Here is a 288358-nt window from a genome sequence, read left to right as displayed (position 1 = left end):
ACATTAGTGAACATCCCAGACTTCCGCATGGTGTCAAGGAAGTTGGCACTTTGCTACTAAGAACCACGGCCTAAAAGTCAAGGCTACGCAGGAGGACTAAGGACAAAGTTGAAATAAACTTTCCCTAGAAAAGACTGCTCAAAAGCCTTAAGAGCAGCGATTCTCAACCCGTGGTCACAACCCCTTTGGGGGTCGAAGGACCCTTTCACTGGCGTTGCCCGATACGTACCAGTAGTAATGAAATCATTTTATGGTTGGGGGGTCACCACAACTTGAGGAACTGTAGTAAAGGATCACGGCATTAGGAAGGTTGAGAACCACTGCTCAACCACTGCTTGAGTCAAGAGGGCAATAGGACTCAGCCAAAAAAACCTTAATAACAAAGGAAAATAACATATTCCAGATCTCTACAATGTCGAATATCTAGCAGGTATGAAATGAAGAAGTCATCGGAAAGGCTAAACAGAAATTCAAACACAGCTTTAAAAAAGAAACAGTGTGCTTGAAGGTGAGTCAATAAAAATTATCCAAAGTGAAGTACAGAGAGGAAAAGAAATAATAGCACATAATATAACACGCAACAGACTGTCCAAGACTTGTGGGACAACGTGAAGATGAGCAGCACGTGCAGAACTGGATTTCCAGAATAAGAGGAGAAAGAAAATTAGGCAGAAAAACATATATAAAGAGCTAGTAATCATTTCCCCCCAAGATTAATAAAAGCTCACAGCTCAAAAAGCTCCACAAACTCCAATCAGTATAAATACAAAGAAAACCTAGGCTTCTCAGTCAAACCACTAAAAGTCCATGATAAAGAGCAAAATCTTAAGAAAACAAGGCTACATTATGAAAGAGATTTTGTGCCATGAGCTTAAACAACTTTAGAGGAAGGGAAAATTTTATTAAGAAACATAACTTTCTTTTTTGTTTGTTTTTGTTGTTTGTTTGTTTGGATGAGCCTGCTTGTCACTAAATACTCCAAGTCCATTTCAATGTCATTCTTCCTTCTCCTCTATTTGAGCCACTCAGACCCCTGTTCAGGTTTGGGGGATAAGGAATCTGGAGGGAATTTGTTTTGTTTTTGTTTTTAGAGATGCTATTACGAGGGTGATATACCCCAAAGAGAAAAGCAGATAATTTTTTAAAAGCCTTGTATTTAAATTATTTTACAAAACAACCTTATCACCTTCAAAGTACTGTCCATTACACTTAATACATTTTTCAAACCTGCGATATTCTTGGGAACATTTTTCATTCTTTTGTTTTAATTATTATTAATCACTTTATTGGGGAGCTCTTACAAATCTTGTAACAATCCATCATTCAGTAATATTAAGCACACTAAAACAAATTCTTTCTACTTGAGCCCATGGTCTTAGTGCCTCTTTTTACCCCTCCCACCCTCGTGAATCCTTGATCAATTTTATGTTATTATTGTTATTTCATGTCTTACACTGTCTGTTGTCTCTCTTCACCCACGTTTCTGTTACTCGTCCCCCTGGGTGGGGGAAGCTATATATCCAACCTTGTGATGGGTTCCCCCTTTCTCCACCCCTCCCCACGCCCACACCATTCCCCTACCCTCATGATATCACTACTCCCATTACTGTTCCTAAGTGTTTTATTTGTCCTGAATTCCATGTGTCGAGAGCTCTTAGCTGTACCAATGTGAGTACACCGTGCTAACTGGATGTGTAAGGTAGAACTGAGTTATGGTTGTTGGAGTAGGGGAGGGAAGAAGCATTCAGGAACTAGAGAAATGACGTGTGTTTCGTCGGTGTTATACTGCATCCTGGTTGCATTGTCTCTTCCTTGTAACTCCTTTGTGGGGGGATGTCCAATCATTTACAGATGGGCTTTCGGTCTCCACTCCAACCCCTCTCTTTCACATTGATATAACCGTTTGTTTTGTATCTTTTGATACCTGAAACCTGCTATCATCAACACCTTATGATCACACAGGTTGGTGTGCTTCTTCCATGTGGACTTATTTGCTTCCCTGCTGGATGGCTGCAGTTTAACTTCAAGACTTCAAGACCTGATTACAAGGATCTACATATAACCTTCTCTCTGGAGGTCGGTCAACAGAAAAGTGGGTGAAGGGAGACGCTGGACAGTGTAATATATGACAAAATAATAATAACTTGTAAATTATCAAGGGTTCATTAGCCAGGGGGGAACGGGGAGGGAGAGGAAAAATGAGGAGCTGATGCCAGGGGCTCAAGTGGAAAGCAGATGTTTTGAGAATGATGATGGCAACAAATGTGCAAATGTGCTTGACACAATGGATGTATGCATGGATTGTGATAAGCATTGAATGAGCCCCCAATAAAATGATTTTAAAAAAAATTTTAAGAACCCAGACACTATATCTTTTGATAGCCAGGCCCCATCCGCTTTTTTCACCACATTTGCTCATGCACCTGTTTTGTCTTCAGCAATCCTGTTGGGAAGGTGAGTATCAAAGAGTGTCATGTTTTTAGAACAAAGTCTTCTTGTGTTAAGGGAGGCCTTGAGTATAAAGAAGCCCAAAGTCTGTCTACTATCTTAATATATGCACATTGGCCTCTATCCCTTTCATTATAAATTGATATATTTACATATATACGTGCCTATAGCTATACCTCTATAAACAGCGTTGCCTCTTAGTTCTTTCCTCTATTTCCTTTCACCTTCCTCCTATCCCAATAGCATGCTCATCCTCCATGCAACTCTTAGTAATTCCTCTTGGATACATTGCACTTGATCAAACCCCACTAGACATTATACACCCTCTTCACCATCAATTTTAGATCTCTTGCTGTTCTTGGGAACATTTTTCAAATCCATCTATTTGGATGGCTGTCAGCACTTCCCTTGTGTTTTTCTTCACCTCTTCCATGTCGTCAAATTGTTGTCGTTTGATGTCCCTCTACACTCGAGGATATAAAAAGATGTCGCAAGGAGTAAGGTCAGGTACATGAGGCAAGAGAGGCATGCTATTTTTTTACCCAAAACTGGCTCGATGACATGGGTGCATGAGATGGTACATTGTCATAATGGCAAAACCAGTCCCCTGTCTGCCATGAATCAGGACTTTTTGTCACACACTGCTATGCAACCTCTTCAGAACCTCTAAATAAAAAAGCTAGATTAACAGTCTGACCTGTGGAAAGAACTCCAAATGAGTTCAACACTTTTCTCCATTTGGGAAGTTGACGGAAGTCCAGAGTGAGGCTTGTCATCAATCAACATCTCGCTTTTTTTGCAATGAGGAAACCACTCACACACTTGTTTTCCCCAAAACACTTGTCCTTGTGAGCTGTGTTCAACAACACAGTAGTTTCTGAGACATTTTTTTCCCCAAGTAGGAAACAAAATTTCACAGCCACACACTGTTCTCTTAAATCAGCCATCACAAAAAATGAGGTTCAAAGGAAAATGCTTTTATGAAAAAATTAACTGTGACGAGAGAGAGCCTTCCCTGGCAAAACCACTCCGTGCTCTAGCTCAGAGCAAGTTGCCGGATGCTCGCCCAGCAGGAAAATTGCAATACTAGGAAAGCTCCAGCCAGTGGAGCTTTTTTTTTTTTTTCCGGGGCTACCCCCTCATATATTTACACAGTCCATCTCAAAAATGTAATCAACAACAATGTACTGTTAAACCCTCCATCCATGTGGTTCTTCCCCCGACACACACACACTTCCTCCCTCAATAACCTACCATTCCTCTCTCCCTGTTCCAACCCCCATCCCTGGTCTCCTCCTAGTTATCAATCTTTCCTATTGGTGTATAAAGCACTTTTCCATTTTTTTGCTTTTACTTATAAAAACGATGATATTAAACATTTATCTTTCTAAGATTGACTGAGTTTGCCAAGCATAAAGTTCTTTAGCTTTGTCCATATCTTGCAGTAACTGGTAAAGTAATTTAATTATTGATTCAAAACTTTCCTACAAAACATATCCCAAATCCAGATGGATTCTCTGGCGAACTCTATAAAATATTCAAGGCGCTTCAATTGTACACAAATTCTACAGAGAAAGAGGGAATGCTTTGTAACTTATTTTATGAGTCCAACATAACCATTATATAAAAATCTGAGAATATTACAAAAAGACAAAAAGACAATCTAATGATACAAAAATTCTAAACAAAATATTATCAAAGAAACCATAAATCTATAAATAAAAGGATAAGAATAGGATTTGTCCTAGGAATTCCACGTTGTTTTAATATTTATATTTAAATCAATCAGTGCACTCCAACATTGAAAAGAATATTATCATTTCAATAGGTATAGAAAAAGCATTTGAAAAATATTAAGACATAGTCAAGATATCAAAAGAAAGGAAAATGCTGATCAATTTACAGCAAATTAAGAAGACAGACACGAGCTCATTAAGAAAAAAATCTGTCATGAGAACACGTCTCAGTGAGAAGGACTGACACAGGGGCTGCAGCCAACAGGCTCAACATCAGAACATTGGTGAGGAGGGCTTGGGACTGGGCAGTGTTTCTGTCAGTTGTGCGCAGGGTCTCTGTGGGTCAGGGCCGACTTGTCAGCAACTCAGAATGCCAGCAAGAAGCCCTGCTGGCACAAGGAGCTGCTCATTGGACGGTTGACTTGGAAGGCAGTCGTTCGGAAGCACCGTCTGTGCTGCAGGAGACGATGAGGCTTCTATTCCAGCAAAGACTTAGAGACTTGGAAACCCACAGGGTCATCTCTAGCCTGGTCTGCTGGGTCGCTCTGCGTTGGAATTGACTCGATAGCAGTGAGTTGGAGAGCTGGAGACCAACAAGAGAGGTGCCCTGGAAGAAAGATCTGTGGTGTGCTTCTGGTGATCATAGAAACGCCGTGGGCAATTGTACTCGATGGTACCTGAGGATGTGATGAGTTGAAATAGACTCAGCAGCAACTGTGTTTGTTTGTTTGTTTGTTTAAATGATTGCACTACATCATGAATGGGAGCAACAGCATTGAAACAGGGTTTGTGAGGGAGGGAGGGTGAAAGAGGGTTGGGGAAAAGTGAGGAGCTGAGACCAAGGATTCAAATAAAAAGAAAATGTTTTGAGAATGATGATGACAACAAATGTATAAATGTGCTTCACACAATGGATGGATGTGTGCATTGTGATAAGAGTTGTAGGAGGCCACAATAAAATGATTTTTAAAAATCTTAAAGAGAAAAATAATCTGCAGACAGACCTAAACTTAATGATGAAATATTCAATGCCTATCTCCTAAGGTCAGGATTGCTTATACCCCTTGTGGTAGTTATAAAATCATTAGTCAATTTACCAGGATTAAGAGTGCAGGTGTCAATCAGGTCATAGCCAATGAGGCCTCTGTGTGGGCATAATATTCCTCTGAAGATTCTAGGAACTCATGTATTCCTCCCTGGAGGCTGGAGACACACTCTCTCTCCGCTCACTCCCTGTGAGACTCTCTACTGACAAGACTCACTCCCTGTGAGATGCTCTACGGACAAGACACATGGCGCTACACTGAACAGAGCCTGTGCCCTGGGAGCTGGAGGAGCCCCAGGGAGACTACTGCCAGCGCTGAGATGCTTCTACCGCCTGAGATCAAGACTTTGCATCCACTGGCCTGTGATCTTCCTGCATTCAGCATCATTGCATGTGTTTCATGAGTCTGAAGAGGGCTTTATAGATTGGTATCAGATAGATGTGCTAACATTGGACTTACGGCCTTGACCTGGACTGGGCTGGGACGTTTTCTACTGTACAACTACTCTTCTATAAAGCTCTTTCTTACACACTTATGAGCCTCCCTGGATTTGTTTCTCTAATCTGCTCAGATGAACACACCCCTCTAACCAACACTTTGCTGAGGATCCTAGTCAGTAAGGCATGAACAAGAAATAGCCTAACAATTAAAATTGAAATAATAAAATTATTTCTGTATTTCTAGATGATGTGATTCGTCACAGAGGAAACGCAAAGGTTTCTACACAGTATTAGGACAAGTGAATTATCAAAGCCATGGAATATAACCTTTCAACGTCACTGGAGTTTCTGAGAGGTGCTCCCGCAATGGGGAAAGGATCAGCCGAGGTGACCTACTTCCAGAGGGGCCGTCTGTTCTGGTTCATGGTCATTACGCTCTCTATGGGCTACTACACGTGGGTTGTCTTTTGGCCTCAGGGTATTCCCCTGAGCCTTGGTCCAAGAGAGTTCCCAGAGCCTTGGTCCTCTGGGCCCCTTCACTTAGTACTTGGTGGACCATGATCAGACTCTCATGTACAATGGTATTGGCTCGCCTGGCTGATTCATGCGGGAGAGTTCGAATGCCATGGTAGTATGCAAGTATAAAAGCATCACAAATGGCCGGGCTCGGCCACTCTGGCTCATACAGACTTTCTTCTTTGGAATAGCATCTTTCTCCATCTTGATTGCTTACAGACCAGAGCACAAGAAGAAAACTTAAGGAAGACATCTAAGAGCTTTCTTTCCATTTTGACGTTCAACCTCACATTTTTATGGCAAAGGGCTGGGGCAGGAGGCATGTGATGTTTGTACCACATTGTGACATTTGCTTTATCACTCTACTTTCTAGAAAGTTTGCCTCCTTTAAAGTTATTTAAGACCTTCGAGTTATTCATCCAAGAGAAAGATAAGGCATTCTAATCCCATAAAACAACATTCCAGATCAATAAAAAGTTACAGTCTCGGAAACCCATAGGGCTGGTTCGCTCTGTCCTTAGGATCACCATGAGTTGGCATCAACCCTGGCAGTAAGTTCTGAGTTATTCATTATTCTGTCAAATGTTGTGGTTGAACTTGGTAGACCGCTTGGTACTTAAGAGAAAAGTAGGGAAAGAATGTAGTTCTTCAATTCCACAGACTAACTTCTGTGACAGAGTACTTTAAGCTCTCGTCTTGAGTCCGTGAGCTCGTTGGTGCTCGCTACACCATCTAGGCCAAGAACCGAGCAATTGCTTTGGATGCTTTCCTCTTTTATCTACTACGGGCACAATGAGCAAGGTCTTTTGTCACTTCAGGATATCTTCTTTGTCATTATTCCCACTCAAGCCACTCTGGTCCAAGGTCTTCGTCACCACTAGATTTGCCTGTTGGCCTATATTTACTTCTGCCCTCTGATTGGAACCCTTTCCACTCACCTCCACCATGTTACCTCTCCTTTCTCAAAACTCATCCCTTCACTCTGGAGCCACCAACCTTCTACAACACATCCATTCCACAGACATGCATCAGGCCCTTGTGAGCAAGTTCTGACTCAAACACCAGAGAAAGAAGGAAGACATGGATTGTCTGGGCAGGGCACACTGAGAGATGACCTCCCCTCACCTACACAGGGGTCATGGCTAGAGCCCAAAGGAGATGACTGAGAATGCCTTCTCAAATCCTTCCCTCTAACTGGGGACGCCCAAGTCCCCTGAATGTGTGTTCTCGGTGTTGAGGTCTTGTGGTTACTACCAAATTGCTCTTTCAAGTCTGTACCACATCTTAGTTTGATTTTCTCCTCAGCCTCTGGCTCACTGCCGTGCATACAGACTCCCTAACAGTGTTCATTGAACCAGGGAGGCAATCTGTGATCCTACTTTCCTCTTTTAGGATCATCGCAGCTTTCACACGAAAATAGAAGAACATAGTCATGTACTCTTATCTCAAAGAAAATCTTCAAACTGGCCTTGATTTTTGGGGGTCCTCTGTTGGGAAACCTGTTCATTGTTTTCACAGTTTCTTACTTTCTGTCACTTCTTCCAGACTGTGAATCTCTCTCCTAGCCCTGACTCAGGAAACACACAGACATTCCTGTTCTAGAGACTCTGACCCAGGAGTTACCTGCTAACTATTTCCTCTTCCCCTCACCTAGAGACACCCTCCTCCTACGGACTGTCTGGCTGCAGGGCTCTGGGAGCGATGCACAGACTCGTACCCTAGCACAATGACAGGCGCCCCTAGGAGTCATCACGGCTCTCGGTCTCATTCCCATTATGTTGTAGAGTAGAGCGAGGTAGGTAATTTGTATTAAGCAATAGTTTTAAGACCTCAGCCCCCCAAAAGACCCATGTAAAAATATAATCCTGAAAAATTATGAGTCATGATTTATTTCTAGTGGGAATATATTTCTACCATAGCTCTATTTCCCTCAGGTTCTTTTGTGATTAAGGTATTGATACAGTAAGGTTTTATTTTTTGCTATTGTGGTAAACATGGGAATCCAACCCAGACTTATCCTTATTATCCTCTAGAATAATGAATAAATTATATTAGATAGTAAGTGAAGTACTATTAGTGGTAACTGATTATTGACTGAGCAGATTAACTTGAATACAATGCTGCGAATTATATCTCTAAAATATCACTGAATTTTTTTCTACTTATAATAAAAAATTGAAAATGAAATAAAATAAAATTTACAATAACAGCAAAAAAACCCACATTAAAACCTAAGAATAAACTTAGAAATGTAAGAAACTCTACATGAAAACTTGTCTAAGAAATAAAAATGATATAACTAAAGAAAAATTATGTCCTGGGCATTGGGCCTCCACTAAAGTACTCCCTCAATGCAAGAATATCTTGCTCTATTACACTGGCATTACATGATGCTAACCTTCCTGACATGATCACTGAAGACAAAGCAGGTGAATGAGCAAATGTGGTGAAGAAGGCTAATGGAGTTCAGCTATAAAAGATATAGGGTCTTAAAGACTTGAAGATAAACAAGCGGCCATCTAGCTGAGAAGCAACAAAGCCCACATGGAAGAAGCATACCAGCCTGTGTGATCACGAGGTGCTGAAAGGATCAGTTATCAGGCATCAATGAACAACAAAAAGTCATATAATTGTGTGCTCACTTCCCTGATAAGATCGTTGAAGACAGATGGATGCATAAGCAAATGTGGTGAAGAAAACTGATGGTGGCCAGCTAGCAAAAGATATAGCATCTGGGGTCTAAAAGGCTTGAAGGTAAACAAGCAGCCATCTAGCTGAGAAGCAACAAAGCCCACATGGAAGAAGCACACCAGACTGTGTGATCACGAGGTGTGGAAGAGATAAGGCACCAGGCATCAAATAACAAAAAATCATATCATTGTGAATGAGGGGGGGAGTGCAGAGTGGAGACCCAAAGGCCATCTGTAGGCAACTGGACATTCCCTTACGGAAGGGTCATGGGGAGGAGATGAGTCAGTCAGGGTGCCATGTAGCAAATATGAAACTACAACTTTCCTCCCCCCAACCAACTCCCCACTATCATGATCCCAATTCTACCTTACAAATCTGACTAGACAAGAGGATGTACACTGGTACAGATAGGACTGAAAACACAGGGAATCCAGGACAGATGATCCCTTCAGGACCAGTGGTGAGAGTGGCAATACCAGGAGGGTGGGGTGGAAAGGGGGATCCAATTACAGGTGGGTGACGGGCAACAGAAAAGTGGGTGAAGGCAGACGTCAGACAGTGTAAGATATGACAAAATAATAATTTATAAATTATCGATGGTTCATGAGGGAGAGGTGAGCAGCAAGGGAGGGGAAAAATGAGGAGCTGATGCCAGGGGCTTAAGTGGAGAGCAAATGTTTTGAGAATGATTACGGCAATGAATGTACAAATGTGCTTTACACAATTGATGTATGTATGGATTGTGGTTAAGAGTTAATGAGCCCCCATTGAAATGATTTAAAAAAAATTATGTCCTGGGTTGGAAGACCCAATCTTGCTAATTTTTCAATTCCTTCTATAGATTAAAAATCCCAACAAATAAAAAAAATTAGAAGACTTCTAAAACTGATATCAATATAAACTATAAAGTTATGAAGCAGTATAATACTGACATAAGGATAAGTAAATAGATCTATGATACAGAATAGATAATCCAGAAATAGAGTCACACATATAGGGTCAGTTAATTTATGAAAAAGTCATGAAAGTCACTCAAAGGAAAAAGGAAAGTCTTTCAGTGAATGGTGCTCGAACAACTAGAGATTCCTCTATACTTTGACCCTTGTTTTCACTAGCTGTGTAGGTTACTTTAAGATGGATCATGGACTAATTGAAAAACTTAAGCTATGGGCATTCTTGGAGAAAACATAAAGAGAGATTTGATTACCTTGGAGTAGGTAAGTTTTCTTTCTTTCTTTGGATAATTCTAGCCTTAGGGTTCTTTTTTAAAAATAGTTTATTGGCAGTTCATCCATACAGCCATGTCTCATACAATTCAACAGTTCAATCATATCAACAAAAATTGTACCACAAAAATCATTACCAAAATCAATTTTAGAACATTTTCTTCTTCCTTGTACTCATTGTGATTCATGTAATTATTTTTTTCAAATTTTGCCCAAAATATATACAACAAAACATTCACCACTTCAACAACTTCTATATGTATAATTCAGTGTTATTGATTATACTCTTTGTTTTGTAAACCACTATTGATATCCTTTTCCAAATTGTTCCACCACCATTAACATAAACTTAATATCCCCTAAACAAATACTCTACCTTCTTCACCCATGGTAACCATAGGTCAATTTTGGTTGCTCTTTTTATTTGTAATTTTCTTGATATAATATTAATATATCATAACCTTCCATATTTAAATATCATTTTTAGAGCATTGTATATACATAATCACAATCAGTTCTAATGCTCCCTCCCCCTTTCTACAATCATTGTTTGCTCCCTAATTCCACCAATTCTACTCGCCCCATCGCCCCCACCGCATCCCTGATAAACCACTGCAGTTGGTTTATCAGTTAGTGTCCCTATGCTTCCACTCCTGTGCTTCAGAAATGGGGAAAGCTAACAGAAACAGTGAAAACAAAAACAAAATGAAACAGGAAAAAAGAAAATAATATACAGATAAAATAAAGACAACTAACAAAATTTTAAAAGCCAGAGAAAAAATTTCTGTCGTGGAACAAGTGAGAAATATTTGAGCCTTGAGCAAATTCAAGTTGGGTCAAGAGGGAGGTCAACTAACCAAGTCTCATATTGTAGCATGATTTGATCCACTGTAGTCAAGTTTACAATATTCTCTGTCTAACAATAAAGCTGTTTGAGTCCGTTCCCTGTGGCCACAGGGGAACGGCCAGAGGCTTCATCTGACTAAATGCTCTGCAGATGGGGGTGGGGCTCCCAAATCCTCCCTCACCTTCTACAAATTAGGTGTTCACAATTTAAGCTCTGACACGTTTCCTTCATTATATTTCGATTTTGTTATCATCATCATCTTTGGATCACACAGGCTGGGGTGCTTCTTCAATGCGAACTTAATTGATGCATCATTAGATGTCTACATGTTTGAGTCCAAGCCTTTGAGACCCCAGACAATATTCTAATTGATAGCCAGGCACCATCTGCTTTCTTCACCACACTTTGCTGTAGCACCTGATCTGCAGTGATCTCTCATGAAGGTGACTGCCGAGCATGGACATGGTACAAGAACTAACTTGGATTGTTCTTGGATTGGGGCTAGTAGGAGCCCAGAATCCTTCTGCTTGTCCACAGGTTCTGAATGACTCTGGTTTACTTGGATAGTCTTATTATAGTAGAAACAAAACCCAACAAGAACAACAACACAAAAACAAACAAAAAAACAAAAGAAACAAAAAAGAAAGTCATTGTCAATCATCTCTCTGAGGTGTAAGGCGATTGCATTGATAACACCAATCATCTATCCAATGGCACAGAATGTAAGGGGCTGGTGATATGAGGAGTTAATGTGAGTATATGCCAAATTTGAGCTGTGATCCATGAGTTGCTGTTTTGTACAGATTGGTTTCTCGATTGAACTTTGATTACATTGAGCATGGGAATTGGTGGCAGGCGGGAACTTCCTGTACCATTTCTTTCAAGGACAGATCCTTGCCTGCAGGATTAAGGCCTGTCAGATTAATGCAAGGGGAGCACTGGGGTACTAAATAGATGGTGGTTCTGGGTCCCCTTTCATTGATCACCGACTAACCCACCTAAGGTCCAATGACGGCTATTTCCAGTCTTGGGGTGGCCATCCTTTGCTTCCTCTCCCACCAGGGTATTTCAGCCCTAAGCCCAAGGGTACAGGTAATTTTGAGGTAGGGCCCATTCACATCAAGTGCTGAGGTAGCCCTTGGAGCATGCCATCTTCCCTGTATGGCCAGTGTCCAAGGCCTTCATAGTACTTAGTCCATGGAGCAATTCACCAAAAGTTGGGTAGAAGCACATTCAAAGTGTCTACCTAGGGCCATAGAGCTGGGTTTATTCTCCCTTTACCTTCCCTACAATTATTCTTCAGCATCCCTTCCCAGAATGAGTTGGCTCCTCTCCATTACGCACCACGCCCACCAACAGAAATATCAGTGCCTTCTCTACTCTTAGCTTGACTTTCTTTTTTTTCCTGATAGTATTTTTATTCATTTATTTTAAAGATCATTTCATTGGGGGCTCTTAAAGCTCTTATAACAATTCATACATTGGTTGTATCAAGCATTTTGGTACATGTTGCTTTAAAATATGAAAATAATAATTTACAATAGCTTAGCTTGATTTTTTTTTAACTTAAGATCCAATGCTCCGAGATGTGAATGCAACATCCTGCCGTGGAGTAAGGAACTGGTGGAGAGTTCTGAGAGGCCTGCCCCAATCCCAACTACTACATGGGCACCTGCCCCTCCCCTCTAAGAATTTATTTCAAAGGATGGCACTGAATATGCAGCTCTGGGAGAGGGACATATCTGACCGGAGCACACGGGAACAGATGAAGGGAGAGGAGGAAAGAGTGGAGCACATCCTGGCCCACCAAGCATTGAGGATGATGTTCCCGATAAAAGCAGCCAGTCCACAGAGAGGACCACATGGCCAGCCCCATTATGAAACATGACGTCCCTCACTGACCCATAGACCTACAGGGGACAATACCAGAGACACAGTGTGAGAATTGCACCCAATCTGATCCCCCCACACCGAGGCAAAACACTAAGGGGTACAAAAGACCAGCAAGGGAACAGAGCAGCGAGGTCCCCAGGGAATGCCGAAGGTGGACTTTGGGGCCAGACCTTGGTACCCCAAAGACTGGACTGGAAAACACTCCTAAAGGCCAACATACAGTCCTTGAACTAACCACAAGCTTTTCTTTCTTGTTCTGTTTTGGTTTGTTGTTGGGTTTTTTTGTCATTGATTTGTTGTTGTTTTGTTGTATATTGTTGCTTGGTTTTGCTCTGTCTTGTTTTTGTGCATGTTACTATCTCCTCAGGCCTGTCTAAATTAAATAGGCTGGATGAAAAATCTGGAGGAGAAAACAATGGGACCAACAATTCCAGGGGGACATAGGAGAGGGGGAAGTGGGGGAAAGGAAGTAGTGTTAACAAACCCAGGGACAAGGGAACAACAAGTGATCCAAATTGGTGATGAGGAGGGTGTAGGAGGCCTGGTAGGGAGTGATCAAGGGTAATGTAACCAAGAGGAATTACTGAAACCCAAATGAAAACTGAGCATGATAGTGAGACAAGAGGAAAGTCAAAGGAAATAGAGGAAAGAGCTAGAAACACAGGGAATTTATAGAGGTCTAAATAAAGGCATGTACATGTGTAAATATATATATAGATGGGGAAATAGATCTATGTGCATATATTTCTAGGTTTAGTATTAAGGTAGCAGAAGGACATTGTGCCTCCACTCAAGTACTCTCTAAATACAAGAATATTTTCTTCTATAAAATTTGCATTCTAAGAGGACCTGATGCAAGGGACTTAAGTGGAGAGCAAATGCTTTGAGAATGATTGGGGCAGGGAATGTATGGATGTGCTTTATACAATTGATGTATGTATATGTATGGATTGTGATAAGAGTTGTATGAGTCCCTAATAAAATGTAAAAAAAGAAAAGAGGAGAAAAAAATGATTAGGGCAAAGACTGTACAGATGTGCTTTATACAATTGATGTATGTATATGTATGAACTGTGATAAGAATTGTATGAGCCCCAATAAATTGTTAAAAAAAATTTTGCATTCTATGGTGCTCATCTTCCTGACACAATCACTGAAGACAAAGCGGGTGCATAAGCAAATGTGGTGAAGAACGCTGATGGTGCCCGGCTATCAAAAGGTATAGCGGCATCTGGGGTCTTAAAGGCTTGAAGGTAAACAAGCAGCCATCTAGCTCAGAAGCAACAAGCCCACATAGAAGAAGCACACCAGCCTGTGTGATCATGAGGTGTGGAAGGGATAAGGTACCAGTCATCAAAGAACAAAAAATCATATCATTGTGTGCTCACTTCCCTGATATGATCACTGAAGACAAATGGTTGCATAAACAAATGTGGCGAAGAAAGCTAATGGTGCCCGGCTATCAAAAGATATAGCATCTGGGGTATTAAAGTCTTGAAGATAAACAAGTGGCCATCTAGCTCAGAAGCAACAAAGTCCACATGGAAGAAGCACACCAGCCTGTGAGATCATGAGGTGTCAAAGGGATCAGGGATCAGGCATCATCAGAACAAAATATCATATCATTGTGAATGAGGGAGGCAGTGATGAATGGATACCCAAAGCCCATCTGTAGGCCACTGGACATCCCCTTACAAAAGGGTCTCTGGGAGGAGACGAGACAGTCAGGGTGAGAAGTAGCAACGATGAAATATACAATTTTCCTTTAGTTCCTAAATGCTTCCCCCCACCCACTATCATGATCCCATTTCTACCTTACAAATCTGGCTAGACCACAGGATGTACACTGGTACAGATAGGAACTGGAAACACGGGGAATCTAGGGCAGATGATCCCTTCAGGACCAGTGGTGTGAGTGGCAATACTGGGAGTGTGGAGGGAGGGTGGGTTGGAAAGGGGGAACCGATTACAAGGATCTATATATAACCTCCTCCCTGGGGGACGGACAACTGAAAAGTGGGTGAAGGGAGATGTCGGACAGTGGAAGATATGACAATAATAATTTGTAAATTACAAAATAACAATCTATAAATTATCAAGGGCTCATGAGGGAGGGGGAAGTGGGGAGGGAGGGGAAAAAAAGAGGACCTGATGCAAAGGGCTTAAGTGGAGAGCAAATGCTTTGAAAATGATTAGGGCAAAGAATGTACAGATGTGCTTTATACAATCGATGTATGTATATGTATGGATTGTGATAAGAGTAGTATGAGCCCCTAATAAAATGTTTAAAAATAATAATAATTTGTAAATTATCAAGGGTTTACGAGGGAGAGGGGGGCGGGGAGGGAGGGGAAAAATTAGGAGCTGATGCCAAGGGCTTAGGTGGAGAGCAAATGTTTTCAGAATGATGAGGGCAATGAAAGTACAAATGTGCTTTACACAATTGATGTATGTATGGATTGTGATAAGAGTTGTATGAGCTCCTAATAAAACAATATTAAAAAAAGATTTATGGTAGGTATATAAACTGGTGCCAATTTGGGACTTGAAAGGATTAAGAGTGAAGGGGTGGAATCTAGTCTGTCAATCAGGTCATAGCCAATGTGGCCTCTGTGTAGGCATGGCCTTTTCCTGAGAATTCTGTGAACTCCTGAATTTTCTTTGGAGGCTGGAGACACTTCTCTCTCTGCTCACTCCCTGGGAGATGCTCTACTGACGAGACACACAACACTATGCCCTTGGAGCTGGAGAAGTCACATGGACCTACCCTGATGTAACCAGACCTCTGGAGACACAGAAACCACGTAGAGACCCCTGCCGGTGCTGAGAGGCTTACAATACAACTGGATCCACAAGACATTCAACTCACTGGCCTATGATCCTCCTGCATTCGACATCATTGCATGTGTTTCATGTGTCTGAAAAGGACTTTATTGATTGGTATCGGACATAGGGGCTAATATTGGATCTATGAACTTGATCTGGACTGGGCTGGAATGTTTTCTCAATATTCAATTGCTCTTGTATATAAGCCTCTTTCTTATTCACATATGAATCTCTATGAATTTGTTTCTCTAGTCTACCCAAACTAACACAAGTTTCTCCTCTCATTCCTGTGAAGGGGCTGTTGGTTTGTTGGTAAGATTTCTTAGATAGAACATTAGAAGAATGAAGTATAAGTAAAAAATATGATCCTCATCAAAATTAAAGCTGCTCAAAAATAGAAAAGAGAAGAAAAAATAAGAAATGAATAGGCAAACTATGGACTAGGAGAAAACAGTCACAAAACCTTTACCTGACAACAAAATCATATTCAGAACACAAAAATAACTTTTTCCCAGTCAATAATGATAAGAAATAAAGCAAACAAAATCATTAAAAGTTATGCTCTCATGAAGAGATCACTGAAGATTTGGGTGCTATGGAAAGTGTGGCAAAGCAATCAGATAGTTGACTAAATTAATGACACTATCAATAGAATTGTCCTATACCCCAGAGGGATAGTTGATAATGTTTTCTAACATATATATATATATATATGTGTGTGTGTGTTAGAAAACATTATGAACATTATGAACCCCTGTTTTGCAGAAGACTATGGATGACCGTGGAGGCCCAAAATCCATTTGCAGCATCCCTATATGGACCGGATCCCCTCTGACCATAGTCCAGAGATGGGAATATCCGTGCTTATCAGACAGAGCAGCTTAACAATGATTACAGTAGATGTAGTTAGGCTAAAATACAATATCGTATCATTTGATCTCCCTTTGGGACCCATTTTAAAGTGGTTTGGGTCTAAAGAAAAGGAAAGTGGAGGAGAACTGCATACGGATTAAGCCTCTGATCATCTAATAACCATTGCAGCAGGGAGCGGCAGAGATTCAGGCTGGATTCAGAAGGGGACAGGGAACAAGGGATTCCATTGTCAATATCAGATTGGCCTGGGCAGGAAGCAGAGAACACCAGGAAAAGGGTTACTTGTGTTGCATTGACTCTGCAAAGATACTTGACTGTGTGCACCACACTGAACACTTCATTGTGTTCCTGCAGACTTTATACACGGATCCAGAGGCAGGTGTGGAAACAGGGCATGCTGTGTGGTTTAACATCAGGGCAGGGAGGGAAGGGGGTGTGGAAAGGGGGAACCGATCTCGGGGATCTACATATAACCCCCTCTCTGGGGGATGGGCAATGGGAAGGTGGGTGAAGGGAGATGCCGGGCAGTGTGAGATAAGATAAAATAATAATTTATAAATTATTAAGGGTTCATGAGGGAGGGGGAAGGGAGGGAGAGGAGAAAAAGGAAAACGAGTTGATTCCAGGAACCCAAGTGGAAAGCGAATTTTGAGAATGATGAGGGTAACGAATGTATAAGGGTGGTTTACTCAATTGGTATATGTATGGATTGTGATAAGAGTTGTATGAGCCCCAATAAAATGATTTATAAAAAAATCAGGAAGCATGTGCATCAGAGTTGTGTCTTCTCATCACACTTATTCAATCTGTACATTGAGCAAATCGTCAGAGAAACCGGATTACATGAAGAAGAACGTAGCATCAGGATTGGAGGAACGATTCTTAACAACTGCAATACGCAGATGACATCACTTTACTTGCTATAAGTGAGAAGACTTGAAGTCCTTGCTGATAAAGATCAAGGATTTCAGCCTTTCACTGTAAAGATGCCTAAAATCCTCACAGTGGAACCAATAGGCAACATCGTACTAAATGACGAAAAGATGGAAGTTGTCAAAGATTTTGTCTTGCTTGGATCCACAATCCGTGTTAATGGAAGAGATCAAAAGAAATTGCACTGGACAAATCTGCTGCACAAGACATTTTTCAAATATTGGCAAGCAAGGATGTTTCTTTGAGGACTAAGGTGAGCCTGACCCAAGCCACGGTATTTGCAATTGCCTCATATGCGTGCCAAAGTTGGACATTGAGGCAGGAAGTCTGAAGAGGAACCGGTGCGTTTGCCTGGGGCGCTGGGGCAGTATATTGAAGCACCACGGACTGCTAAAAGGACAACAAAATCTGTCTTGGAGGAAGTACAGCCAGAGTGCTCCTTGAAGTCGACGATGGCAATTCTTCATCCTACACATTTCCTCATGTTGCCACCCCAGTCCCTGGAGGAGGATGTCATCTTGGTAAAGTGCACGTACAGCGAAGAAGAGGAAGGCCCACGAGGAGACGGATTAGCACAGTGGCTACCACAATGGGCTCAGGCGTAGGAACAATTGTGAGGACGGCGCGGTCCTGGGCATTTTCCATTCTGTTGGGCAGAGTCACTATGGGCCAGAACCGATGGGATGGCACCTAACAACCACAACAAGCTTCTAGAGAAGGTTAAGGTTGATCATGGAAGCCCAAAATTCAGGGTTGACATATTGATTAATCCTTTGGTGAATCCCCCGGGACCATAGTCTAGGAGTGTAATGACCTTGTATCAGACAGAAAGCATCGTAAAGTCGATTATAGTAGATGTTAGGTAAAAATAAAACACCCTATTATTTGGTCTCCTGTCTGCCCCATTTTCAAGTTGATTCAGCATTTTAAAAAAAGAGTGAAGGTGAAATACACGTGGATCAGGTAGACCTCTGTGACCACCGTGCAGGGTGTGAGCAGCCTTACTATCGTGCAGGCTGCAGTGGAATGGGGATGATTGCAGATGAGGTCAGCTTAAAATTTAACACCTTATCATTTGACCGCTCTTATGACCCATTTTAAATTTGTTCTAGTTTTTAACGTTTTCTGATTTATTTTCTTGTTATTTTTTATTGCTCATTTTATTGGGGGCTCTTACGGATATCATAACAATCCATGAGTCAATTACATCAGGCGAACTGGTACAGATGCTGCCATCGTCATTTTCAGAACGTTTTCTTTCTACTTGAGCCCTTTGAAACCAGCTCCTCTTTACTCCTTCCCTCCCTCCATCCTCCCACCCTCATGAACCCTTAATAAGTTATGTATTATTATTATTTCACATCTTACACTGTCAGATGTACCCCTCACCTACAATTCTGTTATTTGTCCACCTTCAGGGGGCTTACACATCCATCGTTCCTAGCAGTTACTCCTTCCCCCTTTCCCTCCCTCTGCTTTCTTTTCTATTGAGGCTTTCTCTGTTTTACTTTGTTATCATTGCTAGTTTTTTGGCTTTTGTACATTTTGCTGTGTATGAAATCTAGGATAGGTAAATCTATAGAGACAGTAATTCGATTAATAGCTTCCTGGGGGTGTGGCAGAGGAGGTTGGAAAGAAATGGGGAGCTAATAATAATGAAAACAAAAAAAGAAAATGTTCTAAAATCAATTGCAGTAATGACTGTACAACTCTTCTTAATATGATTGAACTATTGAATTGAATGATATGTGAATTATATACCAATAACACTGTAAAAAAGATGTCAGATGGTGTCTGGTTATCAGAAAGAATCGCATCTAGGGTTTTCAAGGCTTGTCTTAGAACAAGCAGCCATCTATGTGAAATGTCAGCCAGCTCCGCACAGAAGAAATACACCAACTGCACAATCAAATAATGATTAATCCAAGATCGGAGGGGGAAACTGTATCCGAGTTTGAATTCTGAGCACTCGCTTTGTGGAAGACCGTGGATGGTAGTAAAAGCATAAAATCCATTTACATATAAAATGCACTTGCTTAACATCATTTGTTACTAAGGAATGTTTTATTAAAACTGCAATTAGATACGTCTACATAGTCACCAGAACGACAAATATTAAAAATACTAACTTGACAATCCTCCTTTGAAGTTGTCCTGTTCTTCAGCTCAGTAGTTTACAATAAGAGAAACCAAGGGAGAGACGATGGCCACCAGATAACAAGCACGGAAGGGTCACCTGAGAAACCACTGAGAAGTTCCACCAGGTGCGATAGCTGTACCTTCTGGCAGCAAGAAACCCAACTTAAAAGCTAAGTGCACCAAAGTTTCTTTCTTTTAATTTTAAAATAGTTTTATTGGCATATACCTCTCCTATCATACAATTTAATTCTTCAATCATATTAAGCAGATCTGTGAGATCATCAGCACAATCAATGTCAGAATATTTTCTTGTACTCACCTTGTTAGCTCCCAGGCTCCCCTGCCGTGCCCTCAGACAATGATCAACTCAGTACCTGCCTCCATAGACGGCCCCATCATGACTTTCATGTACAAGAGACCACCAAACACAAACAGGCAGCAAGCAAAACAAACAAAAACCAACAACTAGACAAAACATAGAAAAACCTCAATAGAAGAGAAAGCAGAAAATACTAAAAACAGAAATAACTTTACAGTGAGTCAAAAGGGAGATCAAAGAACAAGGTATTACGTTGTAACCTAACTATATCGGCCAAGGCTATCCACATCTCTTAATTATGATCAGGGGATTTACCAGAGGCTTAATGTATATGGAAACCTTGAAAATAGATTTAGGGCCTCCACCGGCATGCATAGCCTTCTGCAAAACAGGTGTTCACAATTTAAATTCTGATGCCATTGCCTCTTCCAGATTTTGATTTTAATATATATAATCCTTAGCTCACACAGGCTGATGTGCTTCCTCCATCTGCCTTCCATGATGCCTCCCTTAGATGGCTACTTGTCTTAAGACAAGCATTTAAGAGCCCAGAAGCTATTCTTTCTAGTAACCAGGCACCATCTGGTTTCTTCACCACACTTAGCTGAAGCATCCAGATCTTCAGTGATGTCTTCATGAGGGTGAGCTTTAAGTAGGACCATGTCAAAATAATGGTGCTTACATCAGGGCTAGAATAAAGTGTGATCCCCCAAACCCATTCATTGATCTGTGGTTTATACATGTCTCTGGCTCACTTTCGAGACAGCATTATCATTTTATGTTAGAATACATTATCAATCAACACTCTCCAGCATAAGTCAATGGTATAGAATTTAAAACACTGCTGAGAAAAGGAAATTATACGTGCGTAGGTTGGTATTCCAGACCACAATACATGAATTGACTTGTACACCTTAAATATTTAGTGACTAGACAGTATTTACACAAACAAATTCCTACCAGACGAATACATGCCATAAGAGAGCACTGAGATCCTGCTCTTGTTTGGGGAGTGTGCCTGACTCTACACGCCTCTACATACCTGACTGGTTTTGCCTCAGGGGAATGTGTATTCTCAAGACAGTGAGTGGGCTGTACCTGGAGAGGAGCTGGAAGAGAAGGAGGAAAAAAATTAAAATAATAGAACAAAAGTACAAAATCTGTAGAAAATGAAATGAAAACCACCTTGTGTTGCACTCCCATGTTAAGAAATGTCTGTCTTCTAGATGTGTACAGAGCATCCACTCAACAAAACACAGTAAACATTCTTCCTCCAGTACACATAGTGCATACTTTAGATTAGGTCACATGTTAGGCCACAAAGCAAGCAATAACAACAACAACAACAAAAATATTGAAATACTATAATCTATTTTCTCAGATCACACTGCTATAAAACTGAAATTCCACAATAGAAAGAATAAGAACATAAAGACACATGAAAACTTAAAATGGGTAATAGATCACATAAGGGATCTAATTAAGAGATTCTTTGAGAATTCACTTCAGAGGACAGCACTGTCCTACAGCTCAGGGAGAGGGCCATGTCTGATCAGAGCACATGGGAGCAAATGAAGGGGGAGGAAGAGAGAGTGGAACATATCCTGGCCCACAAAGCTCTGAGAACGATATTCCTTTTCAGAGCAGCCAAAGCATAGAGAGAGCCATAGAATCAGCCCCACTACGAGACACGACGTCCCTCACTGACCTATAGCACTGTGGGAGACAACACTGGGGACACAGTGTGGGAATTGCACCCTATCTGACCCCACCACACTGAGGCAAAACACTAAAGGTGTGCAACAGAACAGCAAGGGGAACAGAGCAACAAAGTCCCCAGGGAATACTAAAAATAGACTTTGGGGCCAGGGGATGGCACCCCATCAGACTCAACCAGAACACACTCCTAAAGGTTAACAAACAGACCTTCAACTATTTACAGGTTTTTCTTTTTTGTCATTGGTGTTTTGTTGTTGTTGCTGCTGCTTTGTTTTCTTTTGTTGCTTTGTTTTGCTATGTCTGGGTTTTGTGCATATTATTTCTGCAGGTATATCTAGATAAGACAGGCAGGATAAACAATCTGAAGGAGAAAACAATGAGACTGACTGTTGGGGGAGGGGGAAGGGAGAGAGGGGAAAGCGAGGGAAAGGAAGTGGGTTTTAACAAACCCAGGGACAAGGGAACAACAAGTGATTTAATATCGATGGCATGGAGATGAGGGTGTAAGAGGCCTGGTAAGGCTTGACCAAGGGCAATGTAACTAAGAGGAATTACTGAAACCCAAATGAAGGCTGAGCATGATAGTGGGACAAAAGGAAATAGAGGAAATAACTAGGAGGCAAAGAACATTTCTAGAGTCTAAATACAAGCATGTACATATCTAAATATATTTATATATGATGATGGGGAAATAACTATGTGCATATATTTATTGGTTTAGTATTAAGGTAGAAGATGGACACTGGGCCTCCACTCAAGTACTCCCTCAATGCAAGAAACTTTGTTCTATTAAACTGGCATTCCGTGATGCTCACCTTCCTGACAGATTGTCAAAGACAAAGTGAGTGCATAAGCAAATATAGTGAAGAAAGCTGATGGTGCTTGGCTATCAAAAGATATAATGTCTGGGGTCTTAAAGGCTTGGAGGTAAGCAAGTGTCTATCTAGCTCAGAAACAACAAAATCCATGTGGAAGAAGCACAACAGCCTGTGTGATCACGAGGTATCAAAGGGATAAGGTATCAGGCATCAAAGAACAAAAAAATCATATCATTAAGAATGAGGGGAAAAAAAAAGAAAAAAAAAAAGAATGAGAGACAGTGCAGAGTGGGGATCCAAAGCCCATCTGTAGGTAACTGGACATCCCCTTACAGAACGTTTGCAGGGAGGAGGAGACGAGCCAGTCAGGGTTCAGGATAGAACCAATGAAGCATACAACTTTCCTCTAGTTCCTAAATGCTTCCTCTCCTCCACTATCATGATCCCAGTTCTACCTGACAAATCCAGCTAGACCAGAGGGTGAACACTGATCCAGACAGGAACTGGAAACACTGGGAATCCAGGACAGATGATCCCCTCAGGACCAGTGGTGACAGAGGCAACTGAGAGGGTGGAGGGAAGGTGGGGTAGAAAGGGTGAACTGATCACAAGGATCTCCACATAACCTCCTCCCTGGGGGATGGACAATAGAAAAGTGGGTGAAGGGAGACATGGGACAGTAAAACATGAAAAATAATAATAATTTATAAATTATCAGGGATTCTTGAGGGAAGGAGGGTGGGGGCAGAGGGGTAAAAAATGAGGAGCTGATACCAAGGGCTCATGTAGAAACAAAATGTTTTGAAAATGACACATGGATGTATGTATGGATTGTGATAAGAGTTGTATGAGGCCCCAATAAAATTATTTTTAAAAAGAAACTCATAGTGAAAACAGCATAAACTGTAATGTTTTCTTTTATGTAAAAACAGGCAAACCAATTGTTGGTGCTAGTATAGTATTGCTTGCCTCTAAAAAGGGCACAAAGGACCTTTCAGAGGTGACATGTCTGGATCTCAATGTTACATTTTCAAAAATCAGGATTGTACATTTCTGTAGTTGTACATTATATCACAACAAAGGACTGTTAGCATGTTAAAAAGTCTATGATTTCCTAGGAGGGATGTGCAGCTCACAGTCAAGTGATTTGAGTGTATCTGCTCGAGCTGGCACAGTGGTATCAGGGAACAGCAGGGCCAGAAAGGAGGCCGATACTGCCCCAATTAGAGACAAAAATCAAGAGGGTCTAATGTACTGGCAAACAAGTGAAGGAAGCATTTCAAAGAAGAGGGAATGAGCGACTGTCTGGGAGATCGCTGATAGGTGAAATGCATGAAGACTGAGCATTGGATTCTATAACAGGGAGCTCAGTCCCTAATGACCTTGACAAAAAGCAGTGTGGGAGTGGGGTGGGGTGAAAAGTCTTACTCGAGTGGGCTTAAGAAAAGAGAAAATATAGTTAAACCATTGAACTGCATGTGAATTATATGTCAATCAAATTGTTATAAAATCATAATAAAAAAGAAAGAATGGGAGAAGAATAATTAGATCTGTGATTACAGACAATCCTTTCAAGGAGCATTCTGTCTGTACCTCTTGCAATACAGATCTGTCTGTTCTGGCAATTCATGGTAGTCCTTCGCCAGCATCATAATTCAAATACATCAACTCTTCTTTAGTCTTCCTTATTCAATGTTCAACTTCCACATGAATATAATGCATGTGTTCGTCTGGGTAGACTAGAGAAATAAATTCATAGACACTCATGTGTATTAGAAAGGTTTATATACAAGAGCAATTGAATATTGAGAAAACATCCCAGCCCAGTCCAAATCAAGTCCATAAGTCCGATATTAGCCCATATGTCCAATACGAATCTATAAATTCCTCTTCAGACTCACACAGCACGCAATGAAGCTGGATGCAGGAAGTTCGTAGGCCAGTGGGTGGAGAGTCTTGTGGATCCAGTGGCACTGTAAGCATCTCAGTGCTGGCAGGGGTCTGCCTCCACATGGCTCCTCTAACTCCAGAGCTCTGGCTGCATCAGCGTAGCTCCATCAGGCTTGTGGTCAGTAAGGTCTCCCAGGGAGTGAGCATGTGTCCCGCCTCCAGCAAGCTATTTATCTCCCTAGCGCCACCACATGAGGTCATCAAGCTGTGACCTAATTGACAGACTAACTCCGCCCCTTCACTCTTAAATCTCAAACTGACAACAGATTATGTAACTACCGCAATGCAGTTGAAAACATCATGGTTTAGGTTAGGCGTACTTTAGTCCACAAAGTTAAATCCTTGCCCTTCAACACTTAAATGAGATTTTGTAGAGCAGATTTGCCCAATGCGTTATGTTGTCTGATTTCTTGACTGCTGCTTCCATGGTCGTTGATTGTGGATCCAAGTAAGATGCAATCCTGGACAACTTCAATTTTTTTCTCTGTTATCACGATTTTATCCATTGGTCCTGTTGTGAGGATTTTGATTTTCTTTACATGGAGTTGTAATTCATACTGAAGTCTACAATTCTTCATCTTTTTCAACAAGTGCTTCAAGACCTTTATTCAGCAGACAAGTTGCACTCTCTATGTATCAATAGTTGTTAATAAGCCTTCCTCCAATCCTGATGCTACATTCTTCTTATCATCCAGGTTCTCTGATGATTTGCTCAGCATGCAGATTCAATAAGTATGGTGAGAAGATACAACTCTGAGTCACATGTTTCCTGATTTTAAACCACTCAGTGGTTCTGATTGAACGACTGCCTCTTGATCCATGTACAAATTCTCCATGAACACAACAAAGTGTTTCCAGTTCTTCTCAATGTTACCCACAGTGTGTTATAATCCACATAGTCAAAGCCTTTGCAGAGTCAATAAGACACAAGCAAACATCTTTCTGTTGTGGCGGTTACATAATCTGGTGTCAACCTGAGAATATTAAGAGCGAAGGGGTGGAGTTTAACCTGTCAGTCAGGTTGCAGCTTGATGACCTCATTTGGAAGTGCAACAGGGATAAATATCTCACTGCAGGCCAGATGCACTCACTCCCTGGAAAACATTCCTGCTGACATGCCACATGGAGCTTTGCTACATAGAGACCCACCCATGCCAGGGATGAGATGCTTCCACCACCACTGGATCAACAAGATTTCCCACCCACTGGCCTGTGATCTTCTTGCATTTGGTTTCATTGCATGGCTGCATGAGTCTAAAGAGAAATGTATAGACTAGTATTGACATATGGAGTAATATCAGACTTATGGACTTCATCCGGAACTTATGAACTAGTATCAACATATGGCGTAATGTCAGACTTATGAACTTGATCTAGACAGGGTGGGGATGTTTTCTTGGTGCACAGTTGCTTTTTGAAATACATTCCTCTCTTACACACATGCAAGTGCCTATGGATTTGTTTCTCTGGTCAACCCAGACCGACACACTGCTGCTTTCAGTCCAGATCCCTCTGGTGTCCACCATTCCTCTGAATCCAGTGTGAATTTCTGGCAGCTAAATGTTGATGTATTGTGGTCATCATTGTTGAATGACCGTCAGCAAAATTTTACTCACATGTGATATTAATGGGATTATTCAATAATTTTCTGATTCTGTTGATTCACCTATGTTTGGAACGGGTTCAATCTAGATCTCTTCCAATTGGTTGGTCAGGTAGTTGTCTTCCACATTTTCTTGACATACGTTTCTTGGCATAGAGCAATGGAGAAGTCATTGATCTTGCAAAATTCTGTCTCCCATGTGATCTGCAGTTTTGTTTCTATCACCAAGACTACATTTGCCCATTACTGATCTTTCCTCTTTGATCCCAGCTTTTTCAATCCATTGGCCAATAATTAGTAATGCATCTTGATTGTATATTTGATCAATTTTAGACTGGAGAAGTTGATAGACTTCACTACATATTAGGTGAAGAATTGGCACATGGCAGGCACTCCAAAGTAGGCATCTGAGAAAAAACTGGCTAAGAATCTGATCGAATTTAAAGAGTAAGATAAGAATAGAATAAGAATAGTAAGATAATGTTCTGACACCTTTTAGAAGCATTTAAGATATAATCAATGTGAAATTGGGTTCAATCTTACTTTATGAGCAGAAGTCAAGGCCAGATGCAATTAAATCTGTATTTGGGCCTCACAGCTCCAAAGTGAATTCCTAGTGGGTCTTGCAACTCAACTCTAGGTTTGGAGATGTTCGGCTTGTGGCATTAAGTGGCCGGAAGAGAGTTTGTATAAGGCCCAATCGCCCATGCTCTTCATAGAGGGGTAATCAAGTGTAGGATAATTCTTCTAATTTTCAAATTTTCCTTTATTGGGATGATCTTGGTAACCACACCATGGGAAAAAGTCTTGATATCTCATCAAGTTATCCCCCCACCCCAAATACTGAGAGAACAGATGTCTAATTTAGGACACAGACATTAAAATACCACTCCATTTTTAGCTCCAGTTCTTGGCACTAGATCACATGACCTCTCAACGCTTCCCTCTCTTGTGCCATTGCTAATGGGACCCAGGTTAACACCTGTCTTAAACTGGGCCCATCAGATTCTCTCTCCAAGGATTATGGAATTGCTGGTTAAAAATCTTGGAGGATAGGGCATAGATTTAATGTGCTATCTTTAGAACTAAGAAGTGCTCTGATCAGCTAGTCAATAAATTTTCTGTCTAAGATGAAATGATTTTTAATATCAGGAATTGACTCCAATCCAGCATATTTACTGTATATTCTTCATAGAATTTAGGAAATCGACTCAACTGTAAAATACAATAAATTTCATTATTTGTGATTTATTTGAGCTACAAAAAGAAGAATGAAAAAATTAGGGGTAAAATTTCTCTTTGGGGTAAAACTTCCAAACTCAAACCCACTGCTAACAAGTCAATTTGACTCACTTAAGACAGAATAAAACTGCCCCTTTGGGTTTCAAAGGCAAAAACTATTTATGGGAGTAGAAAGCCTCATATTTCTCCTGCAGAGTGGATGGTGACTTCAAACTGTTGACCTTATGGTTAGCAACCCAATGCTTAACCACTATGCCACCAGGGTATAAACTTAGGGTAAATTTTAGGACTTTCCCAATAGGAGAATCCTTTCGGGTAGCCCTTTCCAAACACTGTGCCATAATTCACAGTAAGAAACATAGTTTATATTGTACCATATATACACACAGCTGAAAACAAACTTTAAAAAATAAAAATAACCCTTATTGTATGTGATGCACAGGGCCCTGGTGTGTGTACTGGGTTATGAATTGACCTGCTAATCACGTCAGCAGATTGAGCCCACCAGCTGCTCGGCTGGAGAAAGAGGAGGCTTTATGCTCCTGTGAATTTACAGCCACAGGGCTGACTGTGCAAGGTCCACAAATGGATGAAGCTCTGGTGAATCCACTCCGATCATAGTTGAGGCACCAGACACTGTAAAGTAGATTGTTAAGTCAAAATGTAATTATTCTATCATTTGATCTCCCCTTTGACCCACTTAAAGCTGTTTCAGTTTTTTTAAAAAGCACAGGGGAAATGCACATGGTGACTCCCTCTAGCCATGAGCCAGGGATGCGAGCAGCTTGCTATCATGCAGAGTGCATTGGAAAGTGGATTATTGCAGACGAAGTTAGTTTAAATTCAGCACCTTATCATTTAATTTCCCTCATGATCTGTTCTAGTCTTTAATATTTTTGCTTTCATTTTAATTAAGGTTTTTGTCTGTTTTATTTGGGTCTTCATGTTAGCATTGTTTATTTGTTTTTTAGTGTTTCTCTGTATATGAGACCCAGGATAGGTAAGTCTACAGAGACAGTCACTGGATGAGCGGTTCCTGGGGAGTACGGCAGGGGAGGTTTGGGGGAATGGGGGAGCTAATAACGATGAGGACAAGACCAAGGAAATATCTAAAACTGATTGTGGTGGATGATTGCACAATTCCCCTTGATGTGATTGAACGGTTCGATTGTATGATTTGTGGATTATATACCAATAAAACTGTAGGGGAAGGAAAAAAAAAAAAGATTTACAGCCTCAGAATCCCACCGAAGCAGTTCTGGACTATGCTAGCGGGTGGCTGTGAGTCCGAATGGACCAGGTGTCAGGGAGTAAGAGGTGAGGCATGTGTGACATACATGGCCCCTGTCTCTCCCACGCTGTTTCAGGATATGGATCCCATGCGCTACACTGATTCACCATGCCCCAGTAGGTACTGCTCTAGGGCCTGAACACTAGTGCTCTAGGGAGATGGCGGAAAATACTCCAGCAGGGCTGTTCCTATACCCTTCAACTTAAAAAAAAAAAAAGGATTGAACAAAACAAATAATTAACCCAGGCTCTTGAAAAAAACAACAATGTTTGAACACAGAAGAAAAAAAATCAAGCAATAGGAGTCTGGAGATAACATCTACCCCAGGGATCAAGAAAAAACCCCACCAAACCACAAACGGGTAAGATGAGCTGAATCATGGCTGATTGAAAGGCATACATCTCACCGAAAGCCCTAACGGACATGCTTTCAAAACAAGGCTGTGGCAATTGGCAGGAGTTCAATGAACCAGAAGTAGCAGTGACCTACAGCATCCATGCTGCCAATGAAGCACCAAGGAATTAAAACCAGATAGCAAATCCTCCTCGCACCCAGCGGGCAGGAGACCGGAGGTCTACTGGACATGCCCTGAGTTAGGAGTAGCATTCTGGCTTCTGGAAGCCATGGTCTTGTGACTATGAGAATGGGCTTGGAGGGGACGTGGCTCTGCTACGTACTGGCCATGTGACTTTCACAACCTCCCCCACCGCACCCTCCAAACATATGGAGGGGCTTTAGAAAACTCATGGAAAAATGGAATGAAAAGATAATGGAATTTTTCCACACACATTATGAAGTCCTCTCATATGTTTGCGTTCATCTTGAAAACTCCTCTGGAGAAGAAAGGGCGATTCCCTTTCAATTTCTGGGAAAAGACTCGATTGACCCACTTTAGGTCACATGTTCGAATCTGATCATTGCTGCAAGGCAGGTAGTGTACCACGATGAGCCAAGCTTAGACCCCATGCTCACCCTGTTGTTAGGGTGTCAGCCCCGATCGGAATCACAATTTGAAGCTGCATTTCCCAGAATGGAGATTTTTGTTCTGAAAAGAAAAACAAGTGTCCCAAACCCCTAAAAAGTGGTCATGGCAATAATTGAACCTAATCTCTGAGATAGGCTGTCACCAGGTCCTAGCCCAGAGTCTGAGCCTAAATCTTAGGTTTTTATTTACTATACTTACCCCATCTTCCTAATTGACTTATGAAATTATAGATCTAAATATTATAATCAATAAAATGTAACTATGGTGTGTGAAGGGAACCAAAAAGTAGATTTGTGAACTAATTTGATATTGAAGTAAATTCAAATATGTGCTTCTGTTTCCTACAGTGTTCATAATATAACTTGCTTCTACTACGTCAGTGAGACCCATGGCTATTGAGTGGATTCTGCCACCCAGCAACCTTATAGCCTTTCTAAAGACAAATAAGTAAACATCACAAACAACCAAAAGCTCTGCCACCAGCTGTCCCCTTTCAGAAGAAAGCCATGTTGACACTCCTTGGAGCCTCAGGCACCTAACACGGGTTCAATAAATGTCTATTTGTTAAATTCAAGATACTTTTTAAGAAGGCAACCATATTTCTAGATGTACTACCTCAAAATGCCATTGGCATAGAAAGATGTAAAAGGATAAACAGAGTGTAATAAAGTCATATCATGGAATATTACCCGGCAATTGATGTATGTAACAGGGTTGAATCTCAAAAGGCATTATGGAAAGATCAGAAGGGTATATAATGCACGGCCCCATTCAGGAAAAGGCAGAACGAGAGAGGACCAGTCTGTGGCAGACAGGCGTGGGGCCAGGGGGCTGGCTACACTGAGGCCTGAGGGCGCTTGGGAGGCTGATGAACACCTTCTCTGTCTTGAAGGTGGTGGTGGTGACATGACTATACTTTTGTCAAAATGTACAATATATCACAAAGAAGTGGGTTTTACTGCCTGCAATTATACCTCAATACTGGGACTGAAAACAAAAGAAGCTGTCCAGACCATCGTCCGTGACATTCTTGGGCGCACTGTGGCAATTGCTGGCGTGAGCTCCCAGTGGTTCTGACTCATGGGCTGATTCTGTCTCATGCGTGGGCCAAACTCGGATTGCTCCACAGAGTCTGAGTTTGGCGGTTTAGGCTGAGAAGAGAAAGGAGTCTACCGGAGAAAGCAGCACCAACTTTTGTTAGCATCAAGAACATATATATAGTCTAAGTTAAGCTGAGTGGTTTCCTCCTGGCAACGTAAAGTGCTTTGTGGCCAACGTCATCCAGCAGAGGGGCCCTGGAGCAGCGATGGCCCCAGACCCATTGAAGGAGCCGCTCTGCTCCATAAAGATGGCGGGCATCCTGCCAGAAGACTGCTTGCCTTTGCCATAGACTTCAAGCTGCCAAGCGCAGGAAAACCCTCAGCCCATGGACTTGTCCAAATGGGCGATGGCTGGCAACCCAAGAAGCAGGGCACCCCATAGGGTTTTTAAGGCTGTGGCCTTTGGAGAGCACATTGCCAGGCTTGTCGCTAAAGATGCCACCTCTGCGTGGGTTTGAACTGCCAACCTTTGAGCTAGTAGTCAAGTATAAGAGTGCACAATGTCCTTCTCCGAGGACCGGTCTCTCCTGATAACTTGTCCAAAGTATGTGACACTTACATCCATCAATTTTAAGATGATTATCAACCTATTTCATACTTGAGTTATAAAAGCAATTTTCTTTCCCCCCCCCCCTACCCCCGGCTTCCCTCTTCCCCAAAAGCAATTTTCTTATATTAGCCAAATTCAAAACCCCATGGAGCCATAGCACTTCAAAGATACAGAGAATCCTAATTACTGTTGGGAGACGTTGAGCTGCTTCTGACTCCCGGAGACCCGCGGCAACAGCGGAAGCCCTGCCTGGCCCCGCGCCAGCCTCGCGGATGTCTGAGCCATCATGTAGTTCCCATTCAAGCCTCGAAGGTCTTTCTCTTTCTCACTGCGTCTCTGCCCTTCTCCCAGGTAGGGGCTCCTCATTATTATGCCCAGAGAAGTGAGGCAAAGGCTAGCCACTCTCATGCGCAGGGAGCATTCTGTCTGTATTACTTCCAACACAGATTTGGTTTTGTTCTCATGGCTGAGTTCAGGGGCACCTCATTCCTCCAATGACCCCTTTGCTTTTTAACAAAGGAGTCCCTGGGTGGCACAGTGGTCCAAGTAGGCATTTTGAACGGGCTCACTGCTCCACGGAGGAAGGATGTGGCGGTAGGCCTCTGTAAAGACCTCAGCCTTGGAAATCTAGGGGCACTATTAGTTGGTAGTGACTAGATGCCAATGGGTATTTGACTTGTTTCCCTGAGTGTATACTGTGGGAACTGCGCTATACAAGACTAAAGAGGAGGTAAGAAATGAGATATGGTTCTACATTTGAAAGAATCTCATGGATTAAGGAAATGCCAAGTAAGATTTCCTGCACAGAGATGCTTAGGAGGAAATGAGATTTTCTTTCCAAAATGATCCTGAAATACTCAGAATCAGAATGATAAAAATATCAATGTCTACCTATGGTGAAAGAACAGATAAACGACCTCAAGCATTACATACCCACTTGCTTATCTCGATGACGCCGTCCCTAGGTCGGTTGTGCCTGCCACCGCTCAAGTAGCCGTGAGGGTGGTTTTGTGCTGATTTCCACATCTTCCTTCAATCTTGTCCTCACCCCGATCAAGGTGAACAAATGACGGCATTGAGAGGACGGTAGGTTTTACAAAGAAATACATAAAACAGGCTGGCGGGCTGTACAGGGACGTGGGTGTGTGACGGGTGGGCAAAGTGCTCTGAATGGAGTTGGTGAGGGAATCTGAGGAGACAACGAAACTCCGGGAAGGGACGAATGAGGAGCCAGGCATGAGAAGAGTGTTGTAGGCCCGGGCCTCAGAGAGACGCGTGCCTGGTACATTTGAGTGCCGTGAAGCAGGGCTGGTGGGCAGCGTGCAGTGAACAGAGGTGAAGAGTCCAGAGACCAGCACACGCCACTGGCACCTTGGAAAGGAGCTTCGATTGCATTCTGATGGCAAAAGGGAGAACATCAGAGGACAAGGACATGGGTTTTCTGGTAAAGATCTCTCCAGCTTCTGTGGTGGTGGGCAAGAGGATTAACTTGGAGAAGGACTGCCGCTGCAGTTGTCCAGGGTGGCCAGGAGGCTGCCTGGGACGAGGACGGCAGCAGTCAAGGTGGTGGAAAGAGATTTGATTCAGTCCCACGTTGAAGGGAGGCTGCCATGACTCGGTGTGAGACCCAGCCCTGGGTGAGTTGGGAGCCTTGACCCAAGATGGGGGAAGACTGAAGAGGAGAACGTTCTAGAAGGGACCAATAATTCTATGTTGGTCTTTTTATGTTTAAGAAGATGCTGGAGCTTTGAGAAGACAGCAGAGTTCTGGGGAGAGGTCAGAGTTGGAGACACAGTGATAGAAGGCATCAATATCCGCAGTGCAGGTAAAGTAATGAGACGGGCTACATTCACCTATAGGGTGAGTCTAGAAGACGCAGCAGAGAGACCCCAGAACCCGAGAGATTACGTTATGATCTGGAGGTGAAGTAAAGTAGCAACTCCAGCGAGATAGGAAAATTGAGAGCATATGGTTTCAGAAGCCCAAAATAGAACGTGTTTTAACCTGGAGGAAGGAATCCTCTCTGCCAAATTCTGCAGAGGTCACATTAGAGAGGATGAGAAAGGACCTTGCATTTGGCAAGTGGAAGTCATTGGTGAGGGACCCGAGAAAGCTCATCAGTGAGGGGTCAAAGGACCGCAGGGAGAGAACCGGGAACCAGAAGGGAGAAAGCAGAGCACGCAAGTGTAGCCGGTGCACGTGAATGGCTGCTGAGTTGAGCTCAGGTGGACAACACCAAGGGCTGGGGTGGAGAAGGGGTGGAGAAGGGGCAGAGAGGGGCTGGGCGAAGTCCTGGCGTGGGCAGGGGGCCGGGATGGAGACAGGGGCGTGTGACCTTCTTTACTGTGAAATTAGGAAGTAGATGCCCAGATTCCGGTAGGCTGGTAGAAGTCCGTTTTGACGATGTTCCGGAAGCTCAGGCAACTATTGTCTCGTTGTTTGCTCTCTCCCCAGAGCGAGGCCATCCGCCGAGCGTGAAGAAACTTGAGGAGAAACACTTAGGGCAGCGGTTCTCAACCTGTGGGTCGCGACCCCTTTGGGGGTTAGCATGGCTCTTTCATAGGGGTCGCCAGATTCATCACAGCAAAATGACAGTGATGAAGTAGCAACGAAAATAATAGATTGGGGGGGGGTGTCACCACCACATAAGGAACGGTATGAAAGGGTCGAGGCCTTAGGAAGGTTGAGAAGCATCGATTGAGAGAGATGGTCACCATGGACTTGGATTTCATCAGCGTGTTGATCATCTATCTAACACTGCATTCAACTATTGTAAACAACTCTGTCCGCAGGGGCTTCGGAGCCCCTGTCCTCCAGGAAGAGAGCTGCTGTATTTCTGTTGCTCCCGTGGCTTAGCTGGCTGGCCCGCTGAGCGGCTAACTGCACGGTCAGCAGTTCAAAACCACCAGCCGCTCGGACGGAGAACGATGAGCCTTTCTCAGTCCTACAGGTTCGCAGTCCCCACGGGGCCACGAGCCGGACTCACGCCAGGACAGCCCAGCGCGTTTGCTTGGGGAGCAGCGCACCCCCAAGGCGCTGTGGACGCGCCTCCCCAGGAAGGGCGATGCTGCACCGGCAGCGCGGGCTCCACTGATTCCCAAGTTAGCCCTTAATTCTTGTGACGTTTAGTCCAGGGGGAAATTGTTTTCAACAGGACTATGAACAAGGAAAACTGCTTGGGAAAGTATGCAGCGAGGCTAAAAACACAGAAGCCGAGAAAGGGTCGTGGGGAGAGGAATCTGGCCCTTTAGAGCCAGTTAATACAATGACAGCCATTCAGTTGAGCAAAAATAACCCCAAACCAACCCAAAAGCGTTATATGTCGTCACTGGGAACAAATGGCAAAACCGGGCAGGAAAAGCTGAGAACTAAGCCCCGCTGTAAACCAGTCATTTTGTTCTATAAAAAAGAACACGGAGAAGAAATGTGTGCGGCCGTAGGTATCTCTGGTTTCATTAGTATTTGTCTCCAGAAATTACACGTGGGAGGGAATATAAATTTAATAAGGTTTTTCCGCAAACACGCAATGCTTTCTGATTTGGAGACAGCTCCAGGCGGGGGTGCGGGAGCGCATGACCGGTCATTGCGTAGGCGCCGGGGGCCCCCTAGTGACGGCTCCCCGTCCCTGCAGGCGGCGTCTACCCTGCAGGACAGCCAGCGTACCGCTGCCCCGCTGGGACTCTGAGACTGTGGCTGTTAATTTCAATTGATTTTATTGTTTTAATCATTTTATTTGTGGCTCATCAACTCTTATCACAATCCATCCAGACATCAATTGTGTCAAGTACCTTTGTACATTAAAAGAGTAAAAAGCCTGGGGCTTCTCCCGCGGAGTGGTTGGTGGTTTTGAGCGAACGACCTTTCCATTAGCAGTTCACCTTGTAATCACCATGCCGCCAGGGCTCCTTGTATTTGAGAAGACTGTTAGGAAAAAACCTTTAAAAAAACACCTTTCAACACACACACGCACACAGTGTGCTCTGGCATAGTGAGTACGTATTGGGCTGCTAACCACACGTCAGCAGAGAAAACATTCAAACAAAAGCCCATTTCTTACCATTTAAAGAAGATTCTTTCATTTACAAGGTAGTACTTTGCAGAAGTCGATATTATTTTTGTGTGAATTTTCTACTTAATCCAGTGTTAAACAATTCTTTACTATTTTTTAGATGATCTGCAAAGTGTAGTATGAACAGCTATAATAATTCAAATTGATTACAGAGTAACCATGTCATAGTTTGCCAGCCTAAGTTCTTTTATCAAAATAATAATACTAATAATAATAATAATAAACAAGGCTGACGGCCAGTAAGTCGATTTTGAATCACAGTGACCCTGTGGGACAGAGAACTGCCCTTGTGGGTTTCAGAGACTGAAACTCAGTACTAAATACAAAGCCTCGTCTTTCTCCTTCCAAGCGGCTGGTGGTTTCTAACTGCTGACCTTGCTGTTAGCAGCCCAAAGCATAATAGACAAAGAAGGCTGTGGCAGCAACAAGATTCTTTCAAAGAGAGATTGCAAAGCTGGTACTGAGGCAGGTGGACTAGGTGTGGCAAGTAAAGGAAGAGAGACTAGTAAGAAACCGGCACTGCAAGTCTGAACTGGCAGGGAGGATGGGGAAGACAGACAAGCTTGAAGATACTTCTGAAAGAAAATATTTGACAGCAGTGAGTAAATAAGAGAGGAGTAGGAGAGGGAGGGTTTGGGAATAATTCCGAGATTTCCAGTTTGGGAAATGGGTAGATAGTGACACCATTAACCGAGAGAAGGAATGTAAAAAGAGGACCAGGCGTTTGGGGTTTTTAATGCCAGATAGGTCATCTAGTGAATTTGGAATGGGTTATAGTTATCCAAGTGAGGATATCCAGAAAATAAGGAACACAAGGTTGAAATTCATGATTGGAGTTGGTGGCAGAGAAACAGATTTGGGAGTTAATGGGCTAGGTGTTGGGCTGCTAACCGCAATCAGCAGTTCAAATCCACTAGCTTCTCTGTGGGGGGGAAGATGCGGCTTTCTACTCCTGTAAAGAGTGACAGTCTCAGAACCCACCGGGGCAGTTCTACCCTGACCTATAGGGTCGCTATGAGTCGGAATCTACTCGATGGCAGTGAGTTTGGGTTGTTTGTTTTTTGGGGGGTGCGGGGTGGGGGTTTTGCCTGTAAGTGAAGCCCTTGAGGACACACGAGGCCATCAGCAAAGCACACCAGAGAAAGAAGAGGTCCATAAGGAGCACCCTGTCATCTAGAGCTGTGAAGGTTCTCATGCTTAGAAAGATAATCAGAAAGTCAGACAGACCCCAGTCAAGACATCAAACCATGTCCTGTCTTGGGCAAATCTGCTGCAAAAGTCCTCGAACCGTGTTAAAGGGCAAAGATGTCACTTTGAGGAAGGACTAAGGTGTGCCCGAGTCAAGCCATGGGATTTTCAACTCAGGGAAGGAAGACAAGGAATAAGGAAGACAAGGAATTAAGGTGCTGGTGAAGAACGCTGACTCCATCCTGGGCTGCCAGAAGAGCTAGCAACTCTGTCTGGGAAGTGTAGCAGGGCCTGTTAGAAGTGAGCCTTTCTGTCCCGCCCTCGGGACATCCTATCAGGAGGGACGTGGACCAGACCCTGTAAAAGGCATTGTATTTGGGAGAGCAGGTTAAAGAGCAAGCGAAAGAGCGAAGGACTCCTGACTGGATGCACTGACACAGTGGCTACAATAATGAGCTCAGCTGCAGCAAAAATTCCAGTTGCCATGGAGCTAATACCGATTGACCGACCCGGCAGGACAAAGTAGAACTGCCCCAGTGGGAGGCCGCGGCTGTAATCTGCAGGGAAGGAGCCTTAGCTTTCTCCTGTGGGGCAGCTGGCGGGTTTGCGCTGCCCACCTTTTGTTTTGTAGCTGAACATGCAACCACTCCTTGACTCGTTGGAGTTAACAGGCGGGAATATCCAGAAAGTAGATAACACGAGTTTGTAGACTGGAGGGTTCGAACTGCTGACCGTTCAGCTAGCAGCCAAGCAGCACTTAACCACAGGGCCGCGTAGTTGCATTCATCAACCAGCCAAACTGTCTTCGAATTAAAAATAACCCTTCTACAGGCAGTCAGGAGCCCTGGTGGCGACGCGGGTAACGATCTGGGCTGCTAAGTGCAGGTTCGGCGGTTTGAACCTCTCAGCTGTCCCGTGGGAGGAAGAGGAGGCTTTCAGCTCCCAAAGGTTTACAATCTCAGAAATGCGCAGGGACCCTCCTCCCCTGCTCCACAGAATGGCCTCCGTGGCAGTGCGCCTCAGTGTTTCTCGTACAGGACAAGAGAACTGCCCCATCGGGTTTCCCAGGCGGCAGTCTTGAAGGAGAAAGCTGTGTCTTTTCCAGCTGAGTCACGGGCAGGTTTGAACCGCCAACCTCCTGGTTAGTCGCTGAACACTTAATGACTGCACCACTGGGGCTCCCTTTATTTTCAAGAGCAGCTCTTGGCTTCACACACAGAAAGGGTCATCGAGCGTTATTTGAAGACAAATGGCTTGAACTCAAAGCTTCCTGCCTCCCTAACTACTCTGGACAGGCGGGCTATTGTAAAATGCGGAGCCATGAGCTTCCGGAAATGGATTAAATTGTATGGAATTCCGCCTGGACTGAGGAAAATATTTTTGAGAAATACATCTAAGTCAGTGAGCATTTCATTGGCTCAGTTATTAGGTTAAAACGCCTCTACCGGAGAAGGGGAACCGGCAAGTTGTAGGCACTGCTCCATTTCACCAAGAGGGATGTGGCTCTATCACGTGCCAGCCTTTCGCCTAAGACCCAGTGAAGAGAGACCTACTTGGCTCTAGGTTTTCAGTTTTAGGGGGGCAAATTTTGTTTTGTGGGTTCCCAATTTTATTGATGCAATGAATTAGAGGATTATTTTACTTCTTGAGAAGTTCTTTTCATTTTTAAACTATGGTGTTAACTGGCAAGCGGGCATTTGGATCAGCCTGGAGAATGCACTGGGCTTATTTATTTATTTATAAAATGAACACAATAAGTTTGAAGAATTGTCTAAGCCAGATGATACAACTGAAATAGGATTTTAAACCAATTCTACACAGAACCATACTCTAGGAAAGTACTTCTTTATGCCTGTGGCACACAATATCTTATCCATTTCTTGAAGACAAGGGACTGTGGATTTGATTTGATTTTTAAATCTTTTTATTGGGGGCTCATACAATTCTTATCACAATCTATACATCCATCCATTGTGTCAAGCACATTTGTACATTTGTTGCCACCATCATTCTCAAAACATTTGCTTTCTACTTGAGCCCTTGGTATCAGCGACTCATTTTCCCCTCTCTATCCCTCCCTCATGAACCCTTCATAATTCATAAATTATTATTATTTTGTTGTATCTTACACTGTTGACGTTTCCTTCACCCACATTTCTGTTGTCCATCCCCAAGGGAGGATGTTATATGTAGATTCTTGTAATCAGTACCCCCTTTCTACACCACCTTCCCTCCACCCTCCAGGTATCGCCACTCTAACCACTGGTCCTGAAGGGGTCCTGGATTCCCTGTGTTTCCAGTTCCTATCTGTACCAGTGTACATCCTCTGGTCTAGCCAGATTTCTAGGGTAGAATTGAGATCATGATAGTGAGTGGAGGAAGCATTTAAGAACTAGAGGAAAGTTGTATGTTTCACTTTTACTACCCTGTGCCTGACTGGCTCGTCTCCTCCCCGCAATCCTTCAGTAAGGGGGTGTCCAGTTGACTACAGATGGGTTTTGGTCTCCACTCTGCACTCACCCTCATTCACAATGATAAGATTTTTTTGTTCTTTGATGCCTGATACCTGATTCCTTCGACACCTTGTGATCACGCAGGCTGGTGTGCTTCTTCCATGTGGGCTTTGTTGCTTCTCAGCTAGATGGCTGCTTGTTTATCTTCAAGCCTTTAAGACCCCAGATGCTATATCTTTTAATAGCCGGGCACCATCAGCTTTCTTCACAACATTTGCTTATGCACACATTTGTTTTCAGCAATTGTGTTGGGAAGGTGTGCATCATGGAACGCCAATTTAATAGAAAAAGTGTTCTTGCATTGAGTAAGTGCTTGAGTGGAGGTCCAATGGGGACTGTGGATTTTAAATCTTCAGGTTCCACCCCAGTGCCGTGAGAAGAGTCCACTTATTGAAACTTTGTTGACATGGATGATAAGTGTGTCCTACCGAATTCTAAAGCTGTCTCTCAAAGGTTCTTGTCTGCTGGTGGAATTCAGCTCCCCAGTCTTAGGAAAAGGAGAGTATGTGGATGGATAGGCCCACGGGAATCACATGAGCTCTTCGCTCAGAGATCTCTGTCTGGGTGCTGAAGAAGAGAAAGGCGGAAGAGCAAACCACAGGATTCTAAGCATGCCAAGGACGTGATGTCCTATTGCTGGCTGGAAGGCGCAGGGGGCATAGGTTAAGGAAATGGGACCCCAGTCCTGCAACCACAAGGACCTGCGTGCTGTCAATTACCTGAATGAGCTGGGAAGGAAATTCTTGCCCCAGCGCCTCTAAAAGAATCCCAGACCTTTGAAAACCTTTGTTTGGAACTCCTGAGATTCGTGCCACGAGGACCACCCACTCATGCCATGCCGGGCTTCTAATCTACAAAAATAGAAGGGAATAAACACATTTTGGTTTAAGCCCTTATCTTTGTGGTGATTTCTTAGGGCAGCAAAAACAAAAACAACACCCCCCCACACACGCACAACTATTGAAACAAACATCACATTTTCCCTCTGTTAAAAAAATCTCAATTGGAAAACTCTCCTAAGGGCCAGCAAACGATCCCTGAACTAACTACAAGCTTTTCTTTTGTGAAGTGTTTTGTTCTTTGTCAGTGGTTCGTTTTTATTGTTTTGTTGTCTGGTTGTATACTGTTGCTTTGTTTTCCTCTGTCTTGTTTTCCTGCATGTTAGTGTCTCCACAGGTCTGTCTGAATAGGACAGGCTGGATGAACTATCTGGAGGAAAAACAATGGGGACCGACAGTTCCGGGGGGGACTTGGGGTGGGGGGCTAGGGGAGTAAGGAAGTGGTGTTAACAAACACAGGGACAAGGGAACAACATGGGACCCAAAATGTTAGTGAGGGGGGGAGTGGCAGGCCTGGTGGGGAATGATCAAGGGTAAGGTTGCATAGAGAAGAGGTATAGCTGTAGCCCAGGTGGGGACGGAGCATGGTAGTGGGGCAGGAGGAAAGTCAAGGGAGATGGAGGAAAGAGCTAGGAGTCAAAGGACATTTATGGAGGTCTAGACAAAGACATATACATGCAAATATATATAGGAGGATGGGGAAATAGATCTATGTGTCTATATTTATAGGTTAAGTATTAAGGTGGCGAAAGGACCGTGTGCCTCTACTCAAACACTCCCTCAATGCGTGAATACTTTCTTTTATTAAATTGGAACTCTATGATGCTCACTCTCCCAACACAACTGCTGAAGCCAAAGCGGGTGAACAAGTAAATGTGGTGAAGAAAGCTGATGGTGCCCAGCTATCAGAAGAGATACTGACTGGGGTCTTAAAGGCTTGAAGATAAACAAGCAGCCATCTAGCTCAGAAGCAACAAAGCCCACATGGAAGAACACACCAGCCTGTGTGATCGAGTGGTCCTGAAGGGATCAGTTATCAGGCATCAAAGAACAAAAAATCATATCATTGACTGCACACCTCCATGATAGGATCGCTGAAGACAAATGGGTGCATAAGCAAATGTGGTGAAGAAAGCTGATGGTCCCCGACTATCAAAAGAGATTGTGTCTGGGGTCTTAAAGGCTTGAAGGTGAACAAGCAGCCATCTAGCTCAGAAGCAAAAAAGCCCACATGGAAGAAGCACACCAGCCAGTGTGATTACGAGGTGCCAAAGGGACCAGGTATAAGGCATCATGCAAAAAAAAAAGATATATGTGTGTATATGTATATATATGTGTGTGTGTGTGTGTGTGTGTGTATATATATGTATATATATATATATACATATATATATATATATATATATATATATACCATATTGAATGAAGGGGGAAGTGCAGAGTGGAGACCCAAGGCCCAAGTGTCGGCCAATGGAGATCCCCTCATAGAAGGGTTTAGGAGAGGAGATGGGTTAATTAGGGTGCGAGGTAGTACCCATGAAGAACACAGCTTTCCCCCAGATTCTGGATGCTTCCTCCCCTCAACTACCATGATCCGAATTCTACCTTGCAGGACTGGATAGGGCAGAGGTTGTACACTGGTACATATGAGGCCTGGAGGCACAGGGAATCCAGGGTGGATGATGCCTTCGGGACCAAGGGTGTGAGGGGCGATGCTTGGAGAGTGGAGGGTGAGTGGGTTGGAAAGGGGGAACTGATTACAAGGATCCACATGTGACCTCCTCCCTGGGAGAGGGACGGCAGAGAAGGGAGGGAAGGGAGACTCCGGATAGGGCAAGATATGACAAAATAACGATGTATAAATTACCAAGGGCACATGAGGGAGGGGGGAGCGGGGAGGGAGGGGGAAAAAATGAGGACCTGATGCAGAAGGCTTAAGTGGAGAGCAAATGCTTTGAGAATGATTGGGGCAGGGAATGTGTGGATGTGCTTTATACAATTGATGTATGTATATGTATGGTTTGTGATAAGAGTTGTATGAGCCTCTAATAAAATGTAAAAAAAGAAAAAAAAACCTCAAAGCAAACTCACTGCTGTCACACGCTCAGACTCAGGGCCACCGCCGTGTAGGACGAGGTGGAACTGCTCTAGGTAGCTCCACGGCTATCGATCGGAGAGAAATTCCCTAGTGGGGCAGCTGCTGGGTTCAAACACCAGCCAACCTTTCTATGAGCAGATGAGGGCCCAACCACTGTACCACCAGAACCCAAAATGTGGTTCCATATACAATCCCATGCTGTAGCTAATTCTACTGGGGAAGAATCTAGAGTTTACATAGACAAGTCTCAGACAAACCTGGACATGGCTCCTCTTGACTTAGTTCTGCAATACTACCTAGAAGAAAATGTCCTTTTCTTGTCATTTCTAACTGGACATTATATTTGGCCAAATGGTATAGCTTTAGGATTTCTTATTTTGACTTGTAATAACATTTCCTCCTGAATTATCTTTTCACATCATGCCGCATGACCTATCGTAAATCCCCTTAAATTTTGTTTACATGCCTTGTATCTCTTTAAAGACTCTGAGAGGACATGATTTTTAAAAAGAGGCTGTGATACGCAATACAAAACAAAACTAGATAGAAAGTTGAATAATAAAATCAACAACTTGTGTACCCTAACCTTGCAGGCCAACCTGTATTTCCAAAGCCCTCCTCTCTAACTCCTCCCTGCCACCATTCTCAGAGATAACCACTAACCTGATTTTTGTGTTAAGCATTCTTTTGCTGTTCTAGAGTTGTTAGTTATGCTTACAACAAAACAAAACCCTTGCTGTCTAGTCAGGTCAGACCTACCATGATCCAACAGGACACAGGAGAACGGCCCATAGATTGAATACAATCTTTGCAGAAGCCGAGCACCAGGGATTGCTAGGTCTTTCCTCGCAGGGAGCAACTGATGGCTTTGAACCACCATCCTTTTGCTCAGTAGCTGGGCTCCCAACCACAGTGCACCGCCAGGGCTCCTAAACATATTGCTTAAACATATTGAACATAATTAAATGGATCCTACTGTTTGCATTCTTTTGTGACTTGCTTCTTTCATTCAATGTTATATATTTAGTAGTTCGTTCCTGAAGATTAATTAAATATGCAATCCATTCTCTCTCTCACTCGCTTGCTTGCTCAGTGCTCTATCATATTCTGATATATAGTTAGTCACACACTTTAAAAAAATCTATTTTACATTTGGGTTGCTTCCAAGTTTTTGTTGTTATTATAAACAATGCTACAACAACATTATTATAAACATTTCCTGAAGGACATGTGCAAGATTTCTTTAGGATCTATACCTTGCTATTGGCTACAGAGTATGTGGTAGTTGCACAATTTCATGTCAACTTGATAAAAAAATGAAGGGTGGAGTCTAGCCTATCAATCAGATCACAGCCTAATTCCTCCTTGTGGGTGTGACCTTCTCATGAGAGTTCTGGTAATTTTCTCTCTCTTGATTCTGTGTTAGACAGGGTTCTCTAGAGAGACAAAACCAGATTGCTAATAATTATATATATATATAAAACAAGAAATGAACTGTTAAATTATATACAGATAGATAGATATATAATACAAGAAATGAACAGTTAAATTATAAAGCACTCCAAATGGCTCAGTGCAACTCACTCCCGATAGAGTTATGAGAGACACTGGCAGTCCTTCAAGTCTTGATGGCCTCCAGGTAGTCCTCTGTAGAGAGATGCAGGCTATCCCAGCACAGGCAACAAACAGTAAGCCAGGTCACCAACAGTCAGTCCCCAGCTCAAGAGATGTAAATTCCAATCATGTGGTCTTAAAAGGACCTCAACTTACAGCGACACAGTCCACAGGCTAGGCATCCCACAGGTAGTGTAGCTCTAAAATGAGGCACAGAACAAGCAAGGCAGAATGAGAGACAAGAAAGGCGAAGCTCACCGAGCCATTTATCTCTCCGCCCTTCAATTAATCCCACTTGTGTTTATCGGCCAGGCTGGCACAATAAACTAACTAGCTCACCTCAGTAGAGGTGAGCCACTCTCTCTCTCTGCTTCCCATTCTTGTTGACAAGCCACATGGAGCCAAGCTGATGGTAGCCAGAACCCTGGAGATTAATCCACCACCACTGGATCCACAGGACTTTCCACCCACCAGCCTGTGACCTTCCTGCATTCAGCATCATTGTGTGTGGCTGTATGAGTCTAAAGAGGACTTCATGGGATAATATCAGATTTGGGGGCTAATATCAATCTTATGGACTAAATCTGGACTGAGCTGGGATGTTTTATTGATGCATAATGACTGATATAAAGTCCTCTCTTAATATATATGAGTGTCAGTAATTCGTTTCTCTGCTCAACCAGGTCTAACACAGAGTAGGTGGATATTCATCTTACCAGGGAATGTCAAGGTCACATTAATTTGCATTCTCACTATGCAGAATTCCCACTCTCTACATTCCCTAAGCTTGTCTCTCTTTTTTACAATGTTGCCAGTCTGGTGGGTGTAAAGCGGTATCTTATGTATTTAATGTGTATCTCTGGTTACTAATAAGTTTAAATATCTTTTCATAATGGCCATTTGCATTTTTCTCTTTTTTTAAAAGCATTTTATTAGGGGCTCATACAACTCTTATCACAATCCATACATATACATACATCAATTGTATAAAGCACATCCATACATTCCCTGCCCCAATCATTCTCAAAGCATTTGCTCTCCACATAAGCCCTTTGCATCAGGTCCTCTTTTTTTTTCCCCTCCCTCCCCGCTCCCCCCTCCCTTATGTGCCCTTGGTAATTTAGACATTGTTATTTTGTCATATCTTGCCCTATCCGGAGTCTCCCTTCCGCCCCTTCTCTGCTGTCCCTCTCCCAGGGAGGAGGTCACATGTGGATCCTTGTAATCAGTTCCCCCTTTCCAACCCACTCACCCTCCACTCTCCCAGCATCGCCCCTCACACCCTTGGTCCTAAAGGTATCATCCACCCTGGGTTCCCTGTGCCTCTAGCCCTCATATGTACCAGTGTACAACCTCTGCCCTATCCAGCCCTGCAAGGTAGAATTCGGATCATGGTAGTTGGGGGGAGGAAGCATCCAGGATCTGGGAGAAAGCTGTGTTCTTCATCGGTACTACCTCGCACCCTAATTAACCCATCTCCTCTCCTAAACCCCTCTATGAGGGGATCTCCATTGGGCGACACTTGGGCCTTGGGTCTCCACTCTGCACTTCCCCCTTCATTCAATATGGTATGTATATATATATACATACACACACATATATACATACATATACACACATATATCTTTTTTTTTTTTTGCATGATGCCTTATACCTGGTCCCTTTGGCACCTCGTGATCGCACTGGCTGGTGTGCTTCTTCCATGTGGGCTTTTTTGCTTCTGAGCTAGATGGCCGCTTGTTCACCTTCAAGCCTTTAAGACCCCAGACACAATCTCTTGATAGTCGGGGACCATCAGCTTTCTTCACCACATTTGCTTATGCACCCATTTGTCTTCAGCAATCCTATCATGGAGGTGTGCAGCCAATGATATGATTTTTTGTTCTTTGATGCCTGATAACTGATCCCTTCGGGACCACTCGATCACACAGGCTGGTGTGTTCTTCCATGTGGGCTTTGTTGCTTCTGAGCTAGATGGCCGCTTGTTTATCTTCAAGCCTTTAAGACCCCAGTCAGTATCTCTTTTGATAGCCGAGCACCATCAGCTTTCTTCACCACATTTACTTGTTCACCCACTTTGGCTTCAGCAGTTGTGTCGGGAGAGTGAGCATCATAGAGTGCAAATTTAATAAAAGAACGTATTCATGCATTGAGGGAGTGCTTGAGTAGAGACCCAAGGTCCTTCTGCCACCTTAATACTTAACCTATAAATATAGACACAGATCTATTTCCCCATCCTCCTATATATATTTGCATGTGCATGTCTTTGACTAGACCTCCATAAATGCCCTTTGACTCCTAGCTCTTTCCTCCATCTCCCTTGACTTTCCTCCTGCCCGACTACCATGCTCCGTCCCCACCTGGGCTACAGCTATACCTCTTCTCTATGCAACCTTACCCTTGATCATTCCCCACCAAGCCTGCCACTCCCCCCTCTCTACCATTTTGGGTCCCATGTTGTTCCCTTGTCCCTGTGTTTGTTAACACCACTTCCTTACCCGCCCCCTACTCCCCCACCCCAAGTCCCCCCCCCCCCCGAACTGTCGGTCCCATTGTTTTTCCTCCAGATAGTTCATCCAGCCTGTCCTATTCAGACAGACCTGTGGAGACACTAACATGCACGAAAACAAGACAGAGGAAAACAAAGCAACAGTATGCAACCAGACAACAAAACAACAAAAACAAACCACTGACAAAGAACAGAACAAAACAGTTCACAAGAGAAAAGCTTGTAGTTAGTTCAGGGATTGTTTGCTGGCCCTTAGGAGCGTTTTCCAGTCCAGTGTGTTGGGGCACCACGCCCTGGCCCCAAAGTCCACTTTCAGCATTCCCTGGGGACCTTGCCACTCCATTCCCTTGCTGTTCCGCTGCACTCCCCCAGTGCTTTGCCTCGGTGTGGTGGGATTTGGTCAGTTGCAATTCCCACACTGTGTCTCCGGTGCTGTCCCCTGTATCGCCCTTAGTCACTGATTGGCATCATTTCTCATAGTGGGGCCAGCCATGTTGTTCTCTCTGTGGACTGGCTGCTCAACTCAGGAACATCATCCTCACAGCCTGGTGGGCCAGGCTGTGCTCCACTCTCTCCTCCTGCCCCTTCATCTGCTCTCGTGTGCTCTGATCAGATATGTGCATCTCCCGGAGCTGCAGAGTCAATGTCATCCTTTGGAACAAATTATTTTCGGGGGAGGGGCAGGAGCATTTCTCTTTTTGATAAAATATCTGTTCATTTCTTGTGGCCACTTTTCAACAAGGTTGCCGATTTTCCTTTTTATTGACCCGTAGGAGCCCTGGTGGCATAGTGGTTATGTGTTAGGCTGCCATCCAAAAGGTCAACAGGGAAAAAGATGGGACTTTCTACTCCTATATGCAGTTCACAGTCTAGGAAAGTCATGGGGGGTGGCCAGTTCTACTCTATCCTATCGGCTCTCTATGAGTCGGCATCATATGGCAGTGAGTTTGGGAGAATTTCTTTGTTATACATTCTAATTCTTTGTTGGTTGCATCTTCCCGATGCATGCCATTTCATTTTCTTTGTAGAGTGTTAGGATGCTAAGAACTTCTTAATTTAAATGTATACCAAACTTTTTCCTTCATCATTTATTCTCTTATATCTTCGAATTTGTCATTTACCTGTAGATCATTAATACACATGAAATTGCTTACTTTGTAGTTGTTTATCAAGTGGACGTAAACTTCCATCAGTTCCTCATTGTACAGATGAGGAAACAGGCTCACAGAGATTAAGGACTTGCACCTTAATATCATCCAAGGAGAGGGTGGAGTGGGAATTTAACACTGAACAGACTGCTCCTCCCGATGACATGCCTCTTTTCTTAAAGCCAGCCTTGATTCTGTCATCAGTAGAGGCAGAAATGTAAAATGTGACATGGATTACATTTTAACGCATTGCCGTCAAACTGACTTTGACTCACAGTCACCCTCTAGGCTGTAGTCTTTGCAGCAGCACACCGTCCTCCCGCAGAGCATCGGATGCATTGAAACCACTCACCTTTGGCTTAGCGCGGTGCCAGCAGGGCTTCCCCTGAGTAATTTACATGCAGTTACATTCATTTCACTTCGCCAACAGTTTCATGAGTTTGGAGGAATGGACATGATATTGTTGCTACCCCACAATCAGGACATAGAATGTTCCTATTACACTCTTCCCCCAAATTCCTTTGCTTCTCTTAGTAGCAAACCCCTATCCCTATCCCAGGCCTCTGGCACCAATTAGTCTGTGTTCTGGATGCCATGCTAATAGAATCATGTAGTGTAAAGTACTTGGAGTCTGATTTCACTTACTACAATGCACTTGAGAATATCTATGCTCCTGTATCAGAAGCTCATTCCTTCTAACTGATTAATAGTATCCGAGTGTATGGATCTCCGAGTTGACTTGCCAGCCCTCCAAGGGAAGATATTTGGGTTGTTTCCAGGTTGGGGCATTCATGACGAAAGCTTCTGCAAACGTTCCTGTACACATTTTTATGGGACACCGACCCCATCTGCATGTACAAACACCTAGTGGCAGCACTGCGGGTCAGGCGTTGATATTTAGGCAGTTGTTCAAATAAACAGGAGGATTCTAAAACAAACAGCTCTCAAACCCACCTCCATCGAGTCAGCGACCCTACAGGCAGGGTAGAAGGGTGCCTGGGAGCTTCTGAGGCTGGAGTAGAAAGCCTGTCTTTCTCTGAGGAATGACCCACCTCAGCGTGTAACCACCTCGCCAGTAGGGCTCCTTAAAGGGACACTGCCTGGTTTAAAATCAGGAAAGTCGTCTATCGGAGTTGTATGCTTCTACCAGACTTGGATCCTGAGCACATAACCTAAGAAGCTGGACTTAATGAAGAAGCATCAGGATTGGCGGAAGGCTCATTAAAGGCCTGTGATAGGCAGATGACACAAGCTTGTTTGCCGAAAGCAAAACGGATTTGAAGCACTGACTGATGGAAAGCAAGCAAGCACGACTCTCCAGTTCGACGAGACTAGAAGTGGCGAGAGTGGAAACCTTGACTGGCTCTTCTTCTGGGGAAACCATTGCTCTCATCGCCCAGTGAGTGTTCACTAGAGGCTTTTCAAAATGATCCTTTATCAGTTGAAGAACCTAATCTGCTATTCCTCGATTGCTGAGAGTATGTTAAAAAAAAAAAAAACCCTCAGGAGTAGATGGTGGATTTCTTAAAAATTCTATCGATTGATCATTTCCTGTTTTAGTTTATTGATATGGTGAATTATATTGATTGGTTAAAATCTTTATCACAATTCCATTCCATTAAAATGCAACTCGATAGATTTTAGCATATTCACAGACTCGTGCAGACATCACCATAATCAATTTTAGAACATTTTTATTATTTCTAAAAGAAACCTTGTATCCATTAGCAGTCACTCTCCATCCACCTAGCCCTTCAACTCTCAAACTCAGAAAATCAAACTCACTGCCATAGAGTTATGACTTATAGCAGCCCTACTGGGCAGGGTAGAACTTTCGCTATGGGTTTCTGAGACTGTAACTCTTCATGGGAGAGGAAAGCCTTGTCGTTCTTCACTGGAGCAGTGGTTTTGAACTGCTGACCTTGCAGTTAAAAGCCCAGTGCAGAATTGCCTATGCTACTGGCACTTCTTCCTTCAACTTCAGCATCCACTAATCTCCTTTCTGTCTCTGTGAATTTACTTATTATGGACACTTTATGTAGAATTATACAACATGGTCTTTTGGACTAATTTCTTTCACTTATTATAATGTTTACAAGATGGTGGTATATATCTGTTCTTCATCCTTTTTCATGGCCAAGTAATATTTCACGGAATATACCATCTTTTATTTATCTAGCTTTTATCCATGAATGGACCTTTGCATTGTTTTTCCTTTTTTGCTATTATGTACAATGCTGATACAAACATTAATGTTCAAGTTTTTCTATGGATACATGTTTTATTTCTCTTGAGGACAGATTTGAAAATGGAATTGCTGGGTCATAGCGTAACTCCATGCTGAGTTGTTTATGGAACTGCCAAACTGTTCTGAAAAGTGCCTGTACCGCTCTACAACCTCACTAACAATGTCACATTCTTACTGTTATAAATTGTGTTCCCCAAAATATATGTTGTATATTCCTATACCTCTGACTATAATCCCTTTTTGACAGGATTAGTGTAGGGTGTAATTTATTTTTAAAAAATCATTTTATATATAAAAAAATCATTTTATTGGGACTCATACAACTCTTAGCACAATCCAGACATACATCAATTGCGTAAAGCACACTTATACACCCGTTGCCCTCATCATTCTCAAAACTCGCTTTCTGCTTGGGTTTCTGGAATCAGCTCATTTTCTTTTCCCCTCCTCCTCCCTCCCCAATCCCCTTCCCTTACGAACCCTTGATAATTTATAAATTATTATTTTATCTTATCTTACACTGCCTGGGGTCTCCCTTCACCCACTTTTCTGTTGCCCCTCCCTCCCCCAGGGAGGAGGTTATATGTGGATCCTTGTGATTGGTTCCCCCTTTCTACCCTCCCCTTCCCTCCCGGTATCGCCACTCTCAACACTGGTCCTGAGGGGTTCATCTGTCCTGGATTTCCTGTTTCCAGTTCCCATCTGTACCGCTGTGCATCCTCTGGTCTAACCAGGTTTGCAAGGTAGAACTGAGATCATGATGGGGGTGGGGGGAAAGCATTTAAGAACTAGTGGAAGGTTGTGTTTTATTATTGCTACACTGAAGCCTGAGTGACTTATCTCCTCCCCACTACCCCTCTGCAAGGGATGTCCAGTTGTCTACAGGTGAGCCCCATCACGCGCTCCCCTCATTCACGATGATGTTTCCCCCCATCCGGCCCTTGGTGCTTAAAATCTGGTCCCCTTGGCCCTTCATGGTCACACATGTTGATGTGCTGCTTCCATGTGGGCTTTGTTGCTTATGGGGTAGATGGCCGCTTGTTTGTCTTCAAGCCTTTAAGATGCTATATCTTTTGATAGCCGGGCACCATCTTTCTTCACCATGTTTGCTTATGCACACATTTGTCTTCAGCGATAATGTCGGGAAGGTGGGTATCATGGAATGACCGTTTAGCTGAGCAAGGTGCTCTTGTATTAAGGGAATGTGTGCGAGGAGGCCCAATGTCCACCTGCTACCCTACTATTAAACCTATAAATATATGCACATAGGTCTATTTCCCCCATAATCATAAATATACATATGTACATGTCTGTATTTAGGCTTCTCTGTATGCCCTTTGCCTCCTACTCCTTTCCTCTATTTCCTTACGCTTTCCTCCTGTCCCACTACCATGTTCAGCCTTCATTCTGGTTTCAGTAATTCCTCTGTTACCTTACCCTTGGTCACTCCCTACCAGTCCTCCCATACCCTCCCTTCCACTGGTTTTGAACCACTCATTGTTCCCTTGTCCCAGGGTTGGCCAACACCTCCTCCCTTCCTCTACCTCCCACACTCTCATGTCCCTCTGGGACCATTGGTCCCGTTATTTTCTTCTCACATTGTTTGTCCAGCCTATCTTATCTAGGTGGACCTTCAGATATAATATGTGCATAAAACTGCGGATGTCTTTGACAGCACCAAACAAAGTGGCACATAAGAACATGGCAATGACAGCAGCAACACTGACAAGCTAACAAACAAAAAAGCCACTGACATACAAAATTTAAAGGAAGAGAAAAAAAGAAAAAAACAAAACAAAAACAGAAGAAAAAAAAAGCCTGTTAGTAGTTCAAGGTCTGTTTGTTGACCTTTAGGAGTGTCTTCCGGATGAGTCTGATGGGGTGCCACGTCCTGGCCCCAAAGTCCATCCTTTATACTCCCTCGGGACCTCTTTGTTCTGCTTCCCCTGCCCCTCAATTGCACGCCCCCAGTGTTTTGCCTCAGCGTGGTGGTGTCAGCTCAGTCACACAACCCAGTGTCTCCGGTGCTGTTCTGTGTAGGGCTATGGGTCAGTGCAGGATGTTGCCTCTTGCCGTGGGGCTGGCTATATGGTCCTCTGTACATTGGGCCCTTTGAGCCGGGCTATCGTCCTCTGGGCTTGGTGAGCCCAGGTGTGCTCTGCTCCATTCTTCCTCCTTCCTTTGCTTCAGCTTCCTTCTGGGTGTGGTGTAAATCAGTTCCTTTCCCACAGCAGACGACCTATTTTCATTTTCGGTGGCACTCCCTTCCATGGTGGGGGTTGCATGTAGGGTGCAATTTAAATCCATCTCTTTTAAGACATAGAAGAGCAGAATATGCTAAGCAAGCAAACACAGATCAGGGAAAATAGTTGCCACACAATAAGATCTCCAAAACCAAAAAAGCAAACTCACTGCCATCAAGTTGGTTCCGAGTCCTAGCGACCCTATAGGACAAGGGTAGACCTGCCCCTGTGGGTTTCCGAGACTAAAACTTTTTACATCTTTCTTGCTCCGAGTGGCTGGTGGTTTTGAGTTGTTGACCTTGCAATTAGAAACCCAACATGTAACCACTTCACCACCAGGGCTCCTTTCTGAGATCCCCAAAGAAAAAGAAACAGTGGCTGAAAAGAGACAAGGACCTTTCCACCCAACCAGTATGAGTGTAGCCCTTCCCCTAAAGTCAGCACCCCAAATTTGGGCTTATCATCTCCTATACCGAGACTGGAGAAATTTGGGAGAAAGACTCGGCTTTCTACTCCAGTAAGGAGTCACAGTCTCGGAAACACAGGTGCAGTTCTACCTTTGTCCTATAGGGTCGCTAGGAGTAGACATTGATTTGATGGCAGTGAGTTCAGTTGAGTTCAGCCTGAGACCATGGCTCATCTTTAGTTTACTGTATTGTGGGAATGCACATGTTGCTGGAAGCTATGGCAGTGGTATTTGGAAATAGGAGGAGGGACTCTCATGGTAGACAGGTTTCAGCATAACTTCCAGACCAAGACAGACTAGGAAGAAGGAAGGATGTGGCACACTTATGGAAATTTAGCCACAGGAAATGACGAATAACAGCAGAACACTGATTGAGAGTCAAGAAAACGAGCCCCTCTGGCTGGAAGGCACTCAACATACGATGGGGGAGGGGGAAGTGGGGGGAAGAGCTGCCACCTCTTAGCGCTGACTTAATCTCATGAATGAACAGTTGTGCTGTGGCACAACTCAAACGGAAAAGAAACAACTTCATGAATCCCTTATAATCAGGATGTGGAATATATGAAGTATTATTGAAGAAAATTGGAAATCATAAAGTTAAATGGGACACAAAGATTGATATCCTCAATAACATCAGGTTCGCTCTCCCAGGAATGAGGAATGGAAGCGGAATGGCACTGCATTCATAATTAAAAATAACATTTCAGGAGCTATCCAGAGGCATAAGCCTGTCAGTGACAGGGAAATATCCACACACCTACAAGGAAGAAGAGTTCCTGCGATTGTTATTCAGGATTGTTATGTCAAAGACGAGGAAGTTGAACATTTTCACCAACTTCTGCAGCCTGAAATTGACCAAACATGCAATCAACTGCAGTGGTAATTGGAATGCAAAAGTTGGAAATGAAGAAGAAGAATCAGCAGTTGGTAAATAATGACTTCTTGGTAGAAAGAACTTCAAGATTGGCACGACGGATTTTTGCAAGGCCAACAACTTATTCATTACAAAGAGTTTGTCTCAACCACATAGATTATGACTATATATGTACACCTCACCAGATAGAATATAGAGGAAAATCAAATTGACTACATCTGTGGGATGAGATGATGGAGAAACTCAGTATCATTAGTCAGAAAAAGCCCAGGGTCTGATTTTGTAAAAAACCATAAATTGATTATATGCAAAATCAGGTTGAAGCTGAAGAAACTTAAAACAAGTTCAGGAGAGGCAAAACATGACCTTGAGTATATTCCATCTGATTTTAAAGACCATCTTAACAGATATGACTTACTGAATGCTAGTGATTAAAGACTAGAGGAGGTGTTGAATGACATCAAAGCTAGCACAGATGCAGAAATCAAAAGGCCATTAAAAGACTGGAAAGAAAGAAAAAAAATAAAATGTCAGTAAAAACTCTGAAAGAAAAAACAACTCTGAAAGATGCTCTTGAATTTAGACTAGCTAAAGTGACTAAAAGAAATGACCAAGCAAAAGAATTAAATAGAAAATGTCAAGGGGACATCGGACAGGGCAAGAAATGACAAAATAATAATTTAAAAATCAAGGGCTCATGAGGGAGGAGGGAGCGGCGAGGGAGGGGGGGAAAAAGAGGACTTGATGCAAAGGGCTTAAGTGGAGAGCAAATGTTTTGAAAATGATGAGGGCAATGAATGTACAGATGTGCTTTACATGATTGATGTATGTATGGATTGCGATAAGAGTTGTATGAGCCCCTAATAAAACATTTTTTAAAAATCTAAAAAGAATTAAAAAAGATGATGACAACATATGTACAGATGTGTTTGACACAATGGATATATGTATGGATTGTGATAAGAGCTGTAAGAGTCCCCAATAAAAATAAAATTAAAAAAAGAAAATGTCAAGGGGGGAGGAAGGGGTTCAGGAGGAAAAAGCATTATAATGAAATATACAATGACCTGAAGTTTAGAAGCTCAAAAAAAAGAACATACCTGGCATTGCTCAAGCTCAAAGACATGAAGAAAAAGACCACGTTTTTGAGTTTCATGATTGAAGGGTTTTATAGGCAAAATATTGAATGTCACAGGAAGTACCAAAAGAAGATGGAAGAAATAGGCAGTCACTGTAACAAAAAGAACTGATTGATGTTCACCCATTTCAGGAGGCAGCTGAACCAATGGTACTGAAGAAGTCCAAGCTGTACGGGCGGCATAGCAAAAACAAAGCTCCAGAAATGGATGGAACACTAATTGAAATATTTCAACAAGCTGAAGAAACTCATCTATGCCAAGAAATCTGGAAGACAATTCCCTAGTAAACTGACTGGAAGAGATCCATATTAGTCTCCATTCCAAAGAAAGGAGACTCAACAGAATGTGGAAACTATCAAACAGTAACGTTAACATCACATGCAAGTAAAATTTTACCGAAAATAATTTTTAAAGGATTGCATTGAAAGGGAACTGCCAAAATTCAGGTCAGATTCAGAAGAGGACATGACATGGGGATATCATGGTTAACATCAGGTGGGTCTCGGCTGAAAGTAAGAAAATTCACAACATTTATTTGTGTTTTATTGTCTATGCAAAGGCATTTGACTGTGTGGATCATAAGTCATGGAGAGCATCGCAAAGAATGGAAATTCTAGAACACTTAATTGTGTACATGGATCAAGAGGCAGTCATTTAAAACGAACAAGGGAATATTATATGGTTTAAAATCATAAAAGGTCTGAATCACATTTGCATTCTTTCACCATATTCTTCCTATCTGTATGCTGAACAAAAAATCCAAGAATCTGGGCAATATAAAGAAGAATGAGCAGCACCAGGACGCATGATCAACCTGGGATATGCAGATGGCACAACCTTGCTTGTTGAAAGTGAAGACTTCAAGCACTTAGTCATGAAGATTAAAAACTATAGCTTTCAATATGGATTACAGTGCAACAGAAAAAATCCTCATAACTGGACCAATAGAAAACATCATGATAACTGGAAAAAAGACTTGTTGCCAAGGATTTCACTTGACTTGGATTCACAATGAACATCCATAGAAACAACAGGCAGAAAAATCAAAGGATGTATTGCACGGGCCGATCTGCTGCAAAAGATGTCTTACAGTGTTGAAAGGCAAGGAGGTTACTTTGAGTGTACCTCAAAGGTGTACCTGACCCAAGACAAGGCATTTTCAATGGTCCTGCCGGGACCCTTACCAACCAGTACATGCCAATCTCAGCTTCAAAGTTGAGGAGCAGGTTCTGCTCACAGTGCTGCCCAGGAGCAAGGCTTTCCCGACTACTGCTATAATTCAACATAGTTCCATTTGGGGGTCACGCACTACATTAAGTCAACTCATCTTTGAACTAAGGCCAAGTTTTTCCTCCTCCATCAGCTGGTCACAGAGATGAGATCAATCAAATTGTGGATGTGCGCTAAAGGGACTGTATCACTGCCATAAAGGGGGATGACAAAAGGTCTGGTTATCTGTAGCATCCTTGTCTCTTTGATCCTCTTCTGCTGCATGATAGGTGACTGCTGACCCGACTCATAAAAGATAGCACTGTCATCGGACAGGTGCTCAATTATGGTTACTCCAGGGGCTACCTTTCAAATAGCATGTAGTTCTCTGGGGCAGAAAATAGAACCTTGCTCCAGAATACTAGGGATTTGTGCGATAGCTCCGATGCTGAGGCTAGTAAGAGATTCTTCTTGCTGGCCTTATCTACCTGCGTCCTCTGGCATCGGTGGATCTTCCAAATCATGTTCTGAGCAGCTGGGCAACTTGCACCAAAGTCTGGATCTAAAGCAGACCCTGTGGTCAAAACAAAACTAGTGGTCTTCTACATTCCCAAATAAATGTGCTGCAGCAGTTCATGCTATTTCCACAACCAAAGTGCTTGCCTTTCTTAGTCACTTGTGCCTTATTTAGAAGGACTGTTCATTCCCTAGGCTCTTGTTGCTAATGGATGCCAGTAAGTCAGTTCTGATCCATAGCAACCTCATGCACAGCAGGAAATACTGCCCGGTCCTGCGCTCCCCTCACAATTGTGTCCAGTGTGGGAACAATGTAGTTTGAGCCCATCGTTGCAGTCACGGTGCCAATTCATCTCCTTTAGAGCCTCCTCTTTTCCCCTGTCCCTCTACGCTACCAATCATGATGTCCTTTTCCAGGGACTGCTCTCCTGAAAACATGCCCAAAGCATTTAAGAAGTCTTGCTGTCTTGCTGTTAGCAGCGTTCTGGCTGTACTTCTTCCAAGACTCCACGGTACTTTGAATATTCTTCTCCAACACCACAAATCGAATGTGTTGAATCTTCTTCAATCACTATCCAACTTTCACATGCATGTGGGCAACTGAAAATACCATGGCTTGGGTCAGGTACACCTTAGTCCTCAAGGTAACATCCTTGCTTTTCTATACTCGAACAGGTCTTGTGCAGCAGATTTACCTATTACAACTTGTCTTTTGATCTCTTGACAGCAGCTTTCATTAATATTGATTTTGGATCCAAACACGACAAAATCCTTGACAACTTTAAGCTTTTCTCCATTTTTCATGATGCTACATATTGGTCCAGTTGTGGGGATTTTAGTCTTTACATTGAGTCTTAATTCATACGGAAAGTTTCAATCCTTGATATTCATCAGAAAGTGCTTCAAGCCCTCATGACAGCAAACAAGATTGTGTCATCTGCCTATCACAGGTCTTTCTCCAACCCTGATGCCATACTCTTCTTCATATAAGCCAGCTTCTCGGTTATTTGCTAAGCATATAGATTGAAGACATATGGTATTCACCTTTCCTGATTTCAAACCATGCCGTATCCGCTCATTCTGTTCCCCCTACTGCCCCTTAATCCAAGTACAAATTCTGAATGAGCACAATAAAGTGTTCTGGAATTCCCATTTTTCTCAAGGTTATTATTATTTTTTAAATGAGCCACAATCTAATGCCTTGACAAAAAAACAATAAAGCACAAGTAAACATCTCTCCAGCATTCTCTGATTTCAGCCAATCTGACACCAGTAACTTCTCTGGTTCCACGTCCTCTTCTGAAGCTGGCCTGCATCTCTGGCAGCTCCCAGTTAATGTATGCTGCTCTTGGTCCCTGAAAACTCTGGCTCTATGGCAGGTTCTCAGTGCTTATAGGGCTTAACTTCTACTCTCTGCTAAGTACGCACTTTTAAGAGGATTTACCACATCCTTCTAATCAAGTCTGATTAGTATGACTGTAATCAATAAAGTGGGCCAGCACGATGTTTTCACAATGTCAAGATGATCCAGGTCCCCGCAGATTATTTTGACCAAAAGAATTTATGCAGGCCAGCTGTCCCAACCAGAGGCACCCGCTCCACAGCCAGCCTCCTGCTCCAAAGCACTCAGCTTTACTTGCTCCGTGGGCTGGGAGTCCACTGCTCGTCTTACATTCTGGCTCCTGGCTCTGCTGCTCCTCTGATGTCAAAGCTGTCTCCTGGCTCAAAGAGGTTCAATGTGCAAGAATCCTGCGGGTCCAAAGGATGTGCTTCCCTCCTGGCTCTTCTCCTGCAGGTAGTGATATACTCTTCCCACCTTACTGCTTCTGAGGGGGCTGTTTATACCCAGCGGGATGACAATCACAATGAACCATTTTGACAACCACTCATAACTGAATCAGATAATGCATTAGGTGTATTTCCCTATTTACCCAGGCTCATCAGAAAAATGAAGGTCTTTTAGTGGGAGTAACAAGTTAGAGGAGCCATACTGAATAATTCACTGCATTGCAAGTTGAAACTAACTAGCGTGACAATGTGTCTGTGCCTATTTTCTATTTGGTGTTAAGAAATAACTCTCCATGTATAGTATCTCTTGTAGCTTTACTTCTTTTATTCTCATTCATATGTCATCATACTTCCTGCTCCAGGTTTTATTCAGAAGTATAGCTTCTTAAGCAATACTTATTTTTTGCACATCTGGAATAGCCCTAGTGGGCTCTTACATGTAGTGTTTATATGCTACCTGGGATATAGCAAACATGACATAAAAGCTCCAGAAACACCCAAACTCACTGCCATCAAGTCCATTCTGACTCACAGTGACTCTGTAAGGACAGGGTAGAACTGTCCCTGTGGGTTTCTAGCACTATAACTCTTTATGGGAATAGAAAACCTTATCATTCTCCCAAGAAGCTAGTGGTTTCAAACTGACGACCTTACAGTTAGTAGTCTAACACATAACCATTATACTACTGGCAGTGAAAAAAAAAAGTTCAGGAAAAAGCACCAGTATTTAGAAGGAAAGATTTATCGAGGAGCTGGTAAACAGTGTCAAATGTTATAGGAAAAGGAAACAAAGCCTGAAGCCGGGTATGCTAGTACGGGTGGAAAGGAGCCCTGGAGGTGCGGTGAGCAAACACTCTGCTGACAACCACATGGACTGTGGTTCAAACCTGGCTACCACCATGTGGGAGAAAGAGGTGGCAGTCTGGTTCTCAGGGAGAGTCTTGGAAAGCCTGGGGACAGTTCTACAAGGGCCACTATGAGTTGGAATGGACTCAAAAGCAATGAGTATGGTTTGGTTTTGGTTTAATGAGGGTGGAAGCCAGATTTTAGTGGGTGGGAAGTAAAGAGTAAAACAGTGAGCATAACCTAGTTTTTCTAAGGAATTTTGTAGTAAAAGATGTACATCTGTTAGGGTTTTTTAATCTGCAAGTGACAGAAATCCAATGTTAATTAGTTTTAAAAAAGAACTTATTAGAATAATACATGGTATATCAAAATCCAGTCAACAATGTGTCTGCGTCTCAATAGCATGCAGACCAAGGGACCGGCAATATTCTTTGTTGTTGTTGCTGTTTTGCTTCGGTAGGCATCTCCTTTGCGGAACGGGTGCACTTGGATCCACGACAGGAAATATGTCTGTCGACCACTCTAGTACCTTGCATTTTATAGTTTAGGTACCTAGAGGGATCCCCTACCGCCCCCCTACACCCACCCCCGCAAGTTCTAAATTTCCTAAGAAAGTATTCTGGTTCTGAATTACATATCTAATTTTGGATCAATCAACTATAGCCTGGGGTTATAGAGGTGAAGGCAATATACTGTAATATGGCTACTCCTACTGAAATCCTATGAACATTTTCTTGACAGGTATAGGGTATATAGGCTTTTAGGTGTTTGATTTCCTGCAACAGAGGGATTTGAACAAGTTTATATGGATGGGAGGGATCAAAGGCATGGAGTGAAACATACAGGAGAGCAGTGAGACAGTGCACAGTGACAGGCTTAGAGAGGCCTTTCTGGGATAAGAGGTAAGGAACGTGAATACATGCCACCGTATTCCATGCATTTAAACTGCAGTGAGACAGTGCACAGTGAGAGGCTTAGAGAGGCCTTTCTGGGATAAGAGGTAAGGAACATGAATACATGCCACCGTATTCCATACATTTAAACTGCAGTGAGACAGTGCACAGTGAGAGGCTTAGAGAGGCCTTTCTGGGATAAGAGGTAAGGAACATGAATACATGCCACCGTATTCCATGCATTTAAACTGCAGTGAGACAGTGCACAGTGAGAGGCTTAGAGAGGCCTTTCTGGGATAAGAGGTAAGGAACATGAATACATTCCACCGTATTCCATGCATTTAAACTGCAGTGAGACAGTGCACCGTGAGAGGCTTAGAGAGGCCTTTCTGGGATAAGAGGTAAGGAACATGAATACATGCCACCGTATTCCATGCATTTAAACTGCAGCGCTGGAAAGAACTAGTAAAAGACCCTGCATTTCCAGAAGATCAAACAAACCAGGATTAGAAGAAGGATAACCAGAATTCTCCTTAGCAAGAATGCTAAGCCTAGTCTCACAGAATTTGGACATGTTGCCAGGAGAGACCAGTTACTGGGCAAGAACATCATGCTCGGTAAAGTGGAGGGGCAGCAAAAACCAGGAAGCCCCTCAACAAGATGGACTGACACAGTGGCTGCAGCAATGCACGCATGCATAACTGTGAGGTGTAGAACCCCAGGTTACTTCCTACAAAGTACAACTTTTGAGAATGTGGGATATGGAAGTAAATGGGGTGTTAAAAAATAAGGAAGTAATATACAGGTAGTACCTGAGTTATGAATGAGATCCATTACTAACTGTGTCTTTAAGAATTTACCGGAAGTCAGGCCAGGTGCCTACCATTATGATTGAGCCTTACTCTGAGTTGGAGCTGACTTGAAGGCAACTGCTGTAGTTTGGGTTGTAGTGCGAGAAAAGTTGTGAAGGCCTTGCAATGACCTTCAAAGCGGCATATGCAGCAAGTGGAGGGGATAGTGAGGAGCGGTTGGGGCTGGTTCAATTGCCTCAAAATGATGGCAATTTAACAAAACATAAGGGCAAGTAGGAATGGTCCAGCAATTGGGCATTGAAAACCTGGAGATTGTTTTTAACTGCAATGAAGCAGGGAGAGAGCTGAAAGGAAGAGTAAAAGGTTTGCCCAGAATTGTTCAAAGTCCAAATTGGATCAGGGAGCTATAAATTTATAAGGGTGCTAGACATAGCCTATAACTCTACTCATTAAAGTTAGTAATCCATGAACAATCACTGGCAAGGCACTTGATAAAAAGGGAAGGGGCAAGGGAAAATAAAGGAACTGACTGACAACAACTCCATCAATCCCTCTGGGATCAAACTCTGGCTCAAACCACTAGTAAGAAGCAGTCAATGGTAAACTTTATTCTACACTTGACAAATAACCACAAATTGTGAGTTAGTATTGTTCAAAGTGGCACTGCCAACAAATTGATGTCTTTAATGCTCAACTATCAGAAAAGATTAACTTATTATTTTAGAAGGATATATTTAAATTCACTTCTAAATAATAATATTTGGTACAGAAATAAAAAAAACAAAATCTGAAGAGATTTTCATAGTTGACGTCTTAAATATGTCATCTTACTGTTACTGCATTAATTCTACCATAGAGCTAACCATACATAAATGAAGTAACTAAATTAAAGTCCACTTCTTTTCTTTTTATAAAAAAATGACATACTGTTTAATGTAACCTCTGGTTGTAATGTATCACTTATTCAGATGAATACACCACCATCATTCCCCCTCACCAAAGATAAAGGACCACAACCGAGATGGGTGTGTTTTATAAACAGGATGAGGCAGAGTCCAGCAAAGGAAGAGTAGATGGGAATTTGGACGTCTTCTGGTAATTTTTGTTCTCTTCCAAACACATCAGGAACATTTGCATCAGGTTTTATCTGTCGTGTGTAGGACCATCTGTGGGAGTAAGTGGAAGGAAGGATTGCTGTACTTTTCATTCTGGCTCCTCATTCCATGTCTGTCTCAGGTAAGCTGGGCTGTTTCATGCCATCCTTGTTGGTCCCCTTGTAGTACACCAAGAAACCAGGATGCCAGGGAAGGTACCGGGTCCAGCAGTTTGTCTGCTGGAATTATTTCAAAAGCAGCTGGATGACCTCAAAGGTTCCTTTCGCTCAAAAAACCTCTCTTTTCATCAAGTCATGACTTATGCCCAGGTCTTGGGCAAAGTAATCCATGGCCATCCTGGGCTGTCAGAAGAACCGATAAACCCGAGTTGACAGCGGTTCACAAAGGATGCTTCTGGGATGGGAGGGTGGCAAGACAAAGTCCATTTCTGGATACTTATAAGAAATCAATTTCTTGAGAACACATGCCACGTATCATTGTGCCCAGAGTTTATCTGTAAACAGGAACAAAATAGTTATCTATTTATAGTTTTCTCATGAGGATTTGATGAGCTAATATAATGAAGGTACCTAGAATACTGCCTGACAAATATTAAGTATTCAGCAGAAATGAACCATCATTAGTTCAATTCTGAATTGTGGTAGAGTGATCTTTAAATTCATAGTTCTAATTTAAAAGGGAGAAAAAGCAGCAAATAATATGGTAATCTCATTAAAAATAAAAATCACTCAAAGTACTTATGTTTGTCAACAATGATTTTTAAATAAAGGTAACAGGAAATTTAAATACAAATTTACCTAAATGAACTTTCACTAAAAATATAATTAAGCTTCAGAATGAATAACTTTCTTAAAAAATTGAAATAAAAATTTATTCAAAAGCAGTAAAATAACAGCCTCTATGAAAGATGAGCTACTTATAAGTAAACAGCACAGTACCACAGAGTTCACTGTTCACCCACGGACGTCTTCTTTAATTATACATTTTCTCCCTGAAAATAAGGCAAATGACAAATTAATGTTTGAAATAATCTTACTTTGATTTTGCATCCAGAGTCTAACTTAAAGCAAGATTACAAAAATATGGAGTCACTGACAAATATGAGTCAGAAGTCAATACCAATATAGTTAACCATTAACGATATCAGTATTTGTGTTACAACATGAAAAAGGGAGCTAAAAGTTATGAAGCATGTTTCACAAGCCACGTCTTGTGTTCTTTCTAGTGTGGCAGTTTTTAAGAATGTACTCTGTGAGTGAGGCCAGAGAAGGTCAACTGATACCCCGAGCACAACCCGACAATGGTGCCTGCTTGATGCATCCACTGTTTAGAATGATGAGCTTCAAGTTCCTTTACAGATCAGCTATCTAAACCCACCCAGGTGGATGAGCACTCAAAAGGAGTGAAACTCTCACATTATGAGACTGAAACAAATATAATATCTGATGAGACCTTTAAACCAGGCTTTAAACTTTCGTCACATGACAATGCCAAAGAAAACAATTTTTCTAACAGCACAGATTAAATTTGAGCACAGCACATAAAGAGAAACAGAATATTCTACTACAGTCAAATGTGGCTGTGAAAGTTAAGAGCGTGATGGGTAAGTGCTATACCACCATCACTACAATCAATTTAGACCATGTTCGTCAATCCTGCACTCATCATTCTTAGCTCCCCACAGCATCCCCCGCTACACCCCCAAAGAACCAAATCCAGTCACTGTCTCTATTGACTTGCCTATCCTGGATTTCATAGACAGAAAAGCATTAAAAACAAACAACACCAACAACTAAAATTAACAATAGCAAAGTAAAACAGGTAAAAACCTAGTTAGAAAACAGAAAATAGGTGGTGCCAGAGAAGCTCCTGCAGCATGAGCACTGTGTAGTCGGCGCGCCCAGCGGTGGCTCCTCCCTGAAACTCCTAGAACGTCTTCCGCTCACAGCAAGGGCCAACCTGATAAGCTCTCCCGAGATGTCCAAGCAGCCAGACTACAACCCGGGGAAAATTGAGAACAAAGCAGAACCCGCTGTAGACCTGCTTCTCAATTACCTGCAAGCTTTCAAGAAGGCCCTGGACCTGGTCATGCAGGTGCAAAAGCAGACCAACAAAGAAACCAGAAGCAAGAAAAAGCCCCACAAATCTGAAAAGCCTAACAAATCTGAAAAGAATGGAAGTTTCCCACAAACTTTTTGAAGCCCCCTTGTATCTATCTCACAACTTTTGCCTGTTCAGTTATTTACAGGTTTAAGCCTTATTGACAGCTATTATAAAAATCTGTTTGCAAGCTAAAAAAAAAAAAAAGAAAGAAAACAGAAAATATTAAACTAGAACAAATTTAAATGGATCTTAGGGAAGATAATAGAGTGCTAGTTTTTAACCCAACTGTAACTGCAACAATTCACTTTCCAATGTATTCTGCATGTTAGGCTATTCACATCCTTGGTCATGGTCAGAGGGGATACCCCAGGGACTTAATCCACATATATTTCTTTTCTTTTTTTTAATGGAAACTGCTTTAAAATGGATCTAAGGGGAGATAAAAGGATATTGCATTTTGACCTAACTACATCTGCCACATTGACTTCACAATGATCTCTGTCTGAGAATAGACTCAACTATTGATCAGAAGGGATTCACCAGAAGCTATCTCAATGTTGTGGGCTTCCACTGCCACCTATAACCTTCTGCCAAAAAGGTGTTCCCAACTTAAGCTCTGATGCCATTTCCTCCTTTAGACTGGGTATTATTTATAGTCCTTGCTTCACACAGGCTGGTGTGCTTCTTCCATGTGGACTTAGTTGATGCCTCACTTAGATAGCTGTTTGTTTGAAAACAAGTCTTTAGGACTCCAGACACTATTCTTTCTTATAGCCAGCACCATCTAATTTCTTCACGCTTTGCTTCACATTGTATCTCTAGTGATCTCTTCATGAGTCAGGCATCAAACAAGGTCATGTAATAAGAACTCATTGTTCTTAGACTGGGGCAAGAATTAAGTGCAAGCCCCAAATCCATTCATGCACCCATGGTTTATACGTGGGTCTGGATAACCTTAGAGACAGCACTGTCATTTTAGGTTAAAGAACAATATCCATTATCCCCCTGGGCTCCCTCACATTTTTCATTCCACTCACTCCTGCTGTCTCCCTGCGTCTCTCCCGCCCCCCCCCTTTTAATGGCACTTAATATTTTTTATTTTAAACATTTTTTAAACATTTTATTGGGGGCTCATACAACTCTTACCACAATCCATACATATACATACATCAATTGTATAAAGCACGTCCATATATTCTTTGCCCTAATCATTTTCAAAGCATATGCTCTCCACTTAAACGCTTTGCATCAGGTCCTTTATTTTTTCTCCTCCATCCCCGCTGCCCCCTCCCTCATGACCCCTTGATAATCCACAGATTGTTATTTTGTCATATCTTGCCCTATTCGGAGTCTCCCTTTCTCCCCCTTCTCTGCTGTCCCTCTCCCAGGGAGGAGGTCACATGTGGATCCTTGTAATCAGTGCCCCCTTTCCAACCCACTCACCCTCCACTCTCCCAGTATCGTCCCTCACACCCTTGGTCCTGAAGGTATCACCCACCCTGGATTCCTGTGCCTCCAGCTCCCATATGCACCAGTATACAACCTCTGCCCTATCGAGTCCTGCAAGGTAGAATTCGGATCATGGTAGTTGCTCCTGTTCCCCTTATCTCATATTTTCACCTAGAGAATTGTAGTTTTAAAATATTAGTTATACTTAATATATAAAGTTTTAAATGTTATCTCAAATTTTAGATTTTTTATTTGGAACATAAAAAATAGGAAGTGGAAAATATTGTCACATATTCATAGAAACCTTTCTTAAACAAAACTGTAAAAATCAGGGAATCCAGGGTGGATGATACCTTCAGGACCAAGGGTGTGAGGGACGATGCTGGGAGAGTGGAGGGTGAGTGGGTTGGAAAGGGGGAACTGATTACAAGGATCCACATGTGACCTCTTCCCTGGGAGAGGGACAGCAGAGAAGGGGGGAAGGGAGACTCCGGATAGGGCAAGATATGACAAAATAACGATGTATAAATTACCAAGGGCACATAAGGGAGGGGGGAAAAGGGAGGGAGGGGAAAAAAAAAAAGAGGACCTGATGCAAGGGGCTTAAGTGGAGAGCAAATGCCTTGAGAATGATTGGGGCAGGGAATGTATGGATGTGCTTTATATAATTGATGTATGTATATGTATGGATGGTGATAAGAGTTGTATGAGTCCCTAATAAAATGTAAAAAAAGAAAAGAGGAGAAAAAAATGATTAGGGCAAAGACTGTACAGATGTGCTTTATACAATTGATGTATGTATATGTATGAACTGTGGTAAGAATTGTATGAGCCCCAATAAATTGTTTAAAAAAAAAAAAACCACCACCACACACACACACACACAAAAAAAACTAAAAAAAAAGTATGGATTGTGATAAGAGTTGTATGAGCCCCTAATAAAATGTTTAAATTTTTTTAAAAAATCAACAGAATATAAAATAAAAATAAAAAAACTGGCAAAAAAACTATAAAAATGTGAAGCAACTACTGTATATATTCGAGTATAAACCGAGTTTTTCAGCACATTAAAAAATATTTTATTTGGGGATCCTACAACTCTTATCACAATCCATACATACGTCCATTGTGTGAAGCACATTTGTTCATTTGTTGCCCTCATCATTCCCAAAACATTTTCAGCACATTTTTTTGTAATGAAAAATTTCTCACTAATGTAGTTTTCAATATTCTTAACCTCTTCAAAACAAGGCCCTATGATTATCCTGGATTCTTCAAGAAAGTCTTCCAAGATTACTTTTTTGGAATCTTCCTCCAAAAAGTTGCTATGCCTCTGAGCTGACCTCGTTGCCTTCCTTTAACCGACCCAGCAGATACTCTTGGAAGCCACTATTGTAACGGAACTCTCCTTTTACAGAAATCCTGATGAGATTCAGACAAGTGCAGCATAAAGAGAACCATGTCTGCATGATCAGAGACATGTATAAACATGTTTTGGTTGAAATAAGCCTGTGCATGTGTGATCTGGACCCCTAGTAGTCATAGCTTTTTACTTTTTGATGAATTTTTGGTCTTTACTTCTAATGCTCACATATTATTTTGGCTTTATCATAGAACAGCAGCATATTATTACAAACGAAGCTCTCATGGCACAGTGATTAAGTGCTAAGCTGTTAATCAAAAGGCTGGCGATCAAATTCACCAACTGCTCTGTTAAGAGAAAGATGTTGCAGACTGTTTCCCTGAAGACTGACAGTTGTGCAAACTCGGGGCAGTTCTCTGACCTACATGGGGCCTCGGAGTCAGAATGGCCTGGGGGGGGGGGCAAAGAGTTTTTAATCATCAAAGAAAAGTAGATTTTCTCTGTCTTAAAAATACTTAAGTTATATAGCCATTAATTACTGGCAAACACCAAAGATAACAAATACAAGAATGACACGGTAAACTTCATTTAAATTATTTGAATTTTCCTCTAATAAAATAATATTGGAAACCCTCTAATGTATGAGATACATACCTGAGTTAAACCAGCCCCGGTTTTTATAGAAGACTTTTTTAAGAGTCTCACTTCTTTGTTTATGTATTTTAGCATTCCACTAAGAGTGCTGAAGTCATTGCTCTCATGACTCTCATCTGCCAGGTTATACATGAGTGGATCATATGACTCCAACTGGTTACGAGTCAGTTCATTCTTGCTTTCTTCTAATGTTGAAGGCTGTTCTAACTGCATTTTCTTTAAATCTTGTAGTAATTCTTCAGAAAGATCTTCATCAATATGAGTTTTGAAACTTATATCACTGGCACTAATAGAGCGACGGAGTTTTTTACACTTGGAAAAAGACGTGTGAGCATGTTTTGCAACCTTTGGATCTTGAGTGTCTGGCATAGTTTTGGCTGCCACTGAAAGAAACTTGATGCCTTCTACCCTTTCATGTCCAGAAATTTTAGCTTGTAACCTTGTTAATTCTGATTCCTACAAAAAAAAAAAAAAGGAACATAGTAAATGCTCAGTATATTTTTTGTTAAATAACTAAACGGCATATACAATTATAGGCTCTTAGAAATCTTCTAAATAAACCTTACTCCGAGTACAGGAATTCTTTACAATATTCTTGAGCATTTTTAATGGGTTAAGTTTCATTTTGATAATTACATATGCTCATTTCAATGTCTTTACTATTTTAAGAAATTCCATAAAACTTCATTTTCTTTAATGGATAAAACATTTTTCAATGTTAACTTTGATTTCTATTCAAGATTGAAATCTTACATCTAAAACTTCCTCTGAAAAAGTACAGACGTACATTTTGTTTAGTCTAATACCCTTACACAAACATGAAAAATGACTCCCCTAAGAATTTCTAATAGGAAATCAATGTACAGTAGTTTTAAAAAAAATCATTTTATTGGGGCTCATACAACTTTTTTTAAAAAACATTTTATTAGGGGCTCATACAACTCTTATCACAATCCATGCATATACATACATCAATTGTATAAAGCACATCTGTACATTCTTTGTCCTAATCATTTTCTTTTTTTTCTATTCTTTTTTTATATTTTATTAGGGGCTCATACAACTCTTATCACAATCCACACATATACATACATCAATTGTATAAAGCACATCCGTGCATTCTTTGCCCTAATCACTCTCAAAGCATTTGCTCTCCACTTAAGCCCTCTGCATCAGGTCCTCTTTTTTTTTTTCCCTTCCCTTCCCTCCCCGCTCCCCCCCTCCCTCTGTACAGTAGTTTTACATGTAGTAATCAGGATGAAACTTTATTGAGCTAGAAATTTTTCTAAGAAGAGTTTAATAAATTATCGATAATATTTAATAAATTCTTATTAACATTTTAGTTTTTATTATTTCAATCTTAACTTTTTCCAACTTTGCTGTTGCATACACTGAAAAACATAAATTTCAAAACACTGAAGAGATATTTTAATTTTAAAATCTAATAATACGAGTGGGCTTCAAAGAAATTATAGAAAAACTGAATTAAAGGAAAATGGAACTTTCCGAACTTTTCTTTCCTTTTCACTTTTTGTGTTTACAGAGCACATCGTCAATTGATGTTCACCAATTCATATATTTTGTTTCAACTTATTGATTGCAATCCCCTCAATATACTCTCACTTATCCTACTTCCTTTGTGTGTTTCCATTCTCTCTTCTTTCCTAATCTCTGATCTTTGTCCTTGGGTAAATGTTCTTTTACTTTAGCATGGGTGTGAGTTCAGTTCCAGAATGATCATCTTGGGGGTTCCATTGGCCTCTACTCAACCAGTAAGCCTAGTCTCTTTACGGTTTGGTTCCACCTTTTCCTCCCACTCTCTCCAGGACCTTCTAATGTGACCCTTTCCAGAGCAGTTGCTCGTGGTAGCCAGGTACCTCTAGTTATTCTGCTCACAGATTGTGAAGACTGATGTCTGCATGGTCCATTGGCTGGCTGGACTGTTTCCATGTCTTTCCATTTTTATTACTCTTCTTTCCTCTGGGCAGGGAGAAACCAATAGGCGCACCTTAGATCACCAAGTTTTCAAGACCCTAGTCACTGCTTACCAAAGTAGGATGAGGAACACTGACTTTGTGAACTACATTATGCCAAGTGACTTTTGTGTCCCCAGCACTGCTCTTGAGGGCCAGCAATGCATTCCCTCAATCAGTGTGGCAATGTTTATGAAGTGCTCATATTTTCCTTCCTGTATACTCCACATCTATGCATTTGTGGCAGTGGTACACACATATACATCTCTCTGCCGTGTGTCTATCCAAGCATCACTTGTAAATCACTACTACTGAAGACGGTGTATGTAAGCAGTTATTTGCCTCTATTGCCTTTAATTCTTGCAAATTTTTCCTGCGCCAACTCCTTTCTTATAGTAGATTGCTTTCCCCTTCACTCAAGTTAACACTTGCCTACTTTCTAGCACATCATATCCTTTCCTCCTGGAATTCTCCCTTTCATCCCTACTAACCATCAAAGAATATTTCTTTTGGTGGGAAAAGCTTGTCTTGACTTTTTATAATAGTGGTCTCATATTTATCCTTTTGTGATTGACCAATTTTACTTGGCATAATATCCTCCAGGTTCATCCATGTTATGTTGTAGGTTTGTTATCCTTTACTGTTGCATAGTTTTCTACTGTGTATATGTACCAAAGTTTATCTCTCCAGTCTTCCACCGATAGACATGTTGGCTGTTTCCATTGTTTTGCTATTGTGCAGCTATCTAAATGTGTGTGTGTGTTTATGTGTGCTTTCTAGGCTATAAACCAAGTAGAGAGTGCTGGGTCATCATGGTATCCCATTCTCATTTTTGGGGAAGTGCTGTATGACTCCTCAGCACGTGAAGCATCTTATTAGCATATGCTAGCAGTGTATGATGGTTCCAGGCTGTCCGTACCCTTTCCAACATTTGTTGTTTTCTGTTATTAATGCTCGAGTGAGATATTTCATTGCTCTTTTGATTCCCATCTCTCAAATGACTGTGAACATGTCAGCATTGTTGTTGGCCACCTGGATGTCTTCTTTGGTGAAGTGTGTGTTCATGTCCTCTATCCAATTTTTAATTGGATTAGTTGTCTAATTTTTTGCGGAATGCTGACAGATTTTAGATTAGTCCTTTTTGTCCAATATGTCATTTACAATTTCCCTTCACACACCACCATCTGTAGATTCTCCTTTTATTTTCTGTGAAATATTTTGATGAACATATAATTTCTAGGAGGTCCCAGTAATCTATTTTGTCTTCTGCTGCTTGTATTTTCATATGTTATGTTTGATAGTATGTTTACGCCATGTATTAGGGCCCCTAAGTTTGTCTCTCTTTTTTTCACTGATTATATTTAGAGATCTAGGTTTTACATTTAGAGCTTTAATCCATCCTGAGTTTATTTTCTTTTAATATAGTGAGTTTTGGTTCCTGTTTAATTCTTCTGCAAATGAATATCTAATTTTTCCAGGATCATTTGTTAAAGAGACCATTTCTTCTCTAGTTAATGTTTTGGCCATTTGTCAAAGATCACCTGTCTGGAGGTGGATGGATTTATTTCTAGGTTTTCAGTTCTGTTCCACTTGTCTATTTATCTACCATTGCACCACTACCAGGATGTTTTGAATGCCATGGATGTGTAGTAGGTTTTGAGATTGGGAAGTGCGAGTGGCTAATTTGTTTTTTAATAGTGCTTTACTTACCGTCTCTTGACTACTTTAAATCGATTTCTTTCCCTTCTCTTTAAAGAATGGTATTGGAATCTGTATCAAGATTGCACTATATCTATAGATCCCTTGGGACAGAATTAACCTTTTAAATGCTGTCTTCCTATCAATGAGCTTGTACTGATATAAGTTTCTTGTTGTCTTGTAGTAGTGTTTATAGTTTGCTTTGTACAGATCTTTTGTTTCTTTAATTAAATTTATTCCGAAATACTTTACCTATCAGGTGGCTATTGCAAATGGTATTATTTTCTTTATTTCCTTTTCAGAGTTCTGTTAGTATAAAGAAATAAAAATGATTTTTACATACTGATTTTGTACCCAACTACTTTGCTAAGTCAATTAATTATAATAATTTTTCTTGCTGAGACTGGAATTGTCTATGTATGGGATCATATCATCTGTAAATAGTTTTATTTCTTTTTTTTGTGCCAGTTTGGTATCTTTCATTTCCCTTTGTTGCTTGACAGTCATGGCTAATACTTCCAGCACCATACTGAATAGGGGTGATGATAATGGCGTCCTTGTCTGGTTCCTGATTGCAAAGGGAATGCTATCAGTTTCTCTCCATTGAGAGATTAACACTGATCGTTGATTTTACATAGATACCCTTTATTAAATGAAAGAATTTACCTCCTCCTCCTATTTGTTAAGTGTTTTACCAGAAACAGGCATTAAATTTTTTCAAATGTCTTTTCTGCATCAAATGATATGATCATGTGGCTCTTTCTCTTGCTTAATTTTGTGATGGATTACAAAAAATTGTTTTGTTGCTTTCAAACCATCCTTGCATATCTGGAATGAATACTACTCATGAAAAACTCTGAATATCGGCCAAGGCACCTAATTTTACCACAAAAACTGCATTAAAAATGTGCTGAAAAACTCAGCTTATACACGAGTATATAGGGTATATTGTTGGATTGAATTAGCTAGCATTTCGTTGAAAACTTTTACATCTAAGTTCATTATATTGGTCATGACATTGACCATGTAAAGAAAATTATTGACCAATATCCAAATAGCATGAATTTAGATGCAAGACTTTCATCATGACTAATATCTCAATATAATGACTAACATCAGAATATTGGTCAATAATTTTCTCTTTTTAGTGATATTTCTCCCTGGTTTTCAAATCAGGCTCTTCATAAGTAAACTCGAGAGTTTGTTTTCATAATCACTTTTGGGCTCCTCTGAGTAGGATTCGTGTCCACTTTTCTGAATGTCTGGTAGAATTCACTAGTGAAAGTGAATGGGCCTGGACTTCTTTTTTATTGAGAGTTTTCTAATGACCTGATTAATGTCTCCTTTTGCTATGTATCTCTTCTGGCTTTCTACTTCAGTATGTGTTCATTTAGATAGGCAGTGTATTTCCAATGATTTGTCCATTTCTTCTAGGTTTTCAAATTTGTTGGAGTGTAGTTATTCACATTATATTAGTTTACAGTTTATTTCATTTGGTTCTGTTTGGACATGGCCCATTTCATTCCTTATTTGTGTTATTTATATCTTCTTTTCCTTTGTTAGATTTGCCAGTAGTTTGTGAATTAAAAAAATTATTTTATTGGGCTCTTACAGCTCTTATCACAGTCCATCCATACACTGTGTCAAGCACATTTGTACATACGTTGCCATCATTTTCAAAACATTTTCTTTCTACTTGAGCCCTTGATGACAGCTCATTTTCCCCCCATTCTCCCTCCCGCATGAATACTTGATAATTTATAAATCCCCCCCCCCATATCTTACACCGACTGCTGTCTCCCTTCACCACTTTTCTGTTGTCCATCCGCCTAGGAAAGGGTTATACGTAGATCATTGAACTCAATTTCCATTTCTGCCTCCACCTTCCCTTACCCTCTTGGTATCTTTATTCTCATTAATGGTCCTGAAGGGTTTATCTGTCCTGGATTCCCTGTTTGCAAGCTCTTAAATATAGCAGTATACATGATCTGGCCTAGCCACATTTGTAATGTAGAACTGAAGTCATGATAGTAGGGGGGAGGAGGAAGCATTAAAGAACTAGAGGAAAGTTGTATGTTTCATCAATGCCATAGTACACCCTGACTGGCTCATCACTTTCTTGTGACCCTGTGAGGGGATGTCCAATTGTCTACAGATGGGCTTTGGGTCTCCACTCACTGTCGTCCCCCTCCCCATTCACATTGATATGATTTTTTGTTCTGGGGTTTGATGCCTGATACCTGATCCCATTGACACCTCATGATCACATAGGCTGGTGTGCTTCTTCCATGTGGGCTTTGTTGCTTCTCAGCTAGATGGCCGCTTGTTTATCTTCAAGCCTTTAAGACCCCAGATGCTTTATCTTTTGATAGCCAGGCACCATCAGTTTTCTTCACCACATTTGCTTATGCACACATTTTGTCTTCAGTGATCATGTCAGGAAGGTGAGCATCATGGAATGCCATATTAGAGCGAAGTGTTCTTGCATTGAGGGAGTATTTGGGTAGAGGCCCAATGTCCGTCTGTTACCTTGATACTTAACATATAAATATATGTACATAGATCTGTTTGACTATAGTTATGTATATTTACATATGTACATGCTTATTTAGACCGCTATAAATGTCTTTTGTCTCCTAGTTCTTTCCTCTAGTTCTAGGGTGGGGGGAGGAGGGAGGATCTACGTAGTTGGGATTAGGGCCATGAATTAGTAGGTTGGGATTAGTAGTTTGTGAATTTTGTTAATCCTTTCAAAGAACCAACTTCTTATTTTTTTATTCTATTGTTCTTGCTTCATTTGGGAGAAGACAGCCTTACGTTACTCCCATGGAAAAGCTGGTAGTCTGAAGTACAGATCCTGTAGTTAGTAGTTCAACAATTAACCAATGGAATACAAAGGAATCCTCACCAGATAGAATACAAATAGCATCAATCAAAACAAAGCCTGGGGTTGATTTCAGAACAGATCATTATTGCTTATATGCAACTTCAAGTTCAAGCTGAAGAAAATTAAAACCAGCCCACCAAAGTCAACGTACATTCTTGAGTTGACATCTTAATACTACTAAGGCGGAGTACTTCTGGGGAGATGGTGGAGGACTTCTGGGAGTGACACATTACAGAGGGACTCAGCAGAATCCATCCCAGGAGAGTTGCTTACAGGGAAATGAAACAATGCTGGAACTCAGTAGCAGACTCACGAACCTTGAGAATCGACTGGAGGAATTAGAGAGCCACATCAGTGACTTGGAGGACAGCCAAGCAGATTTTAACAAACGTGAACAAAAATCTAATAAGATCATTGGAGAAGCCGAAGAAAACCTAAAAGCTGTCTGATGCTATGAAGAGGAACAACTTTAGAATTATTGGCTTACCAGAGGAAGACACAACAAAGAAGTCATCTGCAACAATAGTGAGAGACTTCATGGAGGAAACCTTCCCGAGCTTAATGAATGAAAACCAGGCAACCAATCAGGAGGCTGAAAGAACACCAACTAGACTGAATCCCAAGAAGAAGTCACCAAGGCACATAATAGTTAAACTATCCAACTTTGAGGAAAAGGAGAAAATCATTAGAGTAGCTAGGGAGAAACAAGCAATCACATACAAAGGTTCCCAAATAAGAATATGCTTAGACCTATCAGCAGAAACTATGAAGAAGAGGAGAGAGTGGACTAACATATTCCAAAAATTGAAGGAAAACAACGCAACCCAAGAATACTCTATCCAGCCAAATTATCGATCAAGATAGATGGAGAAGTAAGAGTCTTCCCAGACAAGGAAAAACTCAAAGAATACGTTAGAAGAAACCTAGCCCTACAAAATATCCTTGCCGACCCAGTATGGGCAGAAGAACAACACTCACCAAGAATAAATAAGAGACGGCCACATAGAACAACCTCACCCAGAGGGCAAAAAAGAGAAAACAGACCCCGAGATAGCACTGGCTTAAGGATGGAAAGAAGTCAAAAACCACACACACACACATACACAACACACTAATGAGAAAGGAAAGTAGGAAAACTCCCAATACAAAAGGTATAAGATGACATCACAGAGTCCACAAATGGAGATAATAATCCTGAATATCAATGGCCTGAACTCAGGCATTAAAAGACTGAGACTAGCGGACTGGCTTAGAAAACACAACCCATCGAGAGCAGCCGCTTTTTCCCGCTGAGCCGCCTCTGCCGATTGGGCCGCCTGGGGGAACCATGGCTTCTGCTCTTGAGCAGTTTGTGAACAGTGTCCGGCAGCTCTCGGCTCAAAGTTTGTGAAGTTTTCTATGCCCAGTGTTCCTGACTTCGAAACGTTATTCTCACAGGTTCAGCTTTTCATCAGTACTTGTAATGGGGAACACATTCGATATGCAACAGACACTTTTGCTGGGCTTTGCCATCAATTAACAAATGCACTTGTGGAAAGAAAACAGCCCCTGCGAGGAATTGGCATCCTTAAACAAGCCATAGACAAGATGCAGATGAATACAAATCAGCTGACCTCAATACATGCAGATCTCTGCCAGCTTTGTTTGCTGGCAAAATGCTTTAAGCCTGCTCTTCCGTATCTTGACGTGGACATGATGGATATTTGCAAAGAGAATGGAGCCTACGATGCAAAGCACTTTCTATGTTATTATTATTATGGTGGCATGATCTACATGGGCCTGAAGAACTTTGAAAGGGCACTCTACTTTTACGAACAGGCTATAACGACTCCTGCCATGGCAGTCAGTCATATCATGCTGGAGTCATATAAAAAGTACATTCTAGTTTCTTTAATATTACTTGGAAAAGTACAACAGCTGCCGAAATACACGTCTCAAATTGTGGGTAGATTCATTAAGCCCCTTAGCAATGCATACCATGAATTAGCACAAGTATATTCAACCAATAATCCCTCAGAACTCCGAACCCTGGTGAACAAGCACAGTGAAACTTTTACTCGTGATAACAACATGGGACTGGTGAAGCAGTGCCTGTCGTCGCTTTATAAGAAGAACATCCAGAGACTAACAAAGACATTTCTTACGCTGTCATTGCAAGATATGGCAAGTCGTGTGCAGTTATCTGGACCTCAAGAGGCAGAAAAATATGTTCTACACATGATAGAGGAAGTATTAATCAGAAGGATGGTATGGTCAGTTTTCATGATAACACTGAAAAATATAATAACCCAGCCATGCTTCATAACATTAATCAGGAGATGCTGAAATGTATAGAGCTCGATGAGCGGCTGAAAGCCATGGATCAAGAGATCACAGTGAACCCTCAATTCGTGCAGAAGAGTATGGGATCACAAGAAGATGACTCAGGAAATAAACCATCCAGCTACTCTTGAAACCAGCATCCTTCCTGAGCTGAAAGAAACGATTACCATGCCCAGGGGCAAGTGTTAGAATAAGCAGAGAGAACTAAGACTGTTTCACCTAGACATTAAGAAATTAAATTTTGTTTTGAATCTTGAGACATCATATGCTTTCAGAAAACTGTTCTCTCTGCAAAGAAAGAGGGAGCGTGTCTCAAATTTTAAAGCCTGTTGTGAATTTATTTATCCTCAGATTAATGTTGTTAATGCATTAAATCTACCTTTTTTGTTTAAAAAAAAAAAGAAAACACAACCCATCAATCAGCTGCCTACAGGAAACATATCTCAAGTGCACAGACAATAACAGGCTGAGAATCAAAGGCTCGAGAAAGTCATACCAAGCAAACAGCAATACAAAAAAAGCAGGGGTTGCAATCCTAATCTCGGATAAAATTGACCTCAAAGTGCAAACCATAAAAAAGAGATAAGGAGGGACACTATATAATGCTCAAGGGAATGGTAGGCAAAGAACCACTAAGCATTGTAAACATATATTCCCTGAATTAGAGACCCGCTGAATATGTCAACCAAACACTCCAAAAGATTAAAAAAGAAATCACAGCCTCAACAATTATAGTGGGTGACCTCAACACACCACTCTCTGAGAAAGAAAGATCACAGGGAAAGAAACTCAACAAGGAGGCTAGAAATCTAAGTACCACAATTAGACAATTTGACCTGAGAGATATTTACAGAGCTTTTCATCCAAATACAAATAAAATTCACATTCTTTTCAAGCTCGCATGGCACATATTCGAAGACAGGCCACATGCTGGGGCATAAGACGAATCTACATACATTTAAGCACATTGAAATCATACAGACCTCTCTCTCTGACCATTGTGCCATAAGCCTGGGAATCAACAAAAGGAAGACAAAGAAAACAAGAGCAAACAATTGGAGGATGAATAACTCTCGACTGCAAAAGAAGTGCGGACTGGCGCAGATCAGAGATGAAATTAGGAAATATCTAGAAACCAACGAGAATGAGCACTCGATGTACCAGAACTTATGGGACATAGCAAAGGAAGTCATCAGAGGAAGTTTCATAGCAATACATGCACACCAGAGAAAGGAAGAGAGACTCATGCATGATTGATATGCTGGCAAAAAATTTACAACAACTAGAGCAGAGTCAGCAGTACAAGCCTACTAATAGCAAAAGAAAAGAAATTATAAAAATCAGGGCTGAGATTCAGGAGAGGGAAAATAAGAAAACTATGGAAAAATTAATACTGCTAAAAGTTGATTCTTTGAAAGCATAAACAAAATTGATAGACTGCTGGCAAATATAACCAAAGAAAGGAGGGAACAAATTTCAATAGCAAGAATAAGGGATGAAAGCAGGGTGAATAAAACAGACCCTAATGAAATCAAAAGGATAGTTACACAGTACTATGAAGGATTGTACTCCAATGAATTCAACAATTTGGAAGACATGGACAAATTCTTGGAAAGACAATCCCTCCCTAGACTATCCTCAGTGGACATTAAGAATCTCAACAGAACCATAGCAATAGAAGAAATAGAAAAGGTTATCAAGAGATTGCCAACAAAAAAATTCCCTGGACCAGATGGCTTTTTACTGGAGAATTCTTCCAAGCATTTAGGAAAGAATTAACAACAATCCTACACAAACTCTTCCAGAACATAAAAAAGATGGAAAACTCCCAAACTCCTATGAAGCTAGTATAACTATGATACCCAAACTGGGAAAGGATCCCACAAGAATCTAGAACTACAGACCAATATCCCTAATGAATATTGATGCAAAAATCCTTAACAAGATACTAGCCAACAGAATTAAAAAGTATGTATGTATATATATATATATATATATATATATATATATATATATATAAATATAAATTAACCATGACCAAGTGAGATTCATACCAGGGATGCAGGGATGGTTCAACATATGAAAGACCATTAGTATTATTCGTCACATTGACATGAAAAACTATAAGAACCACATGATAATATCGATAGATGCAGAAAAAGCATTCAACAACATCCATTACCAATTCTTGTTTAAGATACCTTAAGAAGATAGGAATGGAAGGAAAGTTCCTCAAGACAATACAAGCTATATACGAAAAACCAACAGCCAACATGGTAGTCAATGGAGAAAAGACTAACACAATCCCACTGAAAAAGGGGACCAGACAAGGATGCCTCTTTCCCCCACTCTTATTTAATATCATGCTGGAGGTTTTAGCTAACAGCATTAGGCAAAGAAGAGACAGCAAAGGTCTTGGGAAGGACGAGGTGAAACTATCGTTATTTGCAGATGTTATTTTATATAAGGAAAATCCCAAAAGTTCCACAAGGGGAGTACTGGAAGCAATAGAGGAGTTTGGCAGAGTGGCAGGATACAAGATCAACAAACAGAAGTCCATCACACTGTTTTACACATAGGATAAGACCACAGAAGAGATCAAAAAAGTGGTACCCTTCACAATAGCCCCCCCCCCCAAATTGAAATATCTAGCGATATACCTGAGTAGAAGAACAAAAGATCTACACGGGGAAAACTACAGAACACTATTACAAGAAACCAAGAGTGACCCCAACAAATGGAAGAATTTCCCATGCTCGTGGATTGGAAGACTCAATATAGTTAAGATGTCAGTTCTGCCAAAGGCACTATATAAGTTTAAAGCAATCCCGATACAATTACCCTCATCTTTCTTCAAAGAAAAGGAAAAACTGATTACCAACTTCATAAGGAGAGGGAAGAAGCCCAGAATTAGCAGAGAACTCTGCAAGAAGGACACAATGGGAGGGCTTGCTTTACCTGACTTTAGCTCATACTATACAGCCACAGTGGTCAAAACCGCATGGTATTGGTACAATGACAGATACTCAGACCAATGGAAAAGAACTGAAAACCAAGAAATAAAATCATTAGCATACACACAACCGATCTTTGATAAGGGCCCCCAAAATATCAAAAAAATGGGAAGCACATGTCCTCTTTAACAAGTGGTGCTGGAAAAAATGGATATTTACCAGCAGAAAAATGAAGCACGACCCTTTTCTCACTCCAGACACAAGAATAAACTCAAGGTGGATCACAGACCTTAAAGTTAAATCCCAAACTTTTAGGGACATCAATGAGGGAATTGGGACCAACTTGAGAACTTTGGCACAGGGAATACACAGGCTATCAGAAATAGGGAGGGACACAAACAGAGGAGACACAAATTGACAAATGGGATATACTGAAGATAAAACACCTGTGTACATCGAAAGAATTCACCAAGAGAGTAATAAAACAGTCCACAGACTGGGAAAACATCTTTAGCAATGACATATCAGACAAAGGCCTTATTACTAAAATCTACAATACTCTGCTAGCTTTCAAAAAGAAAAAAAACCTAATTGCCCACTTGCGAGGTGGGCAAAGGACTTGAACAGAAGTTTCACAGGGGCAGAAATGCGAATGGCCTACAAACACATGACAAAATGTTCCCGGATCATTAGCCATAAGAGAAATGCAAATTAAAACAACAATGAGGTACCACCTAACACCCTCAAGGTTAGCCCAATTCAAAAACTCAGAAAGCAACAAGTGTTGGAGGGACTGTGGGGAGACAGGAACTCTCATCAACTGCTGGTGGACTTGTAAGTATGTATGACCACTATGGAAATCCATCTGGCAATATCTAAAACAGATGGAAATCGAGTTACCATACAACCCAGCAATCCCCCTATTGGGCATATAACCAGAAGAGGCAAGAAACAAACCAAAGCCAGACATTTGTGCTCCAATGTTCATTGCGGCACAGTTCACAATTGCAAGGAGTTGGAAGCAACCCAAATTTCCATCAACTGGTGATTGGATTAAAAAACTGTGGTACATACATACAATGAAGTACTATGCATCGCTAAAAAGCAGTGATGAACGTATGAAGCACATCGCTGCATAGGAAGAATTAGAGGAAATCATGCTAAGTGAAGTAAGTCAGGCACAAAAGGACAAGTACAACATGAGTCCACTGAGGTAAGCATTTAAAAAAAACTGCAAAAGGGGCATAGGGAAAAAGCCACTGCATACAAACATTCTTGGGTTGAGGACCGTGCAGTATGGCAGGGACCACATCAAATCCAGGGATGCACATGGTAGACAACTGGGGAGGAGATGGGGAAAGGACCAAAAAAAAAGGATGAAAATAAGGAAGCAGTGGGTAGCAGTGGCAGGGGGCGCTAACCCACCCAAGGGGAGGGTATTGTTTATATCTCCACAGGGAAAGAGGGATCAGACTTCAACCCAGTGTCCCAAGGTGTGAATACAGCATTCCAGTGTGGAGTAGGGAACCAGTGGAGAGGTCTGGGGGGCTGGCCCCAATGCCAAATACTAAGTGGACGCCTGCCCCACACCCCCAGAAAGAATTTATTTCAAAGACAGCACTGAATCTGCAGCTCCAGGAGAGGGACATATCTGATCGGAGCACACGGGAGCAGATGAAGGAGGAGAGAGTGGAGCACGTCCTGGTCCACCAGGCCCTGAGGACGATGACCCTAATTAGAGCAGCCAGGCTTGAAGATAAACAAGCGGCCATCTAGCTCAGAAGCAACAAAGCTCACATGGAAGTAGCACACCAGCCTGTGTGATCACGAGGTGCTGAAGGGATCAGTTATCATGCATCAAGAACAAAAAGATCATATCATTGGCTGCACACCTCCATGATACGATCGCTGAGGACAAATGGGTGCATAAGGAAATGTGGCGAACAAAGCTGATGGTGCCCGGCTATCAAAAGGTATAGCATCTGGGGTCTTAAAGGCTTGAAGGTGAATAAGTGGCCATCTAGCTCAGAAGCAAAAAAGCCCACATGGAAGAAGTACACCAGCCTGTGCGATCACGAGGTGTTGAAGGGATCAGGTATAAGGCATCATCAGAACAAAAAAAAAATCTTATCAGTGAATGAGGGGGGTAGTGCAGAGAGGAGACCCAAAACCCATTTGTCGCCCACTGAAGATCCCCTTCCAGAGGGGTCTAGGAGAGGAGACGAGCCAGTCAAGGTGCGATGTAGCACCGATGAAAAAGACAACTTTCCTCTAGTTCCTAATGCTTCCCACCCCACCCCACCCCCTCACTATCATAATCCAAATTCTACCTTGCAAGTCTGGGTAGACCAGAGGATGTACACTGGTACAGATAGGAACTGGAAACACAGGGAATCCAGGGCAGATGATACCTTCAGGGCCAGTGGTGTGAGTGGCCATACTGGGAGGGTAGAGGGAGGGTGGAGTGGAAAGAGGGAACCGATTACAAGGATCTACATGGACCTCCTCCCGGTGGGATGGACAACAGAAAAGTGGGTGAAGGGAGACGTTGGACAGGGTAAGATATGACAAAATAATAACTTATAAATTATCAAGGGCTCAGGAGGGAGGGGAAAAAAAATGACCTGATGCCAAGGGCTTTAGTGGAGAGCAAATGTTTTGAGAATGATGAGGGCAATGAATGTATATATGTAGTTTACACAATTAATGTATGTATGGATTGTGATATGAGCTGTATGAGCCCCTAATAAAAGGATTAAAACAAACAAAAAATAATACTAAGACTTCCAATCCATGAACATAAAAGAAATTTCATTTATTTAAGTCAAATCTCTTACAGTAGGAACTTATAGTTTTCATTGTATAATTCTTTCACATCCCTTGTTGGATTTATTTCTAGGTATTGTATTCTTTCATATGCTATCGTAAATAGAATTGCTTCCTTAATTTTTATTCTTGTTTGTCATTGCTAGTGTACAAAAATCCAACTATTGACCTCGTACCCTGCAACTTTGCTAAATTCCTCTATTAGTTTTAAAAGTTTTCTTAGGGGCTCTTTTGTAATTTCTATATGTAGGATCACAAAATCCACCAATAAAAAAAACTTTCTTTTCTTCTATGTGGATACCCTTTCTCTGCCTTATTGCTCTGACTAGGACTTCTAATAGAATACGGAACAGAGTAAGCACCCCTGTCTTCCGCCTGATTGTACGTGGAAGTCTCCCAGTCTTTCTCCAGTAAGTGTAGTTGACTTTATATGCCCTGAATCACACGGAGGACTTTCCCTGTTATACCAATCTTCTTGATGATTTTCATCATAAATGATGATTGGGTTTTATCAATTTTTTGTGTGTATCCATAGAGATGTTTATGTGGGTCTTTTTGTTTTTCCTATTTATAATGGTGTATTATACTGATTGATTTTCTAATGTTGAACCATACCTGTATTCCTGGAATAAATTCCACTTGGTTGTGGTTAATAAAACAAAACACTGCCATTGAGTCAACTCTGACTTAGGGTGAACCTATAGGACAGAGTAGAACTACCCCTTTGGGTTTCAGAGAATGCACCCTTCACAGGAATAGAAAGTGTCATCGTTCTCCTTTGTACCGGCTGCTGGTTTTGAACTGCTGACTGTGGGTTAGCATGGTATATGACTCTTGGATTTGTTTATAAGTATTTTGTTCAAGAGTTTGCATCGAAATTAATAACATATTAGGCTATAATTTTTTTTCTTGTGGTATCTTCATCTAGTTTATGTATCTGGGTTATGTTTGTTTTATAAAATGAATTAGGGAGCATATGCCTTCCTTCTCTAACTTTTAGAAAAGTTTAAGCAGCTTTGGTGTCAATGGTCTAAGATTTTAGGATAAGTTCTTTAGAATGAAGCATTATAATTTTGTACAAACATTGTAAAACCTGAGAACATTAAGTATATTAATGATTAAATAAAAGCATAAATAGAATGTCCAACTTAAAACAATTTTAGCATATATCTATTTGGCTTTCCCCTAATACGGTGAATATCAACTTTATTTTTAAAAAATTTAAGGGTTCAGTTGAGTAACTAGAAATGTTTCTGAGATATTAATTTTTCTTTTCATCAATTCTGATAAGCTATAAAATCAATTATTGCTTCTCAAGTAATAAGTTGATTAATTTTTACTAAGTTCTTGGCTGACAATTTAATTATATATACTGACAGTTTTGGAACTAATCTTCCATTTTTAATCTCTCTGAATCAATATTAATTTAAAATTCAACAGAAAACTGCCCTGATATACAAGAATGAATAAACAGAGCAATGGGATACATAAAAAATGATCTATATACTCAACCCTAGTACAAAATTTTAATATAATCTTATAATTTCTACTTCATGATTTTTTTTTTAGGCACCAAATTCTTTATTAGCCCACTTTCCTGCCCTCTTTCAACTCATTGTAAACAAAATTAACCTTTTTTGACCCAGAGTTGTGACAGGAACCAGCATATTACAAACATAGGGGCAGACTTACACCTCTTCTCATGTTTTTTTTTTCTGACCCTCCTAACCTATAGGTGTCACTTCTTTTGGCTGTCCCTGACAAATCTATTTTAACCCCTGTAAAATAGGGACAAGTAGTACCGACCTCACTGTTCTGAGGCTGACGAGAAGGTCCCTCTCTCAGCTAGGGGCCTAGAAACATTCAAACTCTCGCTGCGGCCCTTTGAGCTCTCCCTGTCATCCGACACGGGCCCAGGAACCAGTGAGCTGCACACCAAGCACGTGACCTGAGTCCCTAAAACCCGGTAAGGACTGGACGTCACGTGCATGGGCTTGCCCACTGTTGCCAACTGCAGCGTAAAGACTAAGCGAGCAGGTCATGGTTCCCTGGGGGTGTTTCCCACACTCCTCCATCGTGACCAGCGTCTTCAGAGGAGTTTCTCAATACCCCTTGCCACACTGGGAACAGTCAGAGAGGACAAAGTGGGGACCAGTGACAAGCCAGTCTCAAATTAGTGCCATGTGTTCTTGGGGAGAATCGGGGCCTGGGCAGGGACACCGGCTGGAAGGGGAGGGGGAGGCCGGGCTTTCAGTAACGGTAGTGATCCGGTTTGAAGGGGCCGTCCACCGGCATGTCCAGGTACTGGGCCTGCTTCCCCGTCACCTTGGTCAGCTTCATGTTCAGCTTACCGAGGTGTGGTTCAGCCACTGCCTCATCCAGCTTCTTGGGCAGGTAGTGGACTCCAACGGAATATTTGTCCGGGTGGGTCCACAGTTCTATCTGCACCAGCACCTGGTTGGTGAAGGAGTTGCTCATCACGAAGCTGGGGGGGCCCATGGCGCAGCCCAGGTTGACCAGCCGGCCCTCAGCCAGGAGGATGATACGGCGCCCATTCTTCAGCCGGTAGCGGTCCACCTGAGGTTTTATGTTCTCCACAGAGTTCTCGTTCAGCCACTTGACATCGATCTCCACGTCAAAGTGTCCGATGTTACACACCACGGCATCATCCTTCATGTGCTCAACATGCCGGCCAAGGATGATGTCGACACAGCCCGTGGTGGTGACAAAGATGTTGCCCTCCTGACAGGCCTTGACCATGGTGGTGACCTCGTAGCCCTCCATGGCGGCCTGCAGCGCGTTGATGGGGTCAATCTCGGTGATGATGACACGTGCCCCGAAACCTCTCAGGGCCTGGGCACAGCCCTTACCCACATCGCCATAGCCTGCGACCACGGCCACTTTGCCGGCAATCATCACGTCTGTGGCCCGCTTGATGCCATCGATGAGGGACGCCCGGCAGCCATAGAGGTTGTCAAACTTGCTCTTGGTGACAGAGTCGTTGACGTTGATGGCAGGCACCTTCAGAATGCCATTGGCCTTCCTCTTGTAAGGTTGTGGACTCTGGTCCTGGTCTCCTCAGAGATCCCGCGAATGCCTGCCAGGAGCTGTGAGTACTTGGTGTGAATGAGGTTGGTGAGATAACCGCCGTCGTCCAGGATCATGTTGAGGGGCCCGTCCTTGAAGTACAGCATTTGCTCGATGCACCACAGGTACTCCTCGTCGGTCTCGCCCTTCCAGGCATACACGGGAATGCCAGCCTTGGCAATGGCAGCTGCTGCATGGTCCTGGGTGGAAAAGATGTTTCAGCTGGACCGCTGCCCCTCAGCTCCCAGGGCGACAAGGGTCTCAATAAGGACAGCTGTCTCCACGGTCATGTGCAGGCACCCGGCAATGCGGGCGCCCGTCAGCGGCTGGGAGGCGGAGTACATCTCACACATGCACATCAGTCCAGGCATCGCGTTCTCTGCAATGTCCAGGGCCTTACGTCCCCAGGAGGCCAGGCTGATGTCAGCGACTTTGTAGGGCAGTTTCTCCGTCATGTTGGCGGCGTTTCGGCGCGGAGGGGGCCGGGTTCAAGCTGGGGAGCACTGGGCTAGCAGTGCCGGGCAGGGCTCTACTTCATGATTTTTAAAGGCTCTTTACTGATTTTGAAAAGCGCTTCTAATTTTAGGAATATCAAATAAAAAACTGCCTACAGTGAGCAGTATGGGAGCCTTGGCTACAAGAGAAAGTTGAAGCTACCTGCCCCCGAGATATTCCCAGCCTTAGAAACCCTACGTAGGGTCACTCTGGCTTGATGGAAGTGCGTGTGCTTTTCAAGGAAACATTATGAGTTGATGAGACTGTATCTGTGCTTTTATACATTATTTCTCTTGTGCTAATATAATCCATAGCATCTTAATAATTCCTATAGACAATGTCTTCTAAATTAGGTGCTTTTATTACCCGATACAAACAATATGGACAGGAAGAACAACTCATAATTTACTTTTCCACATTCTTGCATCACATACTCACGGATATTCACTTACTTTAATAAGTAATGCTTCATTTGCAGCTTCAATCACTTCATTCCTGTCTTGAACTTGTTGATGTAAATTGCTTACAGTATCCTGAGCGTCTTCCAGTTCTAATTTTGCCTTCTCTAATTGTTCATTTAATTGCTGAACAGAAGTTTTTTGAGAGTCCGCAGACATCTTCCACTTTGCATGGTTCTCCTGATGCGAAACCATCTATATAGGCCCGAATTTGGAAAAGGAAAAGCCAAGGAAATGAGAGGTTGGTTTCAGTGACATCCTACGGCTTTCCCCCTCTACTTCCTTGTCTTAAAGTAACTATTTATACTTAAAAACGTTTACTATTTCACCACATAAAATTCAAGAGAACCAAAGAGGAGAAGGAAACTATTGTCCTGAACTTACTTAAGAACAGCTAGCCAGATACAATGAATTCTGCTTTAGGTGTCCATGGTCCTGATTTGAACAAATAAAGACTTACTGAGGAAAATCAATTAACCATTGTAAACTGATGATATAAGATATCACTGCCATTTTTTTCGGTATGATTAATAGTACTGGAGGGGCCCTGGTAGTGTCTTATTTATGCATTGGGCTGCAATCGCAAGATCCGAAGTATTGTAATTCACCCTAATCTTTTAGAGATACTGACAAAGAGTTCACAGATGAAACAGGTACTTCTGAGACTTACTTAAAAATAATACGTGGAAATGGGGAGAGCGGTAAGTAAAGTGGATGAGGTTAAAGATATTGTGCCTTTACCTTCCCAGTTTGTACAGGAGGGTCTGGGTTCGTAGGTATCCTAGTATCATTAGTAACAGCACTGCTAATCCTTCTCGAAAGTAATCCCTTTTAGCATTCCCACGGTCATAGATCATTACTAAAGCTTAATATTAAATACAAAAGCTTCTAGTGTTTGCTCTACTTTTAAATGTATAAGATTTTCACAATAAAAACATTAAAAAATTTTTTCATCCAAAAATATAAAGGGTATTATAATTATTACTAAGTAACTTTACTGGCAGTATCTTAAGAGATAGTAATAAGCATTGTTGATTTCATTTTCCAACTTTCACCTTTTTTCTTTCTCATATTCACATATATGTATGCACACTTTAAAAATTAATCTTTGTCAACTGTCGAAAAGAGGAAGAATAATATATTTTATATTAAACATGCAAAACATTGATACCTATTGTTATCAATACTAGACCAACTTTTAAAATGTTATTTTATATACATCTGCTGATAATTTTGGGTGGCTTACAAAACTAATAGTAAAAAATTGGATAATGATTAAAGAGAGACTACAAACACATTAAAATGTAATGAGTAGTTATGGAAAAAATTTGAGACATATTAACTATTACTGACAGCTACTAAATTGAGTACTTAATAGCAATTAATTATGCTGAGTCTGACAGCATTGAAATTCATCTCTAAAGACTAAGGATTACATAATCACTTGGCCTAAGAACTAGATTCAACAAATAAATGTGTTTTGTTTGGTAGACAGAATGTTTTCAAATAAATCTGAATCTAAATGCACTTAAGCTAGATAAGGTTATCAAAAATACTTTAAGTCAACCCACGTTAGTAGGGGCGGGGAGTGGACTAATGGAACGTTTTACTTTTTTTTTACCTCACGATGATAAGCTTCTTTTAGAGATTCTACTTCTGCTGACAATTTCTTGATTTCTGCTTGCATTCTTGCTTCTAACTGAGCTTCACGTACTTGAGAAGCCCCTAATTCTTCAGCTAAATGGTTGCCATGAACTTCCTGAAATGACATATTGAGTAAGAGCTATATAACTTGTTTTTTTCAGTTATTAAAGCTAAGCCAGTCTTGTGCATAATAGAAATAGCTTAACCATTTATATTATATAGAACACATATAATTTTAGCTTATTAAAAGGTATATTGTAAACACTTTAAGAGCTTCCTAAATGAGAGAACCCTAGCATATTACTTGACATTATAATGCACTAAGAGTTCATTAACCAATATTTCCTAAAGAAAAAAACTAATGAACCCCACAATGAGCTTTCACAGACAATACTCGCGTCTTAGTCACGACTGTGCACTTCTGCTTACCATTATGTTGTTGACGTTTCAATAATCAGTTGCGTTTTCATCCAAACCAATTTATGCTAGTTATGCTTGTAATTATGTAACGTATTTATTATGTACACTGCTGAAATATGCATGCAAGAAGACAGCTATTTTTATGTGAAAATTAAGTTACATGATTTAGAATAATTCAATCACAGTAAATCACAAAAATAACTACTCTATTAGAAGTAGTCAGGCAATTGTAAAAGGTTTTTGGAATGAAATGTTTTTGGAAACTTCATAAAAAATATAACATATCTACTGCTGGTTCACAAATGTCTTTTCATTCTCCCTCCATTTTAAAGAAAACAAAAATTGAAATTATAGTTGATGAAGTAAAGTATGGTTATTCCATCTATGAGTAGGGAAAATTCTAATAAAAGGACACATATACCAAAAATTAACATATGAATGTATCGTAAGAGTTTTAGGTTAAAGTATATTTTCAAAATGTATTCAATTTTAATAATTTTGTACTGACTCATTAAAAAGTTGATTTATCAGATGAAATTGATTAAACTTGGAAACTACTGATAAGGGCACAAATAAAAGTTGATAGCTTTCATTTTCCTAGTACTCAGTATATCTCTAATAAAAATTCCCTATCTCCTCTCTTAGTTGACCCCAGTGTTTTCCACAGTGGGTGATAACCTCCTGGAAGGCACTGAAATGATCCAAAGTAGTTGCAAAAGCAGACATTTATACTTTATTTTGGATTATGGACTATAATACAAAAGTTTTTAAATGCCAGGCACTGAGAAAATTTTTCTCCGAAAAGAAGGTGGTAAGTCAAATAAGTTTGGGGACTTAGGGTTAACCATAGAGAAATGATAATAGCAACATAGCACAACTCACTGCCATAGAGTTGATGCTGATTCACAGTGACTTTATAAGACAGGGCAGAATGACCCCTGTGGGCTTCCGAGTCTATTTCTGGGAGAAGAAAGCTCCATCTTTCTTCCAAGGAGAAGCTGGTGTTTTCAAATTGCTGACCCTGAGGATTATAGCCCAATGTGTAACCACCACGCTACCAGGGCTCCTGCGGCTACATAACTAGGTTAATCAAAATTAAAGGTAAAATACTTTAAAACTCAATTCCTATACTGAATTGGTACCACAACAGGTAACCCATAATAGAGACCATAAAATGCACTGGAAGGTCTCTAGGGCATCCATAAGAAAGTTTGCCTAGAGGGTAAATAGAGAACCTAAATACTGTTAAGCCAAGTTGTTAACTTTAACCAAATACTGGAGAAATAAAATTATTAATGTGCTTGCTTTTTAAAAACATTTACTTTCCCAATGTTTCTAGGCTACAGGTTTCATATACATATTTGGATTAGTTTTTTATTTAAAGTTACTTACAAACAAAAGTTTTTACTTATGTTAATAAAACCAAACTTTTCCTAGAAAAATTAACTATTTTTCTTTCAAGTGACAGTTTAAACTTACTGAAAAATCTAAAAATGCTTTAAAAATCAATTTATTAAAAACAAATTGGTTTGGCCAAAAATCAGTTCTGAGACTTCCTAATTACATTACAAAATTAGGCAAAATATAGCACAGTTCATTTTTGTAAGAATTGTATTCTAGTTCAAAAAAGTAAATGCTAAAAATAGTCATAGCTAAACAAAATTATTTAGCACAGGAATTACTTTCTCCCGAGAGAGCTGCTGTATTTCTTCCAATTCATTTGACAGCCTCTCTACTTCTCTCTGAGACTGCACTTGCTGTCGACGAGCCTCCACCACTTCCGCGTGAGAGGTCTGCAACTGCTCCCGCGTGAGGCTCAGCTCTCGCCCCAAGTCCACAGTCTCCTGGTACTGAGTTGCAATGTACTGTTCCTGCTCTTTCATCACCTAGCCAGGAAAAGCACAAGACATTAAAAACATCTGTTGTAAGACATGACAAAATAATAATAATTAATAAATTACCAAGGGTCCATGAGGGAGAAGGGACCGGGGAGGGAGGGAGAAAAATGAGGAGGCTGATGCCAAGGGCTCAAGTACCAATGTGCTCGCCACAATGGATGGGTGGGTGGATTGTGATAAGAGTGGTATGAGCCCCAATAAAATGATTTAAAAAAACACCACAAGACAGTTACAAGTTTTAGCACACAATACCTGTGTTGATTCTAATTTCTTTTAATAAGTGAATTTCTCCCCCAAATTAAATTTCTATCAAATTTATGATACCATGAACTATGGCCCACTATAAAACTGATATTCAAAAATAGTCTTATGTTTTTGTAAGGAAAAAATGACGGAAGCACTTTTATCAATTTGAAACTTAATCGTTGCTTTATATTATTTCAACATATGCATGTTGATTGCTATATAACCTTTTTCATTTATTGTAACATTGATGACAGAATATATAATAATCTAAGATGAAAAAAGAAGTTAGCATGTGATCATCTATGTCAAACAGGAAGCACATATTAGCAAGGGTTGTTAAAACCCACCAAAAATTTACACAACCAGGTTAAGAGCATGGCCTTATTCTATGCTAAGCAAAATATGTCAAAGGGGCTGCTAATTCTTTTACTTTTTCTCTAGAGGAAAAAAATATATCAGTGAAGAATACATCAGTTATTCTAAATCATCTGGGAGAGGACAGGGGGTAGGTGTGGAATCACGTTAGTCTTGTTGCTGATTCTTTTAAGTTATACCAACACTTGAGGTTAATGGACAGGGTCTAACCTGAACAAAAGGGACCACCAGAGGTTACTATGCTAACTAAGCCTCACTAGACAATATAATCTATCAGGGCCATGTGAAAAGACTGCTAAGAAAGTGCTCAGAAGAGCTTCCTGGTTGGCAATCAAGAGAGAAGAATGTCCTTCATTAGGACATGTAAACTGCTCGACTCCTAGATCTCACCCTATGCATTTCTTCATTTGTATCCTTTCTGGTTTTAATAAATCTGTAGTAAGTGAATTCTGTGAGTCATTCCAGCAAATTATTAAACCCAAAAGTAATAGGGGGCCAGCTGGTCTTTGTAGGAGTCATGAGGACTCTTGACCTAGCTCCAGATGACTACAGAGGCGAAAATAAAAGGCTGAGTGAACAGCTGTCGAGGGGTGGAACTTGTCATCTACCACACAATCTGTCCTCAGATTCTCCGTGGACTAAATGTGCGCAAGTGATGGCACGTGATTTCCGGGTCGACAAGAGTGAGAGAAACGAGGATTAATGACTAGGGCCTTGATTACTGACACAGGGATCTAGCATTCAACTATATTATATGAGAGGGTTTCAAAATGTTTGTGGAAAAATAAAGTAAAATTTAATGGACTTTTTTTCACAAACCTTTCAAAGCCTGTTTTATATGAGCATAAATATTTTTAGTTATTACTAGGGAGCCCAAAATGATTGGGCTAGTCATTTTTCCTTCTGGGATCCAAATTTGCTTTCGGAGTTTCTATTTGATTTATATATACAATTCAACAAATATTTATTGATGTTTACTATGTGATATGTATATTGAGTCATAGGTGTTAAGGACAAAACAATGAACAAGGGACACAAAGTGGCTGTCCATATGGAACTTATATTCAAGTAGTGGAGACAGACAGTCATTCAATAAAGATCTAAAATATTAATGTTGATACAGTGTTTTAAAACAAGAAAAAGTTAGATCCAGAAGTAGCCCTCAGAAGCAAATTTATTTTTTTTTTAAAAAGGCAAATAAATTGAATGAATCCACTAGTCAATATATATGAAATCTGATGGTATGAAGTCATCAAACATCTTCTGGTAATTTGGTTATACACCTGGCCTAAATAGTGTACAATATCATCTGTACATTAGTGGGATTCTTTAAAGACAAAGAATTGTATCATATTAATTTCTTCAGATCTATTATGTAGAAGGTTCTCAAAAGATGTGTCAACCAGAGGAGCATATATTGTGAATTATCTATGTGATCAATGCCATGCTAGGACCTGTGAAGAATATAAAGATACATAAGACATTGTCTTGTCAAATTGAAACCATCAGAACACAATTATTTTACAAGGTCCAGGACATACATAAATAGCTTGAAAATACGTAGGGCATGGTTTCTGGATACAAAAACGAACCAATGTAGACCCTAAAGATTACTTTACTCTCCTGAGAATACTACTTATAGAATTTGCTTACGCTTTCCATTTCTTTCATTTTTTGCTGTGTTCTTTCAGCTTCTTTTTTCAGTTGACTTATCTCTTGTTCATTCTGTAACATCATAAACTCTCTTTCTCGAAGCTGGTCTTTGGCATTTTGCAATTTTTCATTCAGATTCTCTATCTGAATTTTAAACAAACGAATAAGATTAAGGTTACTAAGGAATGACAACTCTTTAATCATAGCTGTCTTCCAAGTAAGTCAAACTTTAAACACTCACACCCAAAATATGCAAAATATAAAAATTATGCTTTAAAGATATCCCATAATTTAGAAATAAACTTAAGAATTTTTGTATCTAATGAGACTTACGTGAGCACTTAAGACACACTGAAAGAGATGAAAGTCTCCATGACATACATATAAAGAGGGAAAATTAAGAGCCCTGGTAGCTTAACGGTTAAACAGTTGCAAACCTAAAGGTAGGAGTTGATCCGACCAGTTGCTCTGTAGGAGAAATGACCTGGCGACCTGTTCCCATACAGGTTACAGCCTCCACACCCTACAGGACAGTTCTACTCTCTCTCTGTAGGGGGAGGATGAGCTGGAAATGACTCAAAGGCACACAACAACAACAAAACAAACACTGAATGTTACGTGATCTCACAAATAATTTCATACTTCCTTAGTACTTTGCAGTACTGTTAGTAAAAATATCCCCTTTCCATTATGTTCCCTCCTCAGAGGCAATCCCTGTGAGCAGAATTGCTTGCAAACCATATTCAGATATATATGTACAAGTTACAGTAAACATGTGAACACACTGATAGAAGATAAACTATATTCAAAACAACATTAAGAGGAGAAAAAAGCACCATACACAAAATATAAAGTCTGTAATGTTATACTATTTTAAAGTCATATTTCTTGAATAGTGGATGTTTAAAGGAACTAAGCAATTTAAAATGGATAACATTTTTATAATTCACCTGTTTGTTGCATTCTTTAAGTTCCAATTCTGATTTCTCCAGCGTACCCTCTAATTTAATTATTTTTTGTTCCATTTCTCCTCTATGCTCACGAATAGTCATATCCAAATGTGTAACCTAAATACAAAAGTACCATTACATGCTGTGCAGTTCTATTATGACTTGGGAAATTGTGTTTGGAATGTAGTTAATTCAAAGTGTTTTGGAATTATGTAAGGTTGATATAAAAAACAGATTCATATAATTTATTCTAAAGAATGGGAAAAATAGACATTGTTCAGCAATACTGGATCAAGATCCCATGTGTATTATAGAAACCTACAGAAAAGAGAAAATTATGTTTGTAAATGACAAGTAAATGAATCAGACTCCATTTTTTTGTAGTTTCTCTTGATATACAGTTGTGTGAGATCAAAAGACTCAGATACATTAATTCTGAAAAATTCTCAACAATCTACTTGCAGTAAAAAAATGTTTTTAATTATATCTATAGAGAAAGCAAATGTGCTACTAAAAATGCCTACTTTACCAAAAATTAGTGACCTCTGAGACTCTGTATCATTGTGCTACAGCAGGAAGTTGCATGAAGATACATATAATTAAGAAAACCAACCTGAGCTGCCCTTTGCTTTAGCTCCCAATTTCTCTCCTTAAGTGCCTGATCCATTTCAAGGAGTTCTTGCTTTTTGTCTTCAATATCCATCCTGCAATCTCTGCAATGCAGCAAAGGAAAAAAAATGAAAGCAAATAGATTATAATTAAATAATTTTAAATAAAATTAAGTCAAGCTTACCTGCCTACTAAAAGTGACAGAAAGAACTCATGAATACACAAAGATTAAGAGGTCTCAAATTAAAGGAATGATGTCTAAATAAAATCAGTATCAATATAATTATTTTAAAATTATCTAAAAAGGTAAAAATATAATAATTCAAACCTCACTAGAGTAGAATTATTTAGGCTAAATGATTAAGTACTCCTATGGCCACAAGGCTACATATATGAAAAACAATCCACATTTTCCATCTGTAAACCAAGAGGTTATTTGAAAGTTTATTATGCAGAACAGCTGTGCGACTTTATTACAACTGAATAAGGCATATATCTCACGGTTGCTATCTGGGATATCCATAGCTTAGTAAATGACCACTGTATTTCTCATGGAGATTTTACTCAAAATGATTTTTTATAAAGCATGGATATTTAACATAAAATAATAAACTAACAAAAAAACTATCACACTGAGTGCTGTATCAGGGGACTTCAAGAAGTTCCTGGAAAAATGGAATTGAAAGCAAATGGATTTTTCCATTAACTTGTTAAAGCCCTTCTCCTAGGAGAGCAAAGACGAGGCTCTCTACTCTGGAAAGAGCTCTAGTCTTGGAACCCAGCAAAGGGAGCGCTACCCTGTCCTCCAGGGTCGCTGAGTTGGAATCAACTGGATGGCTGAGTTTTCATATTAGAGCTTTGATCAGAAATGTATAACGTAATTAGAGAAAGCCCCATGAAGTAATGAGAAGGACAAGAAGAAACTGGTCATACCCACCATTATTCCAAGAAGAAACACACCTGTCTAAGACCTAAAATGGGAACAAACTTCCTAAGTGTATGTAAAAATAAGAGAAGTGCTCACAAATAAAGGGAGAGACGAAGTTCGGAGGGTTTTTATGCTGCTAGGATAAGAGGCTTAGATTTTATTCTCAATGCTTTAGGTTGAAATAAGAAAATAATAAGATCTGATTTGTTTTATCACTGGTTTCCATGGATAGTGAATTTTAGATGAGACACAAATGTATCTGATTAGAAATAAAAAGCAATAGAGTATTTATTGTATTGATGGTTTGTACTGAAGTTACAGAAAAGAGGTAAAAAAATGCATTTCAGAATAAACTCACTCACTAGCATCAAGTCTATGCCAATTTAGAGCGACCTTATCTAGCAGATGGACATTGAGCCTCCACTCAAGGACTCCCTCAATGCAAGAATACTTTCTTCTATTAAACTGGCATTCCATGATGCTCACCTTCCTGACATGATCGCTGAAGACAAAGAGGGTGCATTAGCAAATGTGGTGAAGAAAGCTGATGGTGCCTGGCTATCAAAATATATAGTGTCTGGGGTCTTAAAGGCTTGAAGGTAAAAAAGTAGCCATCTAGCTCAGAAGCAACAAAGCCCACATGGAGGAAGCACACCAGCTTGTGTGATCACAAGGTGTCGAAGGGATAAGGTATCAGGCATCATCAGAACAAAAAAATCTTACCACAGTGAATGAGGGGGAGTGCAGAGTGGAGACCCAAAGTCCATCTGTAGGCAAATTGGACATCCCCTTATGGAAGGGTCATGGGGAAGAGATGAACCAGTCAGGGTGCAGTGTAGCAGCAATGGAAAATACAACTTTCCTCTAGTTCCTCAATGCTTGCCCCGCACCACTATCATTATCCCAATTCTACCTTACAAATCTGGCTAGAGGATGTACATTGGTACAGAAGGAACTGGAAACACAGGGAATCTAGGGAGGATGATCCCCTCAGGACCAGTGGTAAAAGTATCGATACCGGGAGGGTGGGGGAGAAAGAGGAAACCGATTACAAGGATCTACATATAACCTCCTCCCTGGGGGACGGACAACAGAAAAGTGGGTGCAGGGAGACGTCGGACAGTGTAAGATATGACAAAATAAAAAATTATCAAGGGTTCATGGGGGTGGGGAGCGAGGAGGGAGGGGGAAAAATATGAGGAGCTGGTGCCAGGGGCTTAAGTGGAGAGCAAATGTTTTGAGAATGATGAGGGCAACGAATGTACAAATGTGCTTTATATAACTGATGTATATATGGATTTTGATAAGAGTTGTATGAGCCCCCAATAAAATGATAAACACAAAACAAAACAAAACAAAAACATTAAGCGACCTTATCGGACAGGATAGAACTATATAAAGTATCTCTCCCACAGAATGTTTGGTGCTTTTGAATTGCTGACCTTGCTGATTGCAGATGACACCAGGGCTCTGATGCCAGAATTATATTTTAGAAATAAAATTGGGTCAGTGTCAAAAGGTCTAAAGTCTGAGGATGCAAGTATCAGTAGTCACCAGCAGCAACAGAGTTAGATGGGGGTGTGGAACAGGCTAATTAGGAAGTAAAATAACAAGTTTTAATTGAAACACATAATTAGAATATAAGTTTTTTCTCATTCAGATTTTTCTAGTTTTGCATCACCTATATAGTAAAGAGAAAACCAGTAATTGTGATATCCTTCCTTAGTATTTAGCTCACCTAAGTTCAGCTGTCAGATCTTTTATAGTACTGTATTTTTCTTCCAGCGATAACTGAGCCTTCTGAAGTACATCTCTCAATTCTTGCAGTTGCCGTAAAGTACTTTTTAATTCTCCATGAGCATTTTGCAGCTCATTTTCTAGTGTTTCTCGTTTCTGCGAGGCTTCTGTTAGTTCACTTTCAGTGTGGTGATGTAACTTTTCTAACTCCTTCACTGTGAAGAGAAAGAGCAATTTTAGAAATACACCCACTCCTCACTTATCAAAATAGATAGGTTTCAAAGACCCATTTATAAGAAATCAGCACAAAAGTCAATTATGTGAGTCACCATACCCCATCTGTAGTATGGGTATTGCATCCACTGCCCTGGGCCCCCTCCTTGCCTCCACCAGAGCCCACAGGGTTTATGGATGGTGGTGGCCAGATGCTACCTACTACACTACTTACTGCCTTCTGCCACCTTCCTTGGGTACCCCTCCCCTACCAATCCTGTCTGCCCACGTCCTCTAATTACTGTACGACCCTCTTCCCATCTCCCCCCAGCCCCCCTGCCCCAACTCCCCGCACCTTTGGACTCTTGCCTGACCTCTTCTGCTTGCTCATGATTTCGAGTTGTCCCGTCATTACCCTGTAGCCTCTGTGGCTGGACTGAGATGTCTCGGAAGAATAGGAGAAAGCGACCAGTGGCCGCTCAGCTGCCATCCCTGGTGCGAGCCAGTTGTCACTAAAGCCTACAGTATATCATTCCGGGTGGCCTACTGAGGATGCCCCAGGCTCGCTATGACTCTGTAAAGGGCCCAGACTATCCCAGAGAGGTGCAATCTGAGAATTTTTGAGTTGTTATAAATGCAAAATATTGGATCATGAGGTAGTTGATAGGGGAAGATTAGATGTATACACAAAACACCTCATTATTTAAAACTTTGTAAATAATATACTGAAGACTCTCTGGAAAAATAATTACTAACTACTCATTGTTCCTTCTAGCCCCACCATCCCAAATTCTCACTTAAAACACAAGCAGGCAGTTAACCAGTTGCTCACCAGCATTTGTTTTCTTATCAAGTTCTGTCTTTGTCTGTTCTAAGATCATATCTAATTGAGAGAGATGCATTGCTTTGTTTTCACCATCTCGTTTTAGGTGCATCATTTCCTTCTCCATTCTGGTCAACTCTTCTTTGTACTGATCCATCTCAAGTTTTACTTGCCTAATTTGAAAAAATTATACAGATAAAAATGATTTTGGAAATTTGTGTAAGGACAAATATCACCAGCAAATATCTAGTCAGAATCTTAAATCGCCTATGTTTTTTTTTTTTTTAATGCTTCAACTGAAAGACTTATTCTACACCTGTTACCAATAAACAAGACTCTACTAACTGGTAAAATTTAATAAGGCTAGCATTCTTTTCAATCTATTTACATTTAACCTTTATATGGAAGCTTCTCTATCTATAAATAAATCAACAGGCACCTTTATGCCCATTTGTTGGCCAACTAATTAAAAAATCACTAATGTCATCCTCAACTGTAGATAGATTCAACAGATTTTTTTCCCCTTTTGGTCTTTGTTATTTTATAAACTGAATGTACAAAGGTTAGATTCGTTTAAAAGGTTACTAATTTGGTGCCTATAGGTGAAACTGAGGACATCCATAAACCCTTGAAAGTACTCGTATTGAAGTATGCAGAGGGACATATCTGAATAAGGGAAAACTCCTAGCCTTTCATCAGATCCTCAAATGGGTCCAAGGCCCAACAAAATTAAGAACTACTTTATTGTACTAGTACTCCTGTGATACAGTTAAAAAAATCCCAGGTACATTAATTTTAGTTTGATTATCTTCTTAATTATAGAAGATTTAAACAGATAATTTTAAAAGAATAATTGAAAGAGGTTGGTGTACAGTGTCAGAGCTGACAGCTTACGAGCAAAAGAATGGGGGGAAAAGTATAAAAAAGCAGATAAAAACAACTCTAAAAACAGTAGTCCATAGACACTTCGCAAAAGACAAACAAGGACTCCTTACACCTGCAGTTTCATTAGGGTATTATTATGTTTCAATTTTAAAGACATAATTTTATGATTAATCAATGCAGTTATATTTCCCCCAGTGTCGCAAAATGTAGGCATATAGTAGTTTCAGGAAGATCTAACTGAGTGCTGCATTCTACACTAGAAGAGAGGAGTAAGGTGGTAAAGGGACTTGGAAACCAGTGAGCTTCATAACTAGAATTCATGTCATGAAAGGAAACAGTTCATCAGAGGAATGAGACAATGGGAGGACTGAAGGACTAGAGGTGCTAAGGAAGTGCTAAGGAATCTACTATATTCAGTTTATCTAGAGGATGTAAATACTAGAAATGATAAGATCTAAGCTAACGCATGGGAGTAGCTGAAGTGAGATAATTTTTCAGACTTGGGATGAGATGGGAGAAGGGCTAACTGTGGTGTTTGGCATATACAAAGATAAAATTACAATGCAATTAATTTTCGTGAAAGCAGACACTGATGGAAAGATTGGTGGGCAGACACATCAACAGAAGCTAGAAGCTCTAATGATCTGTAGTTTTAATTTTAAACATGGGACATGTTTTTGATCCTATGAGTTGTTACTTTGTGTACACTGGCCCTATCTTAACATGACTCTATCTTAACCCCTGTTGATGGATGAAAGGCAACGTGGGGAGAGATGTGCTAGTTGTTGAGGTGGACCTCAAAATAACTCAGATGTGATCTTTGCCTAAGGAGCCCTGGTAGCACAATGAGTTTCACATTGGGCTTACTGTTGCCAGTTCAGTGGTTCAAACCCACCAGTCTTTCCATGGGAGAGAAACTGAAGCTGTCTGCTTCTGTATATAGTTAGTCTCAGAAGCCCTAAGGAAAAGTTCTATTCACCACCAGCCCCCAACCCCCCTTCTATAGAGTTGCCATGAGTTGGAATCTATTCAGCAGGAGTGGTTGGTGAGATCTCTGCCTCAAAACAAAAACCAAAAACAAAACAAAACAACCACACTTTTATACAGGAGTTAGGGTTTTAGACTATATTGCAAAAAAGGTCAAAATGGAGGGTTTTAGAGAGGTGCAAACAAAATGCTAGGGAACAGAGATTGAAGAAATTAATTCTCAAGTAAATGTTTCAATGAACATTATCCTACTTAAACTCAGAAACTATGGATAATAAAGCAGAAAGGTAAAAAACATTCACATTTACCTGGCAGTACCAGTAAGCTCAAGAATCCTTTGCCTTTTTAAATCTGCTTCATGTGTAGCTGCTTCACATTTCTCTTCTATTTTTCTCAATTTTTCGGTTGAACTTTCCCTTTGCTTTTGAAGTTCTTGTTCCAGTTTTGATACCTGTGTAAAGGAGTTTTTAGTGTTTTAAGTGGTCTCAGTTCATTCTTTAGAGCAGCAATTCTCAACCTGTGAGTCGCCTGGCTCATAACAGTGGCTGCCAGAAATTCAAGTCAGATTCAGAAGAGAATGTAGAAGAAGGGATATCATTGCTAATGTTCAGATGGACCTTGGCTGAAAGCAGAGAACACCACAAAGATGTTTACTTGTGTTTTCTTGAGTATCAAAGGCATTCGATTGTGGGGATAACAAACTATGGATAGCACTGAGAAGAATGAAAATTTCAGAGTATTTCATTGTGCTAATGTGAAACCTGTACAAGGATCAAGAGACAGGGTTCTATCACTGTACTATCCAATCGATATGCTGAGCACCCAATCGGAGAAGCTGGACCGTATGAAGGAGAATGTGGCATCAGGATTGGAGGAAGGCTCATTAACAACCTGTGATATACAGATGACACAACCTGCTGGCTGAAAGCAAGGATGACTTAAAGTATTTGTTAATGAAGATTAAGGACTGCAGCCTTCACTATGAATTGTAAAGATATTAAATATCAAGAAAACCAAAATCCTAAAAGCTGGACCAACAGATCATGATAAATGGAGAAAACATTGAAATTGTCGAAAGATTTTATCATACTTGTATCCATCATCAATGCTTATGGAAGCAGATGTCAAATCAAGCAGTGTATTGCAATGGACAAATCTGATTCAGGAGACTGCTTTAAAGTGTTCAACTTTGGACACGTTATCAGGAAGGACCAGTCCCTGAAAAAAGACACCATGTTTGATACAGTAGAAGGGCAACCAAAAAAGACCCTTCAGGTGATGCACTGACTGACACAGTGGCTGCAACAATGGGTTCCAATGTAGCAACTCTGAGGGTGGGTGGTCCCAGGCCAGGCAGTATTTCCCTTCTGTTGTACATTGGGTTTCTGTGAGGTGGAAGGAACTTGACAACACCTAACAAAACTGCATGGAATGATGGAAAATGGCCACAAGATTAGAGGTGGCTGCTGCATTACACAGATATAGAACTCCATCTATTTCCAATGGAAATGTGGAGCCAACCTTAAAATATGAATCTCTAATGTTAAATAGGAATTCATATAGCTAACAAAAAATCTATGAACAATATGCGGGGGTTTCAAGAAGTTCATGGGGAATTTGCAGTCCTTTCATTCCATTTTGTACAAATAAAAGAAACTGCATGATAATAGATACCTGTTTTTCAAGTTTAGTTTGAATGTCCTCTAGCTCTCCATTTCTAATTGTCTCCTGTTGTAACATCTGCTGTTGTTGCTGAAGAGTATGCTGTAGAATAACATTTTGCTCTGTAGTTTCTTGAAGGCTGTGATTTTTTATCTTTAGCTCCTTCTGTAAACAATATACCTAGGAAATATATAGATTTCTCATTACATGAAATGTTTAAAATAAAAAAGCAGTCGTATCATCAAAGTTTGCTTTCTTGTCATGTTAGGCAGCTGTTCAGCTGGCTAGTTTGTCACATGGGAAATTAAGGTTCAGTTTGCTGAGAGGGAGATGTGTTTCTGCTTGCAAGGCTGGTCGCAAGCTGAATCTGGAAAATATTGAAGGCTGATTTGCCCATCTGGGGCACGGAAACCTACTTCCACTGTGGTGTCTCAAATTTTAATAGTTTAACTTGTCATTATGCCTATATGACCAGCCCTCAATAAAGTCCCTGTACTTTAAAATTAAAGCAAGCTTGTATGCAAAGAAACACAGCACATGTGTTGTTTCATGTTTTTTGCAGAAGAGATGAGCATGTTCTGTGTGAGCCATCCCACCAGCAGGGGCAGAACACAAGATGCCATGGATGCCTGCGGACACACCCCAATGGGTGTCGTCAACCTGACAACTGTAGTACACTACCACCATAATGACACTGCAAACATGTTAGGGGATGTCTATCATAGTAGTATCGCAACTTTGCAATCCCAGCAAAGTATTCACACTGGAACATTCACACTCCAAAACACAGATAAGGCAGTAACAACTTAAAAAGTTCACTGATTCACACCCCAAATATTTATTTAGGTATTGACTTTGCTGATCCCTAAAGGTGCTTTAAAAGATACCTTCCAGGTTATGTCGGAACATCTATTAAGAAGAGGAAAAAGTAGGTTTTTTGTTCTAATAATGTGAAACTTGAAAATGTGTCAACAGAAATTATCTTAAAATGTTAATATACAATGTACATAATTTAATGTATATATTATTCTTCACTCCCTCCCAAAAGGTTGAATATCTGATTTAAAATTATGCAATTATTTATAGTCATAAATAGCAAAACAAAAATTTAAATATTAAGTAAATCATTTAATTATCATATGCATAACTATTCAAATATGCATGAAAATGAAAGGTAAAATATTAAGGATTGGGTTGTAGCTGAGTCTTCTGGAAATTTGTTTTTTTATTGTTGTTTACATGATAAAGCTGTAACTTGTAGTAAACTATCCCCAGCTTCTAGCGTTGTTTGTACTAATCTGCATTGTTTCTTTTTTTTTGGCATTATCTGTCTGCAGAAAAATAATTTATTTAGAACAAATGTGCACAGTAAAACTTGTTTTCTTTGTCCGACCACCCACTCTGCTAATTCCTGATAAAACTGCAGGTCTCATTTCTGTAGCATTTCGTTTTACATAGAACTGACTTGCCTACAAGATAGGCTTTAAGAATTTTTTTCTTTACGAGAATATTCTGTCTTAAAATAAAACAAAATAGGAGAAAAAGGATAGAACTTGAGCAAAACAGCAAGAAAGCTATTTTAATAATGTAGCTACTTGCAAAATCATTTCAGTTACATACAAGGGGGGCCTCAAAAAGTTTCTGTAAAATTTTCATTATCTTATAATTTTATCTTCCCACAAAGTTTTCGAACCCTCCCGTCTATTCAAGTTTCTAATGTTAGTTCTATCACAAAGAGTAAGTAACCAAAAAATAACCTGTATATGTTGAATGTTCCTACCACTTGTCTGTCAGCTTTTTGTGCTGTGGTAGCTTGTTTGTTGCTATGATGCTAGGAACTCTATCACTGGTATTCCAAATACCAGTACAGTCACCCACAATGAACAGGTTTCCGTCGAGCTTCCAGACTAAGAACAGACTACAAAGAAGACGTAGGCTGCCCGTTCTGGAGGAATCAGCCACAGAAACCCTTATGAACGGCACTGAAACACTGGCAGACACTAAAAGGCCTAATGAACACTGTCAGAGATAGTGCCAGCAGACGAGCGCCTCAGGTCAGAAGACACTCCAAATATATGACCAAAAAGAGCTGCCCTTTCAAAGGAGAGTCAACCGTAATGACATAAATGGAGTAAACCCTATCTGACCTTCACTTGCTGATGAGGTAGGACTCAAAATGAGAGAAAACAGCTGCAAAACTCTACTCCGAACCAGAACTTCTCGGAGTGGATGAATCTAGGAAAACTCAAAGTCATCAAAAATGAAATGGAACATAGGAAGATTAATATCCTAGGTATTAGTGATGTGAAATGGACCAGAAACTCCTATGGTTTACACTGCTGGGAATGACACAGCAAGAGAACTGGCATTCTAATTCGTCACCAAAAGGACACTTCAAGACCTATCTTTAAGTACAGTGCTGTCTTTGACAGGATTGTATCTATCCCCATTCAAGAAAATCCAACCAATACAACTATAATTTAAATTTATGAACCAACCCCTGAAGCTCGTGGAGAAATTGACTAATTTTACCACCAACGACTTAAGTCAGAAATTGATCAAACAGGCAACACGATCCACTGATGATTATTGGAAAATACCATCTTGGTGACAGAAATGAGGCTGGAGATCACATGATAGAATTTTTGAAAGATAAACAACTTCTTCATAGCAAACATCGTTTTCAAAACAACACAAATGATGACTACAGACATGAACTTCTCCAGAGGGACTACACAGAAATCAAATTGACTACACCATCGAGCAAAGACAATAGAGAAGTTAAATCCAGGTTAGGGGCTGACTGTGGGAACACACCACCAATTGTTCATATTTAAATTCAGGTAGAGACTGAAGAAAATTCAAACAAGTCCAAGATCCAAAATTTGACCTTGAGAATATCCCACCTAAATCTCAAGTACAGATTTGCTAAACGGAATACTAATGACAGAAGACCTGATGAGCTGTGGGAGGACTGCAAGACCATCATGCATGAAGAAAGCGAATGATCAGGGCCTGTACACAACCTGTACACACCATCTCAGCTCCTTCCTTTCTGCCCTCCTCTCTGGCGGGACTGAATGGTCTTCAGAGACGCCCCCCGCCATGAGGAGTTGGTCGTTACTAGGTGCCAGTACAATCACCCTCCCTCTGCTAGACAGCCCTCGCCAGGGATCGTGCAGAGGGCGGGGCCTCTGAAGCGGAGTGGTGACCTCACAGACCCTGGTCTCTCTCTGTGGTGAAGGCAGCTGCTGCTTCTGTGTGACACAGAATTTGGGCCAGACTTCAGCAACAGAGTCAAGGGAGTTACTATAGTTGAACTGATAGTTTATGGGAATGTTGCTCGATCCTTTGGAAAGGAAAGAAGAAGATGGACACACTTATCAGTGGACAGTATATGCGTAAGACCATATAAATGAGGATAGGTCATCAAATGTGAGGAAAATCCAGTTTAAATTACATGAAAATTATGACAATCCCTTGAGTTGTTACTAAGTATCCATATGAAATTATAGAAACAGAATGGGGTGAATTTGAAATAATCATCAAAATATTTTTCATTATACTAATGAAAGATCTGTAACCCTGTATCATCTATTAAAACACTTTCAGTCCGACACCAATGCAATGCTGGGGAACAAGACGGTAGTTTTAGAGTATTTTGTTGTTGTTTTTAAATCATTTTATTGGGGGCTCATACAACTCTTATTACAATCCATACATGTATCGTGTCAAGCACATTTGTATATCTGTTGCCATCATCATTCTCAAAACATTTTCTTTCTACTTGAGCCCTTGGTATCAGCTCATTTTCTACTGTATCCACCCACCCCCCACGAACCCTTGATAATTTATAAATTATTATTTTGTCATGTTTTACACTGTCCGTTGTCTCCCTTCAACCACTTTTCTGTTGTCTGTCTCCCAAGGAGGGGGTAGGTTATATGTAGATCATTGTCACCAGTTCCCCCTTTCTTCCCCCACCTCCTCCTTCCCCTCCTGGTATCGCTACTCTCATTGTAGGTCCTAAGGGGTTTATCTGCCCTAGATTACTTTTCTAGCTTTTATCTGTACCATTGTACATCCTCTGGTGTAGCCGGATTTGTAAGGTAGAATTGGGATCATGATGCGGGCAGAAGGGAGGAAACATCAACGAACCAGAGGAAGGTTGCACGTTTCCTCAGTGCTATACTACACCCTGATTGGCTCGTCTCCTCCCCATGACCCTTCTGTAAGAGGAAGTCCAATTGTCTACAGATGGGCTTTGGGTCCACACTCTGCACTCCCCCTCATTCACAATGATATGATTTTTTGTTCTGATGATGCCTGGTACCTGGTCCCGTTGATGCCTCGTGATCATACAGGCTGGTGTGCTTCTTCCCTGTGGGCTTTGTGATGCAACAATTAGTAACAGTGTCTTGTCAGCTAACATCAGGAGCCTATGCGCATGAAACAGAATTGGCAGAACTTCAAGTGAAAACAAGAGAAAAATTAGAAGCTGCCAAGAAGAAAACGAGATTTGAAATTGCAGAGCTTAAAGAGATATTAAAAGCAAGCCATGAAACTATAAATTGTTTTAAAAATTAAATCACAAAGAAAAAAATTTAAATCAGGAAACTTGAAGATATTCAGACAAAGGAGATATAAACAATTATGAGAAAAATTTGTAAAAATAGATTGGAAAAAAAAGGTGGACATAAAGCAAATGTTAAGTATATTAGAAGAACTACATGTACAGTTGCTGACCATGAATATCTGAGCAATGAGTCAAAGTATTTGTCCTAAGACAAAAGGAAACACAGAGGAAAGATCCCCATCCTGGCTATTTTATATCTGATGTGCCCAATAAGAGCTCAATGAATATAGTTTATGGATCCCGAAAAAAACAAAAAAAACCAAAAGATCACTAAAAAGACAGGAAAGATCAAAATGGATGTCAGAAGAGACTCTGAAACTTGCTCTTAAATTGTACAGTGACTAAGGCAAATGGAAGAAATGATGATGTCAAAGAGGTGAAGAAAAATTTTCAAAGGGCAGCTGGAGAAGACAAAGTAAAACATAATTAAATGTATAAAGGCCTGGAGTTAGAAAACCAAAATGGAAGAACACACTCAACATATCATAAACTGAAAGAACTAAAAAAAATTGCCATTTTAAAAGATTCTATGGGTCATAGATCAACTGATGCAGGAAGCATCAAGAGAAGATGGAAAGAATGCAGTGTATTCAACATGCCTCCATTTCAGGTGGTGGCATATGAGCAAGAACCAATGGTGCTGAAGGGAGAAAGTCAAGCTGCACTGAAAGCATTAGCCAAACAGAAGGCTCCAAGAATTGATGAACACCAACTGAAATGTTTCAACACGCTGATGAATCACTGAACGCACTCATTGATCTATGCCAGCAAATTTGGAAGACTGACTGGAAGAGATCTACATTTGTAGACATTCCAAAAAAGGTGACACATGCAAGTAAAATTTGCTGAAGATCATCTAACAATGGTTGCACAGCAGTACATTAACAAGGAGGCGGCAGAGGTTTAGGCAGATTCAGAAGAGGATGTGGATTAAGGGATATCACTACTGATGTAAGATGCATCTTGGCTCAAAGCAGAGAATATAAGAACGATGTTTATTTATGTTTTACTGACACTACTAAGACACATGGACCATAACAATCCATGGAAAGCCTTGAGAAAAATGGGCATTCTTGAACACTTCTTTATGTTCATGTGGACCTTGTACGTGGATCAAGAGGCAGTTGTGTGAACAGAACAAGGGAATAATGCTCGGCTTAAAATCAGGATGGTGGATGAAATAATAATAATTTATAAATTATCAAGGGTTTGTGGGGAATGGGTGGGAGGGAGGGGAAAATGAGGAGCTGATACCAAGGGCTCAAGTAAAAAGTAAATGTTTAGAGAATGATGATGGCAACAAATGTACAAATGTGCTTGACACAATGCATGGATGTATGGATTATGGTAAGAGTTATATGAGCCCCTAATAAAATGATTTTTAAAAAATCAGGAAGGTGTGAGTCAGATTTATGTCCTCTCATCATCAGTCACATGTCCCACTTTGGGCGGGACAGTCCCGATTTTTAACAATTTTTCCCGCATCCCGCAGCGTTTTAAAAAGTCCCGATTTTTGGAAAGAATGCACGACAAGCTAGGGTATACAGTTTTCGGCTGCCATGTGGCTACTTCGCCAGGATATGAGTTTTATCAATGGTGTCCCGCTTTACCAATGTTAAAATTTGGTCACCTTATAATTACACAATCTGTATGCTGAGGAAATAATCAGAGAAGCTGAATTATATGAAGAAAATGAGGCATTAGGATTGGAAGAAGGCTTACTAACAGCCTGTGACACTTCTTGCTTGCTGGAGGTGAGGACTTGAAGCACTTCTAATGATGATCAAGGACGGAAACCTTCAGTATGAATTGCAATGTAAGGAAGACCAAATTCCTCACAACTGAACCAATAGGGAACATCATGACAAATGAAGAAAAGCCGGACGTCAAGAATTTCATCCTGCTTAGATTCACAATAAAAGCTATAGAAGAGGCAGTCAAGACAACAAAGACACATTGCATTGCTTAAACTGTTGCACAAGACCTGCCTAATGTGTTGAAAAGGATGCTGTTTTGTGGACTAAGACAACCCTGCCCCAAGCCATGGTATTTTCAATTGCCTCATCTGCATGTGCAAGCTGGATATTGAATAAGGACGACTGAAGAAGAATCCATGAATTTAAATTACGGTATCAATGAAGAATAGTAAAAGTACCATGAAATCCTCCCTAAATAAACCAATATGTACGGGAAGAAGTACACAGCCAGGATGCTCCTTACAGGCAAGGATGGCGTGACTTCATCTCATGTACTTTGGACGTACTGCCAGGAGAGACTAGTCCCTTGAGAAGGACATCAAGCTTGGTAAAGCAGAGGGGCAACAAAAAAGAGTAGTAACCGTGACAAGATAGACTGCCACAGTGGCTGTCACAATGGGCTCAAACATGAGAACAGCTGTGAGGATGGCGAGGACCAGGCAGTGTTTCCTTCTGCAGTGACAGAGCCTCTGAGACAAGCCGTAACTCACTCTATGACATCTCAGAACAACATCATCAAATTTTCATTGATATTTTGTTGTATTATCCTTTAACTTCTAGTTGGTTTCACTTTCAAAATATATAAAGAACACATCATTTTTATATTATATTCTCTGTACTAAATTTATTATTGCATTCAAAGAATTTTCCAGATGACCACTTTATAATTAAAGTGAACAAAAATTAGAATTAACATAAATTCTACTTTACACTTAACTTTATCTAGCACCAGTGTGTATCTAAAGCCAAAATCTCTCCTAATTATTACTTAAAAATCAATATACCACAGAAAAACTACTGATATTCTGTCAATGCCTCACAATTTAACTGCAATTTGAATAAGAATATTTACCAAGAAAATGACTGATTTTTATGCAGAAATGCTTGGACTTTTCTTATATCTTATTTACATTCTTCTATTATGTTGACAATGAAATATTTTTAGGTTATTGACATATAGTTCTTACATCACACAGTCAACAGTTCAATCACTGCAGCATTTTACAAGCACCACCACCATTTTACAACGCTTTCTTCTGTCTTGTATCCTTCAGCAATTTTGCATGAGTACATCATTTTATCACCTCTAAAAGCATTTTTCAAATACTTCAATATGGAAAAAGTATTAAAATTTAGAACTCAAAGGTTAAACTCACATTAATCATCAATATATTTTGAAAATTTGAAGAAGCGCTAATTGTAGTGTTACTACTACATGTAATACTAATGCTGCTACCACAAAAGACCCAGGAATTAATGGTGACAACAAGAAAGGAATTACGGCTTTTATGCTTAGAGAATTTCATTACCGCCGTCTATCAAGGGCAGCCTACAGGGGTTCCAATGTCTACATCATCGTTTGGCTGAGGCAAACGCTAGAGGAGCAGCTTTCTGCAATGGGTAAGCAACACGGATTTTTCCAGATAGCGAGCTTTTGATCCTTGTGCTCCTGGACCACTTACTTAAATTTTTCAGCTAGTGTGTGCTTTAGGAATATCCACTCATTTAAAATTTCCAAACATCTCTACAACATCCCTCGTATTAACCGGAGAGAGGCATTTTGAAATAAATCAAAATTTCCAACACCTCACTATATTCAAGGGGGCTTCAAAAAGTTCATAGAAAAACACCATTATCTTTAAATTCCATTTTCAAACTTTTTGAAGCCCGTCATATATAATGAAAATCTCACATCGGTGCTATTACCAGTATAAGCGATTAACTGTATTAACTAGCATTAGGAAAAGTTTTCTTTCTAGGCATTATAATTTGCTCTAAAGACAAACAAAAGTAAAGAGTACTTGGATCAATACTTGTGTTTCTTACCAATATACAGGGACAAGTATAATCTTGTAAGGTACTCTTTCTAGTAGGCAGAGTAAGTCAATGAATGTACAGTTCAGCAAACAATTTAGCAGCAATAAACAGACTTGTTGATTCTTATGATTTACCTAATAACTTGATTGGTCTTGTCATTCACACCTGATTTACAATTCTGAATTAATTCAATTTAGTTCTAGATTTTTATTTTAAGAACTTGGAAATCAGCTCTACATTTAATATGCAAATATCTACTATTCAATCTAGTCTCTAAGTTTGTTTCTAAGAACTTAAAGTCAAAAACCCAACAAATTTTCCTGTTTCAAACTCTGTCTGACTCTAAATTCTGTCACCTTTAATGTTACATAGCTGTGGGTGCACTTAAATCTCAAGTGTTCAGCTAGTCTTAGCTGAGTTAAAAATGACAGCTCTTAGGTTTGTCTCTGACTTCCTCTGCTATGCTCTGCTTATTGCAGGAAACTGTACAGTAGAACCCCGCTACTCAACTACATCACTATTGACATCATCGGATTTCGATGCAAAAGGTCGAGAAAATTTTGCATTGGAGCTGGAACAAAACATCGGAATCTGACCCAACGCACGTTGATTTTTGTAAACAAAAGCAGTTCATGTTTTGGTCATTTGGCGTTGGTTGGAGTTGTTAGTACACATTGTTTAAACCTTTTGTGACTGTGTTTCAAGCATTTTGCTATAATTTTCTTAGTTTTGTGGCTTTTTTGTACTGTTTTTAGATAAAAAACATGGGTCATATGAGTTTTTTTTAAAAGAACCTTCAATATTGAAGATGAATTTAGCAAACCCTTTTAGAAAAGTTAAGGAAACACCAACGACAGACCACATTAGACTGATTTTTTCTCTTAGAGAAAGCTAGCCCGGTCCTAGTGAAAAAAGGCAAGAAGGGGAAAAACTCCTAAGAAGCAGCTACCAGTTGATTTTATAGAAAGGGATTCCCCTTCCAAACACTACTCTCTCTCCATACCTCTGTCTCCACAGCCATGGCCATAGATCTAGATCCTCATCAATCTCAAGGTAGGGCCATACTGTAGTAGTTAAGAACTTTCGTTAAATGTTGTGTTTCTTATTTAAATTATATTATTTAACTCTGAACTTACTTTGAAATTTCTGTGTAATGTTTTGTATAAAAAGCCAGGTTTAGGGTAAAAACGTCGTGGTTGAGAATGGCTTCCTCCATTTTTGGTTATTTTTTTAATGGGAAAAATTAATTTGGAACTTGACTGCATCACATCTTGACGCTCCTTCCAGAACGGGTTAGTGACGAGGTCTGGGGTTCTACTGTATTTCTAGGTTCCTTTCGGAGACAGGTTCTCCTCCTCTAAGACCCTCAGACCCTTTCTCTGGGGACCCAGCTCCAGAGGCAGCCCCCCCCCTCTGCATTTGTTATATCCTCTCTTCCTAAGCATGGCAATAGGCCTCTGATTATGCTAATCTGATTTGCTTTAGTAGCCTGTTCGATCTTTTCTCTACAGTTCTATCATTTGTATATTCTCTGTACAAAATTCCATTCATTTGAAACCTATAAAAAGGGTTTCTGGATTTTTGTTGGCTGGATCTTTCTGATGCATATTCAGAATTGTTGGGTATTAAGAATTAAGGAAGGTGGGGTAGAGAGAGGGGGAATCGATCACAATGATCTACATATAACCCCTTCCCATGGGGATGGACAACAGAAAAGTGGGTGAAGGGAGACAATGGTCAGGATAGGACATGAAAAAAAATTGATAAATTATCAAGGGTTCACGAGGGAGGAAGGGTGAAAAAATGAGAAGGTGATGATAGCAAGGACTCAAGTAGAAAGAAAATGTTTTGAAAATAATGAAGGCAACAAATGTACAAATGTGCTTGACACAATGGATGAAAATGTATGGATTGCAGTAAGAGTTGTACAGGTCCCAAATAAAATGATTAAAAAACAAACAAAAAAACTCCTCACCACCATTATATGCAAAATTTTGGGGAACTGAAATACCATCTGTTTTACTTACCTGTTGACTACTACAATTCTAATAAAAATTTGAAAACCCCCCACCAAAAAAATATATGTATAGAATTAAGAATTGCTGGATATTATTTTTAAAAAAATGAACTTTAGGTTTAAATACATACATAATATATTCTAACAAAGAAAAAAATGTTAATTTATACGCTTTCTCCTTTATGTAAACATTTAAGGAATGTTATTTGGAAAGTAAAATACTAGAAACTCAGGATACAGAGATTTTATAATTATAACTCAAGAAAAGCCTCCAATGTATTATCTGAGAAGCGCATCTCAGAAAATAAAGTTGAACTTTTAAAACTAGTTCTCAGTCCTTCATACAACTAGAAGCAGCAACAACAAAATGGAAAAATTAAAGGTTTTATAATTTCTAAATCTAAAACAATGTGCTCTTATTCATTTAATATTATAATGCTTTGATATTAGTGATTTATTCTAATTATCTTTTTTTTACATTAGGGGCTCACACAACTCTTATCATAATCCATACAAATACATTCATCAATTGTGTAAAGCACATCTGTACATTCTTTGCCCTAATCATTTTCGAAGTATTTGCTCTCCACTTAAGCCCTTTGCATCAGGTCCTCTTGTTTCCCTCTCCCTCCCCACTCACCCCTCCCCTCATGAGCCCTTGATAATTTATAAATTATTATTTTGTCATATCTTGCCCTATCTGGCGTCTCCCTTCACCCCCTTTTCTGTTGTCCATCCCTCAGGGAGGAGGTCACATGTAGATCCTTGTAATCGGTTCCCCCTTTCCAACCCACTCACCCTCTACTCTCTTAGTATCGCCCCTCACACCAGATCCTGAAGGTATCATCCACCCTGGATTCCCTGTGCCTCCAGCTCCCATATGCACCAGTGTACAACCTCTGCTCTATCCAGACTTGCAAGGTAGGAGGAAAGCTGTATTCTTCATCGGTGCTACGTCGCACCCTGACTGACTCATCTCCTCCCCTAGACCCCGCTGTGAGGGGATCTCCAGTGGCCGACAAATGGGCCTTGGGTCTCCACTCTGCACTTCCCCCTTCATTCACTATGGTAAGGTTTTTGGGTTTTTTTTTTATGATGCCTTATACCTGATCCCTTTGACACCTCGTGATCGCATAGGCTGATGTGCTTCATCAGCTTCCTTCACCACATTTGCTTATGCACCCCTTTGTCCTTGGCGATCGTATCATGAAGGTGTGCAGCCAATGATATGATTTTTTGTTCTTTGATGCCTGATAACTGATCCCTTCGGAACCATGTGATCACACAGGCTGGCGTGTTCTTCCATGTGGGCTTTGTTGCTTCTGAGCTAGATGGCCGCTTGTTTATCTTCAAGCCTTTAAGACCCCAGACACTATCTCTTTTGATAGCCGGGCACCATCAGCTTTCTTCACATTTACTTGTTCACCGCTTTGGCTTCAGAAGTTGTGTCGGGAGGGTGAGCATCGTAGAGTGCCAATTTAATAAAAGAAAGTATTCATGCATTAAGGGAGTGCTTGAGTAGAGGCCAAAGGTCCTTCCGCCACCTTAATACTTAACCAATAAATATAGACACATAGATCTATTTCCCCATCCTCTTATATATATTTGCATGTACATGTCTTTGTCTAGACCTCCATAAATGCCCTTTGACTCCTAGCTCTTTCCTCTATTTCCCTTGACTTTCCTCCTGCCCCACTATCATGCTTCGTCCCCACCTGGGTTACAGCTATACCTCTTCTTTACGTTACCTTACCCTTGATCATTCCCTACCAGGCCTGCCACTTCCCCCTCACCACCAATTTGGATCCCATGTTGTTCCCTTGTCCCTGGGTTAGTTAACACCACTTCCTTACCCCCCACCACCCCCTATCCCAAGTCCCCCGGAACTGTCAGTCCCATTGTTTTCCCTCCAGATAGTTCATCCAGCCTATCTTATTTAGACATCTAATTATCTTTATATAAAGAATTCTTTTAAAGTGTCAATTTCTAACCACCACCAATCTTTAAGATTGTTGAACCAAAATATCAGTCATTCATGATCTGATTTCTTCTGTATGAGGTCAATGTAAACATGGTATATGTAAAAAAAAAAAGGTCACAGGACATTCTTATTTTATAATAAATAAGGCAATGGCTAAAATAAATAAATAAAGCATCAATTTCTGTTACACTGAAACAATGTCTATTTTTTTAAAGAACGTTCTTTAGCAGATACGTATACTTTTCAATCATTCTAAAAATAATGTGTGAAATAAAATCATTTGGACACAAACTACAAATGGAAATGTTAACTTACCTCTTCAGATTTCTTCTTTAACTGCTTTTCAAACTTTTCTTTATTTCCCTCCAATTGATTCAAATGCAAAGCAAGTTCTTCCTTACAAATTTCCAGTGCTGAATCTAGCTGTCTTACCTAAATAAGCAAAACATTTTTAAAAGATAAGCAAATTATACTACTTGTGATTAAGTGCTTAATACTATACAGATTAATCTCCTAATTTTATTCACTGCTGCAAATATTGAGTACATAGTCCTAGTTGGTATATAGAATGTTATAAAGGAATGAATTTACTGAGAAAAAAAATAAATTCTTTGTTGGAAACCAGAGAACACAATTCTGAGGCAGAAACAGGAGCTGAACAAGTACAGGAGGACATCTTGGAACAAGAGTGTGTTCAGGGGCAAATTATGGTGAAAAGAATGGTGACGCTTTCAGAACTTAGGGTGTCAATCAAAAGCACGCATTCACAGAAGACAGCATTTGGGAATAAAGTTGGCAAGATAAACAGGGTCCAGTTGTTAAAAACCTGTAGACCAAACTAAGTAATACCCTTGCTTAAAGTAGAGAGTAGTCTTTAAGTCTTCCTTACACCTCCTTAAACAAGAGACATAGTAAAGTCAACACAAAATGGTGTATAGGGGTCAGTGATGCTAAGGTATAAATAGTCTGAATAGAGAGAAATCACAAAGAAAATGAACCTATTTCAATCCAGGGGGACTAGAAAAGGACTGCCTTTGTTGTGCGTGTCAGGAAGGCAGCAACGTAATTGTATTCAAGTGTGCATGCAACTTCAAATGCTTTCTTCTACCTTAATATTAAAGGACAAGTGAACAAAAAGCAACCAGGTTCATTTTCCCACAAAAATGTTAGTTCCAAGGTCACCCTGGCATACATGTTCCATATCCCATTTGTGAAGATAAGCCATGCCTTGCTCCATTCTTTTCCTTATTGTAATTCTGAGCTTCTTAGGAGAGGATATCCCGCCCGCCCCCCCACCCTGTCTTAATGCAAAAAGCATTCTAATAAGTAGTCTTGAAACTTCCAAGAAATGTCTGTAAGGAGGAAAAAGTTCTCTTTTGTCAATACTAATTTACATAACAAAATTATTCTTATAATTCTTATTTCTAAAACTATAAATCTTATAAGACACCCAGACTTATAAGACTGTCCCTCCAGCCTCTAAAGTGGCATTAAATACACACTCACACTCTCTCTGTGATTCTGAATGACTGCCTTTTAAAAATAATTTGTTCACTTGGTAATAATTTTTAAGTTAACATTTATTAACATCTTCTATGTACAGTAAAAAATATATACATATATCTGACACTATCAGAATATCACTACCTAAGCACTATCATTGTAATTACTGATTCAAGTGTGAATTCTAGATTAGTTACACAAGTATTGAAGAACAGGGACTTCACATTACCTCAAAAAATCACGCCGTATTTATTCATTACAAAGGGAAAAAAAGGTTTCCTTAACATGACGTGACGGGGCAATCACCATCTTAAATAAGGTGTCAAGACTGATCTTGCTAATAATGAGGTAGTCTGACATTGTGTGCCTCCTGATGTGAAGATATGGGCCAAATATATTATACCCTATAGTGTTCTTGTTAGCATGGACTGAAGGGAGTGGGTAAGAGATGACAAAATAATAATTAATAAATTATCAAGGGTTCATGAGGGCGGGGAAGCAGGGAGGGAGGGGGGAAAATGAGCTGATACCAAGGGCTCATACATAAAGGAAATGTTTTAAGAAAGATGATGGCAACAAATGTAGAAATGTGCTTGACACAATGGGTGGATGCATGGATTGTGATGAGTTGTACGAGCCCCCGATAAAACAATTAAAGAAAAAAAACCCTGAGAATCAACAAAAAAAAGAAAAAGGCAGTAAGTTGGAGAGTCAAATGCAGCATGCGAACTACATTCAAGTCCTAGATTGGAGAAGGAAATAAAGAACAAGCATAGCAGTACTTCTCAAACTTGAAAGTGCGTGCAAATCAGCTTGATATGTCATTGAAATACAGAATCTAACTGAGTAGCAGGGCCAGCATTAACAGAGAGGCCCAGAGGCGCCCACGCTCAAGGCATGCATGTGCCAGAGCTTCACTCGGAGAGTTAAGGTTCTTCTCATTTCTGTCCCAGACATCTAGCTTGCCTCACATTCTGTAATTCTAACAAGCTGCCAGGTGATGCGGATGCAGCTAATCCATAGACCATACTCCCCGATAAAGTGTAGGTGAATGCTTTGACAGCTCCCTGGGATCACCAAAGGGTGCTCTGGGAAGCACTGCCATTAACTGTATTTTGTGGACATAAGGCTATAAAAATACTTCTTGATAATTGGGGAAATGACAGTATAAACTCTGAATAGAACATTACTATTAAATTCCTCTAGGGTCCTAATAATAGTGTGGTCCTAGAGGAGATTCAAGTTTAAGAATTAAAAGTGTTAAGTGCTACTTAACTCAAGGCCTTCAAATGGATTTCAAGTCAGAGAGGCATGTAGGCAAGAGTAGAACTGTTTCCTACTGTTTGTAAGACCATAAAATGATTACAAGAGCAGACAATCTCATCTTTTCCCCAAGGAGCAGTAGGTGAGTTTGAACTGATGACCATGCAATCAACTTGTAATCCATTATACCACCAGGACTCCTTGTAAACTGTTACAACATCTGCAATGTCCTCCCAAATGGTTTGACAAAAGGAAAGTGTGTTTGTGTATGTATGTGCGTGTGTGCACATGCTCGAAAGCAGAGAGAGAAATTAAATGAAGTAGGCAGAAATTATCAGTGAATGCAGATGAAAGAACAGTACTCAGTCATGCCTTATATCATTTTTTCAGTTTTGTGGGTTTAGAATTTTTCAAAGTAAAAATTAATTTAAAAGGACTAATCAGTTAAAATTAGTAATTTTTAAAATATCTACAAAATGTGTTGGATATTCTTATTTGAACAAAGTATTTTTGAGTCTGAGTTCACTGTATACAAACCATATACAGATGAAGGGTGAAGGAAATGAAAACAAAACCTATTATTACTCTGTGAACCAAAGGTATTCACAGCCTGGGCAGTCAGGGAGTGTTGAAGGCCTTCTTTTATCCCTTTGTAGTACTTACTGTTGAAGACTTTCTTGGGGAAAGAAAAAAAGAAATCCAGAGTGGAAAACAAAACAAGAATGAAGTGAGTAAATACAATCTTTAAGAAGAACATTCTCAATTTTCTATTCAACAGGTAACAATTTGTTTAGTTTATGAGTTTTTTGTTATATAGAACAGAATTTTCCCATCAGTCTTTAGTTCTCATTAGAACCAGCTGCGAAGTCATAGTGCATCTCATGGTGTATCAGAGAAGCACTGTACTCCAGACTTTTCACTGGCTGAGTTTTTAAGTAGGCTGACCAGGCCTGTCTTCCAAGGTGCCTCCAGGTACACTCGGACCTCCAATTTTTCAGTGAGCAGCCAAGCACATTAATCATTTGCATTACCCAGGGACTCCAAGCTCTCATCAGTCACACTGTTACAAGTGATGCAGCTTTAAAATGAGAGTTAAAATTTTCCTGCAGTTCCATGATGCTCACCTATGGGGAACCACACTGGAGACTCAGGGGCAGGATTCTCCTGGTCTGACCCCACCACATAGAGACAAAACACTAAAGGAATATGGTAGAGCAGTGGGGGGAGCAGAGCAGGGAACTCCCGAGAGAGTGCAAAGGACAGACTTTAGGGCCAGCGCATGGGACCCCATCGGACTCGACGGGAGGACACTCCTAGAGGTCAAAAAACAGACCTTGTTCTATTTACAGGTTTTCTTTTTTAAAATAATTTATTTATTTATTTGGTCAATGGTTTTCTTTGTTGTTGTTGTATTCTCTTTTCTCGCTTTGTCTTGTTATGACTTGTTTTTTGTGCATATTATCTCTGCAGGTCTATCTAGATAAGATAGGCTGGATGAACAATCTGGAGGAGAAAACAATGGGACCGATGGTTCGGGGGGGGGCATGAGAGAGGAGGGGGGGTAAAGGAGGTGGTATTGACCAACTCAGGGACAAGGGAACAAGAAGTGATCCAAAATTAGTGGCAAGGAGTGTGTAGGAGGCCTGGGGAGGCTTGATCAAGGGCAACGTAACCGAGAGAAATTACTGAAACCCAGATGAAGGCTGAGCATGATCGTGAAACAAGAGTAAAGTAAAAGGAAATAGAAGAAAGAACTAGGAGGCAAAGGGTATTTGTAGAGGTCTAAATACAGGCATGTACATATGTAAATATATTTATGTAGGATGATGGGGAAATAGATCTACATGCATATATTTATAGGTTTAGTATTAAGATAGCAGATGGACATAGGACCTCTGCTCAAGTATTTACTCAATGCAAGAACACTTTGTTCTATTAAACTGGTATTCCATGATGCACACCTTCTCAACATGATCACTGAAGACAAATGGGTGCATGAGCAAATGTGGTGAAGAAAGCTGATGGTGCCGGTTATCAAAAGATATAGTGTCCGGGATCTTAAAGGGTTGAACATAAACAAGCAGCCATCTAGCTGAGATGCAACAAAGCCCACATGGAAGAAAGCACACCAGCCTGCGTGATCAAGAGATGTCAATGGGATCAGGTATCAGGCATCAAAGACCCAGAACAAAAACTCATATCAATGTGAATGAGAGGGAGTGCAGAGTGGAGACCCAAAGCCCATTTGTAGACAATTGGACATCCCCTTACAGAAGGGTCAAAAGAGACGAGTCAGTCCGGGTGCAGTATAGCACAAATGAAACATACATCTTTCCTCTAGTTCTTTAATGTTTCTTCTCCCCCACTATCATGATCCCAATTCTACCTTACAAATCTGGCTAGACCAGAGCATGTACATGAGTACAGATAAGAGCTGAAAACACAGGGAATCCAGGACAGACAAACCCCTTAAGACCAATAATAGGAGTAGCGATACCAGGAGGGGAAGGAGAAAGCAGGGGTGTGTGGGGGGGGGGGCAACTGAGCACAATGATCTATATATAACCTCCTTCCTGGGGGATGGACAACAGAAAAGTGGGTAAAGGGAGATATCGGTCAGTGTAAGATATGAAAATATAATAACTTATAAATGATCAAGAGTTCATGCGGGAGGGAGGGAGGAAAAAGAAATGAGCTGATACCAAGGGCTCAAGTAGAAAGAAAATGTTTTGAAAATGATGGCAACAAATGTACAACTATGCTTGACACAATGGACGTATTATGGATTTTGATAAGAGCTGTATGATTTAAAATAAATAAATAATATAGACTACAAGGAGCCTTGGTGGAAAAATGGTTGAGCCACAAGGGTTGGCAGATTGAACCTTCCAAGCAGCTCTTTGAGGGAAAGAGCTGTATCTATTTCTGTAAAGATAACATATGTCACAAGGGGCCACTATCAATACCCACTATCAACTTGTGCACACAACAACCAAAGGTCAAAATCAATAGCTAAAATAATACTCATGCTATTCTCAATTGAGTATCTCAACTGATCCTTAGACTTAATTCTCACTCTGACCCTTGTCTAGGGTGTTATTTCCCCAGTTTTACAGATGAAGACACTTGTGTTCAAAAAGCATATGGAATCTGGCCAAGGTTGTAGCAAGTTAGTAAGCACGCTGAAGCCAGATCTCAACTGAAATCAGTTTAGCATCAAAGCCCAGGTTTTTAACCATGAAAATTTACTAAAAAAGAAAATTTACTAATAGCCAAATCATATTTTACCCAGAAACTCCGGCTTCATTCTTCAGTTAATCTTACAGTAGAATTAGTAGAAGGAAGTCAAACAGAGCTAGTTTTTGTTTCACGTCCCTTCATTTCCTGTTAATTCTTTAGTGGCTACTTTGACAAGCAGCGATTCTAGTTGAAGCTTAAAAAGAAAATTAAGGGTAAAAATAAAGAGGCTAGTCTATAAACTAGAGAGGTAACTATTTAAATGTATAATTTGTGAAAATATATTGCTCAAGTCAATCATTTAGCTCTTAATGGTCTTTGTGATTTTTTTAGACAATTATCATTAATAAGAAAAGTAAGTGCTAGCATACTAACCTTTATTGTTTCTTCAGACACTTGGTTCTGTAATGCTTTCAAAGCTTCATCTTTCTTCGTATTTTCCTTTTCCATTTCCTGAAAGCACACAGATTGGTTGAAAAATATTTAAGTACAGACAGAAACATTTTACATTAGTAACAAGGCTCTTACTAAACAATTAATGATTTAATAAGAAGTAAAGGTGTTAGAGAAATAGAAATTTTAAATTAGTCAGCTTCTGAATAGTATTTTTATAAAGATAGTTTTACCCCTTTGCTTTCTGTCAAGAGTCTATCTAGCGACTCAAGATGATGATGTTTGCATATGATATCTTGTTGCAACAAGGACATTGTTTTTTCTTGTTCTTTAAACTGTTGATCTTTTTTCTCAAGTTGAGCTTCAAGCTAAACATAAAAACAAGATTAATCTTCCAATTTTGAAATACACAAACAATAATACAAATGAACCTACCACTGATCTTACATAAACTTTAACATCTTGCCAAATTTCCTTCAGTTTTCTGCCTTTTAGAGAAGAAATTAAGTCACATGTCTACTGGTTCATTTTTCCCTTACTCAACTACATGATGAAATTGGTCTGTATCACTCTCTGGTGGGTGTCATCCTCATATTTTTTTTTTTTGGTGTGAGGTTTTAATATATATATATATATATATATATATATATATATATATACACACATATACGAATATTATGTCATTTTTCTGTTCTGAATATTAACATAAAAACAATATCAACGATGCTGTAAATCTTGGCCCCTTGCTTTTATGACTCAGTATTGTTTTAGAGCTTCACGTTGATAAACGAGGCTCTAGTTCATTTATGTTTGTGACAGCATAATGGTTCCTTGTAAGAACAGTTTCTTCAATCCTCTCTCTACTCAGGCACAATTAGGTTGTTTCTGCTTCTTCACTATTATGATAAATATTGCAGTAACATCCTTTGTACGTGTCTCTTTAGGCACACGTGTAAGAGTTTCTGCAGTGTAGACCACCTAGAAGTGGAATTTCAGGTTGCAGACAGACTATAGACATTTCCGACTTGACTTCCGTATCTTTAAAGCGCATTAATTTATACCTTCACTAGCAATGTATAAAAAAGTCTTGCTTTCTATAGCTTCACCAACAATTGGTATTATAAAGCTTACAAAAAACTTTTATGATATAAAATTTTTAATTAAAGTAGCGTGCATGTGCACACACGTGTGTGTACACAAAGACACATATATGCAAACAAGAATACTGTAGACAAATACACATATACACCATTGTGGTACAATGAATTACTTAATAAAGCACTTGAAGTCCTGCAGGATCATGGGACTCCCACAAAATGACTGCGTGGGCTATGCAAGTAGATTGCTGTAGCCCACCAAGGGGATTGGCCAGTCTGCTAACACTACAGATAAGATACATGGAACATTAACAAATGTGTAATTGTACTAAAAACAAAACAAGGTCACATGGAACACTTGTGAGGATAGGGTTGTTCAAAAAGGTGTAAGGACCTCTAATAAAGGAATTGGTCAATTCTGGCATCCCATTGGGCTTAAAAAAGAGCCAATCCCTGTAGGAGAAGGAAGGACCTGAATGCTATCACGATGAAAGAGCCAGGAGCAGTGCATTTCCTTTGGATGCAGGACTGTACACTAAGAACTTCCTAGATCTACGGGCAGAGAGCTGTAACACTGAAGATGGCACGGGCTGCAGCAAGGGCAGCAGTAGAACTAGGAGACAGGGCGCAAGGTGGGATTCCTAATCAGTGGAGCTAGCAGCTCCAGGGAACAGAGCAAGGGAGCTGAGCTCCCTTAGGCTGGGTCTTACTGGGAGTATGAAGTGTCTCCAGGAACTTACTGGTAAAAGCTAAAATGCTTTATAACCCTTGCCTGAGTAGAAGCAGAGCACAGGCCCAGAGGCCAATGCTGAGAGAGGACTGTCATAGGGCAAGGCTGAGAAGCAGCTATCTGATGGAAGAACTGACCCTGCACTGTAACCTACTACTTCCCCAATAAAGAGTCCTGTGGAGCAGGGGTTACATATTGGGTTGCTAACTGCAGATCACTAATTCAAACCCCCAACTGCTTCCCAGGATAAAGATGAGGCCTTCTGCTTCCACAGATAATACAGTTTCAGAAACCCAAAGGGGCAATTCTACTCTGTCCCATATATTTTCTCAAAGGATACAAGGTAAGCACAGGGGTGTGTTAGCCTGGGCACTTTAGAGAAACAACTCCACAGAAACTCATGTATAAGAGAGAGCTTTATATAAAGGTTAAGTGCACATCAAGAAAACGTCCCAACTCAGTGCTGCCCAAGCCCACAAGTCCAACATTAGCCCATTAACCCATATGTCCGACACAAAGCCGAATCAGTGAACATGGAAGCATCTCAGTGCTGGCAGGGGTCTCCACACAGCTGCTCCAGCACCCAGGGTGGCCCATTCCGTCTTCTTTGTCATCTCAGAACTTTTCAAAAAATACTTAAAAGGAATGCGATTTGAGTCCTTTGAGGATGCAAAAGTTCTGCCTTGATAGAGTGTAAATCAGAGTGCAGAATTCTTTGTGGGAAGGCTGAGAGAGCGAGAAACACTGCCTTCAAAAACAGTAAATAAAACAGAAACACTGTTTTCAGAGTGTACTGACCTAGATGAAGGATACACCGAGAAACAGTAAAGGACATCCTGCTTCCTAAAGTAGAGGGGAGCAAAAAAGACCCTCGACAAGGTGCACTGACAAGGTGGCTGCGACAATGAATGCAAGCACAACTATTACCAGGGTGACACAGGACTGGGCAGTGTTTTGTTCTGTTGTACATGACGTTGCTATGAGTTGGAACTGACTCAATGGCTTCTAATAACATGATTTTGTAGTATTGTTTTTTACTTACCCTCATATGTGAGAGCCTTATTTTGGTAATCTTCCATCTCCTCATCTCTATTTCTTTATGAAAAAGCTACTCTCACTCTAACTTTGTTACCCTGTAAGCAATGTGTTGTTTACATCACTGGCTACTTTCAAGACATTTTGTTTCTAATTTTTGTCACAGATTTTTGTATGTCAAGAAGTGGCAGTGATTTTCTTTAATTTGGATCATCTTAAATTTCTGAATTTCTTTCCCCAAGTTTTGTTGTTGCTGTCAGGTGCCATCGAGTTAGTTCTGAGTCACATCGACCTTATGCTCAACAGAACCAAGCACAGCCCAGGCCTGAGCCATCCTCCCAACTTCTATGCTTGAGACCACTGTTGCAGCCACTGTGCCAGCCCATCTCACCCTGGCACTTCTCTCTTTTGCTGTCCCTCTGCTGACTAAGCATGACGTCCTTCTCCAGTGCCTTGTGTCTCCTGGCAACGTGTCCAAAGTACCTGAGCCAAAGTCTCACTACGCTTCCCTCTAAGGAGCTTTCTAGCTGTACTTCTTCCAGGACAGATTTGTTTTTCCAACTGGCAATCCATGATACTTTCAAGTTTACCAAGTTAAACTTCAAATTTTAGTTAGACAGCACCAATTTCATTATTCTCTCCGCTGAGACTCTCATGGCAAGGATGCTAAGTCCTTGCAGTTCTGTTCATTTTCTCCCCAGATCTTCCCTTCTCTCTTGCCCACACAAGATAATTTCTATGGCTCTATATTCAAGTTCACTGACTCTCTTCTTGTGAGCTTCATTTTTCTGGCAAGCCTACCATAATTACCTATTTTTATTTATAAAGTCTCCCTATGTTTTTGGTCTTACATCTTGTTTCACTTGTTTTTTTTTTACCTTTACTTTTAACACAAGCATAAGAGTGCTCCTACTCTGTTTTCCTCCCTCTCAACCAATCCACAAGCAATTGACATCTCTAATAGAAGACAGTCCACACAATAAATATTATTTGTCACTATTTTTTCAGTTTTTTGATTCTTCGTCTATAGAATAAAAAAATATGGTCTAGTAATTTCTAAGGTTCTTTTCGGCATTTGTTTGTTAAGTATGCATTGGGCTGCTACCTACAAGGTCAGCAGTTCGAAACGACCAGTCCATTCCAAGGGGAAAAGATGAGGCTTTCTACTCCGGTAAAGATCTACAGTCTTAAAAACCCACTGGGGCAGTTCCATACTGTTCTGCAGACCATATATCTTACTCTTTCAATCTGCTTTTCCATTTCTTTATGCTGTTCAAGATGAATCTTCTTTGCTTTTTCAAAAGCTAAACAAATTTTCTCATGCTCTGTATTGATATTGGTTTCTAGACTTCTTATCTTTTCAGTCTTCTCCTAGAAACAAAAAAAATTTCAAGAAAATATTTGAGAAGGGTTTCCATGTAGTCATGAGTACATTTGTCAAATATTACATTTATCATACTCTTCTTTAAAGAACCACAGCAATGAATAATTCAAACTAGTAGAACATTTAAATATTTATAATATAGCCAAAATTTATATTTTAAAATATTTTATTAAATTTTAAAATTAAATCTTTTAAAATGAAAATACAGAGACACTATCAAAGGGCTATTTCCTGCAACTTGAATAAATATGTAAAAACTTGAATAACAACTTTCCATACAAATGTAGAAACAAAATGAAAAACAAATAATCAAAATAGTATATACTTTCTCCCTTGGTGTGGTAGTTACATAATCTGTTGTCAATTTGAGACTTAAGAGTGAAGGGGTGGAGTTTAGCCTGCCAATACAAGTCACAGCAAGAAGACCTCATTTGGAAGCACTGAGGAGATAAATAGCTCGCTGGAGGTGGGACACAGACTCACTCCCTGAAAGGCATTCCTGTTGGCAAGCCACATGGAGCTATACTGATGGAGCCTGCGGCTTCGAGGTGGAGGAGCCACATGGAGACCCACACCAGCGCTAAGATGCACTAGATCCACAAGACTTTCCACACAGTGGCCTGTGAACTTCCTGCACTCCATGTGATTGCATGGAACTACACTAGTGCCCTGAGATGGAGGGACCACAGGAAGACCCCTGCCAGCACTGAGATGCCTCTACCTCCACTGGATCCATAAGACTTTCCGCCCACTGGCCTGTGATCTTTCTGCATTCGGCATCATTGCATGTGTTGCGTGAGTCTGAAGAGGACTTTACCGACTGGTACTAGACATATGGGTTAATATCAGACTTTTGGACTTGATCTGGAGTGGGCTGGGATGTTTTCTTAATGTACAATTACTCTTCACATAAAGCTCTCTCTTACACACATGAGTACCTCTGGATTTGTTTCCCTAGTCCACCCAGACTGACACACTAGTATATTTTTAATGACACTAAAACAACATGTTTTAACAAATTAAGTGATAAAAGTCATACTATATTTGAAGTGAAAAAAAGAGTATGCTTACCGTAAGTTCCTGTTCTAGTTCTGCATTCTTTGCAGCAATACAGGAATAAGCAACAATTTTTTCTTCTAGCTGCTTTTCTAGTGTCAAAAGTTGAGAGCATTTCTTTGTCATCTGAAAATAAAAATAAATTTTTAAAATACTTTTTATAAGTAATGACTTTTAACCCTAAAATCAATACTTGCTACTCTTTTCCAAGTTCAAACTATGTCTAGATAAATTGCATAAATTTATGGTAACAAATATTTAGGACACAAGGTGAATATAACCTTTGGATTGACATAATTATAAGTACTTTTAAAAATAAGTAACAAATTATAAGAAAAACAAAGGATGAGGGCTAGAGTAGAGATATGGTATGTGTTTCATTTACTGCATAGTTAAGTAATTTTATTCAGACTTCATTCTCCAAATAAAATTGTACTTGAATCTATTTTTTTAACAGTAGCTGTGTTAAAAGTCTAAAATTCATCTAAAAATGTTACTGGCAGTAATATCTGTTCTTATCCCACAGATTTTTTCTTAAGTCTTGGCTACAGACTTCAAGATGAGAAATCATACATTTAAAAAGTGACCCCAAAGATGTGGAGGAGCCTCTAGTTTAAAAGTTGAATATATTTATATATAGTCTGAGTCACAATTACCTGAGATATCCTTGTCCTGGCTCAATAGAAATAGAAACCAGATCGTCACAAAACATGAATTAGTCCACAGACTATCTGTATCATAGTCACATATATTATCTAAAAACGGTTCCTAAGCCGTACTCTTATCTATTGAACTGTTAGAATGGAACCCAGAGCTAACACATTTAATAGTTTTCACAAGTGATAGTAATGGTTGCTAAAACTCATTTACTACTATATCATTACCTACATAATTGAAATCCTCTTACTACAGTGCTTCTTTTCTTCTAACTCATAAGCTAAAGTCTTTAGTTATAAAGGTGTATTAGTCATATTAATTCATGCTGCAGAAGAATGCAATGAGGTGATAGTTCCACCAAATTTGAGCTCGTTGGCCAATAAAGAGTACTCTCCTACTTTAGGTTAAAATCCAAAGGTTTCCAAAAACAATTTTTAATGAATTTGTATCTAACATAGTATAGTTTTTTTAAAAAAAGAAACTCATAAATCAGGACTCATACAAAATTTACAAAACCTTTTCACCTGTCTCAAAATCTAGAACATACACACAGCTAATTCCAAGCTTACTTCACTTTCCAGTTTGCTAGAATTTGAAGCTTTCTCTAATAGCTCCTCTTGAATCAGCTGAAATTGGCTAGTTCTGTGGGCCATGTCAACCTTCAAATCAGAATTCTCAGCTTCTATTTCCATCAACTTTGTACGCAGTTCTTCTATTCCAGCCACAAGTCTTTGCTTTTCTCTTTCATAATGTTTGCTGTGACCTTTTGTACTGTCTGTTAATACACATAAAAGGAACAAAAATCTATTTTAACAGTTGACTGAAGTAATCATCAAGTTTGGTTTCTAATTTAAAGAATATAAAAGGAAGGAGAATGAGAAAGTCAACAATAACAGCATAATTTAAAAACACGCAAAATACCGTATCTTCTAAAATAGAAACACAAACATGGGAATAAATTCTGCACTCTTCTAAGCAGCTGGAAAATGAGCCTTTGTATAAGTATTTTAGGAGTTATTCACCACCTTTTAAAATTCCAAAAAAGTTTTTAATAGAAACCAACACAAAAAATTCTTTTAAATGATGCTGTTTCTTTACACGAAGTTAATAAAAATTTGAAGACGATTTTGGTGTAACATAAGTAGATACAGCCCTAGTGGCCTAGTGTTTTTAGTGCTGGGCTCTTAACCATGAGTTCCAGCAGTTCAAAACCACTAAACACTCTGGGGGAGAAAGAGAACAATTGCCTGGGAGCAATAACTCAAACAACTCCCAGGAACCTCCCCAGGTTAAACATCGAATCACATAAGTCCTCACAAGGCTAAGTAGATAGACCTCACTTAATACATACAAACTCAGTAGAGTCCAGAAGATTAGACCTTAGTAGTGGGTCTCAACCAGTTCCAGAGAGAGGCTCCCTTACACCTAAACTTTAAAAAGCCCAAAATTTTTAAGTCTCCAAAAGAGAAAATTGATCCACTCATAACTGCCCACCAGAACAAACTCTAGACTCCTTAGCCAGAGGGGAAAAAAAATCAGGCAATAAAGATAAACTCCAAAGTACCAGAGATGATTAAATCAGTTGTTGTTGGGTGCCAATGAATCAGTTCCAACACACAGTGACCCTATACACAACAGAAGGAGACAGTGCCCAGCCCTAAGCCATCCTCAGCTTATGCTAGCCCCCATGGTTGCAGCCACTAGGTCAGTCAATCTCATCACGGGTCTTCCTCTTTTTCACTGCTCCTCCATTTGACCAAACGTTATCCTTCTCCAAGGACTGATCTTTCCTGGTAACAGTCCACAGTACATTAGATGAAGTCCACTATCCTTGCCTCTAAGAAGCTTTCTGGCTGTACTTCAGCCAGTACAGATTTGTTTGTTCCTTGGCAGTCCACAGTTGTTTCAGTATTCTTCTCCAGTATCACAATTCAAATACAGAAAATTCTTCTTTCATCTTCGTATTCAATGTTCAACTTTCACATGCACCTAAGACAACTAAAAATACCATGGCTTGTGTCAGGAGGACCTTGCCTTGCAACACTTAAAGAGGTCTTGTGCAGCAGATTCACCCAATGCAAATGTGCTGTTTGAGCTCTTGACTGCTGCTTCCAAGAGAACTGATGGTGGATCCAAGCAAGCAAGATGCTATCCTTGCCAACTTCCATTTTTTCTCCATTTACCATGATGTTGCCTGTTGGTCCAGTTGTGAGGATTTTGGTTTCCTTTACATTGAGTTGTAATCCATACTGAAGGCTGCAAGTTTTGATCTTCATTAAGTAGTGCCTCAATTTCTCCTCACTTTCAGCATCAAGGTTGTGTCATTGGCCAATCCTTATACCAAGTTCTTCTTCATATAATCCAGCTTCACTGATTACTTGCTCAGATGGAATCAGTAACAACAGTTGTTAAACAGCTAGCATAAATATGCTCAGAGCTTTCAACATAAAAGTGAGCATAACCAGTAGAAGAAGATGTTAGATAAAAAATGGAGCTTTTCTAGATATGTAGAACACAATATCTAAATGGAAACTTTCACAGGGTGGGACTGAGAGAAGATTAGAAGAAAAATTGAATTATAAAGATGTGCCAATAAAAGCTATCAACAATTAAGCACAGTGATAATATAATTTTGGAATAGATAAGTGTGATCGTTGGCTAACAGATGATCATAATTAATGTCACCAAACTGCAAATTGTTGAGATTTCAAACGTTGCATTACATATATATGATGGGGTTTCAAATGTTTGTAGAAAAATTCCATTATTTTTTAATTCTATTCTTTCATAATTCTTTTGAAGTCATCTCATATCTAAGACAGCGTTTTAAAAAGTTAAGTGAAGGAGAAAGATGACAGGGAAGGAGGAAGAGTCATAGTACCCTGTGGGAAAACAGAAGGGACTTCAAAAGGTTATGGGAAAAAGTCAATTCCATTTTTAAGTGCCCTCATATATCCCCTTTTCAACGGGACTCCAAGCATATACACTTGTTTATTAGGTAGCTTAATGAAAATTTGATGAAAACTATAATTATATTTCTAACAACTTCAACAAATTAAAATCAAATTCCTTAAAAGCTGTGACCAAAGAAAATCTTAAGAGTGGCCAGAGAAAATAAGCACATTACAAATAAAGGAAACAAAAACACCTCAGACTTTTACTTCAAATTCCATCAAGCAATAAAAACAAATCTTTTAAAAATGAAAGTGAGGGAGGGGAATAAGTATCCAACTCAATACACTAAAAGCTAGAAAAATTAATTGCTAGCCAACCTATATTAAAAAAATATGATAAACAAAGTTCTTCAGGCATAGATGATAACAGATAAGTAGCATTGGAACTAATATGTACACACATTTATAATTTTTTTTATTTTAAATTTTCTTTCTAACCATTTCTAAAATCATAGTGCATTGTGTTTTTTTCTATATGTAACTTACACTTCAATAATGTAATATTTTAAATGATGCAAAAGTTTAAAGATTTCTAATAACTTCCTTTGTTCAGACCTTAACTAGTAATTTACTAAGAAACAGATTATCAGGTATAATTGATTTCTCAAAAACAAAAAAACCAACCAAACAAAAAAACCCAACCAACCATAAAGCACTCATTATAATTTATTAACACAATCAAATATAATATACTCACCTACTTGATTACTGCCTAGTTTTACAGGCTCTGTTTCTAAACTACTTAATCTGCCACTTTCTTGGCTGTCATTGCAAGAAAGACTCAGAGATAACTGATTAGCAGTCAGGTTTGCTTGGAGCTTTTGAATTTCTGCCTCTTTTATTGCAAGCTTAATCCTGGCATTAAACAAAACAAAACAAAAAGGCCAAAAATTATCACAAAGATTGTATAAAAATATCCCAAACCAGTTTTTCACCTTTCAAATCGGCATAAGTAAGAAACTTAGTGTAGTGAAGTGAAATTTCTTAATACTGCTTGTCTATCCATGTCTCAGTATTGCCTGCCAAATGATTGGGTGGGACCATGCAAACAGGTTGTGTGAAACACTATGAGAAGTGACTGGTCTGCTTTAGTTGCCATTGCCCGGGCTCCAAGAACGAGCTCCCTCAGATACTACAAGAACAGAGGAAATCCCTGGGGCCATCAAGGAAGAAGAGCCATTGTGAAGTGGCAAAGGTAGAAGAGGCCATACCACGCTGAGAGCAGAGGCAGAGGCACAGAGACCATGAGACAGAGCAGAGCTGAGCTGAGACGGAGACTGTGAGGCTCAGCAGTTAGGTCTGTTTCCTGGCCCTCAGTCAGAGACCAAGGGACGATATGGTTGAGAGGACTAGAGAGACTTGGCTGCAGGCTGAGGAGAGGTAGACCAATAATTGTATCTTTAATATTTTCTTATCTTGCTTGTGGTAACCTATTAATTTTTCTAGTAAACTCTCTTAATCATGAGTGTTGTCTGTGAATTCTGTGTGGCCCAACAGAAAAATAGTGTCGCAAGAAAAAAGATTGGTGCCAGGACAGGGTAAAGGAGGATGTAAAGTAGAGCCATGTCTGGCTTCTGCCTTGTGGCAATTAGGCCTTGGGCTAGCGAGGAACTGGACTGCCCTTCTCTCTTGCATAACCAGAGGAGATTAGATATGGTCTCCAAGTTGTTTACTAACTTGGATATTAGTTAACAATTAGGCAAAATATGGAAATTCTTAATATTGGTAGGATTTTAACATGGTTCAGCTACTTTAAAAACTTGATAATACGTATTGAAATCAAATATGTATATACTCTATGACCCAGCACTTCCATTTTAGATATATGTATTACAGAAACTCTTACACATATGTGCAGTTGACATTATTTATAACACAAAAGGACTAAAAACAAGGTAGCTACCAGTACAAGAATGGATACTGTGATATAGGATAGACTCCTATGTAGCCACATTAAATGTAAACTAACCACACATGTTCATTCATTTACCTATCTCAACACAGATGATTTTTTTTTAGTGATGCAGAGTGAAAAGCAAAACACATAGTTCTTATACTTGTATGTCTGAGTACAGATATACACAAAGTAGACTTAAATATACCCAACGAATGACAAATGTGCTTTACACAATTGATGTATGTATGGATTATGATAAGAGTTGTATGAGCCTCCAATAAAATGATTTTTTTAAAAAGAATATAAACCCAAATTATGACAGCAGGTGAATGAAGCTAGAAGTATGGAATAAAGGATAGTTATTCATTCTGCAATGTTTGTTTTTTTTTAATTTAAGGAACAGATTTAAAACAAACATCACAAAATTCAAAGAATCACTTCTTAGTTATAGGCGCATGGATATTCTAACTGAGTTAGAAGCACCTTTGCTGTGATTTCAGACTAGAAAGCCGTACCTCAGCTCTGAGAGCACCACTTTATTTGCCTCACAGCAGCCAAGGCAACTGTCTTCCTTGTTCATGAAGCTACTCATCTGGGGCTTGGAAAAAGTTGATTTAAAGCCAAACGTTTCTCTTTTTAGCTGCAAGTTTAAAAGAAAACATATACAAAAGTATGATATATATGTTGATTTCAAATTACTTTATCTTCAGAATGTCACATTTGAAATTGTGTGAATATAGCTAAAACAACCTAATGTTCCTCAGTATGAGAGAAGAATAAATACACTGTGAAATATTAATATGATGAGAGAGCTATAATTGTCCAAGTTAAATAAATCTAAATTGTGGGAGGGTGCTTCTAAATGTTTGTGAAAAATTTGAATTACAGATGGTGGCATTTTTCTACAAGCTTTTGAAGCTTCCTCGAATAAATCAACATAGATAAATCTCAAAACATGAAGTTAAGTGGACAAATATACACATAATACTCTTTAAAATAAACTAAATAATTATTCATGTGTGTTTCTGAATACATTCACAGGTGGCAATATAAAAATTAAGGATGGGAATGGATTTCAGAATAGTGATTACCTGTGCAAGCGATATAAACCAGAGAAAACCAAATCTACTGCTGTTAAGCAAGTCTCACTCAAAGGGACCCTATGTTGCTGTTAGGTGCCAGAGTGGGTCCTGAATCACAGTGACCCTATGTACATCAGAACAAAACCCTGCCCATTCTTTGCCTCAGTCATTTTTGTATTTGAGACTATTGTTGCAGACAATGACTCATAGAAGCCATATTAAAAAACTCAAAACCACTGATGCTTTTAAAGGCTATTGAGGGTTATCAGTAGTAGTTGTTAGGCTGTGTTCCTTCTCCACTATAAGCATACATGGGGGTACTTAAAAAAAAAACAAAAACAGGAATTGCACTGGGAAGTTTTGTAGTATGCATTTTTCCCGCCAGGCAAGCAACTCACGCTGAGGTCGTGTACCTAGTGGCATCATCTAGGAAGGTTCTCTCTGATGACTGAATTTTTTCATAAAAGCAATCGCTTGAAACTTGTTTTTTGTGATGGCCAATTTAAGAGAACAGCATGCAGCTGTGAAATGTTATTTCATTCTTGGGGGGAAATGCTGCAAAACCTGTTGTGATGTTGAACACAGCTTACAAAGACAGCGCTACAGGAAAAGCTCAAGTGTATGAGTGGTTTTCTCAATTCAAAACTGGTGAAATGTTGATTGATGACAAACCTTGTTCTGGACATTTGTCAAATTCCCAAATGGATGAAAATGCCAACTTGTAGTGCATCTGGAGTTTATTCCACCAAGTCAGACTGTCAATCAAGCTTTCTATTTAGAGGTTCTGAAAAGATTGCATAAAAGCATGCGACAAAAAGGACAGAAACGGACTTGTGGTAGACAGGGGACTGGTTTTGCACCATGACAATGTACCTGTTCACATAGCATTTCGGTTTTTGGTAAAAAAACAGCAATGCCTCTCTTGCCCTATGCACCTACCTCACCTGACCTTGCTCCATGAAACTTCATTTTAATTCTGTGAATGCAGGGGAACATGAAAGGACAGCGATTTGATGACATAAAAGAGGTGAAGAAAAAAACAAAGGCGGTGCTGTCACAGCCATCCAAACAGATGTCTGAAAAATGTTCCCAAGAATGGAATCGCAGATTTGACAACTTTATTAAGTGTCATGGAGAATACTTTGAAGGTGATAAGGTTTGTAGTGGACAGACTTTGGGCCTCTGTTCATACTTTCCTTCAATACAAGAACACTAATCTAACAAATTCTGCATTCCGAGATGCCCAACTGCCTGACACAATCGCTGAAGACAAAATGGGTATATAAGCAAATGTGGTGAAGAAGGCAGATGGTGCCCGGCTATTAAAAGATATAGCTTCTGGGGTTTTAAAGGCTTGAAGTTAAACAAGTGGCCATTCATCAGAGAAGCAGTAAGATCACATGGAAGAAGCACAATGCTAGTGCGATCATGAGGAGTCCTCGGGGTCCGGTAATAGGCACCAGAAGACACATAACAAACAAAAACATATTGTTGAAAATGAGGGACATTGGAGCAGAGATCCAAAGCCCATCTGTAGACAATGGAACAATTCCCCCTCAGAGGGGCCACAGGGAAGGAATGAGTCAACCAGGGTGGAGTAAAGCGTTGATGAAACACACAATATTTCTCTGGTTCCTTGAGGCTTCCTCACCCCACCCCACCCCCATTATCATGACACCAGTGTTGCTTCTCAATTCAGACTAGACCGGAGCATGTACATGGGTATAGAGAAGAGATGGGAGCTCACGACACATGGAATCCAGGAACAGGAGGGGGGAAAGCGAGAGCAGAAGGGGAAGGGGAAGGAGGGGCGAGGGAAGGAGAAAGGGGGAACAACAAATAACATGGGTGGAGACAGTGGTCAGTGTGAGATATGAAAATAATAATAATTTACCATCTATCAGGGGGCCATGAGGGTTTGGGGTGGGTGGGAGGAAGGAATAAAAAGAGGAGCTGATAGCAAGGGCTCAACAGAACATAAATTTCTAGGAACGAATGAAGGCAACATATGTACAAACATGCCTGAAGCAATCGATGTATGGAATGTAACAAGATTTTTAAGAGTCCCCAATAAAACGATCTCTTAATTAAAAAAAATTTTTAATGCTTTTTTGGGGGGTGGTTACCTCCTTATATACACCCTCTACACAAAGATAATTAAACTTGCCCAAACTCAAACCAAACTCACTGCTGTCAAGTCGATTCTAAGTCACAACAACCTTATGGATGCAGTCAATGCTCCCATGGGTTTCCACCAATTGCAAATCTTACAGGAGCAGAAAGCTTCATCTTTCTCCCATGGAGACTCTGGTAAGTTTGAACTGCTAACCCTTGTGTTTGCAACACAATATCCATAACCCGCTATGCCACCAGGGCTCCTCAGAGACCCTGTAGGACAGAGTGAAAGTTCCCTCCCAAGGTTGCAAACGGTATAATCCTTACTGCAGCAGAGAATCCATATCCTTCTTCAGTGGCATGGCTGATGGCATGAAATATCAACCTTCTGGTTAGCAACCCAATGATTAACCACTGTGCCACCAGGGCTCCATGATATAAAAGGGACTTACTTACTGATGCATTTTCAATTAAATTAAAATCTAAAGTGAGTATGACCAGTTTGGGAAAGAATTTTGACATTTTCTCAAAATGCTAAGTAGGAATTTACCACATGAGCCAGCAACTCCATTCTAAAGTATCTACCCAAGAGTAACGAAAATGGATGTCCACAAAGAAGTGCATGCAAATATTTAAAGCACTATGTGTCCTAGCACCAGAGCAGAAACATGACTGAGTGAGTAAATAAAATGTGGTATACCCAGTCACAGGAATAGTATTCAATAATAAAAAGAAACAAAGCAGTTACACAACACAATGTAGATGAACCTCAAGAACACGCACCAAGAAGTCAGATGCAAAAGACAATGTCCAAAACAGACAACTTTTAGGGGAAGAAGGAAGATTTGTGGTTATCTGGGGCTGTTGTGTTAGCAGACTGATGAAGCAGACACAAGGGGACCTATTGGGAATGGCAGAAAAGTTTGAAAACTGAATTGAGGTGATAGTTAACAATTTTGAGTAAACCCATTCAAAATCAAGAAATAGTACACTTGAATTAGGTGGATTTATGCTAACTCAAACAAGCTGTTTTCTGAGTTTTAATGATTTTTATTTCTGTGCATTCTACTAGATGGCATCAGCCAAAGTGGAGGAGAGTGAACTAGTAGGAAGGCAAAGGAGGAAGGATAATCGGGACTAGGTTAGAGAAACACGGATGGGAAAAACTAGAAGCTATTAAAAGTTATAAAATGGTTTGTTATAAAACATCCCAGTAAAATTTCTTTTTCTGTTACGTAAGCATATTACATTTCTGTTCCACATACTTACTGGCAACTGGGATATAATTTTTTCCAAACTTCTTAGTTCCACCCGTGAACTTTCAATTTCTTGCTGACATAAATCCAGTCGCTCATTCTGTGTTGCAATTCGGAGCTTTAATTCTCTGTTTTCTCTAAGCATTTCTCCTTTGTCCTCTAACTCAGTGCGCAGTTTCAGCACGTCTTGTCTCGATTCAGTTAGCTGAGCCATGACTTCTGAATTTCTCACTGCCATAGTCCTCAGTTTCTCTTTCCCAGTGTTGCTTTCTTCCTTTAACTGCCTACAAAGAAAGGAGTACAAAATGGGGGGTGTGCATGCATAACTATCGTCAATTAATCTCACCTTTAAGATCATTTAAAACTTAGTTCTGAAACAATAAAGCCAGTTCACACTTGCTGAGTGTCTATTTTATGCATGCTACATTCACAACTTTATGTTCTTGGTGCTATTATTATTAAATTTTAGGTGGGTACCAAAAATTTTAGAGGTTCGGTTTCTTAGAGGGCTCTTAAATGAAAGGCCTGATCACCAATTTCTAAGAAAAATAACTGTCAGCTAAACAGCAGCTACCTCCTAGTTTCTGTGTGCACCATACATAAATATCAACATCAAATGCACCTGCAGCACACCTTGCAGAATGGAGTCAGTAAATGGAAGATAAGCCAGACAGCAACAAGCTCGTGACATGCCCAGAAACTAAGACAGGGATTGTGGGAAGGAGCAAGATAGGTGGTAAATCAGATATATGCAGCAAGAGTCCTGAAACAGAGGTCCAAAGAAGACCGGCTCTACATAATTGTAAGTTAACCGATGAGCCCAGCATCAATGACTTTCAGTTCTTAAAAAGATTCCTTAGGAAATGCTACACAAGCAACACTCTTAATGGCACACAGGAAAACACTACGTAGATAAACTGGAACATATGTCAGATGGATTAGAGATCTGACTCTGAATGTGTGAAATTTTAGGAATATCTTAACCAACTGATTTCACTTACATTTTCCTTTTAATACAAAGGTAATATATGACTTAAGAACCATGTCTAAATAAATATGACAGGATTATTCCATAATGTATCAAATGAAATTTTAAGGGACTAGCATGTGGTGATGAAGCAAGTTCAAGCTCCACAGAAAGCATTAGCAGAAAACAAGTGTCACCACCACTTGTCTATCAGTTTCATTATACTGTGTCGCTGTAATGTTGGAAGCTATGTCACTGGTATTTCAAATACCTGCAGGGTCACCCAAAGTGAACAGGTTTTAGCAGAGTTTTTCCTGGCTAAAAACAGACCATGAAAAAGGATTAGGTTCCCAACTATGGAGGAAGGAGATGCTGAAAATCTTACGCACAGGTTCAAAACATTGCCAAATACAGAAGGCCTAGTGAATGGAAGCAGAACACAGTTCAACATAGTGCCAGAGTATGGACCCTTGGGTTGGAAGGCACTTGAAATGTGATGAGGAGGAGCTGACTTCAAGGAGTGGATCCAACCACTGTGACCCGAGTCAGGGAGAGCCTGTGGGAATGGAGCCATCAGGAAATTCATTTGCTGATGGAGAACGACTCAAGGTAAGGAGAAACAGAAACAGTTGCAAAATTTGCTAATGACCAAACTTTCAATGTGCGAAGGATGAATCTAGGAAATCTGGAAGGCAGAAAAAATGAAATGGAACACATAAAGATTGATATCTTGAGCATTAAGGAACTGAAGTTGACTGGTGTTGGCTATTTTAAATAAGAAAATATGTTTTACTATGCTGGAATTGTAAAATTGATCAGGAAGTACAATGCGGTCTGTGATAGGATTATATCTATCTGCCTTCAAGGAAAGTCAATCAATACAACTATAATTCAAACTAATGTACCAACCACAAAAGCTAGTGAGGAAGAAATTTAAGAATTTTAGCAACAATTTAATATGGAAATTGATCTAACTTGCAGTCAACAGGCATTAGTTAATTATTGGTGATTGGAATGCAAAAGTTGGAAGCAAAGAGGAAGGAACAGTAGTTGGAAAATACGGACTTGGCGATAGAAATGAAGTTGGAGATGGCATGAATTTTGCACACAAAAAAAAAACCCAAAACAGTATTTTGCAAATCCAATGACTTGTTCATAGCAAACACATTTTTTTTAACAACACAAAAGTGACTATACACGTGGACTTCTCCAGATGGAATACACAGAATTCAAATGGACTACTTCTGTGGGAAGAGATACTGGAGAATCTCAACAGCAGCAGTTAAAAGCAGGCCAGGGGCAGATTGTGAAACAGACCATCAATTATTCATATGTAAGTTCAGGATAAAGCTGCAGTTTTAAAACAAGTTCGCAAGAGTCAAAATACAACCTTTGAGTCTATCTCACATGAATATCGAGAATATCTCAAGAACTAATTTACTGCATTGGCCACTAATGACAGAAGACTCAATGAGCTGTGGGAGGATATCAAGAACATCATTTCTGAGAAAAGCAAAAGATCATAAAAAAGACAGAAAAAAGGAAAAGATCAAAGTAGATATTGGAAGAGTCTGTGAAACTTGCTCTTAATGGTAGTGTAACTAATGAAAATGGAAAAAAGGATTAAGTAAAAAAAGATATGTAGACAAGTACTCCCTCAACACAAGAACACTTTGTTCTAATACCCTGCATTCTATGCTGCACCTTCCCTACACGATCACTGAAGACAAAATGTGTGCATAAGCAAATGCGGTGAAGAAAGCTGATGGTGCCCGGCTATCAAAAGATATAGCGTCTGGGGTCTTAAAGGCTTGACGGTAAACAAGTGCCCATCTAGCTGAGAAGCAACAAAGCCCACATGGAAGAAGCATACCAGCCTGTGTGATCATGAGGTGGCAATGGGATCAAGTATCAGGTATCAAAGACCCAGAACAAAAAAGTCATATAAATGTGAATGAGGAGGATTATGGAGTGGAGACCCAAAGCCCATTTCCAGACAGTTGGAATATCCCCTTACAGAAGGGTCACAAGGAAGAGATGAGCCAGTCAGGATGCAGTATAGCACCGGCAAAACATACACCTTTCCTCTAGTTTTTTTTTTCCCTCCCGCAGCCCCGCTTCTAGTTCTTTAATGATACCCTCCACCCATCCACACACACACTAAAATGACCCCTCACATTCTACCTCACAAATCCAGCTAGGCCACAGCATGTTCACTGGTACAGATAAGAGCTGGGAAAACAGGGAATCCAAGACAGATAAACCCCTCAGGGTCAACAATGAGAGTAGCCATACCAGGAGGGTAAGGGAAAGATGAGGGGGCCGGGAGAGGAGGAACCTATCACAATGATCTACATAACCTCCTCCCAGGGTGGCAGTCAACAGAAAAGTGGGTGTAGAGAGACATCAGAAAGTGTAACACATGAAAAAACAATAATAATTTATATATTATCAAGGGTTCATGAGAGAGTGCGGGGTGTAAAATGAGGAGAAAAGTGGGTGTAGAGAGACATCAGAAAGTGTAACACATGAAAAAACAATAATAATTTATATATTATCAAGGGTTCATGAGAGAGTGCGGGGTGTAAAATGAGGAGTTGATATCAAGGGCTCAAGTAGAAAGAAAATGTTTTGAAAATGATGATGGCAACATATGTACAAATGTGCTTGGCACAATGGATGAATGTATGGATTGTGGTAAGAGCTGTAAAAGCCCCCAATAAAATGATTTTTTAAAAATGCAGAGTAGAAAAATTCAAAGGCAGCTGGAGAAGACAAAATAAAATATAATAATGAAGTGTGCAAAGGCTTAGAATTAAAAACCCCAAAGGAAAGACACACTCAGTATATCATAAACTAAAAGAACTCAAGAAGAAACTCAACCTCCAGTTGTACTACTGAAAGTTTCTGTGAGCAAAATAGTGAATGAAGCAGGAAGCATCAAACGTTTTTTTCTTCACCTCTTCTATGTCATCAAATCACTATCCTTTCACGTCCCTCTTTGTTCACAGAAACAAAAAGTCACATGGAGCAAGGTTGGGTGAAAAAGATGCATGGGGCAAGAGAGACATGCTAGATTTATTTTGCCAGAAACTGGTGCACTGAGATGGCTGTGTGAGAGCAGGTGCATTGTTGTGGTGGCAAACCCAGTTCCTGCCGTCTGCCATAAATCAGGCCTTTTATGTTGCACACTGTTATGCTATCTTTTCAGAACCTCTAAATAGAAAGCTTGATTAACAGACTGACCTGGTGGAACAAACTCCAAATGCATTATCCCCCTCACATCAAAAAAACAAATAAGCATCATCTTAATCTTTGACTTCACTTGAGGAGTGTTTGGGTGAGGTCACGAGGGAGTCTTCCACTGACTTGACAGACGTTTGCTTTCGGGGTCATAAGAACAGCACCATGGCTCATCACCAGTAATGGCCTTGGGAAAAAAGTCTAGGTCACATTGGAACTGTTCTTTCAAAGCATGGCACGTCTTCACTCGTTTCCCCGGAAATCCAAAACGCCCCTTCTCATTCCCAAATCTTCTGTTAAAATTCGCTGACTCGAGCTCCAAGATGGTCCAGATAACTTCCCCATCTCTTCAATAGTCCATCCTCGGTTGAGCACAAATGTACAAATTTTGTGGACATTTTCATCCATTCAGGAAGTTGACAAACATCCAGAATGAGGTTTGTCATCAATTGACATTTCATCTCTTTTGAAACAAGAAAATCATTCATACACTTGAGTTTTTCCTATGGTGTTGTCCTTATAAGCTGTGTTCATCATCACAACAGTTTCTGCGGCATTTTTCCTGAGCACAACAGAAAATTTCACAGCTGCATGCTGTTCTCTTAAATGGGCCATCACAAAAAACAAAGTTCAAGCAAAAATGCTTTAAAAAATATTCACTGTGACCAGCGAGAACTTTCCCAGGCAACTCCCCTGGGTGTACTAACTCAGAGCAAGTTGCTGGATGCTGGCCCAAAGGGGAAAATGTGCACTATGAAAGCTCCGCTCTACTCAGTGCAATTCCAGTTTTGTTTATTTGTTTGTTGGGGGGGTACCACATCATATATGCTCATGAAAGTTAAGAGACCAAAAGAACAGTTGTATTAGGTAAATCTGCTGCACAAGATCTTCTTAGAGTATTAGAAAGCAAAGATGTTACTGTGAGCACTCAGGTGCACCCGACACAGCTGTGGTATTTTTAATTGCCCCACAGGCATGTGGAGTTAAACAGTGAATAATGAAGACTGAAGAACTGATGCATTTGGATTGTGGTTCTGGAGAAGAATATGGAAAGTACCACGGACTGCTAAAAGGACAGACAGACCTGTCTCCGTCCTTAGAGGGAAGGATGGGGAGACTTAGTCTCATGCACTGTTCACACACTGTCAGGAGAATGCAGTCCTTGGAGAAGGACAGCATGTTCAGTAAAGTTGAGGGGCAATGAAAAAGAGGAAGGCTTTCAAGGAAATGGACTGACACTGTGGCGCAATCATGTACTCTAGAACAGAAACAACTGTGAGGATGGCGAAGGGCCTCTCAGTGTTTCCTTCTATGTGCATGGGGTTGCTGTAGAAGGGAATGTCACTTACATCCCAATGGCACCTACCAGCAGCAGCATGTGCCATAGCTTAACCGTTCAGTACTTTTCTTCTTACACGTATACCTTGCATTTGCTACCAGTCCTACGAAACACTCTAGTAACCTAACTACCATAAACATTAGGACTGAAGTATTTTTTTAACTAGGACTGTAAGTCAGAAAGTATTGCTACAAAATAGAAATCCTTATTAAAAGAAAATATCAAAATGTGAAGTTAATATTTCCCAACATATACTCTGCCCATCTAAGTCTATACACTCCTGGAGGTGGTGCTTCCATCTCTCTAAGCTTTCCCCTTGACAACTTCATTCTTGTCTCTATTGATCATGGTACCTATTGGTCCAATTGTGAGGATTTTTGTTTTCTTTACATTGAATTGTAATCCAAACTGAAGGCTATAATCCTTTATTTTCATCAGCAAGTGCTTCAAGACTTCCTCACTTTAAGCCAGAAAGTTTGTCACCTGAATATGGAAAATTATTAACAAGCCTTCCTCTGATCTTGATGGTACAACTTCTACATATAATCCAGCTTCCCTAATGATTTTCTAAGCATGCAGATGGATATAACCCTGTCGCACACCTTTCCTGATTTTAAACTACATAGTATTCCCTTGTTCTGTTTGCATTACTGCCTCTTGATCCATTTACAGGTTCCACATGGACACAATTAAGTTTTTTTATTTTTCAGAGAAATGATCTAGGAAGCAAAGCCATGATAGCGGTATAAGCACAGGTGTGTACATATGTAAATACATTAATCCACAAAAATAAAGGTATTGGCCTATGTACATATATTTGACAATACACTGAGGTAGTGGACAGAATTCAGGCCTCTGCTCATACCCTCCCCTCAAATCAAGAGTACTTTCTCCTAACAAACTGGCATTCTGTGATGCTCACCCTCCCGACACAATCGCTGAAGACAAAATGGGTGCATAAGCAAATGTGGTGAAGAAAGCTGATGGTGCCCGGCTATTAAATGATCTGGAGTCTTAAAGACTTGCAGTTAAACAAGCGGCCATCCAGCAGAGAAGACAACAAACCCACATGGAAGAAGCATACCAGCTGGTGCGATCATGAGGTGTCATTGAGACCAGGTAACATCAGAAGCCCCATAACAAACAAAAACACATCTTTGAGAATGAGGGGGGTCAGAGCAGAGATCCAAAGCCCATCTGTAGACCGTGGAAAATCCTCCCACAGAAATCACAGGGAAGGGATGAGCCAACCAGGGCATAGTAAAGCAGTGATGAAACACACAAATGCCTCTGGTTTCTTGAGGTTTCCTCATTCCCCACTGTCATGATGATCCCAGTGCTGCCTCTCACTTCAGACTAGACCAGAGCGTGTACACAGGTGTAGATAAGAGATAAGAGCTCATGACACACGGAATCCAGGAATCGGAATAGAGGTACCAGAAAGGTGGGGGAGAGAAGGGGAAAAGAGGGGAAGAAGGTGAGAAGAGACAATCGCAATGATCGACACATAACCACACCCCCTCTCCAGAGGGAAGAACAACAGAAACCCTGAGCAAAGGGAGACAGTGGTCAGTGTGGGATATGAAAATAACAATTTATAATCTATCAAAGGGTCACAAAAGGGGGAGGAGCTGATACCAAGGACTCAATGAAAGTAAATGTCTAGAAAAGAATGATGGCAACATATGTACAATTATGCCTGACACAACTGATGTATGGATTGTAATAAGAACTGTAAGAGCATTGTGATAAGAGTTGTATGAGTCCCTAATAAAATGTAAAAACAGAAAAGGGGAAAAAAAAAAGAAAGAAAAGAAAATGATTAGGGCAAAGAATGTACAGATGTGCTTTATACAATTGATGTATGTATATGTATGGATTGTGAAAAGAGTTGTATGAGCCCCTAATAAAACGTTTAAAAAAAAAAGACTTGATTAACAACAACAAAAAAAAGAATTGTAAGAGCTCCTAAAAATGATATTTTAATTAAAAAAGGTTTTTGTGTTTGTTTTTAATCAATTAGGTCATCAGGCCTAATTAATATTAATCCATAAAAGTTGACAGTTTAACTTTGAGAGGGCAGTTATGTTACAGTGGACGGAGTACAAAAGACCTAGGTTCTCATTCTCATCCTTGCTTCTGTCTCTCTGGGGCAAATATTGGTTGCTTTCTGGGTCTCAGTTCCTTCACTGATAAAATGAGAAGTGCGAAGTAGGTGATTCATGATTTGAAATGAGTTCTCTTTGAATATTTGATATTATACATATTTTGCTGGTTAATATGTTTACCCTAGGACATCAGATCTGTATTAATTTTCTCTACTTAAACACAAGTATATTTTATCAGTTCTTTACAAGTACCTATTTAAAACAAGTTTTACTGTATTTCAGATTATAACTTTACACCAAGAAAATAGTTTCCGTTGAAATCTGTTTTATTATATAACTTAAGATAATTTTAATACATAAAATGTTATGCTTTCCTCTCACTTCTGGTCCCTGGCGCTCCAGGAGCAACGGGCATTGGTGCAGACCTGGCGAAGTCCAAGAACCACACCATGCACAACCAATACCGGAAATGGCACAGAAACGGCATAAAAAAACCCAATTACAATGATACGAATCTCTTAAGGGGGTGGACCCCAAGTTCCTGAGGAGCATGTACTTCGCCAAGAAGCACAACAAGACGGGCCTGAAGAAAATGAAGGCCAACACCGCCGAGGCCACAGCTGCTCGTGCTGAGGCCATCAAGAATCTTGTGAAGCCCACGGAGGTCAAGGCCAAGATCCCAATGGATGTCAACCTCAAGCTCAGCCAACTGGCCTACATCGTCCGCCCCAAGCTTGGCAAGCAGGCTTGGGTATGTATGTGCTGTCCCAAGGCCAAGTACAAAGCAAGGCTGATGCTCCAGCCAAGGGCTTGACTCCAGCAAAAGCTCCCAAAGGCACCCAGGCACCAGCTCCCAAAGGCACCCAGGCGCCCACAAAGTAGAGTTCTCCTTTGAGGATTATAGGGACTGGTGTGAGCCCTGGGCTGCTGCACGCATGGCCCTGGTGTCTTATTGTGCTGTTTGTACAAATAAACCCAGGTGGCACTATTATTGGTCCCCCCAAAAATTATGTTTTAAAATGCTTCTATTTTCCCATTTCCACACAAAGATCCTTTACCTTAACAGGAAAACTGTACCTTAATTTTTCTTTCAAATTTTCAACTTCATTTTTGTATATACCACATTTTTCCTGTAGTCTTTTGTTTTCTTTTTCACAGTTAGTTAGATTTCTCTCTAATATTTCTTCTTCTGCTTGAACCTAAAACAATATTTGTTTAAGTGAACATAAGCACTAAAGTGAGTTTTCTAGAATTGACACTAATGATGAAAGTAGCGACATCAGAAATAATGGAGAGATGAACAAGGAATTCTTCAAGTGCCAGCCTTGTCGTGAAAAGAGCACATCTACGTCCCCAGGACAGCAATAGGAAGGAACATGTCAGCTACCATCTGCCTAGAGATCCTTGACTGTGACACAGAAGACCAAGAGCAGCAGGGCTTTGGCCTCACATCAACAAGACAGCTAGTTCAAGGAGGGATGCTGTACCAGAGCTATGAAACGTTCATTTTTTTCTGTGCAAATATTCTAGAGAAGTTTTTGAAATATTAGCCACAAAAAACTTCCAGTGAAATCACAGTTCAAATGTAACACACGTAAGTGCCCAGGGTGGAGGGATGAGGGAATAAGGCCGAGAGCCCTTTCAGCCCGTCTTCCTTAGGGGCCTTTCATCACATTCACCTGCTGGGATCTGCGTAGTTCAAAATGATGACTCTAAGGAAAAAACGTAAATCAACTGTTTCCTACAGTTTCCTCTCCTCCTCCCATATCCGTGCCTCTTCCCAAGGGTACCCTTCTATTAACACTAGGTATTTTCTCCTCCTTACAGGTAACCTTATTAGAAATCCTTTCTACGTTTCCTTCCCACAAGGCCTTCTTCAAAGTTTTCAAAAGAGTGATGTGACTAACTCATACTTAAGGTTTGAGTATCGAATGGGATCTTCTATTTCAAGTTGTTAAGTGGTATGGGAGGAAACCTGGTGGTGTAATGAGTTATGCTTTGAGCCGCTAACCACAAAGTTGGCAGCTGAAAGCCACCAGCAGTTCTGCTCTGGTAAAGATGTACCGCCTGAAAACCCTATGGGACAGTTTTACTTTGCCATATGGGGTGTCACTATGAGTCAGAATAAACTCAGGAACAGTAGGTTGTTTAAGTGGGGTTCACAGTTTTATTAGAAAGAAAAACTTCTTCAAGGCCAAACCGAAGCTTGTTTGACTTTAGTACCTAATATGATTGATAATTTCTCCTTTAAGCACTTTTTACAGTCACTGTGATATAAGGACACTCTTACTTTCTTTTTTTTACTATTATTAACTGATCATTTTCTACTGTTCTCTTTTTATGTTACTTTTGAAAGTTCATGCTTGATTCTCCTTATTACAGCTATGCTGGGGGAAGCACATAAGCCTAAGTCTCCCATCAACCTTATCATGTTACAGTCTTCAATTATGAAACCAAAATGTTTCACTAGAAATCCTTCATGTTTCCTTCTTCATTGTATCTTAATTTTTTCTCCATATTTAATCCCCTTTTTTTCTCTCATGGATAAAAATGACTCATTCTATTTAAAAATATCTCACCTCTGCTCTTGGACCTGTCTCCTCACATCACATATATTTAGACTCATATCTGTTCATACTCTTGTGCCATCTACCATTCCATATAATTCCAACATCTTCACGCCTCCTGCCATCTCTTCCACTGGCTCTTGTCCTTCAAACTTACTTGTTCAGGTAACTCGTAGTCCTACAAGCGCCTTTCCTTGACCTATTTCCTTTCTACCTCTCCAGTGCCCCGTTTCTTTACTCTTCCCCTATCTTAAGAATAGTCTGTCTGTTACCTTTACTGCCTTCTTTTTTATTTCTCCCGTTTTAGAGGCTGTGTCTTCTGTGCCTGCCACTTTAACAAAGCTGCTCTCTACATAGTATTCACTGATTCCCTAGTTAAGTTGGTGATTCATACCTTGAAAGAAATAGTTTCTTTCAAAAGGTTCAAGCCTTGAAGATCATATGAAGCTGCTATACTCGACACATATAGTATCACCACGAGTTGGAAGTAATTCATCAGCCACAAATTAATCTAGATTTCAATGCTGAAGGCCTGACATATAGACACAAAGGCCAATGAGAAACTGAAATCTAGATAGCCTATGCCTATTTCCAAAATATGATTTTTAAACAAAAGTATCTATTTTGATTTCTGATGCAATTATCCACCAATCACTCAAACCAGTAACCTGAAAATATCTTAGAGTCATCTCTCTCTTCTACTGTCTGCTTCTAATATAGTTTAACTCTATAGATCCCACTGAGTCTCACATCTTACTATCATCTCTTCTTCTGAGATCCAACAACTTCAATATCTCTGGCCTACGAGTCCCCTAAATTTGTCCCCTTCTCCAAGACATCTTCATGGTGATTTAAAAGTGAGCGTCCTAAAACAATGATCTGATCATTAATCTTGCTTAACACTATTCAATTATACACCAAAATCTTCAAGATATTTTTATAGCTCAAGTACCTTATACTCTGTGAAGGCTTCTTTAGGTCTGAGGTTCCATAAACTCCTCTTCATGTCATGCACTCTACCACAAATACTACTTACTTTCACAGCTCTTATTCTAAAACACTGAAATTACTTGTTTACCTACTTGTGAATCTTACTGAAACATGAGCGCTTTAAAACAGGTACCATATGTTCTGTATCACTGAATATTGTAGAGAAGAATGCATGCAATAGGAACTTGATAATGAATGCAGAGTATTTCTTCAGCAGCTCTTTCACTCTTCTCTGTAAAGTTTTCTTCAGCCCATTAATGTCTGTGCTTCCTCTGCTATTCCAAGATGGAACATGTCCGCATCAGTGTTTCTTGTGATTGTGCTCAACCTCCTCCACACATAACATTAGGTAGCAGCTGCTCATGACACTTTCTCCGAGTCAGCAGTAAACACCACTTAGGGTGGTAGCTCAAGGAAGACCAGCTAAATTTTATATTATCTATTCTGCCTTCACTTTCAAGTAACTGATGAGAATAAATTTCTGGTTTCGACTTTTATGCCTCCAACTCCCATTCATCTACCCCACCTTCCTCTGTAGTTTGTACCTTCACTTGTCTTCATTGAAACTGTTCCCTCTTTAGAGAAATCAAACATGTTTGCTGATTTTAAATTGGTGGAATCTATTATTCATAATTACAAACGATGCACATCAATGATCTTATTATTGATCAAAGCATTCTGATAAAAAATCACTACGATAGCCATAAGTAAATCTACTCCATTCACATCTACTTTTATTTCGACAACAGTGATAGCAATACAAAATACTGAACCTTTTCCAGTTTTTCAGCCACTTTTTCTTTATACTGTTGGAAAGCTTTACTCAGCTCTTCAGCATTACAGAGTGCTTCATTCCTTTGTCTTTCAGCCCTGAAATTTATAAAGAGATGATTAATATCTTTCTAAATGCTCTTCATTTGACTACTTAACCTCCAAAGCAGCTATGCTCAATTATACTGAAAATTAACAAACTTCTTCATACTAAGCAAGAATATTAGACTAAGCCATAAAATGAAGACTAAAGATTAGATTATAATAATCTGATAATACTATAACAAATTTTAAAAGAAATAAAAATGTTTATAACATAAATTTTGAAATAAAATAAATGCTTACATGTTGGCAAATTTTTCTATCTAGAAAATATATTGATTATAGAAGTGTCCTGAGGGTGGGATGATAAATTTTCAAAAGCTAGGCATTATAGAATAAGTCCACCATCTAGATTATTATATATACTCAATCCTATAACTTTTGGTAATCGTTCATTTTCCCAAAAAAGTATTTCAAAAGATAATAACTTCTATCAACATCTAGACAAAAAATTCAAGAACTATCAAGCATATGCTTAAGCCTCATTTTAGTTGACTTTAACCTTTTCTGGAGTTATAAAACAAAGAAGAATATACTATGTATATTTCAAGTTGAAGGACTGAAGGAAAAATTCAAGTCTCAATTTGCAACACTGAAAGATTCTCTGGGAAAAATTATGAATAATGCTTGATGTATCAAAAGAAGATGAAAGGAGTACAAGAGTTGTTGTATCAAGAAGACTGGTCAACATTCAACCATGTAAAGAGGTAGAATATGATCAAGAACCAATGGTACTAAAGAAAGAAGTTCAAATTGAACTGAAGATATTAGTGAAAAATAAGGCTTCAGGAACTGACAGAATATCAACTGACATGTTTCAACAAGCTGATGAACAATGGAAGCACTCACTGATCTATGCCAAGAACTTTAGAAAACAGCTCCCTGACCAGCAAACAGAAGATCCATATTTGCACCCTTCGAAAGGACCCAACAGAATGCAGAAATTATTGAACAACATCATTAATAGAACATGCAAGTAAAGTTTCGCTGAAGATCGTTTAACAATGGTAGGACACGAACTGGGAGATTCCAGAAATTCAAGTTGGATGCAGAAGAGCATGGGGAACAAGGTCTATTACTGCTGAAGTCAGATGGATCTTGGCTCAAAGTAAAAAATACAAGAATGATGTTTACTGTGTTTTATTGACTGTGCTTTGTTTTTGTCTGTGTGGATCATAACAAACTATAAATAGCACTGAGAAGAATGGGAATTCTAGAACACTACATTATCCTCATGCAGAATCTGTACACGGACCAGGTGGCAGGCATATGAACAGAACAAGGCAATAGTAGGTGGTTTAAAATCAGGAAAGGTGTGTGGATCTTTTTGCCATACTTATTCAATCTGTATGCTGAGCAAGTAATATGAGAAGCTGAATTTTATATATATAAAGAACATAGTACCAGGATTAAAGAAGGCTTACTAACCACCTTTGATATGCAGATGACACAACCTCCCATGCTGAAAACAAGGAAGACCTGCTGCTGAAGATCAAAGGCAGGACTGCAGCCTTCTAAATGGAATGCAACTCCATGTAAAGAAAATCACAAAAAAGAAAGAAAAAAGAAAATCACAACACTCACAACTGGACCAATATCTATCATCATGATGAACGGTAAAAAGATTGACATTATCAAGGATTTCTGCTTGGATCCATAATCGATGCTCATGAGAACAGCAGTCAAGAGATCAAAAGGAAGTATCACATTGGGTGAATCTGCTGCACAAGGCCTCGTTAAAGTGTTGGAAAGCGTTAGTGTCACTTTGGGGACCCAGGTGTGCCTGATCCAAGCTGTGGTATTTTCAATCAATTCATATGCATGTGAAAGATGAAAACTGAATATGGAGGACAGGAGAATCATCAATGAATTTGACTTACTGGTCAAGTCTGGTAAAAAATATTGAAAGTACCACGGACTGCCAAAAGAACAAACAAATCTGTCTTGTAAGAAGTACAGCCAGAACACTCCTAAGAGGCAAGGATGGTAAGACTTTGTCTCAAGTTATTTGTACATTATCACCAGGAGAGGAAAACTCATGCTGCTTGTTAAAGCAAAGGGGCACAGCAAAAGAAGAGGGCCCTTAAAAAGGTGTACTGACACAGTGGCTGTGTAAGGATCGGGTGGTGTTTGGTTCTGTTACACATAGGGTCTCTGAGTTAGAACTGCACTGGTGCTATCACAATTCTCACTGTGAAGTGAAACGATACAGCTGGAACCTGGTCAGTTTCACATTCAGGTCTAGAAATTTTTGTCAAACCAAACCCATCAAGTCAATTCCTTTAGCTATGCTCTGGATTTCAACATCTCCTGCAGGAATTTCCTCATCTCCCTACTCTGAGTCGCTCCTTCATTCTTGTTAGAACTAAAAACAAATTCAAGTGGATGTATCCTCAATTCCCAAATCTAACTGATTCTTAGGTTTGGATAACGATTGTGAATATCAGGGATTTATATTTGTCCCCAGAAAAAAATAATAAAAAGGTCTACACAGTAAGGGGTTTATCTGAAAATCTCTGAAATGTATTCCATTGCTAAGTTTCTGTAACTAGAGCTCAGAGATCAAAAGATATCTGCATTTAAAATCTTCCCAAGACACTGTGTTTTTCTCTATCATAATCCTTTTCATGACAAACTTATCCTCATTAAAATTATCTACGAAGCATGTTCTTTCTACATAGAAAAGCATGAGAATGAACAAACAGACCTTGAACTATTTACAGGCTTTTCTTTTTTTGTTTTCTTCAGTTTTTGTTGTTTTTTAGTTTTCTTTTGTTGCTTTGTTTTGCTGTTTTTTGTGTGCAAATTATTATCTCTGCAGGTCTATCCAGATAAGATGTGGGGGATAAACAATCTGGAGGAGAAAACAACAGGACCGACAGTTCCATGGGCACATGGTTTAAGGGGAGGCAGGGGAAAGGAAGTGGGTGTTAACAAACCCGGGACAAGGGAACAACAAGTGATCTAAAATCAATGGCAAGAAGGGTGTAGAAGGACTGGTATAGCTTGATCAAGGGCAATATAACCGATAGGAATTACTGAAACCCAAATGAAGACTGAACAGGATAGAGGGACAAGAGGAAAGTACATGGAAATGGAGGAAAGAACTAGGAGGCAAAGGGTATTTATAGAGGTCTAAATACAGGCATGTACATATGTAAATATATTTATAAATGACGATGGAGAAATAGCTCTATATATATTTATAGGTTTAGTATCAAGGTAGCAGATGGCCATTTGGCCTGTACTCAAGTACTCCCTCAATGCAAGAACACTTTGTTCTATTAACCTGGAATTCCATGAGGCTAAACTTCCTGACACCATAGATGAAGACAAAGTGGGTACATAAGCAAATGTGATGACAAAAGCTGGTGGTGCCCGGCCATCAAAATATATAGTATCTGGGGTCTTAAAGGCTTGAAGATAAACAAGCAGCCATCTAGCTGAGAAGCAACACAGCCGACATGGAAGAAACACACCAGCTTACAAGGTGTTGATAGGATCAGGTATCAGGCATCAAAGAACAAAAAATCAGCAAGGGAAACAGAGCAAGGAAATCCCGCAGGAATTCCAAAAATAGACTTTGGGGCCAGGGCGTGGCACTCCATCAGACTCAACCAGAAAACACCTCTAAAGGTCAACAAACAGACCTTGAACTATTTACAAGCTTTTCTTCTGTCATTGTTTTTTTGTTTTATTTTCTTTTGTTGCTTTGTTTTGCTGTCCTGTTTTTGTGCATAGTATTATCTCTGCAGGTCTAGCTAGATAAGATAGGCTGGATAAACAATCTGGAGGAGAAATCAAGGGGACCTACGGTTCTAGGGGCATGGGAGAGAGAGAAGTGGGTGAAAGGAAGTGGGTGTTAACAAAGCCAGGGACTAGGGAACAACAAGTGATCCATAATTGGTGGCGAGGTTGTAAGAGGCCTAGTAGGGCTTGATCAAGGGTCATGTAACCAAGAGGAATTACTGAAACCCAAATGAAGGCTGAGCATGATAGTGGGACAAGAAGTAAAATGACAAGAGGAAAGAACTAGGAGGCAAAGGGTATTTACATTACTCTAAATACAGGCATGTATATATGTAAATATATTTATGTATGGTGATGGGGAAATAGATTTATGTGCAAATATTTATAGGTTTAGTATTAAAGTAGCAGATGGACATTGGGCCTCCACTCAAGAACTCTCTCAATGCAAGAACATTTTGTTCTATTAACTTGACATTCCATGATGCTCATCTTCCTGACACGGTGGCTAAAGACAAATGTGTGCACAAGTAAATGTGGTGAAGAAAGGTGATGGTGCCCGGCTATCAAAAGATATAGTATTTGGGGTCTTAAAGGCTTGAAGATAAACAAGCAACCATCCAGCTGAGAAGCAACAAAGTCCACATGGAAGAAGCACACCAGCCTGCCTGTGTGATCATGAGGGGTCAATAGGATCAGGTATCAGGCATCAAAGAACAAAAAAATTCCATTGTGAATGACGGGGAGTGCAGAGTGGGTACCCAAAGCCCAACTCTAGGCAACTGGACATGCCCTTATAGAAGGGTCCTGGAGAATAGATGAGCCATTCAGGGTGCAGTGCAGCAATGATGAAACATACAACTTTCCTCTAGTACTTTAATGCTTCCTCCCCACAACTATCATGATCCCAATTCTACCTTATAAATCTGGCTAGACCAGAGGATGTACACTGGTACAGATGGTTAACTGGAAACATAGAATCCAGGACAGATGAAACCCTCAGGACCAGTGGTATGAGTAGTAATACCAGGAGGAACATGAGGTAGAAAGGGGGAACCGATCACAAGGCTCTCCATATAAGCCCCTCCCCTGCAGGATGGACAAAGGAAAAGTGGGTGAAGGGAGACGTCTTATAGTGTAAGACAAAATAATAATAATTTATAAATTATCAAGGGACCGTGAGGGAGGGAGGGGAAAAGAGGGAGGGGAAAAATGAGTTGATACCAAGGGCTCAAGTAGAAAAAAATGTTTTGAGAAAGATGGCAACAAATGTACAAATGTGCTTGGCACAATGGATGTATGTATAGATTGTTATAAGAGTTGTGCGAGGTAGTACCGATGAAGAACACAGCTTTCCCCCAGATCCTGGATGCTTCCTCCCCGCAACTACCATGATCCGAATTCTACCTTGCAGGACTGGATAGGGCAGAGGTTGTACACTGGTACATATGGGGGCTGGAAGCACAGGGAATCCAGGGTGGATGATACCTTCAGGACCAAGGGTGTGAGGGACGATGCTGGGAGAGTGGAGGGTGAGTGGGTTGGAAAGGGGGAACTGATTACAAGGATCCACGTGTGACCTCTTCCCTGGGAGAGGGACAGCAGAGAAGGGGGGGAAGGGAGACTCCGGATAGGGCAAGATAGGACAAAATAACGATGTATAAATTACCAAGGGCACATGAAGGAGGGGGGAGCGGGGAGGGAGGGGGAAAAAAAAGAGGACCTGATGCACAGGGCTTAAGTGGAGAGCAAATGCTTTGAGAATGATTGGGGCAGGGAATGTGCAGATGTGCTTTATACAACTGATGTATGTATATGTATGGATTGTGATAAGAGTTGTATGAGCCCCGAATAAAATGTTAAAAAAAAAGAGCTGTATGAACTCCCAATAAAGTGATTTTTTTTAAAAAAAAGGTTTGTAGACAGATTTAGTGATGGTTGGGATTTAAACAAACAGTAAACAAATATTTATTCAACGTATAAAAACTTTTTCAAAGTCTTTTTTATATTTATAGCATAAGTCTTTCAAAAATATTTTTGTCAAAGAACACAGAATATTTTCCTATGTAAAAGCTGCCTTAAGTGTATTATTATATGTTGTACTATCTCATTAATTTGAACGGAAAAATATTAAACCTTGATAGTTTAATGGTTAATTGGCATTTAAAGTTAGTAATTGCTTGGTCAGGCTACTTTAAAAACTTTTTCTTTCAAGACCCACTTTATAGAAAAGAGGTTTCTTTGTATTCTTAAATATGGAGTCATAAAGGAAAACTCAACTACTTTCCCGTTCCTTTTCTTATTACACCAGGAGGCAAATTTTCTCTTAAAGAGTTCATGTAACGTGAGGGGTTTCAAATACCTCATATTTAGTTCCATTTTTCCACAAACTTTGTGAAACCCCTTATATTTAATCTTATTAGAAATAATATTACTGCAAAAGCTTTTTTCTGTATTTTTATACTGAATGTTTTAAACTAAAAAAATAGTCACTGCCATTGAGTTGACCCTGACTCAGAGTGACCCTACATCACAGACGAGAACTGCCCCTGTGGGTTCAGAGACTGCGAATACTTATGGGAGTGCCTGATCTGATCCCGAAGAGTAGCTGGTGGATTTGAACAGCTGACCTTGCAGTTAGCAGCCAACATAGCCCACTACATCACCAGGGCTCCTTGAACATATAAAGCTTCTTGGAATTAACCCCATTTCAGGATAGCAATCAAATAAAATCCACACATAAAAATTTTAATAGAAAAAGTTATTTTATTGTGATATTTCTGAAAATGTTCACTTCAGAAATAACTTAAAACAGGTAGTATATGTTTCTCCTTAATAAATACTTTCTTTAAAAACACATACCTCTTTCCTTGTTTACTTTGTTCAAGTAAGTCCACCTTCAACTTTATACATTCTTCTTGGAACTTCTGCAAACTCTGTTCCTTTTCAATCACCATTTTTTGGCTCTGTTCTAGTTTATCTTCTGCTTCTCTATAAAAAAAGAACATTCTTAAAAACTATTAGAGTCTAAGAACTCCTGGTGGTCTAGTGGGTTTAGTGTGGGGCTATAGCCACACGGTCAGCAGTGCTAGCTTAGCAGCTACTCTGCAGGAAAAGCACGAGGCTTTCGCCTCCCACAGTCTTACAGCCTCAGAAATGCTAAGGGGCAGTTCTAGACTCTGCTACCGTGTCGCTATGAGTCAAAATCGACTCAGTGGCAGTGAGCAGTGGTGAGTGGGGTAAAGAGATTATTCTAGGTAGCAAAATCAGTCCATGAGTTCAGGGAAACAGGTAGAGTGGTAAGACACAGCGGAAGGCATCATACTCAGCTCCTGGTCACTAGAAGTTTTTATAGGGGCTACGAGAGGACTTGCATGAAGCACCATCATTTTCACCGTCACTCTGGTCAGGTACCAGAAGAAATGCCACACCGTTCAAAAACTAGATCTTATTGCCATCAGGTCGATGCGCATTCAGAGACCCTATGGGGCGTGTTAGAATGGCCTCTATGGGTTTCTGAAACTTTAACTGTTCATAGGAGTAGAAAGCCCTGTCATTCTCCTTCAGAGCAGCTGGTGGTTTTGAACTGCCCAACAAGTAAGGGCTCCTTCAGAAATTAGGTAAGGCTGACTATTACCACCACTAGATGCTACAACGATTCTGACAGGCCTACTCTAGGACATCAAGCAAATCCAAACACTAGTGATGAAAATATAGATGATGGAAAATCAGGCATAATATTCTTTATATGCTGATAATATTGCTATCTGCTGGAGAACCCAAGAAAAGAAAAACGATAATAAAAGAGTGACAACTACCCCAATCAAAAACTAACTACGTTATATACAAGTTAAGAACAGAAAGGGGAATTCACAACTGAAAATATGAAACCTCCAAGAAGCTTAAAATACAATATGTATTACCAAAGACACTTAAAACGGATGGACATGAAGCACAACTTTTGTGCACATCAGAATCACTCTTGTTAAAGTATGGACTACTGGGCCTCATTCCTCAGATTTTCTGATTCAGTAAGTCTGAGATGGGATATGAAAATGTATATTTTTAAAGTTGATGCTGAATTAAAAATAAAAAGTTGATGCTGATGGTCTTTTCAGAATCACTTAGAGTATTATGCTACTTCGTATGTCTATCCTTTCCATTTTATTGTAAGCAGAGGGGAGATTAAATTATAAAGTAGCTGATTCCTTACATTTTATTTCTTAAATGCCTCTATAAGCTCTGAAAATATATTGTTATGTAGAGACAAGAAAATTAACTAATTTTTAAAAAATAATTTTAAAGTACAACATCCATTTTATTTCCAGTAAGCCTTTCTTCAGTCTTCAAGGACTCAAATTTTTACATGGGCTTTGATGAAGGTCATGGGGTAGGCACCTGCTGGTCTCTATCAGGGTGGGGCATTCTGTCCTTATGGGCTTCATGAAATTGGTTCCTAACCACCTTACTGTGAATAACACAACACAATTAATGAAGTTTCAGGTACAGTTTGGTTAATATATATGCATGGAAGGCATTCACTTCAGATCCGTCTCTGACAGCTACAACTCCTTGTTAAGCTTCCAATAACACACAAATGTATTACTGGCCTTGTCTTTGGATGTGCAGGAGGCACAGTTTCGTAGATAAAGGCGACCCATGGACACAGCCCTTTCTCGCACGGCCACTGTTCTTCCTTTGCCATTTTGGAAGTAAAGACTCAAGAGAGACTAATTAAAATTTAGTGAAAGCATATAAGAACTTCAGTGTAGATTCAGCCTCCTGCAACCTCATAAAATGCATATAACCTGCAGCCAAAAGGAGTTATGATGGATCAGAAACAGCACTTTACATAAATTTGAATCAACAAATTCTTAAATAGACTCTATTGACCATTGTCGATTACTGAGGAAAAATGAAGGCAAGATTTGTCGAGATATACCTTAAAAGTAGAAGTGGGAAATAAAAATGCTACAGAAAATATTCATAAACATAATGTTCTAAATTTTAGTGTTGTGAATAGCATCTAGGGTGTTACGTGCTTTCAACTAGCTATCTAAGAAATGATTATTGGTCGATACTCATCAGGAGGAAGAGAGAATGGAAGAAACTACAGACTCAAACACAAAAAATGAATCCACAGGATGACCAGCCCACATGAACCACATGAACCACATGAACCACAGCCTCTTCCTGTCTGAGACCAGAACTAGATGATGCCAGTACCACGAACTACCCTTCTGACTAGGGACACACAGAAGGTCCAAGATAGAATGAGTAAAATATGGACCACAAAATTCAAACTCCTAAAAAAGGCTCTATTTATGGAACTGAGAGAGACTAAAGGGGAATCCCCAAGGCTATGGTCTTTTGAACTTGGAACTGAAGCTATTTCTGGAGATAGCCTTTCAGTCCAATAAAGAGACTGGCTTAAAAAATAAACTACCACCTGTGAAGAAGGTGCTCCCTTAAATAATCAAGTATATAAGACCAAGTAGTCAATACCTACCCAAACAGCAAAGATAACAGGGGAAAAAAAGAGAGAAGCTAGATTAATAGAAACGAGCAGAGCCAAAGTGAGAATGCTGACATAATGTAAAAACTGTTAACAATGTTCTGGAACAATTTGTATATAACACTTAAATGGAAAGAAACACTGCCAATGTAATGGGTTTCCCATTGGGCTGCTGCTACTCACAAGGTCAGCAGTTTGAAACCACCAGCTGCTCTGTGGGAGAAAGATGAGGCTTCCTACTCCCTTAAAGTTACAGGCTTGGAAACCCACAAGGGCAGTTCTGTCTTACAGGGTTGCTATGAGTCAGCATTGACTCAATGGCAGTGAGTTTGGTTTTTTTTTTTTTTTTTTTTCGTTAAATGGGAACTTAACTGCGTAAACTTGCACCTAAAATACAATGATAAGTCAGGCACAAAAGGACAAGTACAACATGAGCCCGCTGAGGTAAGTATTTAAAAAAAAATGCAAAAGGGGCATAGGGAAAAAGCTATTATATACAAACATTTTGGGGGTGAAGACTGTGTAGTATGGCAGAGACCAGATCAAATCCAGGAATGCACATGGTAGACAACTGGGGAGGAGGTGGAGAAAGGAAAATAAAAGGATGAATATAAGGAAGAAAAGGGGAGCAGGAGCATGGGGCACTAATCCACCCAGGGGGAAGGTATTATCTAATCTCCACAGGGAAAGAGGGATCAGACTTCAACCCAGTGCCGCAAGGTGTGAATGCAACATTCCGGCAAGGAGTAGGGAACCAGTGGAGAGGTCTGGGAGGCTGGTCCCAGCACCAAAAATTAAGTGGATTCCTGTCCCTCCCCCGAGAAGAATTTGTTTCAAAGGAAGACATTGATTCTGCAGCTCCGGGAGTGGGACATATCTGATCAGAGCACACGGGAGCAGATGGAGAGGGAGGAGGAGAGAGTGGAGCACAGCCTGGCCCACAGGCCCTGAGGATGATGTTCCTGAGTAGAGTAACCAGTCCACAGAGAGGACAACATGGCTGGCCCCACTATGAGACATGATGCTCCTCAGTGACCACTGGCGCTACAGGGGACAGCACCGCAGACACAGTGTGCGAATTGCACCTGACCTGATCCCACCACACCGAGGCAAAGCACTGGGGGAGTGCAGTGGAACAGCAAGGGAATGGAGTGGCAAGATCCCCAGGGAATGCTGAAAGTGGACTTTGGGGCCAGGGCGTGGTGCCCCAACAGACTGGACTGGAAAACACTCCTAAAGGCCAACAAACGATCCTTGAACTAACTACAAGCTTTTCTTTCTTGATGTACTTTGTTTTGTTCTTTGTCAGTGGTTTGTTGTTGTTTTGTTGTCTGGTTGTATACTGTAGCTTTGTTTTCCTCTGTCTTGTTTTTGTGCATGTTATTATCTCCACAGGTCTGTCTAAATAAGACAGGCTGGATGAACTATCTGGAGGAAAAACAACGGGACCGACAGTTCCGGGGGGACTTGGGATAAGGGGAGGTGGGGGGGTAAGGAAATGGTGTTAACAAACCCAGGGACAAGGGAACAACATGGGATCCAAATTGGTGGTGAGGGGGGACTGGCAGGCCTGGTAGGGAATGATCAAGAGTAAGGTTAGGTAGAGAAGAGGTATAGCTGCAACCCAGGGGGGGACGGAGCATGTTAGTGGGTCAGGAGGAAAGTCAAGGGAAATAGAGGAAAGAGCTAGGAGGCAAAGGGCATTTATAGAGGTCTAGACAAAGACATGTACATCCAAATATATATATGAGGATGGGGAAATAGATCTATGTGCATATATTTATAGGTTTAGTATTAAGGTTGCAGAAGGACCTTTGGCCTCTACTCAAGCACTCCCTCAATGCACGAATACTTTCTTCTATTAAATTGACATTCTATGATGCTCAGCTCACCCTCCCGACACAACTGCTGAAGCCAAAGCGGGTGAACAGGTAAATGTGGTAAAGAAAGATGATGGTGCTTGGCTATCAAAAGAGATAGTGTCTGAGGTCTTAAAGGCTTTTAGATAAACAAGCGGCCATCTAGCTCAGAAGCAACAAAGCCCACATGGAAGAACACACCAGCCTGTGTGATCATGTGGTCCCGAAGGGATCAGTTATCAGGCATCAAAGAACAAAAAAACATATCATTGGCTGCACACCTCCATGACACGACCGCCGAGGACAAACGGGTACAAAAGGAAATGTGGCAAAGAAAGCTGATGGTGCCCGGCTATCAAAAGAGATAGTGTCTGAGGTCTTAAAGGCTTGAAGGTAAACAAGCGGCCATCTAGCTCAGAAGCAACAAAGCCCACATGGAAGAAGCACACCAGCCTGAGTGATCACGAGGTGCCAAAGGGACCAGGTATAAGGCATCATCAAAAAAAAAAAATCTTACCATAGTGAATGAAGGGGGAAGTGCAGAGAGGAGATCCAAAGCCCATTTGTCGGCCACTGGAGATCCCCTCACAGAGGGGTTTAGGGGAGGAGATGAGTCAGTCAGGGTGTGATGTAGCACCGATGAAGAATACAGCTTTCCCCAAAATCCTAAATGCTTCCTCCCGCCCAACTACCATGATCCGAATTCTACCTTGCAAGACTGGATAGAGCAGAGGTTGTACACTGGTGCATATGGGAGCTGGAGGCACAGGGAATCCAGGGTGGATGATACCTCCAGGACCAGGGGTGTGAGGTGCGATACTGGGAGAGTAGAGGGTGAGTGGGTTGGAAAGGGGGAACCGATCACAAGGATCTACATGTGACCTCCTCCCTGGGGGACGGACAACAGAAAAGGGGGTGAAGGGAAACGCCAGATAGGGCAAGATATGACAAAAAATAATCTATAAATTATCAAGGGCCCATGAGGGAGGGGGAAACGGGGAGGGAGTGGAAAAAAAGAGGATCTGATGCAAAGGGCTTAAGTGGAAAGCAAATGCTTCGAAAATGATTAGGGCAAAGAATGTACAGATGTGCTTTATACATTGATGTATGTATATGTATGGATTGTGATAAAGAGTTGTATGAGTCCCTAATAAAATGTTTAGAAAAAATACAATGATATTTTTTTAAGTTATAAAAGGTGTTATTTACCTCAAAACTTTATCTTGTGCTGAAACCTCTGCTTCCAAATTGATTATCTGTTCTTCTAAGATTGGGACACTGGCTGCCTGATGTTGAGCAGACTCAAGGATAGAAACCTAAAATTAAAAAACAAAAACTATTTCAGAAAATAAACCAGTCTTCTTAGTCCTTAAGTTTCTTTTACTGTCAAATGAAGGGGACTGCCCAAGGATTGGCAAATGTAAAGTTCATCGTAACTATTCTTTCAACAAACTTTTACATAAGCCTAGAACTTCGAGGCACAAGATAACAGGGGAGGACAGGGGTGAGGGCTAGGAAGAAAATCCAGGGACAGTTCAAAGTCTCTGCAGAGCGGGTTAACCTTCCTTCTTCCACTCCCACAATACCAGTAGCCAGGTGCCTACCTACCAGGAAAAAGCCTTTATCTAGAGCAGTAGTTCTCAACCTTCCTATTCCCGCGACCCTTTTAATACAGTTCTTCAGGTTGTGGTGAGCCCCAACCATAAAATTATTTTAGTTACTTCATAACTGCAATTTTGCTACTGTTATGAATCGTAATGTAAATTATCTATTGTGAAATATGTATTTCTAATTACAAATAAATGAAATTTTGTCTTGAAGCATGGTGTAGCATGGGTAACAGTATTCATGCTGGGTACTCGTATGTGGGCATATCTGCATGTGGGCGCAATGAGTTCCTAAGACAATCGGAAATATGTGTTTTCTGATGTGAAAGAGTCGTTTGATCCCCAAAGGGGTTGTGACCCACAGGTTGAGAACCGGTGATCTAGAGAAATAAGATAGGGAGGATTGAGATTCTAGGACACTAAACAGAATGACAGGCAAAAATGAGGTGGCTTTATAAACAGGAGGAATAGTACAAAAGAGTCCCAAGTTGGCTACTCCATTTCATTCAGAGCTAGTGAGAGGTAGATCAAAGGATTCTATGCTGGAGAAAATCAACAGCTGCAGAGAAAAAAGCGTCACATGATATAGACTAGGAAAAGGGCTGGTTTCTCTCTACCAGAAACCTATCTGCTCACATCACACCAAAATGAAGGACCCTATACTACCAATTTCATCACTGCACACAGAGTTGCCAAACAACGTTTAAGCAACTTTCCCTTAAAACATAATAGCCCAAACCCTCATCTTAAGAAGGCATCTAACATGAAAGTTAGAAACCAAAGCAAAGCTTACAAGTAAACATACCACACTCATTAAATCTTTAGCGATGAGAAGGTACTGGGCATCTAGCTATCATTAAATACAAAGCAAAGAACAAAAGCTTTGCAAAACAAATGAACAGAAATAAAGAAGCAAAGAAAAATCAATACGTGTTGAACAGAGCTGAGGAAACACTCTAAAAAGTACCCTCAGAAGACAAAAAACTCACTGCCATTGAGTTTATGCCAACTCAGAGTCACCCTGTAAGGCAGGGAAGAAGTGCCCCTGAGTTTCTAACTGTAAATCTTTACTGGAGTAGAAAGCCTCATCTTTTTCCCAGAGCAGCTGGTAGTTTTGAATTGCTGATCTTGTAGTTAGAAGGCCAAGATGTAACACAGGACTCCATTAACCAAAAGACAAGGAGACGGAAAATGTTAACAGGGAGAACTAAACAAATTTAGAGGATAAACTTAGGTGGTCTAGCCTTCACTAATGGAAAACCCAAAAGAAAGAAAACCATCTGGGTGTGTGTTGTTTTGTTTGTAATGCGTCAGGGCAGCCTTAAAGGGTTAGCACCATAAACAATGTACTACTTTAAAGGCATATCACGATGAACTTTGAAAGCACCACAGATAAAATCCTCAAAACTGCCTCGCGTGAAAACAAAAAGCAGACGACATGCTAAAGGAAAGCACTCACAACACCAACAGTATTTTCAGGGCAGCACTGGAGGCGAGACAAGAAAGCTATGCCTTGAAATTTCGGTGGTAAAATTAATTTCAACCTACAGTTCAATCAGGTGCAGGGAGACAGTAAGACAATTATAGAGAAGCAAAGAGGCTCCACAGAAATGTGCTCCAGTTAAAGAAGCCAAAGCAGGTGAACAAGTAAATGTGGTGAAGAAAGCTGATGGTGCCCGGGTATCAAGAGTGTCTGGGGTCTTAAAGGCTTGAAGGTAAACAAGCAGCCATCTAGTTCAGAAACAACAAAGCCCACATGGAAGAAGCACACCAGCCTGTGCGATCACGAGGTGCCAAAGGGACGAGGTATAAGGCATCATGAAAAATATAAATATATATACCATAGTGAATGAAGCGGGTAGTGCAGAGTGGAGACCCAAAGCCCATTTGTCAGCCACTGGAGATACCCTCACAGAGGGGTTTAGGAGAAGAGATGGGTCAGTCAGGGTGCGATGTACTACCGATGAAGAACACAGCTTTCCTCCAGATCCTGGATGCTTCCTCCCGCCCAACTACCATGATCCGAATTCTACCTTGCAGGACTGGATAGGGCAGAGGTTGTACCCTGGTGCATATGGGAGCTGGAGGCACAGGGAATCCAGGGTGGATGATACCTTCAGGACCAGGGGTGTGAGGAACGATACTGGGAGAGTAGAGGGTGAGTGGGTTGGAAAGGGGGAACTGATTACAAGGACCAACATGTAACCTGCTCCCTGGGAGATGGACGGCAGAGAAGGGGGGGGGGGGGAGGGAGACTCCGGATAGGGCAAGAGATGACAAAATAACAATCTATAAATTACCAAGGGCTCATGAGGGAGGGGGAAAGCGGGGAGGGAGGGGGAAAAAAAGAGGACCTGATGCAAAGGGCTTAAGTGGAGAGCAAATGCTTTGAAAATGATTAGGGCAACGAATGTACAGATGTGCTTTATACAATTTATGTATGTGTATGTATGGATTGTGATAAGAGTTTTATGAGCCCCCAATAAAATGATAAAAAATAATTAAAAAATAAAAAGATAGCTCCTCTATAGTTGATGAGAAATTAAAGGGGCGGTTTCAAAAGTTTGGGGAGAAATTCCATTTTCTTAATAAATTTTTAAGCCACTCCCCCTTATATAATAACTACACAGAAGCAAAAGCAAATCACGAGCAACTCTAAAAGGCAAACAATATATCCTAAAAATTAAACTTCATGAGAAACAATGAAAACCAAAAGATTTTCCCACAAAATAATAAAAATAATAGATACAACTAAATAAGCCAAACGCCCAAAGTTGTACATTTGTTACAGTTTTCTCCTCTTTGTCTGGAATCATCCCCAACAGCACTTTGTTTTGTATGAAAAATAAAAAAAGGAAAATACAGCTCTCTAACAATTCTACTAGTTAAACCAAAGCAAAGAATGAAAAGCCTCACTTTAGAATTTCCAATCTCAGAATTATCTATTTCTGACTCAAATCTGAGTCAAAGCTACCTGCCAGGACACCGCAGACCTGTCATACAGGTGTCTGAGACTGTGACGATTTATGGAAGCAGACTACCACTTCTTCCTCCTGGACAGCCGCTGGTGAGTTGGAACTGCCAACCTTTTGGTGAGCAGCTAGCTGGGCACTTTAACCCCTGTGGCAACAGGTCTACTCGAGACCGTGTAAGTTCTCCTAAATCGTTTTCAGAAAAGAATTCGCATAAAATTCTGATTCCACGTGTTAACACTAAATTGTCATTAAAAACTGCTATAACACATTAAATATAAAGAATATTTTTCCAATTATAAGTCTATAAATCATTACAATTACTTTGACAGTCATCACTGGTGGATACTTACTTTTGCTTTTGACTGTGTTAATTCAAAGTGGACAGATTCTATTTTAGTCATTAAAGAATGATTCTGTGAGACCAAACAAGCATTCTGTTGTCTAAGTTTATTAAGTTTCTCTCGAAGGTTCTTAATTTCCTGATCCGTAGAGGTAGGAGGTACAAAAGATACCTAAAAAATGAAGAACAATCTATTTTGGATTACTTACGCACTGCATAGAATTAATGAAAAGTTACTAGAAACTCGGATAATGAAGTTAAGATATATAATGAGGGCTAGCAGGAATGCCAGCCAGGAAGTACTCTGTATTCTGCGGAAGACGGTGTCCTTATGAACACCTTGGGAACAGTGGCACACTTTTGGCATTACCTTGTGAAGTGAAACATGCTGTGATCCAGCAATATCAAGATTGCATATAACCGTCTAGGACAGAGTAGAACTGCCCGTTCAATATCCAAGACTGCAACTCTGTGCGAACAGAAAGCCTCACCTTTCTCCCCTGGGCTTTTTGGTTAGCAGATCAACCCATAACCCACAACGGAAAGTAATGAAATGGGCCATGCTATCATGTGAGTTAACCTTTAGTAAATAACTATCATATACAGAATACTGGGCTAACAATCAGGGAGTTTATAATTTGCTTGACAAAACATCAATTGTAAAAAGTAAATGAATACAGAAACTTAAAATACAGTAATACATCAAACTTTAAAACAAACTTAACTGCCATTAAGTCAATTCTGACTCATAGCTACCTTATAAAGCAGAGTAAAATGGCTTGTGGGTTTCCAAGACTAACTCCAGCAGGGAGTGCAAAGCCTGGGAGTAGACAGCCTAGTCTTTTCTCCAACTGAGCTCTTAACATATGCCACCAGGGCTCCTAATAATACACCCAAGTAACTACTTTGTTAGAAAGTAACAAGCAATAATTACAAGCAGTTCTCAGGTGAAAACTTCTCCACTCCCGTGTTTTTCCGTCACATTTGTAGGAAAGCTCAAAAATAAGCAGTTGGTTATTTGTCCTTAGTGGAAGAGGGGCACTGGTGGTACAGTAGCTAAGCTTGGGGTGTAACAACTGCAAACCACCAGGCGTTCCATGGGAGAAAGATTGGGCTTTCTACTCCTGTAAAGAGCTAGTCTTGGAAACCCAGCTAGTCTTGGAACTTGTACTATAGGGGTCACATGCGTGAGAATTAACTAGATGCCACTGAGTTGGGTTTTTTTGTTTGCTTGTTTCAGTCCAAGAAAAAAAGATCCTCTGGTGGTATAGTGGATTTAAGCATTGGCTGCTAGGCAAAAGAACAGTGTTTTGATCCATCCATCAGCTGCTCCGAGAGAAGGCTACAGACTATCTCCATTATTATTTATAGGGTCTTAAATCCTCTGGGTCAGTTCTGCTCAGACCTACAGGATCGCGCTGAGTTAGTATTGACTTTGAAGCTGTAAGTCTTAGTACACGAAAAGGCTTGAAGAGTTCTCAATTAGTTAAAAGCTGCACATGCAGTAAGTAAAAGTGACTGTGATGAAAAAAGCTGTTGGCAATAGATTAAGACTGGTTCAATTCTTTCAGAGAAAAAAAAATATATATATGAGGGGTACCCCCCCAAAAAAAACCCTGGGACTTCTTTTCCCCCAAAGCTTTGTTTTTAATTTTTTTTTACAAAACAACCTTATCACCTTCAAGGTACTTGCCATTACACTTAATGCATTTGTCAAATCTGCGAGTCCATTCCTGGCAACAATTTTCAAACTCATGTTTGGATGGCTGACAGCACCTCCCTCATTTTTTTGCTTCACCTCTTCCACTTTGTTAATTTGTTGTCCTTTCATATCCCTCTTCATTCAAGAAAAAAAAAATCACATGGAGCGAGGTCAGGTGAGAACAGTGTGTGGGGCAAAAGAGGCATGCTGTTTTTGCCAAAAATTGGTGCAGTGAGATGACTGCATGAAGAAGTGCATTGTGGCAAAACCAGTCCCCCTTCTGCTAGAAATTGGGCCTTTTTTATCACACAGTTACGCTACCTTTTCAGAACCTCTAAATAGAAAGCTTGATTAACAGTCTGACCTGGTGGAACAAACTCCAAATGCACTATCCCCCTCACATAAAAAAAAAACCAATGAGCACCATCATCTTGATCTCTGATTGCACTTGACGAGCTTTCTTTAGATGTGTTGATGGCATCTTCTGCTGGCTGATGTTTGCTTTCGGGGTCCTAAGAATAGCACCAAGTCTCAGCACCTTGGAAAAAGTCTGGGTCGCTTCAGAGCTGTTCTTTCAAAGCCTGGCATGTTTCCACTCCACAGTCTTTCCTGGTCAGTCAGAAACCGAGGCACAAATTTCAGAATAGCCCTTCTCATTTCCAAATATTCTGTTAAAGTTTGCTGATGCACACTCCGAGATAGTCTAGGTAACTTCCCCATCTCTTCAATGGTCCTTCATAGGTCTTTGAGCACAAGTGCACAAATTTTTTTCAATATTTCCATCAATTGGGGAAGTTGACAGAAGTCCAGGACAAGGTTTGTTATCAATCGACAGCACACCTTATTTGAAATGAGAAAACTACTCATACACTTGTTTTTCCCACAGCACTGTCCCTATAAGCAGTGTTCAACACCACAAGTTTCTGCAACATTTTTCTAACCAGGAAACAAAATTTCAGCCCCATGCTGTTCTCTTAAGTTTGCAGTCACAAAAAGCAAGGTTCAAGCAAAACTGCTTTTACGAAAAAATTCACTGTGACCAGAGAGAACCTTCCCAGGAGACGCCACTGCGTGTACTAACTTAGAGCAAGTTGCTCGATGCTTGCCCAGTGGGAAAAATTCATACTGAAAGTTCCGCCCAGCACTTTCTTCTGGGTTTTTTTAGGGGGGGAGGGGGAAAACCCCCTTATATATATCACTCTCATTCACTGCCATCAAGTCAACTTCAACTCATAGAGGCCATATAGGGCAGAATAAAACTGCCCATGTGAGTTTGAGACGCTCTTTATAGGAGTACAAAACCTCATCCTTATCCCAAAGAATGGGTTAATGTTTTTGAACCACTAACCTTTTGGTTAGCAGGCCAATGAGCAACCACTATGCTATCAGGGTTCATATATACATACACACACATACATATATACACGTGTGTATGTGTATCTATATATAACATACACATATTGTACACATATACAAAATTGTGTGTGAGTGCATTTAAAATTAAAAGGCAAATAAATAAATAAATTAAGTTAAATTAAATTAAAAGGCAATAAGCTGCCCCTAAGTGGGACAAACATTGATTCATAATCCTGGGAAATACTGCATTTAAACTCAACAAGTCTTCAACACCACAGTAGAACTAGAAGAAGTATTTAAAGAAAACATTTTAAGTAGATAGGTCTAAAAATCAATAACCTTATCTCTTGGCTTTTTATGACAATCAGTATTGCCACCAGGTAGTTTACAAGTTTTTTTGTATGGTAAATAATTCAAAGGTCCAGAGTGGCCAGGTTGAGCAAGGTCTTCCAAAATGAGCCTTTCAAATCTTGAGGGATTACAGATATAATCAGAATTTTCACTTGTACTAACACTAGGGTGAAAAAAAGAAAAAACTTATTTAGTTTTCAGTAATTTAAATATCCACTACAAATTTTTATACAGTAAATAGGAAAAAAGGATAGCACCTAAAATACTAGAGCCAATGAGATATAGTAATGAACTTAACGGTTCCAAAAATTTTTCAATAAACCAGTTTAAACAACATAATTTTACAGTCTCCACAAGTGGGATTAATGATTTTCTTAAAAAGTCATAATATTGTAAGATTAACTATACTCAAAACATTTTGTACTGTAATGTTAAAGGTGTTTACTTAACATATGAATGTTTCTCTAATATTCCTATTTTCCCCTAAACTGATATATTTAATATTAAAAAATTAATATTGTTTCAGAGGCATAAGACGTAATGAAATTCATATATTTTACATTCATAAATTAAAGTTTTTTGGTTTTATTTACTTACCTAGATAACTCTTCCCCTAAATTCTGTAAACTCCATTCTGTTATCTTCAGTTCATGTCTTAAGGAAGCAACATTTGCAAGCAAACTTTCTTCTTCATTGTCTTTATTACAGTAGTATGATGAATTAGATTCCATTTCTCAAACAAAAATCTTCTTTTATCTTCCCTGAAGGATTCTGTAGTGTCATTCAAAACACTTTCACACAAATTAAATTTAACTCATTATTTTTCTATTTCAAGTGTGTGAAATCTTCATGATGGTTTAAAATAAACAAAAAACTCAATATATTCTCTGAAATGCACAAACATAACACAAAGTTCTAAATACAAATTCTTTGGATTAAATTCGTATTAGTTTTACCAAGTTTAGTCTTACTTTTTTTGTTAGGTGCCATGGAGTTGATTTTTAACTTATAGTGACCCCATGTAACAGAGCAGAACTACGTCTCACATGGTGTCCTTAGCTGTAATTTTTATAGAATGCCAAATAAAAGTTTAAAAAACCCCAAACACCAAACTGCCATTGAGTTGATGCTGACTCATCTCGACCTAAAATACCACCAACCTCTTGGTTAGCAGCCAAATGCTTAAATGGCTGTGTCACCAGAGTCTCTGATTCATTTACTTAACATAATACATTTCATAAACTATTTCTTATCCTATCTTAAAGATGAAGAAACCAAGAGTCTGACAAGCTAAATAACTGCATCGAAGTCACACAAATGGTAAAAACAGGCTTTGAACCTAAGTCTCGGGATCCATAGACCTTTTCATTCCATCACAAGACATTCCCACTACCCTAGACATCAGTTTCAACAAGAAGTATTCAAACTTTCATAATCAGGTCACAATCTCTGGACAGCTGATAAAATACTGACATTACCAAAACAAAAACATCACAATTTTTTCGGAAGGAATTTATTGTCAAATAAAGGTTACGCCTATCTGCCATTCATAACAGCTATAAGAATTTTAAAACATTTATTTCTTGCAACTAGAGGTCCAAATGACATTTGGCAATATACGAGGAAAAGTTTTGTTTTTTTTCAATTATGAGTATCAATAAGGTTGTGAAACTCTATTAAATACTATTTGCACATTTAAAAATTCCAGATTTTATTTCCATAATTAATTAAAGTTGTATAGTCCTTACTACTTTAGATATTTCTGGGCAGTCGAAAAATGACATTCCTTTTTCAGATCTCATGTATCTTTGTCATGTCATGGTAGCCTCTTTCATTGCCATTCTTACCATCCTGACTCTCGAGTTCTAGATGGTTAGAGTCTGGGTATTATCAGGACCACAAGACACATACATTTGTTGAAGGAATAAAGGTTTACAAAACTATCCTTCTTGACAGATGTACTCCCCACTCAAAATTTCTCAGATGTATAAGGTTAGAAAGCAAACGCTCACCTTCTTCAGACTGTGGCGCGAAATTAAATGAGATGCTATACTGATCTGATAGGCAAAGTGGTTCTATCCTTTCTTCCCTTTTGCTCCCACAAATTGGTTTCCGCTTTAAGAATTCTCTGCCGGACAGAAGTTCATGAATCAGGTCCCCATCCTGCTTGCTCTCTTTTACATTGCCAGTTCCCTATAGGATGTTGAAAGGGAAGAAAATTTGAAGAAGTTCTAAAATGCCATTTGGCAGTTTCCTCCTAAAGCAAACTTCCTTTCTAACCACTTGCATGTGGCTTACTGTGAAAAGTCCTCTAACTCGTCTGGAGTAGCAATATCCCTATCGAACTCCTGCTACTGACGTTAATGGGCCATTTACTGACAAACGACTGCCCCTCCATTCGAAGCGCAGCAGGTTACGAAGTCTATCTGGAGTGCGTCCGACAGGTAAAGGCACAACATGCTATGGATGGGTCCGACCTTGCAGGGTCATTTTGTAGCCCCAAGAACACTGTGTTCCTCCGTGTGCTCACGCAAACATCCCATCACAGCGCACTAGTGTCGTGCTCTCGCCACACTCCACGAACGGAATCCGATGGCTGCGGATTTTAGGCGCTTTGTATGGCACTGTTCTGACTGAAGCGCGCTCAATCTGACAGAGCTCATACTATCTGCATCTAATAAAAGTAAAGCTAGAAGCAGCGGCAGGCGGGAAATGAACTCCTCCTCTCCGACTTTCCCGCAACTAAAATACTCGTACAGAAGCCTCTAAAGAGCAGCGTGCTCAGCGTGGGCCGGGACCAGGCGAGGCGCGGAGGGCGGTCCCGGTCCCGGTCCGCGGCTGCCAGCCGCGAGGAACGGAACAACGTTCCAAGGAGGCGGGTTCCCACCCGCCCAGCGGCAGTCGCTCACCACCCGCGTCCCAGCGGAGGAGAAGAACTCCCGACAACTGCGCACTCCGGACTCCAGGCTCGGCCCGTCTCCGGTCCCGGGCTTGGAAGCGTCAAACGCACGAAACCGAGAACAGCGCACGCCCGGCGCGCGGAGTTCGAACCGCCGCGGGAGCCGTTGAGAACGCGTCTCCGCAGCCTCGGCCCTGCCCTCCCGCTGTCGGCGGAAGGCAGCCAGAGGCCCGGGGCCTGTCGGGAATGGTAGTCCGCCAGCGCGGTCGAGCCCGGCTGCAAGCACGCTACGAACTACATTTCCCACAATCGCCTCCTCGACGCCCATTGGCGTGGAGAAGCCATGGGAACCTGCGGCCGTCGGGCCGTGAGGTGGGCCGGGCTCACGCCGGCCTGCCGGGGCAGAGCCCAGGAGGGTGCGGAAAGGGACTGCTGGCCCCGCCCTCAGTCCCTACCCTTTCAAGCACTGTTTGGCCCTTACGAGGAAACCTCTGCCGCCGCCGCCACTTTCTTCAGGCTCCAGGTGTCTCTGCCAGCCACGAGGAATCCAGGGAGAAAACGCGGAGCTAAGGCGCCCATTCCCCACTCCTCCCGCGCCCTTTCAGCCCAAAGCCGCCCCGGCAGGAATGGGCGACAAGATCTGGCTGCCCTTCCCGGTGCTCCTCCTGGCCGCGGTGCCATCCTCAGTGCTGCTGCCGGGGGCGGCCGGCTTCACCCCCTCCTTAGACAGCGACTTCACCTTTACCCTTGCGGCCGGCCACAAGGAGTGTTTCTACCAGCCCATGCCCCTGAAGGCCTCGCTGGAGATCGAATACCAGGTAGGTGCCGAGAGGGCGCTAGCCGCGTCCGGTAGCCCAGCCTCTCACCCGCTTGGAAACTTCTGCTGGCCGGCCGCCCGCCCGGGTGATGGAGCGGCGAGGGCCGCCGGGGAACCAGCCCGTTCCGCGCAGGCGCGCGAGGCGCGGCGCGCGACCGTCCCAGGACCCGCAAGTTCAGCGGGACCTGGAAACGAGCCCCCCGGGCCCCTTTCCTCCGCTGGAAGGAGGCCGGAACTGGGGGGGGGGGCGGTTGTTCTCTCCCCCCCCCCCCCCCCCCGTAATATGCCTATCTGTTTACCAGCCACTGCACGCTCCGATATTCGGAATTTCACAATACGGGATTAAACACGTTCTCCTCCATCATTGGACGAGGCGATGACACTTGTTTGAATCTCTCCCTCCCCTTTCACCCAATTCGGATGTTATAAATCTTCACGCCCCTCCCCACTACGTAAGGATTTTGAAATTGTTACCACGTGATTCTCACTCACTAGTTCCTATTTTAAAATACTGTATTTTGAAAGGGACCTCAATGAGGGCTGTATTTAATGGTGCATTTTCTTCACACCTGTATGGCCATCATTTCAAAATCAAATAATGTGAAGCCATATATTAAACTGTTCAACCTTTCTTTCACTTAGCCTGGTAAGGTTTGCCCCCATGCCATTGTTTTCTTTTGTATAGCAACTTCCAACAAAAAAAAGCTAACTCGTTGCTCTAGAGTGGATTCCAACTTACAGCCACCCTGTAGGACATAGGGGTTCCAGAGTTTATCATCTAAGCGGGTATTGATTTCAAGTTTTGAAAAAAACACGAGAGGCATTTTCAATGTCAGTAGGCCTATCTTGTGAATACAATAAATTACTTTAAAAAAATAAATTACTTAAAATTAGAAGTTTTTAGTCATAAAGTGCTTAGTACGTGTCAAGGAAGCCTGGTGTAGTGGCTACACGCATTTGGAAACCAGCAGCTACTCTGAGGAAGAAAGAAATGGCTTTCTACTTACCTAAACAGTACAGTCTCAGAAACCTATAGGGGTGGCTGAGTCAGCACTGACTCCATGGCGATGAGTTGGGTTGGGTTCGGTTTTGTCTACTGCACTAAGGGCTAGGGATGCAATGGTGAGCAAAATAATATACACCATTTTCTCATATAATCTGGGAGTCTTAGTGGGGAAAGGATCTGCTTCTCTAAAGATTCTAACCACCAAAACCTTGCCCCATGCAGTTGCCCCCAGTCAAAATGTTGACTTCTTGGCAGCTAATAATAATTATATGCACATTTGGAGATTTTTAAAGCAACAGATCTTATCCCTTGACCAATCAGTGAACAAAACTCAAAACTCACTTCCAAGTCAATTCTGATTCCTGTCAACCTTCTAGGACAGAGTAGAACTGTCCCTGTGAGCTTCCAAGACTGTAATCTCTAATGGAGTAAAAACCATGGTCTTTCTCCCAATGCGGCTAGTGGTTTTGAACTGCTGACTTGTGGTTCGCAGTCCAGTACACAAGCCTACTTTAAATACACAGTTCACACTGGGGAGTTGTAGAATGTATTGAAGGTGGAGTTATTTGGAGGCAGGTCATGAGGACATTGAATTTCAGGCTAGCGTAATGAATTGTTCTCACTTTTTGAAGAGGAAACATAAATGTTATGTTTAACATACCCTGAAATGCCTAACTTTTATGTAATAGGGACATATTTGAACTCTGTTTCTGTCTACGCTATAAAGCTTCTCAAAGAAGGCACTGTTTAAAAAAGACTATTTTAGTAATACTAATATTTGCCCATGAAACCTAAATATGGGTGAGGTCAACAGAAATGAGTTTTAAAAAAAAGGAAAGGTTCCAAAAATGAATAGAATTAGACAAAATGAACTTTCAGCTCCCTTTCTAGATCTAGCAGAAGTCTGTTTGCTTTTATTTATTTTAGTTGACTTTCTTACCCTCTTTATTAAAGGGGAGGAAATCCTTTCACTGGAATCTATATAAAAATTTTATATTCAGAATTTATAATATAGGTTCTTTTCTTTTATGCTCCCCCACAGGTTTTAGATGGAGCGGGATTAGATATTGATTTCCATCTTGCTTCTCCAGAGGGTAAAACTTTAGTTTTTGAACAAAGAAAATCAGATGGAGTTCACACGTAAGTAATCTCTCCTAGTTTTAGCTTATGCCCAATAATACCAGAGGGCTATCTTCAGGGCAGGGTAATTACCATATCCATTGCTAAATAACATAATTAGATTATTTCAAGTTGAAATATCTTAATCTCTACTTTGCTTCTTTGGGTTGTAATATCCATTGCAAATGCTACACAGAAACTTAGACAAAATTAACGATTAATGGCATTTTTAAGGGAGTTAGTAAGTTGTAATGTCAGTGAGTCAGTTACTACTCAAGGTAGTTTTTTACCAGTACATGTTACAACAAAGTTTCAGGTGTACTAATGCCCAAAGGGGCATACCACACTGCTATAAGCCTCAACCAGAAGGCATTCAGTTCAAACTCCAGTTCACACCTAACTCCCTGAATTAAGTCCCCAAGGCACCCACTCCAATAAGCCTCAGCCTGAAGGCACTCAGCCCCACTTCTGTGGGTCAGCAAGTCCAACTTCCCCATTTAAGTGTCCAAAGACCCACTCCCCAAGCCAGCCTTCTGCACCAAACATTCAACTTGCTCTGGGGGTTGGGAAGGCCATCATTCTGCTCCTTGCTCTGGTTCCTGGCTCTGCTGCTGCCCCTCTGGTAGGGTAGCTGTCTTCGGGACCCAGGAGGTTTACTGTACAGCGATCTCGAATTCAGACACATTCCACTCTAGGCTCTTGTTGATAATCCCTCTTCCTGCTTCTCAGAGTGCTCATTTTATACACAGCAGCATGGCACTCCAGGGAATCCTGTTTGAAATTACTCACAGGTGAATCCTATCAGTATCTCTCTCACCTTCTAACCAGACCTATTCAGTGAAAGGTCATTTGGTGGGAGAGACTTTGGCAGGAAGAGCCACATTAAATAATGTACTACTCCTGCACAAGTGAACATGTTAAACAGTCATTTGGTGTTTTAGCTAACCCTGATTCACTTCCCTCTGTAATTTGGTTAATACATGATTATTCCCTTAACTTAGGCTTCTTATTTCAAGTATCTGTCCTAAAGAGTTTCTTGAACTGTTTGCTGTCTGTATCATCTTTGACCATAGCTTTATTAAAACAATAGAATATTGTTTTTATGCACGTGTAATATATTTTTACTCAGATATTAAAAGATAATCCCTTAGACCAGGAGTCTTCAAACTACGGCCCGCAGGCCACATGCGGCCCGCCAAGGCCATTTGTTCGACCCGCTGGGTATTTTTGCCCCATTTGTTTAACTTCAAAATAAGATATGTGTAGTGTGCATAGGAATTTGTTCATAGTTTTTTTTTTTTAAACTATAGTCCGGCCCTCCAACGGGTCTGAGGGACAGTGAACTGGCCCCCTGTTTAAAAAGTTAGAGGACCCCAGCCTTAGACCATAGAGAAAGAAATTACTTGTCAGAACTTTTTGAAAAAGACAAAAAGGCCTTGTGCTAGCATGCTTCTGTTTTATTATGCCCTGGAGATACTGTGTGGAGTTTCTGTTTTTACCAATCAACCCTTTAAAGGCTAATGGCAACCCTGCCTTGAGCCCCGCCAGCACCACTTTTCCTGCAGCATGTACCCACTACGTCATGTTTTGGTACTCTTCACAACCCTTCCAGCTTTTTCAGAATGTATTTCACACTTAATAGACCATCGTGTAAACATAACTTTTACATGCACTGTAAATCCAAAAAGAGAGTGTGTGACTGTTGTGATACTGCTCATTGAATTGTGGTAGTCTGGAATCAAATCTACAGTGTCTCCAAGGGATGCCTATGTTCTCTTACATCTTCCATCTGACTGGTGTGTTTCCCTGCTCCCTTGTATTATTTTGCTATAACACTTTCTTTGTAAATTTTGCTATGTTAGAACTAAACCATGAATAAGAATAGAGTGTCTGCTATTTGCCATACTAAGCATTTTATGTGCTATCTAAATTAATCGATCCAACCTACTATGACATAGATACTTTGATTCCCATTTTACAAATGAGGAATTTTTACAGACAAGGAGGCTCAGAGAAGTTAAATACACATTTATTAACAGGTGGAGGCAGGATGAACCAAAACTATTGCTTTCTACCATACGATGCTTAGAACATCTCTGGCACATAGCACTATGTAAGTATTAGCTATTATAATATTGGTCTCTGTTAACTAAGCTCCTGGCACGTACGATGCTCAGTAAATACCAAATGCTTGTATCAGGGAATGAGGAGGGAAAAAATGTCAACTATAATTTTCTGATACTCATTTTAAAAGTGTTTTTTGATATGCAGAGCTCAGAAAAATATTTATATAAACTAAATAGAAAAAGAACAAGTTAAAGTCACCTTAGGTTGAGATACTTGAAGTGTGCTCTTTGAAGTTCTTTGAATAAGAAGTAAAAATGTGTAGTTCATTTTTAAATTTTAGAATTCAAACAATATACAGGATTTCTATCAGTTTTTATTTCTCTTCCATTATCTTCTTTCTCTAGATATAAGAAGGGAAAAAAGATACCTTGTTGATTTCTTACTTGGCATTATCTCCTCCTGGGAGACAAAAATTGAGTTTATGAGAGAAATCACATTTGTTTTTTGATGTATCACGATACTATTGTCTTCTATACTTTACATAAATCTTGTTTTTCCTTTATAATTGTGCACCAGAACCCAAGGAGATGCAGGCTGTCATTATTTCATCTTACCAGAGGCATTTGAGGCATAGAGCAGTTAAGTAAGAAGCTAAAGTTTATCCACCTTTCCTATCAACAAAGAGGAATGTTTATTGATAATAACACCCTTTTAATATCCACACTTTAAATTGTAACTTTATCATTAAAATGACCATCTTCATCAAGAAAATAAAGATAATAGCAATCATATAAAGGAAGTCAGGATTCAAAATCATTCTGTGGGAAAGAATTCAAGCATTTTGAGCATTTAAATGAACTCGCATAGTGGAGATAAAAAATAGCCACAATAAAAACTAAAATAGTTTGAACTCCTTGTTTTGTTTTTCTGTTGTCAACTAGAGGAAATGGAAAGTCGAGTCAGTAGCTATCATGTAGCAACATTTGCCATGTATGTAAAAGTGAATTGGTGGGAATTGTAGTACCAGTGATTAGAAAGAAATAAAACAGGATCTGAAATTTTGATCACAGGCTAGATAAAAGAACAATTAAAGTTTTCTTAGCTGAACTGATTACATGGCAAGCCACTTTAGAAAGTTTTTTTTTCTTTTTTAAATCATTTTATGGGGAACTTGTACAGCTCTCATCACAATCCATACATCCATCCATTGTGTCAGGCTAGAAAGTTTAATAAAGGTTTTTATAATATCAACTTCCAATTCTTATGTCAGCTACAAACTTCACCCCCTCAACTTTTAATAGCTTACCCATCTGAATCCTCATGTTACACAAAAGCTCTCAGCATCCTTTGACATACAAGAGAGATGACAAATCATTTCTGGGCTCAAAATTAAAAATGACTATATTGAGGTGTTATCAAAGGAACAATGGTATCAGTGCCTTCAGCCCAGCACATGGAGGGTATATTTTGAAAAAAGATTAGTATACACACAGCTTTCTTTTTGCCGTCCCTCTCTGGTTTCTTAAACCTGCCTGGCCTCACACATATTCACTAGAGTGTAGCACTTGGAACGTCATCTAGAATGCTGGAAGGAAGGACTTTTAAGTTGCGGCAAACTTGCAGCATCCTTTGACATACGGTGCTTGTTCCCAAATTGACAGGTTTCCAAACGGAGGTAGGTTTCACTGAAGAATTACTTGGGTCCTCCGAGGCGGGCATACTGCATAATGCTGCATGCCAACCAAAGGGAAGTGTAGGTGAAATGTTTTCAAACAAGAGGAAGTAACAACTTTACATTCTGGTGGGAGAAATTCTGGGGATCAGAGAGCTATAATAGCACCTAATGCTGGACCCTAAAAGTTAAAAAATACTAGTCAAGAGCAGTTTTGAACTCCAAATTACCACTGCTTGGGGGATGTCTCCTAATTTTTGCTGAAATCATCGGAGCGAGACTGGTGAAAGATGGGTAGTAAGCAGTTAGAATACTAGAAAGGTTTTGAAGCCATCTAAGTAGATAAGAAACATTGTTGGATATACCAAAACCTGTATTAAAATAACGGGGGTAAAAATCCAAAAACATTAGACTTTCTTGGGCTGCTATCAATTCATTTCAGGTACATGTTAGGGATAAAGAATTTTTATTAAAGAGTCTTTACTATTTGCACTTGCCCTGTGGACTATAAAACAGTGATTCTCAACCTTTCTAATGCAGTGAACCTATAATACAGTTCCTCATGTTGTGACCACCAACCATAAAACTATTTTCCTTGCTAACTTCATAACTAATTTTGCTACTGTTAGGAATCGTAACGTAAATATCTGATATGCAGGATGTATTTTCATTGTTACAAATTGAACATAATGAAAGCATAGTGATGAATCACAAAAGCAATATGTAATTATATATTGTGAAATATTTATTTATAAATACAAATAAATGTCTTGAAACATGGTGTAGCATGGGTAAGTCTTCACTGCAGGGTATTCATGTGGGCATTTCTGCTTGTGGGCACACTCTATTGGATAGAGCAGTGATATCTCCGTTCCTAAGACCATCGGAAATAAGTGTTTACCCGTGGTCTTAGGCGACCCCTGTGAAAGGGTCGTTGGACCCTCCCGAAGGGACGCAACCCACAGGTTGGGAACTGCTGCTCTAAAACATCTTGTCTGGCCACCTATCGCTTCTCAGAGAATTTTTTCTTTTTTTACATTTTATTAGGGGCTCATACAATTCTTATCACAATCCATACATATACATACATCAATTGTATAAAGCACATCCGTACATTCTTTGCCCTAATCATTTTCAAAGCATTTGCTCTCCACTTAAGCCCTTTGCATCAGGTCCTCTTTTTTATTTTCCCTTTCCACCCCACTACCCCCTCCCTCATGAACCCTTGGTAATTTATAGATTGTTATTTTGTCACATCTTGCCCTATCCGGAGTCTCCCTTTCCCCCCTTCTCTGCCATCCATCTCCCAGGCAGGAGGTCACATGTGGATCCTTGTAATCAGTTCCCCCTTTCCAACCCACTCTCCCAGCATCGCCCCTCACACCCTTGGTCCTGAAGGTATCTTCTACCCTGGATTCCCCGTGCCTCCAGCTCCCATATGCAACAGTGTACAACCTCTTCCCTATCCAGTCCTGCAAGGTAGAATTTGGATCATGGTAGTTGGGAGGAGGAAGCATCCAGGATCTGGGGGAAAGCTGTATTCTTCATCGGTACTACATCGCACCCTGACTGACCCATCTCCTCTCCTAAACCATTCTGTGAGGGGATCTCCAGTGGCCGACAAATGGGCCCTGGGTCTCCACTCTGCACTTCCCCCTTCAGTCACTCTGGTATATATATATATATATATACCAGAATATATACTTTTTTTTTTTTTGCATGATGCCTTATACCTGGTCCCTTTGGCACCTCGTGATCACACAGGCTGGTGTGCTTCTTCCATGTGGGCTTTATTGCTTCATCACACAGGCTGGTGTGCTTCTTCCATGTGGGCTTTATTGCTTCTGCGCTAGATGGCCGCTTGTTCACCTTCAAGCCCTTTAAGACCCCAGACATTATCTCTTTCGATAGCCGGGCAGCATCAGCTTTCTTTGCCACATTTGCTTATGCACCTGTTTGTCTGCGACGATCGTATCATGGAGGTGTGCAGCCAATGACATGATTTTTTGTTCTTTGATGCCTGATAACTGATCCCTTCGGGACCACACGATCATACAGGCTGGTGTGTTCTTCTATGTGGGCTTTGTTGCTTCTGAGCTAGATGGCCGCTGTTCACCTTCAAGCCTTTAAGACCCCAGTCACTATCTCTTTTGATAGCCGGGCACCATCAGCTTTCTTCACATTTACTTGTTCCCCCGCTTTGGCTTCAGCAGTTGTGTTGGGAGGGTGAGCATCGTAGAGTGCCAATTTAATAAAAGAAAGTATTCATGCATTGAGGGAGTGCTTGGCTTCTCAGAGGATTTTATAGATACTGTGATCTTGACAAAAGTGTTTTTGCTGGTTTTTAATTGTTTTCAGTGTGTTGCAAAATAATTAACTGAATAAAAATCGTTACCTTACTGTTGCAAAATGTAAGCCGCTTTTGTCATTCACTCTAAGAGGGATCTTTGTTTCAAGCAGATGTCATTAGCCTAGGGGCTATTTTGCTCTGAATGTTTTCCCATTAAAAACCACTTTGCCACATTGATTCTGCTTAAGCCAGTTATCAGGAATGTGAATCTAGGAGATACCTGGCATCTGTTTAATGAAAGTAACATCACTGAGGAGAAAGCATTGGTGTTGGCCACATACCTCAATCCTATCATAAAGTGCATTATAAAATAGGAGGCGGGAAAGCACTTAGCACAACCTATCATGACTTTTTATAGAGAAAACTTTTTAACTCAGTAGTTTTAGTCTTTGATTGAAGGGTAGGTTGGTAGCTATATTTGCATAATAACTGAACTCAATTTATTTTTAAAAGTATTGTGAGGTATTACATTTCTAATTTTTGGTTCTGTCTTTTCCAAAAATTGTCACTTTTATTAATAAATGCCAAACCTATCTAACTTGTAAATGTATGAATGTACATTCTCTCAGGTTGCCTATTGTCTAATAATTAACTATTCAAATCATCGGTTCTCAACCTGTGGGGCATTTCCCCTTTCACAGGGTCGCCCAATTCATCACAGTAGCAAAATTACTTTTGTGAAGTCGCAATGAAAATAATTTTATGGCTGGGGGTCACCACAACATGAGGAACTGTATTAAAAGGTCATGGCATTAGGAATGCTGGGAACCACTGATGTAAACTGTCAGAAGCAGTCTTCCGTCCGTAAGCTTTGCAATGATAATGAGACCTGCCTTCTACCTACAGAATGTTATTTTATCCCCAATAGACAAAGATAACTGAAAACACGTACTTTTATACAGGATAGAGACTGAAGTTGGTGACTACATGTTCTGCTTTGACAATACATTCAGCACCATTTCTGAGAAGGTGATTTTCTTTGAACTAATCCTGGATAATATGGGAGATCAAGAGCAAGAACAAGAAGACTGGAAGAAATATATTACTGGCACAGATATGTTGGATATGAAACTGGAAGATATCCTGGTCAGTATAGTAATGAAAATTGCTAACATCCCTAAAGGATACTTTATGATAAGCATTTTATCTAGATTCTCTCCTTTAATATAAACTACTTCACACAGAGGGTTAAGTGTTGGGATGCTGACCAGAAGGTTGGCGATTCAATCCCTATTAGCTACTCTGAGGAAGACAGACAGGTTACAAACTGTTAGGAATAGTTCTACTATGAGTCAGAATCAACTTGATGCCAGAGGGTACTACTTAATGCTATGAGATTATCATCTCCCATTCTTTCCAATAAGGAAATTGTGTCTGGTATTAAAAAATCCTACTTCTATAACCAGAAAGAGACAGAACTAAAATGTGCAGGATCCAGACTGTAAAAATCTTCCAGAATGCTTGTAAACAATAATGTGATGGTCTATACTATACTTATCCATATAGTAAAACTGAGTAATCTATACACATTTATGATCTATATATTTCCTAATCATTTGAAGTTTGATGTTGACCAATTTGAGCACATTGGTTACAATACAATACTGTGATCTTTCTTGGAAAAGTATAGCCAGAATGTTCCTTAAAAGCAAAGATGGTCTCTCTCATACTTCAGACATGTTACTGGAGACCAGTCCTTGGTCTCTTGCTTAGTAGGCATCATACTTAGTAGAGTCATCAAAAAAAGAGCAGGACCCTCAATTAGATGCATTGACTAAGTGGCTGCAACCCTGGGCTCAAACGTAACCATGGTGAGGGTGGCAAAGGAGCAGGCAGTGTTCCATGCTGTCGTCCATGGGTCCAATATGAGAAAGAGCTAATGATGGCACCTCACCACAACAGTGACCAGACCTAGTTAACAGAAACCAGCAGCTAAATAAAAGAACAAAACCTTTGCTCTAGTCACACAGCTCCTTTGCATGAATTGTTTTTTATTTATCGTGAACATGCATAATGAAAGTGATGAGTGTGTACATGAACCCATTTGTTGCTAATAGTTCTGGCAATGATTGGGGGGAAGGCCAATATTCTTAAAAGCTAGAGACTTTATCAAACACTTGGATTTTCTTATTTATGGGCAACATATTTACATGGATTATAGAGATATCTGCAAGAGTAATAACTTGCAAGTTTGCAGTTTTTAATAAGTAGTTCTCATTACTTGAACATTTTTCTAAATGTACTTTCTTGATAGCTCTAAATTTCAAATTAGAACATAGCATCAATCAGCTTAAGAAACTGAAATATCATGAGACAATATCATATTTGTAAGTCTTACCCAGCGCTCTAAGCCTTGTTTCCTAGCCTGCACAGTGGAGAAGCCACCTGAGTTGTTGGAGGATAAAATGCAATATAGGTAGGTAGTATATGTATAAATCAGGGTCCTTAAACTACACCCACGGGCCACTTGTGGCCCACCGAGGACATTTATCTAGCCCGCCAGGTGTTTTTGCCCCGTTTTGTTTTTTACTTCAAAATAGGATATGTGCAGTGTGCATAAGAATTTGTTCATAGTTTTTTTTTTACACTATAGTCCGGCCCTCCAACAGGTCTGAGGGCAGTTTTTTAAAAGTTTGAGGACCCCTGGGTAATTGCTTCAAACCAGGCCTGGTACACAGTAAAGATTACTTTTCTTAACTTTTCCACTGATATAACTATGAATATAGACTGTAAAAGCATTAAATTAACATTCATGTCCACTATGAACTACACTTAATTGAGTTTTAGAACTGTAAGAAAATTTTAGCTAGTTCAGTCCAGCTCCAATCTTCTCCCCACCATCCCATTTTATAGATAATAACAAGACTTAGAATGTAAATCATGTACCCATAGTTCCACTACTGATTGATTCAGTTTTACTCTCACCCATGTTTTCTAAAGGGCAGTCCTAGCACTATATCCTTTCATATTTTAATTACTCTTTCCCACAATAAACATAAACATGTCTGAATCTTGTCAGTACTTCATTGCACTGTTCTCAATAGAATGATTTCATTCACACAAATAAAGTAACCAGACATTTTAGACATATACACAGCTTAAATGTTTGTACACTTTTTAAAATTTCAAGAACATTTTCCCCTAATTAGAAAATTTGAATAGGTAATTAATACATTTGACCATCACTATATTATTGAAAAGAACTATAAATAAGTTTCTTTAGAGAGCTGAAAGCAAATTCCATATATTTTTGAAATATATTTTCAGTACTAGGTTACCATGCTTTATAAATCTGCCTACACAAATGTTATGCCCTGTAATTGTAAAAGGTTAGGAGAACACTAAAATTTTGAGCATTTGGGGAATTTCATGCCACATTCTGGAAACCAAACTCACTGCCATTGAGTCAGTGCTGCTCATTGACCCCCGTGGGCTTCCAAGATGATCACTGTTGGCAGTCGAAAGCCCCGTCATCGTCCTGCAGAGCTGCTGCTGGTGGTTTCAAACTGCCACCCAACGTATGACCACTATACCACCAGGTTCCTTACTATTTAAGGAAATCTTTCTAGTACACTTATTTTTGCCATAAATACCTTGATATTTTAAATCTCAACTTGAAAATTTTATTATACATTCATGTACAAGGAAGCATATCAAGATGTTCGTGGAAAATGCGATCAAGGGATAATGAAACGTCTCCAAGATCTTTTGGCAACCCTCTCGTATTACTTTTATAGTTGATGTAACTGAATCCACAAAGATTCCATTATAAATTGTCTTTTCCAGAATGAGTTGAGAAACTTCCAGTGCATCTTGGGAAGCTTATCTTATGAAAGTGGTCTAAGAAAATCATTTTTATATTACGTTTTACACACCTAAGATTGTAATATTTCCTAATTTTACTTTTGTAAGGTGAAAACACCTCATATTTTATCAAATATTTTAAACATAGTGAATTGTATGTAACAGGTAAATACCTAAAAGCTGTTAGCAGATTATTAAAAATATATTTCTAGAGTTTCTTTTGGGCCAAAGCAAATGATAATGTTAAAGTTCTGTCCCTATGCTATTCAGATGTTTTCAAATGATCCATTTTCAGTTAACAGCTCTGTTCCTTTGTTAAATATGTATCAGAAAGATTGCTACATTAACTTTGCAGAGGACTTTTTTGTATTTTAAATATTACCTGTCCATCAATTGATGGACTCCATCTACCTTATGCTTGGATATAAAAATGACTATCAGAATACTATGAAATACATTTTTAAGTTAAAATATGAGGATTACTTTATAATGAAATCATTTTATTTATCCTCAGGAATCGATCAACAGCATCAAGTCCAGACTAAGCAAAAGTGGTCATATCCAGACTCTTCTTAGAGCATTTGAAGCCCGTGATCGAAATATACAAGAAAGTAACTTCGATAGAGTTAATTTCTGGTCTGTAGTTAATTTAGTGGTCATGGTGGCAGTGTCAGCCATTCAAGTTTATATGCTTAAGAATCTATTTGAGGATAAGAGGAAAAGTAGGACTTAAATTCCAAACCCGGGAAAATTACAGTAAACCACCACAGTCAGGGCCATTATTAGTCTCTCTACATTGTTTTCAGGTTTGCAAGTGTGAAAACAAGTGTTTAATGTGAAAGGGCAGTTTTCACTTTTGTTTGTGTAACTAATTTTACTCACCCAGTTATATTAACATGGTTAACAGAACTATTTTGCTAGAACATAGCAATGAATAAGTCCCTATTAATAACTGTATTTTCCTAAATTTGAAATTAAACAATTTCAAATGTCTTAGGTGATTTAAATAACTGAACTTTGGATCTCGATGCAACACACCATTTAAAAAGTTCTCCTACCAAGAAGTTTCTTTGTGAATATAACAACTAAAATTGTAGGTACTTTCAGTATGTTATAAATCATCTGAACATTTCATTACTATGGATTGGTTATATGTTTAGGAGACAAAGGTTAATTTTTTTCTCTACTAACATATGCAACTTTAATATAAATAGATGGCATAGCTTTGAAAATGACTACAATTTGGAGATTTTTAAAACTAAATGCTGTGTCTATCAGTTCAGTAAAAAAACATTTACTTTATATACTTAAGGCTGACATTTTGATAATTATTACATTGCAAAGTTAAACTTTTCCTATTAAAATGAGCCCTCTTGAGCTATTTGGTCAAAAGTTTCTGTTTCCCTAAGGACACAGAGATAGAGAATTTTTTAATGTGAGAGAAAATGACAATCTTATTTTTATATTATTTGTCAGTGTTGTTTTAACTTTGGTATAATAGCTGACTTTAGAATTGTTTAAAAGAGCATGATATAATACTGCCTTTTCTATGCTCTCAAAATAATAAGAATCTTAAATGTACATAAACTCTTTATCTGATGAAATAGTTTAGACAGAAACCCAAAATGTATATGAATGGCTAATCATGACAGCCCAACCAGGAAAATGCATTTCCATTAGCTGGGAAAAACTTGTATTTGGCTATGTTTTTTTGGAGGGTGGGGAGGATTTTTACAATTATATCATTTGTTTTTAATTATCTTTTAAAAGTATTACGGTACATGTTTCGAAACGTAAGCCCTCAAGGAAGTTCCAGCACTGTGTATTCTTATTTAAACAACTTTCATTACAGCTTTCATAAATGTCCACTAGACCCATTTAGTGATATAGAAATAAGCGTTGGGAACCTCCCAAGTACTGCACGCCCACTATGTGAATAGCCCACATAAACAGTCTTTACTAGCCCAGCTTACCACTGGCTGTGGGGTCCTATTTAACCATCTAATGTACTAAATAGACCGTCTAGGTCACAACCATATGTAATATTCTTGTGATAATATATTGAATTGGAAATTACTAATTAACATTAAATCTAAGCATAGGACTCATGTTAGTACTGCTGAAATATGTGGTAAGCAGTGAGATCCGGAGAGAGTGGTACAAAGATGTAGTTCACTCTTCAGATCCTTAGGAGATACATGGTCCTTTCAACAAAGCTTTTTAAATAGGAAAGCACCACGTGATCCATTAAGTTACTAAGAAAATGCTTTAGGTGTTTTGGTGTAGCCCCTGTAGCACATGCAGAACAGGACCATTAATTTCCCCATTAGACTATTAATGAGAAGGACCCTTAATTTTAGTTAAGGTTACTTAACAGAGCAAGGAGAATTAAAGCTACTGTTAACTTTCTATAAAGCTGTGATTAAGAATTCTACCTCTTATATATGGCTGATTTCTGTACTAACATTAAATTTGTTATATGGTCATCTACATTGCATGATTTGTACTACTGATTTTAAGCCTATGATTCAATAACTTCTACCATTCAAAAATTCTTGATGTATGCCTTTATTCGGGAAACAATTTAGGAATGTTAAGAACAATTAATTTTGTTGTAGGGTAAAAAGAGTAAAATTATATCAGAAGTACAGTAAAACTTGCAAGAGCCAGAACTGGGTAAGACTATAAGCCTATAAAGAAAATTCGAGTTTCCCAATAACAGAAAAGTGATGAACTGCACAGTCAGAAAACCTGAGACCAATAAACTACAAGAGTAGTCCTTGCTTCTTCCACTGTGACCTGTATTAACAAGCATAAAATTTACAATTGAAGAATAAAACTGTATTTTTAAAGGCATGTTTATCTGCTTCATGTCTTCAAAATGTTAGTATTCAATCCAATTAGAATTATTTATCATTGAACAACCAATTTTCTTTGCCTTTTTAACATTTACTTTTAATTCAGCCTTAATTTGCATTTGAATCTTTAATTACATTTTTGCTGTTTTTCAAGAGTTTCAAGATATGGGCAGTAAATGTGTGAAAATAGCATTAAAATGAATTCTAAATTATATAATCTATTTTGAAAGTTGGAATGCCCAAGAACTTGCATCTTCCAATTGGAAACAAATGTTCTTCAACTTTTGGTACAGCCATTCCATGAAATGCTGTGCAGCAATAAAAAAAATCCAACAATTGTTACCATGTGGAGAAGCCCTAGTAATGTTATGGCTTATACACTGCTTATACACTGCACAGCAAAGTCAGCAGTTCAAACCCATCAACTGCTCCACAAGAGGAAGATTTGTCTGTTCCAATTGCATTATCACATCTTAAACTAAATAACATAAACAAGCCCTACTAGATTCTAAGGTATTAAGTTAGAAAGCACATCTATTTTATCCATCATATTCACTACAATGCTAAAATAGACAACATTTGATGCTCATCTGAGACATTTTATAAGATAAATGGAAGTTTCAAAACAGTCTCAGTAAAAGCATACAGAAAGATTTAAGTCAAGAAGACTGGCTAACCATTATCAGCTGTGGAACTGGGAGAATTTGGAAATTTTTCTGATTCTGTCGTTTTCATATAAATGGAAAATAATAAAGCTTTCTCACTTTGGTCAAAAAGTTCATGAAGCAACTTTTGTTTTCCTAATCTACTACCTTCATCTTTCACTACCAAAAAGATGGAATCAGATGAGTGGAAGAACAAATGTGGTACACAAGTGTTCCTCTGCCATGAAAAGAAATTCAATCCAAGACCCAAAGCCCATATGTAGACAATTGGCCATCCCCTTACAGAAGGGTCACAAGCAAGAAACAGGCCAGTCAGAGTGCAACATAGAGCCAATGAAACACAACTTTCCTCTAGTGCTTTAATGCTTCTCCACCTGCCCCACTATCATGATCCCAATACCTTACAAATCTGGCTAGACCAGAGGATATACAATGGGACAGATAAGATCTGGAAACAGAATCCTGGACAGGTAATCAATCCCCTCAAAACCAATGAGAGTAACCATACCAGAAGGGGATGGTGGGACGAGAGAGGGGGAACCAATCACAATGATCTACATATAACCCCCTCACTGAGGGGTGGACAACAAAAAAGAGGGTGAAGGGAGGCATCGGTCAGTGTAATACATAAAAAAAATAACAAATTATTAAGAGTTTGGGAGGGACGGAGGGAAAACCATGAGGACCCGAGAACCAAGGGCTCAAGTAGAATGTTTTGAAAATGATGGCAACAAATTACAAATGTGTTTGGCATGATGGTTGTATGGATTGTGATGAGTTGCATGAGCCCCAATAAAATGATTGAAATCCTAATTTTATGCTAATTAAGTATCACAACAGGCACACATTGTGTGATCCCAGTTATAAAACAGAGGCAAACATGTAGACCACAGTCTATTGGTGATTACAGTGGGTAAACCACTCATTGCCCTTGAGTCACCTCAACTCCCAGCAGCCTCAGTGTCTGAGAACTGCCCCAGTTGAGTTGCAACTCTTCCCAGGCGTAGAAAGCCTCATCTTTCTTCCACGGGGTGCTTGGTGCTTTCGAACTGTACTATGACACTGGGGCTCCATTACAGGGCTTAAGAAGAGGGTCAAAGAAGGCTTAGTTTAAGGTGCATTGTTACTATTAATGTTTTAAAATTACTGGGAAATGAAGAACGGTAATGGTTTACAATATGAGCATAACTTTTAGGGACTGTATTGTCTCCTAAAATATACTTATGGTTATAATCCCATTTGGGAATGGGTTATGTTCACGATATTTCATTACTCTAGGATATCGATCGCTTTTGAGTTAAGATTTTAAAACAACCAAAGAGCAGAGAGATAGGGAGAGACCCAACAGGAAGTCTTCCCCTAGAACCCTGGTGGGGTAGCTGGTTATCACTTGTGCTGTAACTGCGGGGTCTGCAGGTTGAGCCCATTAGCTGCTTAGAGGGAGACTGGCTTTCTGTGCTCCCATAAAGATGTACAGCCGTGAAATTTGATCCTCACCGACCTGCAGGGTACTTGAGTCCAAATCCAGTGTTCCTAGGGTATAGAGCCACTTTGATATCAGACATCAAGCTACCTGAAGTGTGACAATAAGTGAGTTTGTTAAAGCAATCATTTGTGGTATTTGTTTTAGAAACACTAGATAACTTAGAAGTTGTACATATACAGCGTTGGTGGCCTCCAATATTTTTTAAATGTTGGCAAATGTATTGTTCTATATGAGACTTTGATAAGTTCTTCCATTACATTTTCCCACAAACTTTTAGAAGTTCCTCATATATACATGTGTGTATAATATAGATACCTTTCTTTTAAAAGTAGGTTCAAAAAAATAAAAAATTTAAAAATAAATTTTAAAAAAAAGTAGGTCCTAATAACATTCACTGGAAAATTGGTAACCTGAGGAATAAATACAAAAGGCAAGATTCAACCCTACTCACCAAAAAGACCAAACCCATTGCCAGCAAGTCAATTCAAACTACATTACAACTCAGATAGTGAGTTAGGTACTGAGTTATCTGTAAGATCAACCGTTTGAATCCACAAGCTACTCAAAACAGGCAGTCTATTCCTATAAAGCAGTGATTCTCAACCTTCCTAATGCCGGGACCCTTTAATAAAGTTCCTCATGTGGTTACCCCCAACCACAAAATTTTTTTCTTTTTCATAAAATTATTTTCATTGCTATTTCATAACTATAATTTTGCTAGTTATGAATCTGGCAACCCGTGAGAGTCGTTCGACTCCCCCAAAGGGGTCGCAACCCACAGATTGAGAACTGCTGCTATAAAGATTTAGTCTTGGAAATGCAAAAGCTAATTCTGCTCAGCCCAACTCCACTCAAATTCATTCTGACTCATTGAGACCCCAGAAAGTCACAATAGAATTGTGCTCCAAAGGGATTTCAAAGACTGACTTTTTATAAATAGATCCACCAGATCTTCTATTAAAGTTGACTCTGGGTGAAATCAAATCTGTAACTTGTTGGTTACAGTAGCCAAGCAGATTAAATACCTGTATTCCCCAGGAGCTAAGTTAGATTAGAATAGGGGGGGACGACAAAGTCCTGGTGATGTATTGGGTTACATGTTCACAGGCTAATTACAAAATCAGCAGTTCAAATCCACCGCTGCTCTACAAAAGATGAGGCTGTCTGCTCCTATAAAGACGTGGTCGTCACAGAAGCGGCAATCTCACTCTGTACTATAGGGCTGCTGTGAGTTTTGTTTGGGAGATACTCCCAGCCCCATCCCACCCAATTATGTGCTTTCACCCTTGGAGGGATTTTGATAACTAAGGAATACAAGAATTAAAATTGTGCTTTTTATTAGGTAAGGTAACTGGCTTTGTTCACCAAGTCCTTTCCAACAAGGTTCATCTGCTTGAGCATCCATGTGAAACAGATTTTTATCTTCAAGATTACCTAAGGAGGCTTACTGTTTTCCAAATGAATCAGAATTCTCACCCAGAAAACTGCTGGTTATTGTCAAATTCTTTATAGGAAAAAGTATCTTAAAGCTCACTAACACTATTAAAGACATTATAGTTAAAAGTCAATTATCAATTAAAACCAATCCCTATGACCTATCACTATGTAAATAAGGGTAAGAAAAATAACTGCCACTAAGGGTCTAGTTTATGGATGCACAGGTTTGTCCAGATGGACATGTTTACACGTGGTTCTGCAATCAGTGAGTGGCTGTGAAAAAGGTCTCACAGTAATATACTAGTCTTGGACTTATTGGGGTTCCTTTAAAGAAGGGGAGTTGGGTATCAATTAAACCAGTGGCTTCAGGTTAGAAGGCTCTGGTGACCAACCTTTGGTATTCCAAAGGGATCATCCATTAACATCTGACATATCCTCATGATGGAGGGGGAGCGGAGAAGGAGGGGAAAAAAGAGGACCTGATGCAAAGAGCTTAAGTGGAGAGCAAATGCTTTGAAAATGATTAGGGCAAAGAATGTACAGACGTGCTTTATACAATTGATGTATGTATATGTATGGATTGTGATGAGTTGTATGAGCCCCTAATAAAATGTTTTAAAAAAAAGAGAAAAAATACCTAACAATAAAAACAGACAAACATCCGACATATCCATTAACATGAGAGATTTTTTTGAAGGACACAGTGATAATCACAGGCAGCTTATTAGGAACGAGTTCCAAGGAAACCTGTTGTTGGTGTAAAAACGATCAGGAAAGTTGAGCCAAGGAATTTTTTCCCATCACAACAATGTACCAGTTCAATGGCTCATTGAGGGGAACAGGGCAGTCCTGCGAGAGAATTCCATTAGAAAACCTTGTCTTTCCATACTCCAGCCCTGATCTTGATTCTTCAGACTCTTTGTTCCTCAAACATTTAAAAAGGAAAAGGACTCAAGTCCCCCAAGTATGCCAAAAATACCATTTTGACATGTTATATGTAGATCAAAGGTTACACCAGGCTTCATCAAGAGTTAAAGAGACGTGAATACTGCCCTCAGAAGTATAAAGTATCTTTTTTTCTAGCACTGAACATTTGTAGGGCAAATTTGAGAATTAAATAATAACATAAATTAGCTGTAATTAATTCTTAAAAGAATCAAACATTTTCAAGGGCATGTGCATGTCACCTTGTGCAAAATGACTTTTGAGACCAAATGACTTTCAAGTAATTCTTCAATCATAGCTATTTACCATCCGTTTGTAACACTGATCTCTCTGATATTTTGTGTATTTCCACGAACTCTACATCACTACTGTTAGCATGATATCCAAAAAACCCCATGAACAATAATTAAAAATAAATGTTCTGCCTGTTGTCAGGATTTGGATGGCCACGTGTATAAATATGAGAATTTCCCCCACCAACAAAAACTTTGATTGTTTAAGGTAAATATCACTCTCATTGAGAATACATTATCCCCAGGTAAGGACGGAGCATGGTGGTGGGACAGAAGGTCAAAGGAAGTGGAGGAAGGAGCTGTGAGGCAAAGGGCATTTGTGGAGGTCTAAATGAAGGAATGTACATAAGTAAATATATTTATATATGAGAATGGGAAAATCTATGTACTTATTTTTATAGGTTTAGTATTAAGGTAACAAAAGGACATTGGGCCTTCACTCAAGTACTCCCTTAATGCAAGAATACTTTTCTATTTAATTGGCATTCTATGATGCTCACCTTCCTGACACAATCACTGAAGATAAAAGCAGGTGAACAGCAAATGTGATGTAAGAAGCTGATGATGCCCGACTATCAAAAGATATAGCGTCTAGGATCTTAAAGGCCTGAAGGTAAACAAGCGGCCATCTAGCTCAGAAGCAACAAAGCCCACATGGAAGAAGCACACCAGCCTGGGTGATCACGAGGTGCCAAAGGGACAAGGTATAAGGCCTCAAAGAACAAAAAATCTTATTGTGTGCTCACCTCCATGATACGAGCAAATGTGGTGAAGAAAGCTGATGGTGCCCGGCTATAAAAAGATACAGTGTCTGGAGTCTTAAAGGCGTGAAGTTAAACAAGCAGCCATCTAGCTCAGGAGCAACAAAGCCCACATGGAAGAAGCACACCAGTCTGTGCAATCACGAGGTGTCAAAGGGATCAGGTATCAGGCATCATCAGAACAAAAAATCATATAGGGGGAGAGTACAGAATAGAGACCCAAAGCCCACTTGTAGGCCACTGGACTTCCCCCTTAAAGAATCGTCTTGGGGAGGAGACGAGCCAGTCAGGATGCGAATGTAGCAACGATGAAACACAACTTTCCTCCAGTTCCTAAATGCTTCCACCCCCCCCCCATCCCCACTATCATGATTCCAATTCTACCTTATAAATATGGCTAGAACAAAAGATGTACACTGGTACAGATAGGAACTGGAAACATGGGGAATCCAGGACAGATGATCCCTTAAGGACCAGTGGTGTGAGTGGTTATACTGGGAGGGGGGAGAGAGGGTGGGTTGGAAAGGGGAACTGATTACAAGGAACTACATATGACCTCCCCCCTGGGGGACGGCCAATAGAAAAGTGGGTGATAGGAGACATCAGGCAGGGCAAGATAATAATTTATAAATTATTAAGGGTCCATGAGGGAGGGAGGAGTGGGAAGGGAGGGGGAAAAATGAAGAGCTGATGCCAGGGACTTAGGTGGAGAGCAAATGTGAGAATGATGAGGGCAATCAATGAATGCACAAATGTGTTTTACACTATGTATGTATGAATTCTGATGAGTTGTATGAGCCCCTAATGGTATAAAAAGTAAAATAAATTTTAAAAAAGAGAATACATTATCCAGGGAAAAACAAAAAAAAGGCCACTGACTGCCTCTTAGTAAATATAAGGAAAAGCAGACAAATCACTTGGAGCAGGATATACTTTTTGGTTTCAGCCAACAAAAATATCACTCATTATCTACAAAGGCTTTGTTAATTTTTATGTCCGCTTAAATCAGTGGAAAATTCTGTTGAATGAAACATCATAGTCTCTGAAGATGCCTAAGCACTGTTTCCATACTCATCATCTCCAACAAGCATAAAATGTATAGGGAGCTAGCAAAGAGGGATTTTTATTGCGTAGAGATGAGATGGAGAAAGCAAAAAGAGCTGGTTAACTTGTAATCATTTTGACCTAAAATATAAATATTGTATTTCATAAACATTATCATATAAATAATAAACACAAACAGCATATTGTTCTAAAACATTTTGAAATTATGATAGATTGATTACAAACATGTATCTGCTCCCATTCTACCGGTTATCCAGAGAACCATTAACATTGTTTTCACAGCTTCCCCATCTCCGTATTTACATCAGACAGATGTGTGCTTTCTTAAGTGCTGCCAAAATAGGAAAGCATCAATGATCAGATAAAGTTACTACATTATGTTGATCAGGTTTTTATTTTCCTTAGGAAAGAACATGAGTGATGAACTATCATAGAATAAAAAAGCAATGAAGACTTTTGGAAGCACACATTCATAGAAGTACTTAAAATATAACTCAAAGAAAAAAATTTGCCCACACAAAAACAACATTTTTTACTATTTCTCAGTGTTGCCCAGGCATCTACCTTTACTAACATATCCACATTCAAACAGCTCTAGAACCAAATTTTAAAACAAGTTAAACTATGCAAGTCAGATTATATCTCAATCAAAACAGTGTCTGATAGAAACTAAATAGCCCAAAACAGATCATTAGTTTTATTACCAACAATAATAAAAATCTGTTAAATATATATGTACACACACATACGCACACACATACATGTTCTGACACACCCTGCCTTTTTCAACTCACACATTCAGTGAAAAATTCCCTACATTAGAATTATAAGTTTGATAGTTCATATTCTAATCTGGTTTGGCTGGCTAAGATTCTAAGAATCCATATTTATCATTTAGTACCACAGTATTTATAAAAAATAAGTTAAAAATAAAATTTATAATAAATAATAAAAACAAGTAATGTATATTATTTTTACATCTTGTTTCTGTAGCCAAGGGGCAAAGGTACTTAGGAAAAATAAGAAATCTTTTTGTGTGAACCCTGATACCTTTTGGCATATATGCTTCTATGAAAGTAAGGTGGGAAGTGGAACAAAACAGGGGTGGAAAGTTAAGTCTGGAATTTCTTTTAAGTTTGGGAACAGAACAGACAGATGGACATGAACTAGTCTTCAAATATGAAATGTGCAAGCTGGTTAAATTCAGTTTGTTTTTTTAAAGGTCCGTTGAAAATGAACATGCAATAATTATTTATATTATTTGGGGGTTAACAAGAAAATGAAATCCAAATTTTATAGCGTGAACCCAGTAGCAGAGGAACTGGAAAATCCTTACCTCACTGGCTAAAAGCAGTGAACTGCTGGTACTGTGTGTATTTTCAAGCAAATACGGAAGCAAAACTCATTAGCTCTTTAAAAATACACACATTTAATGTTCTTCTGTTGTAATTCTAAGTAAAGCAATTCCAAAAATACAACTGAACATCAGAGCCTGGTGAACCACGAGGATAAAATAAGACAATCACAATAATTACGTCTAAAGACAGTTCAGCTTGGTAAATTACCTTCCAAGTATATTAAAGAAAGAGCTACTAAAAATACTGCTGGTGTTTAGTTAGAAGAGGACTTAGAGGAAAATGAAATAATATGATACAGATGGAGTGAAGAAGGTTACACGGGACTTACATTTTCCATTACCCCTAGATATAAACAAACATTCAAAAATCAACACAAACTCTGTGTCATTCAAAATATTGCAGCTGCAGGAAAGGCAGCTTTAAATTAATAGCTAGGGGGAAACCACGTTTGGGTGGAGGTGAACAGAAATGACAGGGTTAATTTGCACTTCTGTAAAGCTCATTTAGACCTGGCCAACCAGGAAGCAAATGCAGGACAAGGAAGTTCTCTGCTTCTTTTGGCTAGAATGTGACAAGAAACAAGCATCTTTTGAAGATGTTTAAAGAAATAAAGCAATTTTCTTTATAAACAGTCAAATATGTAATTAATGGAATAAATAAGTACTAACCCACATTTTACCAATCTGTAATTATACACACACATATATATATATTTCATTTTGGGGGCAATACCCCAATTTTTAGGCTAAAATCCATCAATTACTTTAAGAGTAACATGAACAGCCACCAAAATAAGGCTACTCTTCTGTTCACTCTTTGGCTAAAAAAATAAACAAAACAAAAAAGAAACAGAAGACAACTCTAACACTGGTGATAAAAGAAAAAATTTTTTACATGTAAAATAAAATTATCAATTTAAATCTTGGTACATTTTATAAAACAAGAGGTAATGTTGTAATAAAACAGCAGTAGCCTCAGCTAGCAACATACTGTTTCTTAACCCTGTGCAATAAAATACTTTGTTCATACTACACTTAATCAAACATAACTAACAATTCCTACAGACATTTCAGGAATCTTCATGGGACTCCTACAGACTAACTGTTAAAACCGAGAGACATTTACAATCACAATGTGCCATGAAAATTTGAAAATGGTACTTTGAGTAGGAGATAACGTTTAGATCATTTGAATTTGTTTTAGGATTTGAACAGCTGAGTTACAAGGACTGAAAGTTAAAAAGCATCCTAAAAGCCCATGAACACTGTTGTTCTCACCCTTCATCATCAGAACATACTAAACTTGTTTGACACACCTCTCTTCATACAGAGCAAGCAACAGCACCCAATATAAGCCTGAGAAGAAATGCTGCTGTGTAAATACTGCAACTATTCCTGAAAAAAGAATTATGGGATATATACTCCAAAGCTGCCCTTTCCCATAATTTGTATTGCATAGGTCACATAATCACACACATATATATACACAGTTTTGTGTATATATATGCACATGCAAAGAATATATTAAGACGACAATGAAGTCTAGTCACAGAGCAATTTACAGGCTCAATATATTTTTTACACTTTGCTTGAAAGAAATTTTCAATATTTTACAATCTTTCAGTAGGCATTATATACACTGCACTTTATGAAATCTAAAAGGTATTGAAATAAATTTTTTCCAACATTTGGTAACAAAACAGACAATGTTTCTTGAAATATTTGTGCTATCTACAGGATGTGTTTGCTCTAATAACCACTAATCACAAAAACTGACTCAATGGAATATTTAGAAAAATTATCTAACACCATGCATTGGTTCGAATCATTTTTAATATCCTATTCTAGAAACATTCTACAAACCTTAATATTTAAAAAATTAAGTCTCTGTTCTGATTTTTAAAAGATAATCTTTTTTATGACAAAATCCATAACATTGACAGGTACACGTTAAGGCTCATATCATCTCCTTTTGTGATTTTATTTTTTGTTTTCTTTTAATAAGAAAGATACTAAACGCCAGACTCCTTTAGGGCTCTGAACTGTACCTACAGAAACAAGAGTGCAGTGAGCATAATGTTCAGTCCTACAGTCAGGATGCAGTTGCTCCTTCCCATTCCACAAGATACTGCACCTTGCCATCAAGTGTCACCCGACGAGCCAAAACCCGGTATTTTTCGCCACATGCTATTCTACCTGCAGCACCAAAATAACTGGTAATGGAGTTTTTTAGATGATTGAGTTGTAACTCTTGATCCGCTAAGTTATTTAGAATCTCTGTGTTGAGTTCATCAAATTGGTAATCTTCTTTGCCTTCATCATCTTTTACAATTTCTGAATTTTGAGTCTGGAGTGCTCTTCGTGGAAGACGACCTCTTCTCCTCCGCAAATGTGGTATTGCAGCAGGCCAAGATCTTCCTGTACGTGTTCTTTTCCTGGAGTCAGATACTCTACAAAACAAAAACAGCCGAAGTTGCCCACCTTCTTTGTTTAAGCATTCTTGACTCACACAATACGTTCTCTGATTTGGGGAGAATCTCTAAGTATATATGCTTGGTTATATACTTACCAACAAAACCAAAATTATGTATGTTGTACAAATAGACCATCACTCATCTTCATTACTTTAGGCTCTCTCACCTTCTTCTTGGACCTGCCCTTTGAAGAGCTTCTCTTATTGTTTAACAATTAAAATGAAAAGACAAATTCCCAAGAAAAAGCCCAGTTCCATAAAAACCAGGTCTTGTCAACAGTTTCACCATTAAAAAGTTCATTTAGTCTTTCTATGCGACAAATATTCAATAAGCATCTAGTACACACATTGTTTCACATGGTTAAATAGATGGCAGAAATGGAATAAAAGTTCCCTTACTCATTTTAGGTCAAGTGAATACACTGACACAACAAACTAGAAGTCAGAATACTCTAGATCCAGCTTCAATTCTACTGCTGTATTACCTGACAAAATTCAAATCTAAAATTCAAGAGTTTGAACTAGATCATCTTTTACGGTCTTTTCAGTTCAGAAATTCAATGATTTAAGATCTTATAACAAAGGCAGAATATACAGGGAGCTTCAAAGGTTCATGAAAAAAAAAACTCCATCATCTTTTAATTCTATTTTTTCCATGAACTTTTTTTTAAAACGTTTTATTATGGGTTCAGACAATTCTTATCACAATCCATACATACATCAATTGTGTAAAGCATACCTGTACATTCTTTGCCCTCATCATTTTCAAAGCATTTGCTCTCCACTTAAGCCCTTTGCATCCGGTCCTCTTTTTTATTCCCACTCCCTCCCTGCTCCCCCCTCCCTCAGGAGCCCTTGATAATTTATAAATTATTATTTTGTCATGTCTTGCACTGTCCGGCATCTCCCTTCACCCACTTTTCTGGGGTCTGTCCCCCAGGGAGGAGGTCACATGTAGATCCTTGTAATCAGTTCCCTCTTTCCAACCCACTCTCACTCTACGCTCCCAGAATCGCCACTCACACCCCTGGTCCTGCAGGGATCAAACGACCTGGATCCATGAACTTTTTGAAGCTCCTCATAAAATACTAAATTCAAATCACATTGGGTTATGTTATTGGCTATCATTTTGTTAAGCAAGTGATCTTGACTTTTCTTCCTTTGTAAAATGGAAATAACAGGGCCTTTAATAACTCAAAATATCATTTTCAAAATTAAATAATACATGGGAGAAACTTAGCAGTGCATGCAATAGATAAGCAGTAAAAATAGTTGTTATTCAAAATTCATTAATAAATGGGTCCCACTTTAAATCTCTATATAGATGTTTTACATCACTTATAAGTTTCTGAATTATAAACAAGAATACATTACAAAGCAAAGTATAACCCACTGCTGCTATGTTGATTCTAACTCACTGTGACTCTAAAGGAGTGAGAGAGCTGCCCCTCTGCGTCTGTAAGGCTGTCAATCTTTATAGGAACAGAAAACCAAGTCTCTCTCTAGCAGAGCAACTGGTGGTTGCGGTTTGTAGCTCAAAGCTTAATCTATTACACCACCAGAAACCCTTTCCTTCTGAAGAGGTGTTTTAAATAAAATATTACAGAGAAAGCGGCTACTGAATAAACCCTGTGAAGCATCTTCCAAAAGGAAGGCACTCCTCCCTCAGACGAGGCATAGAAGGCTAACAAAAGACAGACTGACGTCTGGTACACCTTCTCGGAACACGACCACCACTTTCGTAACATGTGAAAGTTTTCGTGTTTGTATTCTAAAAGGCAAAAATAACCAAAAATAAATAAATAAAAGGAGATCAACATACCATTGCTTCTCAGAACACACACTTGTATCACATTCAATTGCTATATTACTTATAATTATATAAAGAAATGTGGAGTCTAGAGAAAATCAGAACATAAAATATCTACCCATAATGCCTGGAAATGCTAGACGAGGTAGTTTCTTTTGTACTGGAAGCACCCGTGAAATCCACATCTGAGGTATTAGATGAATGTGCCATCCCTTCAGTTCTCCTGAGACAAAAGAATTGAAATCATATAACAACTATATTACATAACAATAGAAACACTAATTCTTCCCAAAAAATAAATTTTTCTAGCAAAGATAAAAATAATATTTTATTTACCCCATTGGACAAGGTAAATCCAAGGTAGGGTTCTCTGAAACTGATTCTTTATCCTGAAAAATAAAAAATATACTTGAAGGATGATTCCAAAGTAAACTGAAAAATATTACCTTCTCATTAATTTCATTTATCTTTCCTCACTGAGAAAATATACCAATTGTCTCTTACCAAAGGTGGCTCAGGAGTTTTTTGAATCATTTTTCTTGTATATGGTCCAGGAGGACGACCTACAGATTTTTTCTTTCCTTTTCTTTCTAAGCCATTGCTTACTTCCCTGAAACATAGAGCCATTTTATATTTAATCTCCAATAAAGAAACCAGACCGTGGAAAATGCACACATTCACAGGGAACTCTATTTATGTAACTATATAAATGTATTATATATTTATCTTAATGGTAACAAAAACAACCATCAAAGACAAACTGAATGTGTAAGTTTAATCAAGTATATACAACTCATATTAATTTTAAATACATCTTTAATAAACTCAGAAAAATATATACCACCTACAGATTAAAGAAAAAACAAGCAGACAGACAATTATATTAGATGAAAGATTTTCACACTCCTACAAGATCAATTATTGAGCTTAGGTTGCAACTACTTCGGAAAGCTTGTTGTCAGAATTTACTGCTAAGATGATTTTAAGTCAAATTTCAAACAACAGGAAGGAAGAAAATGCAACTCTAATTGGAGCGACTGCAAAGGGTAAATCTAGCAATGTACAGATCATAATTTTTATTCAATAACTACCTATGTACCACGTAACAGATATTTTAGTAACAAATATAAAGATGTTCCTTTTGCTAGGGGAATCATAGTTAGGAAGTGGCAAATGCAAATACAAACCGACTAATAAAATAGTCCAAGTAATATCAAAACAAAGTTATCCAGAAAATTCTATTTGAAAACAATATTATGTAATAGGCTAAAAATAACTGACTGGAGAAATAAAGAAAGAGCTGATGCCTCTGGACAGTAATTAAGGTTGAGTAATAAAGGTGGAATAACAAGAAAGACAAAGGAAAGCTAGGGAAACTGCAAAACTGCAACTAAAAAATTTCTCAAGGTTAATAATGAATTGTGTGTGTATGCATTTTACTATTTTGAAAGATGATCCACATAACAATTATAAAGAAACCCTGGCCTCCAAAAAACTACTCTCAGACTAAAAAGATCTCACTCCACACAGAGGGCTCAGAACTGAAATGAAAAGAACTTTAGTGACACCTAAGACAGATCTGATAGCTACCATCAGTGAAGAATCCTATCAAAATCATAATAGAAATTAAAAAGTTCATGTAATGTTTTTTCTAGTTAGTAAGGTAGGCAATTGCTTACAAAGGATTAGGAGTGGTAACACGTGAACGTGATAGGAATAGTAAAGCAACATGAAGCAAAGAAGCCTTAATATACTATCTACTTTGTGCATCAAATGTCTACGAATCACTTGTTAGCCCTCTATAATTACATTTTCTCATTCTCCCAAATGAATCCCATTATCTCTTATTTGGCCCTTAAATTTCCCTCAATAAAACTCAATAGCTCTGCCTCATATTTCACTGAGGAAATAGAGGTTTGGGGCATTGGAATGCTAACAGAAAAGTTGGTTACCTTCCAACTGCCAAATCTATAAAAATAACAGCATCTGTACCTATCTTCTCCTTTCCCAACCAATTTCAACAGAAAATTGCAACTCCTCTTATCCATTTCACATGTAGGTTCTAGATCTTCCTTTTTGGCTTCCCACAGTCTTTACAGTATCTTGAATTACCACCTCTATTTCTAACACCCATCGCTTCTTTTTGGTCATATGCCAAAATACGTTCCATTTCAAATGTATCACTTGACTCCTCTTCCTTCGGTTGTCATTCTGTCTACTTTTCTTCAGTGTCCTCAGCACACATGCTACCCTTCCCACTTTCTCCCTTCTTGTTCAGAATTCTTAAAATTTGTTGATTCCCAATTTTTCTCTATTACTATTAATTGGGATAGACTCATGTGTAAGAAATGTCCAGTTTTGAGTTGTTTCAGAGTGGTGGATTCAATCATACCCTAACCTTTTATCGGTACTACTTAAAAAAAAAATGCTTTGACCAGCACCACATTTGATGAAACGTTGCTTTTATCTAACAAAGATTTTCCCTCCCATCTTAATTTACTCTCAACAGTATACAATAGTGTATATGAGCGGGATTCATGAAGGAATTTCTAGTTCCTCACAAACCTTCTGAAGCTCCTTCACACACCCATCGAAATTCGTGAGATACTTTCTTTTGGCTTTTGAATTCAAGCTTCCCTGGTTTTCCTTCTACCTCACTGATTATTTCTAAATGACATAAGGATATTCTTATGAGCCATCATCTCGCCCTCTCTCTCAACCCAAGGTCCAGTTAACTTCATTCATTCTTGTGGCTCTATAAATCCGTTTTCAAAAATTTCTACAACCTGCCCTAACCTCTCTTTCAGATCTCCTGACTAGCCAACTGTCTACAATATCACTTAAATATCCCTATATAAACCTCAGGAAAAAGAACTCTTTATTCACCTTCGCAAAATCACCCGTCAGTTTCTCAAGCTAGAAATCTGGACATTTTACATGATCCTCATTTTCTGTCGCATATTTAAGCCCTCGGCAAATTTAATCAATTTTGCCACCAACAGAAATATCAAATCCATATTTTCTCCATTTTACTATTACCACCAAACACCACAGAACCAACCTTTCACTTTGACAACCACCAACAGTCTTAATCTTCTTTTCTATTCTTAGCCCTTTACCTATCGACTGTAAAACAAAATCTAAAGAAGTTATTATCGAAAGCTAATTCTTTTTAAAGTACTTTTTTTAAGTGGCTCCCAATTGTTCTTATAAAACCCAAATGCCTTATGCCACCTACATTAACAGACCCCATCCAACATCTGCTGTGTTCCCTAGTATTCATTCATACAACACTCATGTACTGGGCTTTCATGGAACATGACTCAGAGTCTTCAAGTCACACTTAATTCTGCTACCGAGAGCATTCTTCCTGTTGTTCTTCCAACCAGCAGGTCATTCTTGGTTTAAAGATTTCCCAAGAAGTTTCCCTAAGTCTTTCTAAAGTAGATTTCCCCAACCAATATATTCTAAAATAGCATGCTATTTCCTCAATAACATTAGCTATTTATTTTACCATATATCTGAGCAATGTATTGGGGGGAGGGGGTGATCTGTCTTGTTAGTCACTGCATGCCCAGAATCTATAAGAATCTTGATTAATAAATGGAAAACATACAAATTAACAGACTAGTTGTTTGGTAATTCCTAGAAGGCTAAAAACCTAAAAAAAATATTCAGCAATAACTCTTTGCACTTTGTTTATGCAAGAAATTACAGATAAGAAAACAGAATAACTGCCACTTGTATATTTAAATATACTGAGACAAAGTCAAATATAATTTTTAATACAAATGAGCTAAAGAGAAAAACTAAGTAACAGATCAACTTTTACCTTGAATCAGATATATGCTTGGATGCCTTTCTGCCTTTAATTTTAAATTCGTGAGATGTTCCTTCAGGTTCTTTCTCTGCTTTGAAAGCCATATTTGGTGGCACGGGAGGAACACGAATTCGCAACCCAAACAAATGCTTCTTCTTCTTTATTTCTTTCCCAGACATAAACCTAATTTTTAATAACATTAGTAAAGCTTTAAAACTGAACACACATGCATGACAGACTCTAACGCACAGCTTTCAGATATAAAGCTCTTACAAAGGGAATGCCCAGCCAATACTAAAAGAACTTCCTTTTTCCCCGTGCCTTCCTTGATTCTTTTCCGCGAGTGACTCCACAATAGAATACAGTGGATGGGAGCACAAGTGGGGAGCCGGGAAGCTGGAATCAGAAGCATGGCAATGTGTACACCTCCACTTTCTTTTTAAACATGGCATCCACCTACTTAAATAAAGGAAGAACACTTCCTCGTATTTTAGTGTCATCTGTGAGAAATGTCTCAAAAAAGATTTAGTGAGAAAGAAGACTCTATTCTAGATCAGATCTATAAGAAAATGGACCCTAGTCAGAAACTTATGCGACAGTCTTAGGAAAAAAAAGAGACACCAATCCTAGAGGCCCAGAAAATGAAACAAGGACTATCTAATGCAGTGGTTCTCAACCTTCCTCATGCCGCGCCTTTAATACAGTTCCTCATGTCGTGGTGAACCCCCCATCATAAAATTATTTTTGTTGCTACTTTATCACTGCAATTTTGCTACTGTTATGAATCGGGCGACCTCTGTGAAAGGGTCGTTCGACCCCCAGGTTGGGAACCACTGCTCTAATGTAACGTGTCTTAGATGGAACTGAAATTGGGTGGAACAAACACTTGCCACTGAGTCAAGTCCAACTCATGGTGACACTATGCTTCCTGGCCTCTTTTCTATGCCTGTGAGCGTCCTTATTCGTAAACATCCATCACCTTAGCGCTACTTGGAGCCTGCCTGACCATAAGAACCACTACCAAATGCTCTGCTTTGATGTAGGATTAAGAAAAGGGATCACTCATTTCTACCATAAAACCATAGGGGATGCCATCTTTAAAAGACTTATATATTTCCCCCATCTTTTACATAGTCTTCCCTTTAGATTACCTTACAGAGACAACAACCTATTACTAAACTGAAGAAACCCCGTTTCCCAGTATGCCATCCACTCACATTCCCAGAAGATTGTCTCTTTTCCAACCATCAGTACTTTATTCTGACCAGAAAAGAATGGGACATTAAGAAGTTTCAAATGGAATGTAATAGAATTTTATAAATCAATCGCAGAATTTTTAAATAGTACTGCTATTCCTTATACTAAACGCCCCCCTCATAGAAATCTATAAAATAAGTCAACTTACATGGTCTTATAATCATTTAATGCCTCCAGAACATGCTCATATCTTTCAGATTTTGGTGTGTCTGCCAGCTGTCAAGTATCAAGAAACAATTAAATGCACAAAAATGTTATCTATTAGTTAAATACAGGTGGTGCTAAACTCAAGTAACAGGATTCAGAGAAAAGAAGTGTACTGACTGGATACTGAAAGATCAAATTCTAGTGACAGGGTTTCATAGATCCTAGAGTCATAAGCCTTGCAAGACTTATCTTCTCACTGGAAAGAGGAGGGCATATATTCTTCCCTAATAAACTATTGCAAACAATATATATCTGTGAAGAAATTGTAAACTAGAAAATATGACAAAGATAGGATTTTATCATTAAATTGATTTAAATTCTAGTATATGGGAAAATAATGCATTCTAATTATGTAAATGTAAACCATAAAAACCTCCCAATTAAAAAAAAACTCTCCCTATATTGTAATAAAGGAGTACAAAAGACATGTAGTTTGATTTCTCAATTATTTCTAATATTAACATAAACCAATTATCTCTAATTTTTACCAATATGAAAATTGGTGAGTTTATTTTCATAACAGTTACAGAATTTAGGTAGCACTGTATGGGCTTAGTAATGTTTTATCATCACAAACCATTTTAAAATCTAAACATTCAATTCTAGAAAACATTGTATATTTTTTAATAGCACTTCTCCCTCAGACATGTCTCTCTTTTCTCTTCTTCAAAGATTAAAAATAATGACCAATTAGTAAAAACTTATAAATTAAAGAAAAAACATTCAAAAAGATCAGTTGATTTTCAAAATTACAAAAAATTACAGCATTTGTTTAACAATTTTAACTCCCAAGCCTTAGAACTGCTTCCAGTGAAAATAGCAACAAAAAATAATTTTTTTAAATCTGCCAGACAGAAAGTTAGTGCTAGAAGAAACTTTTAGTCTCTAGTGCTGATTTTACAAATAGAGGGGTTAATTAAAATGCTTAAATTCACATGACCAGTTATTAAGAAAGCCAGAAGCAAACCCATTAATGGAAAGTACATTCATTCAACGTTCACTAAGCCCACCATATTATGCCAACTATGTTGGGAACTAAAATTTATAACAGAGGACAGGCTGGTGTTCATTGCTTTATACCACATCCTCCTCTATTTTCTGAAGTGTCCAACAATACTTTCTATTAAATGAGATAATAGAATCAGATTTTACCGCTTGAAAGACAACAGGTGTCCACCTACTTTAATTCTCCATCCGCTATTGCAATCACTTAGACAGCACAGTCATTCATTCAACCTTGGCTTAAATGTTTCCATTACTAAGAGCTGCTGAACCACCTACTGAAAGAGCAGGTCCATAGATGGGCAAAACGTCCTTCCCGGCAACTCTTCTATTCCCTCTTTGACAAGACAGCGCTTCACATTATTTGACAGTAACTATCATGTCTAAGATTAAAGTTTTTAGCACCCACATCACATGTCTGACTTTTAGGTTATCAAACGAACACCATTGTGCTACCAAGGAACCTAAGACAACTAAAAATTATATCGTCTTGTTGCCCTCCCCGCCCCCACTTCCAAGTCTAAAATCGTATCCCATGAACTGTTACAACCTGTCTTCTACCCTACAGATTTATGCTATTAGGTGTGAGTATCAGCCGGAGAGCAGAACTGGTTTGATTGGCTGACTTCACTTTGTTTTCAGCTCACTGTTAGAGATGACCCTTTCTCTTATGAGCCTTCTTGATTGAAGGGAAAGACCCCACTGCTCACCATTAGACTCGCCATCTGACACCTTAATTGCTTTTGTTATTGCCAGTTCATCACAAATCCATTTAATTTTTAAGCAGTTGATTTTTAGATATCTAACAGAAAACAAGTTATTGTATATCAACACCATGACCATTGCTGACATATAAGAGTTTTGTTAATCATATAAAAAATAAAACCAGGGTGCTTAATATGATTATTTTAATATGTGTTCTCTATTCCTTTTTTACCATACTTTTTTTTACCCTTACCCTAACCCTATTTTACCATACATTTTGAGAAATCTCTGCATTCTAATGACATCAAAACTGACTTTGTAATTTTTCAAGCATTCCTTTTTGCTTCTGAAAATCATAATTAGCTCTCTTTTCTTTTGGTACTTATTCTCTGTGGTTTAACAGAAATTTTTTGCCATGGTTTCTTTAGTACCCTCAGACTATTTTGCAATGAAGCTCAGTAGAAAGTTATCTTGATATTGTAACATAATATGTAAGTTTTAGGGACTCTTCACAGCAGGAATAGAGTCAACTAGGAATAAAACACACAAATTTTAAATGTACCTTCTCTAAATAAGTTTAACATTCTTAATACTCTATTTTGTTATTAACAGAAGCCACAGTATTTATGTTATGACAATAAGGCACAATACACAAAAAGACTACCAATAGGTTGATTCCGTTTTATCAGTGATCACACCAAACAACTAAAGACCTAACACACATTTAAGATCAAGCTTCCAAAACACATGTATCATTGCTATACACTCAGGCAATGTCACCAAGTTCCTTTGTAAATGTTCTATCACAATTTACAATGTGATAGTTCTCGAATGGTAAATAGGGTAAGTATCTCTATGATTAGGTGTCCATTTTATATTCCTAAAAAATCATTAAAATTTCAATCACGGTCTCACCATATCACAAGAATTTTTTCTTTTATCTGGACAGGTTGGAGCCTGCATTTCAGACCAAGTAAAATCAAACAACCTAACTAATGTTTGGTTCTATTACAGGAAAATCTTAAAATAAGTTCATGTATAATATAAATTATAATAACTGATGCTAAAAATTATTGTGGAGTGCTCAAGGTACTCAATTAACCAAGAACAAAGTTAGCATATATTTTCCCCATTTCTTCAAAATAATGCTATTTCATAAAATGATTTTCAACAGGAATATAAACCCCCCCCAGTTAACCTAAGTTTTTTAAAAAAATTTTATCAATAGTGACAAAATTCAATTTTCCACGTCAATTAACAAAAAATACATTCTTTAGGTAGCCAGAGGGTAAAAAGAGATCGCAGATGCTGATTCAAATCCTCGCGAGAACCTCATGTGTCTCAGACTATGTCGTGTAGAATGCCCAGTCTACAGAAGTAGGTGACTGTGCTTTCTTTCTTCTAAGGTCCCTGCGAATGGCCTCCAAAAGCACAGCTTCAGATGAAGAGGCAAGAACACCAACTGTTGTAACTACTCTAGAATGAGCCTTTATTCATATTATCTTTATGCACTATCACAAACATTTAACCATAAACTATAAATGAAAAAATAAACACTACAGCCTAATAAAAATTTTCTTATCTCTTATAAAATCTCACCCTAAAAAATTCTCAACATAATATATTGAGACTTAAAAGAGTCATAGATAAAATTAAACTAATGGCCATTAGTCTAAGAATATGATGACCAAACTAAGAAACCTACATATCTTCCTAATTTAATGCAGAAGAAAAAGGAATAAGAAATAGAAAACTTGTTTTAATCATTTTGAAGTAGGATCTTTAAAAAAGAAAATTCAAACTCACTGCCACCTACTCAATGCCAACTCACAGTGATCCCATAGGACAGGGCAGAACTGCCTTGCGAGTTCCTAGATTATAACTGCTTCTGGGAGTAGAAAGTCTCGTCTCTTTCTGGCAGAGCAGTTGGTGTTTTTGAACTGTTGACCTTTCGCATGGGAGCACAACCAGGGAACCTTTGACATAGGCTAGAGCTGATATACATGAAATTCATAACTAAACTCTTTTCATGGATTAATTTCTGCATTTTATTGTTTGATATTCTTAGCCTCTTGAAGGACCCTGATGGCAGAGTAGGTATGTACTGAAATGTTAACTACAAAGTCAGCGTTCCAAGCCCAAATCTTTCTCCAGGGGAGAAAGGTCTGCTCCTATAAAGATTCATAGTCTTGGACACCCTAAGGAGTAATTCTCTCCCCTATAGAATCTTTAAGTCAGAATTGACTAGACCACAATAAATTTAGTTTAGACTCTGATTCTTAACCTCTTAAACAAAATCCAAATACTAAAATTTTAATAGAGAATGACAGCATTTGAATTATTATATGTATAACTACTATAAAATTTCACATGAAACATAAATGTACTAACAGTATATAGACATGTCTCTGCCTATTTAGTACGGAAAGAATCATGAAATCATGTAGAAAGAAAATATTCTAAATGAATGTATTCACAGGATTGTCAAGATGTCAACACTAGATTACCACCCCTTACCCTTACCAATCATCAGTATTAAAATTTATTAGACTAACAAGGCACTTTCTCTCAAACTGCATCTGCAAATGAAGGATTTCACTTAAAAGCAATCTTAGCACTCCAATTTCTAACATTCAAAGCACTGAGTTTCAATAGTTTCCAGGCTTTCCCTATTGTCCCTTGAAAATAAACAAGCAAAAAATTTGTATGCTGTTTGATCCCTGCTAGCACTGTCGGGTAAGCATTGGACGCTAACAGTAACTCAGCAGTTCAAAGCCACGAGCCACTCAGAAGAGAGATGAGGCTCTCCATATCCATAAAAATTCACAAAGCCTGAGAAATCATATACAAGTTCACTATGAACTGGAATCAACTCAATGGAAGTAGGTTTAGTTTGGTTTGACTTATGCGATTGAATATGAAACTTATAAGCTGCCTCTTGTCTAAAAACCACAAATTATGCAGAATTCTCTCTAAACTTCAAATCAGTTTGTCATTTTTGCCTCCAAAAGTAATAATACATAACTAAAATTCACACATCTAACTCCACAAACTAGAAATCTTTTTGTTTTAATCTAAGAATCATTAAGTATTTATATAATATACAGTTAAGATTATTAACTGCATTCAAATAATTTTAAACAAATGCTAAAAACGAGTTATTTAATTTATTCCAGTTACTTTCCTTTATGCTTTTCTGTAATTTCAGAATCACCAATGAACATTAAGGTTAATATTTCTTTTAAAACTATGTTTTGGGAGTAAATGAGCATAAACTGCTATACTACGCAGAAAAATTAAGAAATATGTCGACAGAATGGGGAGATAATTCCCAATTCGGAGAGCTTCACTCTTAATTCGTTATTCTGACAGTATTACTGGTCCCACCATTCCTGGAAGCCAAAGTATGTAAGAGAGGTATATCAAGTATGTAAGAGAGGTATATAAAGGGTATAACCCACAAGAAGCAAAGATGAATACAAGTTACATCTCTTAAATTTACAGGCAACACACATAGTAGGCATGAAAAAGTCCTGATATCCTTACTAAAGTTATTTCTCCCAAACTCAAAAATCAAAAGTCTAGTTATACATCTGGCTTATATATGTGTCTTAGTTGTTTTTATATGTGCATCTTAGTTGTTTTCAACAAAAGCAAAGTGAAATAAAAAAGACATCAAGTTATGAAGTTAGCTCTAATACTACCTACCTCTCCAGGGTGCAATCTATCCCAGTTTTCATTAATGTATGTCATAAGCTCAAGTTCAGAATCAAAATATTTCTTCTTGTGAATAACACTTAGGTTGTAAAGGCATAGGTGTGCTATATCTACCCTGAAATCCAAAAATAATCAAAATATACTATGATGTTTTAGGTTATTATTGTGAATCATGTAATTTAATAAAACCAATCATTAAAAATTGACTGAAATATTTAGGTGAAGAGAGGCTCATTATTTTAAGTCAAATTCACAAACTAATAAATCATTCACACATATGAAAATAATTAGAAAACAGTGGCAACATTTGCTAATCCTGAGTAGCAATTATAAACTAAAAGAAATTTGAGTTCTTAAATGTAAAGTGGATCTGAAAGGAAAAAAAAAATCACTTGAAATATTTCTGCTTGTTTTCATTAATTACATTTAAGCTACACGTATAGTTCACACTCTAAATCACAGATTATTCTTCTATTTAATACATGAATTTAAGTCTCATCTCTTCCTAAATTATATAAAATAAGATTTTGTAAGTACTTACTGTAAAAATTGTATTAGATTTTGAAAATTCACTCTACTGTTTTTGTCCAGTAATTATTACTAAAGCAAAACTTTTAAATAAACCTCTCTTCCATATTATGCTAATTTTAAGGTTCAAAAGAATTAAAAACATTAATAAAATTCTGAAAGCCTAAAAGATGTTTCAAAGTTTCATTTATGCCCTCCTATAACAAAGACCCTTATCAATATAGCTATAAAACTGGATAATCCTTAGTGAAAATGACATCAGACATGAGGATAAATGGAAGATTAAAATATCCAAGACCAAAAAAAAAAAAGACTGTTTTATGCATAACCAACTAAATGTATTAAAAAACCCTTTCATCCTGGTGACGTATGGCCTTTTTTCCTCAGAGGAAATATGCACTTACCACTGTAATGGTAGACGTTTGAGGTATTCTGGTCCAGAACTGCAGACAGAGCAAATAAATGTATAGAATCTGCAAGGGGGCGGGGGGAGATGGTTTGAATATAACTGAGTAAGTCATGGTTATGTAGAAATTATCCTATAATGACTAAAGGAGTCCAAATATAAGACACAATGTAATCTGTGATTTAAGTAATTTCTTTTGCCATAATAGCAAACCATTAAATAGTCCATATCTGGGAGAGAAATACCTACATGGTACAAATGGCTAAATATTTGACTAATAACTAGAGCAAAAGTTAGCCATTCAGGCCATCCTAAAGGTGCCTACGGTCACAGCCTTGAAAACTATTTGAAAAGCTACTCTGAATACAGAGGCTCTTCATGAGAATAAAGAAACTCAATAATAACTAACAAAAACAACAGCGACCATCAGGCATCAAATACAGATTCATATGCCTTCATTTACTGCCTACTTTATTTGTGTCAAGAAATAGTGGGGATATAGCTCCCATATACAAAGGGACTTGAAAAGGCTTGTGGACAATGGAATTAAAAATAGAATTTACAAACTTTTCTGAGGCCCCTTCCATTATAATTTCAATCAATGCTCAAATAACCCACAAAAATATATCCACAAGCTATAAACTGGCTTTCCTACAATCATAAAAATAGGCAGCATGACTAGCCATAAGGTCAGCAGTTCTAAACCACCAGCCTCTCTGAGGACGATAAGGCTTTCTACTCCCATAAAGAGGTCCAGCCTCTGAAACTCACAGGGGCAGTTTTACTCTGTTTTATAGGGCCACTATGAGTCAGCATCAAGATGGTGGTGAGTTTGAGAAGAGATAAGTTATATGTACTCCCTGACCCAAATCTGTTGTGGGATTCTTTTACAGTTCTTGAAATAAGGATACCAATGATAATAGTTTGGAGCCCTGTGGAACAATAAAGACAAATGTAATCACTAATCTGCGGGAAACTAACACTGAGGAAATATGACTGCAACTTATTCCCTAACTTAGAGGGAATTCCACGATAGGAAAACCACCACTTTGGTAAGTTAGAGATAAAGTCCAAGTACATTATCCTGCTTTACATATTATTCCCACAGATTCTCCCCTAACAGCTTGCTGCCTTAATCTGAGCACATGGTTGATTCTATCCCCCTGTAGAAGCAGACATTCTCGGTATCTCCTCCTGCCTTGGCACCCATTCCCCCTTCCCTCAAGCCTTCCCCTACGCAGGGATTGGGTTTCCTACCCTCAGGGACGTTACTGTGGTCCCCGCCCACATTGTAACATATGTAACTACTGAATATGCATGTCTTATGGCTACCTAAAAATATCCCAAGACAGTAAAGATTCGCTCTCTCCTCCCCCTGTGCGGAGCTGGCTTCTGAAATCATGGCTGTCCAGGAGGTGAGCATGCTACCATAAACTGTGTCTGACTCCTTTATTTTATCTTCTCTCCTACCTCTCCTATTCTTGATAACTTTACTATGATCTTTATATAACCGTACGATTGCCCCTACAGACCCCACCCTGTGGTTGTTAGAGGCTGGTTTACCCTAACACTAATCAAATACATAAAATCTTTCTAGAGTAATACGCAAGAACATAAAAATGTATATATGGCTTTAAGTACATTATTCAGAGCCCTAATGGGCCAGTGAGAAGTGTTAAGAGAAAGGTCAGTGATTTGAAATCACCAGCAGCTCTGTGAAAGAAAGATGCAGCAGTTTGCTCCTATAAAGAGAACCCTTCAGGGAGATTCTACCCTGCTCTTCTATGGTGTTGCTAAAGTCAGAACTGACACAAGGGTAGGCAATAACAACCAATTAACTATTATAATATTTCCTAGAACTCTAAACCCTCAATCATAAGCATAATTGTACAGTTGTAGAGTTCAATCAGTGGCGTTCAAATGCCCTACTCACCTGTCTCCAAATAGCATTGGCTTCTGAAGGCATTGCACACAAGCCTCATGAAACCACTGCTTACATTGGCAGCACTGCAGCATCTTTAAATACCAGCTGTAAGAGAAAGTCTTAGTTACAATTACTTCTTTGATGAAGCAATGACTCATTTAAAACAAAATGCATTACCCACAGTGCAGTTCTGACTAAAGTAATACATTACTACTGTAACTTAAGTGTTAAAGTATTACATTCCAAAAAGACTAATAATATCAATGTTTAATTCTTTTTTCCCCATGGGAATGTGTACATCTCCAAAAGATACCCCTAACTCTTTGTAAACAAGTGCCTGGGTTCCCTCATCAGTAAAAGACCTGGCTCTCAAAACACAAATCCGGGACCTTTTCACAATTCCCTATATCCTAAGATAAGACTCGATCTCAAAAGTCATTGGCATATAAAAGGGAGCATCAAAAAGGTGCTGCAGTAGGTTTAGAATTGAGCTGCTAACTAAAAGGTCGGTGGTTCAAACTCTCTGGGAGAAATGAGAAGTCTGCTGACAAAGATGTACAACCTCAGAAACCATATGGAGTTCTACTCTGACTTATGAGTCAAAATCAGCTTGATGGCAGTGGACTTGGTTTGTGGAAATTTTTCCTTATTATTTAATCCACTTTTTCACTAATCTTTGACACCTCCTCATTCAGTTTACTGTCTACACATCAAATGGCCAATGGTTGTTTTCAGAGCATGATCACTCCACTTCATATCCTCAATCTCCTGCTTATGTTCATTATAATATTGAGAAGAAAAGAAGTACTGCAATGAATACATTTGAATAACACAACTAAAGATAAAATGTGACTCTATAATGAATCAAGGCTTTGTGAGAGGTACAGCTTACAGCTTGATCTCATATACCTGAAGATGCTAAAACTTAAATCTTCAGCTAAGAAGGCATCCTTCTGTTTTTGTTAGCTCTTGGTTTGGGTACAAGTTATCTTTGCTACCCAAATAATACATTTTCTTCTAGTAATTCTTTTGTACAAGTATGTCCCATATTAATTTTAAGCCTCACAAAGGCAAATAACTATAAACCCACATCACGGGGAGTTAAACTTAATAGTTCCCCTGCCAATACATTTGAAATGTCTAAAATGGTATCTCATTCCTAAGAAATCTTCTGAGAGAGATGTCTTAATATCAGATTCTCTTTTTCTAATTAATCTATTAAAATATTGTACAAGCTAACTTCAAAATAAATTTAAATTTTTTCTTTTGAAAAAAAATAAATAAAAGCACATCACTCAATTAACAATGTTCAATAACTACCCACTACATCCCAGGCTCTCTAGTACAAGCTGAAGGGAAAGCAGCTGTACTGCTCATCAGCCGTTTCTGAACTTCTGGTGCTAAACATCCAATAGTACGTATAATGGCTTCTACTTATTTTGAACAATGTTTTAAAGCGAACAAGGGAGTAAATGCCAAAGGGGAGAAAAATTAATCATTAGGCTTATTCATTCTCTCTCTTGTAAATGACTTAACCTGTAACACTGACCAAGAAGTCATGGTGTGGGTTTACAGTAGGGCAGCCAGCTGCAAGCAGTTTGAACCTACCAGCTGCTCCATAGGAAAAAAGTGAGCTTTTCTTCCTCTGTAAAGATCTGTAGGCTCAGAAATCCAAAAATATAGCTTTACTCTGTCCATAAGTAAGTGCAATGAGTCAAAATCGACTCAATCACAGTGATGAAGAATACTGAGCAGAACTACATAAGTCACTATTAAAATTTCCTTAAGATCACAACTTGAAATAGAATGAAGATCTGTTCAGAGATACAAGTTTAATGTACTCAAAAAAAAGTCTAAAGTAACCACATAATTTTTATTCTTATTACTGCTGTAAAAATGATAATATAACAGCATTTACAAGGGTCTACTATAGCAGTTATACACTGAGCTGCCAACCACAATTCTGCCAATTCTGAGTCACAACCGTACGAGGCATTGATCAATTACTGAAAACAGCCACCTATTGCCATCAAGTGGATTCCAACTCAGAACTGAAAGTTCTGCTCATTAAAATTTCAGACTGTAATTTTTTTGCTTCAGAGACTTTAAATCTTTAGGAGAGCAGACAGCCTCATTTTCCTCCCACAAAGTGGCTGGTGGGTTAGCAGCCCAGTCAGCGCTTAACCCACAGTGAAGTCCAGGTTTAAGAATCAGCCCACTTAGATTGAGGCCTTAAGATCAGGTGTGGGGGGTTTAGTGATTTTGCCAACCTAACTGGATTTATAGAAGGAGGAATCGCACAAAAAATTTAAGAGGGGGCCTCGCAACCATTAAAAAGAGTCTCCTCCAGCAGAGAAGATCCTTTGGACCCGGGTCTCTGGGCTGAGAATCTCCTAGGCCCAGCAGAGTGACAGCAGAAGACAGTAAGAAGCAGAACAGAGCCGGTCAAGAGAAGAACAATGGCAGTATTACAAACAGGAAATAGCAAAGACTGGCAACCAGCTGTAGTGGACTGATGGCCTTGGGACAGGCGCTTGCTAGTAGAATTAAGAACTATAAGCCTAGAGGGACCCAATGGTAGAAAGGTCCAGAAAGAGAGCCAGCAGCAAAGTCAGCAGACAGAGGCCTAAAAGAAGCCCAGTGCTGAGCCACAGGGGCTCCTACACCGTCAATGATTTTGGCCAATGGTGGGGATACCACAGACAGCGAGCACAGCACATCCAGAGAAGAGAGAAGCATTACTGGCTAGCACAGTCACCACGCAGCTGAACGTTGTCCTGGTTAGAAAAGATCCTGATGGATGTGACCCGCAGCCTGTCTCTAGAGGAATCTCTTGTTATTTCCAAGTTGGAACTGGTCCCAGTTGCACCTTCTTAGTAATGCCAATAAAACACATCTAAGTGAGTTCTGGGTGGCCACTGTAAGGAATTATCAAACCCAGCAGAAAAGTCAAGTCGAGAGTGCTGTAGGATGATGACTAGTGTCAAAAACGGTGAAAATGTTGGCGTGTACTGATCAATTCTGACTCCTCACGAATCTAGGCAAGTGCAGCTGCTGCATGGTAGCTTGTATTAAAACAAAACAAAAACGCAACCTGAAAGGTCTTAGCTGACTATCCGCAAAACTAACAGGAGCCAAAAGCATATGGGGATGGCCAAAGAGATAATATGAGCAATAAGAGAAGCATAATGTCCAGAATTTAAATTCAAGCCACCTTACATCTGTACCAGAACTACATACAATTTACTCTAAAGTTTTAAAATAACCAGCGAACTTTTAAATATATAGCTAAGATAAAATAGTAGAGGAAGATATGGAGGGGGCAAGGAATGTAGCAGTGAAAACTGATGGTATAATTATTGCCCTAATTTTCTGTACTAGATTTTAATGAATTTACACTTCACCATCACTGACCATCAGTAAAACAATCCAGGCAAACAAAAATTACTTAAACGGTATTACATAATCATGTTTACTTACTCTCCAGGGCCTCCACAATAGCAGTAACACTGCTGAACATTGGTTTTATGACCTGCATCCCATTCAAGATCGGCCACACTGTAGGGTAATGTCTGCTTCATGACTTGCAATGCTTTGGCATTTGGTCCCTTCTTAAGTGCACCACCCCTCTATATAGGAAAGAAAAAATTTTTTTGAAAGAGTAAAGACTAAAAATTTAAACACAATTCTAAAACTTAAAAATACCTTAAATATGTCTGAAGAAATTTCCATTATTAAATTTCCACCATGTAACAAATTGTTCAATAACTTTGTGTTTGTCTTTGTGTTAAAATTACTGTCCCAATTCCAAACCTACTGTCCTAAGTGCAAAGAACAGATGACACTGAAGTATCAGTAGTCCAACAATAATAGTACATCATTTTAGTCAGCACCAATTGGTCATTTCATTCAAAATAGCTTTCAATGTGCACAAGAACTAAGTGCTGATAGCGCCTTATCAATTCCACGTCGGGCTTTAGCAAAGACATTTAAACGATACCTTTGTTGTTGTCGCAAACACACACTGACGACAGAGCCATTTTTCATCGGAATCAATCACACTGGAATCAATATGAGGTGTGTGACACAACTGATGATATCCTTAATGTCAAAAAAAGGACAAAGTAATTCTATTTTATTCATAAATACTGGACTACAATTTCAAGAATGCATTTTAGTACTTCCTGTTCCTACATTAAGTTGCTTATCACTGATTGCTATGAAGACTGATTTAAATAAATGATGACTGCTTCAAATTACCAACAGAAAATGTTTTTGTGGTTAATCTTCAATTTTTGGCATGCAACTAACCTTTTCCAAGTGATTAAAAGAAATGAATGTTTACCTTGACCACACTTATCACATATAACCATTTCATTGGGAGCATCTGAATACTCTTCTTGACATATTGTACAGACCATTTCCCCACTTCCAGTGGCTCCTAAAACATTTAAAGCAATACATTTATTAAAAAGAGGTCAAAATAAAGGAGAGTTCTACATAACAAAATTATTTTTATGGCTCATACTGATAATGTTTATTCGCCAACAATAATTTCCTCTCAAGGTGAATAGTAGAAAAGCTCTTGGGAAAAACAGAGCTACTTCTCAGGGCTCACATCCACCATATCCAGGCATGGACGCATCACATCCCATCACTGTCAAAGTCACAATAACATGACAGTTTCCTTTTATACTGCACATCAAATACTGTATTTATTTATGCAAACCTTTTATAATACTATTTATGAGATGAACAAAATTAAGTTAATTTATTAGTCTTTGATATGTAACTATAGTAACAGGTTTCTAACCAGGAAGAAAACTACTAAGTTTCTGAAATCAGCCGAATGTAATTGTCAGTTACCATGCCTTAATGACTAATAGAGACTTCAGTTGCTCATTTCAACTCCAACTCCAAGTTTTAAGGGTGCTAGAATGAGGTGAGTGGCAAAAGAGCAATCTGTTGCAATTCTAGAGATACTAAAAGAAGCCGGTGAGAAAAGAGCCACCAGGATAGGATCGCTCACTTTCACAACCTTCTATCTCTATGTGTCATTGGTTTTCTTCTTCCTTTCTGTTAAGTGGAAGGGGAGTGGAGAGATCCATATTCCCATGGTTAAAAAGAAGGGCTATTTCTGCATGCAAGGTACTAATAGCTGCTCCATACTATCACTAGTGGAGACCGCCTATCTCTTTTCATTCTATGGTCAGCCTTTTCTCAATGACCCTTCAATTTCAGGTTCAAAACATAGTCTCAGTCCTTTAAAGTGATCAGATTCATGATCTATACAAAGTTTTTCTGGAAAGTCATTTTTACTAGAAAAACAGCTACTGAGCACCCCACATCTAGACATCTAGATTGCAATTAGAACATTCCAATTGCTTTACTGAAACCAAAAATCAAGCCAGTCACTGCTGCGTAGATTCTGAATCATGGTGAATGTTTCGGAGTAGAAGTATACTCTAAAATATTTGTGTAAAGGTTTAATATTTGTGTTAAAATTAGGCAGAAAAGCAAGAAAACACAGCAGCTGCACCTGGGATTCAATAAAGAACCCAACAGCCTAGCACTTTAAAAAGGTACCTTTCCTTTAAGAAAAGAAACTGTGTTGTTTTCTTTCTATACCAAAAGAGACACAAAACACAAGTCTTCAAGCAGGCCTATTAACCCAGCACAAGAAAAAGCACAAGTTGGGCTTTTAAAGTCCAATGCTAACATTAATACTCATAATTTCAAATAATGCATTTTCCGTGATATACCTAGAAAACCACATATTAACAGAGTCAAAGAGCATACAACAGTTATGTTTAATCATTGAAATCATTGTTAAACACACCTATAAACAGGCACATTATCTGCACCCAAATGTAGCCTCATTTTCCCATCTAACTATAAAAAATATCATTAAACTGGAATTTTAACATTCTTATAAAATATTAATAACTTCCTAGTACTCTAAATTGGCTTAATATAATTCCCCAAGCATCTAGCAAATATTATGTCCTCAATAAATACTAATTTTCTACACTGCCTTGTATGTACAGAAGTAACATAAAGGTAACGGAAATGAAAATGAATCTGTTACTCATGAGTGGGTAAGAATTTTTCTTAGTTCTTAGAAGGGTCATGTTTTGTCTAACAATAGTCAGTGTTTGAGAACAAGAGACACATCTGTCCACTAGTCTATCACCAAACCTAAGAGTATTTCTGTTCCTGAAGTCTAAGAATTTTTACATTAGCCTCGCCTCAAATATGAACTTAAACTATCTTAATATACTGTAACCAATGTACAGTACTAGATTTAAAAGCTGAACCCAAATTTCATTATAAATCATGTTCAACAGAAATAGTAGCACCTGCCTGTTTGAATGTCCTTCCAGAGAACCCAGGATTTAGAACTGTCTTCAAATATGATGAAGCAGCTCTGTTTCAATATGTTTATCTGTAATACAAAATAATGTTTACAGTGATGTGTTTTGCTTAACTAAAAACATGAAGTTAAATTTAAAGGCTTAAGATTATTACAGGTAGATACATAGATAATTACAAGTTAACTCTAAAACTAGAAAAACACATATTAAAGGAAACTTGCCTTTTTGATAGTTCCAAGATAAAACAAGCCATCTGACCATCTAGCTAGGACATCCTGACCCTCCTCAAATTTACATGCTGGCTTTTTGGCTTTCTGTCCATCCTGTAAAGACAGCTTGGTCAAGGATGTTGGGGTCTTTTGGTTTCGACGTATAGGAGACCGCTTGTGGACCAGTGAATTACCTACCCCTGTAGAGTCTCTGTTTAAGAAATAAAAAATTCTTGTCAGACTAATTTACATGCAGAACTTATTACACACCTAAGGTCACATTTTATATTTTAAAAACCTAGTTTGTGAAAAAATTTCAATTAAGGAAAAATATAACAAGTACCAAATCACAAATGCACTCCAGAAAAAAAACAATACCTAAAATAACATTACAGCAGTTCCTAATATTCATTCAGTGCCTACCCTAACGTAGACCAGACATCGGCACCATTCCAAGGTAAGTCATGTCAACCATCATAAAAAAGTAGCTGTTAACTATTGTAGCTAGGCTATGGTCAATGATTTGCATTTCAAGGAGGCTTTGTTTTTGTTTTTAAGGAAATGAAAAGGTGAGCATCAAATTGATTCTGACTCATGGTGTTATCATGTTGGAGTATCTCTCGTGTTCGTTGTTTTTTGAGTTTTTAAAATTGTGTCAAAGATATATATAAACAAATCATTCTCCAATTAAATAATTTCTGCATAATTCAGTGCCACTGTACTGTGTTATACAACCATTATTGATAGCCTTTCCCAAATTATTCCACCACCATTAACATAAACTCAATGTGCCTAAGTATCATTATTGGACCATGGTTCAATCCACCATAATCAAGGATGATGGTAAAACTGTTCGAATCCCTCACCTGTAGCTAGAGGGTATCTATCAGAGGTTTAATCTGACTAGACAGATACTCTGCAAATGAATTTTGGGCTCCCACTGTCCTCCATAGGTTTCTACAAATTGGGTGTTCATAATTTAAGCTCTGATACTTTTCCCATCATGTTTGGATTTTGTTATCATCTTTGGATCACACAAGGCCATGTGCTTCTTAAATGTTGACTTGGATGGCTGCTTTTGAATACAAGTCTTTAAAACCCCCCGACATAATTTCAATTGATAGCCGAGCACCATCAGCTTCCTCCACCACACTTTGCTGTATTACCCATATCTTCAGTGATCTCTTCAGGAAAGCGGGTAATAAGGAGGGCCATGTTATGTAAGAAATGTTCCTGGATTAGCCCTAAAATAAATATATTAGTTTTTCAAAGCCGTGATCATTAGAAGTGGATCATCAGGCCATTCTTCCAAGGCACCTCTGGTGGCTAGTCTGTTCCAAGAGTCCACTGTAAATCAAAATCTACTCACTACAGAGAAAGGAGGGACCTTGGTGGCATAACGGTTATGCATTGGACTGACTGCTAGCAGAAAGGCCAGGAATTCAAAACCACCAGCTGCTCTGTGGGAGAAAAAAGGAGCTTTCTACTGTAAAGAGTTACAGTCTCAGAAACCCACAGGGGTAGTTCTACTATGTCCTATAAGGTCACTATGAGTCGGTATCCACTTGATGACAGTAAGTTGTTGTTTTGTTTGGAAGCGAGGCACAATGGAGTCTGCTTTTCATTTCCTGAGTGACTGGGCTAATGGTTCCTGGCTTACCATAGGTCCTCAGTAAAGACTTTCTGTCTTTCCTTTTGTTTCCTCATTCTCAAAATTAAAAGTGAATAGTTGCAGATCAGGCCAGGAGTCCTACACCTTTTCTGCCTAATGGGTATCTCATTCTCTTGGCAGTGAACCCTATGGGGGAAACACACCAGGGACAACAGCCACCAGGTTCTAAGTTGGAGTTGCACCTCCAACTGGGGAGAAGAGCCATTAGGAAGAGTGCAAACCCCTGCTATGGAGACAGTCTCATTGGAAAGGACTTAAAACATGAGACTGTTGGATGGTGTCCAGAGGCACTGGGACAAATGAAATTGCCTCTCCTCCTGTGTCTTTCTCCCCACCCTAACTCCACCCTGTATCTTTCTTATGTTGTACACAGGACTTAAAGAAACAAAGGCGACTGAGCCCACAGCAGTTAATAGAACAGGACTGTCTATCCTTGTTAGTTTGGGGCAAGAGGTCACCTATACAGGCTAGAAGTACTTCAGTCAGGAGTTTTCCTCAGTAAGTCATCCCAGCCTGCCCTTGGGACTTGCACAAGACAGGGCTCACTGAAAACATCGACAGGAAACTACACATGCTCCTGCCTGGGTACTACCCCAATCCCTGTCACTCTGGCTCTCTAAAAGAGGTTACACAGTACGATTCCATACATACTTTATAAATAACAATAAATGAAATTATAACCTCTTAATTAGATACACTGATCAGTTTCTACATACACAATTCAATAACACTGATTATATCTTTGAGTTGTGCAGCCATTCTCACCTTCTAGTCCTGAATTGTTCCTCCCCCATTAACACAAATTCACTGTCCTCCTAATCCCAAACACCAAGGCTATTATTTAATCTTTTGAGTGGCTGACACCAATTTGCTTCCATATAGGTATTTTGTGTGCACACACACATTTTACTTTGGGAGGGGGGGGTGGATTGGGTGAAGATTTACAAAGCAAATCATTTTACTATTCACAATCCACACACATTTGTTTCATGTCATTGACTATAATATCTGCTATGAAGTATCAGTTGTCCTTCTGTGATCTCATTTCCATTTCTCCTCCTTTCTTAGCCCTGGGCGGATGTGGTTGATTGTTCTGAGGTGTATGATCCGCCCTGGTGTTACTGTTCATTTTATATGCTTATCTATTGTTTGGAAACTTGATCTATGGGGAGTTCAGTTTCATATTTGAAGGGTGTTTGCAGGTTCCATTAGGGAGCAATTCTGACTGCTCTTTTTGTTGATGTTGTTCAACCTGTTTGTTCTCCTTTCCCTCCCATTCGGTCCTGGTTCTTTCACTGTGATCCTGCTCAGAGGAGTTTACAGTCGTAGCTAGCTAGGCATCAATGATTCTTCTGGTCTTATCAAGTGGTGAAGGCTGTGGCTTGTGTAGTCCATTAATTCTCTGGACCAACTGTTTCCTTGAGTCGTTTGCATTTTAGATGGCTACTCACAAGTTTTAAAACATAAGTTGTTATTCACCAGAGTAGAGTGAAAATTATCTTGATAGACGGTGTTATGCAAGTTATCCTGGATGTCCCTTAAGGCTGTAGTCCTAAACCCCCAAACCCAGTAACTCATTCCTTCAAAGTATGTAATTATGGCTATGAAGTTTTCAGAATTTTGCACCCTGTAAGCTCTATTATACCCAAACTAAAACTATTCTGAATCACAACAACCTTATACAGGGTTTCTGAGACTGTAAATATTTATTGAAGAAGAGATCCTCAGCTTTCTCCCGTGGGGTGGCTGGTGGGTTTGAACCACCAACCTTATGGTCAACAACCCAACTGCTAACTCACAGGGCCATTAGGGCCTGTTTATGCTCTACTATATCCAGTTGCATATAGGGCAGAAATACCCTCTGCCATACCTATATATACCCATTGGTAAGGTTCACTTCATTTTATACCTGCCTTACTATTTATTTATTACATCTAGTTCTCTACATCTGTTTGTATAGATTCAAGTTACTGCCTGGTATTCCTAATTCTACTACAAAATTAAGGAGCCCTGGTGGCACAATATCTAAGAATTCCACCACTAACTGAAAGGTTGGCAAATCAACTCACCCAGTGAACCCATAAGAGACAGACCTGACGACAGGGTTGTGTACAGATCATAGGCAAGACCCTATGGGACAGTGTAAGTACCAAAAGACAAAATAAATGGGACCTCATAAAAAAATTAAAAGCTTGTTGATCAAAAGACTTTACTGAAAAAAGGTAAGTTACCAACTGGGAAAACATCTTCTGTATTCATATACTCAATAAGCATCTACTATCAAAAATATATATTAAAAGTTTGATAAACAAATAATAACCCAATCAGAACCCAGGCAGAGAATATGAATAGATATTCGCCAAAGAAAATATTTAAGTAATACCCAAACACATGAAAGGCATATACATCATTAACAATCAGAGAGACACAAATCAAAATCCTACTAGGATAGCTATGGCGCCCTGGTGGTGTAGTGGGTTGCAGTTCAGCTGCTAATCCTAAGATCAGCACTTCTGACACACACTGGCCGCACCCCATGGGAGAAGGCCAGGGCTTTCTGCTCCATTGAAGATTTACACGCTCAAAAGCCCTCCAGGACAATTTTACTCTGTCCTATTGGGTTGCTATGATTCAGGATTCACTTGATGGCAGTGAGTTTGAATGAGGACAGTTATAGAATCTTGGTGGTACAGTAGGTTAATTACTAGGCTCCTAACTAAAAGGTTGGTGGTCTGAACTCACCAGCAGCTAAGTAGGAGAAAAATGAGGCAGTCTGCTTTTGAAAAGATTTTAGAGTAGCAGTTCTCAACCTGTGGGTCGTGACCTCCTTGGAGTCCAAACGTCGCCTAAGAGCATCAGAAAACACGTATTTCCAATGATCTTAGGAACTGAGACACAGCTCCTCTATCCTCTATCCAGGCAGGTCTGCCCACATGCAGATAAGCCCACACACACATGTGAAGACTGTTACCCATGTTACGCCATGCTTCAAGACAAAATTTCATTTATTTGTCATTAGAAACAAGTATTTCACTATATAGTTACATATTGTTTTTTTGTGATTCATCACTAGGCTTTAATTATGTTCAATTTGTAACAATGAAAATACATCCTGCATGTCAGATATTTACATGACAATTCATAAGAGTAGCAAAAGGACAGTTATGAAGTAGCAACAAAAATAATTTTATGGTTGGGGGTCACCACAACATGAGGAACTGTATTAAAAGGTCGCAGCCTTAGGAGGGTTGAGAACCACTGATTTAGAGCCTTGGAGCCCAATAGAGCAAGTTTTCTTTTTCTTAGAGGATAGGTAAAGACTTAAGAAAAAAAATCCTAAAAATAGTAAATGTTGAAGATGTGAGGAAATTGGAATCCTGATCCATTGCTGGTGGGAATGCAAAATGGTGAAAAACAGTGTGGTAGTTTCTCAACAATAACAACAAAATACCCTAAAAACAGAACCACCTTTTGACCCAGCAATTCCATTTGTAGTTCTATGCACTCAAGACTTGACAGCAGAGGCTCAAGGGACTTGGTATATCTCTTTTCATGATAGCACTATTTGCAGTAGCCAAAAGGTGCAAACAACTTAGCACATCAACAGATGAAACAATGAAGAAAATGTCTTACATACTCAGCCTGTAAGAGAAATGAAATCTTGTTACATGCTACAATATGGATGGAACTTGAAGATATTATGCTGAGTGAATTGATCAATCACAAAAAGACAAATATTGTATGACCTTGCTTATACAAAAACACAAGAAAAGGAAAATGAATAAAGATCAAAGTTTATTAGCAACCAGGAGCAGAAGGAAAGGGGAAGGCAGCAAATGATGATTGAAAGATAACATTAGTAAGGAAAAGGCTGTTACTTCTAATTACTGTCCTGAGGTTGCACAGAAAGCTGGTATGACAGATATATTTACAATGATGAGGGAAGCTAGGTTGCTGTGTACAACCAAACACCTCATGGGATTTCATTCCTTGGTTTAGAGGGTTAGAATCATAGTTTCATGGGCATTCCAGTTAATTAGCCTACCTAATAATATGTTACTTGCTTCTGTCTACTTCCTAGGGCCCCGGGTCTTAAAAGCTGTGAGCAGTCATCCAAGGCACAAGAGAGGAAGTAGAGTCAGAAATAGGAGGATATGGAGTCCCAGCGTGTGGCTAACTGCCTCTGTGAACAACTGCCTCCTTTACCGAGAGATCAGAACCAGATACTTCATTAATGGTCTATACCATTAAAAACATTTTGACCAAAGGTTCTATTGAAGAATTCTCATAAAAAAGAAAACACAAAGCAGAATTGCAAATTCTCATGGATTCTTGGTTTTCCAGCGCCACGGAGATATGAACCCTTGATACTACTGCCCTGAGATAATCTTTAAACTTTCGACCCCCAAATATACCAAGGTCTTCTTAAAAACGATCAGAGGGAATCCAGGGTGGACGATACCTTCAGGACCAAGGGTGTGAGGGGCGATGCTGGGAGCGTGGAGGGTAAGTGGGTTGGAAAGGGGGAAGTGATTACAAGGATCCACATGTGACCTCCTCCCTGGGAGAGGGACGGCAGAGAAGGGGAGGGAGGGAGACTCCGGATAGGGCAAAATATGACAAAATAACGATGTATAAATTACCAAGGGCACATGAGGGAAGGGGGAGCGGGGAGGGAGGGGAAAAAAAGAGGACCTGATGCAAAGGGCTTAAGTGGAGAGCAAATGCTTTGAGAATGATTGGGGCAGGGAATGTGCGGATGTGCTTTATACAATTGATGTATGTATAGGTATGGATTGTGGTAAGAGTTGTATGAGCCCCTAATAAATTGTTTTAAAAGAAAGATCAGAAATTTGGCTTTAAGAAATGTCTGCTTGAGCATAATGCTTTTAAAATAATTATTTGTCCTGGAAGAAATAAGTCAATCACAAAAGGATAAAACTACTATTATAAAAAAACAAGGACCCAATAAGTGGCCACTTTAAGACTACCATATATTTATTACTTTCTTGCTTGTTGACATGTTTTAGTCCTGCAGACACAGTTATGCCTTAGTGAATTAGGGTGATTGGAATTTTGTGCCTCGTATTTAACCTTCATCGCATTTTTATCGCATCTTAAACAATGCTCATTTTAAGATTTTAACCTAAGTGAACACTCTATGTATTTTAGTCTAAAAAGCTTTCGTATGTATGTATATTTTCCTTTTCTAAATAGTATTTTAAAGTCTATACCATTGAGTAGATTATAAGCCGAATTTCCCAGCACATTTTCAATGCAGTTTTGTGGTAAAATTAGATACCTCAGCTGATATTCAGGTTGGCTTATACTCGTATATAAGGAAATCATAAAACCTAATCTATGAACAATTCTTTCTTATGATGTGACCCTAGCTCAATTGCTGTCTTCATGAAGATGTACAGTAAGGGGTGGAGAAAAAAATCAGATGGTGCCCAGCTATCAGAAAGAATATTTCCTGGGGTCTTAAAGGCTTGTCTTAAAACAAGTAGTCATCTAAGTGAGGGGTCTACACTGAAGAAGCACACTAGCCCATATGATCCAAGGATTGTAAATAATAAAATACAAGATCAGGAGGGAATTATATTAGAGCTTAATTTTTGAGTGCCTACTTTGCAGGTTATGGATGACAGGGAAAAAACCAAAATCCGTTTGCAGAGTACCCCACACAGATTACACCTCCATGGGACTTTCTCAGACCATTGACTAGAGATGTGAATAGTCAGGTCCTCAGAATGCACTGGAAGTAGAGTAATGAAGACTTGGGTTAAATTTTAACATATTATTTGTTTTCTCTTTTGACCCATTTTCAATTTAGTCTAGTTTCTTTGTCTTCTCTCGCTTTTGAATTGAAATTTTAAGCGTTGTTATCATTGTTGGGAGTTTTTGTTGGTATCGAAGGTTTTCTTCACATGAAATCCAGAAGAGGGAAATCTATCCAGATAGCAATTGGATTAATTGCTCCCCTGAGTCATCAGGGCATGCTGGGGCAGTAACGAGGAGCTAATAATAATGGTTACAAGGATGAAGAAAGTTTTCTAGAATTGATTGTGGCTATGATTGCATAACTCTTTATTATCACCTATCTCATCCCATCAGAAGTTTAAAAAATGGAGAAGGAACCATAATAATTAATTATCTTAGCAATTATCTTTCTCCAGACACTGCAACCATCTAATATCACTCAAATCACAGCATGAGAATGACTATCCGGCAAAGTTCAAAGGAGTAGAAAATGGCAAATGCTCAAGATGGTTGGGAAGACGAACCCTCATACATACACTGCTGGTGGGATTTTAAGTCAGTATAAACCACTACAGAAAGCAATATGGCCCTTCCTCAAACAATTGAGAATAGAAATATGAGCAATAGCGTGACTTGGTACATATCCTACAGAATTCCATAGCACAGCCTGAACAAATATGCTTACAGTGCAAATTGATTCACAAAATGAAGAGGGAAACAACCTAAATGCTTTTGGGGAGAAGAATGGATGCATTCTATTGGGTTAATCTGATGCACAAGACCTCTCTAGAGTACTGAAAAGTAAGGACGTTATTTTGAGGACTGAGGTACATCTGACACAAGTTATGGTGTTTTCCATTGCCTCAGATACATGTGAAAGTTGGACACTTTTGGAAGACAGACGAGTAATTGGTGCATTTAAATTGTGGTGCTGAAGAGGAATACTGAAAGTATCATAGACTGCTAAAAAGGCAAACTGATCTCTTAGAAGAAGGACGATCATAGTGTTCCTTCAGAGGCCAGAATGGCGACTCCTAGGACAGTGGACATACTTTGGACATGTTATCAGGAGAAACTGGTCCTTGGAGAAAGACATGCTTGGTAAAAACATCAAGCTTGGTAGAGGGGCAGGGTAAAACAGGAAGGCCCTCGAGGAGATGAACTGACACAGTGGCTCCGACAATGGGCGTAAGCACAGAAACACGTGTGAGGATGGCGCGGGGCCATGCTGTGTTCTGTTCTGTTGTGCATAGGATCACTGTGGGTCAGAACAGACTCCATGGCACCTAAAAACAACATGCTGAATAAAATTAGTCACAAACAAAAAGACAAATATTGCATGAGACCATTCAAAAGAAACTTTGATGGTTACTGGGCATACGGTGGATGGAAAGGGGAAGCAAAAGGCTAGAGGGTAGATTGGTGCTTATTTTGCTGAAGGGGAAGATAACACACCACAAGAGGGAGACAGGGGGGTAGACACAAGTCACTGACAGTTTTGCCAAGTTGTTTAAAACGGTAATTGCAAAAAATTGATATATAAATCACCAGTTAATTCACAATATACATAATTTTAAAAGAAAGAAAATTACTATCAGCATGCACCTTTCTAGAAAGCTAAGAATCCAGTCATCAGCCTCTCCTAATACTTCTGTAATGCTTCAATGAGACCTAGCTTAATAACAGTTAACCTTGTGGCCTTTCTCTGTGAGAAATTAAGAGGGAAATATGACCCGGACTATATTCCCTAACTTATGACAGGGAATCTGGAAATCTAATATTCCACGGTAGGAAAGACACTACTTTGGTAAATTAGAGATAAAGTCCAAGTACATTATCCTGCTTTAAATGTCATTCCACAGATTCTCCCCTAACAGCTATGTTGCCTTAAAGTGAGCACATGGTTGATTCCATCTCCCTGTAGCAGACACTCCCTGATTATCTCCTCCCACTGTGGCGCTGATCCCCATCACTGTCTTCCCCCAATGCAGGTATTAGGTTTCCTCACCTGTGAGCTCAGGGACTTTACTGTTGATTACCACCCACCCTGTGATATATGCAACTCCTGAATATGCATGACTTATGGCTACCTATAAAAGCCCCATAACAATAATGACCCCCTCCCTCCTCCCAGGCTGTGTGCTAACCTAGCTGCTGAGATCACAGCCGTCCAGGACGTGAGCATGCTACCATAAAATGTGCCAACTCCTTTATTTTACTCTCTCTTCTATTTCTTTTATTCTCCATGACTTTAATCTTTATATATTAGCGCCATACAACTGCACCTACGGACCCATGATATTTGTCAGAGGCTGGTTTACCCTGACACTTCTCCCATACACTTCCTCATTTCTTCCCTTCACAAGCCAAACTTCTGAAGAAAAGCTTATTATGGACGACCCAAAGCTATGGAAGTGGTGGTCATTAGACCATGGGGGAAAATCCTGGCTTAGTGGGTGTCCAATGGAACAGGGCAGAAAAATCACCAAATATTTAGTACATTGATGCCCACCTTGCAGTGACATGACAAGATACCGATCTGCTGTGCAGGGGACTGCACTTGGAAGATGTGATCTAGGAAGGTCCCCCGTGACATCAATCCCCATACTTAAAGTAAACAGAGCACAATTCAAATGGGAGACCGAACTGTGTAGAGCAACAACTCAAAGGTTGTATCTCAAAGTAGAAATGTACTCACATAGATAGACTCCTCACACTGACAGTGTCCAAAGTGCTGTGTCATTGGGGAAATTGCCATTAACAGTGCAACCACTTTATAGGCCGGGGGTGGAAGAGGGGATGATTGACAATGTTGTTTGTTTCTATGGGTTTTTTTGTTTTCCTGCCTGTAGCTTGTGTTTTTTTTAGTTTTGCTTTTATGTTTGCTTGTTTGATGGTTGGTTGGTTGCTGTCAGTGGTGCAGTGGTCTTATGGGGTTTGATTTTGTCCTATTATGGCTGCCAAAGTAAACCTGAGTCACGTATAGCCCATGGACATGCAGATGGGCTCTAGGCTCCTACTTAGCACTAGTCCCAGTCGAAAAACAGTTACTTCTGATGACATGAGCCTGCTCAATACTGACATTCATTAAATGATCACTGAAGATAAGGGTGTGACAGAAAAGTGTGGTAAAGAAAGCAGATGGTACCCGGCTATCAATCCTATCAATCAGAATAGCAACTGGGGTCTTAAAGGCTTGTATTCAAACAAGTAGGCATCTAAGCGAGGAATCAACATCGAAGCAGCACAGCAGCTTGTGTGATCCAAAGAAGACAAGAACAAAATTCAAGTATGACAAAGGGAAAAGTTATCAGAGCTAAAATTATGAACACCTAATTGGTAGAAGGCTATGGAAGACAGTGGGAGCCCAAAAACCATCTGCAGAGTATCCAGTCAGATTAAGCTTCTGACAAATCCCCATTAGCCACAGGCAAGGGTATCAAACAGCCTTACTATCAGAGAGAGATCATTATAATCTTGATTATGCTGTCTTGAACTTGATACTTGCTCAGTTGACCTCCCTAATGACCCAACCTGAATTTGTTCTAGTGAAAATATATCTTGAGTGTTCCATGACAAAAATTTCTCCCCTAGTTTTTTTAATTGATGGTAGTAGTCTTTTCTTTCTTACTCATTATTTGTATTTTTAATCTTTATATTATTATTTTATCCTTACCACTTTCAGTATTTTTTGTTGCTATTGGGTTTCCTAGTTTGTCAAGCACAAAGAGTGGATGCATAGAGATAATAATTAATGTAAGGGTTTATAGGAAATGTACGGGTGGGTCGGGGCAGGGAGGAGAAGATTTCGGGAGTGGGGGAGGGAGCACTAGAACTGATTGTGATTCTGTAACTCAATTTAAAGGAGATTTAACCATGGGGGGGAGGGGTTTCTAAAATTGATGTGGTAATGATTGTACAATTCTTGATATGATTAAATTATTGAACTATAGGATTATATCATATGTGCATTAGGTGCCAATAAAACTGTAAAAAAAAGTTTATTATGTACTCAAATCCTATATTAAGCAGTCCATTCGTTCACAAATCAATTTTTGTGTCCCAATTATGAGCCAATTACTATGCTGGGGACTAAATATACATAGTTTAATATTCAAAAGCAATGCTATGGGGATATTTTTACAGGCAGATAGCTAAAATTACCAAAGATACAGAAAAGCCAACCAGAGCCAGTCTTCATGTCTTCTTGCTACTAGCACACTTCCGTAAACATCCGACTATTCTTAAAACTGCCAAGGATCAAGGAGCTAAACTTCACTTGATTCCTTGAGCTCTTTCCCACCACTACATCTTTTCATTCCTAGTGTCCAGTCAGTTGCCTGAAGAAAAGGTTTCCACGCTGTCCTGGACTCTCTCCCTTAGTCTGACTACACAAAGTTCACTACAAACCACCGCCAATGTTTCACCGAAAACAGGGAATGTATCTGCCTTACTCTTCTTGACAGCTGTATACTACATGTTTTGCATGGGGTATAGTCCAGAAAGGACACTTTTACAATGTTCAAAGAGCCTACTTTTTTCCTAATACTAACTATATACACGAATAATAGGTTTTGCTATAAGCAAAAAATATTTTAATTCACATAAGTCAAATATACACCAATATTTTTAAATATTTAAAAGCCAAATTAATTTTTTATTTTAAAATTGACTGTCCTTTCTCTGATTCTAACAGTAAACAAACTTATGGGAAATGAAAATAAAAACGCATTTCAAAACTGAAAACTCCTCCTTTCCAATAAATGATAATTAACCTCCTATTTTCCCAATCCATATCATATATGTATTTCACACAAATGCTTCTAACAAAACGTGGGTTGTATGTACTGTCCTATGACTTTTCTCTTGTTACAATTTGTCTTGAACAATGTAACTTCTCAGTATAACTAGACCTGTACCCTTTTTCTTTACATCAGCTAACTATTACAAAACAGAGAAATACAAGAACATTTCATACATGTGAGGGTACAAATAAACAAAACAAAACCAATAAACAATGATAAAACCCCACTGGGCAAAGCTTTCACAGTACGCCCAAAGCAGCATCAAGCAACTCATTCTAATTAGTGCACTCAGTGACGTCTCCTGGGAAAGTTCTCTGGTCACAGTAAATTTTTTCATAAAAGCAGTTTCACTCAAACCTCATTTTTTGTGATGGTCAATTTAAGAGACTGGTGTGCAGCTGTGAAATTTTGTTTCCTGCTCAGGAAAAGTTCTGCAGAAACTGTTGTGATGTTGAACACAGCTTACAAGGACTTGTAATGAGGGGATAATACTCGCCCCCAAACCAGAATTCTTCAAAGCTATGTATTTATACTTTTTTACAAAACAGCCTTATCACCTTAAAAATCCTCTCCATTACACTTAATACATCTGTCAAATCTGCGATTCCATTCTTGAAAACATTTTTCAAACTCCATCTGTTTGGATGGCACCAAACAGCACCTCCCTTGTTTGTTCTTCACCTCTTCTACTTCATCAAATCACTGTCCTTTCATGTCCCTCTTGATTTGAGGACACATATAGAAGCCACACAGAGATGAGTCAGATGAGTAAGGTTCAAGTGGCAAGAGAGGAATGCTGGTTTTTACCAAAAACTGGCACACTGAGACGACTGTGTGAGCAGGTACGATGTCATGGTGACAAAACCAGTCCCTGTCTGCCACAAATCAGCCTCTTTTTTGTTGCACACTGTTACGCAATATTTTCAGAACCTCTATATAGAAAGCTTGAATAACAGTATGACCCGGAGTAAAGAACTCCAAATATGCTATTCTCCTCACATCAAAAAAAACAACAACTGAACAACATCTCGATCTGTGATTTCACTTGACGAGCTATTTTTGTACAAGGTGGCAATGGCATCTTCCAGTGGCTTGACTGATGTTTGCTTTCATAAGAATAGCAGCACCATGTCTCATCACCAGCAATGATCTTGGGAAAACCGTCTGGGTCACTTTGGAGCTGATCTTTCAGAGGACAGCATGTTCTACTTGATGCTCTTTTTCCTGGCCAGCCAAAACCGGAGGCAGAAATTCCACAATAAGCCATCTCATTCCAAAATCGTCCTTAAATTAGCTGAACTGAGTTCCATGATAGTCCAAATAACTTCCCTATCTCTTCAGTCCTTTGTCGATCTTCAAGCACAAGGGCTTATATTTGGGTATATACGGTGCTTACTTGCCTTGATTTAATCCCTACCTGGTAAATAGTATACATTATGTGAAGGGAGAGGTTGTCCCATCTTGTTTACTATTACCAGTACCTAGTAAGTGTCCAAAATATAGCAGAAGCACAACCAATCATCAGTAAATTAAGTACCAGGTAGCATAGTCAGCTAGTAGCCACAAGACCAGCAGCTCAAACCCACCATGTAATCTGCAGGAAGAAGAGAGGCTCTCTACTCCCATAAAGATGTAAAGCCTCAAAAACCCAAAAGAAAAGTTCTATGCCCTCCCTATATGGTCCCTGTGAGTCAGTGGCTGCAATGTTTTTTCTTTTTGCTTATAAACTGCCTTTCCACGATGGATGATCCCCTTCAGGACCAGTGGTGAGAGTGGCGATGCCAGGAGGGTGGAGGTAGGGTGGGGTAGAAAGGAGAAATTGATAACAGGGATCTACATGTAACATCCTCCCCGGGGGACAGACAACAGAAAAGTGGGTGAAGGGAGACATCGGACAGTTTAAGATATGACAAAATAATTTATAAATTATCAATGGTTTGTGAGGGATGGGGGAGCAGAGAGGGAGGGGGAAATGAGGAGCTGATACCAGGGGCTTAAGTGGAGAGCAAACGTTTTGAGAATGATGAGGGCAACGAATGTACAAATGTGCTTTACACAATTGATGTATGTGTGGATAAGAATTGTATGAGCCCCAATAAAATGATTAAAAACAGAAAACAAAAACATAAATAAAGGCAGTTTCCATGAGTTAAATGCCACTGCCCCAACATAGGACTCACCTCCCCAGTAGAAACATTCAGTCCTTTAATGTGCTTTTGAGAATTTCCCTCTTCTCTGGTGACCCCAATCAGCCATGACACCACAACCATGTATGTCTCCAGTAATATTGTCACTCACTACTACTCAGTCTACAATGCAGCACTTGGCATCTCCCATTAGAGAAACTTCTGACCTATCAATCCACAAAGCCAAGAGTTTGCAATCGCAGAAAAAGACTGGCACTGCTAAGAAAGAAAGGGAAGAAAATCTATTCTTGGGCTATCTTGACCAAGGTCATCTTTCTCTTGCTCTTCCCCACAATTTCTTTCCTTGTTTGAGAAAAGTGGCACATACAAGAAGGCTTTAAAAAGTTTTTTTTTAAGAATGGATATATTGCATTGTATAAGACATGTCAATAAAACAATTATAATTTTTTTAATAAATGAAAAATCAACTGCAAAAAAACCCTAAAAAAATTTTAAAGTTTGTGGAATTAAAAGCTAATAGAATTTTCCCACAAACATTGTGTAGCCCCGCGTATGTGCGTGAACAACAGGAGGACACAGTAGAGTCTAACAAAGGTGTTATTTTGGGTAAGTCCTCAAATTCATGAAACCAAGTAAGACCAAAATGGGGCCCCAGTCTAAGAACAGAAAACAATCTACTTAAATGTAGCCCTGCATTTAAGCTATGGGGCAAAAATTCTTTAACTCTTCCAGTAAGTACTATAAAATGAATTGGAGCTGGCTACCTTCTTTCTAGTTGAGGCTTCCTTGACAGTAAAACCTACAATGAAACCAGAATTGGAACTACATGACAGAAAACATAAAACAAGCCGGCTCTACCACAGTTCTTTAATTTTTTCAAATACAGTACATACAGTTTTGTAAACGTCAAATCGTACACAAAGGATTGAAATGGAAAGCAGTGGTTTCCCATCCCATCCCTGCTCATATTCCAACTTTGATTTCTAAAGGCTGTTGCTTTTGAACTCCTTCAGCTATTTCTTTAGGAAGCTACCTCCCCATTTCTAAATAACATGTTTACGATAAATTTCAGGTCCAACACCTTGTTATTTTATATCTTACACCAACTCCTACAAATTGTACTGGACTATTTTTTATATCGATGGAGAATTTTCCTATATTGTTACAGCAGTTACTAATTACCGTGTAGTTGATTTTAATTCATGGTGATCCCATGTGTTGAATAGAACTAATTCATAGGTTTACAAAGTAGTGATTTTTCAGAATCTGGCCTGTCAACTCAACCCTAGGTGCCTCTGTCTGAGTCCACACCATCAATTTTTCAACTAGTAAAGAGCTTAACCATTTCCATCAAGCAGGAACTACTTCCTTTATTGTAACTTTGTAAACACTAATCACTGCAAAGTAGTATTAATATTTTTAATTAAATATTTTAAAAATCATTTTATTGGGGCTCATACAACTCTTATCACAATCCATACATACATCAATTGAGTAAAGCATCCTTATACATTCGTTGCCTAAATTAAATATTAGTAAATAATCTCTGAATTGTGTCTTGATTGCCACCTGTTCAAATGACTAAGGGTGTCATTTCAAACTCCTTTTCCCACAGATAACTGTCCTTCTAGATTTCCCTACGTTCCTGTACGAATCCGGTTCATGGTGTGCAAGACGCTTGTCATCTTGGAAGTTCCCTTATCACTTAGTTTCTGGTTCAGATTCTCCTTTTGCTGAAACAGTGACTTGCAATAAATTTTTAAACCCCTATGGTGTCTAAAATTATCTCAATACTACCCTCCTAGGTGACTCAGTTTCTTGGGTATAAAATATGGGTATTCAAAAAAGCTCATAATGTTTTCTTCTATAATTATGTACAAAGAACTTACTTATGAGCTATATAGAATATCATACCTTAAAGTATTGGTGAATGTATTAGGCTGGGTTGTCTAGAAAAACAAAATCAGCGGCACTTGTACACAGATTATGTACAAGAAAGAATTTTACATCGAGAAATAATTCTATACAATGTAAGCATCCCAGTCCAACTCAAGTACGTAAGTCCAATGGTAGTCAGAGCCTCTCAAGATTCGTGTGTACATTGTCTGATGACGTAGAAAAGTGAAGTGGGATGAAGGAAGATCACAGAGCAGTAGATGCAGAGTTGAGTTGATCCAAGGTCAGTGGAAACATGGCAAGGTAGTGAGAGTTCTCAGGGTTGGGCAACCCACAGGGGACTGTGCCTAGAGATAGACATAGAGTCCTAGCAAGCAGGAAGGCAGAGGGGCAAAGGGAGAGTAGAGGAGCAGGAGGGGGAGTCCCAGTTTCTCTTTTTAAAAAAGACCACATCCTCAAGGAGGCATCATCAGGCTATGACCTGATTAATAGGTTGGATACTAGCCCAAAACTTTCATTCAAATTCAAGCTAACATAAAACCTAACTACCACAGTGAGGGTTAAAAAAATAAGACATGCAAAGAGCTTTGAACAGGAGTTAGCTGCTATTAGCTGTTAGCTCTTTTATAAGTGAATTTTAAAATTGCCTTCTTGAGTAACACTATTTTGAAAAAGCTCAAATACAAAAACAAACAATAAATACTAATATATTGCTCACCTAGATTCATTAATGAATAATCCATATATTCTTTCCCTCTCCCTCTGAACCTGCATACACTCTGATATATTTGGAAACTGTAGACATCACAAGTCTTCACCCTTAAGTTCTCAGTTTGAATCCTCTTAAAACTATCTTCTATTTCTATATATAATCACAACAATCAACAAATTTAACATAAATTCAAAAACATGACCTAATATGAGAGAGCCTCAAGAGGTTCTTAGAAAAATTCATCAAGTTTCAATTCCATTGTTCCATAAACTTTTTAAAAGCCACCTCAAAAACACAGACACCTTGGTGGCAGAGTTGATGAAGCACTATGCTGATAGCCAGAGCTTGGGGGTTTGAACCCAGCACTCACTCCAAGGGAGACAGATGAGGCTGTTGGGTTCCAGAAAGATTTACAGTCCCGGAAACACTCAATAGTTAAGGAGGTCCTTTCCGGCCCTATAGGGTTGCTGAGTCGAGTATATTTGAATGCAGATTTGATTTATTGTTGCTTGTTTGTTTAATATACCTAGAGGAAAGTTTCCAAAAGTTCATGCAAAAATTTCATTTTTAATCACATCTGTACACAAACTTTTGAAGCCCCACCATACAGTTTATATTCCTCCATTTAACACAAAAATGTTCTTAGCAGCTTTGTTAGAAATGCAGGATCCAAAACAATGCTCGCACATTTCTTTCGATTATCCTGTCTCAACTCCATCTCAACTGTGTTCCTGCTTTCTTTCTTTCTTTTTTTAAGTCAGCTGTCATGGTGGCATAGTCCACATTCTGGACTATCTTACTATTTCTTCATGATTAGTTAGGTTAAATAAACTAACATATGTGATGCTATGTGTTTGCCTTTTGTCTGCCTGTCTCTCCTCCACCTCTCATACTACTTATTCCACACAAAAACAGTTGTACTTTCTGATGTTTTACAAATGTATACTAGCATCTAAGACTATGTATTGCACAGAAGGCTTTCAATAAATATTAACTGGAAAAATAAGGAAATGAACTCTTCAGAGCATATATATAGTACCACCTCAAGAATTTGAAATCTAGAAAAAAATAAGACTATTTTTCAGAAAGTTTAAGTGCTTTAACTTGACATGCTAATTAATAAATGTACAAAAAAGAACCTACTCCAAAATATTATACTCATGTTCAGAAAGAACTACACAGGAAGGTCATTAGTTGAAGCACTCAAGCTCCTTCACTCAAACAGTAGGGTCACATTTCAAAGGAAGCTGTAAAACATTAAATTCTCCAACTTTATCCCTAAATCCATCGTTTAAAAGCACTTGCCTAACCCACCTCTCTAAAAAGGGTATGCCTCTCCTCTTAATCTTAGAGTGCTCACGTCTTCAAGAACCAATTGATGACTCTATTTTAAATCTTCTCGTCTCCAAGTCTCCTTGGTGCATATCTGCCACAACCAAATTCAAATTTATAAAAAAAAAATAACAACATAAACCTTTACTAATTACTTTTCCATTTTTTCTCAATCTTTTCGCCAATAAACTGAGAAAAATTCTTTCCACTTATTCAATTACTACAATCTGACATCTGATCTGGACACAAGACCTCCAAAAGACCAAATGGTGCAATTCCATGTCTCATTCTACCCATTCTTTACATATAATTGATCATAAACTCCTTCTTGACATCCTCTGCCCTTGATTTCTGAAACGCCTGTCACTTGTAGTATACATATGACTGAGCGTTGTGATTTCTGGTACTGATTCTTCCTCCTCTGCCTACTCTTTAAATGTTAACAATTGTCTAGTATTCCACCCTCTGACAGTCCAAAAGTGGTTATGTTCTCGTAATACGATTTCTAAATGGCCTCTTTACAGAGCTCTCCTAATCCAGGAGAGTTATTTCCAACTGTTTACTAGACCGCTTGACTGGGATTCCCAAACACTCTGAACATAAAACTAAATTCATCTTCCCTAAACTTCTCCCTTTCCTCCAATCAAAAATCAGAGCTGGCCAACACAACTTGCTTTAGGTCTGGGAGGGACAATGATCAAAGAATAAAGTCTAAAATCCTTCAAATCATAAAATGCTTTCACAAGCTAACGCCACTCACAAATCCTTCTATCCTTTGCAACAGTCCAACAATCCCAATTAAACTGCTCACTGCTGCTACTCCTCATCTAAAAGAAAAGGTTGGTTATCAAGAATCAAACCATAACAGGCTTTCACTGCCATTTAGAATTTATATGCCAGTATCTCTCATTTTTGTCCCACCTTGGCCTAACACTCCTGACGTCCCCATTAAGTTAGCAACTAATTTTAGTGTTGTGTTCTTTCCTTTCCATTTCCTGTCTCTAAATCTCCAAATGTTTGAAATGCCTCCAGTTTTGCTTTTAACTTTTTACTGTGCATTAACTGAACTTTTATAGAGCATCTCATCAACTTTATATTCAACAATTCAAGCACCTTGTCTTTCCAAAATCATCCGCTGCGATTCCCTCCACATCCCACTGGCTCCCAGTGTTGGCTATTTCTACCCCTTCTTCCTAACCCTGCCTTTAGGCAGATGCGCCCCTTTTGATCTTAAAGGGCTGATTATTCTAGCATGGCGTGAGTTCCTTTTCAGGGTAGGTGGTAGTGCTCCCCGGCACCATCATGTTCATTTGCTCTGTTAGTCCGCTAGACTAATCTTCCCACATAGCGTTTGATGTTCATTACTCTTTCCTTTACAGGGAAGACCAATTGTTGCAACCTAGATGATCACAAGCTGGGTTCGTTTGCTTAATAAATCATTTTATTAGGAGCTCGTACAGCTCTTAGAACAATCCATACAGCAATTGTATTGGGCGCATTTGTACAGATACTGCCATCATAATTTTCAAAATATTTTCTTTTTTTGAGTCCTTGTTATCAGCTCCTTTTTTCTCTCCCTCCTGCCACCCACCCTCATGGACCCCTGATAAACTCTAAGTTATTACTTTCGTATTTTACACCGCCTGCTGTCTCCCTTCATCCACGTTACTGCTGTTTGTCCCCCTGGGGAGTGGAGTGCAATTATACGTCGGTCATCGTTGTCGGCTTCCCATAGTCCCTTTTCCATTCCCCCTGCCCTCAAGGTATTGCTACTCCCACTGCTGTTCCTAAGGGGTTTATCTGTCCTGAATTCCGTGTGTCGAAAGTTCTTATCTGTACCCGTGCACATGCTCCGGTCTGGCTGGATTTATAAGGACAAGTTTTTAAGACGCCAACTGCTACTCAGCAAAGCAGGATGTACAGCACTGTCTTTGTGAATTAGGTTATGCCAACTGACTTCAGGGTCCCTAAGATCATGGTTCTGGTGTCCCAGGCACACCAACTCATTTACATAAGGTATTTGGCTATGTCTAAGAAATTTGTTTAGAAGTTTGCCCCTATGCTCCACCATATCCATAGATGTATTTGCAAGATGCCAATTTTGAAGAGCACTGCTGTACTGAGGCAGTGAGTGGTAATGACAAACAAAGGTAAATACAGTACAAGAAAGTACCTGTATACTCAAGTATAAGCCAACCCAAACATCAGCTGAGGCACCTAATTTTACCACAAAAACTGCATTTAAAATGTGCTAGAAAACTCTGCTTATACACAAGTCTATACGGTTGTTAAAGGAAATATGACTGGGCATAGGACAACTCAATTATATTACTTAAATAGTACAGGAAAATTGATGGGTCAACTATGATGACCAGACATCACAATTTAGGTCCAAACTGTGATGAAATCAAAGAATGAGAAAGGAAAGAATCAAGGATGCCTTCTTAGTTTCTTACTTAAATTATGACGTAGTCATGTTATTCATGAGAAAAATCAGATTAATCATATTAATCTCTTCAATCTACCTCCTTTTTGTTCCCCCTCTTTCAAGCTTTCTGGAAGACTGGGGAGTATAGTGTGTTGGTAGGGCCGGGAACCATTAATCCAGTGTATTTGTCCAGTAAGTAAAGCTATCCTGAAAGTGTTTGTGAAGAGAGAGGACTTCTTTGAGGTGGCTGGAATTGGGGGTAGGAAATTTCATTTCTTAAAAAGAAATAACCCATTTTACATTAAAAGCGGAGGCTTCCAAGAGGAAAGGGAAGGACCAGGAAAGGAAATGGCCTTGGTCACGAAGACCTTGCTTAAGGCAAACTGCCTTGGCCTAAAGCTTAAACTCAGAATCAAGTGAATACACCCTCACCTTAAGAGAAGACAACCCACCCCCCCACAATCATGATGCAAATTCTCCCTTGCAAGTCGGCCTAGACCAGAGCATGTACACTGGTACAGATAGGAACTGAAAACACAGGGAATCCAGGACAGATGGTTCCCTCAAGAGGCTGCCTAGTTGAGAAGCCTGAGAGGCTGCAGACTAGACAGAGGTGTGCCTGCTGGCATAGCTTAAAAGAGGCACTGTAAATAAACGGTATACTTAACATTTCTGATCTTGACTTATAACTTAATATCCATTAAAAAACACACATGAAGAAGAAAACCTGTAAGTTCTATATGACTCCTACAACAGATTATCAAATGCAGCAGCAAAGTATAATGCCATGGATAGATGGTTGGTGTCAGAATAGGGTGAAGAAGGTTGCAAGGTGGATGAAGGCTTGTCTAACCTGTCTCTTAGGAATCAGCCTTTCACTGATGTGGAGTTGAGTTCCCCTTCCCAAGTGTAGTCAGAAATAGCTATTTCCTCAAAACTGGAAAGATATATAAGCTTGTAAAAAGAAAAATTAAGTTATCAAAAATGAGAATTAGACTAGAATTAGGTTTCTCAACAGTATCACTGTATTCTAGAAGACAATAGCATAATGCTTCAAAATGCTGGAAAAGAATATTAGATTTCCCTATCAACCAACCTCTGAATCGAAAACAAAGGCATATAAAATTTAAGTATCTTAAACTAAGCCTTTAGTAATTCAGCAATAACAAAACAAAAAAAAGTACTTCCCCCAATTAGGGGAAGAAGGATATAGAAGAAATGGTGAAACAACTCAAAAGAGCAACATCAGAAGCCCTAGAGGATGTTGGCCACATGCAAAAAAAAATCTGGTTTAGAGTCTCGTAACTTGTGGACAAGCAGGATGCTTCTGGCATACCACTTAACTCTAGTCCCGATCCAAGAACAGTCAGTTCTTATAACATGGCCCCGCTCCATACTCACCTTCAGGAAGAGCTCACTGAAGATGATCACTGCAGCAAGTGTGAAGAAAGCAGATGGGAGCAGTGCCTGGGTCTTAAAGGCTTGTACTCAAACAAGCAGCCCTCTAAGGGAGCTGTCAACTAAGTCCACATGGAAGAAGCACACCGGCCTGTGTGATCCAAAGATGAAAACAAAATCCAAAAATGATGTATTGTGAACACCCAATTTGTAGGTTATGGAGGACGGCGGGAGCCCAAAATCCATCTGCAGAGTGTCTAGTTAGATGAAGGCTCTGACAGACTTCCTCTGGCCACAGGGGACGGACTCGAACACCTTTATTATCAGAGATTATTGTAAACTTGATTATGGTGCTTCAAATCATGGTACATTTAGTCAATTGACCTCTCTCTTGACCCAACCTGAATTTGCCCTAACCTCAAATATTTCTCGCTTGTTCAATGATGGCAATTTCTGCTCTAGCTTTTTAAATATTAATGGTGGCCTTTTGTTTCTTAACTTTTTATTTTTAGCTTTATATTATTATTTTCCTTTTGCATTTTTTTGTTTCTGTTGTGTTTCCCAGTTTATGAAGCAAAGGAGGAGTGGAAGCGTAGTGACAATAACTGATGGAATGGTTTACCAGAGATGTCAGGGAGGGGAGGATTTGGGGAACTAACAATGAATGCAGGAGGGGCATGGGAGCATTAGAACTGATTGTGATAATGTATATACTGTACATACTCAAGTATGAGCCAACCTGAATATCAGTCCAGGCACCTAATTTTACCACAAAAACTGCATTAAAAAATGTGCTAAAAAAAGGGCTAAAAACTGGGCTCATACACGAGTATATACGGTACAACTCTTTTTAAAGGTGATTTAATATGGTAGCATATGATATTTGAACATTATATCAAGAAACTACTAAAAATATAAAAAAGAAATAAACCAAACTTGACCAATGATTACCATGGACAAAGGAAGAAGTTTTTGCTTTAGGGGGCCTTGAGTTTATGTTAATGGTGGTGGGATAATTTGGAAAAGGATATCAATAACAGCTGTACACACAGTATAATCAATGGCACTGAATTATACATGTAGAAGTTGTTGAATTGGACAATGTTTTGTATATTTTTGCCACAATTATAAAAATAATTACATGAAAAAATCTGGTTTAGCAATTAGTCTGATAAAACATAAGGATTACACAAAACTAGACAGCATCATGAACCACTGTAAAAACTACAAATGAGGATTCAAACGCTCAGGTCTAAAAAGTAATGTCAGATAAGTGGGTCCTGGACAACAGTTAAACTTGTAACTATATGTACGGTCCCGTCCATCCCGTGCCCCCCGTGTCTTTCTATTTAAGATAGGCAAGAGATAGTAAATGACCTACAGTTGAGTGGGGATGGGGGGAGCAATGAGCCAATAACAAGAGGAACAGGGGAATAGCAAGGGATCTAAAATTGACAGTGAGGAAGGGAATAGCATTCCTGGTTGTGTTTGATCAACTGAAATGTATCTGTGAGGAATTACTGGGAGGTGAATGATGGGTACACATATTGTGGAGGAAGATGAAAGAAAGTAAAAATTATACAGATATATAGATATGTGTATATATAAATACATAAAGATTGGTGTATTAGTCTGCGTGTGTGTGTGAATAAAAACAAGGAAGTAGATGTACTTTGGGCCTCTACTTAAACCTTACCTCAATACAAAAAGTTTGTCCTAATAATACGCCATTATATAATACCTTCCTGACAGGATGATACAATCACTGACGACAAAAGGGATACATGAACAAAATGTGGTGAAGAAAGCTGATGGTGCCTGGCTATTAAAAGAGATAGCATCTGGGGTCTTAAAGGCTTGAAGTTAAACAAGTGGTCATCTAGCAAGGAAGCAACAAAGTCCACATGGAAGAAGCACACCAGCCTGTTTGATCATGAGGTGTCAACAGAAAGAGGTATCAGAAATTCAAAAACAAGCAATCAGATTGACCTGAAGGAGTCTAGAAAGTAGAGACCCAAAACCCACCTCTAAGATAATTGGACAGTCCCCTCACAGAAAGGACGTAAGGAAGGGATGATATATCCAGAGTGCAGGATAGCGCTGATAAAACACATAATTTTCCTCTAGTTCTTTACTATTTCCTCCCCTATCATGGTCTTAATTTCACCTCATTAATCTTGTGAGACCTATGTATGTCCATTTGTACAATTAAGGTCATTAATGCATGAAATCCAAGAGAGATAAACCATTCAAAATAGTAATGGGAATAGTGATTCCCTGACAGGAAGGAATAAAAGAATTGTAGGCGGGACTCCAGGGCGGATGCTCCCTTCAGGACCAGGGGTGAGAGTGTCCATACCGGGAGGGTGAGTTGGAAAGGGGGGACTGATTACAGGGATCTACATATAACCTCCTCCCTGGGGGACATCAGACAGTGTAAGACAAGACAAAATAATAATATATAAATTATCAAGGGTTCATGAGGGAGAGGGGAGCGGGGAGGGAGGGGAAAAATGAGGAGCTGATGCCAGGAGCTTAAGTGGAGAGCAAATGTTTTGAGAATGATGAGGACAACGAATGTACAAATGTGCTTTACACAATTGATGTATGTATGGATTATGATGATAAAAATAGAATTATAGGTGAACAGATAAATTGGATGGTTTAAAATATGGTAAAATAAGTATATATAATAATGATGTAATATGGTTCTTCGGAGGTAGGGTGGGGGGGAGGGAGGAGATAAGGGGGAGCTGATATCAAAGAGCTCAAGAAAGAAAATCTTTTGAAGATGATGGTGGCATGAATCAGGTGGGGGAGTGCCGTATTAGGACACTTTTTTAAAAAAAACATTTTATTAGGGACTCATACAACTCATCACAATCCATACATACATCAATTGTGTAAAGCACATCTGTAGGACAAACTTTGTATTGAGGTTTTCAATGAAGAAGCAAAAGAGCTGCTTAAGCATCAGTCACACATATCAACTCTACATAAAACAACTCTAACTCCCTAAGCAATGGTCTTAGCAGTAGGCCCCAAGCTTCCTAATGCTGCGACCCTTAATACAGTTGCTCATGTTATGGTGACCCCCCCAACCATAAAATTATTTTCGTTGTGACACCATGACGTAATTTTGCTTCTGTGATGAATCGGGCAACCCCTGTGAAAGGATAGTTCGAACCCCAGCAAGGTCGCGACCCACAAGTTGAGAACAGCTGTCTTCAGGGTATCAGTTCTTAAGGTATGTTCCTGGGGACCTGCCAGATCCTCTCAGAAAGCACAGCTAGCTGGTCTTCCAGAGGCTGACTGATGTGTGATGATCTTATCAATCTGAAGAATGATACCAGTATGTGTACCTATGCATTCTGGTTGTAAAATGTTCGCAGCTATAATTACTAATATAATAAATACTGACAGATAATCCACACAAACAAGTTTTTGGGGTCCCCATAAGTAAGAGCATGAAGGGCTTTGAATAAAAAAGTTGGAGAACTGCTGCACTGGGGAACACAGTACCAATAACAATGTTCTAATTTCTTTCATCTTGAAAACAGCTCTTTTGTTTTTTTGCCCTCTGATGAGCAGCAAAATAGAACTCTTAAAAAGATAGGTGAAGGTACCCTATTCTTTAGTCTACTTATGGGAAGGGAAAATCTTAAGAAATGGATTTAGACAGTTGTCAAAACTGAGAAAGTTTCTGGAATCTAGAGAGGAAAAAAGAGAAGGCATTCAGGAGATATAACAAGTCTCATGTTAACCAAAAAGAAAAATAGTACTCAGTTTTACTTTAATCTAGATTCTTAGCTTTTGAAACGATCAGAAAGTCATTTCACATACTAATGCAGATCTTGTTTACCCTTCATAATATGCCTAACTAAAGGTGTTAACTCATATATACATTGTTTAAAGAATTCACTCTCACAAAACCTAACTGCAATTCCATAAAACATTCCACAAGGTTCCTAGCTTCCACAACAATCCAAAAGGTTCCCAAACTACAAAGTTCCATTAACTATTTATTAACTAAGTAAAAGTATTTTACATATTCATGTGATGGAAATAGTGCTAGATTTTTTTATTTCACATATAAAAATATGGCATATTAATTAGCTTATCCTTCATGATATATTAATAATATTACCCTAGAACAAAAGCCACCTTAAACCTCCCAAATCAGAGTCTACAAGGTAGGTAATAACCCTCCTGGCTTTGTTATTATTATGACCTCTACTGTGGTTCTGGAATGTTATTTAACATCATTCAAAACTATTAGGGCTGTTCAGCAACTTCTAAAACATCCTACAAATTCCAAAGGTCAGTATTTTTCAGACCTGAACTATACATTGTTCTTTTTTAGCCCTTAAATCTAGGATTCATTAAGTTTTAAATGAAGTGGCCTCAAAAGAAAATTTTCAAAAAATTTCCATTACCTTTCAGCCCTTTTTAAAAATCATTAGGGGCTCATACAACTCTTAACACAATCCATACATACATCAATTGTGTAAAGCACATCTGTACATTCATTGCCCTCATCATTCTCAAAACATTTGCTCTCCACCTAAACCCTTGGCATCAGCTCATTTTCCCTTCTCCCTCCTGCTCCCCACTCCCTCATGAACCCTTGATAATTTATAAATTATTATTTTGTCATATCTTGACTTGTCCGACATCTCCCCTCACCAACTTTTCGGTTGTCCGTACCCCAGGGAGGTCACATATAGATCCTTGTAATCGGTTCCCCATTTCCAACTCACCCTCCCTCTACGCTCCCAGTATCGCCACTCACACCGCTGATCCTGAAGGGATCATCCACCCTGGATTTCCTGTATTTCCAGTTCCTATCTGTACCAGTGTACATCCTCTGGTCTAGCCAGATTTTTAAGGTAGAATTGGTATTATGATAGTAGGGGGGGGAGGGGAGGATGATGAAGCATTTAGGAACTAGAGGAAAGTTGTATGTGTCATTGTTGCTACATGTACCTTGACTGGCTCATGTCCTCCCCCTGACCCTTCCGTAAGGGGATGTCCAGTGGCCTACAGATGGGCTTTGGGTCTCCACTCCACACTCTCCCTCGTTCACAATTATATGAGTTTTTGTTCTGATGAGGCTGAAAATTGATCCCTTCGACACCTTGTGAACGCACCAACTGGTGTGCTTCTTCCACGTTCAGCCCCATTTTTTACACGAACTTTTTGAAGCCCTCTTCATATAGTAGTCAACAGAGAACATAGTAATTCAGTCAATGTTTTGAAACTACAATAATGAATAAGGCAAAATAAATTATTCATTCAGTATTAGACATATTATAATCTGAAGAAAAAAAGTGGTATTTTCAGAATACCAAGCACATGGACTTAACTGTAGGAACCTGGAGAACTTTTGTGCTATATCACAACTCTAGGAAAAGTGACTTCATAAATTAGCACTATATTGACATATGGCAGGAACTCCAGTGGCAAAGTAGGTTATACATTGAGTCCTACAAGGTTAGCAGTTCAAAACCACTAGGTCCTTCCCAGAAGAAGTGAGGCTGTCTACTCCCACAATGATTACAGCTTTAGAAGAAACTTAAAGGAGTAGTCCCACTCTTGTCCTATAGGGTCACACGTCTCATCCTCATTTACTTCGGAGGATCTTCACCAGCACTTTCCACAAGACCACTGTGTTCTGTCCTCCCACTGACAAAAAGCTGGAAGCTATTCTGCAATATAAACTTCCTTATCAAGGGTAGGGAAGAGAAGCTCATCTTTTCGATTTTTGGTTTTTCCACCTTGCTGAATGAATCCGAACAAATGGACCAACTGTTCTTGGTATCCCTCCTGTGGTCCACTTTATCCCCTCATTTTTGTTCTTTTAACTGAACATATATCATTTTGAAGTAACTGTAGGTTCACATGAATTTGTGTCCTTTGCCTCATTCCCCCATTTGTAGCATCTTGAAAACTACAGAATGCTACTGCAACCAGAATATCAACACTGATAGTCGATACAATATATCCATTACAAGGATTCTTTCCTTTGGCTGTTTCCTTGTTTTTTAAATCCCCATCCTAGGCTACACTTGAACTTATTCAGGTTTGTACACTTAAAATATTTTTGCATGGGTTGCACAAACCATTAGAACAAAAACTCTTTACCAAAATTGTCATAACACAATGGAGAATTCAGTTACTACAAAAAATCCCATTCAGAAGGTGATTTATTGGCTATCCTGCATTTCCAACTTTATGAAACAATTAAAAAACACTGAATCACATGTTATTCTGAGAAATAAATAACAAGTGCCAGAAGAATTAGTGGGGCTTTGCTGGAATTATAAAATGGCACGGCCACTTTGGAAAAGTTTGACAGTTACTCATCTTAAACATCAAGTTACCACATGACCCAGCAATTCCACTCCCAGATGTTCACATAAAACATGGTTTACACAAACTCTGGACATGAATTTTCATAGCAGTGTTCATAACCAAAAGTGTAAACAACTCAAATGTCCATAAACTGATGAATGGAGAAACAATGTAATATTATCCATACAAAAAATTTTATTTGGCAAAATAAAAGGAATGAAGTACTGATACACGCTGAGACACAGATACACCTTGGGAACAAAGTACTAAATGGAAACAGTCAAAACACACAAAAAGGCACACGTTGAGTAATTCCATCTCTATGAAATTGTCCAGAATAGAAAAATCCACTGAAACATAAAACAGATTGATTGGCAGGATAAGGAGTGGAAAATGTTCTGAAATTAAGTAATGATAGTTACACAACTATGCGAGTATACCAAAAAAATCAACAAACTGCACACTTCATAGAAGCATATATGTAAATTTCACTTAAAATATCTAATATGTGAATTACATCTGAAAGCTGTTATTTTTTAAAGTAACAAGTAACCTTCCTAACCCTACTTTTTGGTTGTTTTTTGACATAGGAAACAGCAGATGAATCTTAAAAGCACCAGAGAAGTTACTACCTTCTGTATTCTTTGATATTGTTATATGAAAACACAACTATGACAGAAGACAGGGTTTGCAGCTAAAAGGAAAGATATCATTTTAAAAATGAACAAAGCAACTTGAACTTCCTCAGCTCTATAGCAGTCGCTGGCCTTTGGGCTCCTGTAGTTTCCATGGCTAATGATTAAGTAAAGGCCTAACACATAGATATTATAATCTCTAATACTAAGCTCTCCAAAACAACGGCCACTGCCACATGTGGCCAGTTAAAATTCAATTTTAATTAATTCGGTTCTCAGTTACAAACATCACATTCCAAGTGTTCAAAAGTCCCATGTAGCCTAGCTCCCAGCTGTCAGAGCAAAAACAGTTGTAGAATCTTTAATTGGACAGTACTGCTCTTAAACATATGAAACACAAGGAAATTTCCATATTTCGAGTCAGGGTTGTTGACATTGTATTCTTCTGCAATAAACACAATTCTAAAGAGTAAGTACAGTAAAACATGGAAATGTGGTTCAAGAAATATTTCAGCCGAGTTAAGACGAACTCAAACAGCAGCCAGGTTTCTTTCAGAACCACCAAGCTACAGATGTTTGCCAAAGCAACTCCCAAAACAAATTCTCCCATCTGTTACAATAGATGACCACTACAGCAGTTTCATCAAGTCAGATGTAAATATTATGCTGAAATACAAATAAAGCAAACTATCCTTTAAGTCAAAGGTGCAATTAATAATATATATTCATAATCAAAGTGTCTACCACTCATAGCAAAACACAAAATCCCTTTCCTACAGATTTGAAACAATAGATATCATTTTATAGCATTATTACATATTTTTGGTTTTGTCTAGGAAAAAAATTGACCAGATGATTCTATAGTTAAGTAGATTTCCATTATTGTACCATTTAATACTAGGGTACTTATGAATATACAGCATCAGGAAACAGGTGCATTCTTAATTCAAATATTTTAGAGCCTTTTTAGGCCTTAAAAAGAGAGGAAAGCAAATTTCAAAATGCAAATTTAAATACATTTCTAAATTGAGGAATTTAAAAAACAAAAAATTTCACCCTTTTACCCTTTCATTTGAAATACTTGTACTGTAAGTGGCATTCCAAGTCAAAACAAGACTATTTTAATGTTAAGAAACAGAAAGTCAACTCTTTCCTCCCAAATTACTGAATCCCTAAGGCTGTTGTTGGTCAGGCTAAAATGGCTCCACTTAAATAATTTTCAAAACCTTTGACAAGGTCGCCTAAGCATTTTAGTACATTTTCTTTTATCCACAGTAAGTACTTTCAACTTCAGCTTCCTTTGCAATCCACTGCCCCAAAAAGACCTTTTAGGGAGAGAATGAAAACATGAAAGTTAAAACCATCCCTCAGGCAAAGGATCTCACTACTAGAGGATCACATGGAGTCTGAAGGAGAAAGTTACTACACTACCAGGGTGCGTGTGGAGTCAAGTCAAATGGGGCACTATTTACTGGTGTCTCCGTCTTTCCTGACTTTCCAAGATGCTTTCCTCTGTGATATGCACAGGACCACGCAGCTTTGCATGTGTGTATTAGTATTAGATGGGCTTCATCATTAACCAAAGTTAATCGTCTTAACAATAACATTGCATACCTTTTCTCCCATTGTTCACCCCTCAGTAAAAACACCCAGATACCTCCATCTGTTGCCTAGTGTAATCGCTTCCCTAGAAGCACTCTTAACCAAGGATACCAGACTGTAAAATACAGAATTCTGGCACTCCCAGAATGCTGCTCAGAAACATCTTGGCAACTGAGTTCAGCCGTAATTATCTCTGTTGTAAAAAGCTGAATGAATACGGTTAGACTTAATTAAACAGAAGCGATACCTCAGATTTGGTGAGCTCCAAATAAAAGGTGCCTCCTCCCGCATCTTGTTTTCCTTCCCACCTCTTGCGTGAAGCTTGCAGGGTTTGCTCCGAGGCTCCACTTCGGTGTTCCCCTTACCTCCTGCCCGTCTGCTCTACCCCCAAACTCCGTTCCCACACAATTCCACCGTCCTCGGCTCCAAATTACTACTTCCCTTTATGCCTCCAAAGGTCCCAGGCAGGCCCCCTTCATTCTGCTCCCCATAGTCCCCAGCCCCCATTTCCTAACGGCTCCTCCCCTCCGTCCCCCACCCCCTCGCCACCAGGTTCATCCTGCCCCTCCAACCATCTCCCGCCCCCAGGTTCCTTCCTGCCCCTCGAAACACAGCTTCCCCGTTTCATCCAGTTCCTCCAAAACCATTCCCCCCAAGCCCCGCTCGCTCCTTCAGTCCCTATTTCCCTCAACACCCAAAGGACTGTACTCCTTTTCCATTCACTCTTCTGTACACATACACAAACGCACAGCACCCAAATACACACACTGGCACCCCACCCCCACCGCGAGCCTCCATCTTTCCCTTCGCTTCCTTTCTTCCTGCTCCACCACTTCCACGGTAGGAGTCGGTTCCCAGGCCAAGGTCTCTCACCTCATTCGGTCACTTCAGTGGTGCCAAACGCTTCATACAGGAAAAAAAAAAACAAGCAATCACGTCCTCCTGGGCGCTTCCCCTGCGAGTCCGAGCACTTCCTGGCACCCGCCCCACCGGGGACCCTGCACAGACGCACGCACAGCGAAGGTCGTCGGCACGAGAACTGGAACTGGGCGAGCGCTCGCAGACCAGCTTCAAACACAGCCCACTTCAGTCCAGCCCGCCGCCATTTTGGTTTCCCGCGGACTGCCGGTGCATTGTGGGAGCGCGCAGCGAGCCGGTGCCCAATGGCAGCTCTCCAGGGCCCCGGGGAGGCGGGGCGGAGGGAGCGCGGAGGAACACCGCGCCCTGCGGCCTCGGTTGGCGCCGAACAAAGAAGGACTCTTTAACGGCGCTGCGCGACCAGGTCCGTCCGCCGCAGGGCGCACACAATGGTGAGCGCCGCGCTCCTCCTGCCGCTTGTTCCACGCCGATTCTCCTGAGACAGAGAATTCGCCTTTCGCTGTTCAGTCTTTTCCTGACACACGGGAAGTGTGCTGCTCCCTTTACTGTGCCAGGTTTTTTTTCCCTCCAGGAAGCAAACTCTTAGCTAAAGCACTCTTCTACCTTTACCCTCAGGCCAGCTGCTCGAATGTTCTTCAACAGGAGGGAAGACTGAATCTCAGAATTAAATGATCTGTTCCCCTCCAAACTCCTTATCAAGACCTACTTTTATGGGAGAGTTTTGGACTTCCTTTTCACTTGACGATGAATGATTTTTCTGTCGCAGCCCGTCTTAATTGTAGTGACGGGAGACTAATCCCAAGCAAGTGGTTTATTTTAGGAATACGGAACTTTTTCATATTGGATAAACTCTCAGCCAGCCTAATACACTGCTGCAGACAGGACCCCCAAACGACAAATGGAGAGGGCATGCTTGTCTCTGACTTCCAACCCTACATTTAAGTATAACTCAGTTTCTTTGCCCCTATGTATGGTACCGAAGCGTAAAACTTTGTCGAAACAATTTTTAAATCATTTTATATCTTTATCTCAATGATGTCTGTAAAACGCTCTAGTGACGCAGCGCTTAAGGCGCTCACCTGCTGTCTCCTCAAGTTCTGTGGGTTGGAATCCCCGAGCAATCCCAGGCAATCCGTTGCTCAGTAAAGATTACATTTAGCCTAGGAAACACGGGGCAGTTCTACTCTGTTCGGTAGGGTCACTGAGACTAGAAACCCACCCACAGCACATAATAAATAGTCTATCCTCTCTCCCTCTCCTGTGGAGATATAAACAACACCCTCCCCTTGGGTGGGTTAGTAGCCTGTTCTCCCTGCTACCCATTTATTTTTTCTTTTCCCCTCCTTTTTAGTTGGCTGCCATAGGTATCCCTGGATTGGGTCTGGACCCTGCCATACTACCTGGATCTCACCCAGGGATGTTTGTATACAGTAGCCTTTTCCCCCTATGCCCCTTTTGCATTTTTAAGCTTACCTCAGCTGACTCATGTTGTACTTGTCCTTTTATGCTTGGCTTACTTTGCTTAGCATAATTTCTTCCAGTTCTTCCCATGCAGTGATATGCTTCCTCTATCCATCACTGCTTTTTAGGGATGTGTAGTACTTCATTGTATGTATATACCACAGGTTTTTAATCCATTTGTCAGTTGATGGAAATTTGGGTTGTTTCCAACTCCTAGTGATTGTGAACTGTGCCGCAAAGAACATTGGAGCATAGATGTCTGGCTGTGGTTTGTTTCTTGCCTCTTCTGGGTATATGCTCAGTAGGGGGTTGCTGGGTCATATGGTAGCCCAATTTCCATCTGTTTTAAATATCGCCAAATCAATTTCCATAGTGGCTGTACATACCTACAGGTCCACCAGCAGTGAATGAGAGTTCCTATCTCACCACAGCCCCTCCAACACTTGTTACTTTCTGATTTTTTGAATTGGGCTACCTTGAAAGTGTTAGGTGGTATCTCATAGTTGTTTTAATTTGCATTTCTCTTATGGTTAATGCTCGAGAACATTTTCTTATATGTTTATTAGCCATTCAGATTTCTGCCCTTGTAAAACTTCTGTTCAGGTCCTTTGCCTACCTCCTCAGTGGGCAATTAATAGCAGAGTATTATAGATTGGGCCTCTACTCAAGTACTCCATCAATGCAAGAACACTTTGTTCTAATAACCTGGCATTCTGTGATGCTCACCTTCCCAACATGATCCCTGAAGACAAAATGGGCACATAGGTAGATGTGGTAAAGAAAGCTGATGGTGCCCAGCTCTCAAAAGATATAGTGTCTGGGGTCTTTAAGGCTTGAAGATAAACAAGTGGTCATCTAGCTGAGAAGCAAGAAAGCCCACATGGAAGAAGCACACCAGCCTGTGTGATCACAAGGTGTCGAAGGAATCAGGTATCAAGCATCAAAGACCTAGAACAAAAAATCATATCATTGTGAATGAGGGGGGGTGCAGAGTGGAGCCACAAAACCCATCTATAGACAATTGGACATCCCCTCTCAGAAGGGTCACAAGGAAGAGACAAGTCAGGGTGCAGTATAGCACCGTTGAAACATACAACTTTCCTCTAGTTCTTTAATGCTTCCTCCCTGCCCCCCACCCCCCACTGTCATGACCCCAATTCTGTCTGACAAATCCAGCTAGACCAGAGCATGTACAGATAAGAGCTTGAAACACAGAGGATCCAGGACAGATAAACCCCTAAGGACAGATATTGAGAGTAGTGATACCAGGAGGGTAAGGGGAAAGTCGGGGGAGAAAGGAGGAACCGATCACAATGAGCTACATATAACGCCCTTGGGGGCGGGGGGGACAGACAACAGAAAAGTGGGTGAAGGGAGACAGTGGTGAGTGTAAGACATGAAAAAAATAATTATAAATTATCAAGAGTTCATGAGAGGGAGGGTGAAAAATTAGCTGACTAAGGGCTCAAATAGAAAGAAAATGTTTTGAAAATGATGAAGGCAACAAATGTACAGATGTCCTTGACACGATGTATGGATTGTGATAAGAGTTGTATGAGCCCCCACTGGCTCTAGTTCTTAAATGCTTCCCACCCCCACCCCACTATAATGATCCTAATTCTACCTTACAAATCTGGCTAGACCAGAGGATGTACACTGGTACGGATAGGAACTGGAAGCACAGGAAATCCAGGACAGATGATCCCTTCAGAACCAGTGGTGAGAGTGGCGATACCAGGAGGGTGGAGAGAGGGTGGGTTGGAAATGGGGAACCGATTACAAGGATCTACATATCACCTCCTCCCTGGGGGATGGATAACAGAAAAATAGGTGAAGGGAGACATTGGACAGTGTAAGATATGACAAAATAATAATTTATAAATTATCAAGGGTTCATGAGGGAGTGGGGAGCAGGAGGGAGAGGGAAAAATGAGGAGCTGATGCCAGGGGCTTATATGGAGAGCAAATATTTTGAGAATGATGAGGGTAATGAATGTACAAATGTGCTTTATACAATTGATGTATGTATGGATTGTGATAAGAGTTGTATGATCCCCCAATAAAAGGATTACAAAAAAAGAATTGCATGAGTCCCCAATAAAATGATTTTTTAATTCTATCATATCAGTCATAAGGATAATGAATACCATAGTTTATTGTTTATTTGCCCTTTAATCTCTCTCTTTTCTTCTCTCAGTACCTCTTGTGGTCTTTTTTTTAAATTATGATTAAATACTTTTATTGGGGGCTCTTAAATCTCTTACCACAATCCATACATTAATCCATTGTGTCAGGCACATTTGTGCATATGTTGCCATCATTTTCAAAGCATTTTCTTTCTACTTGAGCCCTTGGTATCAGCTCCTTGTTTTTTCCACATCCCTCGCCCTCTCTTATGGTCTTAACACCCTTTCCTCCTATTTCAAAAAGGAATCCCCTTAACCTATGATCTCAGAATGTACCAACAAATCCATATTCATTTTATCAAGATCATACCATATTTTCAATATTTTGGTCAGTTTTCCTCTCCTCTCTTTTGCTTCTCTTAACCTTATTTTTAATTCTTTTAAATTTGTCTACTTACTATAGCCTGAGTTATATCTGCTGCCTTTCAAAAGTGATTTTCTCTGAATTCTACCATAACACATTTTCTCAAGAATTTCTCTTCAGTACCATCTATGCTTTTGGATGAGGAAATATTTGAATTAAATAAAGTAAATGCAACCCCCAAAATTGTGTTATTGGCTATGCCATTAAACCTAATCATAAAAGGTCAATTTTGGAAAACATTTGGTCTAAGTTCTCCTCCGTGTTTCTATCATACAACTTCACAATCTTCAGAGGCAGTCATTTAAATCTAAAAAGTTCTAATAATTAGTTATTTCTGGCACACATACATGATGTGCAACATGCTTCCCTATTATTTTCATTTACTGGTCTAACTTTTAAGGACCCCTGGTGATATAGTAGTTATGCATTGGACTGCTAACCAAAAATCACAGTTCAAAGCCACCAGCTGCTCCACAGAAGAAAGACAAGACTTTCTACTTCCATAAAAATTATTGTCTCAGAAACTGATTGTGGTAGCAAGTGTACAATTCTGCTTGATGTGATTAAACTATAAAATGATATATGTATTAACTCTCAATAATTTTTAAAAATTATTTATAATCTCTGTAATAGTCTGGGTACTTTAGAGAAACAAATCCACAGAAACTCATGTTTAAGAGAGAATTTTATATAAAGGTTAAGTGTACATCAAGAAAACATCCTAACCCAGTTCTGCCCAAGTCCACAACATTAAGCCATATGTCAGACACCGATTGACCTACAAAATCCTCCTCCATCTCACAAAACACACACTATGATGCCAACTGCAGGAGGAAAGCTAAGTCAATGAACATGTAAGTATCTCAGCACTGACAGGGGTCTCCACACGGCTGCTCCAGCACCCAGGGCTGAATCAGGGTAGGTCCTGTGGCTCCTCCTCAGGGATATCTTGCAGGAAGTGAACCTTGCCAGCTGACACAGGGAACTGGCTAAGTCAGCTACACCCTGGTCCAATCATCAGAAAGCAAGAGACCCTAGAACTAGAAAGGTGAGGCTCACTCAGCCATTTATCCCTCTACCCTTCAATTAACCCCACATGTGTTTATCAGCCAAGTTGGCACAATAAACTAACTACCTCCGTCTCTTATGCAAGTAGAAGATGTTGAATTGGAGAATGTTTTATTGTATATATTTTTGCCACAAAAATACACAATACAAGGAAGAAGAAATGAGTACAAGGAAGAAGAAAATGTTCTAAAATTGATTGTGTTAGTGATTATACAACTCTTCTTGATGTGATTGAAGTATTGAATGGTATGATACGTGGATGAAATACCAATAAAATGGTTAAAATTAAATTTAAGAAATATTTACAGTCTCTGAAACACACAGGGGCAGTTAAACGCTGTCCTACATGGTCACCTTGAGTGGAAATCAACTCAATTGCAGAGGTTTGGTTTTTATTGGAGTCTACTTTTGACATCCTAAGATTCACAAAAGTATTCTAATACCTTTTCTGTCAAAGAAGTCCATGGTGCCTTTACCAAAAGGACTAAAAGGGAATTTTTAAAAATTGTTTTTCTATGCAAATATTTGAGTGCAAAGGTGCCCGAGAAATCAGGTCCACCAATATTGAACATTTTGGTGAAGGATTCTATAAAAAGAATACTGATCAAGAGGGGAGAAACGCAAAGTTGCAATCCCAAATCTCATAAAATCCAGACTTTCTGAGATAATCTTTAAAACTTAAACCAAAAATATCCTCTGATTTATCTTAGTTAATAAAAAATACTGCTGCGAGAAAAAGACTGCTGCAAGATACGCCTTTTTCTTTTTTAAGAACAAGATAGTTGTCCACGTGTTGCAAAATGACAACAGCAACTTGAAATATGAGACAGGAACTTTAGGGCAAAGTGTTTATGTTACTGGAAGAGGAGTACACCTGAACAGGAGGATGAGCATGGTTGCACAACTTGGAAAATGAATCAATGTCACCGAACTTATGTTTAGAAACTGGTAAATGTATGTTTGGCAGTGTTCTTAATAACAACATTTTTTTTAATTTTAAAGATTCAAATAAATAATAAAATTTTAAAAAAGAAAACCAAGTAAGATGAGGAATTGAGGGAATCACAGTAAAATGCAAATATAACTATGGTTCTTAGAAATTTCCAACTGCTGATAAAGCAAGATACAATATATTAGGAATTTAGGGAAGAAAGTCAACCAGTTCACCAGGATTGCAAAGCAAAGTAATTTCAGCCAGAGGAAGCTGTAGCCTTTATGGTTATTATTATTTATGTATTTGGTCAAGTATCTAGTTGAGTATTTTGTCTATTTTTTTAAAACTGGTCATTTGGTTTCGTAAGAGTTATCTATATATTCTGGATACAAATCTTTCATCAGATATTTGATTTGTAAATGTTTTCTCCCAGTTTAGGGCCTATCTTTACATGTCTTTTCATTTTCTTAGTGGTACCTTTTGTAGTACTTGTCTCCCCACCCCCACCCCCATTCTTAATATCAATGAAATCCAATTTATTTTTTCCTTTTAATATGCTTTTGGTGTTATACCTGAAAACCCTTTGCCTACCCAACACCACAAAGATTTTGTGTTATATTTTCTCCTGGAAGTGTTATAGTTTTAGCTTTTATATTTAAGCTTATCGCCCATTTTTTAAATTAATTTTTTGTGTATGGTACAATATGCATGTCTAAATTCATCATTTTGCATGTGGATAGTCAATTGAATAAAATATACTTTTATTTTGTTAAGGCACTGAAATTTGATGTTGTCTGCTACCACTGTATTTTGATCCACTCTGATTTTTACAGTGTAGATATGTTAACATCTACCTATAAATAGCATTGAATTTTCTACCATAATCAGAGCAAACATAAACAAAAAAAATTCAAGAGATTTTTACATTAAGTAACTGTTCAAAGTTTATCATTTAAAAGTCACAAGCAATATTATAAAATAGTAAATTTAGAAACCTACAACTTTCCGATTATTAGCTGTTTGTCTCTTCGGGAAAAGGACTAAAAGACGTTTGATATTTTTCACTGTGCAGACAGAAATACAGACGATTAGATAAATCAAAAAGATCAAAGAAATGTATCATGTGCCCTTATAAGACTGCTTTTACTGCTCTGAGAAGGAAACAGACTGTAGCATCAGTGTTTCCTTAATTAGCAAATCAAAAGGATGTGTTTTCTTTCCTTTTAATCTGTATCCTAAACGCCCCTATAGGATATGAGCACTGCCGGGACACCTGCTAACTAGTAAAATAGATGTTAACATAGTAAGGTAAGTCAAAAGAACTGCTACGGTATCTTAGAAACCTTGCACACAATGTGAAGCGTCCTGTTGTTCTCGGCATGCCCTCCATCTGGATCATACACTTCCGAAGGCAGCAATGATTCCTTCCATCTAGCAATTCCTGGAAGAATTCTGCTATCTTCGATTCACATCATCTCACAAACAAAACAAAACAGTTTCGGCATCCCCAAGGGATTCAAATTGTGTTTCTTTTAAGTGTTCTTTGAGTGCAAAAGGAAATTTTAGGCGGAAAAAAAAAAAGGTGGATGAGGTCAGGCTGATTTCCAATGAAATGCTCTTAGGACAGCCCTTGCTACCCTTGAAGCGTGAACAGGGACATTGTTTGCTGGGGGTGGGGGTAGGGGGAGAAATCCCTTGGTGTAACGTTCCTGGACTTTTTCTCCCCAATGCAGTTTTCAATTTTTAAACACATCTTCGTGATAAGCCCCCACTATTGTCCTGTGTCCCCCAAGACAATCTATCAAAAGTGTCCCTTTGGAACCTCAAGAACATTTGGCATACACTTCTGAGTTGATCTCTCTGCCTTGAAGATTTCTCTGACCTTCTTTAAAACCCTGGGTCCATCTAAAAACTGTTTGTTTTTGTTTGTTAACGTGGGGCAGCAATTTCATGTGCTTGTTGCAAAGCCTCAATAATTTGAGAAGTTACCCAATTGGTTAAAAATGTTTATACTAGCTCTGACCTCAAAATATACACCACCACCACCCCCACGGCACAAAAAGTGGGGTGTTTTGTTTTTGTTTTAGCCACCCTAAAAAGACTTCTTGTTGTTAGGTGCCATTGATAGTAAGACCAGTGTAATACTGAGAAAGAACTTGTTGGCAGCCATTCATAAACACGTCTCTCAGACTGAGAGATATGTTTAAACAGGCTTTGTCTGGAGTAAGTCCTTGCATAGATGAACAGGAATCCCAGTAGCAATACTTGCCCTCAGAAAGTGTGCTCATTATCAATGTATTTCCTGTCAGTCTCTAAATCACCCTCGTTAGCCTTCTTTGTGAAAATGGGTATGAATCCTTCAAAGCAGTGTCCTTCTCTAGTTGGCAGGACATTAAGTTTTGTCAGAGGAAGGTGCTGAAGAGACCCTGGGATACTCCCTGCCAGGCTCTGATGTGTTCTCTCAGCAGGCTCCATCAGCATTCACAGCTGCCCCAGGTCCCACCTCCTGAGGCCGGATGGCTTTTCCAGCATCAGGCTTCTGCCACACAAACATCCGGTTCCCGCAGTGCAACGCAGGCAGCAGCTTTTCCCAGCCTCCAAGAGACTCGTGTTGTAGAGGAGTCTCTTCCATGGGGCACCTCCTTGTAAGGAGATTTTCCTGGCACCGTAGAGGGCAAATTGATGGCAACTTCGAAAGGATGGATTTATGGCAAATTTTGCTGATGCGGCACTACAGTAACTTCTCTAAAGTCAAGCTTTAGAGAAGGGGGAATTCTTACTCTAGCTCAGCCCAAGGGGCTAATGGCTCTTCTCTGTATCATTTCTTTAGTAAGATTTACTTCCTAATAACCAATCTGATATCACTCCAATCCCTTATATTTGATCAATATAGTAAACTTCTGTCCTGTTTATTTAGTATCTCTGTCTCCTGATTGAATCCTGACTGATACACACAATAAATAATTATTATTGTAATCTGAGCATACATGTATGAAAAATGAATGAATGGATATACTTACTTATAACTAAAGGAACTTGAATAGATTTATAATAATGGCTAATAATGTTGAGTGTTGTTTATAATGTGACAGACCCTGTCCTAAGTGTTTTAATATAGTTAATCCTTACAACTTGGCAAGATAGAAATATTTGCTATTTAGGTTAGGAAACTGAGGCCCATAGAGTTTAGTAAATTGCCTAATATCAAAATGGATGCCAACCCAGGATCCAGTTTTATTAGGGAAAAATATAGAGAGATATATGCATATATATGCATGTACATATTTAATATACTAAACTGAAAGCCAACGACCTAAATAGCCACTACAATTATCATTAAGAAGTCTTCTTTACACAACAAAAATTTCTTCCCTGGCCTTTTAAATACTAATGGTGGTCTTTTCTTCCTTACTATTTGTATTATTTTATATCATTTTATTAAGAGCTCATACAACTCTTATCACAACCCATACACACATCAATTGTGTAAAGCACCTTTGTAAATTCATTGACTTCATCATTCTCAAAACATTTGCTCTCCATGTAAGCCCCTGGCATCAGCTCCTCCTTTTTTTCCCTCCCTCCTGCTCCCCACTCCTTCATAAACCTTGATAATTTATAAATTATTATTTTGTCATATTTTGACCTGTCTGTCGTCTCCCTTCACCCACTTTTCTGTTATCCATCCCCCGGGAGGAGGGCACATCTAGATCCTTGTAATCGGTTCCCCTTTTCCAATCCACCCTCCCAGTATCGACACTCTCACCACTGGTCCTGAAGGGATCATCTGTCCTGGATTTCCTGTGCTTCCAGTTCCTATCTGTACCAGTGTACATCCTCTGGTCTAGCCAGATTTGTAAGGTAGAATTGGGATCATGATAGTGGGGTGGGGGAGGAGGATGAAGCATTTAGAACTAGAGGAAAGTTGTATTTTTCATCATTGCTACATCGCACCCTGACTGGCGGCTCGCCTCCTCCCTGAGACCCTTCTGTGAGGGGATGCCTAGTGGCCTACAAATGGGCTTTGGGTCTCCCCTCTGCACTTCCCCCCCATTCCCAATTATATTAATTTTTGTTCTGATAATGCCTTATACTTGATCTCTTTGACACCTCATGATCTCACAGGCTGGTGTGCTTCTTCCATGTGGGCTTTGTTGCTTCTGAGCTAGATGGCCGCTTGTTTACCTTCAAGCCTTTAAGACACCAGGCACTATATCTTTTGATAGCTGGGCACCATCAGCTTTCTTCACCACATTTGCTTATGCACCCATTTGTCTTCAGCGATTGTGTCAGGAAGGTGAGCATCAAAGAATGCCAATTTAATAGAAGAAAGTATTCTTGCATTGAGGGAGTGCTTGAGTGGAGGTCCAATGTCCTTCTGCAACCTTAATACTAAACCTATAAATATATGCACATAGATCTATTTCCCCATCCTCATATATAAATATATTTACATATGTACATGCCTGTATTTAGACCTCTATAAATGCCCTTTGACTCCTAGCTCTTTCCTCTATTTCTTTTGACTTTCCTCTTGTCCCACTATCATGCTCAGTCTTCATTTGGGTTTCCGTAATTCCTTTTGGTTTCATTACCCTTGATCTCACCCAACCAGGCCTCCTACACCCTCCTCACCACCGATTTGGATCACTTGTTGTTCCCTTTCCCCTTGGTTTGTTAACACAACTACCTTTCCCCCCACTTCTCCCTCTCTCCCATGTCCCCCCGGAACTATCAGTCTCATTGTTTTCTCTTCCAGATTGTTAATCCAGCCTGTATTTTTATGTTTATATTATTATTATTATCATCCTTACCACTTTATTTTATTTCTACTTTTTAGTGTTTCGCTTTGGTTTGACAGTTTGTGAAATATGGAAGGAGTAAATGCATAGAAATAAGAACTGCTGCAAGTGTTTATAAGGGAGGTAGAGTTGGGGTGGGAGACAGGGAGGGTAAAGGGTTTGAGGGAGCAAACAATATAAGCAGGAGGGGGTTGTGAGCCCTAGAACTGGTTGTGATTACACAACTCATTTTAAAAGCACTTCAACCATTTAAAAAAAGTGTTCTAAAGTTGATTGGGGTAATGATTGTACAACTCTTCTTGATATGATTGAATCATATGATACGTGGACTATGTGTCAATAAAATTGTAAGAAAACAAAACAAACTTCTTAGATTCAACTAATATTACCTAAATCACAAGACTATCAAGAGTCCACACAAGCATCAACCTAATTTTTAAACAATAAGAAGGGAACCATTGCTTCCCATCAGGGAAACTTCACAAGTTACTCTGCTAATACTCAAAGGCGTCCATGCAGCGGCCCCCACAGCTGGGCAGGAGCCTTTCTTTTATTTCCCCAGGGGGAATTGCTGCAAGAGAATGAGGCTCCTATGTGGCACATATGGGAATCACTGGCTTAGAAGTATCTTGTCCTACAGAAATTCTCTCTGTAGCAGTCCAGAGGCACAGTCTAAGGTTCTTCAAAAGGGGCATGCCAATTAAAAGCCACCCCTCACCACCACAACTCATAAAAGCTCCTAAACAATGGCTTCCTATCTGGTATTTGTTAGGTGGCCAGATTCAGGGGCAAGGGAATTGTCCCTCCCAAGCCTGCAAAGGCCCCCTAGAGGAGGTTGGGAGGAAATCAGGCAATCATTAGACATCTATTCAAATCCCTCTCCCCCACCTCCAGTCAGGTGAGAGGTGGTCCAAACTAGGTTTGGGCTCATGATCTCACCCAGGTGAGCTTAACCCAGCCAATGGAGTCAACCATTACCCATCAACCATTCCTCCCAGCCGGAGGCCTGAAATATCCTGGCTGTGGGAACGCTTGCTCTCTTTATCTGCTCCTGGTCTGCACGTCAGAGGGTGGGGGCCCCTCGGGGCCGGCTCTGGGCCCACAGCCTCCAAGCCTCTAGGATTCCTGGGCTTCTGGCTACCCAGCATCCCTCCCAGTCCTGCAGCGCAGCTTCTAGAAAGTACGTCCCGTTTCGAGACTGTAAAACTGCAACTTGCCCTGTCCTTCATAAAAACCCACTTGGATTACGAAAGGGGCAACGAGGTGAATTCTTTCATTGTGCAAAGCCAAGAACCGAAGTATTACCCACTCGAGAAATCTTACATATGTATAGTTCATCCTTAATTTCTCCCATTCCAGACACAATGGCTAATCACTGGTCATTTTTACAATAAGCTATGTTGCCTAGTTACACAGTTGATAATTTTCTTCTGTCAGGTTACCAGGGGAACAGAGCTGGAGAGTTAATGGAGGATCACTCAACTTCTCATAAAGAAAATGTGTGTATTAACCCTTTATCCACATTAAAAAGCCAATATTTGAGACATCCAAGAATATTTGGCATTTGCTTTTAGATTTTATGCACACAAACACTGAAGCTTTGTTTCAGCATCATAATATACTATACTCATATCATCAAAAGTTGAAAAATTAAAATGGAATCTCACTCAAAATCTCCTTACCATTATTATAAGTTTCTTTCTTTCCATTATTTTAACATAATTTTAGAATTACAATTATACATACATCATCCCATCAAATGATTATTATATTGTTTCTGATTTTTTATTATCATTTTATCGGAGATGCTTACATGCGGTGTTACAATTCATACATTGATTACATCAGGCATGTTTGTACATATGTTGCCATCATTCTTTTCTAGACGTTAACTTTCTATTGAGCCCTTGGTATCAGCTCCTCGTTTTCCCCATTTCCCTCCCCGCCCATATCCCCTTGATAGATTATAAATTATTATTATTATTTTCATGTCTTACACTGATCGCTGTCTCCCTTCCTCCTGTGTTTTCTGTTGTTCTTCCCCCTGGAAAGGAGTGTGTGGTTATGTCTGATCATTGTGATCAGGTCACCCTGTCTCCCTTCCCCTCCCCCACTTTATCCCGGCCTTTATAGTATCGCTATTCCCACTCCTGTTCCTGGATTCCGTGTGCTGTGAGCCCCCATCTCTTTTCTATACCTGTGTACATGTTTCAGTCTACTCTGAATTGAGAAGCTGTACTGGGGTCCTGATAGTGGGGGTGATTTTTTTTTACTTTTACAGAATTAGGTTAAACTAATGTAAGCTCTGGCTTCATGAATGAATGTCTTCATACTTTTCATTATTTGGTGTTATTCCTCTAAGATAATTTTTAGTTATAGAATTATTAGATCCAAGGAGATTTTATATCTTGGAAACAGGGCCCTGTGAGGTAGCTTCAATTATGCTCTTTGACCTCACTCATGATTTCTATTCTTAGTTCAGATCCCAAACCGACTTCGCTGACCTATCATCTTGCCTTCCCCAATTTATTTGGCTTACTAAATTTTTTTAACTGCTGTGAATTGAGTGAGGGTTTCAGAGGAGATCAGTTTTCCATTTAACAATTATACATATTTTATTTCATGTCATTGATTATAATCCTCATAGTGTACTATCGCTTATCTTACTTGCTTGCTGGATTTTCTGTTTCTATGCAAAACCTTTTGATTTGTCCTGAATAATGCTGCCCTTTTGAAGTAAATGCTGCCCTTTGGCTCTCAACACAACCAACAAACACAACCAACCAACAAACTCACCGCCATCAATTCGATGCTGGCTTAGCGTGACCCTACAAGACAGAGTAAAACTGCTCCTGTGGATTTCCAAGACTATAACCTTTTTCTTTTATAAATAATTTTATTGGAAGATTTTACAACTCTTAGAAAAACCCATACATCAATTGTATCAAGCACATTTGTACATATGTTGCCATCACCATTTTCAAAACATTTTATTTCTACTTGAGTCCTTGGTATCAGCTTCTCCTTTTTCCTTTCCCTCCACTACCCTCCCACCCTTGTGACCCCTTGATAATTTATATATTTTTATTATTATTTTCATATCTACACCATCCGCTGCCTCCTTTCACCCACGTTTCTGTTGTTCATCCCCAGGGTGTGTGTGTGTGTGTGTAAGTGTGTGTGTTATACATCAATCATTGAAATCCATTCTCCCTTTCCGAACTTTCTTATGCCTTCCTCCCTACCCTCATGGTATCACTACTGCCATTATTGTTCCTGAGGGGGTTGTGTGTCTTGGATTCCATGTGTTGATAGTTTTTATCTGTACCGGTGTACATGCTCCAATCTAGCAGGATTTGTAAGGTAGAACTGGGATCATAATAGTGGGGGGGGGTGGGTAGGGAGGAAGCATTAAAGAACTAGAGAAATGTATGTTTTGCTGGTGCTATACTACACCCTGACTGGCTTGTTCCCCTTTTTTCTTTTTGGCTTGTACTTTCCTGTGACTCTTCTGTAAGAGGAAGTCTAATAGTCTACAGATGAGCTTTGGGTCTCCATTCTGCCCCCCACCACCCCCCATTCATATTGATACGATTGTTTTGGGTCTTCTGATGCCTGATAGCTGATTCCTTCAACACCTCATGATAACACAGGTTGGTGTGCTTCTTCCATGTGGGCTTTATTGCTTTCCTGATAGATGGCCACATGTTTAATTTCAAGCCTTTAAGACCCCAGATGCTATATCTTCTAATAGCCAGGCACCATCAGCTTTCTTTACCACATTTGCTTATGCACCATTTTGTCTTCAGTGATTGTGTTGGGAAGGTGAGTATCACAGAATACCAAGTTATTAGATCAAAGTGTTCTTATGTTGAGGAAAGACTTGAGCAGAGGCCCAATACCTGTGTGTTACCTTGATATTACACTTAACATATAAATATATGTACAGAAACCTATATCTCTATCATTATATATTAATATATTTACATGTATACATGTAGATTTTGTGGTTAAGGTATGTCCTTGGTTTCCTAAGGACGGGAGTGTAAATATTGAAACTTGGCAAAAAGTAGGGCAATGGTTAAAAGATACCATTAGTGGACCTACTAAGGCTCCCATAGACAGGTTTAGTCTGTGGAATTTAGCTAGGGATAGCCTGGACCCTAGGCATGAGGAACTCTAGGGTGAAAATAATTCATTTGCATGCTCGAACAAAAGTGAAAGTAAAGTTCCTTCTGCACCTCCCCCACCTCCCCCCTGCTGCTGAAGCCACAGAAAAGTAAACTTGAGGGATTTGAAAGAGAGGATGAGGAACCTCTTGACCCTGGCGATGAGGAGCAGTCAGAAGACGAGGTGGCACATAATCATGATGAGGACTTAGGAATTTTTGCCGCCTCCAAAGCGCTTCAACCTGAGAATCATAACCCAGTGCAAGAGACTCAGGAGTCCTGCCAGGATGAAGCAAAGGTGGTAGGCTGGGAGGAAGCTTATGCATCATTAGCAGCAAAAGTGAGGGAGATGCGAGTTAACTTAATAGAAAATCCCTCTCTGATAGAGATCCAGGAATGGGTGCCAAAACTTACTGGGGCCGAGGTATTTCAGAGGTCTCAGAGTGCACTCAGGGAAAAGAATCCTTTTCTAGAAGACTTGCCAGTTGTAGCACCAGTTGTGACCAGGGCTCCAGGAGAGGATCCATGCTTAGTGCTGCCGTGCATGCTGCAGCAGAACGAGGAGAGGATGTAGGGGAGTTCAGTGTGCTGTTCCCTGTGATTGAGTGACAGGATGCTCAGGGTAATCTGGTCAGAGATCATACTCCTATTCCTTTCAAACAGCTAAAGGAACTTAAGGTTGCCTGTGCCAAATATGGCCCAACCGCTCTTTTTACTCGATCTTTATTAGATACACTTTCCATGCTCCTTTTACTCAATCTTTATTAGATACCTGCAGAATGGAAACAATTGGCTTTTAAAAATGCAAATACTGCCTGCCAGGCAGCGCTGAGACCTTTTAGAAAAAAGGGCAACCTGTCCGATTATATCAGACTATGCTCGGACATTGGACCTTCCTTTACTCAGGGGCTTGCTATAGCAGCTGCTTTGTAAGGAAAAACAGTAAAGGAGGGTTACTGATACTATGAAGCTTATGGGAGCCCTGCAGCCTGGGCTCCCTTCCCCCTCTGCTATTCCAGCCAATACATATAAGGTCATTTTAGACTTAAAAGATTGTTTTTACACCATCCTCTTGGATCCAAATGACTGTAAAAGATTTGCCTTTAATGTTCCTTCCACCAACTTCAAAGACTTTGGCTTGTTTTGCCTCATGGCATGGCCCCGACCCGGTATTAATATGGGGAAGAGGGTATGTTTGTGTTTTTCCACAGGATGCTGATGGAGCATGGTGGCTGCTGGAACGGTTGGTGCAGTTTGCAAACCATGCGGATGGGACTTTGCCTCTGAGTGCTTCTGGGGACATCATGCAGTGAGCAGTATTGGGCTTACATTCCTGATCCACCACTCCTACACCCTGCTGTCCGGAAATCACGGTGTGGGTTAATGACTCAAGTCTTTTAGGACAGCCAGCCACAAGACATATGCAGCCACAAACCATCTCGAATTATATCTATTCAGGACACGGAGTGGGACTTCCCCTATGTGTACATAAGAGTCAAACTATCCGCCGTGAGGGATGCATATGGGTGAAGCAGACATCAAGAAGCAGCGTACACACCATGCGTGTTACGCTCCCTGTACAAAGGGAAGGAAATGTAATCTCACCCACTCCACAGTCTTTTTCTCCTTGTGAACTAGAGACTCGAAAGAATAATGAAACCATATTGTGGAGATTGTGTCTCACGGACAAGCCCATCAGGTATAACATCACAAAAGAGAGATATATCATTGATTGGTCCGGCAACCAGGACAATACTCAAAAAAATACTGTCGAATGGAAAACAGGGGCTGTCTGCAGGACTTTGGTGGTCAGACTCAGGTTTTCCACAAACTCAATGGTGGAAAATAGGGGCAGCTTTGGGGGATGTGAAGCTTATGGACCCTTCCTCCATACCGCAGGGAAATGTTACTGCCTGCGTACCAGCACCTTATGTACTTTTGGCTGGGAATATTACTATAGATCATGATGATTCTAAGTTTAACATGTCTTGTAATAATTGTAATTTGTCTAATTGTATTACCTGGACCCCTGAAGGGATTGTCATCGCCATTTTGTATCAACCTTCTTTTGTTATGTTGCCAGTGAATATCACTGGGCCTTGGTATTCAGAAAGAGGGTTACAGGTATTAGAAGAGATTGAGAAAGCATTAACCAGACCTAAGCGTTTTGTAGGTTTGCTCATAGCAAGTATTTTAGCTATATTAAGTTTAGTTGCTACTGTTACTTCTGCAGCAATTGTACTTTCACAAAACATACAAACTGCCCACTTTGTAAATGAATTATCCAAAAATGTGGCCAATGTGTTGGGTACTCAAGAAGATATAGACAGGAAGTTAGAGCAAAAAAGTTAATGCTCTTTATGACATGGTCGTCTATTTAGGAGATGAGGTACAAAGGTTTAAGGCCAGGTCTAGTCTACAGTGCCATGCTGTATTTACATGGGTCTGTGTTACTCCTAAACAGTACAACAGCAGTCAGCATCGCTGGAGTAAAGTGAAGAATCATCTTCAACGTATTTGGTCTTTAGATTTAATGCTAATGAGTTTTTAGATTTATTACAACTCCATCAAGAAATATTAGCCATGAAAGATGCTGAGTCCCTTGACTTTGATGCTGCTAAGGTGGCTGAGGATGGGCTCCAGCATTTTCAAGAAGCTTTCCATGGTCACAGCAGGAGTGTGTGTATTATTGATCTTATGCATACTCCTTATGATACTGCGCAAGGTCACGGTTAAATTATTGGCCTTAGGAACAAAGCTTCATGAAGTGCACCCGCGCACTTTGTCCCCTCCCCAAACAGGGGTGTAAGGCAGAGGCTGGCTAGTCAGAGACGGGTAAGATCGAGTCTGAGTCTCCCAACCTAAGACAGGTCATAGTCGCCTAGAGGACTGTGACTGATGACGGGTAAGGGCGATTTCAGGACTCGACAACCTAAGACAAGCACAGTCATCTGCTGACGTTTTGTGTAAAAATGTCTTCAGTAAATAAAAAAGGGGGAGATGTTGAAGGCCATTAAGACTCAGGCTTGGAGAGGAGATGGGTCAGTCAGGGTGCGAGGTAGTACCGATGAAGAACACAGCTTTCCCCCAGATCCTAGATGCTTCCTCCCCCCCAACTACCATGATCAGAATTCTACCTTGCAGGACTGGATAGGACAGAGGCTGTACACTGGTACATATGGGGGCTGGAGGCACAGGGAATCCAGGGTGGATGATACCTTCAGGACCAAGGGTGTGAGGGACGATGCTGGGAGAGTGGAGGGTGAGTGGGTTGAAAAGGGGGAGCTGATTACAAGGATCCACATGTGACCTCTTCCCTGGGAGAGGGACAGCAGAGAAGGGGGGGAAGGGAGACTCCGGATAGGGCAAAATAGGACAAAATAACGATGTATAAATTACCAAGGGCACATGAGGGAGGGGGAAAAGGGGAGGGAGGGGAAAAAAAAAGAGGACCTGATGCAAGGGGCTTAAGTGGAGAGCAAATGCTTTGAGAATGATTGGGGCAGGGAATGTATGGATGTGCTTTATACAACTGATGTATGTATATGTATGCACTGTGATAAGAATTGTATGAGCCCCAATAAATTGTTAAAAAAAATAAAATTAAATTTAAAAAAAAGACTCAGGCTTGAAACGTCTGAGAAGACTCATGACCTATGTGTCAGTGTTTGCTGATTTCTTCTGTGACTTTACGCTTCGAATAGACTGTTAAGAACAAGGACAAGAAAGAATGCAAGGTCTGGGAAAAACAGGTTGTTTAATTTTCTCAAGGATGTCTGACTTGGCAGAAGATAGAGTTGCTCTGTGTATCAAATGCGCTTGCTTAAGAATGAGATAATTAGCCCCGGGTTGTTTCTACATGGATATAAGGAGGTTGTAGAATAAACTCAGGTGCTTCAGTCCATCAGACTGTTGTCCTCCCAATACTTTCTGTCTCTCTTTTTTCCCTTAATCCTCACTCCCCCTTTCAGGACTGTTTGACTGGTCGGCTGGCTCGGACAGAATCTTGACTTTTCTATTTCAATAGCACATCTATGTATGCGCATGTATCTATGCTTGACCTGAGTAACAGAACCTTCTTTTAGGATAGAGTTTCTGCTTGCCTTGCACTTGGGTGAGGCCCAAGATAAAGTTATCCCCCAACATAGACTAAAAATTGCTTACCAAAAATGTTTGAACCAATTTACAATGTTACTGGTGTGTAAGAGAATTAGTTTCACATACTCTCAGCAGTAGTAATATTTTCAGGATATTATATACACAAAATTATCTTTGACATGTGAGGGCTATAGGCAATGAAGGAAGGGTGACAGGGTAACTTCCAAAGCCTAAAAGCTACTCACAACTCCTCTAGTCAGAGCAGTGGGAAATTAAAATATTTTATACATTCCATTGCAAATAATGCTGGTTGTCTAGATGAAACAATTCTAGCCAATAAAATATAAGCAGCAGTGTTGGGAGGTGGCATGGAGGAATGGAAGCTGTTTCTAATAGTGTTAATGCCTAGAAAAGGACTTTTTGCTTGCATGCCCATTAATTTGTTTCATTTTATTTCCCCCCTCTCTCCGTGTCGGAAACCTAAGCGAGTGCCTGTACTAACAGCAGTAGAAGAGTCTTATGGCCACGAGGACAAAAATCAAAGGCTCCTGATGGTGAAGCAGGAAAACAGAAGATAATGTGTCACTGTTGATATCCCTGAATGTTGAATTTGTCCCGAACTGGAGCAATTTTTTGTTATTTAAGAACAGGCAAATTACTTAAATGTTCCATGCTTCCATTTCCTTCTTTATGACAAGGGGCATTAATTATAATAATGAAATTTATGTTATAGACTTGCTGTAAAGATTATGTTAGTAATTCATATCAGCATCCAGAACAGTGGTGCTCAACCTTCCCAATACCCTTTAATACAGTTCCTCAGCTTGTGGTGACCCCCAACCATAAAATTATTTTCGTTACTACTTCATCACTGTCATTTTTGATATCATTATGAATCAGGCGACCCCTGTGAAAGGGTTGTTCAACCCCCAAAGGGGTCACGACCCACAGGTTGAGAACCACTGATCTATTAGTGCCATCTAGTTGACACTGACTCATAGCGACCCTATAAATGCAAAGTAGAACTGCCCCTGTGAGTTTCTGAGACCTAAAAACTCTTTTGGGGAGTAGAAGGCCCTGTCTTTCTCATTTCGAACTGCCAACCTTATGGTTAGCAGTCCAACACGTAACCACTGTGCCACCAGGGCTCCAAGAGAGTGTGTATATAATAAATAGTTGGAGTATTATTACAATTAAGAAAAGCTGGTGACACTTGGTTAAGCACTCGTTGGCTAACCAGAAAGTCAAACTGTGGGAAAAAGTTGTAGCAATCTGCTTCTATTAAGAGGTCCAGCTTAAGAAACCCTATGGGCAGTTCTTCTCTGTCCTCTAGGGTCAACATATGGTAAGTGTGAATCTGCTCAAACAATCCTGTTATTGTTATAATTAGTATTATATGAGGCAAAGAAATACTTCTTTAATCCAGTTGTGGGAGTCACCTAATCTGGTGTCAATTTAAGGATTAAGAGTGTACGGGTGAGATTTTTTTTTTCTGATGATGCCTTCTACCTGATCCCTTCGACACCTCGCGATCGCACAGGCTGGTGTGCTTCTTCCATGTGGGCTTTGTTGCTTCTGAGCTAGATGGCCGCTTGTTTACCTTCAAGCCTTTAAGACTCCAGACGCTATCTATTTTGATGCCTGGGCACCATCAGCTTTCTTCACCACATTTGCTTATGCACCCGCTTTGGCTTCAGTGGTTGTGTCAGGAGGGTGAGCATCATAGAATGCCAATTTAATAGAAGAAAGTATTAACGCATTGAGGGAGTGCTTGAGTAGAAGTCCAAGATCCTTCCGCCACCTTAATACTAAACCTATAAATATAGGCGCATAGATCTATTTCCCCATCCTCATATATATTTATTTGCATATGTTCATGTCTTTGTCTAGACCTCTATAAATGCCCTTTGCCTCCTAGCTCTTTCCTCTATTTCCCTTGACTTTCCTCCTGCCCCACTATCATGCTCCATCCCCACCTGAGTTACAGCTATACCTCTTTGTTACCTTACCCTTGATCATTCCCTACTAGGCCTGCCACTCCTACCTCCCCACCAATTTGGATTCCTTGTTGTTCCCTTGTCCCTGAGTTTGTTAACACCACTACCTTACCCCCACCTCCCCCTATCCCATGTCCCCCCCGGAACTGTCGGTCCCATTGTTTTTCCTCCAGATAGTTCATCCAGCCTATCTTAAAGCTGTGTCATACTTTTGTCATGTTAATTATTTTTCATTTGCCCAAACTTTATTGAAGGGAAAAAAAAAAGGCAATCATGGTGACTCTTTAGAACATAGTCTATTTTCTGGGATTCTTCCTTGAAAATGTGCCACATGCCAGACAGAAGTGTACATAGCCCCAGATTGTGCTAAGTAGGGAGAAGCTGCAGTCCTCACGTGTTCTGCTGCCAGCTTTGCCCAATCTATGCCCCCTTTTGGACCTGAGATAATAGACTGAAGAGCAAAGCTGGCTTCACTGATTGTTGTCTGTAGCTCTCTGGGGTCTTCTATGTGCAGCAGTTGAAGAATCTGGGCAGTTTTGTTGAAAACTGCATCTCCTGTGTTAAAACCAAGACTCTGCTTGTCTAAAGCAACAGGCAAGCCCTCTTTTGTTTAATGAGCTTTAGCAATCGCACCCTGCCTGGTGCTCCTGAACCAAAATGTGAATGGCCTTTAGCATCACCAGGTAGTCATCGTGGTGCTGAATCTGAAGGTTAGTCAAAGCCATTGTCACACCAACCTTGAAATTGGGGTTATTTACATCCAAGTTGATTAGTAGCTCTGTATTTTTAGTTGCATTGTCAGCTTTTTTTGGCTTTGATCAGGTATGGTGTTCTTGTATTTTTTCAGCATTAACAGATAAGCCAAGAAGCCAGGCTTCTTGACAATCTTGAAAGGGCAGTTAACATCTCTGAGATGCTTTTCAAAGATCTCCCTGCTGTGGATGTTTCTTAAATTCCCTCTGTTTCAATCTTGTACTGTCTGATTTTCTGGTCTTCGAGCCCCACAATAAAATTCTAGATTCTGTTCCATCTCTGCGGTGAAGCTGGCTGGGTCGTGGCAGCCGAGGGCTGTCCGCTTGCATCGAAACCTGGCCCTGGGCCCTCAGCTGCCGCCTGGAGACTCATGTGATGATTTTCATAAACAACTTACAACTTAGCTCCTCCTTAACGGAAATATTGAAAACGATATTGTTTAAATAAATCGAACCTTTCACTATAAGCCAGAAAACAGCTCCACTGAGTTAGAAGCACCACCCTGTGAGTAGATGGTAGATGTTACTCACGTAGGAATTCCAAACTGGCCATCGATATACAACGTTTGAAGCTTTTCTCACAGAAGAACTTCACGGCAAGGAAAGCAAAATCCTTACCGATGATGGCAGTTCAATCTATGAATATATTTCATTGTAGATTTCATTGTATTTTCAGTCATGACAAATATCTTTGCTTTGTTGAAGTGGGAGGATGAGCTCTTGAGGCTTTAAATCAGATTTTTCTTGAATATGTCATGTGATTAATATCAAAGAGAGGCAAATGATTGGGGCTGGTTACTATATGCAGATGTATTGTAAATGTGACCAAGGTTCCTGTGAGCTTATAATTAGCTTTCCAAAGTGACTAGGTACAATTTTGAGAGAGGATATTTATATACAACCATCCATTGGGTCAAAAACAGACACAAAGACACACTTCTATTTTCCTTTTAGCCCAATATCCTAGAAATGCCTAGTAGGTAGGTCAGTAATAGAAAGACAAGAGATGAAGTGTTTATTTCACTAATTTATTTAACAAAATAATTATTGAGTACCTACTACTTATTTTCTTATCATTTAGCATGTGCCTATTAAATGATGGGGTAGCCTGCAGGAATACCCAGTCTAGTTGAGGAGATAAACTACATGAAGCAATATAAGGCATTAAATAATCAAATGCTGAATTATCTGGAAAAGATTATAATTACTTTATATATTCAGAAAAAAATAAGTTTGTAAGGGTTGCAATAGTAAAGAAAATCTTTATTCTTTCACTTATTAAATATTTCACTTTATTAAATAGCTTCTACGTGCCAGGCAGTTGGAGTGTTTCAAAGGAGGTAGGAAGTAAATTACAACATAGTATGGGAAATATTATAATATTATTAAGCACAGGATGCTACAAGAACAATAATGATTTAAGTCTGAAACACAAGTAGAGGGGGGAAATTGAAACAATAACAGTCAATAAGTATTATGCTCTAACAGTACTAACATTTTATCTCTTTGTATATATAACAATCTTATCAATATCGCTGTTTTTCAAATATCTAAATAAGGATCAGAAAATTATCTTGACCATGGTTGTTATAATAGTAAGCTAGGATTCAAACCAAGTCTGTTAATTCCAGATCCCAAACTATGAACCAATAAATCATACTACCTGTTAGTACAAGGGGAACATATTCCAAAGAAAGTGGAAATGATCTGACAATATCATTAACATCACATGCGAGTAAGGTTTTGCTGAAGAACATTCAACAATGGTTGCAGCAGTACATTGACTGGGAACTGCAAGAAATTCAAGTTGGATTCAGAAGAGGACATGGAACAAGGGACATCATTGTTGACGTCAGATGGATTTTGACTAAAAGCAGAGAATACAAGAAAGAATTTATTTATTTATTTATCTATTTATTTATTTTGTATCTGTTTTTTGGAACATTTCTATTGGCGTTTTGCCAGTTCCTGGGGCTTTGTTTTCTGCCAGTGACTTCAGTGCAGCTTAACTTTCTTCCTTCAGCAATGCTGACTCTTGGTGACATGCTGTCTCCTGAAATGATTGCTTGTTGACCAATTCTTTTTGATAGGTAGAGTGACTCTGTGTATTTCTTCATCTTCTTTTGATTTTTTTATGCTGTTAAATGGCCACTGTAATTTGTTAGCAATAAATGTAGTTAATGATTAGCTCTGAGTAATGGAACTTATCTTCTCTGTTTCCTAAATGCTCTACTTTTATAATATTTGAAAATCATATTCATATAGTGAATTTACAGAAATTTTTGCTAATAAGAAAATTTGGATGCTGTTTGGCTAGGAAGGAGCATTTGAAAACACCCAGGCTGTCAAAGCAAGCATGCTTTATAGGAGCTCTCCAGGGTACTGGACAACTTCTCTTGACACTGTGTGCCAGAATCTCTCTTCCGACCTGCTCTCTTCCAAAGATGCCTGTCTTAGTTGTATCTTAACTGAAAACCTGCCTCCCTAGATGAGTTCCCAATAGGCTTTAGGATCTAACTTTATACGGATGTCTTCAAAATCTATAGACTCAATAATTTTCTTTCCAACCATGCTCTTTTCCTTTTATTTTGCCATTTACCTACTGGCATCAAGTTGATTCTGATTTATAGTGACAATATATGACAGAGTAGAAATTCTCTAAAGGTTTTAAAAGTTTTAAATCTTTATGGAAACTACAAACAAGCAATTTTTAACAAAGGATGGAAACATTAAATGGGGGAAAAGATAGTCTCTTCAACAAATAGTCCTGGTAAAATTTGATTTCCATTTGCACAGGCATGAATATGGCCAATACCTCATTCTATATAGAAAAAAAGATGGATTAAAGATCTAAATATGTACCCTAGACCCACAAAGATAATCAATTTTTAAAAAGGGACAAACTTATATCAGGTATCAATGGAAAAAAATCATTTCATTGTGAATAAGGGTGAGTGCAGGGTGGAAACCCAAAGCTCATTTGTAGGCAACTGGACACCCCCTTACAGAAGGGTCTGGGGGAGGAGAGAGCCAGTCAGGGTGCAGTGTAGCAATGATGAAACATATAACTTTCCTCTAGTTCTTAAATGCTTCCCCCCTCCACTATCATGATCCCAATTGTACCTTAAAAATCCAGCTAGACCAGAGGATGTACACTGGTACAGATAGGAACTGGAAACACAGGGAATCCAGGACAGATGAACCCTTCAGGACCAGTGCTGAGAGTGGTGATACCTGGAGGATGGAGGGAAGGTATAGTAGAATGGGGGAACCGATTACAAGGATCTACATATAACCCCTCCCCGGGGGATGGACAACATAAAATTGGGTGAAGGGGAGATGTCGGACATTGTAAGACATGACAAAATAATAATAATAATTTATAAATTACCAAGGTTTCATGAGAGGAGGGTGGGGCTGGGAGAGAGGGGTTAAAAAAATGAGGAGCTGATACTGGGGCTCAAGTAGAAAGAAAATGTTTTGAGAATGATAATGGCAACAAATATACAAATATGATTGACTTAATGGATGGATGAATGGATTATGATAAGAGTTGTATAAACCCCCAATAAGATGATTTTTTAAAAGGGGGTACAAACTCAAACATAATGAAAAACATACACACAACAGAAGACATAATAGATGACTGGGACCTCCTAAAAATAAGATGTCAATGCATCAAAAGATTTCACCAAAAGAGTAAAAAGAGAAGCCACAGACTGGGAGTGGGTGGTGAATGACAATAGCACATTTGGACATGGAACTAATCTTTAAAATTTATTAAAAACATCAATGCCTTGTCAAGAGCAAGATGAATCACCCAATTAAAATGGGCAGAGGACATGAAACCCACTTTATCCTAGAAGACATTCAGGCATCCAACAAACATATGAAGAAATGTTTGTGACCACCAGCTGTCCAAGAAATGCAAATGAAAACACCGACATTGATAGCAAACTCTTAAAATGCAGAATATAACAAATTCTAGTGTGGTAGTTACATAATCTGTTATCAATTGGAGAGGATTGCGAGTGAAGGGGTAGAGTATAGCCTGTCAATCATTGTATATACAATGAGGCCTTTGTGTGGGCATGGCCTTCCCCTGAGGATTCTGGGAACTCTGGTATTCCTCACTGGAGGTGGGAGACACTCTCTTTTGAGAGAGACCTGTGAGACTGGTCTGAAGAGAAGCCACATGAAGCTACCCTGAGGCAGTCAGAGTTTCAGAGCTGAAGGAACCACATGGAGACCCCGGTCAGTGCTGACATCCTTACAACATCATTGCATCCACAAGACTCCCCACCCATTGGCCTGTGATCTTCCTGCATTTGGCTTCGTTGCATGTGTTTCGTGATACTGAAGAGGACTTTATAGATTGGTATCGGAGATATGGGCTAATATCAGACTTATGGACTTGATTTGGATTGGGCTGGAATGTTTTCTTAATATTCAATTGCTCTCATATATAAATCTCTTTCTTATACACATGAGTGTCTCTGAATTTGTTTCTCTTGTCTACCCAGATTAACACACCTAGAGAAGGTTTGGAGAGACTGGAACTCTCGTACACTGTTGGTGCGACTGTAAAACAGTACAACCACTATGAAAAGCAGTATGGAATTTCCTCAAACAATTGGAAATAGAAGCGCCATATGTACTAGTTGGCATGTGCCCTACAGCATAAAAGGATATAGCATGAACAGGTGTATGCACACTCATGTTCATCACAGCACTTTTCATAATAGCAAAAAACTACAATACCCATCCATGGAAGAATGGAAGAACAGGGTTCTCTAGAGAAACAAAACCAGGACACTTATGATTATCTATCTATCTATCTATCTATCTATCTATCTACCTATCTATCTAGATATAGCATGAAGGAATATAACAGCTAATTAGTCCACACAGCAGTACAGAGGGCTCAGTTCAACTCACTTCCTTAGAGCAGTTAATATACTGGAAGTCCTTCAATTTATGAGGGCTGCTGGGTCCAAGGTCAAGGAAGCAGACAACTGAGTCTTCTGTAAGGCTATGCAGGCAGTCCAGCCGCAGGCAGCAAACAGCAGGGTGGGTCACCAACAGTCAGCAAGATGACAAGATCCGACAATTCCAAGCTCAAGCAATGTATCTCAGATCTCAAAGGAACATCAAGCTCTAGCGACATAATCCAAGGGTTAGCAGTCCCACAGGAAGTGTAGCTCCTTCAGCTGAGGCAGAGAACTAGCCCGAACACCAGAGAGCAAGAGAGAAAGAGAGACAGGGCTTGCAGAGCCATTTATCTCTTTGCCCTCCAATCAAATTGCGGATTTATTAATCCTTCTTAATTCCACATGTTCTTATTGGCCAGGTTGGCACAATAAACCTACCTATCACAAATTGTTAAATAACTTTGGTACATACACACAAAGAAATACCATGCATAGTTATAGAAAAATGATAAAACTGTGAAGTACCTCATGACATGGATGGATTTATAGGACTTTGTTCTGAGTGATTGGAAGACAGTTACTTGTCCAATTAACTGAACGAGATCTACATTTGTGCCCATTCCAAAGAAAGGGAATGTTCAACATTTGAGCCCAACAGAAAGCTTAAGCAATGGAACAATATTGATATGACACACAAGCAAAAATTTGCTGAAGATCATTCAACATTTACAGCAGCACATTGAGAGGGATCTGCCAGAAGTTCAGGCTGGATTCAGAAGAGGACATGGAAAAAGGGGACCAGTGCTGATGTCAGGTAGATCTTGGCTCAAAGCAGAGATACCAGAAAGATATGGACCTGAGTTTCATTGACTATGCAAAGGCATTTCACTGTATGGACCATAAAAAAAACACGTAGATAGACAGATAGCCCTGGAACTATTTATAGGCTTCTCCCCTCTCCCTTCTCTTGACCATCTCTATAACATAGACAGGATAAACAACCCCAAAGAGTGAAAACGGGACCAACAGTTCCAGAGGGGAGGGGGGGTGGGGGAAAGGAAGAGGGGAGCCAACAAACCCAGGGATGAGGGAACAACAAGTGATGTAAAATCAATGAGAGGAGGGTGTGGAATGCCTGGTAGGGTTTAACCAAGTGCAATGTAGACATGAGGAATTAGTGAGAGATGAATTAAGGTCGAACATAATAGTGGGACAGGAGGAAAGTAAAAGGAAATAGAGGAAAGAACTAGTAGGCAAAGGACATTTATAGAGGTATAAATACAGGCACATACATATGTAAACATATTTGTATATAACAATAGGGATATGGGTCTACGCACATATATTTATATGTTAAATATTAAGGTAGCAGATGGATATTGGCCCTCTACTCAAGTAGTTCCTCAATGCAAGAACATTTTGTTCTAATAACCTTGCATTCTGTGATGTTCACCTTCCCAACAAAATCACTGAAGACAAAATGGATACATTAGCAAATATGGTGAAGAAAGCTGATGGTGGTCAGCTATTAAAAGATGTAGCATCTGAAGTCTTAAAGGCTTGAAGATAAACAAGTGGCCATCTAGCTGGGAAGCAACAAGCCCTCATGGAAGAAGCACACCAGCCTGTGTGATCACAAGGTGTTGACAAGGCCAGGTATTAAACATCAGAAGACCCAAAACAATCAATCATACCAATGTGAATGAGGGAGGCCGGAGTGGAGACCCAAAGTCCATCTGTAGACAATTGGACATCCTCTCACAGAAGTGAGGTCCCATGAGGTATAAGCCAGCCAGGGTGCAGTACAGCACCAATGAAACACACAACATTCCTTTAGTTCTTTAATGCCTCCTCCCTCCACTTTCATGACCCCAGTTCTACCTTACACATCCAGCTTGACCAGATAAGAACTCTAGACACGCGGAATCCAGGACAGATGACTCCCTCAGGAACAATAATGGGAGCAGAGAAACCTTGAGGGTGGGGGAAAGTGGGGGGGGGGACCAATCTCAATTATCAGCATATAACCCCCTACCCCCAGGGTGATGAACAACAGAAACATGGGTGAAAGGAGACAGCAGAAGGTGTAAGACATGAAAATAATAGTTTATAATTTATCAAGGGTTCATGAGAGTGGGAGGGTGAGGGAGGGAGGGGGAAAAAAAGAGGAGCTGATACCAAGGGCTCAAGTAGAAAAAAAATGTTTGAAAATGATGATGGCAACATATGTACAAATATGCTTGATAGATGTATAGATTGTTATAAGAGCTGTAAGAGCCCCTAATAAAATGATTTATTAAAATTAAAAAAACTGTAGATAACCTTGGAAGAATAGAAATTCTAGAACACTTCATTGTGCTCATTCAGGATTTGTACATGGATCAAGAGATAATTTTTAGAACAGAACAAGGGAATACTGTATTGTTTAAAATCAAGAAAGGTATGTGTCAGGGTTGTATCCTCTCACCATGCTTGTTTAATTTGTATGCTGAAAAATTCATCAGAGAAACTGGCTTACATGAAGAAGAGTGTGGCAAGATTGGAGGAAGGCTTCTTAGCAACCTGTAATATACAGACGACACAACCTTGCTAGCTGAAAATGAGGAGGACTTGAAACACTTGCTTATGAAGAACAAGGATTTCAGCCTTCAGTATGGATCACAACTCAGTGTAAGGAAGACTTTACAACTGGACCAATAGGTAAATTATGCTAAATGGAGAAAAGGTGGGAGTGGTCAAAGATTTTGTCTTGCTTGGACCAACAATCAATGCTCATGGAAGCAGCAGTCACGAGATCAAAAGATGCATTGCATTGAGCCAATCTGATGCACAAGACCTCTTCAGAGTATTAAAGAGCAAGGATGTTACTCTGAGGACTAAAGTGCCCCTGACCCAAACCATGGTATTCACCATTGCGTCCTATGCAGGTGAAAGCTAGACAATGAATAAGGACGACCTTAGAAGAATGGATGCATCTGCATTGTGGTGCTGGGGAAGAATACTGAAAGTACCATGGACTGCTAAAGGGACAAACCCATCTTTACTGGAAGAATTAAGGCCAGTGTGCTCCTAACCCAAGGTATGGTCTTTTCAACTGCCTCATATACATGTGAAAGGTGGACATTGAATAAGGAAGATCAAAGAAGAATCAATGCATTTGAGTCATGGTGCTGGCAGAGAATATTGAAAGTATCATGGACTACCCAAAGAACAAATAAATCTGTCTCGGATAAAGGACAGCTAGGCTCCTCAGAAGCAAGAATGAAGAGCTTGTCTCACGTAATTTGGATATGTTGTCAGAAGAAACCAGTCTCTGGAGAAGGATCTCATACCTGGTACAGTAGGAAAAAAAGGGCATCATTCTTGGCAGCGAACAAAGAGGAAGGCTCTTAACAAAATGAATTGATACAGTGGCTGCACTAATGGGCTCAAACCTAAGGACGATTGTGAGGCTGTTTTGTTCTCTTGTACAGATGAGGGTCACTATGAGTTGGAACCAACTCAAAGGAACCTAAATACAGCAACTGTTATAAAACATTATTAGTCAAAAAAAAAACAAAAAACCATTATTAGTCAAAAAAAGATTTTTAATACCAAAAATTCTTTGATGATTACCAGGGTAGAGGGAAAGGGGCTCAGATGGCGAGGAGCAAGGGAAGCTAACAGGTATATGGGTGCTAATTTGGGTGAAGGGGAAGATAATCTACTACAAGTGGGAGATCGGGAAAATGCAGGCAGACAGGGCAGCCCGTTAGGAGATTTGATGCAGAGACCCTTATGTAATTCGCAATAAAATTATTTGAAACAAAAGTCTCTGTGGAAGTTGGTTAACACGTCTTTCTCTTGTGGAGTTCAAAGTGGCACCTTATGATTAGCAGCCAAGTTCTTAACTGTGCCCTCAGCTCTCCTATAGCCCATTAACTTTCATTAATTAATTTAACAAATGTTATTTATTTATGTCAGCCATTGCATTAGGATCTTTTAACAGAATATGATCCCAGTAGACATTTCATTGATCACCTGGAGCTTATGATCTAGTGGGTAGAGGGGTTATAGGAACCAGATTCTAATCACATAATGACATTTGGAAAAGTCGCACAGAAGAAACAGAGGTCCTGTGCCAAGCAGCCTCCGCTGAACTCCCAATGGACAGCACCGACATGGACCTGAGGGAGACCACCTTGGAAGTGTATCCTCCAGCCCCAGTTGAAGCACCCTAGCCATGCGGAGCAAGTACGCTCTTCCCACTAAGTTCCCACTAAGACCAAATGACAGAATTGTGAGCAAATAAGTGATTGATGTTGTCTTAAGCCACTTATACCTTGAAGTAATTAGTTGCATAGCAATAAATAGCTGAAACAGTCCCTAATCTTAAGGCTGTTTAATCTCTATCTCAGGTTTGTTATGTTAAATACTTCTATTCCCAAAAAGACAAAACAAGCAAACAAACAAACACTGTAATTGAGTTGACTGACGTGTCAGGTCCTATGTCGGGCTTCCAAGGCTTCGTAAAGCTTACAGGAGCACCGAGCCTCATCTTTCTCTCCTTGTGCAGCTAGTGTGTTTGAGCTGCCGACCTTGTAGCTAGCAGTCCAATACTGACAGAGCCACCAGGACTCCTACAGATAATGTATATAGGATGTAAAGTGCAGTTAAAGAGCCCTATTGTCCGGTTGGTTTTATTTTGGGGGTGGGGTGGGGCTTGGCAGTGGTGGTGGATTTCAAACCCCCCCCCCTTTTTTTTTTAGTTAGTTCAAGGATCATTTGTTGGCCTTTGGGAGTGTTTTTCAGTCTGGTCTGTTGGGGCACCACGCCCTGGCCCCCAAGTCCACTTTGGGCATTCCCTGGGGAGCTCGCCGCTCCATTCCCTGCCTGTTCTGTTGCACCCCCTTAGTGTTTTGCCTCGGTGTGGCAGGATCTGATCGGACGCTCAACCCTTTCTAAAAAGACTACCTCTATGAAATTGCATTAGTTTAACTTGCCGTATGATCTGCTGGAGAAAACAGGGTTTCTACTCCTGTATGTTACTGTCTTGTAAACCCACAGGGGCAGTTTACTCTGTTCTATTGGCTTCCTGTGAGTCAGCATGGACTCAATGGCAGTGAGTTTGGAATTTGGGTTCTTTTTTTGTTTGTTTGTTTACATATGATGTAATCTCTTTATATAAAAAAGTTTCTCCATCCTTTCCCCTCATTTTCCCTGCAGATATGTACACATCAGGATCTGATTAGGGATAGGCTTATCAGCCACCTTGCCCACGAAATCATTGGGAAGTCACACTGTTGTCCCTGGAACATAAAAGGCAGGTGGGATGGCTACTGAAGAGTGCTAGAGGTTTGCAGCCCCACAAGTCTCTCTAGACGCTGCAGAATAATGAATGGATGGAGGCCTCTTGCCAAGAGCCGAAGTGCCTGTGTGCTGGCCTTTTCTGCCAATACACATAGCCAGGGGGTCTGATTGAGAACCTGCTTCTTCATTTCAAGACTTCAAGGCCCTCACTCGATTGCCTTGTGTTTCAGTCATGTGTCATAAAATATAAACACCAGCTTATTGTCCATACTGAATTGTTACTTTCCAACGGAAGTTGGGATTATTTCACTACAAAGATTTCAGGCTAGATGCTTCCTCTAGGTAAAGTGGCTTTTGCTTGTGATTAGGAGGAACACTGTGTGTGTGTGTGTGTGTGTGTGTGTGTGTGTGTGTGTGAAATGAAAATCATCACTCTGAATTTTGCTTTAGAGTACACCAACTGTTGTGGTTGGTATTTACTTTTTTTTGAATCGACTATACTGTGCAATGTCAAAACAGGACTTGAGAACCAAGAGCTATTGGGATAAAACCTCTCCATGTACAGTGTGTGGCAAGAGTGATGACTTAATCTCCAAATATATGAAGTACACATTCAGTGTCGTGAGTGGAATAAGGATTCCCACAATATAACAAGCTGTGCAAACAAAGAGTGAAACATAATCTGTTCTATACATTTTTCACAATCTCAATTGCGGTAACATGAGATTTTGTTTTCTAACGCTAATAACCCCCAACAGCTTTTAGACCACAAGAGTCCCTCAGTTTGCAGCTGCAGGTCAGCCTTTTGAGTACTGCTTCAGTTGGAAGATTTTATGTCTCTAGAAGCAGACTGCTTTTAAGTCATAACCTGACTTTTGCTTTAGCTTTCATTTTCCTTCTATTTCTCAAGTGCTTTTTAAAAGGATTCCTTGCTTAACATATGTAATTTTTTCTCTGAAATATTTTAATATTAGATTTTTCATTTTATTCTTATATGATCATATATATATACATATATCATTGGATAAGCTAATTACAACAAACAAACAAGCCCACTGCCATCCAGTTGATTCCAACTCATAGGAACCCTTTGGAGCTGTTCCAGATTGTAAATCTTTACAGGAGCAGACAGCCTCATCTTTCTCTTATAGGGAAACTGGGGGGTTTGAACTGCTCACTTCATGGATACAACCGAATGCTTAACTCACTGTACCACTAGGGATTCTTATTTATATTTTATGTTTAAAAATATGCTTAGCAGTGAGTATTAAAACTAATCCTCATTAAAATTAATATTCAGTGCCAGACATATATTTCAATTTTAATGTATTTTATTCTTAATTCTTTTTAAACATATATTTTTGTTGCTTTTAACCTTTGTAAAAAAGATTTTTTAAAACATATTTTTAAATCATAAAATCCTTCATGTCACTTGTGGAAAATACAGAAAAAATAAAGTATAAAATAGAAATTACTCATAATCCACATAGAGATAGACACCATTAATTTTTTGTATCTGTTTCCATTCACAAAGTACTTTAAAAATATTTATTATAGTGTTTCAGTGAAATTGTATACAGCAAATTGAGTTCCCACTTGACAATTTCTTTTTTTAAAACAATTTTATTGGCACTTAATCTACATATCATACAATTCAATAGTTCAGTTATGTCAAGAAGAGTTGTACAGTCTTCACCACAATCAATTTTAGAGCATTTTCTTCTTCCTTGTACTGTTATTTGTGTAATATTTTTAAATTATGGTAAAAATATACACAATAAAACATTCGCCACTTCAACAACTTCTACATGTATATTCAGTGCCATTGGTCATACTCTGTGTACTGCCCAACCATTATTGATATCCTTCTCCTTCCGAATTATTCCACCACCATTAACATACACTCAATACCTCCTTAGCAAAAACTCTTCCTCCTTCACCCATGATGATCATTGGTCAAATTTGGTAGTTTTCGTAATATAAGATTCACATATCATATACTTCATGGTTAAATCACTTTAAATATATATATATATAATCACAATCAATTCTAGTACTCCCTCCGCCTCCCACAATCATTGTTTGCTCTCCAGTTCCCCTCCCCTGTCCTTCTCAACCTCCATCCCTGATAAACCCTTGAGCAGTTATTAACTCTATGTATCTACTCCTGTTCTTCATAAACTGGGAAACCTAGCAGAAACAATTAAAAAAGAAAGAAAAAAAATAAAAATAGTGAGAAAGGAAAGACCACAAACAATATTTTAAAAATCAGAAAAGACATTTTTTGTCATTGAACAAGTGAGAAGTATTTGAGCCTACAGAAAATTCAGGTTGGCTTGAGAGGGAGGTCAACCGACAGAGAATCATATTAAGCCATGGTTCACTTCACCATAACCAAGTTTGCAGTAATCTCTGTCTGACAGTAAAGCTGTTCACAGTCACTTGCCTGTGGATATCAAGGATCTACCAGAGGCTTAATATGACCAGATAGGGTGCAGATGGATTTTGGGCTTTACTGTCCTCCAGAGCCTTCTACAAATTGCAACTTCACAATTTAAGTTCTGATACTTTTCCCTTCATCATATTTGGATCTTGTGATTATCATCTTTGGACCACACAAGCTGGTGCGCTTCTCTGATGTGGACTTAGTTGACTCCTCACTTAGATGGCTGCTTGTTTGAATACAAGCCTTGAGTACCCCAGACACTATTTTAATTGATAGCTGGGCACCATCTGCTTTCTTCACCACTCTTTGCTGGAGCACCCTTATCATCCGTGCTCTCTTCATGAAGCTGAGTATCGAGCAGAGGCCTGTAGTAAGAACTAACTGCTCTTGGATTGGGTCTAGAATTATTCATTTGACAATCTCTATACCAATTGTTTAGTGCCATTAGTTAACACTTGCTGTAAAGTGTCAACTTTCTCTTTAATTCCACTTACTCTTTCACTTCTATTACTCGAGTTTCTCTAACCCTTCACCTCTTTTTTTAATTTTTTTGCTTTAGAGTAAATCCATCTAGCTCAGAAGCAACAAAGCCCACATGGAAGAAGCACACCAGCCTGAGTGATCACGAGGTGTCGAAGGGATCAGGTATAAGGCATCATCAGAAAAAAAAAACTTACCATAGTGAATGAAGGGGGAAGTGCAGAGTGGAGACCCAAAGCCCATTTGTCGGTCACTGGAGACCCCCTCACAGAGGGGTCTAGGGGAGGAGATGAGTCAGTCAGGGTGCGATGTAGCAACGATGAAGAATACAGCTTTCCTCCAGTTCCTAAATGCTTCCCCACCCATTCCCTACTATCATGATCTGAATTCTACCTTGCAAGTATAGATAGAGCAGAGGATGTACACTGGTGCAGATAGGAGCTGGAGACACAGGAAATCCAGGGCAGATGATACCTCCAGGATCAGGGGTGTGAGTGGTGATACTGGGAGGGTAGAGGGTGAGTGGGTTGGAAAGAGGGAACCGATTACAAGGATCTACATGTGACCTCCTCCCTGGGGGACGGACAACAGAAAAGGGGGTGAAGGGAGATGTGGGACAGGGAAAGATATGACAAAATAATAATTTATAAATCATCAAGGGCTTATGAGGGAGGGAGGAGCAGGGAGGGAGGGGAAAAAAATGAGGACCTGATGCAAAGGGCTTACGTGGAGAGCAAATGCTTTGAAATTGATGAGGGCAAAGAATGTACAAATGTGCTTTACACAATTGATGTATGTATGGATTGTGATAAAAGTTGTATGAGTCCCTAATAAAATGTTTTTTTTTAATTGTTGACCTTTTGGTCTCATTTAGATTTTTTAAATGTATCATTGTACATTCATGCTATATCCTTTATTTTGTGAACCTAGCTAATTATTTTACTAAAAGATGACTTCTGGGGTTAGTTTTGTTTCAAAGCATAAGAAATATTTCAGGGAGGAAAATATTTCTTTAAAAAGAAATAAGCAAAACAATTTTCTAATTAAAAAATGAAAAACAAAAAGAAAGAAGCATGATGTCATGTTTTGTTCAAATTGGAAGTAGAAAATACTATGAATGAAGTAAATATATTGGTCAATATTGTATTTTCTAATGCCAAGATATTTAGAACCAGCTATCTGGTCAACTGACTGGAAGAGATCCATATTTGTGCCCCTTCCAAAGAAACAGTTTTAAAGTGATTGCAGTAGTACATCCACAGGAAGCTCTCAGAAATCCAAGATGGATTCAGAAGAGCACATGGAGTGAGAGACATCATTATCGATATCAAATGGGTCTTGACAGAAAGCAGAGAATCCCAGAAAGGTGTTTACTTGTGTTTTACAGACTATCTAAAGGCATTTGACTGTGTGGACCGTAAACTATGATTAATATTGCTGAGAATGGAAATTCTAGAACGCTTAGTTGTGCTCATGCAGAATTTGTACAAACCGTAGTCATTTGAAGAGAACAAGGGGATACTGAACGATTTTAATTAGGAAACCTGTGTGTCTGGCTTGTGTCCTTTCACCATACTTATTCAAGTTGTGTGCTGAGCAAATATCTCGAGAAGCTGGACTACAGGAAGAAGGCAGCATCTGATTGGAGAAAGGTCCCTAACACCCTGGAATGTGCAGACACCACAGCCTTGTTTGCTGAAAGAGAAGATGTGAAGCACCTGTTGATGAAGATCAAAGACTACAGACTGAATTCAGTATGGATTACAGCTCAATGTAAAGAAAAAAAATACAATAACTGGATCAGTAAACAACATCATGATAAACAGAGAAAAGATTGAAGTTGTCAAGGATTGAACTTCATTTGGATTTACATTCAAGGCCCATGGTAGCAGCAGTGAAGAAATCAAATGGCACATTTCATTGGAAAAATATATTACAAAAAGATTTCTTTCAAATGTTAAAGAGCAAAGATGTCACTTTGAGGACTAATCTGATCCATTGATGGTATTCTCAATAACTCATCTGCATATGGAAGATGGTCAGTGAAAAGGAAGACCAAAGAAGAATTGATGCCTTTAAAATACAGTGAAGAAAAAGAAATATACCATGGGCTGCCAGAAGAACTAACTAATCTGTTTTAGAAATGCATCCCTAGAAGCAAAGCTGGTGAGCTTTTGTCTCACATACTTTGGACATGTTATCAGGAAATACCAGTCACTGCTTGGTAAAGACCTATTTTTCATGTTGTTTCTTCTTCTTGGAATGCCCTTGACCTCTAACTCATCTTTCTTTAACTGATTCATCATGTAAGGTCTAGAGCAGTGTTTCCAAAAGTGTGTGTGTGTGTGTGTGTGTGTGTGTGTGTGTGTATGGGGTGGGGTGGGGGTGGGTAGAGAAGGGGCATTAGAACAATCCAAGGGAGCTGTGAAAACAGATACCTACACTTTATCCTGGATTATGGGCTATAATTCTAAGTTTATTTGTTTATTTATTTTTAATATTTGAAACATTTTCCAACAGCTGTTTGTCTTCAATATCTTTAAAGTTTCTGCTTGATAGGGCTCGGAGTTAAATGAATGATACAGGTAAAACAACAGTTGCTATACAAGTTAAATGCGGTAGCAGCGGCAAGCATAATGTTATGAGAGGAGGAAATGGCCACTTCCGCCTGCATGGCTACCTGTCTTCTCTAGTCCATACAAGCTGGCTGCTGATGAGGCAGGCATCTCACACACGTCTCGCTTTTGCTTCCAATATATTTACATTCCTGCCTCAACTCCCCTGTAGGCTCTGGACTCCAGACTCTTTATTCGTACTTTAATCTGCCCTGTCTCCTCAACATTCGACGTTTCTAACACACTAGCCTGGACTTCAATGCAGATTGTCTATCTTCTGGTCCTTGATAAAAGTGCACCGTCTTTTGCTGCCTTTTAAAGCTGCAGTCTGAGTTCTGGCCTTAGTCACTGACTGTGTTTGAACTGGGATGTTAATTCTCCCCAGCCCACCGGAGTTTCGGTCTCCTCGTTTAGGAAGTGGAGCATGAGTCATACTTTATGATTTTGGAGAATTCACTTAATATAGTAAAACTTGTAAAAGCCAGAGAGTCTGTATGGCAGAAACCTGTCAGACAAGGAAAACTCAAATATTTCCCCCTGAAACCAGCGATAGAAAAGTGTTAAGACTACACCTTATCTAAGGTAGATCTGGTGAGGGATCTGGAAAAACAAGAAAGTCCCATCCAGCTTGGGCTGTCCCAGGCTTCACTGTGGGAACAGAACACCTGGCAAGGTGTGAACCTCCCAGTGCCCCAAAAGGAAGGATTTGTGAGAAGAGGGATGGGCAGACTAGCAGAGGTGAGATGAGACGGAGGCCTCAGGGTGACACGAAGAGAGGAGGTAAAAGGTGAGGTCGGTATGCAGAGCTTCTAGCTCAGATAAAAACATGAGGCTGGCAGATGGCAGCCGGGCAGTACAGCTGCTAAAGGAATGCTGGGTAAAAAGTACCCAGAAGGGCAACGAACGGACAGGTGTGCGTTACTCAATTGATGTATGTGTGGAATGTGATAAGAGTTGTAGGAGCCTCTAATAAAATGATTTTTTTAAAAAGGTACCAAGAAGCCTGCCCTTCTAGAACAAGAGATTTGCGCTGGGAACGCACGTTTAGAAATAGAAGTTTGCGCCACAGGAGGAACGACCTGGAGAACTGCAAAATAAAACCTCTCATTGAGCTCTTCAATTGGGAAAATGGACACGTGTCAGGAGTGCTCTCATCCTGCCGTCTGGCCCGAGGGTTTTGGAGACTGAGACACCTTTGGTGGTCAACACTAACGGTGTGGGCTGCTGCAGAAACTTCCAGACTAGATTCCAACCAGAAAAATCATGCTGGTCTCTTTCCTCCTCGCCTGCTTCCGCTCCTTGCCCTATCCTGGTTGGCTCCCAAGCAAAAGCAGCTGTGAGAAATAAAGAAGGCTCCTCCTGCTCAGTGTCCACAGAACAAGTGACAGAAGACGCTGGTCTTCTGCCCAGTTCTTCTTAGTGGCAAAACCATGCGTTCTTCACCAGAAACAACGAAATCACTTAGTGACGTAGTAAAGCACTGAATTAACGTGCAAAAATCACAAGCTTTTTTTTTTTTTTTTTTGGATACACAAACCAAAACCAGAGTGGATCTCATTCACAATAGAAAAAGAAAAGGTCTAGGTGTGACTTTATCAACAAATGTCAAAAAATTATATAAGGAAAATATGAAATATGATTTTTGAATGAGATTGGGGTAATTTGGGTCTGGAAGGAACCAGCCCAGGGCCAAGGTACAGATACAATTGGTTTTTGTCTGTCTCTTTGACACTCCCTTATATCTCTGGCTCCGGGGTCGCCAGCTGCACTGGCCCCTGGCCACAGTGTGGCTGGGTTGCAGCAAGCCCTGGGCCACTTCAGTCAATGTAGTAGACCTTGTGGGAATCAGAACAGGCCGGGTCATGTA

General features: G+C 39.7%; 3 protein-coding genes and 4 pseudogenes across 3 annotated transcripts; 4 read left to right on the top strand and 3 right to left on the bottom strand.

The window, feature by feature from the left end:
• The first annotated feature begins 6036 nt into the window (after positions 1-6036).
• Positions 6037-6430, top strand: LOC142435458 (transmembrane protein 254 pseudogene; annotated as a pseudogene).
• Positions 6431-60831: 54401 nt separating this feature from the next.
• Positions 60832-169352, bottom strand: CCDC18 (coiled-coil domain containing 18). The gene is made up of 31 exons (XM_075558499.1): positions 169153-169352; positions 168256-168436; positions 166841-167130; positions 166232-166406; positions 162845-163006; positions 159122-159228; positions 153401-153529; positions 146692-146788; positions 143439-143560; positions 134718-134988; positions 130767-130891; positions 129052-129209; positions 125970-126175; positions 124759-124869; positions 123543-123674; positions 119675-119809; positions 119424-119501; positions 113361-113477; positions 100630-100797; positions 99264-99406; positions 97093-97256; positions 96049-96262; positions 93387-93486; positions 92774-92890; positions 91824-91967; positions 89334-89537; positions 87209-87346; positions 85582-85782; positions 66888-67343; positions 62257-62309; positions 60832-61811 (listed from the first exon to the last, which is right to left on the bottom strand). The coding sequence occupies exons 3-30, from the start codon at positions 166972-166974 to the stop codon at positions 62295-62297; spliced, it is 4323 nt and encodes a 1440-aa protein (XP_075414614.1). The 5' UTR covers positions 166975-167130; positions 168256-168436; positions 169153-169352; the 3' UTR covers positions 60832-61811; positions 62257-62294.
• On the top strand, positions 74834-76081 carry LOC142457134 (COP9 signalosome complex subunit 3 pseudogene; annotated as a pseudogene).
• Positions 83097-85115, bottom strand: LOC142436929 (adenosylhomocysteinase pseudogene; annotated as a pseudogene).
• On the top strand, positions 101515-105204 carry LOC142429151 (YEATS domain-containing protein 4 pseudogene; annotated as a pseudogene).
• A 179-nt stretch (positions 169353-169531) lies between the features above and the next one.
• On the top strand, positions 169532-184833 carry TMED5 (transmembrane p24 trafficking protein 5). Its single transcript, XM_075558485.1, has 4 exons — positions 169532-169960; positions 172008-172105; positions 179076-179259; positions 182492-184833. The coding sequence occupies exons 1-4, from the start codon at positions 169769-169771 to the stop codon at positions 182708-182710; spliced, it is 693 nt and encodes a 230-aa protein (XP_075414600.1). The 5' UTR covers positions 169532-169768; the 3' UTR covers positions 182711-184833.
• Positions 184834-191664: 6831 nt separating this feature from the next.
• MTF2 (metal response element binding transcription factor 2) lies at positions 191665-249132 on the bottom strand. Its single transcript, XM_075558478.1, has 15 exons — positions 248894-249132; positions 217289-217487; positions 217057-217138; positions 215039-215134; positions 214694-214794; positions 214174-214322; positions 210703-210798; positions 208768-208836; positions 207827-207950; positions 202353-202420; positions 200960-201130; positions 197632-197737; positions 197464-197516; positions 197246-197350; positions 191665-195294 (listed from the first exon to the last, which is right to left on the bottom strand). The coding sequence occupies exons 1-15, from the start codon at positions 248896-248898 to the stop codon at positions 194937-194939; spliced, it is 1782 nt and encodes a 593-aa protein (XP_075414593.1). The 5' UTR covers positions 248899-249132; the 3' UTR covers positions 191665-194936.
• Positions 249133-288358: the final 39226 nt, after the last annotated feature.

The sequence above is a fragment of the Tenrec ecaudatus genome, chromosome 1, assembly GCF_050624435.1.
Source record: "Tenrec ecaudatus isolate mTenEca1 chromosome 1, mTenEca1.hap1, whole genome shotgun sequence".
Lineage (NCBI taxonomy): Eukaryota > Metazoa > Chordata > Mammalia > Afrosoricida > Tenrecidae > Tenrec > Tenrec ecaudatus.
This window is presented reverse-complemented; position numbering and strand designations above follow the sequence as displayed.

Coding starts and splice junctions, on each gene's coding strand:
- TMED5 (XM_075558485.1), top strand. CDS start 169,769: ATGGGCGACAAGATCTGGCTGCCCTTCCCGGTGCTCCTCCTGGCCGCG. Junction 169,961..172,007: donor CGCTGGAGATCGAATACCAG/GTAGGTGCCGAG, acceptor GCTCCCCCACAG/GTTTTAGATGGAGCGGGATT. Junction 172,106..179,075: donor AAATCAGATGGAGTTCACAC/GTAAGTAATCTC, acceptor ACTTTTATACAG/GATAGAGACTGAAGTTGGTG.
- MTF2 (XM_075558478.1), bottom strand. Junction 215,135..217,056: donor CTGGAAGGACATTCAAACAG/GCAGGTGCTACT, acceptor TAAATGTTTTAG/GAGCCACTGGAAGTGGGGAA. Junction 202,421..207,826: donor ATAGATTGCACCCTGGAGAG/GTAGGTAGTATT, acceptor GATACTTGACAG/CTGGCAGACACACCAAAATC.
- CCDC18 (XM_075558499.1), bottom strand. CDS start 166,974: ATGGAATCTAATTCATCATACTACTGTAATAAAGACAATGAAGAAGAA. Junction 159,229..162,844: donor TAACACAGTCAAAAGCAAAA/GTAAGTATCCAC, acceptor TTTTAATTTTAG/GTTTCTATCCTTGAGTCTGC. Junction 93,487..96,048: donor GATCTGACAGCTGAACTTAG/GTGAGCTAAATA, acceptor GCTGCATTGCAG/AGATTGCAGGATGGATATTG.